Here is a 288,358-nt window from a genome sequence, read left to right as displayed (position 1 = left end):
AGGGAACGTATCAAGGTGGTAAACACAGAGTTAAACAAAATAAAATCCTGGATGGATTACAACAAATTATCTTTGAACATAGTTAAAACCAAAGTGATGTTTTTTGGAAACTTCAATGCAAATAAAGAGCTCTCAATTGAAATAAATAATGTCTTAACCCTTGCGCTATCTTAGATGACCCACCCTTACATTGATGTGTTCTCCCTACCATGACAAAGGTGGATAAAGGTGGAAAGATTTCATGTAATCCATGGACACCAGTGAAGATCACAAATCCTTGAAGAAAAAGGTTCAGAGCACTGTCTAGTGGGTCTAGATGACCCCACTCCCAATGTTAAAGTGCCTAGGATAGCACAAGGGTTAATCAAAAGTGTTACAGAAATAAAATTCTTAGGGATTTTTATCGATGACAAAATAAGTTGTAAGCCACACATCAGACACATACAAACTAAAGTCTCCAAAAGTATTTCAATCGTAAATAAATCTAAACATATGTTATGATACAACAGTAGATATTTATTGTACTGTTCTTTAATACTACCATATTTCACCCACTGTATAGAAATTTGGGGGCATAATTATCAGAGCTCACTACATCCTCTCTTTTTACTTCAAAAACGAGCCGTCAGAATTGTACATAAAGCCGGATATCTTGATCATACAAACAATCTATTTTATCAATCTAGACTTTTAAAACTGCATGACCTTGTTGATTTTTACACTGCGCAACTTTTATACAGAGCCAGCTGGAAATCGTTACCATTCAATATCCAAAAACAGTTCTTAGAAAATGAAGGAAGCTACAGACTGAGGGGATGTAGGAACTTCAAGATCAAACTGATAAGAACCACAAAGAAAAGTTTCTGTGTGTCGGTGTGTGGCACTAAACTTTGGAACGGTTTAAGTAATGAGCTCAAAAAATGTTCAAATATTCAAATATTCAAAAAAATGTATAAAGAAACTCTTATTTCAGGATATGAAGATAAGATGAGTTAAGGATCAACAGATGTTTATATAATTCCAAATACATGTGTGAACTTGACTGTGGTGAAATAATCAAAGCTCTTTTAATTACAACCACTGGGTGTTACATTGTAATGTGCAATAATGATAACTGAAATGTTTGAATTACAATCCATAAGCTATTGATTTTCTTTACTTGATCTGCAATGTGTAGCAATAATTACTAGTTTGATGTCATCATGTGTTCTAATAATCAATGATTATTACATATCGGTATCGTTACTGTTTACTGAAATCATGAATGAATGTTTTCTGAAGATCATCAATCATTTCTAGGCACTGGATTTTGTTACTTCAAGAGAATCTATCTGATCAGAACCGGATTTAAAACACTGTAAAACTATCAAATGAATGGACTCAGTAGGGGTGGGATTATATAAGCTTGCTTCTTCCCACTCCTTTTCAAGCAATAAAACAAACTCTACTTATACCTCAGTTAATGATCACTGTATTTAATTAAGCATATATGATTTAAGTGATATTTTTGTTTTGTTTTCTGTCTTTTTAATCTATGCATTTCATCATTTCTGTAATGAGTTTGATAAATATGTGTAAATTCTTTATTGCTTTGACTACAATGCTTGAAATGAATCAATAAAATCAAATCAAAATCAACTTAATGGGACAATAAACCTTTAAATCAATTTTGGTATCCTGCGGTCCTTCCGGGTTCCAGGATGTGGGTCTGCTCAGCCTTGCTGATCATGACAATAGAGCTCTGAAAGAAAAAGCCTGGAGCGAGATTCACCAGATTTTACAGCTTCCAAAGGTCGCACAAAAGGTCTTCCAACTGTAGGTGGTGGGCGTGCGCTAATAAATAGTAAGATAAAGATAAACAAAAAGAACCTCACCAACCGTAGACCTCATCAACCGTGAACCAAACCAGTCGAGGACCTCACCGCCCATGGACCTCACCACCAGTGGACCTCGCCAGCAGTGGACGTCACCGCATGTCACCTCTAAACTCTGCTATCTTTAATTAAAAATCACTGCAACGGTCAAGCAGAATGTTCTGGAGGACTTCAGGATTCCTTTTGCTGAGGATCTGGATGCACACTTCTTCTTCAAGCAGGACTGGTTTCTGTCCAGACTATTGAAGGATTGAAGATGAAGAGATCATTTTAAAAACACTTTATTTTGATTAATTCAATGTGATCATTATCCTTTTGCAAAAACTAAGAAGTAAACGGTTCTTTTTTTGTGGGTTTTATGACCTGGAACGCCAATTTACGTAAAAATAAACAAAGAAATACTAGAAATCAATTAAACAGAGGCCTCTGATTCTATGTTCTATTACAGTGTCTTTTTTAATTGAATTGTGGAAATGACAACCCTTTTGCATGATGTTTACATTTTTGGGAACGGGTCTGTACTTCAGATGACTTTGTCCTAAAGGTCAGGACATCTCGTCCTCTTCTCACATGCACGTCTGTCAAATCAGGAGCCGAACCTTCGGAGTCCAGAAATATTCCGATGGTTTTGTTTTGGGGCAGTGTTGGCCTCAGCTCTGTGGGTGTCCTGTCCTCACCCCCCCCCACGGATGACCCTTTCCCATAACCCCTTCCTCCCACACACACACGGGCAGAAGAGGAGGGAGACAAACTCCGTCTGAAATGTTGTTCCTGTCAGGAGTATCAATCACATCTGAGAGAGACAGACAGGAATCCCACAAACCCGCACGCGTGCACGCCGCCACGCACGCCAAGCTACACACTCCGTCTCTGTCACTTTCTGTCACGCACCCATGCAGTCACATAATCACTCCCACCAGCCGCAAATGCGCAGAACACACACCGGCGCTGCCGTGCGCCGCGCTGGCAGAGGCAGGCGGCGTGAGGATGAGTGATGGCTGCAGCTCCTGTCCATCCATTACGGCGCCGCGGCTGCAGACAGGTGAGCAGGCTGATACATGAGCAGGGCTTTATCTGCTCTCACCGACTCGCCGCGGCGTTTCATTCAGAGGCTGCACTGTTAACGGCCTCACGGGCGCGCGCACACGTGCACACACACAGACCACAGACACCTTTGAAATTTCACTCATTATCAGCGTTTCTTATTGTTATTTTGAGGAGAAACATGAGGTGGCTGGTATCTGTGGGCCACACGGAAGTCATCACTCACTGGTTTTTGATTGGTTATCTCTCTCACACACAGGAAGGCGTTATTATCAAAGCTCTTTACGGTTTTTCTCACACTTTCACAGAAAAATATCAAGTTAAACAACGGAAAGTCAAAAACTGTGAGCTAGTTAACAAGAATTGAGTCAGACCTTCATTTTTCACCCAAATAATGGACTAATATTTGACTTTAAGGGGTTTAACAGTGGCGCAGTGGTTCGCCTTTTTCTTACCTTACAGAGCAAGAAGGTCCTGGTTCAAATCCGGACCTATCTGCGTGGCGTTGGCATGTTCTCCTCGTGCACGTTTGGGTTTTCTCCAGCTTCCTTCAATAGTTCAAAAATATGCTTCTTGGGTTAACCCTTGCGCTATCATGTGGGGTCAAAATGACCCCACCCTCATATTGACATGTTCTCCCTACCATGACAAAGGTGGATAAAGGTGTAAAGATTTCATGTAATCCATGGACACCAGTGAAGATCACAAATCATTGAAGAAAAAAGGTTCAGAGCACTGTCTAGTGGGTCTAGATGACCCCACTCCCAATGTTAACGTGACGCACGTTACACCTGAGTGACAGAAAATGCCCTGAAAGAGTGGGCTGCCTCCAGCTCAGTTTTGGCCCAAATCCAAAACCGTGTGGCGCAGAGCAAGCCCCCCTCGCTTCCCATCATCCTGAGATTCCAGCTCAGATGAGGAAAATAAAGCATAACTGAAGGTTTGAATCCTCTAACGACAACCAGACATGCATCCATTTGTCTGCAAGTGGATGCATCAGAATGGAGCGGAGCGGGGAGCTTGTGGCCCCGCCCAACATAAATCTGCTCTCTCTCAAATGGCTTTTTTTCTCACTTCTTCTGATTCATGTTTGAATGAAGAAAAAGTCTGAAAAAGGCTTCATTTTCTTTTCACTTTATGGGTCTTAAATCATGAAAAAATTTAGAAAAACATGTTAAAAAAAACACCAAAAATGAAATGTTTAGAAGAAGACGTGAGTTAAGGAAGAGGAAGGATTTGAATCGTCTTTAAAAAGCTTTTAAGCTTCAGCATCAAATGATTTCTGAACTCATCCCTGTTTGAGAAAAAACTTTGCATTGAAAACTCTCCAAAGCTCTTTTGTACGACGGAGTTTCTGCTGTTTTCCTGTTTGTCTCCTTCCTGTTCTCCCAGAACCCGGCCCAGCAGATGCCCCGCCCCCTCCCGGGTCTGGTTCTGCTGCCGGTTTCATCCTTCTCCTCCATCAGAGGGAGTTTTTTTCCTCCTCCGACACACGAACTCGCCCTGCACTGAAACCCCTCCCACTGCTGGTGCACCCAGTGATGGAACTCCATTCAAAAGCTGCAGAGGTTTCATCGCTGCTCCTCTTCCAACATGAAGGTCCCAGACTCTGTTTATTCTGCTCCGACACACAACTGCACGCACGCATTTATACACACACACACATACACAACTAACTGCATGCACACATTTATACACACACACACACGTACACAACTGCATGCAAACATTTATACACACACACACATACACAACTAACTGCATGCACACATTTAAACACACACACATACACAACTTTATGCACACATTTATACACACACACATGCACAACTTTATACACACGCACACACACACATACACAACTGCATGCACACATTAATACACACGCACACTCACACACAGACACACACCCACGAACACACACACACACAGACCGCCTCCGCTTTAATCTTCATAAAAACACCTAAACAGGACTAATGACACCCTCTCTCTCTCTGAACCTCCCACACCTTCCCTCTCCTCCCCGCATTCCTCCCCCCATTCCTGACCCCCCTGCTCCTTCCTCCTCCTTTCCTCTGTTCCTTTCTCTGTTCCTCCACCCTTCCATCTTCACCTACCTCTCTCCTCCTGTCATTGCACTCGTCCGTCCACTCTTCCCCCTGAACATCCCAGCATTACTGCGGTGATAAATGGGTTCTTTGATGGTGCAGCGTTGACCTTTGCCTCCTGCGGCGTGCACGTTTCTCTGTCCCAGAAGAGCGTGCACGTGAAGGACCTGACGTTTTGAAAACAGGATCACAGTGAGAAGTTCGCTCTCAGTGCTTCACATGAGCCTGAGGAGCTCATGTCTTTGTAGCAGAACATTGTCAGAGGAAGTTTCAGCTGCAGACATTCCTCCTCCATCATTACCTCTTCTCCTTCCTACTCTCCTTCCTCCTCTCCTTACCCCCTCTCCTTCCTACTCTCCTTCCTCCTCTCCTTCCTACTCTCCTTCCTCCTCTCCTTACCTCCTCTCTTTCCTCCTCTCCTTCCTCCTCTCCTTACCTCCTCTCCTTCCTCCTCTCTCTTACCTCCTCTCCTTCCTCCTCTCTCTTACCTCCTCTCCTTCCTCCTCTCCTTCCTCCTCTCCTTACCTCCTCTCCTTCCTCCTCTCCTTCCTCCTCTCCTTACCTCCTCTCCTTCCTCCTCTCTCTTACCTCCTCTCCTTCCTCCTCTCCTTCCTCCTCTCCTTACCTCCTCTCCTCCTCCTCTCCTTCCTCCTCTCCTTACCTCCTCTCCTTCCTCCTCTCTCTTACCTCCTCTCCTTCCTCCTCTCTCTTACCTCCTCTCCGTCATCTTCTCCTTCCTCCTCTGTCCTTACCTCCTCTCCTTCCTCCTCTGTCCTTACCTCCTCTCCTTCCTCCTCTCCTTACCTCCTCTCCTTCCTCCTCTCCTTCCTCCTCTCCTTACCTCCTCTCCTTACCTCCTCTCCTTCCTCCTCTCCTTCCTCCTCTCCTTACCTCCTCTCCTTACCTCCTCTCCTTCCTCCTCTCTTACCTCCTCTCCTTCCTCCTCTCCTTCCTCCTCTCCTTACCTCCTCTCCTTCCTCCTCTCCTTCCTCCTCTCCTTCCTCCTCTCCTTCCTCCTCTCCTTACCTCCTCTCCTTCCTCCTCTCCTTCCTCCTCTCCTTCCTCCTCTCCTTACCTCCTCTCCTTCCTCCTCTCCATCCTCCTCTCTTTCCTCCTCTCCTTACCTCCTCTCCTTCCTCCTCTCTTACCTCCTCTCCTTCCTCCTCTCCTTCCTCCTCTCCTTACCTCCTCTCCTTCCTCCTCTCCTTCCTCCTCTCCTTCCTCCTCTCCTTCCTCCTCTCCTTACCTCCTCTCCTTCCTCCTCTCCTTCCTCCTCTCCTTCCTCCTCTCCTTACCTCCTCTCTCTTACCTCCTCTCCTTCCTCCTCTCTCTTACCTCCTCTCCGTCATCTTCTCCTTCCTCCTCTGTCCTTACCTCCTCTCCTTCCTCCTCTGTCCTTACCTCCTCTCCTTCCTCCTCTCCTTACCTCCTCTCCTTCCTCCTCTCCTTCCTCCTCTCCTTACCTCCTCTCCTTACCTCCTCTCCTTCCTCCTCTCCTTCCTCCTCTCCTTACCTCCTCTCCTTACCTCCTCTCCTTCCTCCTCTCTTACCTCCTCTCCTTCCTCCTCTCCTTCCTCCTCTCCTTACCTCCTCTCCTTCCTCCTCTCCTTCCTCCTCTCCTTCCTCCTCTCCTTCCTCCTCTCCTTACCTCCTCTCCTTCCTCCTCTCCTTCCTCCTCTCCTTCCTCCTCTCCTTACCTCCTCTCCTTCCTCCTCTCCATCCTCCTCTCTTTCCTCCTCTCCTTACCTCCTCTACTTCCTCCTCTCTCTTACCTCCTCTCCTTCCTCCTCTTCTTACGTCCTCTCCTTACCTCCTCTCCTTCCTCCTCTCCTTCCTCCTCTCCTTCCTCCTCTCCTTACCTCCTCTCCTTCCTCCTCTCCATCCTCCTCTCTTTCCTCCTCTCCTTACCTCCTCTACTTCCTCCTCTCTCTTACCTCCTCTCCTTCCTCCTCTCTCTTACCTCCTCTCCTTCCTCCTCTCTCTTACCTCCTCTCCGTCATCTTCTCCTTCCTCCTCTGTCCTTACCTCCTCTCCTTCCTCCTCTCCTTACCTCCTCTCCTTCCTCCTCTCCTTCCTCCTCTCCTTACCTCCTCTCCTTCCTCCTCTCCTTCCTCCTCTCCTTCCTCCTCTCTCTTACCTCCTCTCCTTCCTCCTCTCCTCACCTCCTCTCCTTCCTCCTCTCCTTCCTCCTCTCCTTACCTCCTCTCCTTCCTCCTCTCCTTCCTCCTCTCCTTACCTCCTCTCCTTCCTCCTCTCCTTCCTCCTCTCCTTACCTCCTCTCCTTCCTCCTCTCTTTTACCTCCTCTCCTTCCTCCTCTGTCCTTACCTCCTCTCCTTCCTCCTCTCCTTACCTCCTCTCCTTCCTCCTCTCCTTCCTCCTCTCCTTCGTCCTCTCTCTTACCTCCTCTTCTTCCTCCTCTCCTTACCTCCTCTCCTTGTTCCTCTCCTTCCTCCTCTCTCTTACCTCCTCTCCTTCCTCCTCTCCTCACCTCCTCTCCTTCCTCCTCTCCTTCCTCCTCTCCTTACCTCCTCTCCTTCCTCCTCTCCTTCCTCCTCTCCTTACCTCCTCTCCTTCCTCCTCTCCTTCCTCCTCTCCTTACCTCCTCTCCTTCCTCCTCTCTTTTACCTCCTCTCCTTCCTCCTCTGTCCTTACCTCCTCTCCTTCCTCCTCTCCTTCCTCCTCTCCTTCCTCCTCTCCTTCCTCCTCTCCTTACCTCCTCTCCTTCGTCCTCTCTCTTACCTCCTCTCCTTCCTCCTCTCCTTACCTCCTCTCCTTCCTCCTCTCCTTCCTCCTCTCCTTACCTCCTCTCCTTCCTCCTCTCTCTTACCTCCTCTCCTTCCTCCTCTCTCTTACCTCCTCTCCGTCATCTTCTCCTTCCTCCTCTGTCCTTACCTCCTCTCCTTCCTCCTCTCCTTCCTCCTCTCCTTTCTCCTCTCCTTACCTCCTCTCCTTCCTCCTCTCCTTCCTCCTCTCCTTACCTCCTCTCCTTCCTCCTCTCTCTTACCTCCTCTCCTTCCTACTCTCCTTACCTCCTCTCCTTGTTCCTCTCCTTCCTCCTCTCCTTACCTCCTCTCCTTCCTCCTCTCCTTCCTCCTCTCCTTACCTCCTCTCTCTTACCTCCTCTCCTTCCTCCTCTCTCTTACCTCCTCTCCTTCCTCCTCTCCTTACCTCCTCTCCTTGTTCCTCTCCTTCCTCCTCTCCTTCCTCCTCTCCTTCCTCCTCTCCTTACCTCCTCTCCTTCCTCCTCTCTTACCTCCTCTCCTTCCTCCTCTCCTTCCTCCTCTCCTTACCTCCTCTCCTTCCTCCTCTCCTTCCTCCTCTCCTTACCTCCTCTCCTTCCTCCTCTCCTTCCTCCTCTCTCTTACCTCCTCTCCTCCCTCCTCTCCTTCCTCCTCTCCTTACCTCCTCTCCTTCCTCCTCTCCTTCCTCCTCTCCTTACCTCCTCTCCTTCCTCCTCTCCTTCCTCCTCTCCTTACCTCCTCTCCTTCCTCTTCTCTCTTACCTCCTCTCCTTCCTCCTCTTCTTACCTCCTCTCCGTCATTTTCTCCTTCCTCCTCTGTCCTTACCTCCTCTCCTTCCTCCTCTCCTTACCTCCTCTCCTTCCTCCTCTGTCCTTACCTCCTCTCCTTCCTCCTCTCCTTCCCTCCTCTCCTTCCTCCTCTCCTTCCTCCTCTCCTTACCTCCTCTCCTTCCTCCTCTCCTTCCTCCTCTCCTTACCTCCTCTCCTTCCTCCTCTCTCTTACCTCCTCTCCTTCCTCCTCTCTCTTACCTCCTCTCCTTCCTCCTCTCCTTACCTCCTCTCCTTCCTCCTCTCCTTCCTCCTCTCCTTACCTCCTCTCCTTCCTCCTCTCTCTTACCTCCTCTCCTTCCTCCTCTTCTTACCTCCTCTCCGTCATTTTCTCCTTCCTCCTCTGTCCTTACCTCCTCTCCTTCCTCCTCTCCTTACCTCCTCTCCTTCCTCCTCTCCTTCCTCCTCTCCTTACCTCCTCTCCTTCCTCCTCTCCTTCCTCCTCTCCTTACCTCCTCTCCTTCCTCCTCTCTCTTACCTCCTCTCCTTCCTCCTCTCCTTACCTCCTCTCCTTCATCCTCTCCTTCCTCCTCTCCATCCTCCTCTCCTTCCTCCTCTCCTTCCTCCTCTCTCTTACCTCCTCTCCTTCCTCCTCTCCTTACCTCCTCTCCTTCATCCTCTCCTTCCTCCTCTCCTTACCTCCTCTCCTTCCTCCTCTCTCTTACCTCCTCTCCTTCCTCCTCTCCTTACCTCCTCTCCTTCATGCTCTCCTTCCTCCTCTCCATCCTCCTCTCCTTCCTCCCCTCCTTCCTCCTCTCCTTACCTCCTCTCCTTCCTCCTCTCTCTTACCTCCTCTCCTTCCTCCTCTCCTTACCTCCTCTCCTTCCTCCTCTCTCTTACCTCCTCTCCTTCCTCCTCTCTCTTACCTCCTCTCCGTCATCTTCTCCTTCCTCCTCTGTCCTTACCTCCTCTCCTTCCTCCTCTCCTTCCTCCTCTCCTTACCTCCTCTCCTTCCTCCTCTCTCTTACCTCCTCTCCTTCCTCCTCTTCTTACCTCCTCTCCGTCATCTTCTCCTTCCTCCTCTGTCCTTACCTCCTCTCCTTCCTCCTCTCCTTACCTCCTCTCCTTCCTCCTCTCCTTCCTCCTCTCCTTCCTCCTCTCCTTCCTCCTCTCCTTACCTCCTCTCCTTCCTCCTCTCCTTCCTCCTCTCCTTACCTCCTCTCCTTCCTCCTCTCTCTTACCTCCTCTCCTTCCTCCTCTTCTTACCTCCTCTCCGTCATCTTCTCCTTCCTCCTCTGTTCATCTTCTCCTTCCTCCTCTGTCCTTACCTCCTCTCCTTCCTCCTCTCCTTCCTCCTCTCCTTCCTCCTCTCCTTACCTCCTCTCCTTCCTCCTCTCCTTCCTCCTCTCCTTACCTCCTCTCCTTCCTCCTCTCCTTCCTCCTCTCCTTACCTCCTCTCCTTCCTTCTCTCTCTTACCTCCTCTCCTTCCTCCTCTCTCTTACCTCCTCTCTCTTACCTCCTCTCCTTCCTCCTCTCCTTACCTCCTCTCCTTCATCCTCTCCTTCCTCCTCTCCTTACCTCCTCTCCTTCCTCCTCTCCTTACCTCCTCTCCTTCCTCCTCTTCTTACCTCCTCTCCGTCATCCTTTCCTTCCTCCTCTGTCCTTACCTCCTCTCCTTCCTACTCTCCTTACCTCCTCTCCTTCCTCCTCTCCTTCCTCCTCTCCTTACCTCCTCTCCTTCCTCCTCTCCTTCCTCCTCTCCTTACCTCCTCTCCTTCCTCCTCTCTCTTACCTCCTCTCTTTCCTCCTCTCTCTTACCTCCTCTCCTTCCTCCTCTCTCTTACCTCCTCTCCTTCCTCCTCTCCTTACCTCCTCTCCTTCATCCTCTCCTTCCTCCTCTCCATCCTCCTCTCCTTCCTCCTCTCCTTACCTCCTCTCCTTCCTCCTCTCTTTCCTCCTCTCCTTACCTCCTCTCCTTCCTCCTCTCCTTCTTCTTCTCCTTACCTCCTCTCCTTCCTCCTCTCTCTTACCTCCTCTCCTTCCTCCTCTTCTTACCTCCTCTCCGTCATCTTCTCCTTCCTCCTCTCCTTCCTCCTCTCCTTACCTCCTCTCCTTCCTCCTCTCCTTCGTCCTCTCCTTACCTCCTCTCCTTCCTCCTCTCCTTCCTCCTCTGTCTTACCTCCTCTCCTTCCTCCTCTCCTTACCTCCTCTCCTTCATCCTCTCCTTCCTCCTCTCCATCCTCCTCTCCTTCCTCCTCTCCTTCCTCCTCTCTCTTACCTCCTTTCCTTCCTCCTCTCCTTACCTCCTCTCCTTCCTCCTCTCCTTCCTCCTCTCCTTACCTCCTCTCCTTCCTCCTCTCCTTACCTCCTCTCCTTCCTCCTCTCTTTTACCTCCTCTCCTTCCTCCTCTCCTTACCTCCTCTCCTTCTTCCTCTCCTTCCTCCTCTCCTTACCTCCTCTCCTTCCTCCTCTCTCTTACATCCTCTCCTTCCTCCTCTTCTTACCTCCTCTCCGTCATCTTCTCCTTCCTCTTCTGTCCTTACCTCCTCTCCTTCCTCCTCTCCTTACCTCCTCTCCTTCCTCCTCTCGTTCCTCCTCTCTCTTACCTCCTCTCCTTCCTCCTCTCTCTTACCTCCTCTCCTTCCTCCTCTCTCTTACCTCCTCTCCGTCATCTTCTCCTTCCTCCTCTGTCCTTACCTCCTCTCCTTCCTCCTCTCCTTACCTCCTCTCCTTCCTCCTCTCCTTCCTCCTCTCCTTACCTCCTCTCCTTCCTCCTCTCCTTCCTCCTCTCTCTTACCTCCTCTCCTTCCTCCTCTCCTTCCTCCTCTCCTAACCTCCTCTCCTTCATCCTCTCCTTACTCCTTCTTAACTTCGTCTCCTAACCTCCTCTCCTCTCTCTTTACCTCCTCTCCTTCCTCCTCTCCTTCCTCCTCTCCTTACCTCCTCTCCTTCCTCCTCTCTCTTACCTCCTCTCCTTCCTCCTCTCTCTTACCTCCTCTCCTTCCTCCTCTCTCTTACCTCCTCTCCTTCCTCCTCTCCTTCCTCCTCTCCTAACCTCCTCTCCTTCATCCTCTCCTTACTCCTTCTTAACTTCGTCTCCTAACCTCCTCTCCTCTCTCTTTACCTCCTCTCCTTTTACATTCGCTTAATAGAAAACACCAGCTTCAGTAAAGAAACAATGCTGCATCGTCTCTTTTGTTGCAGTCTGGCCACAGCACTTCATCCACAAGCCATATTTTCCTTCAAATACATCTCCTCCTCAACTCTGTTGACCAAGTTGAAACCTTCTACATGTCCATCTGAGGTCATTCCTTCCAAACTCTTCTTAAAGGTCTTTGATACCATCGGCCAAAGTGTCACTGAAATGATCAACATTTCACTTTCCACTGGTGTGTTTCCAAACGCATTCAAACATTCCATAGTGGAGCCTCTGCTGAAAAAGTCTAATCTGGACCGATCAGTCTTCCAGAATTATAGACCCATCTCAAAGCTTCCATTTATCTCAAAGATTCTGGAAAAGGTGGTCTCTGAACAATTGTCAGCGTTTTTGGATAAAAGGAGCATCTGTGACACTTTTCAGTCAGGTTTTCGTAAACATCACTCCACAGAGAGCCCTGCTGAAAGTGTCCAGTGATAGTTTGATGTCTGCTGATTCTGGCAGACACACAGTCCTCGTCTTACTAGATCTTTCATCAGCCTTTGACACGGTTGACCACCAGATCTTATTGGACAGATTGAGGGACCTGATTGGTTTGTCAGGGTCAGTTCTCCACTGGTTTTCCTCTTACTTTTGTCAAAATGTCTCAGTCAGCAGACTTACTGTGTGGGGTTCCCCAGGGCTCTGTTCTGGGCCCTGTTCTGTTTCTCCTATACATGATCTCCCTTGGGAAGATCATTCAGGATTTCAGCGATGTTTCCTACCATCTCTTTGCTGATGATATCCAGCTATATTGCTCTTTTAAGCCCTCCGAGACACACAAGCTGGGATCTCTGATGAACTGCTTGATGCAGATAAAACAATGGCTCTGTAAAAACTCTCTGCAGCTAAACTCAGAGAAAACAGAAACCTTAGTTGTTGCCCCTGATGATGCAATACCATGGATTAAGCAGCACTTGGGTTCTCTTGGCCAGGCTGTCAAACCCAGCCTTAGAAACTTGGGTGTCATTTTTGACAAAGATATGTCGCTGGAACAGCACTCCAATCAGCTGATCAGGAACTGTTTCTTCCAGTTGAGGAACATTTCTAAACTACGGAAGATGGTGTCTCATGAAGATCTAGAGCTTCTTATTCAGGCCTTTGTTTCTACACGGCTAGACTACTGTAACAGCCTGTTTTCCTGTCTGAATAAGAAGGAGCTGTCTCGCCTGCAGCTGATCCAGAACTCTGCTGCGAGGATCTTGACCCGCACCAAGAGAAGAGATCACATCTCCCCTATCCTCAAAGCTCTTCATTGGCTCCCGGTTGCATACCGTTATCAATACAAAATCTTAGTTTTAACTTTTAGGGCCCTTCATTCTCAAGCTCCTCCATATGTTTGTGATCTGATCCCCCCTTACAGACCATCTCGTGCACTGAGGTCTGCGGATCAGAACCGTTTGATGGTCCCTCGTGTTATGCCCCCTTCTGTGTCTAGGGGTACCTAGGGGGGCATAACATAAAAAAGTAAAGTTTCGGCTGGTAAATTTAAATTAACACACACCCAACAAATGTCTCCATACAAAAATGACAAATTTATTTAAAAATAAATTAACAACAACCAATAACAACTAAAAGTGAAGCAAACAGGCTTCAGGGTGAACCATGGCCAAAATAAGAAACAAAACCCCACCTAACTGAAACATGTTACCTGTAAATGAAAGAAAAGGGAAATCAAATGACAAAACACTAACCTCCATGGACCAGGGGTCAGCAACCCAAAATGTTGAAAGAGCCAAATTGGACGTAAAGAACAAAAAACAAATATATCTGGAGCCGCAAAATATTACAAGCCCTCAACATATATTCCTCAACATCATCTTCCTCGTCATCATCCTCTTACTTTCACTCCTCTGCCTCTGTTCCCAATGTTGGCATCCATTGCTCCAAAACAGAAGAGCACACCTGTTGCCCTTCCATGCTAACGCTCTGAGTGCGAACTGTCAAGCTGCGTGACGGCTGTTTGCGCTTCTGATGAGTCTGTGTCCAGGGGGGTATTCCAGAAAGCAGGTTCTGCTAGCTCCCACGGTAAGTTTGAGGCTAAGGAAGTTGATAACCTCAGCTTTCTGTTCCAGAAATGGAGGTATGTTTCATGGTAGGTCAAGTTGCCATGGCAACTCATGCTCTGAACATAACCTGGTCGGGGGCAGGTTTAGTTGAAGGTTAGTTTGTTTACAGAGAGGTGAAGCAGCATGGCGTGTCCATTTGAAGATGATTTAGTGGATGAAGAAGCTCAGATAATACTTTTTCCACCATGAGAGGGTGATAAGACCACACATGGATGTTGGAAAATTAAACTATTTTACTTTTATCTAACATAGTTATTTGCTTCAGTTAAGATAAAGCATTTGTTTGTCAAGTCAGTTTAAAAATAACACGTAGTTATCAGACAGTTATTTTACATTCATTGAAATTAATTCAATTAAGTAGGTGTAACTTTGGTGCTGCTGTTAGATCGGCACCGCAAGGGATTGTGGGATACCATTTCCTTTGCCTGTCTGGACGGATTTTTGTTTAAGTGTGGGTTTTTGACCAAATGTGTTTGGTTGTTTAGCTGTTTTACTGTGTTTTGCCATGTTTTGCTGAGTCATTTTGTCCTACTGTGCTTATGTCTCTGCACCATGAGTAAGAGTGAAGGAGAGGATGATGAGTTTATATTGCACCCCTACCGAGAGCCATTCTAAGGACAATGACGGATAATTCTTTAATGAATTTATGCGGGACGTGCATTTTTTCCCCCCGTCCTTTTTATTGTTATACAAATGAGCATCTCTGCCAGCTCATACTTAGACATATAAGAAATCAAGAAATATAATTAATTAAGATGGAAAAAATATTAATTGAATTGGAGTAATATGACATTTAGTTAGATAAATACATAAATTTGAGTTGTATTATCAATTATTGAGTTTTATAGATGTAAGAAATTAGGTTGATTAAATTTAACTCAATTATTTGTTACCAATAGAAGTATTTCATTTAAGGTGGCAAAATTGGATAAGTTTTATATATATAGCCGTCATTTATATATATATATATATATATATATATATATATATATATATATATATATATATATATGCATCACAAGGAAAATGGAAATAAGATCAGAAACTTGTGCGTTTACTTTGTCTGTTCTTCTACTACAAGCAGAAACTCTTTCTTTTGATGATGCAGCCGTATTACTTTTTTGATGGTCGTATAATCTTCATACGCCGTCATTAAAATCTCAGACTCCGTCTCACTAAAGTATTGCGCTGTCTTTGGTTCTCCACGCGTTTCCATGGTGACTCCGGAAATCGGCGATCTATTGAGAATGTCTTTATGTACCTTCTGTGCACGAGCATTAACCCAGGGTTACTAAGTCGAGCGTAATTACACCAACTCATATGCGGTCTTTTGGAACCGACATACCCAGAGTAAGCAAGTTCAGGCGGATTTCAGCCAGAGTTCAGGCTTAAAGTCAGGCTAATTTAAACATGCTTCCTGGAATACCCCCCAGGTTTGACTGCTGGGGCCTGTTTCAGAAAGGAGGTTCAACCAACTCTGAGGTTGAACTTGAACTCTGAGTTGGTCAATCGGGAGATTAACAACTCTGAGTTTTCTGTTTCAGAGAAGCTGATCGGAGTTAGATCAATCAACTCTGAGTGGACTGATTCGGAGGTGAGCGTGAGCACCGCGACTATAAGAAGCCATTATCAATGGAGCGCAGATATCACGAGTCACCATGGCAACCGTGAAAAAAAGAGGTCTGCATATTTTTCGCCAGCTGAACTTGACGTACTGCTGCAGAGTTACAGTGAATATGAGCACATATTCCAGAAGAAAAGCAACACCGCTGCATCTGCAAAACAGAGACAGTTAGCGTGGGAAAACATAGCTGCTCAAGTTAATGCCTAAGTTTGCATTTAAATCATTGTTAGAAAATATTGGCTGTAATAAATAACTTTTTAAATAGCGTAAAGAGTGAAATAAAAAATGGCGATATTAAGGTGTACTTTTGAAGTGTCATTCCTGGTGTAAATGCATGAAATGCTGCACAGTGTACAGAACCAATCTAGGGGGGGGTGCATTTAACGTCGGTAATGTTTAGAGGACTTTTTTGTTAACCTCCCCCTCTTGCAAACGTTGGTCAGTTTAATATTAATACATGCAATTGTGTTTTTAAAAGTGAACTTTTGTCTACTGTTGAACCTTTCGCTGCGCAAAGACTTCTCCTTTCTTTTCTCTCGTCTTTCCGACCGACCGTGGTCAGAAGCGCAGAGGAGATTTCCTTCAGGGCCGAAGGGAATTCTCCTTCGGGGTTCACTTCCCGTTCGAAACCCTCAACCTCCAGAGCGGATTAAGAATGACTCCAAAACAGTTATTCTGGGAATGACACCTTCTCTTTATTTAACTAAGTGCTCCGTCCTCCGAACACACAATATATTCCACGCACACACCTCCGCTCCGTGCTCACCCCCCCCCCCCCATCTGCACCTGCCCTCGCCCCTCCCCTTGTCTCTCGTGGATTGCACCCCGCTCAGCACACACACACTGCAACACTACCCCTGTATTGATCAAGTGGTATAGGTTTATATGGGATTAAGACAGTAAGCAGTGCTAGCAAATTGTGTTTCCAAAAAGTAATTGTTACATTAATCTAATTCAATGTCCCTGATTTCATTTTCATGTAGATGCAATCCTGCAGGAATTAAAAGAACATGGCAGCAGCTAAAAATGAAGTATAAAAACATAATTCAATCAGGTCAAATGTGAGCATGTCATGGATGTAGGCTTTGTTGACAATATTTGACATGTGAAACATCTACATAGCAATACATATCTAATGTTGTTTTCATTGTATATATGTAATTGACTGCAACGTAAAACGGTAACGCTCAAACAAAAACGTATGGGGAAATGACAAAAAATCGAGTCTTCTCAAAATCCTCGTACGAGGTAAATATAATTCTCTATGAATTAATGCAGCCTCCTCGTCTATTGGGTCTTCCAAAAAAGAACAAGCCATTCTTGTCACTTAGACCGTCTTTGTGTGACGGAAATGTGGGCAATGAAGGTTAAAGCGAAAAATACCGCTTTGTCTTTAAAAAGGGGAGGGGACCGGCAGAAACTTCGAGTTTGGAGAATAAAACCTGCTCCCGACCAGGTTAGGTTCACAGCATAAGTAACCATGGACACTGACTCCGAGTAGAAGTTACCTCTCTTTCAGAAACGGGTTTGACTTACTCTGCTTTCTCTGGTTTAACAAACCTTCCATTCTGAAACGGAAAACCAAGGGTTTCCCTGATTTCAGGGTTAATGCACTCAGAGTTTACACTTAACTTCCTTTCTGAAACAGGCCCCTGGTCTTTGTGAAAACAAAATATTTTCTTCCTGAAAATTGTGCCACAAGCAGAGGATTGTTTGTAGTGTTTTGAAAAATGTGTCATGGAACTGTGGTTGGAGTGTCAAGCTGGAATTGAGCTTGTAGGTCAGCAGAATTGGTTCAGAGTGTCTGTGAATGTTGTGTGTTGTGTGTGTCGTTGTGTCTCAGGTACCAACATTTGTGTGTAAACGATTAAGAAAAACTGTAACTCCCAAGGAGGTGGGGGAGGAGCCTTGAAGGTGTGTGTGTGTGCGTTTGTGTGTGTGCATGCATGTGACAGTGACTAATGTCCAGCTGTGTTTGATGATGCAGAACCTCCATTTAATAGGAGACACACAACCAAGTTCAAATCAGTCTAATGGATAAATATGATAGGGGGGGGGGGGGGGGGGGGGGGGATTGAGGAGTGAAGATGAACACGAGGAGGAAGAGGAGGAGGAAGAGTTTAAGAAGCAAGAAACACATCACCACAAATGCTGCAGAACAGCGCCACCTGCAGTTCAGATGATCAGACCTGCAGAACCTTTGACTGTTTTTCTCAATCGTTTACACACAAATGTTGGTGCCTGAGAAACAACGACACACACACAACACACAACATTCACCGACACTTTGAACCAATTCTGCTGACCTACATGAGATAAAACGACCACAAGAAGAACGCTGATGAAGAACAACGATGAAGAATGACGATGAACAACAACGATGAAGAACAACGATGAAGAACAACGATGAAGAACAAAGATGAAGAACAACGATGAAGAACAATGATGAAGAACAACGATGAAGAACAAAGATAAAGAACAGCAATGATGAACGCTGATGAAGAATAACGATGAAGAACAACGATGAAGAATGACGATGAACAACAACGATGAAGAACAACGCTGAAGAACAAAGATGAAGAACAAAGATGAAGAACAAAGATGAAGAACAACGATGAAGAACAACGATGAAGAACACAGATGAAGAACAACGATGAAGAACAACGATGAAGAACAACGATGAAGAGCAACGGTGAAGACACAAAGATGAAGAACAACGATGAAGAACAACGATGAAGAACAACGATGAAGAACAACAATGAAAAACAACGATGAAGAATAACAATGAAGAACAACGATGAAGAACAAAGATGAAGAACAACAATGAAGAATGACGATGAACAACAACGATGAAGAGCAACGATGAAGACACAAAGATGAAGAACAACGATGAAGAACAACAATGAAAAACACAGATGAAGAACAAAGATGAAGAACAAAGATGAAGAACAACGATGAAGAACAACAATGAAAAACACAGATGAAGAACAAAGATGAAGAACAAAGATGAAGAACAACGATGAAGAACAAAGATGAAGAACAACGATGAAGAATGACGATGAACAACAACGATGAAGAGCAACGATGAAGACACAAAGATGAAGAACAACGATGAAGAACAACGATGAAGAACACAGATGAAGAACAACGATGAAGAACAAAGATGAAGAACAACGATGAAGAACAACGACGAAGAACAAAGATGAAGAACAGCAATGATGAACGCTGATGAAGAATAACGATGAAGAACAACGATGAAGAATGACTATGAACAACAACGATGAAGACACAAAGATGAAGAACGACGATGAAGAACAAAGATGAAGAACAAAGATGAAGAACAACGATGAAGAACGCTGATGAAGAACAACGATGAAGAACAACGATGAAGTACGCTGATGAAGAACAACGATGAAGAACAACAATGAAGAACAACGATGAAGAACAACGATGAAGTACGCTGATGAAGAATAACGATGAAGAACAACGATGAAGAACAACAATGAAGAATAACAATGAAGAACAACGATGAAGAGCAACGGTGAAGAACAACGATGAAGAACGCTGATGAAGAACAACGATGAAAAACAACGATGAAGAACAACGATGAAGAACGCTGATGAAGAACAACGATGAAGAACGCTGATGAAGAACAACGATGAAGAACAACGATGAAGAACGCTGATGAAGAACAACGATGAAGAACGTTGATGAAGAACAACGATGAAGAACAACGATGAAGAACAACGATAAAGAATAACAATGAAGAACAACGATGAAGAACGCTGATGAAGAACAACGATGAAGAACGCTGATGAAGAACAACGATGAAGAACAACGATGAAGAACGCTGATGAAGAACAACGATGAAGAACAACGATGAAGAACAACGATGAAGAACAACGATGAAGAATAACAATGAAGAATAACAATGAAGAACAACGATGAAGAGCAACGATGAAGAACAACGATGAAGAACAAAGATGAAGAACAACGATGAAGAACACAGATGAATAACAACGATGAAGAACAAAGATGAAGAACAACGATGAAGAATGACGATGAACAACAACGATGAAGAGCAACGATGAAGACACAAAGATGAATAACAACGATGAAGAACAACAATGAAGAACACAGATGAAGAACAACGATGAAGAACACAGATGAAGAACAACGATGAAGAACAATGAAGAAGAACAACGATGAAGAACAACGATGAAGAACAAAGATGAAGAACAGCAATGATGAACGCTGATGAAGAATAACGATGAAGAACAACGATGAAGAATGACGATGAACAACAACGATGAAGACACAAAGATGAAGAACGACGATGAAGAACAAAGATGAAGAACAACGATGAAGAACGCTGATGAAGAACAACGATGAAGAACAACGATGAAGAACAACGATGAAGAATAACAGTGAAGAACAACGGTGAAGAACAACGGTGAAGAACAACGATGAAGAACGCTGATGAAGAACAACGATGAAGAACAAAGATGAAGAACAACGATGAAGAACGCTGATGAAGAACAACGATGAAGAACGCTGATGAAGAACAACGATGAAGAACAACGATGAAGAACAACGATGAAGAATAACAATGAAGAACAACGATGAAGAACAAAGATGAAGAACAACGATGAAGAACGCTGATGAAGAACAACGATGAAGAACGCTGATGAAGAACAACGATGAAGAACAACGATGAAGAACAACGATGAAGAACAACGATGAAGAACGCTGATGAAGAACAACGATGAAGAACAACGATGAAGAACAACGATGAAGAACGCTGATGAAGAACAACGATGAAGAACGCTGATGAAGAACAACGATGAAGAACAACGATGAAGAACGTTGATGAAGAACAACGATGAAGAACGCTGATGAAGAACAACGATGAAGAACGCTGATGAAGAGCAACGATGAAGAACAACGATGAAGAACAAAGATGAAGAACAACGATGAAGAACAAAGATGAAGAACAACGATGAAGAACGCTGATGAAGAACAACGATGAAGAACGCTGATGAAGAACAACGAGGAAGAACAACAATGAAGAACAACGATGAAGAACAAAGATGAAGAACAACGATGAAGAACGCTGATGAAGAACAACGATGAAGAACGCTGATGAAGAACAACGATGAAGAACGCTGATGAAGAACAACGAGGAAGAACAACGATGAAGAACAACGATGAAGAGCAACGATGAAGAACAACGATGAAGAGCAACGATGAAGAACAACGATGAAGAACAAAGATGAAGAACAACGATGAAGAACAAAGATGAAGAACAACGATGAAGAACGCTGATGAAGAACAACGATGAAGAACGCTGATGAAGAACAACGAGGAAGAACAACAATGAAGAACAACGATGAAGAACAAAGATGAAGAACAACGATGAAGAACGCTGATGAAGAACAACGATGAAGAACGCTGATGAAGAACAACGATGAAGAACGCTGATGAAGAACAACGATGAAGAACAACGATGAAGAACAACGATGAAGAATAACAATGAAGAGCAACGGTGAAGAACAACGATGAAGAACAACGATGAAGAATAACAATGAAGAAAAACGATGAAGAACAACGATGAAGAACAACGATGAAGAATGCTGATGAAGAACAACGATGAAGAACGCTGATGAAGAACAACGATGAAGAACGCTGATGAAGAACAACGATGAAGAACAACGATGAAGAACAACGATGAAGAATAACAATGAAGAACAACGGTGAAGAACAACGATGAAGAACAACGATGAAGAACAACGATGAAGAACAACGATGAAGAATAACAATGAAGAATAACAATGAAGAACAACGATGAAGAACAACGATGAAGAACAACGATGAAGAACGCTGATGAAGAATAACGATGAAGAACGCTGATGAAGAACAACGATGAAGAAAAAAGATGAAGAACAACGATGAAGAACGCTGATGAAGAACAACGATGAAGAACAAAGATGAAGAACAACGATGAAGAACAACAATGAAAAACACAGATGAAGAACAAAGATGAAGAACAAAGATGAAGAACAACGATGAAGAACAAAGATGAAGAACAACGATGAAGAACAAAGATGAAGAACAACGATGAAGAACAACAATGAAAAACACAGATGAAGAACAAAGATGAAGAACAAAGATGAAGAACAACGATGAAGAACAAAGATGAAGAACAACGATGAAGAATGACGATGAACAACAACGATGAAGAGCAACGATGAAGACACAAAGATGAAGAACAACGATGAAGAACAACGATGAAGAACACAGATGAAGAACAACGATGAAGAACAAAGATGAAGAACAACGATGAAGAACAACGACGAAGAACAAAGATGAAGAACAGCAATGATGAACGCTGATGAAGAATAACGATGAAGAACAACGATGAAGAATGACTATGAACAACAACGATGAAGACACAAAGATGAAGAACGACGATGAAGAACAAAGATGAAGAACAAAGATGAAGAACAACGATGAAGAACGCTGATGAAGAACAACGATGAAGAACAACGATGAAGTACGCTGATGAAGAACAACGATGAAGAACAACAATGAAGAACAACGATGAAGAACAACGATGAAGTACGCTGATGAAGAATAACGATGAAGAACAACGATGAAGAACAACAATGAAGAATAACAATGAAGAACAACGATGAAGAGCAACGGTGAAGAACAACGATGAAGAACGCTGATGAAGAACAACGATGAAAAACAACGATGAAGAACAACGATGAAGAACGCTGATGAAGAACAACGATGAAGAACGCTGATGAAGAACAACGATGAAGAACAACGATGAAGAACGCTGATGAAGAACAACGATGAAGAACGTTGATGAAGAACAACGATGAAGAACAACGATGAAGAACAACGATAAAGAATAACAATGAAGAACAACGATGAAGAACGCTGATGAAGAACAACGATGAAGAACGCTGATGAAGAACAACGATGAAGAACAACGATGAAGAACGCTGATGAAGAACAACGATGAAGAACAACGATGAAGAACAACGATGAAGAACAACGATGAAGAATAACAATGAAGAATAACAATGAAGAACAACGATGAAGAGCAACGATGAAGAACAACGATGAAGAACAAAGATGAAGAACAACGATGAAGAACACAGATGAATAACAACGATGAAGAACAAAGATGAAGAACAACGATGAAGAATGACGATGAACAACAACGATGAAGAGCAACGATGAAGACACAAAGATGAAGAACAACGATGAAGAACAACAATGAAGAACACAGATGAAGAACAACGATGAAGAACACAGATGAAGAACAACGATGAAGAACAATGAAGAAGAACAACGATGAAGAACAACGATGAAGAACAAAGATGAAGAACAGCAATGATGAACGCTGATGAAGAATAACGATGAAGAACAACGATGAAGAATGACGATGAACAACAACGATGAAGACACAAAGATGAAGAACGACGATGAAGAACAAAGATGAAGAACAACGATGAAGAACGCTGATGAAGAACAACGATGAAGAACAACGATGAAGAACAACGATGAAGAATAACAGTGAAGAACAACGGTGAAGAACAACGGTGAAGAACAACGATGAAGAACGCTGATGAAGAACAACGATGAAGAACAAAGATGAAGAACAACGATGAAGAACGCTGATGAAGAACAACGATGAAGAACGCTGATGAAGAACAACGATGAAGAACAACGATGAAGAACAACGATGAAGAATAACAATGAAGAACAACGATGAAGAACAAAGATGAAGATCAACGATGAAGAACGCTGATGAAGAACAACGATGAAGAACGCTGATGAAGAACAACGATGAAGAACAACGATGAAGAACGCTGATGAAGAACAACGATGAAGAACGCTGATGAAGAACAACGATGAAGAACAACGATGAAGAACAACGATGAAGAACGCTGATGAAGAACAACGATGAAGAACGCTGATGAAGAACAACGATGAAGAACAACGATGAAGAACGTTGATGAAGAACAACGATGAAGAACGCTGATGAAGAACAACGATGAAGAACGCTGATGAAGAGCAACGATGAAGAACAACGATGAAGAACAAAGATGAAGAACAACGATGAAGAACAAAGATGAAGAACAACGATGAAGAACGCTGATGAAGAACAACGATGAAGAACGCTGATGAAGAACAACGAGGAAGAACAACAATGAAGAACAACGATGAAGAACAAAGATGAAGAACAACGATGAAGAACGCTGATGAAGAACAACGATGAAGAACGCTGATGAAGAACAACGATGAAGAACGCTGATGAAGAACAACGAGGAAGAACAACGATGAAGAACAACGATGAAGAGCAACGATGAAGAACAACGATGAAGAGCAACGATGAAGAACAACGATGAAGAACAAAGATGAAGAACAACGATGAAGAACAAAGATGAAGAACAACGATGAAGAACGCTGATGAAGAACAACGATGAAGAACGCTGATGAAGAACAACGAGGAAGAACAACAATGAAGAACAACGATGAAGAACAAAGATGAAGAACAACGATGAAGAACGCTGATGAAGAACAACGATGAAGAACGCTGATGAAGAACAACGATGAAGAACAACGATGAAGAACAACGATGAAGAACAACGATGAAGAACAACGATGAAGAATAACAATGAAGAGCAACGGTGAAGAACAACGATGAAGAACAACGATGAAGAATAACAATGAAGAAAAACGATGAAGAACAACGATGAAGAACAACGATGAAGAATGCTGATGAAGAACAACGATGAAGAACGCTGATGAAGAACAACGATGAAGAACGCTGATGAAGAACAACGATGAAGAACAACGATGAAGAACAACGATGAAGAATAACAATGAAGAACAACGGTGAAGAACAACGATGAAGAACAACGATGAAGAACAACGATGAAGAACAACGATGAAGAACAACGATGAAGAATAACAATGAAGAATAACAATGAAGAACAACGATGAAGAACAACGATGAAGAACAACGATGAAGAACGCTGATGAAGAATAACGATGAAGAACGCTGATGAAGAACAACGATGAAGAAAAAAGATGAAGAACAACGATGAAGAACGCTGATGAAGAACAACGATGAAGAACAACGATGAAGAACGCTGATGAAGAACAACGATGAAGAACAACGATGAAGAACAACGATGAAGAATAACAATGAAGAACAACGGTGAAGAACAACGATGAAGAACAACGATGAAGAACAACGATGAAGAACAACGATGAAGAACAACGATGAAGAATAACAATGAAGAACAAAGATGAAGAACAACGATGAAGAACAACGATGAAGAGCAACGATGAAGAACAACGATGAAGAGCAACGATGAAGAACAACGATGAAGAACAAAGATGAAGAACAACGATGAAGAACAAAGATGAAGAACAACGATGAAGAACGCTGATGAAGAACAACGATGAAGAACGCTGATGAAGAACAACGAGGAAGAACAACGATGAAGAACAACGATGAAGAACAACAATGAAGAACAACAATGAAAAACAACGATGAAGAATAGCGATGAAGAACGCTGATGAAGAGCAACGATGAAGAACAACGATGAAGAACAAAGATGAAAAACAACGATGAAGAACAAAGATGAAGAACAACGATGAAGAACGCTGATGAAGAACAACGATGAAGAACGCTGATGAAGAACAACGAGGAAGAACAACAATGAAGAACAACGATGAAGAACAAAGATGAAGAACAACGATAAAGAAGGCTGATGAAGAACAACGATGAAGAACGCTGATGAAGAACAACGATGAAGACCGCTGATGAAGAACAACGAGGAAGAACAACGATGAAGAGCAACGATGAAGAACAACGATGAAGAGCAACGATGAAGAACAACGATGAAGAACAAAGATGAAGAACAACGATGAAGAACAAAGATGAAGAACAACGATGAAGAACGCTGATGAAGAACAACGATGAAGAACGCTGATGAAGAACAACGAGGAAGAACAACAATGAAGAACAACGATGAAGAACAAAGATGAAGAACAACGATGAAGAACGCTGATGAAGAACAACGATGAAGAACGCTGATGAAGAACAACGATGAAGAACAACGATGAAGAACAACGATGAAGAACAACGATGAAGAACAACGATGAAGAACAACGATGAAGAATAACAATGAAGAGCAACGGTGAAGAACAACGATGAAGAACAACGATGAAGAATAACAATGAAGAAAAACGATGAAGAACAACGATGAAGAACAACGATGAAGAACGCTGATGAAGAACAACGATGAAGAACGCTGATGAAGAACAACGATGAAGAACGCTGATGAAGAACAACGATGAAGAACAACGATGAAGAACAACGATGAAGAATAACAATGAAGAACAACGGTGAAGAACAACGATGAAGAACAACGATTAAGAACAACGATGAAGAACAACGATGAAGAATAACAATGAAGAATAACAATGATGAGCAACGGTGAAGAACAACGATGAAGAACAACGATGAAGAATAACAATGAAGAAAAACGATGAAGAACAACGATGAAGAACAACGATGAAGAACGCTGATGAAGAACAACGATGAAGAACGCTGATGAAGAACAACGATGAAGAACGCTGATGAAGAACAACGATGAAGAACAACGATGAAGAACAACGATGAAGAATAACAATGAAGAACAACGGTGAAGAACAACGATGAAGAACAACGATGAAGAACAACGATGAAGAACAACAATGAAGAATAACAATGAAGAACAACGATGAAGAACAACGATGAAGAACAACGATGAAGAACGCTGATGAAGAATAACGATGAAGAACGCTGATGAAGAACAACGATGAAGAAAAAAGATGAAGAACAACGATGAAGAACGCTGATGAAGAACAACGATGAAGAACGCTGATGAAGAATAACAATGAAGAACAACGGTGAAGAACAACGATGAAGAACAACGATAAAGAACAACGATGAAGAACAACGATGAAGAACAACGATGAAGAATAACAATGAAGAACAAAGATGAAGAACAACGATGAAGAACAACGATGAAGAGCAACGATGAAGAACAACGATGAAGAGCAACGATGAAGAACAACGATGAAGAACAAAGATGAAGAACAACGATGAAGAACGCTGATGAAGAACAACGAGGAAGAACAACAATGAAGAACAACGAGGAAGAACAACGATGAAGAACAACGATGAAGAACAACAATGAAGAACAACAATGAAAAACAACGATGAAGAATAGCGATGAAGAACGCTGATGAAGAGCAACGATGAAGAACAACGATGAAGAACAAAGATGAAAAACAACGATGAAGAACAAAGATGAAGAACAACGATGAAGAACGCTGATGAAGAACAACGATGAAGAACGCTGATGAAGAACAACGAGGAAGAACAACAATGAAGAACAACGATGAAGAACAAAGATGAAGAACAACGATGAAGAACGCTGATGAAGAACAACGATGAAGAACGCTGATGAAGAACAACGATGAAGACCGCTGATGAAGAACAACGAGGAAGAACAACGATGAAGAACAACGATGAAGAGCAACGATGAAGAACAACGATGAAGAGCAACGATGAAGAACAACGATGAAGAACAAAGATGAAGAACAACGATGAAGAACAAAGATGAAGAACAACGATGAAGAACGCTGATGAAGAACAACGATGAAGAACGCTGATGAAGAACAACGAGGAAGAACAACAATGAAGAACAACGATGAAGAACAAAGATGAAGAACAACGATGAAGAACGCTGATGAAGAACAACGATGAAGAACGCTGATGAAGAACAACGATGAAGAACAACGATGAAGAACAACGATGAAGAACAAAGATGAAGAACAACGATGAAGAACAACGATGAAGAATAACAATGAAGAGCAACGGTGAAGAACAACGATGAAGAACAACGATGAAGAATAACAATGAAGAAAAACGATGAAGAACAACGATGAAGAACAACGATGAAGAACGCTGATGAAGAACAACGATGAAGAACGCTGATGAAGAACAACGATGAAGAACGCTGATGAAGAACAACGATGAAGAACAACGATGAAGAACAACGATGAAGAATAACAATGAAGAACAACGGTGAAGAACAACGATGAAGAACAACGATGAAGAACAACGATGAAGAACAACGATGAAGAATAACAATGAAGAATAACAATGAAGAACAACGATGAAGAACAACGATGAAGAACGCTGATGAAGAATAACGATGAAGAACGCTGATGAAGAACAACGATGAAGAAAAAAGATGAAGAACAACGATGAAGAACGCTGATGAAGAACAACGATGAAGAACAACGATGAAGAACGCTGATGAAGAACAACGATGAAGAACGTTGATGAAGAACAACGATGAAGAACAACGATGAAGAACAACGATGAAGAATAACAATGAAGAACAACGGTGAAGAACAACGATGAAGAACAAAGATGAAGAACAACGATGAAGAACGCTGATGAAGAACAACGATGAAGAACGCTGATGAAGAACAACGATGAAGAACAACGATGAAGAACGCTGATGAAGAACAACGATGAAGAACGCTGATGAAGAACAACGATGAAGAACAACGATGAAGAACAACGATGAAGAACGCTGATGAAGAACAACGATGAAGAACGCTGATGAAGAACAACGATGAAGAACAACGATGAAGAACGTTGATGAAGAACAACGATGAAGAACAACGATGAAGAACAACGATGAAGAACGCTGATGAAGAGCAACGATGAAGAACAACGATGAAGAACAAAGATGAAGAACAACGATGAAGAACAAAGATGAAGAACAACGATGAAGAACGCTGATGAAGAACAACGATGAAGAACGCTGATGAAGAACAACGAGGAAGAACAACAATGAAGAACAACGATGAAGAACAAAGATGAAGAACAACGATGAAGAACGCTGATGAAGAACAACGATGAAGAACGCTGATGAAGAACAACGATGAAGAACGCTGATGAAGAGCAACGAGGAAGAACAACGATGAAGAACAACGATGAAGAGCAACGATGAAGAACAACGATGAAGAGCAACGATGAAGAACAACGATGAAGAACAAAGATGAAGAACAACGATGAAGAACAAAGATGAAGAACAACGATGAAGAACGCTGATGAAGAACAACGATGAAGAACGCTGATGAAGAACAACGATGAAGAACAACAATGAAGAACAACGATGAAGAACAAAGATGAAGAACAACGATGAAGAACGCTGATGAAGAACGACGATGAAGAACGCTGATGAAGAACAACGATGAAGAACAACGATGAAGAACAACGATGAAGAACAACGATGAAGAATAACAATGAAGAGCAACGGTGAAGAACAACGATGAAGAACAACGATGAAGAACAACAATGAAGAAAAACGATGAAGAACAACGATGAAGAACAACGATGAAGAACGCTGATGAAGAACAACGATGAAGAACGCTGATGAAGAACAACGATGAAGAACGCTGATGAAGAACAACGATGAAGAACAACGATGAAGAACAACGATGAAGAATAACAATGAAGAACAACGGTGAAGAACAACGATGAAGAACAACGATGAAGAACAACGATGAAGAACAACGATGAAGAACGCTGATGAAGAACAACGATGAAGAACGCTGATGAAGAACAACGATGAAGAACGACGATGAAGAACAACGATGAAGAATAACGATGAAGAACAACGATGAAGAACAACGATGAAGAACAACGATGAAGAATAACAATGAAGAATAACAATGAAGAACAACGATGAAGAACAACGATGAAGAACAACGATGAAGAACGCTGATGAAGAATAACGATGAAGAACGCTGATGAAGAACAACGATGAAGAAAAAAGATGAAGAACAACGATGAAGAACGCTGATGAAGAACAACGATGAAGAACGCTGATGAAGAACAACGATGAAGAACAACGATGAAGAACAACGATGAAGAATAACAATGAAGAACAACGGTGAAGAACAACGATGAAGAACAACGATGAAGAACAACGATGAAGAACAACGATGAAGAACAACGATGAAGAATAACAATGAAGAACAAAGATGAAGAACAACGATGAAGAACAACGATGAAGAGCAACGATGAAGAACAACGATGAAGAGCAACGATGAAGAACAACGATGAAGAACAAAGATGAAGAACAACGATGAAGAACAAAGATGAAGAACAACGATGAAGAACGCTGATGAAGAACAACGATGAAGAACGCTGATGAAGAACAACGAGGAAGAACAACGATGAAGAACAACGATGAAGAACAACAATGAAGAACAACAATGAAAAACAACGATGAAGAATAGCGATGAAGAACGCTGATGAAGAGCAACGATGAAGAACAACGATGAAGAACAAAGATGAAAAACAACGATGAAGAACAAAGATGAAGAACAACGATGAAGAACGCTGATGAAGAACAACGATGAAGAACGCTGATGAAGAACAACGAGGAAGAACAACAATGAAGAACAACGATGAAGAACAAAGATGAAGAACAACGATGAAGAACGCTGATGAAGAACAACGATGAAGAACGCTGATGAAGAACAACGATGAAGACCGCTGATGAAGAACAACGAGGAAGAACAACGATGAAGAACAACGATGAAGAGCAACGATGAAGAACAACGATGAAGAGCAACGATGAAGAACAACGATGAAGAACAAAGATGAAGAACAACGATGAAGAACAAAGATGAAGAACATTGATGAAGAATGCTGATGAAGAACAACGATGAAGAACGCTGATGAAGAACCACGAGGAAGAACAACAATGAAGAACAACGATGAAGAACAAAGATGAAGAACAACGATGAAGAACGCTGATGAAGAACAACGATGAAGAACGCTGATGAAGAACAACGATGAAGAACAACGATGAAGAACAACGATGAAGAACAAAGATGAAGAACAACGATGAAGAACAACGATGAAGAACAACGATGAAGAATAACAATGAAGAGCAACGGTGAAGAACAACGATGAAGAACAACGATGAAGAATAACAATGAAGAAAAACGATGAAGAACAACGTTGAAGAACAACGATGAAGAACGCTGATGAAGAACAACGATGAAGAACGCTGATGAAGAACAACGATGAAGAACGCTGATGAAGAACAACGATGAAGAACAACGATGAAGAACAACGATGAAGAATAACAATGAAGAACAACGGTGAAGAACAACGATGAAGAACAACGATGAAGAACAACGATGAAGAATAAAAAGAAGAATAACAATGAAGAACAACGATGAAGAACAACGATGAAGAACAACGATGAAGAACGCTGATGAAGAATAACGATGAAGAACGCTGATGAAGAACAACGATGAAGAAAAAAGATGAAGAACAACGATGAAGAACGCTGATGAAGAACAACGATGAAGAACGCTGATGAAGAACAACGATGAAGAACAACGATGAAGAACAACGATGAAGAATAACAATGAAGAACAACGGTGAAGAACAACGATGAAGAACGCTGATGAAGAACAACGATGAAGAACGCTGATGAAGAACAACGATGAAGAACGCTGATGAAGAACAACGATGAAGAACAACGATGAAGAACGCTGATGAAGAACAACGATGAAGAACAACGATGAAAAATAACAATGAAGAACAATGGTGAAGAACAACGATGAAGAACAACGATGAAGAACATAGATGAAGAACAACGATGAAGAACAACGATGAAGAACAAAGATGAAGAACAACGATGAAGAAAGCTGATGAAGAACAACGATGAAGCAAAAAGATGAAGAACAACGATGAAAAACGCTGATGAAGAACAATGATGAAGAACAACGATGAAGAATGCTGATGAAGAACAACAATGAAGAACGCTGATGAAGAACAACGATGAAAAACAACGATGAAGAACAACGATGAAGAACAACGATGAAGAATAACAATGAAGAACAACGGTGAAGAACAACGATGAAGAACGCTGATGAAGAACAACGATGAAGAACAACGATGAAGAACAACGATGAAGAACAACGATGAAGAGCAACGATGAAGAACAAAGATGAAGAATAACGATGAAGAATAACGATGAAGAACAACGATGAAGAACAACGATGAAGAGCAACGATGAAGAATAACAATGAAGAATAACGATGAAGAACAACGATGAAGAACAACGACGAAGAGCAACGATGAAGAAAAACAATGAAGAACAACGATGAAGAACAACGATGAAGAACAAAGATGAAGAACAGCAATGATGAACGCTGATGAAGAATAACGATGAAGAACAACGATGAAGAATGACTATGAACAACAACGATGAAGACACAAAGATGAAGAACGACGATGAAGAACAAAGATGAAGAACAAAGATGAAGAACAACGATGAAGAACGCTGATGAAGAACAACGATGAAGAACAACGATGAAGTACGCTGATGAAGAACAACGATGAAGAACAACGATGAAGAATAACAATGAAGAACAACGGTGAAGACACAAAGATGAAGAACGACGATGAAGAACAAAGATGAAGAACAAAGATGAAGAACAACGATGAAGAACGCTGATGAAGAACAACGATGAAGTACGCTGATGAAGAACAACGATGAAGAACAACAATGAAGAACAACGATGAAGAACAACGATGAAGTACGCTGATGAAGAATAACGATGAAGAACAACGATGAAGAACAACAATGAAGAATAACAATGAAGAACAAGATGAAGAGCAACGGTGAAGAACAACGATGAAGAACGCTGATGAAGAACAACGATGAAAAACAACGATGAAGAACAACGATGAAGAACGCTGATGAAGAACAACGATGAAGAACGCTGATGAAGAACAACGATGAAGAACAACGATGAAGAACGCTGATGAAGAACAACGATGAAGAACGTTGATGAAGAACAACGATGAAGAACAACGATGAAGAACAACGATGAAGAATAACAATGAAGAACAACGGTGAAGAACAACGATGAAGAACGCTGATGAAGAACAACGATGAAGAACGCTGATGAAGAACAACGATGAAGAACAACGATGAAGAACGCTGATGAAGAACAACGATGAAGAACAACGATGAAGAACAACGATGAAGAACAACGATGAAGAATAACAATGAAGAATAACAATGAAGAACAACGATGAAGAGCAACGATGAAGAACAACGATGAAGAACAACGATGAAGAACAACGATGAAGAATAACAATGAAGAACAAAGATGAAGAACAACGATGAAGAACACAGATGAAGAACAACGATGAAGAACAAAGATGAAGAACAACGATGAAGAATGACGATGAACAACAACGATGAAGAGCAACGATGAAGACACAAAGATGAAGAACAACGATGAAGAACAACAATATAGAACACAGATGAAGAACAACGATGAAGAACAAAGATGAAGAACAACGATGAAGAACAATGAAGAAGAACAACGATGAAGAACAACGATGAAGAACAAAGATGAAGAACAGCAATGATGAACGCTGATGAAGAATAACGATGAAGAACAACGATGAAGAATGACGATGAACAACAACGATGAAGACACAAAGATGAAGAACGACGATGAAGAACAAAGATGAAGAACAAAGATGAAGAACAACGATGAAGAACGCTGATGAAGAACAACGATGAAGAACAACGATGAAGAACAACGATGAAGAATAACAGTGAAGAACAACGGTGAAGAACAACGGTGAAGAACAACGATGAAGAACGCTGATGAAGAACAACGATGAAGAACAAAGATGAAGAACAACGATGAAGAACGCTGATGAAGAACAACGATGAAGAACGCTGATGAAGAACAACGATGAAGAACAACGATGAAGAACGCTGATGAAGAACAACGATGAAGAACGTTGATGAAGAACAACGATGAAGAACAACGATGAAGAATAACAATGAAGAACAGCGGTGAAGAACAACGATGTAGAACAAAGATGAAGAACAACGATGAAGAACGCTGATGAAGAACAACGATGAAGAACGCTGATGAAGAACAACGATGAAGAACAAAGATGAAGAACGCTGATGAAGAACAACGATGAAGAACAACGATGAAGAACAACGATGAAGAGCAACGATGAAGAACAAAGATGAAGAATAACGATGAAGAATAACGATGAAGAACAACGATGAAGAACAACGATGAAGAGCAACGATGAAGAATAACAATGAAGAATAACGATGAAGAACAACGATGAAGAACAACGACGAAGAGCAACGATGAAGAACAACAATGAAGAACAAAGATGAAGAACAACGATGAAGAGCAATGATGAAGAATAACAATGAAGAATAACGATGAAGAACAACGATGAAGAACAACGATGAAGAATAACAATGAAGAACAACGATGAAGAACAACGATGAAGAACAACGATGAAGAGCAACGATGAAGAACAAAGATGAGGAATAACAATGAAGAACGCTGATGAAGAACAACGATGAAGAACGCTGATGAAGAACAACGATGAAGAACGTTGATGAAGAACAACGATGAAGAACAACGATGAAGAATAACAATGAAGAATAACAATGAAGAACAACGATGAAGAATAACAATGAAGAACGCTGATGAAGAACAACGATGAAGAACGCTGATGAAGAACAACGATGAAGAACAACGATGAAGAACAACGATGAAGAACAACGATGAAGAATAACGATGAAGAACAACGATGAAGAACAACGATGAAGAACAACGATGAAGAACAACGATGAAGAATAACAATGAAGAGCAACGGTGAAGAACAACGATGAAGAACAACGATGAAGAATAACAATGAAGAAAAACGATGAAGAACAACGATGAAGAACAACGATGAAGAACGCTGATGAAGAACAACGATGAAGAACGCTGATGAAGAACAACGATGAAGAACGCTGATGAAGAACAACGATGAAGAACAACGATGAAGAACAACGATGAAGAATAACAATGAAGAACAACGGTGAAGAACAACGGTGAAGAACAACGATGAAGAACAAAGATGAAGAACAACGATGAAGAACGCTGATGAAGAACAACGATGAAGAACGCTGATGAAGAACAACGATGAAGAACGCCGATGAAGAACGCTGATGAAGAACAACGATGAAGAACGCTGATGAAGAACAACGAGGAAGAACAACAATGAAGAACAACGATGAAGAACAAAGATGAAGAACAACGATGAAGAACGCTGATGAAGAACAACGATGAAGAACGCTGATGAAGAACAACGATGAAGAACAACGATGAAGAACAACGATGAAGAATAACAATGAAGAATAACAATGAAGAACAACGGTGAAGAACAACGATGAAGAACAAAGATGAAGAACAACGATGAAGAACGCTGATGAAGAACAACGATGAAGAACGCTGATGAAGAACAACGATGAAGAACGCCGATGAAGAACGCTGATGAAGAACAACGATGAAGAACGCTGATGAAGAACAACGAGGAAGAACAACAATGAAGAACAACGATGAAGAACAAAGATGAAGAACAACGATGAAGAACGCTGATGAAGAACAACGATGAAGAACGCTGATGAAGAACAACGATGAAGAACAACGATGAAGAACAACGATGAAGAACAACGATGAAGAACAACGATGAAGAGCAACGATGAAGAGCAACGATGAAGAATAACAATGAAGAACAACGATGAAGAACAACGATGAAGAACAACGATGAAGAGCAACGATGAAGAACAAAGATGAAGAATAACAATGAAGAATAACGATGAAGAACAACGATGAAGAACAACGATGAAGAGCAACGATGAAGAACAACGATGAAGAACAACGATGAAGAACAACGATGAAGAATAACAATGAAGAACAACGATGAAGAACAACGATGAAGAACAACGATGAAGAACAACAATGAAGAGCAACGATGAAGAACAACGATGAAGAGCAACGATGAAGAACAACGATGAAGAGCAACGATGAAGAACAACGATGAAGAACAACGATGAAGAAAAACAATGAAGAGCAACGATGAAGAATAACAATGAAGAACAACAATGAAGAACAACGATGAAGAACAACGATGAAGAGCAACGATGAAGAACAACGATGAAGAACAACAATGAAGAACAAAGATGAAGAACAACGATGAAGAGCAACGATGAAGAATAACAATGAAGAACAACGATGAAGAACAACGATGAAGAACAACGATGAAGAGCAACGATGAAGAACAAAGATGAAGAATAACAATGAAGAATAACGATGAAGAACAACGATGAAGAACAACGATGAAGAATAACAATGAAGAACAAAGATGAAGAACAACGATGAAGAACAACGATGAAGAACAACGATGAAGAACAACGATGAAGAACAACGATGAAGAATAACAATGAAGAACAAAGATGAAGAACAACGATGAAGAGCAACGATGAAGAACAACGATGAAGAGCAACGATGAAGAACAACGATGAAGAACGCTGATGAAGAACAACGATGAAGAACAACGATGAAGAACAACGATGAAGAGCAACGGTGAAGACACAAAGATGAAGAACAACGATGAAGAACAAAGATGAAGAATAACAATGAAGAACAACGATGAAGAACAACGATGAAGAACAACGATGAAGAGCAACGATGAAGAACAAAGATGAAGAATAACAATGAAGAATAACGATGAAGAACACAATGAAGAACAACGATGAAGAGCAACGATGAAGAACAACGATGAAGAACAACGATGAAGAACAACGATGAAGAGCAACGGTGAAGACACAAAGATGAAGAACAACGATGAAGAACAACGATGAAGAACGCTGATGAAGAACAACGATGAAGAACAACGATGAAGAACAAAGATGAAGAACAACGATGAAGAACAAAGATGAAGAATAACAATGAAGAATAACAATGAAGAACAAAGATGAAGAACAACGATGAAGAGCAACGATGAAGAACAACGATGAAGAGCAACGATGAAGAACAACGATGAAGAACGCTGATGAAGAACAACGATGAAGAACAACGATGAAGAACAACGATGAAGAGCAACGGTGAAGACACAAAGATGAAGAACAACGATGAAGAACGCTGATGAAGAACAACGATGAAGACACAAAGATGAAGAACAACGATGAAGAACAACGATGAAGAACAAAGATGAAGAATAACAATGAAGAACAAAGATGAAGAACAACGATGAAGAACAACGATGAAGAACAACGATGAAGAACAAAGATGAAGAATAACAATGAAGAACAACGATGAAGACACAAAGATGAAGAATAACGATGAAGAACAACGATGAAGAACAACGATGAAGAGCAACGATGAAGAACAACGATGAAGAGCAACGATGAAGAACAACGATGAAGAGCAACGATGAAGAACAACGATGAAGAACAAAGATGAAGAACAACGATGAAGAACAAAGATGAAGAACAACGATGAAGAACGCTGATGAAGAACAACGATGAAGAACGCTGATGAAGAACAACGAGGAAGAACAACAATGAAGAACAACGATGAAGAACAAAGATGAAGAACAACGATGAAGAACAACGATGAAGAACAACGATGAAGAACAACGATGAAGAACAACGATGAAGAACAACGATGAAGAATAACGATGAAGAACAACGATGAAGAACAACGATGAAGAACAACGATGAAGAATAACAATGAAGAGCAACGGTGAAGAACAACGATGAAGAACAACGATGAAGAATAACAATGAAGAAAAACGATGAAGAACAACGATGAAGAACAACGATGAAGAACGCTGATGAAGAACAACGATGAAGAACGCTGATGAAGAACAACGATGAAGAACGCTGATGAAGAACAACGATGAAGAACAACGATGAAGAACAACGATGAAGAATAACAATGAAGAACAACGGTGAAGAACAACGATGAAGAACAACGATGAAGAACAACGATGAAGAATAACAATGAAGAATAACAATGAAGAACAACGATGAAGAACAACGATGAAGAACAACGATGAAGAACGCTGATGAAGAATAACGATGAAGAACGCTGATGAAGAACAACGTTGAAGAAAAAAGATGAAGAACAACGATGAAGAACGCTGATGAAGAACAACGATGAAGAACAACGATGAAGAACAACGATGAAGAATAACAATGAAGAACAACGGTGAAGAACAACGATGAAGAACAAAGATGAAGAACAACGATGAAGAACGCTGATGAAGAACAACGATGAAGAACAACGATGAAGAACGCTGATGAAGAACAACGATGAAGAACAACGATGAAGAACAACGATGAAAAATAACAATGAAGAACAATGGTGAAGAACAACGATGAAGAACAACGATGAAGAACATAGATGAAGAACAACGATGAAGAACAACGATGAAGAACAAAGATGAAGAACAACGATGAAGAAAGCTGATGAAGAACAACGATGAAGCAAAAAGATGAAGAACAACGATGAAAAACGCTGATGAAGAACAATGATGAAGAACAACGATGAAGAATGCTGATGAAGAACAACGATGAAGAACGCTGATGAAGAACAACGATGAAAAACAACGATGAAGAACAACGATGAAGAATAACAATGAAGAAAAAAGATGAAGAACAACGATGAAGAACAACGATGAAGAACAACGATGAAGAATAACAATGAAGAGCAACGGTGAAGAACAACGATGAAGAACAACGATGAAGAATAACAATGAAGAAAAACGATGAAGAACAACGATGAAGAACAACGATGAAGAACGCTGATGAAGAACAACGATGAAGAACGCTGATGAAGAACAACGATGAAGAACGCTGATGAAGAACAACGATGAAGATCAACGATGAAGAATAACAATGAAGAACAACGGTGAAGAACAACGATGAAGAACAACGATGAAGAACAACGATGAAGAATAACAATGAAGAATAACAATGAAGAACAACGATGAAGAACAACGATGAAGAACAACGATGAAGAACGCTGATGAAGAATAACGATGAAGAACGCTGATGAAGAACAACGATGAAAAAAAAGATGAAGAACAACGATGAAGAACGCTGATGAAGAACAACGATGAAGAACAACGATGAAGAACAACGATGAAGAATAACAATGAAGAACAACGGTGAAGAACAACGATGAAGAACAAAGATGAAGAACAACGATGAAGAACGCTGATGAAGAACAACGATGAAGAACAACGATGAAGAACGCTCATGAAGAACAACGATGAAGAACAACGATGAAGAACAACGATGAAAAATAACAATGAAGAACAATGGTGAAGAACAACGATGAAGAACAACGATGAAGAACATAGATGAAGAACAACGATGAAGAACAACGATGAAGAACAAAGATGAAGAACAACGATGAAGAAAGCTGATGAAGAACAACGATGAAGCAAAAAGATGAAGAACAACGATGAAAAACGCTGATGAAGAACAATGATGAAGAACAACGATGAAGAATGCTGATGAAGAACAACGATGAAGAACGCTGATGAAGAACAACGATGAAAAACAACGATGAAGAACAACGATGAAGAATAACAATGAAGAACAACGGTGAAGAACAACGATGAAGAACAAAGATGAAGAACAACGGTGAAGAGCAACGATGAAGAACAACGATGAAGAATAACAATGAAGAACAAAGATGAAGAACAACAATGAAGAATAACAATGAAGAACAACGATGAAGAACGCTGATGAAGAACAACGATGAAGAACAACGATGAAGAACAACGATGAAGAATAACAATGAAGAACAACGGTGAAGAACAACGATGAAGAACAAAGATGAAGAACAACGATGAAGAACGCTGATGAAGAACAACGATGAAGAACGCTGATGAAGAACAACGATGAAGAATAACAATGAAGAACAACGATGAAGAACAACGATGAAGAATAACAATGAAGAACAACGATGAAGAACGCTGATGAAGAACAACGATGAAGAACAACGATGAAGAACAACGATGAAGAACAACGATGAAGAGCAACGATGAAGAACAACGATGAAGAGCAACGATGAAGAACAACGATGAAGAACAACGATGAAGAATAACAATGAAGAACAACGATGAAGAACAACAATGAAGAATAGCAATGAAGAACAAAGATGAAGAACAACGATGAAGAACAACGATGAAGAACAACGATGAAGAATAACGATGAAGAACAACGATGAAGAACAACGATGAAGAGCAACGATGAAGAACAACGATGAAGAACAACGATGAAGAACAACGATGAAGAACAAAGATGAAGAACAACGATGAAGAACAACGATGAAGAACAACGATGAAGAACAACGATGAAGAGCAACGATGAAGAACAAAGATGAAGAATAACGATGAAGAATAACGATGAAGAACAACGATGAAGAACAACGATGAAGAGCAACGATGAAGAATAACAATGAAGAATAACGATGAAGAACAACGATGAAGAACAACGACGAAGAGCAACGATGAAGAACAACAATGAAGAACAAAGATGAAGAACAACGATGAAGAGCAATGATGAAGAATAACAATGAAGAATAACGATGAAGAACAACGATGAAGAACAACGATGAAGAATAACAATGAAGAACAACGATGAAGAACAACGATGAAGAACAACGATGAAGAGCAACGATGAAGAACAAAGATGAGGAATAACAATGAAGAATAACGATGAAGAGCAACGATGAAGAGCAACGATGAAGAATAACAATGAAGAACAACGATGAAGAACAACGATGAAGAACAACGATGAAGAGCAACGATGAAGAACAAAGATGAAGAATAACAATGAAGAATAACGATGAAGAACAACGATGAAGAACAACGATGAAGAGCAACGATGAAGAACAACGATGAAGAACAACGATGAAGAACAACGATGAAGAATAACAATGAAGAACAACGATGAAGAACAACGATGAAGAAAAACGATGAAGAACAACAATGAAGAGCAACGATGAAGAACAACGATGAAGAGCAACGATGAAGAACAACGATGAAGAGCAACGATGAAGAACAACGATGAAGAACAACGATGAAGAAAAACAATGAAGAGCAACGATGAAGAATAACAATGAAGAACAACAATGAAGAACAACGATGAAGAACAACGATGAAGAGCAACGATGAAGAACAACGATGAAGAACAACAATGAAGAACAAAGATGAAGAACAACGATGAAGAGCAACGATGAAGAATAACAATGAAGAACAACGATGAAGAACAACGATGAAGAACAACGATGAAGAGCAACGATGAAGAACAAAGATGAAGAATAACAATGAAGAATAACGATGAAGAACAACGATGAAGAACAACGATGAAGAATAACAATGAAGAACAAAGATGAAGAACAACGATGAAGAACAACGATGAAGAACGCAGATGAAGAACAACGATGAAGAACAACGATGAAGAATAACAATGAAGAACAAAGATGAAGAACAACGATGAAGAGCAACGATGAAGAACAACGATGAAGAGCAACGATGAAGAACAACGATGAAGAACGCTGATGAAGAACAACGATGAAGAACAACGATGAAGAACAACGATGAAGAGCAACGGTGAAGACACAAAGATGAAGAACAACGATGAAGAACAAAGATGAAGAATAACAATGAAGAACAACGATGAAGAACAACGATGAAGAACAACGATGAAGAGCAACGATGAAGAACAAAGATGAAGAATAACAATGAAGAATAACGATGAAGAACACAATGAAGAACAACGATGAAGAGCAACGATGAAGAACAACGATGAAGAACAACGATGAAGAACAACGATGAAGAGCAACGGTGAAGACACAAAGATGAAGAACAACGATGAAGAACAACGATGAAGAACGCTGATGAAGAACAACGATGAAGAACAACGATGAAGAACAAAGATGAAGAACAACGATGAAGAACAAAGATGAAGAATAACAATGAAGAATAACAATGAAGAACAAAGATGAAGAACAACGATGAAGAGCAACGATGAAGAACAACGATGAAGAGCAACGATGAAGAACAACGATGAAGAACGCTGATGAAGAACAACGATGAAGAACAACGATGAAGAACAACGATGAAGAGCAACGGTGAAGACACAAAGATGAAGAACAACGATGAAGAACGCTGATGAAGAACAACGATGAAGACACAAAGATGAAGAACAACGATGAAGAACAACGATGAAGAACAAAGATGAAGAATAACAATGAAGAACAAAGATGAAGAACAACGATGAAGAACAACGATGAAGAACAACGATGAAGAACAAAGATGAAGAATAACAATGAAGAACAACGATGAAGACACAAAGATGAAGAATAACGATGAAGAACAACGATGAAGAACAACGATGAAGAGCAACGATGAAGAATAACAATGAAGAACAAAGATGAAGAACAACGATGAAGAACAACGATGAAGAACAAAGATGAAGAACAACGATGAAGAACAACGATGAAGAGCAACGATGAAGAACAACGATGAAGAGCAACGATGAAGAACAACGATGAAGAACAACGATGAAGAACAACAATGAAGAACAAAGATGTAGAACAACGATGAAGAGCAACGATGAAGAACAACGATGAAGAACAAAGATGAAGAACAACGATGAAGAACAACGATGAAGAACGCTGATGAAGAACAACGATGAAGAACAACGATGAAGAATAACGATGAAGAATAACAATGAAGAACAAAGATGAAGAACAACGATGAAGAACGCTGATGAAGAACAAAGATGTAGAACAACGATGAAGAGCAACGATGAAGAATAACAATGAAGAACAAAGATGAAGAACAACGATGAAGAACAACGATTAAGAACGCTGATGAAGAACAACGATGAAGAACAACGATGAAGAACAACGATGAAGAATAACAATGAAGAACAAAGATGAAGAACAACGATGAAGAGCAACGATGAAGAACAACGATGAAGAACAACGATGAAGAGCAACGATGAAGAACAAAGATGAAGAATAACAATGAAGAATAACGATGAAGAACAACGATGAAGAACAACGATGAAGAATAACAATGAAGAACAAAGATGAAGAACAACGATGAAGAACAACGATGAAGAACGCAGATGAAGAACAACGATGAAGAACAACGATGAAGAATAACAATGAAGAACAAAGATGAAGAACAACGATGAAGAGCAACGATGAAGAACAACGATGAAGAGCAACGATGAAGAACAACGATGAAGAACAACAATGAAGAACAAAGATGTAGAACAACGATGAAGAGCAACGATGAAGAATAACAATGAAGAACAAAGATGAAGAACAACGATGAAGAACAACGATGAAGAACGCTGATGAAGAACAACGATGAAGAACGCTGATGAAGAACAACGATGAAGAACAACGATGAAGAACAACGATGAAGAACAACAATGAAGAACAACGATGAAGAATAGCGATGAAGAACGCTGATGAAGAGCAACGATGAAGAACAACGATGAAGAACAACAATGAAGAACAACGATGAAGAATAGCGATGAAGAACGCTGATGAAGAGCAACGATGAAGAACAACGATGAAGAACAAAGATGAAAAACAACGATGAAGAACAAAGATGAAGAACAACGATGAAGAACGCTGATGAAGAACAACGATGAAGAACGCTGATGAAGAACAACGAGGAAGAACAACAATGAAGAACAACGATGAAGAACAAAGATGAAGAACAACGATGAAGAACGCTGATGAAGAACAACGATGAAGAACGCTGATGAAGAACAACGATGAAGAACGCTGATGAAGAACAACGAGGAAGAACAACGATGAAGAACAACGATGAAGAGCAACGATGAAGAACAACGATGAAGAGCAACGATGAAGAACAACGATGAAGAACAAAGATGAAGAACAACGATGAAGAACAAAGATGAAGAACAACGATGAAGAACGCTGATGAAGAACAACGATGAAGAACGCTGATGAAGAACAACGAGGAAGAACAACAATGAAGAACAACGATGAAGAACAAAGATGAAGAACAACGATGAAGAACGCTGATGAAGAACAACGATGAAGAACGCTGATGAAGAACAACGATGAAGAACAACGATGAAGAACAACGATGAAGAACAACGATGAAGAATAACGATGAAGAACAACGATGAAGAACAACGATGAAGAACAACGATGAAGAACAACGATGAAGAATAACAATGAAGAGCAACGGTGAAGAACAACGATGAAGAACAACGATGAAGAATAACAATGAAGAAAAACGATGAAGAACAACGATGAAGAACAACGATGAAGAACGCTGATGAAGAACAACGATGAAGAACGCTGATGAAGAACAACGATGAAGAACGCTGATGAAGAACAACGATGAAGAACAACGATGAAGAACAACGATGAAGAATAACAATGAAGAACAACGGTGAAGAACAACGATGAAGAACAACGATGAAGAACAACGATGAAGAATAACAATGAAGAATAACAATGAAGAACAACGATGAAGAACAACGATGAAGAACAACGATGAAGAACGCTGATGAAGAATAACGATGAAGAACGCTGATGAAGAACAACGATGAAGAAAAAAGATGAAGAACAACGATGAAGAACGCTGATGAAGAACAACGATGAAGAACAACGATGAAGAACAACGATGAAGAATAACAATGAAGAACAACGGTGAAGAACAACGATGAAGAACAAAGATGAAGAACAACGATGAAGAACGCTGATGAAGAACAACGATGAAGAACAACGATGAAGAATAACAATGAAGAAAAAAGATGAAGAACAACGATGAAGAACAACGATGAAGAACAACGATGAAGAATAACAATGAAGAGCAACGGTGAAGAACAACGATGAAGAACAACGATGAAGAATAACAATGAAGAAAAACGATGAAGAACAACGATGAAGAACAACGATGAAGAACGCTGATGAAGAACAACGATGAAGAACGCTGATGAAGAACAACGATGAAGAACGCTGATGAAGAACAACGATGAAGAACAACGATGAAGAACAACGATGAAGAATAACAATGAAGAACAACGGTGAAGAACAACGATGAAGAACAACGATGAAGAACAACGATGAAGAATAACAATGAAGAATAACAATGAAGAACAACGATGAAGAACAACGATGAAGAACAACGATGAAGAACGCTGATGAAGAATAACGATGAAGAACGCTGATGAAGAACAACGATGAAAAAAAAGATGAAGAACAACGATGAAGAACGCTGATGAAGAACAACGATGAAGAACAACGATTAAGAACAACGATGAAGAATAACAATGAAGAACAACGGTGAAGAACAACGATGAAGAACAAAGATGAAGAACAACGATGAAGAACGCTGATGAAGAACAACGATGAAGAACAACGATGAAGAACGCTCATGAAGAACAACGATGAAGAACAACGATGAAGAACAACGATAAAAAATAACAATGAAGAACAATGGTGAAGAACAACGATGAAGAACAACGATGAAGAACATAGATGAAGAACAACGATGAAGAACAACGATGAAGAACAAAGATGAAGAACAACGATGAAGAAAGCTGATGAAGAACAACGATGAAGCAAAAAGATGAAGAACAACGATGAAAAACGCTGATGAAGAACAATGATGAAGAACAACGATGAAGAATGCTGATGAAGAACAACGATGAAGAACGCTGATGAAGAACAACGATGAAAAACAACGATGAAGAACAACGATGAAGAACAACGATGAAGAATAACAATGAAGAACAACGGTGAAGAACAACGATGAAGAACAAAGATGAAGAACAACGGTGAAGAGCAACGATGAAGAACAACGATGAAGAATAACAATGAAGAACAAAGATGAAGAACAACAATGAAGAATAACAATGAAGAACAACGATGAAGAACGCTGATGAAGAACAATGATGAAGAACAACGATGAAGAACAACGATGAAGAATAACAATGAAGAACAACGGTGAAGAACAACGATGAAGAACAAAGATGAAGAACAACGATGAAGAACGCTGATGAAGAACAACGATGAAGAACGCTGATGAAGAACAACGATGAAGAATAACAATGAAGAACAACGATGAAGAACAACGATGAAGAATAACAATGAAGAACAACGATGAAGAACGCTGATGAAGAACAACGATGAAGAACAACGATGAAGAACAACGATGAAGAACAACGATGAAGAGCAACGATGAAGAACAACGATGAAGAGCAACGATGAAGAACAACGATGAAGAACAACGATGAAGAATAACAATGAAGAACAACGATGAAGAACAACAATGAAGAATAGCAATGAAGAACAAAGATGAAGAACAACGATGAAGAACAACGATGAAGAACAACGATGAAGAATAACAATGAAGAACAACGATGAAGAACAACGATGAAGAACAACGATGAAGAGCAACGATGAAGAACAACGATGAAGAACAACGATGAAGAACAACGATGAAGAACAAAGATGAAGAACAACGATGAAGAACAACGATGAAAAATAACAATGAAGAACAACGATGAAGAACAACGATGAAGAACAACGATGAAGAGCAACGATGAAGAACAAAGATGAAGAATAACGATGAAGAATAACGATGAAGAACAACGATGAAGAACAACGATGAAGAGCAACGATGAAGAATAACAATGAAGAATAACGATGAAGAACAACGATGAAGAACAACGACGAAGAGCAACGATGAAGAACAACAATGAAGAACAAAGATGAAGAACAACGATGAAGAGCAATGATGAAGAATAACAATGAAGAATAACGATGAAGAACAACGATGAAGAACAACGATGAAGAATAACAATGAAGAACAACGATGAAGAACAACGATGAAGAACAACGATGAAGAGCAACGATGAAGAACAAAGATGAGGAATAACAATGAAGAATAACGATGAAGAGCAACGATGAAGAGCAACGATGAAGAATAACAATGAAGAACAACGATGAAGAACAACGATGAAGAACAACGATGAAGAGCAACGATGAAGAACAAAGATGAAGAATAACAATGAAGAATAACGATGAAGAACAACGATGAAGAACAACGATGAAGAGCAACGATGAAGAACAACGATGAAGAACAACGATGAAGAACAACGATGAAGAATAACAATGAAGAACAACGATGAAGAACAACGATGAAGAACAACGATGAAGAACAACAATGAAGAGCAACGATGAAGAACAACGATGAAGAGCAACGATGAAGAACAACGATGAAGAGCAACGATGAAGAACAACGATGAAGAACAACGATGAAGAAAAACAATGAAGAGCAACGATGAAGAATAACAATGAAGAACAACAATGAAGAACAACGATGAAGAACAACGATGAAGAGCAACGATGAAGAACAACGATGAAGAACAACAATGAAGAACAAAGATGAAGAACAACGATGAAGAGCAACGATGAAGAATAACAATGAAGAACAACGATGAAGAACAACGATGAAGAACAACGATGAAGAGCAACGATGAAGAACAAAGATGAAGAATAACAATGAAGAATAACGATGAAGAACAACGATGAAGAACAACGATGAAGAATAACAATGAAGAACAAAGATGAAGAACAACGATGAAGAACAACGATGAAGAACAACGATGAAGAACAACGATGAAGAACAACGATGAAGAATAACAATGAAGAACAAAGATGAAGAACAACGATGAAGAGCAACGATGAAGAACAACGATGAAGAGCAACGATGAAGAACAACGATGAAGAACGCTGATGAAGAACAACGATGAAGAACAACGATGAAGAACAACGATGAAGAGCAACGGTGAAGACACAAAGATGAAGAACAACGATGAAGAACAAAGATGAAGAATAACAATGAAGAACAACGATGAAGAACAACGATGAAGAACAACGATGAAGAGCAACGATGAAGAACAAAGATGAAGAATAACAATGAAGAATAACGATGAAGAACACAATGAAGAACAACGATGAAGAGCAACGATGAAGAACAACGATGAAGAACAACGATGAAGAACAACGATGAAGAGCAACGGTGAAGACACAAAGATGAAGAACAACGATGAAGAACAACGATGAAGAACAAAGATGAAGAACAACGATGAAGAACAAAGATGAAGAATAACAATGAAGAATAACAATGAAGAACAAAGATGAAGAACAACGATGAAGAGCAACGATGAAGAACAACGATGAAGAGCAACGATGAAGAACAACGATGAAGAACGCTGATGAAGAACAACGATGAAGAACAACGATGAAGAACAACGATGAAGAGCAACGGTGAAGACACAAAGATGAAGAACAACGATGAAGAACGCTGATGAAGAACAACGATGAAGACACAAAGATGAAGAACAACGATGAAGAACAACGATGAAGAACAAAGATGAAGAATAACAATGAAGAACAAAGATGAAGAACAACGATGAAGAACAACGATGAAGAACAAAGATGAAGAATAACAATGAAGAACAACGATGAAGACACAAAGATGAAGAATAACGATGAAGAACAACGATGAAGAACAACGATGAAGAGCAACGATGAAGAACAACGATGAAGAGCAACGATGAAGAACAACGATGAAGAGCAACGATGAAGAACAACGATGAAGAACAAAGATGAAGAACAACGATGAAGAACAAAGATGAAGAACAACGATGAAGAACGCTGATGAAGAACAACGATGAAGAACGCTGATGAAGAACAACGAGGAAGAACAACAATGAAGAACAACGATGAAGAACAAAGATGAAGAACAACGATGAAGAACAACGATGAAGAACAACGATGAAGAACAACGATGAAGAACAACGATGAAGAATAACGATGAAGAACAACGATGAAGAACAACGATGAAGAATAACAATGAAGAGCAACGGTGAAGAACAACGATGAAGAACAACGATGAAGAATAACAATGAAGAAAAACGATGAAGAACAACGATGAAGAACAACGATGAAGAACGCTGATGAAGAACAACGATGAAGAACGCTGATGAAGAACAACGATGAAGAACGCTGATGAAGAACAACGATGAAGAACAACGATGAAGAACAACGATGAAGAATAACAATGAAGAACAACGGTGAAGAACAACGATGAAGAACAACGATGAAGAACAACGATGAAGAATAACAATGAAGAATAACAATGAAGAACAACGATGAAGAACAACGATGAAGAACAACGATGAAGAACGCTGATGAAGAATAACGATGAAGAACGCTGATGAAGAACAACGTTGAAGAAAAAAGATGAAGAACAAAGATGAAGAACAACGATGAAGAACGCTGATGAAGAACAACGATGAAGAACAACGATGAAGAACGCTGATGAAGAACAACGATGAAGAACAACGATGAAGAATAACAATGAAGAACAACGGTGAAGAACAACGATGAAGAACAAAGATGAAGAACAACGATGAAGAACAACGATGAAGAACAACGATGAAGAATAACAATGAAGAACAACGGTGAAGAACAACGATGAAGAACAAAGATGAAGAACAACGATGAAGAACGCTGATGAAGAACAACGATGAAGAACAACGATGAAGAACGCTGATGAAGAACAACGATGAAGAACAACGATGAAGAACAACGATGAAAAATAACAATGAAGAACAATGGTGAAGAACAACGATGAAGAACAACGATGAAGAACATAGATGAAGAACAACGATGAAGAACAACGATGAAGAACAAAGATGAAGAACAACGATGAAGAAAGCTGATGAAGAACAACGATGAAGCAAAAAGATGAAGAACAACGATGAAAAACGCTGATGAAGAACAATGATGAAGAACAACGATGAAGAATGCTGATGAAGAACAACGATGAAGAACGCTGATGAAGAACAACGATGAAAAACAACGATGAAGAACAACGATGAAGAATAACAATGAAGAAAAAAGATGAAGAACAACGATGAAGAACAACGATGAAGAATAACAATGAAGAGCAACGGTGAAGAACAACGATGAAGAACAACGATGAAGAATAACAATGAAGAAAAACGATGAAGAACAACGATGAAGAACAACGATGAAGAACGCTGATGAAGAACAACGATGAAGAACGCTGATGAAGAACAACGATGAAGAACGCTGATGAAGAACAACGATGAAGATCAACGATGAAGAATAACAATGAAGAACAACGGTGAAGAACAACGATGAAGAACAACGATGAAGAACAACGATGAAGAATAACAATGAAGAATAACAATGAAGAACAACGATGAAGAACAACGATGAAGAACAACGATGAAGAACGCTGATGAAGAATAACGATGAAGAACGCTGATGAAGAACAACGATGAAAAAAAAGATGAAGAACAACGATGAAGAACGCTGATGAAGAACAACGATGAAGAACAACGATGAAGAACAACGATGAAGAATAACAATGAAGAACAACGGTGAAGAACAACGATGAAGAACAAAGATGAAGAACAACGATGAAGAACGCTGATGAAGAACAACGATGAAGAACAACGATGAAGAACGCTCATGAAGAACAACGATGAAGAACAACGATGAAGAACAACGATGAAAAATAACAATGAAGAACAATGGTGAAGAACAACGATGAAGAACAACGATGAAGAACATAGATGAAGAACAACGATGAAGAACAACGATGAAGAACAAAGATGAAGAACAACGATGAAGAAAGCTGATGAAGAACAACGATGAAGCAAAAAGATGAAGAACAACGATGAAAAACGCTGATGAAGAACAATGATGAAGAACAACGATGAAGAATGCTGATGAAGAACAACGATGAAGAACGCTGATGAAGAACAACGATGAAAAACAACGATGAAGAACAACGATGAAGAATAACAATGAAGAACAACGGTGAAGAACAACGATGAAGAACAAAGATGAAGAACAACGGTGAAGAGCAACGATGAAGAACAACGATGAAGAATAACAATGAAGAACAAAGATGAAGAACAACAATGAAGAATAACAATGAAGAACAACGATGAAGAACGCTGATGAAGAACAACGATGAAGAACAACGATGAAGAACAACGATGAAGAATAACAATGAAGAACAACGGTGAAGAACAACGATGAAGAACAAAGATGAAGAACAACGATGAAGAACGCTGATGAAGAACAACGATGAAGAACGCTGATGAAGAACAACGATGAAGAATAACAATGAAGAACAACGATGAAGAACAACGATGAAGAATAACAATGAAGAACAACGATGAAGAACGCTGATGAAGAACAACGATGAAGAACAACGATGAAGAACAACGATGAAGAACAACGATGAAGAGCAACGATGAAGAACAACGATGAAGAGCAACGATGAAGAACAACGATGAAGAACAACGATGAAGAATAACAATGAAGAACAACGATGAAGAACAACAATGAAGAATAGCAATGAAGAACAAAGATGAAGAACAACGATGAAGAACAACGATGAAGAACAACGATGAAGAATAACGATGAAGAACAACGATGAAGAACAACGATGAAGAACAACGATGAAGAGCAACGATGAAGAACAACGATGAAGAACAACGATGAAGAACAACGATGAAGAACAAAGATGAAGAACAACGATGAAGAACAACGATGAAGAATAACAATGAAGAACAACGATGAAGAACAACGATGAAGAACAACGATGAAGAGCAACGATGAAGAACAAAGATGAAGAATAACGATGAAGAATAACGATGAAGAACAACGATGAAGAACAACGATGAAGAGCAACGATGAAGAATAACAATGAAGAATAACGATGAAGAACAACGATGAAGAACAACGACGAAGAGCAACGATGAAGAACAACAATGAAGAACAAAGATGAAGAACAACGATGAAGAGCAATGATGAAGAATAACAATGAAGAATAACGATGAAGAACAACGATGAAGAACAACGATGAAGAATAACAATGAAGAACAACGATGAAGAACAACGATGAAGAACAACGATGAAGAGCAACGATGAAGAACAAAGATGAGGAATAACAATGAAGAATAACGATGAAGAGCAACGATGAAGAGCAACGATGAAGAATAACAATGAAGAACAACGATGAAGAACAACGATGAAGAACAACGATGAAGAGCAACGATGAAGAACAAAGATGAAGAATAACAATGAAGAATAACGATGAAGAACAACGATGAAGAACAACGATGAAGAGCAACGATGAAGAACAACGATGAAGAACAACGATGAAGAACAACGATGAAGAATAACAATGAAGAACAACGATGAAGAACAACGATGAAGAACAACGATGAAGAACAACAATGAAGAGCAACGATGAAGAACAACGATGAAGAGCAACGATGAAGAACAACGATGAAGAGCAACGATGAAGAACAACGATGAAGAACAACGATGAAGAACAACGATGAAGAACAACGATGAAGAATAACAATGAAGAACAACGGTGAAGAACAACGATGAAGAACAAAGATGAAGAACAACGATGAAGAACGCTGATGAAGAACAACGATGAAGAACAACGATGAAGAACGCTGATGAAGAACAACGATGAAGAACAACGATGAAGAACAACGATGAAAAATAACAATGAAGAACAATGGTGAAGAACAACGATGAAGAACAACGATGAAGAACATAGATGAAGAACAACGATGAAGAACAACGATGAAGAACAAAGATGAAGAACAACGATGAAGAAAGCTGATGAAGAACAACGATGAAGCAAAAAGATGAAGAACAACGATGAAAAACGCTGATGAAGAACAATGATGAAGAACAACGATGAAGAATGCTGATGAAGAACAACGATGAAGAACGCTGATGAAGAACAACGATGAAAAACAACGATGAAGAACAACGATGAAGAATAACAATGAAGAAAAAAGATGAAGAACAACGATGAAGAACAACGATGAAGAACAACGATGAAGAATAACAATGAAGAGCAACGGTGAAGAACAACGATGAAGAACAACGATGAAGAATAACAATGAAGAAAAACGATGAAGAAAAACGATGAAGAACAACGATGAAGAACGCTGATGAAGAACAACGATGAAGAACGCTGATGAAGAACAACGATGAAGAACGCTGATGAAGAACAACGATGAAGATCAACGATGAAGAATAACAATGAAGAACAACGGTGAAGAACAACGATGAAGAACAACGATGAAGAACAACGATGAAGAACAACGATGAAGAATAACAATGAAGAAAAACGATGAAGAACAACGATGAAGAACAACGATGAAGAACGCTGATGAAGAACAACGATGAAGAACGCTGATGAAGAACAACGATGAAGAACGCTGATGAAGAACAACGATGAAGATCAACGATGAAGAATAACAATGAAGAACAACGGTGAAGAACAACGATGAAGAACAACGATGAAGAACAACGATGAAGAATAACAATGAAGAATAACAATGAAGAACAACGATGAAGAACAACGATGAAGAACAACGATGAAGAACGCTGATGAAGAATAACGATGAAGAACGCTGATGAAGAACAACGATGAAAAAAAAGATGAAGAACAACGATGAAGAACGCTGATGAAGAACAACGATGAAGAACAACGATGAAGAACAACGATGAAGAATAACAATGAAGAACAACGGTGAAGAACAACGATGAAGAACAAAGATGAAGAACAACGATGAAGAACGCTGATGAAGAACAACGATGAAGAACAACGATGAAGAACGCTCATGAAGAACAACGATGAAGAACAACGATGAAGAACAACGATGAAAAATAACAATGAAGAACAATGGTGAAGAACAACGATGAAGAACAACGATGAAGAACATAGATGAAGAACAACGATGAAGAACAACGATGAAGAACAAAAATGAAGAACAACGATGAAGAAAGCTGATGAAGAACAACGATGAAGCAAAAAGATGAAGAACAACGATGAAAAACGCTGATGAAGAACAATGATGAAGAACAACGATGAAGAATGCTGATGAAGAACAACGATGAAGAACGCTGATGAAGAACAACGATGAAAAACAACGATGAAGAACAACGATGAAGAATAACAATGAAGAACAACGGTGAAGAACAACGATGAAGAACAAAGATGAAGAACAACGGTGAAGAGCAACGATGAAGAACAACGATGAAGAATAACAATGAAGAACAAAGATGAAGAACAACAATGAAGAATAACAATGAAGAACAACGATGAAGAACGCTGATGAACAACAACGATGAAGAACAACGATGAAGAACAACGATGAAGAATAACAATGAAGAACAACGGTGAAGAACAACGATGAAGAACAAAGATGAAGAACAACGATGAAGAACGCTGATGAAGAACAACGATGAAGAACGCTGATGAAGAACAACGATGAAGAATAACAATGAAGAACAACGATGAAGAACAACGATGAAGAATAACAATGAAGAACAACGATGAAGAACGCTGATGAAGAACAACGATGAAGAACAACGATGAAGAACAACGATGAAGAACAACGATGAAGAGCAACGATGAAGAACAACGATGAAGAGCAACGATGAAGAACAACGATGAAGAACAACGATGAAGAATAACAATGAAGAACAACGATGAAGAACAACAATGAAGAATAGCAATGAAGAACAAAGATGAAGAACAACGATGAAGAACAACGATGAAGAACAACGATGAAGAATAACGATGAAGAACAACGATGAAGAACAACGATGAAGAACAACGATGAAGAGCAACGATGAAGAACAACGATGAAGAACAACGATGAAGAACAACGATGAAGAACAAAGATGAAGAACAACGATGAAGAACAACGATGAAGAATAACAATGAAGAACAACGATGAAGAACAACGATGAAGAACAACGATGAAGAGCAACGATGAAGAACAAAGATGAAGAATAACGATGAAGAATAACGATGAAGAACAACGATGAAGAACAACGATGAAGAGCAACGATGAAGAATAACAATGAAGAATAACGATGAAGAACAACGATGAAGAACAACGACGAAGAGCAACGATGAAGAACAACAATGAAGAACAAAGATGAAGAACAACGATGAAGAGCAATGATGAAGAATAACAATGAAGAATAACGATGAAGAACAACGATGAAGAACAACGATGAAGAATAACAATGAAGAACAACGATGAAGAACAACGATGAAGAACAACGATGAAGAGCAACGATGAAGAACAAAGATGAGGAATAACAATGAAGAATAACGATGAAGAGCAACGATGAAGAGCAACGATGAAGAATAACAATGAAGAACAACGATGAAGAACAACGATGAAGAACAACGATGAAGAGCAACGATGAAGAACAAAGATGAAGAATAACAATGAAGAATAACGATGAAGAACAACGATGAAGAACAACGATGAAGAGCAACGATGAAGAACAACGATGAAGAACAACGATGAAGAACAACGATGAAGAATAACAATGAAGAACAACGATGAAGAACAACGATGAAGAACAACGATGAAGAACAACAATGAAGAGCAACGATGAAGAACAACGATGAAGAGCAACGATGAAGAACAACGATGAAGAGCAACGATGAAGAACAACGATGAAGAACAACGATGAAGAAAAACAATGAAGAGCAACGATGAAGAATAACAATGAAGAACAACAATGAAGAACAACGATGAAGAACAACGATGAAGAGCAACGATGAAGAACAACGATGAAGAACAACAATGAAGAACAAAGATGAAGAACAACGATGAAGAGCAACGATGAAGAATAACAATGAAGAACAACGATGAAGAACAACGATGAAGAACAACGATGAAGAGCAACGATGAAGAACAAAGATGAAGAATAACAATGAAGAATTACGATGAAGAACAACAATGAAGAACAACGATGAAGAATAACAATGAAGAACAAAGATGAAGAACAACGATGAAGAACAACGATGAAGAACGCAGATGAAGAACAACGATGAAGAACAACGATGAAGAATAACAATGAAGAACAAAGATGAAGAACAACGATGAAGAGCAACGATGAAGAACAACGATGAAGAGCAACGATGAAGAACAACGATGAAGAACGCTGATGAAGAACAACGATGAAGAACAACGATGAAGAACAACGATGAAGAGCAACGGTGAAGACACAAAGATGAAGAACAACGATGAAGAACAAAGATGAAGAATAACAATGAAGAACAACGATGAAGAACAACGATGAAGAACAACGATGAAGAGCAACGATGAAGAACAAAGATGAAGAATAACAATGAAGAATAACGATGAAGAACACAATGAAGAACAACGATGAAGAGCAACGATGAAGAACAACGATGAAGAACAACGATGAAGAACAACGATGAAGAGCAACGGTGAAGACACAAAGATGAAGAACAACGATGAAGAACAACGATGAAGAACGCTGATGAAGAACAACGATGAAGAACAACGATGAAGAACAAAGATGAAGAACAACGATGAAGAACAAAGATGAAGAATAACAATGAAGAATAACAATGAAGAACAAAGATGAAGAACAACGATGAAGAGCAACGATGAAGAACAACGATGAAGAGCAACGATGAAGAACAACGATGAAGAACGCTGATGAAGAACAACGATGAAGAACAACGATGAAGAACAACGATGAAGAGCAACGGTGAAGACACAAAGATGAAGAACAACGATGAAGAACGCTGATGAAGAACAACGATGAAGACACAAAGATGAAGAACAACGATGAAGAACAACGATGAAGAACAAAGATGAAGAATAACAATGAAGAACAAAGATGAAGAACAACGATGAAGAACAACGATGAAGAACAACGATGAAGAACAAAGATGAAGAATAACAATGAAGAACAACGATGAAGACACAAAGATGAAGAATAACGATGAAGAACAACGATGAAGAACAACGATGAAGAGCAACGATGAAGAACAACGATGAAGAACAAAGATGAAGAACAACGATGAAGAACAACGATGAAGAGCAACGATGAAGAACAACGATGAAGAGCAACGATGAAGAACAACGATGAAGAACAACGATGAAGAACAACAATGAAGAACAAAGATGTAGAACAACGATGAAGAGCAACGATGAAGAATAACAATGAAGAACAAAGATGAAGAACAACGATGAAGAACAACGATGAAGAACGCTGATGAAGAACAACGATGAAGAACAACGATGAAGAATAACGATGAAGAATAACAATGAAGAACAAAGATGAAGAACAACGATGAAGAACGCTGATGAAGAACAAAGATGTAGAACAACGATGAAGAGCAACGATGAAGAATAACAATGAAGAACAAAGATGAAGAACAACGATGAAGAACAACGATTAAGAACGCTGATGAAGAACAACGATGAAGAACAACGATGAAGAACAACGATGAAGAATAACAATGAAGAACAAAGATGAAGAACAACGATGAAGAGCAACGATGAAGAACAACGATGAAGAACAACGATGAAGAGCAACGATGAAGAACAAAGATGAAGAATAACAATGAAGAATAACGATGAAGAACAACGATGAAGAACAACGATGAAGAATAACAATGAAGAACAAAGATGAAGAACAACGATGAAGAACAACGATGAAGAACGCAGATGAAGAACAACGATGAAGAACAACGATGAAGAATAACAATGAAGAACAAAGATGAAGAACAACGATGAAGAGCAACGATGAAGAACAACGATGAAGAGCAACGATGAAGAACAACGATGAAGAACGCTGATGAAGAACAACGATGAAGAACAACGATGAAGAACAAAGATGAAGAGTAACAATGAAGAACAACGATGAAGAACGCTGATGAAGAACAACGATGAAGAACAACGATGAAGAACAACGATGCAGAGCAACGATGAAGAACAAAGATGAAGAATAACAATGAAGAATAACGATGAAGAGCAACGATGAAGAACGCTGATGAAGAACAACGATGAAGAACAACGATGAAGAGCAACGGTGAAGACACAAAGATGAAGAACAACGATGAAGAACAACGATGAAAAACGCTGATGAAGAACAACGATGAAGAACAACGATGAAGAACAAAGATGAAGAACAACGATGAAGAACGCTGATGAAGAACAACGATGAAGAACGCTGATGAAGAACAACGATGAAGAATAACAATGAAGAACAACGATGAAGAACAACGATGAAGAACAACGATGAAGAGCAACGATGAAGAACAACGATGAAGAACGCTGATGAAGAACAACGATGAAGAACAACGATGAAGAACAACGATGAAGAGCAACGGTGAAGACACAAAGATGAAGAACAACGATGAAGAACGCTGATGAAGAACAACGATGAAGACACAAAGATGAAGAACAACGATGAAGAACAACGATGAAGAACAACGATGAAGAACAAAGATGAAGAATAACAATGAAGAACAACGATGAAGAACGCTGATGAAGAACAACGATGAAGACACAAAGATGAAGAATAACGATGAAGAACAACGATGAAGAACAACGATGAAGAGCAACGATGAAGAATAACAATGAAGAACAAAGATGAAGAACAACGATGAAGAACAACGATGAAGAACAAAGATGAAGAACAACGATGAAGAACAACGATGAAGAATAACAATGAAGAACAAAGATGAAGAACAACGATGAAGAACAACGATGAAGAGCAACGATGAAGAACACCGATGAAGAGCAACGATGAAGAACAACGATGAAGAACAACGATGAAGAACAACAATGAAGAACAAAGATGTAGAACAACGATGAAGAGCAACGATGAAGAATAACAATGAAGAACAAAGATGAAGAACAACGATGAAGAGCAACAATGAAGAATAACAATGAAGAACAAAGATGAAGAACAACGATGAAGAACGCTGATGAAGAACAACGATGAAGAACAACGATGAAGAATAACAATGAAGAAAAAAGATGAAGAACAACGATGAAGAGCAACGATGAAGAACAATGATGAAGAGCAACGATGAAGAACAACGATGAAGAACGCTGATGAAGAACAACGATGAAGAACAACGATGAAGAACAACGATGAAGAGCAACGGTGAAGACACAAAGATGAAGAACAACGATGAAGAACAACGATGAAGAACGCTGATGAAGAACAACGATGAAGAACAACGATGAAGAACAAAGATGAAGAACAACGATGAAGAGCAACGATGAAGAACAACGATGAAGAACGCTGATGAAGAACAACGATGAAGAACAAAGATGAAGAACAACGATGAAGAACAAAGATGAAGAATAACAATGAAGAATAACAATGAAGAACAAAGATGAAGAACAACGATGAAGAGCAACGATGAAGAACAACGATGAAGAACGCTGATGAAGAAATACGATGAAGAACAACAATGAAGAATAACAATGAAGAACAAAGATGAAGAACAACGATGAAGAACAACGATTAAGAACGCTGATGAAGAACAACGATGAAGAACAACGATGAAGAATAACGATGAAGAATAACAATGAAGAACAAAGATGAAGAACAACGATGAAGAACAACGATGAAGAACGCTGATGAAGAACAAAGATGTAGAACAACGATGAAGAGCAACGATGAAGAATAACAATGAAGAACAAAGATGAAGAACAACGATGAAGAACAACGATTAAGAACGCTGATGAAGAACAACGATGAAGAACAACGATGAAGAGCAACGATGAAGAACAACGATGAAGAACAACGATGAAGAGCAACGATGAAGAACAAAGATGAAGAATAACAATGAAGAATAACGATGAAGAACAACGATGAAGAACAACGATGAAGAATAACAATGAAGAACAAAGATGAAGAACAACGATGAAGAACAACGATGAAGAACGCAGATGATGAACAACGATGAAGAACAACGATGAAGAACAACGATTAAGAACGCTGATGAAGAACAAAGATGAAGAACAACGATGAAGAGCAACGATGAAGAACAACGATGAAGAACAACGATGAAGAGCAACGATGAAGAACAAAGATGAAGAATAACAATGAAGAATAACGATGAAGAACAACGATGAAGAACAACGATGAAGAATAACAATGAAGAACAAAGATGAAGAACAACGATGAAGAACAACGATGAAGAACGCAGATGATGAACAACGATGAAGAACAACGATGAAGAATAACAATGAAGAACAAAGATGAAGAACAACGATGAAGAGCAACGATGAAGAACAACGATGAAGAGCAACGATGAAGAACAACGATGAAGAACGCTGATGAAGAACAACGATGAAGAACAACGATGAAGAACAACGATGAAGAGCAACGATGAAGAACAAAGATGAAGAATAACAATGAAGAATAACGATGAAGAGCAACGATGAAGAACGCTGATGAAGAACAACGATGAAGAACAACGATGAAGAACAACGATGAAGAGCAACGGTGAAGACACAAAGATGAAGAACAACGATGAAGAACAACGATGAAGAACAACGATGAAGAACAAAGATGAAGAATAACAATGAAGAACAAAGATGAAGAACAACGATGAAGAACAACGATGAAGAGCAACGATGAAGAACAACGATGAAGAGCAACGATGAAGAACAAAGATGAAGAATAACAATGAAGAATAACATTGAAGAACAACGATGAAGAACGCTGATGAAGAACAACGATGAAGAACAACGATGAAGAACAAAGATGAAGAGCAACGATGAAGAACAACGATGAAGAGCAACGATGAAGAACAACGATGAAGAACGCTGATGAAGAACAACGATGAAGAACAACGATGAAGAACGCTGATGAAGAACAACGATGAAGACACAAAGATGAAGAACAACGATGAAGAACAACGATGAAGAACAAAGATGAAGAATAACAATGAAGAACAAAGATGAAGAACAACGATGAAGAACAACGATGAAGAACAAAGATGAAGAATAACAATGAAGAACAACGATGAAGAACGCTGAGAAAGAACGCTGATGAAGAACAACGATGAAGACACAAAGATGAAGAACAACGATGAAGAACAACGATGAAGTACAAAGATGAAGAATAACAATGAAGAACAAAGATGAAGAACAACGATGAAGAACAACGATGAAGAACAAAGATGAAGAATAACAATGAAGAACAACGATGAAGAACGCTGATGAAGAACAACGATGAAGACACAAAGATGAAGAATAACGATGAAGAACAACGATGAAGAACAACGATGAAGAGCAACGATGAAGAATAACAATGAAGAACAAAGATGAAGAACAACGATGAAGAACAACGATGAAGAACAAAGATGAAGAACAACGATGAAGAACAACGATGAAGAATAACAATGAAGAACAAAGATGAAGAACAACGATGAAGAACAACGATGAAGAGCAACGATGAAGAACACCGATGAAGAGCAACGATGAAGAACAACGATGAAGAACAACGATGAAGAACAACAATGAAGAACAAAGATGTAGAACAACGATGAAGAGCAACGATGAAGAATAACAATGAAGAACAAAGATGAAGAACAACGATGAAGAGCAACGATGAAGAATAACAATGAAGAACAAAGATGAAGAACAACGATGAAGAACGCTGATGAAGAACAACGATGAAGAACAACGATGAAGAATAACAATGAAGAAAAAAGATGAAGAACAACGATGAAGAGCAACGATGAAGAACAATGATGAAGAGCAACGATGAAGAACAACGATGAAGAACGCTGATGAAGAACAACGATGAAGAACAACGATGAAGAACAACGATGAAGAGCAACGGTGAAGACACAAAGATGAAGAACAACGATGAAGAACAACGATGAAGAACGCTGATGAAGAACAACGATGAAGAACAACGATGAAGAACAAAGATGAAGAACAACGATGAAGAGCAACGATGAAGAACAACGATGAAGAACGCTGATGAAGAACAACGATGAAGAACAAAGATGAAGAACAACGATGAAGAACAAAGATGAAGAATAACAATGAAGAATAACAATGAAGAACAAAGATGAAGAACAACGATGAAGAGCAACGATGAAGAACAACGATGAAGAACGCTGATGAAGAACAACGATGAAGAACAACAATGAAGAATAACAATGAAGAACAAAGATGAAGAACAACGATGAAGAACAACGATTAAGAACGCTGATGAAGAACAACGATGAAGAACAACGATGAAGAATAACGATGAAGAATAACAATGAAGAACAAAGATGAAGAACAACGATGAAGAACAACGATGAAGAACGCTGATGAAGAACAAAGATGTAGAACAACGATGAAGAGCAACGATGAAGAATAACAATGAAGAACAAAGATGAAGAACAACGATGAAGAACAACGATTAAGAACGCTGATGAAGAACAACGATGAAGAACAACGATGAAGAGCAACGATGAAGAACAACGATGAAGAACAACGATGAAGAGCAACGATGAAGAACAAAGATGAAGAATAACAATGAAGAATAACGATGAAGAACAACGATGAAGAACAACGATGAAGAATAACAATGAAGAACAAAGATGAAGAACAACGATGAAGAACAACGATGAAGAACGCAGATGATGAACAACGATGAAGAACAACGATGAAGAACAACGATTAAGAACGCTGATGAAGAACAAAGATGAAGAACAACGATGAAGAGCAACGATGAAGAACAACGATGAAGAACAACGATGAAGAGCAACGATGAAGAACAAAGATGAAGAATAACAATGAAGAATAACGATGAAGAACAACGATGAAGAACAACGATGAAGAATAACAATGAAGAACAAAGATGAAGAACAACGATGAAGAACAACGATGAAGAACGCAGATGATGAACAACGATGAAGAACAACGATGAAGAATAACAATGAAGAACAAAGATGAAGAACAACGATGAAGAGCAACGATGAAGAACAACGATGAAGAGCAACGATGAAGAACAACGATGAAGAACGCTGATGAAGAACAACGATGAAGAACAACGATGAAGAACAACGATGAAGAACAACGATGAAGAGCAACGATGAAGAACAAAGATGAAGAATAACAATGAAGAATAACGATGAAGAGCAACGATGAAGAACGCTGATGAAGAACAACGATGAAGAACAACGATGAAGAACAACGATGAAGAGCAACGGTGAAGACACAAAGATGAAGAACAACGATGAAGAACGATGAAGAACGCTGATGAAGAACAACGATGAAGAACAACGATGAAGAACAACGATGAAGAACAAAGATGAAGAATAACAATGAAGAACAAAGATGAAGAACAACGATGAAGAACAACGATGAAGAGCAACGATGAAGAACAACGATGAAGAACAACGATGAAGAGCAACGATGAAGAACAAAGATGAAGAATAACAATGAAGAATAACATTGAAGAACAACGATGAAGAACGCTGATGAAGAACAACGATGAAGAACAACGATGAAGAACAAAGATGAAGAGCAACGATGAAGAACAACGATGAAGAGCAACGATGAAGAACAACGATGAAGAACGCTGATGAAGAACAACGATGAAGAACAACGATGAAGAACAACGATGAAGAGCAACGGTGAAGACACAAAGATGAAGAACAACGATGAAGAACGCTGATGAAGAACAACGATGAAGACACAAAGATGAAGAACAACGATGAAGAACAACGATGAAGAACAAAGATGAAGAATAACAATGAAGAACAAAGATGAAGAACAACGATGAAGAACAACGATGAAGAACAAAGATGAAGAATAACAATGAAGAACAACGATGAAGAACGCTGATGAAGAACGCTGATGAAGACACAAAGATGAAGAATAACGATGAAGAACAACGATGAAGAACAACGATGAAGAATAACAATGAAGAACAAAGATGAAGAACAACGATGAAGAACAACGATGAAGAACAAAGATGAAGAACAACGATGAAGAACAACGATGAAGAATAACGATGAAGAGCAACGATGAAGAACAACGATGAAGAACAACGATGAAGAACGCTGATGAAGAACAACGATGAAGAACAACGATGAAGAACAACGATGAAGAATAACAATGAAGAACAACGGTGAAGAACAACGATGAAGAACAAAGATGAAGAACAACGATGAAGAACGCTGATGAAGAACAACGATGAAGAACGCTGATGAAGAACAACGATGAAGAATAACAATGAAGAACAACGATGAAGAACAACGATGAAGAATAACAATGAAGAACAACGATGAAGAACGCTGATGAAGAACAACGATGAAGAACAACGATGAAGAACAACGATGAAGAACAACGATGAAGAGCAACGATGAAGAACAACGATGAAGAGCAACGATGAAGAACAACGATGAAGAACAACGATGAAGAATAACAATGAAGAACAACGATGAAGAACAACAATGAAGAATAGCAATGAAGAACAAAGATGAAGAACAACGATGAAGAACAACGATGAAGAACAACGATGAAGAATAACAATGAAGAACAACGATGAAGAACAACGATGAAGAACAACGATGAAGAGCAACGATGAAGAACAACGATGAAGAACAACGATGAAGAACAACGATGAAGAACAAAGATGAAGAACAACGATGAAGAACAACGATGAAGAATAACAATGAAGAACAACGATGAAGAACAACGATGAAGAACAAAGATGAAGAACAACGATGAAGAACAACGATGAAGAATAACAATGAAGAACAACGATGAAGAACAACGATGAAGAACAACGATGAAGAGCAACGATGAAGAACAAAGATGAAGAATAACGATGAAGAATAACGATGAAGAACAAAGATGAAGAACAACGATGAAGAGCAACGATGAAGAATAACAATGAAGAATAACGATGAAGAACAACGATGAAGAACAACGACGAAGAGCAATGATGAAGAATAACAATGAAGAATAACGATGAAGAACAACGATGAAGAACAACGATGAAGAATAACAATGAAGAACAACGATGAAGAACAACGATGAAGAACAACGATGAAGAGCAACGATGAAGAACAAAGATGAGGAATAACAATGAAGAATAACGATGAAGAGCAACGATGAAGAGCAACGATGAAGAATAACAATGAAGAACAACGATGAAGAACAACGATGAAGAACAACGATGAAGAGCAACGATGAAGAACAAAGATGAAGAATAACAATGAAGAATAACGATGAAGAACAACGATGAAGAACAACGATGAAGAGCAACGATGAAGAGCAACGATGAAGAACAACGATGAAGAACAACGATGAAGAATAACAATGAAGAACAACGATGAAGAACAACGATGAAGAACAACGATGAAGAACAACAATGAAGAGCAACGATGAAGAACAACGATGAAGAGCAACGATGAAGAACAACGATGAAGAGCAACGATGAAGAACAACGATGAAGAACAACGATGAAGAAAAACAATGAAGAGCAACGATGAAGAATAACAATGAAGAACAACGATGAAGAACAACGATGAAGAACAACGATGAAGAGCAACGATGAAGAACAACGATGAAGAACAACAATGAAGAACAAAGTTGAAGAACAACGATGAAGAGCAACGATGAAGAATAACAATGAAGAACAACGATGAAGAACAACGATGAAGAACAACGATGAAGAGCAACGATGAAGAACAAAGATGAAGAATAACAATGAAGAATAACGATGAAGAACAACGATGAAGAACAACGATGAAGAATAACAATGAAGAACAAAGATGAAGAACAACGATGAAGAACAACGATGAAGAACGCAGATGAAGAACAACGATGAAGAACAACGATGAAGAATAACAATGAAGAACAAAGATGAAGAACAACGATGAAGAGCAACGATGAAGAACAACGATGAAGAGCAACGATGAAGAACAACGATGAAGAACGCTGATGAAGAACAACGATGAAGAACAACGATGAAGAACAACGATGAAGAGCAACGGTGAAGACACAAAGATGAAGAACAACGATGAAGAACAAAGATGAAGAATAACAATGAAGAACAACGATGAAGAACAACGATGAAGAACAACGATGAAGAGCAACGATGAAGAACAAAGATGAAGAATAACAATGAAGAATAACGATGAAGAACACAATGAAGAACAACGATGAAGAGCAACGATGAAGAACAACGATGAAGAACAACGATGAAGAACAACGATGAAGAGCAACGGTGAAGACACAAAGATGAAGAACAACGATGAAGAACAACGATGAAGAACGCTGATGAAGAACAACGATGAAGAACAACGATGAAGAACAAAGATGAAGAACAACGATGAAGAACAAAGATGAAGAATAACAATGAAGAATAACAATGAAGAACAAAGATGAAGAACAACGATGAAGAGCAACGATGAAGAACAACGATGAAGAGCAACGATGAAGAACAACGATGAAGAACGCTGATGAAGAACAACGATGAAGAACAACGATGAAGAACAACGATGAAGAGCAACGGTGAAGACACAAAGATGAAGAACAACGATGAAGAACGCTGATGAAGAACAACGATGAAGACACAAAGATGAAGAACAACGATGAAGAACAACGATGAAGAACAAAGATGAAGAATAACAATGAAGAACAAAGATGAAGAACAACGATGAACAACAACGATGAAGAACAACGATGAAGAACAAAGATGAAGAATAACAATGAAGAACAACGATGAAGACACAAAGATGAAGAATAACGATGAAGAACAACGATGAAGAACAACGATGAAGAGCAACGATGAAGAATAACAATGAAGAACAAAGATGAAGAACAACGATGAAGAACAACGATGAAGAACAAAGATGAAGAACAACGATGAAGAACAACGATGAAGAGCAACGATGAAGAACAACGATGAAGAGCAACGATGAAGAACAACGATGAAGAACAACGATGAAGAACAACAATGAAGAACAAAGATGTAGAACAACGATGAAGAGCAACGATGAAGAATAACAATGAAGAACAAAGATGAAGAACAACGATAAAGAACAACGATGAAGAACGCTGATGAAGAACAACGATGAAGAACAACGATGAATAATAACGATGAAGAATAACAATGAAGAACAAAGATGAAGAACAACGATGAAGAACGCTGATGAAGAACAAAGATGTAGAACAACGATGAAGAGCAACGATGAAGAATAACAATGAAGAACAAAGATGAAGAACAACGATGAAGAACAACGATTAAGAACGCTGATGAAGAACAACGATGAAGAACAACGATGAAGAACAACGATGAAGAATAACAATGAAGAACAAAGATGAAGAACAACGATGAAGAGCAACGATGAAGAACAACGATGAAGAACAACGATGAAGAGCAACGATGAAGAACAAAGATGAAGAATAACAATGAAGAATAACGATGAAGAACAACGATGAAGAACAACGATGAAGAATAACAATGAAGAACAAAGATGAAGAACAACGATGAAGAACAACGATGAAGAACGCAGATGAAGAACAACGATGAAGAACAACGATGAAGAATAACAATGAAGAACAAAGATGAAGAACAACGATGAAGAGCAACGATGAAGAACAACGATGAAGAGCAACGATGAAGAACAACGATGAAGAACGCTGATGAAGAACAACGATGAAGAACAACGATGAAGAACAAAGATGAAGAGTAACAATGAAGAACAACGATGAAGAACGCTGATGAAGAACAACGATGAAGAACAACGATGAAGAACAACGATGCAGAGCAACGATGAAGAACAAAGATGAAGAATAACAATGAAGAATAACGATGAAGAGCAACGATGAAGAACGCTGATGAAGAACAACGATGAAGAACAACGATGAAGAGCAACGGTGAAGACACAAAGATGAAGAACAACGATGAAGAACAACGATGAAGAACGCTGATGAAGAACAACGATGAAGAACAACGATGAAGAACAAAGATGAAGAACAACGATGAAGAACGCTGATGAAGAACAACGATGAAGAACGCTGATGAAGAACAACGATGAAGAATAACAATGAAGAACAACGATGAAGAACAACGATGAAGAACAACGATGAAGAGCAACGATGAAGAACAACGATGAAGAACGCTGATGAAGAACAACGATGAAGAACAACGATGAAGAACAACGATGAAGAATAACAATGAAGAACAAAGATGAAGAATAACAATGAAGAACAAAGATGAAGAACAACGATGAAGAACAACGATGAAGAACAAAGATGAAGAATAACAATGAAGAACAACGATGAAGAACGCTGATGAAGAACAACGATGAAGACACAAAGATGAAGAATAACGATGAAGAACAACGATGAAGAACAACGATGAAGAGCAACGATGAAGAATAACAATGAAGAACAAAGATGAAGAACAACGATGAAGAACAACGATGAAGAACAACGATGAAGACACAAAGATGAAGAATAACGATGAAGAGCAACGATGAAGAACAACGATGAAGAGCAACGATGAAGAATAACAATGAAGAACAAAGATGAAGAACAACGATGAAGAACAACGATGAAGAACAACGATGAAGACACAAAGATGAAGAATAACGATGAAGAACAACGATGAAGAACAACGATGAAGAGCAACGATGAAGAATAACAATGAAGAACAACGATGAAGAACGCTGATGAAGAACAACGATGAAGAACAACGATGAAGAACAACGATGAAGAATAACAATGAAGAACAAAGATGAAGAATAACAATGAAGAACAAAGATGAAGAACGCTGATGAAGAACAACGATGAAGAACAACGATGAAGACACAAAGATGAAGAATAACGATGAAGAACAACGATGAAGAACAACGATGAAGAGCAACGATGAAGAATAACAATGAAGAACAAAGATGAAGAACAACGATGAAGAACAACGATGAAGAACAACGATGAAGACACAAAGATGAAGAATAACGATGAAGAACAACGATGAAGAGCAACGATGAAGAATAACAATGAAGAACAACGATGAAGAACGCTGATGAAGAACAACGATGAAGAACAACGATGAAGAACAACGATGAAGAATAACAATGAAGAACAAAGATGAAGAATAACAATGAAGAACAAAGATGAAGAACAACGATGAAGAACAACGATGAAGAACAAAGATGAAGAATAACAATGAAGAACAACGATGAAGAACGCTGATGAAGAACAACGATGAAGACACAAAGATGAAGAATAACGATGAAGAACAACGATGAAGAACAACGATGAAGAGCAACGATGAAGAATAACAATGAAGAACAAAGATGAAGAACAACGATGAAGAACAACGATGAAGAACAACGGTGAAGACACAAAGATGAAGAACAACGATGAAGAACGCTGATGAAGAACAACGATGAAGACACAAAGATGAAGAACAACGATGAAGAACAACGATGAAGAACAAAGATGAAGAATAACAATGAAGAACAAAGATGAAGAACAACGATGAAGAACAACGATGAAGAACAAAGATGAAGAATAACAATGAAGAACAACGATGAAGAACGCTGATGAAGAACAACGATGAAGACACAAAGATGAAGAATAACGATGAAGAACAACGATGAAGAACAACGATGAAGAGCAACGATGAAGAATAACAATGAAGAACAAAGATGAAGAACAACGATGAAGAACAACGATGAAGAACAAAGATGAAGAACAACGATGAAGAACAACGATGAAGAATAACAATGAAGAACAAAGATGAAGAACAACGATGAAGAACAACGATGAAGAGCAACGATGAAGAACACCGATGAAGAGCAACGATGAAGAACAACGATGAAGAACAACGATGAAGAACAACGATGAAGAGCAACGATGAAGAATAACAATGAAGAACAAAGATGAAGAACAACGATGAAGAACGCTGATGAAGAACAACGATGAAGAACAACGATGAAGAATAACAATGAAGAAAAAAGATGAAGAACAACGATGAAGAGCAACGATGAAGAACAATGATGAAGAGCAACGATGAAGAACAACGATGAAGAACGCTGATGAAGAACAACGATGAAGAACAACGATGAAGAACAACGATGAAGAGCAACGGTGAAGACACAAAGATGAAGAACAACGATGAAGAACAACGATGAAGAACGCTGATGAAGAACAACGATGAAGAACAACGATGAAGAACAAAGATGAAGAACAACGATGAAGAGCAAAATGAAGAACAACGATGAAGAACGCTGATGAAGAACAACGATGAAGAACAAAGATGAAGAACAACGATGAAGAACAAAGATGAAGAATAACAATGAAGAATAACAATGAAGAACAAAGATGAAGAACAACGATGAAGAGCAACGATGAAGAACAACGATGAAGAACGCTGATGAAGAACAACTATGAAGAACAACAATGAAGAATAACAATGAAGAACAAAGATGAAGAACAACGATGAAGAACAACGATTAAGAACGCTGATGAAGAACAACGATGAAGAACAACGATGAAGAATAACGATGAAGAATAACAATGAAGAACAAAGATGAAGAACAACGATGAAGAACAACGATGAAGAACGCTGATGAAGAACAAAGATGTAGAACAACGATGAAGAGCAACGATGAAGAATAACAATGAAGAACAAAGATGAAGAACAACGATGAAGAACAACGATTAAGAACGCTGATGAAGAACAACGATGAAGAACAACGATGAAGAGCAACGATGAAGAACAACGATGAAGAACAACGATGAAGAGCAACGATGAAGAACAAAGATGAAGAATAACAATGAAGAATAACGATGAAGAACAACGATGAAGAACAACGATGAAGAACGCAGATGATGAACAACGATGAAGAACAACGATGAAGAACAACGATTAAGAACGCTGATGAAGAACAAAGATGAAGAACAACGATGAAGAGCAACGATGAAGAACAACGATGAAGAACAACGATGAAGAGCAACGATGAAGAACAAAGATGAAGAATAACAATGAAGAATAACGATGAAGAACAACGATGAAGAACAACGATGAAGAATAACAATGAAGAACAAAGATGAAGAACAACGATGAAGAACAACGATGAAGAACGCAGATGATGAACAACGATGAAGAACAACGATGAAGAATAACAATGAAGAACAAAGATGAAGAACAACGATGAAGAGCAACGATGAAGAACAAAGATGAAGAATAACAATGAAGAATAACGATGAAGAGCAACGATGAAGAACGCTGATGAAGAACAACGATGAAGAACAACGATGAAGAACAACGATGAAGAGCAACGGTGAAGACACAAAGATGAAGAACAACGATGAAGAACAACGATGAAGAACGCTGATGAAGAACAACGATGAAGAACAACGATGAAGAACAACGATGAAGAACAAAGATGAAGAATAACAATGAAGAACAAAGATGAAGAACAACGATGAAGAACAACGATGAAGAGCAACGATGAAGAACAACGATGAAGAACAACGATGAAGAGCAACGATGAAGAACAAAGATGAAGAATAACAATGAAGAATAACATTGAAGAACAACGATGAAGAACGCTGATGAAGAACAACGATGAAGACACAAAGATGAAGAACAACGATGAAGAACAACGATGAAGAACAAAGATGAAGAATAACAATGAAGAACAAAGATGAAGAACAACGATGAAGAACAACGATGAAGAACAAAGATGAAGAATAACAATGAAGAACAACGATGAAGAACGCTGATGAAGAACGCTGATGAAGACACAAAGATGAAGAATAACGATGAAGAACAACGATGAAGAACAACGATGAAGAATAACAATGAAGAACAAAGATGAAGAACAACGATGAAGAACAACGATGAAGAACGCTGATGAAGACACAAAGATGAAGAATAACGATGAAGAACAACGATGAAGAACAACGATGAAGAACAACGATGAAGAACAAAGATGAAGAACAACGATGAAGAACAACGATGAAGAATAACGATGAAGAGCAACGATGAAGAACAACGATGAAGAACAACGATGAAGAACGCTGATGAAGAACAACGATGAAGAACAACAATGAAGAATAACAATGAAGAAAAAAGATGAAGAACAACGATGAAGAGCAACGATGAAGAACAACGATGAAGAGCAACGATGAAGAACAACGATGAAGAACGCTGATGAAGAACAACGATGAAGAGCAACGATGAAGAACAACGATGAAGAACGCTGATGAAGAACAACGATGAAGAACAACGATGAAGAACAAAGATGAAGAATAACAATGAAGAATAACAATGAAGAACAAAGATGTAGAACAACGATGAAGAACAAAGATGAAGAACGCTGATGAAGAACAACGATGAAGAATAACAATGAAGAACAATGATGAAGAACAACGATGAAGAACAACGATGAAGAACGCTGATGAAGAACAACGATGAAGAACAACGATGAAGAACAACGATGAAGAACAACGATGAAGAATAACAATGAAGAACAAAGATGAAGAATAACAATGAAGAACAACGATGAAGAACGCTGATGAAGAACAACGATGAAGAACAACGATGAAGAACAACGATGAAGAACAATGATGAATTTCATCGTGGGTCTTCATTAGTGTTCTTCACCTGAACAACCATTCTCATCCCTAGCGGCTGCATGTTGCCACTTTGACCGCAGGGGGGCAGTGTTGAGTTTGTGACACGGATGCTGCCTTTAACCCTTGTGCTATCCTAAGACCCCCCCCCCCCCCCTTCCATTGACGTGTTCTCCCTACCATGACAAAGGTGGATAAAGGTGGAAAGATTTCATGGAATCCATGGACACCAGTGAAGATCACAAATCATTGAAGAAAAAAGGTTCAGAGCACTGTCTGGTGGGTCTAGATGACCCAACTCCCAACGTTAATTTGCCTTGGATAGCACTAGGGGTTCCAGGTGGGCCCTGAGATGTTTGTGAAGAGCTGCTGACCTCGTCTGTCCTCCGAACTGCAAAGTTCTGAGGACATTTGCGAACCTCTATGTTGTAGTTACCAGTAAAGTCCAGGAGAGGGCAGCACTCACCTCTCAGACAATGAAGAAAACATTTTCTCCTTCCAGGTGTTTTGGTTTGGGCAGAAAAAAAATATGGGATGTTTCACTGAGAAGCCAAACGGAAATTGAAAAATTGAGACTTTATTAGACAAAACTGAAACCAAATAACTTTAATTTGAAACTTTAGGAAAATGTAACAGAAGTTTAAAAAAAAAATTTTTCCTGCTACTTTCAAAAATAAACGAATCAAGCTCTTCGATTAAAACCGACATTTTGAAATGTTCAACACTGTATTTCTTCCAAGATATCTTTTTTTAAATATCAATTAAGTAGTGATGGCTGTATTTTATTGTGCCAGACCTGCACTTAATAAAACAAAACAAATCGGTGCTTTAAAAAGAAAATCTGCTTTTATAAGAAGATTCAAACTTCTAACTCCACCAAGAGTTGAAGAAATCCATTTGAGAATCCCGAAAAATATTTTCTGCAGGTCCAAAGCACAAAAACAGTAATATTCTAGCTGCTCTGTAGAATGTTTTCCTCTGAGGAAATTCTGCTGCCTTCAGGTTTAACAGTTTAAGTTTAAGTCCCAGAGACAAACAGAAAAGTGTTTCCTGAAACCCAAAGATCCAAACGTCAAAAAGAAGCGCCAAAGTAAACCCAGGAGACATTTCTCCTGTTTCAAACGAAACCTTTCATCCTCGTTCAGCTGCTTTTTCCCTGAAAAGCTTTTATTTTGAAATCTCCAGACGTCTGTACTTCCGTTTGGAAGCTTGCATGCTTCTCCTGCAGATCCTCAAATCCAACATTGTCAACCTCATTTTGGAATTTCATACCAGAATATACATTTGATAAGCTTGGTGGTCTGCCATTCCTTCTATTACACAACTTCAAAATAGAAAAAAATTCCTTTAAAACTGTCTAATTTTCATAAGTAGGTTTTATTGGCACAACGATGAAGAACAATTTGATTTACAAACATAATTTTTCTCCTCATCGCTACAATATTTGGAATAATGCAGATATTTTTTACAAAAACAACATTTCTCTTTTGACACAGCTGATGAATCCACTTGATGTCATCCGTTGAGTTTCTGTCCACCTACAGTCTGCATGTCTCACCTGCAGAGTTTGCATTGGTTACTGGAGCCGTCCCAGGTGCTGTTAGGCTTCTGTGGAGCCGTTCTCCCTCAAATACTCCATGTTCTCCTCCCAAATGAACAGAACTGTGGTGTGGAAGGATTCGTTTTTCAGGAATAATCAAAGTATCCGTTCTCTGTTTCAAAATGAGAACCGCATGTTATGTCTGACTGGAACAGCTTTGGATGTAGAATTCAGTGTTTGGAAAAGGTTTGGTTCCTGCCCCAAAAGTATTTCAGCACCAACAAAATCACAGACATTTCTTTCAGAATTCTTCACAAGTTTTATCCAGTGAAACATTTCTTTACCAAGTTTAAAAAAGATCTGGACATAAACTGTTCATTCTGTCATTTCCCACCAGAAACTGTGCCTCATCTTATTTAGTTTTGCTTCTTCACTCAACTATTTTGGAAAGATTTGATACATTTTCTAAGAACTCATCTATGTGAAGATTATAGATTATTTTATGACTATATTATTTTTGGATATTTTACACAAAAGGGAGACTTAATGCAGAGAATAAAATAAAATTTAAAATAATATGTAATTAATTTACTTATAATTATGGCTAAATACTTTATACACAAGTGTAAATATGCCAACAAAAATCTTTTTTTTTGTTTTTCAGAAAGAAATGTTTCTGTATGTAAACAGTTTAAAATCCTCCACTAACATAAAAGCTGTCAGAACAGTTGAAACATGGTCTCTTTAGAAACTTTAACAGATTCCTTCGCCTTTATTATTTTTTTGTTTTATTTTTGCTTACCCTGTTTTATGTTTTTTTGTTCATTTTGGGAAAATTGTTCGTTTGCACACAGTGTGGAGTTATGTATTTTGTATGTGCAATATTTGTTAGTAAAAAAATGTTTTTTTTTTAAATCCAACATTCTCCAACGTGCTTCAGTCTCTTCATCTTCTACTCCGATCACCTTTTGAAGCGTCTCCAGTGTTTTTGTTTATTTTGTATTCATCTTCTTCTGACCCCCCCCCCCCCCCTTCAGCTGTTCATGAAAATATCAATGAAATCATAAAGTGTACCTAAAAATCATGTTTTCGACACCTTTATTGTGAATTTCTGAACCATTTGTCGTGTTTTTGTGAAACCCAGGGTGAACATCAGAGAGACACACTCATTGTGCATTTGTGAAACATTTAGTGTGCGTATGGGAAACACACGTGTGTTTGTGATCAGAGCGTGTGTATTCGTGAAGCAGGTTGTGTGCATTTCTGATCATTGAGACTGAATGAACTCCACACTCAGACGTCACTTAAACCTGAAAGCTGCTTTTCAATGTCTGCTGGTGACAAAAAGGCTCCTTGTGGCTGCAGCTGATGGAGATGACATCATGGTTTCCACGTTGACCACACAGCATCCACTTCCTGTTTCTCGTGACGCTGAATCCTCCGGTGGACTAGACGGCCCCTCCGGTGCTGTGGGTCATCGGTGATGCCGGGGAGGCTTTCCACACGGCCCACTGCAGAGCCCTAGAATGAATCCAAGTCCTGCCACTCACCTGTTTCCGGGTTCTCCAGCGGGTTTGCTCAGGCGCCCGAACTCGTGCTTAAAGATCCACTCGGGTTCTAACTGTTGTGAATCAGGAGCAGACGAAAAAAATGCAGTTTGTAATTAAAACAAGACGGTGACGTAGAAAACACGCTGGGCGGGGCCACAGTCTCCTTGCTTCGCCCCGTCTCCACCTGCAGACGTCGCTGAGCTGGAATCTGGATCCAAACTGTACGGATGGACAGCTCTGATTTGCTGCCAGTTCTGTAGTCTTGGGTTGGGGGTGTGAGGGCTGTAAGCTACCAGGAGAGAGTGTAAACAGACAGCTCTCAGTTATCTGTAACAGCGCGGGGGGGTTGCTCCACGAAAAAAATTAACAACAACTGAAGCATCTATGGATGAGTGTGATGTCATCAATAATACACTTCTGCTTTACAATAAGGTGATGCTTTCTTTCTTCTGCTTTTATAAATATTTGTTATTCATGGCTACATTTCCTATTCAGAGAAGTCAAAATGTAAAGAAACACCTGAATTCTTCGTACTGAAATATTTAAAACTAATTTCTGCTTCAAAAAATACAAAGGTTCAAAAAACGATGAACATCTGTAAATCTTTTGGATTAGTGACATAAATTAACTCATTTTAATCTTTTTACTTTTACTTAATTATTTTTAATTTCCTTATTTGGTTATTCTTGATCACCAGTTTATTTAAAAAAGGCGTATTACTTATATTTTTGTTCATAATAGTTAAGAATTTCAAAAGTTTAAAACAATGTTGTTTGTATTTGTTATGTTATATTTTTGTATTGTATTCTGAAATCCTTCAATAAAAAATAAATACGGTCGCCGCCAATCAGACGTCGTCACTGATTGGCCCAAGTTGAGTTCCTACGGCAACCACTCTGACCAATCAGGAGTGAGCTTGTCGGAAGGCCACACCCCTACCACTTGGAAGTGGGGGCCAGCATTTGACATAGAAATGTGGGAGAAACCGTTTCATCAAGAAGATGTTAAGGAAAAGGTATTGGAGTAGGAGAAGTTCTTCAGACTGTTACTGAGTAACCGCTGTCCATTTGTACCAGCGGCTACTTCCTGTTTGGAACGCCAGGGGGGAGGAGCCCTGTGTTTAGCATCTTGACTGTAAATAGTTTTAATTCAAAAAATGATGAATGAAGCTGATAGAAACTTAGAAATAAGTGTTTTTTTTCCGTTTTTCTGGTAAAAAAGTCATTTTTTAGAGAAGATTTTCTGTTTTCATAATGAAAGTTTCACCTTTGTTTAGTTAAAATGATCGGAAACCGTTTTTCTATCCGAACGGCACAGACAGACAGGCGGCTGTGCCCCTCGAAGGTCTTTCATCCTCGTCTTCATCAAAGAGGCGACAAACGACACGGAGGCGTCCATGATCATCTTTTAATAACACATTCATATCTATGCTCTGTTTGTTTACAAGGAATTAAACGAGTGTTGATGAGGACTAAAGAAATCAGGCAGGCAGAGGGTGAAAGTCCACATGTTCAGGTGAGGAGGAGGAGGAGGGCACAGGTGTTGTGGGCCCCGCCCCCTCCTCCTCTGGCCTGCGCCGGCGCAGTCAGCGCACAAAAACAGGTCCTTTTGTTTTCATCAGCAGTGAAAGAGGAAGTGGCGCTGGCGCTCATGAAGGCTTTCACAGAGGAGAAAATGCTAAATGCACCCGAACAAAAGAGATACAATCTGCTGTCAGAAGCAGGGAGATCGGGGGGGCGACCGGAGCTCGTCTGCAGCAGAGCCGGGGGGCATGTTGGGTTTAAAGACATGAATTCATCACAGGCGGCGAGCTTCGTCCCCCCCGCTTAGAGTCTTCTGAAATCATCTAGGAGTGGAGGGAAAAAGTCCAATCATCTTTGGAGGAAGGAAGGGTTCTTCTTTAATAGACTATCCACTACAGTATATGGAGATGCCGCTACCGGGTTATTCTTTAAACTATAATATCTCTCAGCAATTTCTGTCTTTTTTTCTGCATTTTGTCAGCTTTATAAAGGAGAAATTACTGCTTTTATCTATTTTGTTTCCTAAGAGGTAGATCAACGAAATGATGAGATGTTTTCTGGTGTTGTTCCGGAGGAGAGTACCAGGGGGCGCTGTGGAGCCGAGCTGGAGCACCGGGCGTGGATTCCTGTGGGGTTCGAGGCTTGAAGCCCCTCCAGGGTGACCCGGTGACGGGTCCCGGCCAGGCGCTCCAGCTCCAGCGGTCCCGCCCGGACCCAAAACCCCAAACGTTTGTTCCGTCTCTGGTGGAGAGGAACCGAATAAATTAAAGTGAACCGTGAGCGTCCTGGATTCTGTTCTCTTCTGAACAATCTTCTAGCTGAGGTTTTGCGTTGAGGTAGCGATATGTGTCAGGAGGTTTGCGTGTTTTTCTCGGGGTGCGTCGTGTCCGGCAGACCGGCAGGCGTCTGTTGGAGGCCCGGGGTTGGGGCCGTCCACCTCCGACCCGTCCGGCCTGCCACACTTCCAGCCTTCAGACGGCGGCGTTCTGTGGCGATCTACTGCATTTGTACTCGACGCCGCGTCCGTGTGCCGTCAAATCACAACGATGCATCAGACACGAGTGAAGAAAGAAACCAGAAGGCGCCTCAACAGCGAACGCGTCCAAACCGATGAAGGAAGGAAGAGGTGGACCTGGTTCCTCTGACGTTAACGGGCCCCGACAGGTTCCCTTCAAACCACGACACCAACCGGGTGGCGAGGGTCTGAGGAACATGACGCTCTGACCTCACGGGTCCATCATGTAACATAAACTGCTATTATTTCAGTCGGACAGGAAACGTCGAAACACAACGAAGGTTTGGGCGTCGTCCCGCAGAGAGGCGGATGTTCACGCATACGGTGGGCGGCGCCAAAGCCCCTGCGGCCCGAAACCCAAGCTCCAACGCTTTCACAGCGTGGGCGCCTCCTGCTGGTTTGACGCAGTAACTGGTACTGGTTAGTACTAGAGCGAGCTGGTCGCCACGCTGTAACAGATCGAAAGGGAAAGTAATATGATCAAAACACTACTTCATTAAAAAAAATGTGAATGAAAATTCAAAAAAGGTCTTAAACAGAAACGAGAACACGATGGCGTCCAGCGTGGGAGAAGGCGGGGCCCTGCTGTTCCGCCGAGAATGACCTCGCTCATCGAGAAAGTCAAAGCAGGTCACGCTTCTACCAAGGAGAGGGGTGAGGAGAACTAACAAGAGGAGGCGGAGCCTGGTTGGCCCGTCCGTCGCCCCTCCCCCACCTTCCTCTTTGTGAGTCGATGGTGCAGCGGTGCGACCCCGGGTATCAAGTCCAAATGGCGCTTGCTGCGTATTTTCTTACTAAAACAGAAATGAGCCTGCAAGTTGAAGCAGGAGACCAAAGGGCGGCGGCTCTGGGCGAAGCCGCGGACGGGGGAGGGACTTCTCACAGTCTCTCCTCCGCCAGACAACAATGGAAGCAGAATAGATTTGTCTCCATCGGTTGGAGGTCGGTGATGGAGTGCTGGTTGGAGCTCGTAAAGATGGGCGTTAGGTGGCAGTGTCCTTCATAGACTGGTCTGTTCTCAACCGCGCTCTTTTTTACTTTTTCTCCAAAAATACAAAAGTATCAACGTCTAGAGTTTCTATTTTGCAGCATCGCTGCTGTTTTTGCTCCCATTTTGCAAAAACCTTCCTCCGATGCCATCAGCTCGGGTGGAGGAGCGTACGGCCCCCCAGCACAGGTGGAGGAGCGTACGGCCCCCCAGCACGGGTGGAAGAACATATGGCCCCCCAGCACGGGTGGAGGAGCACATGGCCCCCCAGCACGGGTGGAGGAGCATATGGCCCCCCAGCACGGGTGGTGGAGCGTACGGCCCCCCAGCACGGGTGGAGGAGCATATGGCCCCCCAGCACGGGTGGAGGAGCGTACGGCCCCCCAGCACGGGTGGTGGAGCGTATGGCCCCCCAGCACGGGTGGAGGAGCACATGGCCCCCCAGCACGGGTGGAGGAGCATATGGCCCCCCAGCACGGGTGGTGGAGCGTACGGCCCCCCAGCACGGGTGGAGGAGCACATGGACCCCCAGCACAGGTGGAGGAGCACATGGCCCCCCAGCACAGGTGGAGGAGCATATGGCCCCCCCAGCACGAGTGGAGTTGCGTATGGCCCCCCAGCACGGGTGGAGGAGCGTACGGCCCCCCATCACGGGTGGAGAAGCACATGGCCCCCCAGCACGGGTGGAGGAGCGTACAGCCCCTCAGCACGGGTGGAGGAGTACATGGCCCCCCAGCACGGGTGGAGGAACATATGGCCCCCCAGCACGGGTGGAGTAGCGTACAGCCCCCCATCACGGTCGGAGGAGCACATAGCCTCCCAGCACGGGTGGAGGAGCGTACGGCCCCCCAGCACGGGTGGAGGAGCATATGGCCCCCCAGCACGGGTGGAGTAGCGTACGGCCCCCCAGCACGGGTGGAGGAGCATATGGCCCCCCAGCACGGGTGGAGGAGCGTACGGCCCCCCAGCACGGGTGGAGGAGCACATGGCCCCCCAGCACGGGTGGAGGAGCGTACAGCCCCCCAGCACGGGTGGAGGAGCGTACGGCCCCCCAGCACGGGTGGAGGAGCACGTCCCTCTTCCTACTTTTTTAAGTTTCATCAAACCACATTCTGACAAGAAAAGGAAACATTCAAACACACACACGGCCAACGGGGAGTGCGGGGGCGCTGTGGTCAGTGCAGGTCAGGATTCACATTCAGAGACGTCAGAGCGAGCTGGGAGGGGGGGGCGCGGGAATGCCAGCCCCCACTGTCTCCATTTACGGCTGTGATGTAGCGCCTCTCAAACCGAACAAAGTAACCTCTGCTTTGGTGATGGTGTCACAACAGTAAGGCAGTCGGGAGTGGGGGGGGTCCGTCGGGGGCCCCTAGCAAGCAGAGCCTTAGTCCACCCCGAGCCCTACCAGACCCCCCAGGAGTTAACACCCATCCCCATTGGCCCGTCTCAATCACACTTCAGGAAGACGAGTTTTCCCACCCAAAAGGAGTCTCCGTCCTCCTGAACTCACGCCGTGTCGAGACACACACACAAAAAGCAACGCGATGATACCAAAAAAAGTTTCCTTAAAAAAATAAAAAATATTCAGGACTATCGGCTCTTCTTATATAAAACTCCAGCAAACCGAAAAGAAAGAAAAAGTTCGGAATACTGAGGTAACTTTACCCTGAGGTAGCTTTTTTCTTTCTTCTCTTCTAAATTTGGCAGGAGTCCACGCGTTGGCCCCCCCCCTCATAATCACACATGGGCGGGGCCAGAAGGCTCCACCCACAGGCCTTTGGCAGACTGGGATGTAAAGGCTGGGGGCCTCACCAAGGGGGCTCTGGTTCCCAACAACAAGAGGAGCTTTTGGTCCCGAGACCCCACCCTCTCAGACGCACCTGTCACATACTTATCCAGGTGTGGGAGGAGCTTCCGCCTGAGTCACCGCGCTCCAAAGGCTCCCCCGAGGGGCCCAGGCTAACTCACATATCATATATATATAATATATATAAAATATGCCGTAGAGGGTGGGGGCCGCGAGCCAGCTGGCACGGCTGCTGGCGTTAATGGGAGCCGCTGCAATAGAACTGCAGGACCCCTGCGGCCCCCGCATCCCTGCTGTCTGTGGCTGCGTCGACCCCCCCGCGCAGCAAGGCGTTGAGGGGAGGTGTCCTCTTCCATCCCCCTGTTGTAGGCCACACATGCTACACGCTGCAGAGTCAAGGGGGCGGTGTCAAGAGCCCCGAGGGCGGGGGGCGTCGGACGCAGCGCTTCCTCGAAGATTCTATATTTACAACCTCACTGCGTCGTCTTCTCCTATATATTTCAGAGCAGTGTTAACATCTCAGGCCCCCTCCTCCAGACTCAATGCTAGAGCCCGGACCTCCAGAGCCCCCCAGCAGCACCCCGGCCCCCACCCAGCTCCGTTTCACTGCATTCTACCGTTAATAGCTCTGAATAAAACATTTCTATACATATATCTCTGTTCTCAAAAAAAACCACCCGGAGGGGCCGAGTTCAGACAGATGAAGGGCGGGGGGCAGCAAAGAAGAGGGGGAGGGGGTAAATGTGTGATTACAGGGGGCGCAGCTGCCCTCCCCGCTCACAGAGAGTGAAGCCAGCTGTGCTCTTACATCGCCCCCTGGTGGGATTGACAGGTAGCTGCATACAAACCAGGCTGCCAGCAGGAGCACCCCCCCACCTTAAATTTCCCCTTCTTTCCACCCCCCCCCCCCCCCCCCCCCCCCCGTCTGCACTCAGCCCCTCCCCTGGCATCAGGTCTCTCCGTATTCAAGTTTCATCTCATTTTCTGTGTTTTGATTTCATCATCCCTCTGGGACGCGCCCCCCTCCCTCCTCGTCCCTCCCCACCCGTCGGCAGGTCCGCGTGTTGCTCTTCTGTGTCCGTCCGTCTATCTGTCCGTGCATGTGTCCGTCAGGCAGGGGGGGGGGGGGCCTCAGCATGTCGGGACGCTCGGGGCCCTCACTTCCGGCGTGGCTGGTGGTCCTGAGCCAGGCCCTGGGGGCTGCCCATCTCTGTGAAGCCCTGAGGGTGGGGGCCGGGGCTCATGCCCCCCATCCCCCCCTTCTGTGCCTGTTTAACCTGTGTCAGGATGTCCCGGATCTTCCTCTGGGCCAGCTGGAGCACAGAGAAAACACAACGTTGGGGGGGGCCGGAGGGGAAAGCTGAACGTGTGCAGACAGGAAACCCCCCCCCCTGAGTACCTGGCTTGCATAGAAATGTCCGTTGATCTTGACGATGACCTGGTCATTCTCATCGGGCGTCTGCTCTCTGGGCACCACCACCTCCGCCGCCGTCAGGTTCTGCAGCTCGTTCACCTGGAGAGAGCGGCTGCAGGTTACCGACAGGTAGCAGAGCTCCGCCCCCTCACCCCAGAACCTGGCTAAGCTTTCCTCTACGCCCGACTCCCTTCATTCTACAACAACCCCACGTCAGGATGCTGAGCTACATGTCCATGAGTGGGTGTCTCACCGTCTTGCCTCCTTTTCCGATGACCCTCCCAGCTGCTGCAGCGGCCATCTTGATGTGGGTCTCCAGCTTCACCTCCTCTTTGGGCCCAAAGAAGTTCTCCTCCTTGAGTTTTCCGTAGATTCGGCCCTGGGCCTGAATGTGGGACAACAGAAGGTCCAGTTTTCTCATCTAGAAATCTGAAGGAGAACCCTGAACTCCACCACCAACCAGGGACTGGGGTTGGGTTGTCGTATGGATGGGGTATGTGTTAACCCCTTGTGCTATATTGTGGGGTCCAGATGACCCCACTCCCAACATTAACATGCCTGGAGGCATGAGGGTTCAAATGGATCATGGAGCAGAAAGAATAATTCTGGTTTGTGTCTGGCTGGAATTCAGTCGTACATCTGAAAGGAGCGGTGAAGGAACAAGCCTGGAGCCAGATTCACTGGATCTGCAGCCCTTTGACCTTTGACACCAAGCCTCTGTCTGAACTCCCTCCCTGCTAACTACTAACAAAGCTATCTAGTGTGGGATCATCTGGGGCCATGCTGATGTTAGTGACGGTCTAAAGTCCAGCAATGTTCAGAAATCCACGTGGATGTGGATCGACCACAGGTTACCCGCTCTGCTATAGTTCCATCCATCCATCATCCATCATCCATTCATCATCCATCAATCATCCATCCATCCATCAATCATCCATCCATCAATCATCCATCCATCCATCATCCATTCATCATCCATCCATCCATCATCCATCCATCATCCATCCATCTATCCATCCACCCATCATCTATTAATCCATCCATCATCTATCCATCCATCCATCCATCCATCAATCATCCATCCATCCATCAATCATCCATCCATCAATCATCCATCCATTCATCATCCATCCATCATCCATCTATCTATCCATCCACCCATTCATCATCCATCCATCAGCCATCCATCTATCCATCCATCCATCATCCATCCATCCATTATCCATCCATCCATTATCCATCCATCCATCCATCATCCATCCATCCATCATCCATCCATCCATCCATCCATCATCCATCCATCCATCCATCCATCCATCCATCCATCCATCCATCCATCCATCCATCAATCATCCATCCATCATCTATCCATCCATCCATCCATCCATCCATCAATCATCCATCCATCATCCATCCATCAATCATCCATCCATCCATCATCCATCCATCATCCATCCATCCATCCATCATCCATCCATCCATCAATCATCCATCCATCATCTATCCATCCATCCATCCATCCATCAATCATCCATCCATCATCCATCAATCATCCATCCATCAATCATCCATCCATCCATCATCCATCCATCCATCCACCCATTCATCATCCATCCATCAACCATCCATCCATCAATCATCCATCCATCTATCCATCCTTCTTCCATCCATCCATCATCCATCCATCAATCATCCATCCTTCATCCATCATCCATCCATTAATCATCCATCATCCATCCATCCATCATCCATCAATCATCCATCCATCATCCATCCATCCATCCATCAATCATCCATCCATCATCCATCCATCCATCAATCATCCATCCATCCATCAATCATCCATCCTTCATCCATCCATCAATCATCCAGCCATCTATCCATCCATCCATCATCCATCCATCCATCATCCATCCATCCATCAATCATCCATCCATCATCCATCCATCATCCATCCATCAATCATCCATCCTTCATCCATCCATCAATCATCCATCCATCCATCATCCATTCATCCATCAATCATCCATCCATCCATCCATCAATCATCAATCCATCTATCCATCCATCATCCATCCATCCATCAATCATCCATCCATCCATCATCCATCCATCCATCCATCATCCATCCATCCATCAATCATCCATCCATCCATCATCCATCCATCCATCCTTCATCCATCCATCAATCATCCATCCATCCTTCATCCATCATCCATCCATCCATCATCCATCCTTCATCCATCTATCCATCCTTCATCCATCCATCAATCATCCATCCATCATCCATCCATCCATCCATCAATCATCCATCCATCATCCATCCATCCATCAATCATCCATCCATCATCCATCCATCCATCATCCATCCATCATCCATCCATCCATCCATCAATCATCCATCCATCATCCATCCATCCATCATCCATCCATCCTTCATCCATCATCCATCCTTCATCCATCCATCAATCATCCATTCATCATCCATCCATCCATCCTTCATCCATCATCCATCCTTCATCCATCCATCAATCATCCATTCATCATCCATCCAACCATCATCCATCCATCCATCATCCATCCATCCATCATCCATCCTTCATCCATCCATCCATCCTTCATCCATCCATCCATCCTTCATCCATCCATCCATCATCCATCCATTATCCATCCATTATCCATCCATTGCTGTTGTCTCCAGAACCCACTGCAGACTGAAAGACTTGTGCTGGTCTTAGAGCCGGGAACCATTTCCCTCCCCAGATTTAACAGGCACCACTTCTAAATTCATCTAGAGATGCATTTTCCTTCCTGAGTTTTTAAATCTACTGTTAATGAAAAGAGGTTCTGATCACTTCCTGGTTTAGTGCCTTCATCTGGGGTTGAGGTTAAAATCCTGAAATCTGTCCTGGACCACCACTGTCCTCTGGACTTTAAGGTGGAGACCCCTGACTGTATACAGTGATGAGAGTCAGGCAAGGAAAAAATCCCTGAACTGTTCTTTGAGCGATATGGCGGGCACAGAGCGAAATTTTGGAAAAATACGTGGTCTTAGATGCATTCTGGTGCATTCTGGCAGCTAGTTATTCACTTCTTTATCAAGAAACTAAGACTAATTGGAGCATCATGATTTGTCATTCAAACCCCTAGTTTGACTCTCCATTAAGGACTTGCTGGTCCCAAAAAAGAATTTGGAAAATTGCTCAAAGTAACACAATCCTACAATCTACGCTTTTCCTTAAAGCTGCAAAACATACAATTGCTAAAATATAGTAACATCAAAGCCCCAAATGGCAAAAAGAACACCAGTAACTATGATATTCTATGAAAATACCTCAGTTATTTATACATTATTTCTGCTTTAGAAATGACTGATGTACAACATCCACTTGCACTGTTTTCTCAAACTATAATTACATCAAAATATGGGATCTGCTTTAAACTATAATTCTATAACATAATACATCAATTCTTTAACACCAATACTAAGTAATCTGGGAAATATCAAAACAAACATACAAACTAAGCTAAACATTGTAAACATTATTTTTTAAGGGAGTGCGGGTCCAAACCATCAAATACTTATAATTAATGTTAACTATACTGAACTAAATCATGGTAATTAGGAAATACAAATAAATTAGATAGAGAAATGTATTCAAAAAAAAAACTGAAACTCAAAACTAAAATTGAAATTATTTCAAAATGTGGTTTTGAGATTATTTTACACAAAAAAGTATTTGACCTACACTACCTTAAAAATCTTTTTTTTCCAGCCAAGACCACTTCAATTTGTTTTTTATCGTCTTCTCACAACTGAGGTCGTGACCACGCTCAATAATGACGATGCCTGCCATTATTTTAACACAAATTTGATCGCAAACTCTTCAGATGTGTTTGTGAAAGTTTAGCGTGGGTCCGCCAGTTTTGGTCTCTAGGGAAGCAAGTCACGCTGACCACGTGGTGCAGACAGAGCCAATCAGACCCGTCGACGCATCCGAAAGCAACTAAAACGTCCCGTCATTGGTCAATTAGGCCGGGAAGACGAGAGATGGCCACGACCATAGAGGAAGCGATCTGCGGAGAAATATAGAAAATAAAGCTAAAATTAGCTGATTTCAGACCATTTTCTAATCCGGAAAGCGATTTGTCCGTAGAGATCAGGTCTTTATTTCCCGGAAAGTACGTTCGGTTTGCTCAAAAACCCGGATTTCCGGGAATTCCCGGAAGACTTTCATCACTGTGTATATGAGAACTGGACCAATCACTGCTTATTGACGCCGTCCAACACGCCGGCGTCCGGATCAGGAGAAAACGGGGCCGGACTGACCTGATGTGTTTGGAGCTGGTGGGATGACGTCACAGTCTGATTACCTTAAACTGAGCCTCAGGGGGTCCCGTCACGATCACCATCCTCATCTTTGAGTCCGGACTCTCCGCCGGCGCGATCTGGAGGAACCAGAACCAGAAGCAGAGTGGTTGGCGCTCCGGCTCAGCCCGCCTCAGACGGACGTCGACGTCCTGGACTCACCTTGATGGAGGCTCCAGCGAAGCGGCTCAGCTGTTTGATGTGTTGCCCTTTCTTCCCGATGATGGCGCCCACGGCCTGAGCTGGGATGTACACGTGGACGGTCTCCTGCTCCGGGGCCTAGGAGTGTGCACGTACACGCACGCACGCACACACACACACACACACAGCAGTTCGTGAGTCCCAGAACCCCCATCAAACACCAGTGTTTGACAGTGGAGTGGATTTTTACCCCGAAGCATCCGTAGGGGGCTCCACTGCCGGCGTTTCCAGGGGGTGGGGGGGGCATGTTGGAGGAGGAGGGGAAGAGGCCCAGGGCGCCCAGGTTGAGTCCGGGGATCAGGTGAGTCTGCTGCTGCAGAGACAGAAACCCAAACGTTGGTTCCGTTCACACTCTCAGGGCCGGTCCAAAGCGGTCCCAGCTGACAGGGGGCGTGGCCACTCACGTTCATGGCGGCGATGTCGTTCTCGTAGGCCTCTCTGACCTTCTTCATGACCTCCACCTCGGCCCGGCAGCAGTCCTCGATGGAGCCTTTCACCGTGATGGTCCTCTCCGGGTTGTACAGCGTCAGGTCCTGGAGCCTGCAGGCGCCGGGGGGAGGGGCCACACATAAGGACAAGATGTCATCTCTCATTCAGCCGTTCTTAAACGACCCCCCCCTTATAACACTCCTTCAGACAGTATGACCTCAGACCGCCGAACTCAGCAAAAACAGATTATTAATCCAGATTAAAGACGTTCAGACAGACACAGGAGCAGGTCTGCAGCGTGACCCCCCCCCTCCCCTCAGACCAGGGGGGGGGGGTGTCATGTGATCATTACACTGGAGGCAAGAGAGAAAAAAAAGCTTCTGCAAAAACAGAATGGTACATTGAAAAGACTCTTGTTTCATTAAAAAATATCTTATTTTCTGTCCTAAACCTAAAATGTTTTTCCTAAAGACCATTTTTCTGACAGCAGATTGACAGATGTAAAGAAAATCGCCCCTCAGAATTTAGTCTTCTCTCCCCATCGGCATAAAAACCGTCCATGGCGTGAGAAAAATGCTCGTACCAAGAATTCTGACTTTAAGAAAAAGTTCTAGCTGCGTTTCTTTCCATCACACGTCTGCGCAAAACCTTTTCCAACTTGGAGAAACGTCGAAGAAAACACCATTTTCACAATGACGTGGTTTCCCGTGGGAGCTGTGGATCCAACAATTCCTCATGACACGCCCACCTTTGGATGAGCTGTCGCTGTGGGACCTCTGGTGGCGCCGCCGTGCAGCGGCCAAGGCCGCCAGCTCCTACCAAGAAGCGCATCGCCATCCGGTTGTTGGTCACGTGACTCATTTAGTTTGAAGAACGTTTTTCTGCTGCTGTTTTGTAAAATCTGTCAAAACGCCTCAGAAACCTCCAAACACTTCGTCACCAAAGTTTTTCCACATCATCGCGTTTCCACGAAGCGAATTTTTATCGCAAATCCAATTTGTGCGATTTCCTAATCAACGGAGACGCAGCTACCAAGACACATTTTGTCGTCATGAAACTACTGATTATTATTAAGTGTCTGTTCTGTGGGGACAGATCTCCAGGAGGGGTTCCCTCCCGTCTCCTCCCGGTCCAAACCCCCCCGGTGCCGGTGCGGACCCTGAAAGTGGACCCTTACGGGGAGATGGTGATCTTGGTGTCCGTGTCCTGCTCCACTTTTTTCAGGTTGCGTCCTTCCTTCCCGATGAGGCGACCCACGAAGTTGTTGTGGGCCAGAATCTTGAGCGGAACCTCGTCGGCTCTGAGGACACGAGCAGAGAGAGAGAGAGAACGTCAGCGCCGGTTCTCCCGCCGTTTGTGACGCCGGAGAACCGGCGCTCAGGTTCTGGAACCCTGAAGGTTCCAGGGAGGTTTAGAATGGGAAAAAACAAAACCTACGTTTTGGTGTCTTTGGCTTCCTGGTGCATGATGTCCAGGATCATGCGGCAGGCGGCGGAGCAGCCCTCGGGGGTGGAGTGGATGCTGATGGGCTTCTCGGCGGCGCCGGCGTTCTCTTTGCGGTGAACGTCGATCCTGTGGTGACAGCAGTGATGTCATCAGCCTTCGATGACAGGGGGATACGTTTCCCTCATGTTCTGCCACACGTTGCAGTACAGGCCGTGTCCCACAGACGCTGCGTACATTTAGCGCCTTCTGCGAACTTTAGTTTTAGTCTTTACCCCTCGTGCTATCTTGTGGGGTCCAGATGACCCCCCTTACATTGACAAAGGTGGATAAAGGTGGAAAGATTTCATGTAATCCATGGACACCAGTGAAGATCACAAATCATTGAAGAAAAATGGTTCAGAGCACTGTCTAGTGGGTCTAGATGACCCAACGTTAACGCTGGGTCATCTAGACCCACTAGACAGCACAAAGGTTAAGGGAAATTTTCACAGATGTCTCAGAAATGAACCAGGTTAAGAGGACGAACAAACGACGCCAAGTGATGATCGCACTGTGTAGTCGTAGTTCGTGCGTCAGAACGTGATCTAAACGTTATCCATCGGTGGTTCAAGTCTGTCAGACAAACACAGAACGGTCGTGGAAAGACACAAGTTTGCATCACGCATAAAACACACACAATCGTGTAAGATTTACGTAAGAATTACATACAAACGACAAAAAATTCCCAAAACTGAATTCATGTAAACATCGACAAACGCAAGAAACACGTTTTCAGACGTGGGAAGTGTGAAAAATCTCCGTGGCGGCTGTGCGACACGGCCATGACGGGATTCAACCCAACGGCCCTGACGGGGGGTGGCGGTCCTGAGAGTACCCACTTGCTCTGCGTCTGCTTGGTGATGTTGCGAATGGTGGCCCCCTCCTTGCCGATGATGGCCCCCACGTACTGCGTGGGCACCAGCAGTCTGAGGGGGATGTCGGCGTGCGGCGTTTTGGGGGGCATCCCTGAGCTGGGGGAGCTGCCGCGCAGGCTGCCGCGGGGGCCGTAGCCGGGCCGCCGGCCGTTGTCGGGCCCCCGCTGGCCCCCGTCCGCCTCTGAGGTTTCGTCGGGGATGTAGGTGATCCGCAGGGCGTTGTTCTCAAACTGGTACCCGTTCAGCTTCTGGATGGCTCTGCGGGGGGGCACACGGCACAAGGTCAAGCCCCTCCCCACAGACAGAGCAGAGGCGGGAAAACCCCTGCAGACGGTCTGCAGGAGGGGGCGCCAGAGCACACTGCAAAAAACTCTAAAACGTTTTCCACATCTGAGAAAAATGAATTCAATTTAGACTAAATATTCTGTCGTGTCAAAGGTTTCTACACTAGAAAAAATGGTTTCGTCAAAACAAGTTAAAAAAGAAAACATTTTTGGTAAAACTTGTTTTTAAATACATTTTAAATCCTGCAAAGTCAAAAGTAAATCTTGAAATTGGCTCCAAATATCAAAATCAGTCAATCAAAATCAAAATCAGTGTTTATTGTTCCAAAAATGATTTTTACCCCCACCCCCCCACCCCCAAAGTCCTATTTTGAGTCTTTATTCTAAACCATGATGAACAGTTACACTTTTTAAGGCAGATTTGTTTACTTACAAACTGTTGTTAAAAGCATTTCTGTTAAGAGTTCAATCAAAGCTACCCCCCCCCAGATACACTTTAGTTAATACTAATGCTAGTTTGGTCTTAAAGTTAGTGATATTTAAAGCCAAACCAGAAAAAATTACTTGGTGAGATTTTACTTTTTCCAGTGTATATTTAATGAACATTTATATATGTGACCCCCACCCCCACCCCATCCCAACAGCCCCTATTTTCAGACCAGTTAAAAAACATTTATCGATAAAGTTCTCTAATTAAATGTAAATGATGCTGGTCTTCAAAGAGAATTTAAGATATTTTTAAGATTTTTTTATCGTCTTCAGGCATTAAACCCTAATGAAAAGTTCCTCTGCGGTCGTTTTGAAGCAGGGCTGCACAGCGGCGCCTCAGAGAGAGGAGGCCCCGCCATCAGTCAGTACAGACAGTTTGGTGACGATAGATTCTGTATCTTCAGAGCTTTGAGCATTTTTGACCAATTAGGATTCATATTTTTATTTAAACAATTCTTTAAAATAAACACCACATTATATTCAAGTATGGATCATAATTGGTCAAAAAGCTGAAAATACCTCAAAATGATGTTTGTGAAACACTTCCTGTGGATTTGTGAGTTTATATGACATATAATATAAATTTGTTATTATTGAGACTGAATTTACTCCATGGGGGGGTCGGCCCATCAGGACAGAGAGCGGCGCCCCAGAGCGCCCAGCAGATGGCGCTCTGACTGCATGACAGTAAGGCACACAGTGGACTGAAGGTGAGGGGATAACTGAGGAAGAGGAGGGAGGAAGAGGGACTCACTGCCGGGCGTGCTCTCTGGTTGCATATGTCACGTTAACCACCGCCGTCTCGCCGTCCGTGTTGACTGAAGGACAAAAGATATCACATTTTATTTAAAAAAAAGACTTTTTCCTTTAAAATATTGAGACTTTTGCAGCATTTACAACTAAATTCTTGTCCATTTTTTTTATAATATACGACTTTATATAATTCAAATTTCAGCTTCTTTTGTAGTTTTATGATTCCCTGCTTGTAAATGTTTGACTTTATTTTAGGGAGCCAGTTTAGCTCGTGCTGGTTTGCGGCGCCTTCCGTCCGTGAAACCCGGGTTCGACTCCGGGCTGCTCCCTGTTCCCTTCTCTACCTCTGCCGGTTCCAAGCCCGATCCGGCGTAAAACATTGCCAAGTTTACCATGCGACTTGTTCGCCGTGGCGACCCCTGATGGGAGAAGCCGAAAGTGGAAGGTAAAAAATGTTTGACTTTATTTCTTAGAATTCTATTTTATTAAAATGTTCACTTCTTTTGCTATAATTTTAAGACTTTATTTTCTTAAAATTTCAACTTTTTTCTGATAATTTTATGAATTTGTTTTCATTAAATATGAACGTTTTTTCTGTACATGTAACAACTTTTACAAGTTTTTGACCTTTTTCTCATAATTGTACAAGTTTATTTCCGTAAAAACTGGATGGTTTTCTTATAAATATTCAATTTTTTGGTTATAAAATTGGAATATTTTTTATAATTTTAAAGGTTTTTAGACATCCTGTTAGCGCTTCATTGCTTTTGTAGTTCTGTAAACGAAAACAGAAAAATATCATAAAAAACACTTTTTTTGATCAAATACAATACATAATGTTATGGAAATTAGAATTTAGTCTTTTTTCTTATAATTTTAAAAAACTTTATTTTGGTCCAATTTAGTCTTTTTTTCCTATAATTCTTCGACTAAATTCTGATAAAATGCTGACTGTTCTTCATAATTTCCCGTCTCTATAATAATTTTCCTTTTCATAACTTTAGGCGTGGAGTCGGACATGTTTGTAGTCTTTTCTGTTACCCCTCGTACTCTGGGCGGGGTCAGACCGTGAGGCAGAAGAGGAGGACCCCACTCACCTTGTTCACAGTTTTCTACGGTCCCACACTGAGCCAGCAGACCGTCCAGCACCTGACGCACAGACACACAGTCACTAACGCTGCAGGCGGGAGTGGCCTCTGAGGTGTCTGCACAGGTTGGATGCAGCCATGCATGCATGCATGCAACCAACCTGTGCAAACGACTCAGAGGCATGCAACCTTCACAAACTTCACTTGGACAAGGGTTAGGTTAGGTCAAACATTAAATTCTTGAAAGGTGTTTATGGATTGTTTCTGTGATCTATAGGAAATAATAATGGAGCGCAACTTTCCTTCCACTGACTATTTTAAATATAATATCACGTGGGCTCCAACTATAATGCAGTGATCTTATTCCATCAGAAAGCTTATAAGCTTATGAAAAGCTCGATTTCCGCTGCAGCTCAGTTTCCTTCCAGGTGAACTAGCAGCCGTTGGCCGCCAGGGGGAGCCCTTTAGCTGCACATCTGCTCTCAGGTGTAGAAAGGAACATTTCCACAAACTCTGGAGACACTTTATCTCTGCAGTCAGATGTTTTCGATGGAGTGATATTTATGCCACCACATTGCAAACAAAACTTTCTAAGTTGCAAATAAAAATATAAAATTCTTGCCTTTAAATACTTTTTTTTAGCTTCCATTTATTTTGCTTTCATAAATTTTATTTTGTATTTATTTGATTTTAATTTTCTTTTTTTGCTTTCAAAAAAAATTCTTTTTTCAACACAAATGTTTTCTCATGCGTTGTGTCTCATCTCGTTTTTTTCCTATCTTTGATTTTTTTTCTTATAAGTTTCAGTTTAGCGTGACAAAGCTGCCATCAAACAGCTGCTGATTGGTCCAGATTCCAACCAATCAAATCGCTGCATTTGTCTAACATGGTGTCTGATAGAGAGGCAGAGAAACCGAACCAGCTCTTTTTACCCTCGATTTGTCTCTTTGGATGAAGAAAGTTTCCTTTTTTATCATTTTAATAATAATTCATACTTTCGTTCTTTTCTTTCTTTCTTTTGCATTCAATATTTTTTTTTGTTGTTGTCAGATTTGTGAATTTATTGCTGAGGATCTCCTGAAACTGTAAAGTTTATCTGCTGACATTAAATCAACAGGTCTGAGTGATGATCTGTGAATCCTGCGGAGCAAATTATTAGTAAAAAGTTTGATTTTCTTTAAGAAGAAAAGAGAGACATTTCTATTTTATGCTGCACACGTGTTTTGGAATAAAATAACAGCATTAATAAGCTAAAGAATGACGGCTCAGCAAAGCAGACTCAATGTATTTAACAGAAGAAGCTTTTTTAACTTTTTTGTTTATTTTCACAGCGTCTTATTTTTAAGAACTCGTATTCTTTTGTCCAAAGTTTTAAAAAAAAGTTACTCAGGACAACAAATGCTATTTTCTCTTCATATTTCAACCTTTATTGATGAAAATAAAACAATATTTCAGATACTAATCTTAATCGTAATCAGATGTAACGGAGACGGAGCTCGGATGTTTTTCTGCTGCGTCACGTTGGTCGCTACACTAACATGAATAAATACAAAAAACGTTTGATTTGATTTTATCAGCTTTCCTGCTCCTTCTGGGTTTTACGCAGAGAAAAACGGACCAGAATGGTTGAAGACGGCAGAATCCCTACGAACAGAACCGACCCAAAGTCCATGTCTGCCTCCAAACACGTCAATATGAGACAGAGACTCCTGATTGGTCAGAATCTGGGCCAATCAGCAGCTGTGTGATGGCAGCTTTGTCACGCTGAACCGAAACTTACGGAGCAAAATCAAAGATAGGAAAAAGTGAGATGAGACACAACGCAGGCGAAAACTTCCTTTTTTCACACCCAAAAATATATTTGGAAAGCAAAAAAAAACATTTTAAACTGAAAGTTTAGAAAAATTGAAAGCAAAACAAATGAAAGCAAATATTTCATATTTTCATTTGCACGTTAGAAGGGTTTCTATGCAGCGTGGTGACGTCAATATCTGTCCAGTTTTCCTTCATGACTGAGGGATTCATCAGAAGAACTGGAATCCGCTGAGGAACGAGCGTGACCTCAAGGCCGCGTGACCTCAAAGCTGCGTGGACGGTTGGAAAACGTCACTCACCTCCCACTGCAGGTGAGGCGGGATGTTTCGGATCTGCAGTTTCCTGGTCCTGAAAGGGAAGATGGGAAACGTGAGAAACGTATCCTCCAAACAGCAGAGACATCATGACACGTGACCTAGAAGGAGCGGACACGCGTGTAGCGGACACGCGTGTAGCAACATACACCACCAGCTGAAGCGGACTCATTTTCTGCCTTTATGCTACCGCCTGACCTAATGCCTTGCCCAAAGACACATCGATATGGAGCGTCGTCTCCCTCTGGGATTCAGAAGCACCTCAGCCTCAACCCAAACACTAAACTGCAGTGACAGACGCTCCACCACAGCCGGACCCGTCTTTCCACGACCGCTAATGCATAAGTTATACATCACGCATCCGGCGCACAGATCACGTTAGGATGACGTAACGATGCAAGAATCACTAATGAATTACATATAAACAGCACAATAATCACACGCTTCATGCGTGGTTTATTCGTACATCTGTGGTTTAAACTCTTCTGTGAAAACTTCACGTGAAGACCACAACTTTTCCACATATGTTCACGTATGACTAGTTTCCTTCTGTGCTCTAAATGTGAGACACGGCCTTCAGCGTTGGAAGACCACTGCAGCACAGACTCTCAAGTCATTAGATCCATTTATTTAAGCCGTTTATTCTTTGAAGCAAAATAAAAAGTTTTTCCTTGTTGTTTATTGTGAAATGTATGTTTTTAATAAAGTTGATTCTGTAAAAACAGACGACTTCACGAGAAAACAGGTTTTAGAGTTTTTACAAATTGATTTTTAACATGAAGCATTTTTTCCATTTGAAATATTTCATTGATATTAATAAAAAACTTGAGCTGCTGAGTGTTTCCTTCATTCAAACTGAATGAACCTTTATTGATAAAGCCCTTTCATGACTGCATTTCCTGTCTTCACTACCATCAACAGACCACAGTGTGTTGGATGAATCCATCGGACGACACATGTTGGTTGATGTTTCGTCCTGGACGGATGGATGACGGAGAGACGATGGTTATACATCCCACCTCTGTGGGATAAAAAAGTTCTTGGCGTTTTCCTCCGACAGGTGAAGCGCCCTGATCCGAGGGGCGGGGCTTAGCAGCACCAACGCGGATGAAGGGACTCTTCTTCTACTTCTGCCCACCCATCCGTCCTTTCCTTTCCCGCCCATCCCTAAGCTGTTGCCATGGTTTCAGCCAGTGAGCAGGTGGCGGTGGTCGGGGGTGGGTTAAGTTCTTTGACCGGATGGGGGTTGGGTATGAGCGGTTGTGGGGGTGGGATGGATGGTTTACAAAGGAGCTGATGGGATCTGGGTTCTTCAGCGGACGAGTGGGCGGTCTGCACCTGCAAAGGTGAGCCTTCCCCCCTCGCCGTCCGCCTGCATCCCTAGAATGGCACTAAACGCAAATGAAGTATTTTCGTGTCTTCACAAAGTAGAGAAATACATTCAAATACATTTTTACCCAAAGTACTGGGAATTTCTGATTTGAAGACCAGGTTGTTGCCACAGGTTTGCAACGAAATGTAGCCGATCACAAACTCTATACACACACAAATTTGGAGTTTGGCTCACGGGCCGGACTTTGGACATGTCTGCCTGGTGGAGCTGGACTGGTGGTTTCAACCGTCTCCACGGGTTTCCCCAAACCTTAACCCGGTGAGGACCCTCAGCTCTGCAGGGGCCTCCAGAAGCACCGGAGGAGTTTGGCATCGGTGGGCATCGGTCAGGAGGACAGAGGCAACTTTACGCGCCGCTAAAGGAATCAATGGCAGCTAAAGTGAATGAAATAAACTCCTTTAGACATCTGACCAACAGGATGGACGCCTTCACAGAGAACTAACGGTATTTGTGTTTGGTTTGGTTTCATTTATGTCATTAAATGTTGGATGCCTGCCTAGCGTCTACATAGTATTGGGTTGATGCTGTGTTGCTGAATGAAAATGAAACTGAAAGGATAAGAACTGGCAAAAATAAATAAAATAAAGAAATGATCAACGTTGACCTTAAATAAAGTGAAAACAGCACAATAACAAAAAATATATGTTTGTGAAAAATGCCAGAGCCGGGTATCGAACCAGCGAGCTTCTGCACCAAGGATTTCCCATGGATTTAATGGAGGCAGAAATCCTGGAATATCTGGAAAATGTCAAGGATTTGAAGGACCAGAAGTCATGGATGGAAAAAGCTGAAGGAGCTGAACATTTGAATAGTTGAATGGTTGAAATAGATGAAAAATTGGAGAAGTTAAGAGGTAAAAAACGATGGAAGATAAAGAAAGAAAAAGAGGAAAACAATGGTTGAAAGCCATAAAAAGGACATCGTCATCAAGATACTGATCACACTGCAAGTTTGCCTCATTTTAAAGCCCCAGCTGTGACTTTTTAAAGTCTGTTTGACTCCACGTCTGATCCCATCACTCCTCAGAGGACAAGCAGGCGCTGTGGTGGTCTTTTAAGGCGGTTTTTGTTCACATCGACGTCAGAAATAATAACCATCCAGATCTACAGACACAGAATGCTTGAGTAGAAACAGGGTTGACTTCCCGCTGCAGGTTATCGGCCATCAAGGACCGGCGTGAGCTCAGCTGTAGGCTGAAGCAGATGTTTGAGAGAAACACGGGAATGTCTTTATCTGTGGAGGCGTTTGCTGCTGCAGCTACCAGGAGGACAAAGGAGCACAGAGGAGGAGGAGGGAGAGCAGAAAAACCCTAAAGGCCAAGGGTCGGACCCCCACCCCCCAGACTTCAGCGATCCATCACAGAGAGAAAGACGTGCAAATCCTGTCAGGGTGTCCCCCGTCTTATCAGGTGCACCATCAGGACCTCCTTCTGGAGCCAGCTGAGGACCCCCATGGACTTCAGCAGAAACTTTACAGCCATCCACAAAACTGGGGGGGAAGTGACCCCTCCCTCACTCGCGGGTATTCATGCAAACGCCTAAGAGGTCCAGATGGTTTCCAGGTGTGAACGCTCACCTGAGCTCTGGTCTCTGCGGTCACAGGGGAACCTCTGGTTTGTTGCAGGTGAACTCGGGTGCGGTTCACTTCAGTGTGAATGCAGACGGACCAAAGAGACCAGGCGGTGCAGTAAACTCTGTGAGTCTGGAGGAGAATGAAGCAGCCACTGAGGGGATCTGAAGAAGCAGGAATCACGAAGACCTTTGGAAATGCATGCTGGGTAAACGTGGTGTCGTGAGGAGCTTCTTTAAGCATGACAGTCAGAGGACGAACGGGACTCGCTGCTCTTCTTCTTGCGGCTTTGTTTCCATCCTGGTTAGAGTTCATTTCAGACAACGGCGCCCCCAGATGGAACCACATGACTTTGGTTCACTTGGGTTTTCTCCCAAGACAACATCTACCAGCTTTCTGCTCATTTTAACAGAGTCTCTGGAACCGTTTCATCTGGATTTCACACGAGGGAAGTCCCAAGAACTCGGTTCTGTCGGGAAAATAAACTATTCAGAGGAAAACTTGTGATTCGTGATCAATATCGCGACGAGGTCATTTCCATTTCACTGCAGCAGTTCTATTTAAGTCAACAGAACTTAAATTATGCTTCAAATGACCATAGGAGGCGGAGATCTCACATAAAAAGGCCCTGCTTGATTGGTCAACGGTCCACCCAGTTGATGAAATGCGAAAAGGGCTCGATTTGATTCGTTAAATACTTCAAGCTGCCACAAGAGTCTTTTAGCATGAGTGGAAACCGTTATGGCTCCTTTCTGATCCTCCATAGACCAACAGATCCATGAAGGTCATGAAGGTTTTCCTGGTCTGAGCTGGAATCTGGATCAGAACTGGACGGATGGATGGATCTGATGCTGCTGCCATTCTTGCTGCACCGCTAACGTTAGCTTGTTGTTGGAGAGGGGCTTTAAGCTAGTGGGAGAGACTGTAAACAGATGGATGATGGGAAATTAGCACATTTCTTCATCCTGGGTGGAGGAGTCTTCACAGAGGAGCTCTGAATGACAGCAGCTTGATGCTCCATAAGCCAATAAAAAGACAGAGCGGCGCCGCTCGTGCCGTGGAACCGGGTCACCAGAACCGTTCTTAACACCACCGAGGAGAGAATCAGCTCAGAAAAAAGAAACCTGGCTGAATTCTGGAGGAGGTGACTGACAGGTGAGGACCACCTGAAGAACCACCAAACTACATCCAGCTACACCTCCAACATCTGGCGGAGGAGAACAGAGGAGCACACGGTTAATATTTCATGTGGCCAGCAAAAGCAGAAAACCAACAGATTAATATTTTATTGGAGACGGCGAAGAGCAAGCGGATGAAGGCGACCAAACGCCGGCGTGTTAGCATCAGAGCGACCGTCCCCTAAACGCCACCGCCATGCGCTCCGTCTCTGACCCATCAGGTGATGGCGAGAGGAGGACAGGAGGCGCAGCTGACGCCTGAAAAAACCCTCCAACGCAGGAAAATCAGAACGTCAGAGAAACGCAGGAGCCGACCCATCAGAAGCAGGACCTGAACGCCTCAGGATCTGCACACAGTCAGTGTCCGTGGAGTCCCGGTCCAACGGGCGGCAGAACCAGCCCGGTTAGAGCTGCCAACACGGAGCAGCTCCATATGATCTACACAAAACAGAAGACACTCTTCTGGAGTCATAGGGACTGAAAAATTAAAGAATTTAGGCTGAAATACTGTCATCTATCTGTAAAGGAAGGAGCACCGAAAATGTAAATAATATTTATTTCCTGTAAAATATTGTTTTTTATTAATCCATCACTTTTTTTTTCATTATTACATATTTTATACGTTTAATTTTTAATTTCATGTCCGTCAGAGAACATCTGCTATAAATACTTCTGCTTTCTTGTTATATAAAAGTCGACAGATAAACTAAAAATAAATACATTTATGTAGAAAAAAGATTCATTTTTTTAATCAATTAAACCAAACACTATCCTTTATTAAACGCTTCTTTTTGGGTTCTATTTAATCCACACAGGACAAATATTTAACAGGAAAAGTAGAATTTCTTTCAAAAGTTGGAAAGAACTTTATTTTGACAAACAAATATGACTGATAAATATCATCTGATGCTTGTTTTTCTGAGGGGAAAAGCAATTAAAAATATGTTTTTGTAAAAAAAACAAAAAAAATGTAAAATAATGATCAACGCGTGGGCAAAAGTGTTAAAACAGAATACAAAAAACGAACATAAAAATGTAATAAAACGTAAAATATCAAAGCTGTATTTTTCTGAAATCCTGTTTCCATCTAAATGACAAAAACGTAATTTCACTCAAACAAAACGTGTTTCTGTAATATTTTCAGAATGTTTTATTTTGATGATATTTTCCGTTTTCATTAAGTATCCTCGCCAGTTTTCCTCAGAACGGCTGATCTTCATGGGGGGGCTCTTTCGTGAAGGGGGGAGGTCACATGGATGCGGGTTCAGCTCTCCATCGTGACCCCACTGGCGCGCGGGCGCTGAGGCCAGCCTCCATTTTGGAGAAACGAGGGTCTCCATTTTGAAACGGGGGAGGACCGAGGCGGCCTCGCGGCTCAGGCTGAGGCGGGAGCTCCGAGAGGCACGGGCGCTGCGCCGCGAGGCCTCGTGCTCACGCCTCACCGCCGTCGGTGCAGGGAACCATGTCAGAAAAGCCGACATGTTGGGTTTTGACGCCCCGCCCGCAGCTCTGCGGAAACCGGGCCCGGGTTCTGCTCAGAATGACCCCAGCCGCGCTGTTTGGCGTAGTTTTCTGTTTCGTGACGATAAAAACGGTTAAAACGTGAATATCTGAGACAGCTGCCGTCCATAGGTGCTCCTCTGCCGGCGACGATTCGCCCGCCTCGCCGCATCCTGTAGTCGTGCGGCGGGGAGGCAATAGCCGTGGATGGAGCGAGAACAAAAACCTCGCGATCTCTGCGCCATGGCAGATACGAATATTTATGACGTAAATATAATTTCAAACTAACTAAAACAAGCAGTAGCGAGGCGGTCAGATCCGGTCTGAGGCTTAGGCCGCCCTGAGCCACTAAAACCCTACGTGGCAGTTAAAGTGCCTATTTTGGGTCATTTGTGGTAAACCTGTTTCTTTTAATAATCAAAGACGTAGGTGGACATTTTGTTTAGCGGACTAAACCAGAACGAGTAGTGTTTTCAGGCTGAAACTGGTGTAGCTTGACGCCATTAAGGCTCGACCGCCTGCGTCCATGTGAGCAGCCATGTTAGAGCAGACAACGCCCATTTACTACAATGAACAAGGAGTCACGTGAGGCGCAAGCACGCGTGCTGCCACGCGGCTTATTGGCTGATTGAAGGAGGACGTCATCATAGCCACCTGCCCTCTTCTGCAGCTGCGGTCTTGTCGGTTATGCCGCGCGCGTGGCCGCGCCGGAGAGGCTGTTGCAGCCAAAAGTGTAAAGCAGTCACAGAATGTGTAGTTGGGAGATTGCACGTGCACAAGAGAAAAAGGGTGTGCGCGCGCAAACCGAGCGGATTTGAACCGTACAGTTAACCGTCACCGATGACAACGCGAGCTATGCACGCGCAAAGCCGAAGTCCCCGGGCGCGCATTCCTGTTTAGACAGGGATAACATGAAAAGGGAGACCCACGTGTGACACGCGCCGAGATTTCGTTTTAAAAAGAGAAAAGAAACAGTCAGCCGCGCGGGTGAATGAAAGAAACAGATGAAAACAACACCACCCAAAAAAAAAAAATAGTAAAAGACCAGGAACCCCGGGGGGGAGGGGGGTTTTAGGACGCGGGGCGTTCACGCATGAAACGCAGATCGAAGATGATCACAATATAGCAACAAAAAATAAAATAAAAGCACAGAAACTAATTTATGAATGAGTCCCGATTTAAAAAAGATTTTTATTTTACATGTTTTGTTTGAAATAAAAAAGTCAAAAATCAGAATAAAGGGGGGATTTTTTAAATAGAAATTCATCGACGGGTCCATATATAATTATGCAAATCAGATTTATGAACACCGAGAACTTTCGTTCACAGCCGTGGACAGGATTTAAAAATAATTTTACAGCAACATTTTAATAATAGAATGATGTCAGACTATTGGAAGAAAAACTAATCCCACCGCAAAGCAGCTGATCTAAACGGTAAAAATGCGTGGAATATTCACGAAAGTGTCCAAACTTGACTTTTTGTCTTCAAACCGCAGGAAAAACTATTTCACTGCAACACAAACGTAAATCACATCCGTTTAAGTTTAAACGTGGAGTTTTGCCGCAAACAAATCGAAGTCATTTTCTCCCTTTTCGACAGAACTAAAATCCACGGAGCCTCGTGAACTCTGCGTGGATCTTATCCAGTCATCCACGACGGCAGCGCTCTGGAGCTCCGTCTGCCTGCGTATGAGGAGGACGTGCACGGAGGGAAGCTCCTCCTGAGCAGGAGAAAGGAGGGACTTCCTGTCTGGGCCGCGCCACACCGAGCGCGTGTGTTTGAGTGAATGGAGGAGTGACGTCAGCACTCGCTCCCAGAGCAGTCGGTGTGGAAGGGGGTGGGGGCAGCGGCAGCCAATGGAGGCGCAGCGTGCGGAGGGGCCCGTCTCTTCTGCCCACATCTGCAGCCAATCAGCGAGATGCACTGCGGCTGCGCCGTTTGAACAGCAGAGGGCCGCGGGGCTGAAGGAGCGCGCGGCTCCACGGCGGACCGAACCACCGCCGCGGACGGATTCGGGGGATCCGCGGCCGATCTGATTCTCTGCACGTTCACTTTGTGAAACTGAGACAAAAACAGTTTTCTAAATCCATTCACATCCACAGCTTTAACTGGGACTTCAAAAACATTGTTATGTATTTTTATTAACAATTATTTAATATAATAATTATTTAATAAAGGAAAACGGAGCAACATCAGTTAAAATGTCAGCAAAAATATTTAATTATGATTCAGACTTCAGACTGAAATGATTGCATGACGTGTGGAAATTTCCAGACATGTAGACAAAGCTGCCTGCAGTTCTCACATGTTCAGCAGTGGAAGCAGGAGGGAAAGAAAAAAAGATCTATTAGAGTTAAAGACAAAAAACACTTTAAAAAGAAAGAAAAGGTTCTTTCATTTCAACTTCCTGTTTTTCAGATAATTCATCAGCTGTGTGACCATTTTCCATGGAAGTATGTACATTTACATTTTTATCAAGTCTACATTTTAAATTAAGTAATTTTTTTAAAAAAAAAAAACTTTGAAACTACTTATAATTACAGGGAAAACAGGGGAGTGAACCTCTTTAGTTTTGTGAGATTTAAATAATCTTTACTAAACGGTTAAGTCATTTTAATAGTTTAAGACACATCAAGTGTTTTTGACTAATGAAAATTCTAAAAACAAGGAAATAAAAAACTTCTATTGCTAAAATAAACAAGTTTATTTCACTTTCTTCAAAGTTTATACATTTTTTTTAAAAAGTCCAAGATTCAACAGCATAACGTATGGATGGTCATGTTTTATGTAGTATTTTTAACTTACTTACTATACTCTGTGATGGATAATAAACCAAATGGTTGCACCCGTGCAGCGTGTTTACGGTAACGTGTTGGGATTTATTGTGTTTTGTCACATGACCACAGTGTTTTTCCTCATTCCTACGTGTTCGTTGGCAGAAACTTTGTATTTGTTGTCGTCGTTTAAAAACACAAAAGCGTGACCCAAAAGGCCGGTTTGGAGGTGAAGGGTTCAAATCCCAGACTGCCTTCACAGATCCTCCCCCAGCTCCAGGAGCTCTTCTCCTCCTTCAGGTGACACCCCCCCCCCATCATGGGAGCCAGGCTGTGATACGGCACACCCCCTTCAGAGGGGGAGGGAGAACTGACACACTTTCCAGCTGGGGGAGGGGGCCCCTTCTCATGCATGTTTGCTCGTGCACACACGCCTGTGAGCAGACATGTGACCAGCAGGCCCGGCCTCCATTTTGACTCCTCGGCGGAGTCACGGGGGCCGACATGGAGAGCCGCTCAGCTGGAGGAGGAGGAGGAGGAGGAAGGAGCGTCTGGACCTGAAACCCGAACCCGGCTTCAGAGAGCTCCTGCTTACAGGCGTGAGGGGCGGCGCCCTTGTCCGTGTTCCGCAGAGATGACCACATGCTGACCGCAGCACCAGAACGCCGCTTTTCCCAACATTCCAGGTCCGGAAAGCTGCATTCCTGATGCGAGCAACAGGCCTCGTGCACGCACACACACAATCAACACACAGGCGTCCTGCAGGCCGTTTTGATGGACTCGGTGGTTCCAAAAGTGTCGCACCGTCTCAGGTTCTGACCCCAAAACCCGCCGAGTCCCTCTCCCATGATCATGGTGAATTCAAAGTCCCGCTCCGATCATCTTCTGACCCGTTTCCACGGCGTTCCCGCTGCTCTTTTCATTAGGATGACGCCGTTTTGAGCTAAAATCTAAAAGCCGCAGTCGTTTTCCAGGACAGTTTCTGCAAAGCGGCTGGAGCATATTAGAAATTCACCTCTGAGTTGTGGACGAGACTGTTGGTGCGCAGTAAGCCCGGCCGCACTTCCCGTCATCGCTTTGGGTCTCTACTTCTAGCTTCAAGCCCTTCTCCAACCCTCAAGCTAACATTAGCGGTGCAACAAAAATGGTAGCAACATCAGCCCCAAAGATTGTGGTTTGTACGTAAAACAACTAAAAACTTTTTTCTCTTTCTTAATCAAAACCATTTGGAAAGTAGAAATACTCAGAAAAACAATTATGAGTCCGAACTTTTCAATCTGAAGCTCCGTTCTTAAGTGTTTCTCTTTTGCAGATGATGTGCCGCTTTGGATTAAAGTTCAAAACTTTTACATTTATTCAAACCAAAAATGTCCCAATTTTCCAAAAAGCTTCGAGCGAAAACTTTCAAAATAGATAAACGTTTGTCGTTACTTCATTAGTAAAATCATAAAAAGTTTAAACATTTTGGCTCCATCCGTCAACAAACACCAACCAGATTCATCTCCAAACAAACTTGTGTTTGACGTTAAATACTTTTTTGAGCTTCCTGACCCACCGTAGGAGAACCAACCACTGCTGTACGGAGAACCCCGAGGAACATTTTAGCGTTTCCTTCGGAAAATTCCTCTGATGGAAGCCGGCATCACGAGCCTCGACAAAACAAATGTTTCTGTGACCCAAACAAAACCAAAAACAAATAAATTAAGTTTTTAAATTAGGGATGTTTCATTTCTTTATGCCCACACAGATTTTCTACGACAAGCACGTCCAAAGTCCGGCCCGTGGTCAGACTTCTACCAGCCCGCAGGCTCCTGTCATACGCGGCCCCCAGCATTTTCCACAAACTGCATGTTCGATATGTGGATTGTTGTTGGACAAGTTGTGTTTTAAACCGTTGTGCAAGGGGCAACACAGTCGCACAATCCTCCTGTGATGCTTTCTAGTTCAATGTTAAAATGTCAACAGTAAATGAAAAAGAAAAGCCACGACAAGAAGACATTGACATTTTGAGTAAAACATGAAGCGTGGAACCACCAGACGACACGCGCTAACGACCGCAAGCTAGCCGGGAATGAAAGGTACTTAAAACGGACAGAACTTTGGTAAAAACGTCTTTGTTTTCTATTCCATTGCAATAAAATGATTAATAAACAGTTCATTTAATAGCTTAAGACACGCCCCCGCCCTAGAAAGACCCGCCTTCCCTCATGTTTTAGGGACTCACAAAAGTTTTTGGGACCAAAGAGCCCCCCAGGAAGGATTTTTATTTTTCTAGGGGTTTTAATTGTATTTATATTGATAAATAAAAAAATACATTTAAACCGCTACAGCAATTTTTTTTAAACAGAAAAATAAGAGTCATGAAAAAATACAAATATATATTTACAGATATTTAAATATATTTACAGATATTTAAATATATATATATATATATATATATACATATACATACATATAAATAATGTAATTCATCTTTCAATTTCCTGGAAATTCCTGTAAAGTATTTTTTTGGTGTTTGCATTTATATTTAAAATCTTGTTTTAAGCTTTTTGCCTCCTTAAAACAGAAGCTTAAATACAACAAAAAGCATAAAAAATTAAATTAATAAATAAACATACATTTTTGTTGCTTGATTGTCAGATTTGAGGCTTAAAGAATGAAAAATGAATCTCTATAGTTTGGTTCTAGCACACAGCGTGACATCAGAACAACAGAAATAGTTTCATTTAAAAAAAACAAGAGTTTATATTTTCATAAATATTTTAACTTAAAATAATAAACTAATGCAGACATGAATTTTTATTTACAGAACATAAGATAGATTTAAGATAAAGACATTAAAATCAATTTTAGCAAATGAAAGCTGCTACAAGGATTTATTTCATTTTGTCTGCATTACTTTTTGGTCTTCAGGAAAATAAAATATATAACAAAAATACATAAAATACACTATTTAACCATCAATATTTAAGTAGTTTGAACTTCTTTGTTCTACACCTTTATAATCCTCTTTCAGAGGATCTAGAAACAAGGAAAATAGGATTAAAATGAGTCCAACTCTATTAGCTCATTACTTTAAACAATAAAAAAATACTCGATTTAAGGATTTAAAAAACCCTCAAATTTCACTGTAATTTTTGTTTTAACGATGTTATTTTATAATAATCTAATAAAATTATTTTACTACTATTTAGTGATTTTCTAGTTGGAGGTTTTTAGACTTGAATGTATTTTTTTCACCTTAAAGCAGCTGCATACCGTCACACCTTTGACTGACAGGTCTACGTGGGAATTACCCAGCATGCCGCTGGGGGCACGTTCACGGTCAACGGCGCAAAGGTCCTCGAGGAGGAGCACCACGATGACACAGACGGCGTGCAACAAGACCGGATCCACACGTGAAACAGAAACAACAGCGTCCCGACAGCAAATCAGAGCGCAGCGTGAAGCCGCCGCCGGCCAATGAGACGCCAGGGCGTCCTCAAGGTTCCCTCAGCTTCAGTCTGAGCTCTGCTGAAAAAATGTCAAGAATTCAGGTCTGCTGGCCGCTCCACACACACACACACACATGCACACACACGCACAGATGAACAGCAGGCCTTGGAAAACACAACGCTGCAATGACTTCATCTGAAAGCGGCGAGGATCTTCGGCGGTCGAAGGAGAGACGATAGAAACACCAGAGTTCTCCTGAAAGCGTGAAGGAGATTTAAACCTGCACCGTCATCGCGTTTCAAGAGGAAACCCTCTGTTCAGGTTCTACCAGAGGAACCCAGAAGAGCCACACCAGAACCCGTCTGAGCAGAACCACAGCAGATCTGCTCCTCCGGGTCTATTCTCACCGACGAGCCAGAAGGAACCACAAAGTCTGGAAAATGCTGCTCTGCATTCATGTTCCTGTCAGGACACATTGAAATGAGCCCTCTCTGTTTGCTTTAATAAGACGTAAAAAGAAAATGTTAACAGTTTCAAACTATGAAATAGTTTATAACTGTTAACAAATGACTTCCTTTCAAAATAAAAGACACCCAGTGGTCCTCGTCCTAGGAGGTCGTGAGCAGTGATAATAAAAATATATCATTTGTGGCGCATTTTTTACAACACAGTTGAAAAAAAATTTAAGTTAAATTTAATACAATTAAAACCAAACTATTTAAGTGACCTCCAACATATTTTTCAAACCATAAGGTGTTTTTTAAATCCTAAGAATTGGTTCCAAAATAGAAAATCCATTTGTCTAAATTCTGGTACAGGCCTCAAATGATTTTTCTGTTTTAGATACGACTTTGTTAAACTACAGAGGACTGATGTCGCAGAATTACGGCGACCGGTCATAAAAACTGATGGTGTGACGCAGGAATGACCGGAATAAAGTTTACTTTACTTTACAGTTGATCTTTAAAGTTAAAACCTTTTAATTTGTCTTTTACCAGAGTCACCATGGAGCCGTCTGTGGCTCTGAGGCCTCGACTGCAAATATTAACTAGACTGAGTGACTCCGCCCTCCTGGCGTTCCAAACAGGAAGTGGCTCCAAGAAGCCAAAATCCCGCAGACTTCTGGAGAGACATAAACAGCTGTTACTCATTCTGGATCTGGTCCTTTTTTTATTTAAATCTTCTTGATAATCCTCTTTTTTTCTCTGTCAGACCAATCGCTTGGTTGGATGCAGACCACAGGGTCCATTGGCTGGAGCCGGACGTAAGGCGTTTTCTACGGGTGACGTCACGTCCGGCTGCGTCCGTCTCTATATACGGTCCGAGCCCTGAAGCCTCAGGTTCCAGACCTCAGGTGTTTGCCAACTTTGGGGGGGGTTTCTGAATTTCCAATTCCAAAATCTCCACACAAAAAAACAAACAAGTTTGCATCAATACTCACTAGAATTGCGCATATAGACCATAATGCATTGCGTTTGAACAAGATTACGTTAAAATCCAGGACACTGGACCGAACTACATCGTCTATTAGACCAGTGTTTTTTAACCCTTTTTTGAGCCAAGGAACACTTTCTCCTTGACCAAACTGCCGCGGCACACCGGCATCCAAAAATGAACAAAGGAGAAACTCATAGTCTGTACTGAAGGACAGTCCCTCCAATCTCACCTGCATTTTGGTGATAGTTGTGACAGAAAAAGCTGGAAGTCGCAGCTGTTCTTTCTAAAAGATGTAATAAAGTTGAGTTAGTTTTCTGTAATAATTTTCAACTAAATTATTTAACATTTTACGCTGGTAGTTGTTTTTCCAGTTTATTAACATTCAACTTTATGTAACCTCACAAAAAACAAAAAAATCTTTCTAAATTTTTTTTATGATGGTGCTAAGGAAACGAATTTTTGAACAATATGATCACAACATGTTTGATAAATTTGACACAGAAAAACTAACATTATATTTGTTTTCTGTAGCGACACTAAAAGTGAACATGTTGAAGTTTTATCAGTTTTTTTTTGTCTTAATCAAAAATGAATTCTATGAAAACTTTAACAAAAATGTTTTCTTTTTAGATGATGAAATTGTTTCAATATACTATGTGTCTGTTTCACCCTTATCCTGTTTCTTAAATGTTATTATTTCTTCTTCTTAAATTTAACATCTAAAATAATCCAGAGGTTCTTAGAAAAGTGTTATAGTTGTAAAGACGACTTGGACCAAACTCTGGGATGTTTGGCTGTTAAGAAACACAAACCTGGAAGGAGAACTAAACTGTTGACCTCTGACCTCTGATTTCATCAAGAAGATTGAAAAACTGTTGGATGTTTATTCGTTGTGGTTTAAGACGTTTCACAGAGGTTTTCACAGGGAAGACTCAGTATAGCGCAGAAATGCTTTCACTTTAACACAATGCATCATGGGATATGTCGTGATGGCAGACAGACTCTCTTCTCCGATCTTCATTGTTTTGTTCTCTTGTTCCACGGTCTGACACCGGATTCTGTGGAAAGCTACACCGCTAAAGACGAGCTTTAGCTGGTATTTCTGTTAGAACTGAGCGACTTTATGAGCAGAATCAGAACAAGGAAGTGAAGACTTTAACCACTTTTGATTGGTCAGACTGATGACATGTGATTAATCCTCCAAGAATGATTGGTGGAGACAGTTAAAGGGGCGGGGACTTTTCCTAAAACAGAGCTGAAGCTGCAGCTAAATCAGGGTACTGTCATTCTTATTAAAGAGTCTTTAATAGAATCAAATAAACACAAAGACAAAAGTATTTTATGTTCTTTTCTATTCCTAACTACTCAGTGTTTTATCAGAGCCTGTCTGGATGAACACAGAGCTGAAATCCTGGAGATGGAAAATGTTCATTTCCCACCACACACTGGTTGAAAATCTCTGTTTTAGACCTGTGTCCCACGAGAAACGGTCGGGTGTGCTTGATTTATTTTCTCAAATATAAAACATTTATCATCACCAGAAGACCAGCTCTGTGTAGTTTGACGACACCTTTGTGGAGCTCTTCAAGGTAAAACACCTGATCTCTTTGCATCTTCCACGAACAATGGAGTTTTAGGGCCTCATAAAGGTTTTAGTACCAAAGAGCCCCCCCAGGAAGGATTTTTCTAGGGGTTTGAATTTTATTTATATTTATAAACAGATTTGTTTTAAAACAGAAAAATAAGATTTGTGAAAAAACACAAATATTTTTATTGGGTTTACCCACCATGAACTATGGACAATTTTTAAAGATATATATATCTATATATATATATATATATATATATATATACATAAAGCATATAAATATAATATAATGTATTTCATCTTTCAATTTCCTAAAAAATTAATTGTAGTATGTGGTGTTTGTACTTATTTATAAGGGAGTTTAAAATCTTGTTTTATGCTAAATGCTTCCTTGAAATGGCTAAATAAGTTTAAACCCAAAAGCATAAAAAAATTACCATCATTATCATCGATACCATAAGAGCCTTAAAAAAAGTAAGCTAAATTACCATATTTCATGTTTGTACATTTACGAGAAAAAAAACTTTAAAATCTACGAGACTAAAGTCGAACATTCAAATGTTCAAGCTAGGCTCCAATAAACAGTGAACTTTGCGCGTTAAATGTATTTCGACTTTAATCTCCACATTTCCTGTAAGCAAAGGAACAAAGCCAAAAAAAATTCTCTGGACCATAAAGTTTGCAGATTTCTACTTTAGATTGTCATCCATGCCATCAATATCCTATGATCAATACCATCAGAGGAGACTGGCTTTCTATCTAACAGAAAAGCATGTCTGACTGTTTCACCGCATTTTTTAAAACCCAGATACACTATTTTCACCACAAAAGCAAAAGTAAACATTAATAAAGTCTTTTTTTTATGATGGTCCTAAATAAGAATTAAATAAAGACAAATATAAAAAGTCTTTCCACCTGTCTGGATGAACACAGCTGATATCCTGACACTCAATGGTTTTCACCAATTTCCCACGATACACTGCATCAGCCGTTAGCTCCTTAAGGCTCCTCCTCCATTCAATCCCATAATAATACACTTTTCAATGCAGATACTCGTTACTCGTCATTTCTTATCGGTGATTTTCTTATTTGTTATCCTAAAAACACCTGGCCAGGTAACAACTTTGACGTGCAAATGACACCTAAACTTTGGTTTTCCCATTTATCAATTAGTAATCAGTACTTTAAGGGAGTAATCGTTTGCATGTACAGGTATCCCTATGGTTACTCCCAACGGTGGCTCCTCATTATTTTGTTAATTAGCTTTTTCCCTGCGGGCAAATATTTGATTTTTTAAACAGTAAAATTATCTATTTTTACAGATCAAATATTTTTACTCAAAGAATTTAGAGTTTATCATAAAACATATTTTTTCCAGAATTAACCCAAACTCTAACACCATGTCCCAAGTCCTTCACTGCTCGCCAAGAGGTGCATCGAATAGTCCATTCACCGTTTTCTAGAGCTAGAGTCTACAATCCAAGGCTGGATTCCAGTTACTTCCATACTCCACTACTTCTAAACTACTCTCACAGTTTTTGTCAAAGAAAATATCTTTAAATTTTTGTTTATTCTTTTAAAGCAGGGGTGTGAAACTCATTTTCACAGAGGGCCACATCAGTGGTTGTCCTCAAAGGGCCAGATAGAACTTAAACATGTAACTAAATGTGATGAAAAATAAACAAAACTACTCTTTAATGTTACATAACTCATTTATTTATTATAACTTTTTAAAGTGCATAGAAAACATATGTTTAATCCTATGTTTAAATCCTTTTAAACTTGATTCTGTTATGTTAGGTTCTATGGACAGTGTTTAATGCATAGCTGCCCAATCCCATATTTCAAATCCAATTCCCCCTAGACTTGAATAAATGCACACCAATTTCTATTTTTTATTTTAAGAAATTAAACACTTATATGCTCTCGTGGGCCACATAAAATGACATGGAGGGGCACATTTGGCCCCCGGGCCTCGAGTTTGACACGCGTGTTTTAGACCATTAAGATTTCCATCATCAGAACAGCAGATCCAACAATAATTCATTTCATATTTAATCAGTTTCCAAATTTGTGACATTTTGCCCGTTTACAAAAAAAAAAAAAGTCATCATGGCGCCTGAATTGCATTTAAAACCCAGGACACTGGATCATAATTTTATTTAAGGGTTATGGAGGGAATTCGGACTCGATTGTCCCCTGAAGGAATCCCTCTAAAGTTCGGGTTCGGGTTCGCTTGCTTTGCTGGACCGGACCTCAGCGCCGGAAAGGCGGGGAGTTGATCGCCTTGTTGATTTTTTTACAGGGCAGGAAAATAAAGATTTCTGTTTCCATCACCTTGTCAGGAGCAGCGCCACGCTCAACAGCTGTTGCCATGGAGACGGCAGCAGGGCAACTAACCAGCAGCGCTTCTGAGAGAGAAGGACTGAAACTCAAACATGATGATGATGAGGGACAGACAGGAAGTGCAGCCAGGCAGGAGGGGGGTCCTGTTGACCCCCCAACCCAATACCGTGGGCCATGTGTGTGTGTGTGTGTGTGGGGGGGGGGTGTTTCTACATGACTAAAATCACATTTTAACGAGATCTCCATGGCCGTGTGCGCACGCACACACAGGAACTCTTGGGCCCCAACCAACAAGCCTCCACCCTCCTCTCTTTGTCTTCATCCCATTGCTGCCACGCCCCTCCCCCCCCCCCAAGCCTGTGTGTGCGCCTCGCACACCCCCAGATGTGCGCGTGCACGCCGTGTTTGTGTTGAGGGTAAGAGCAGTCGACGGACGGCCGCTTCAGAGGAACAATCGGAGCGGCGCGGTGGAGGAGGGGCGCCCAGGAGGGCTTCTTAAAGAGACAGGCCCCCGTTTCTGCCACCCATCCAACCATGCTCGCTTCCCGTCCTCCTCGTCTTCCTTCCTCTCGGGAACAATGGCTCTTTGTCATCACTTCCTTCCTCCAAATCTCTCCTCCCACGCTGCTCGTCTTCATGACTTCTGCAGTTCTCGGCGCCGCCGGCTTTCTTTGGACTCTGGAAGACCGGTTTGAGCCCAGCTAGCTTAAACCAAGAACCCCAGAGATCCAAGCTCCAGGATCAGGGGGAAACGTTCAACAACAGCCAGAACAGAGAACTCTAAGCATCCCTGCAGCGATATGCTCGCATGTTCGGACGGCTAATCCGGTTTTACTCACATTCCACCAAACCTAAAGTTTGAAAAGCCAAATTCCGCCGCTGAACGCCGGAAATGGAAAGATTTCCGTCTGCAAGGACATTTTCTCCCCACTTCCCAAAACAGAGGTTTTTTCTTAAAAGATGCTGACTGTTTATTCTCACCACTGACTGGATTAAATTCTGTAAAAGTGGGCGGAGTCAGAGCAGACCCCTCTGGCCTGCAGCAGGCGCGTTCACCCGCAGGAAACCTTAACGGCCCATCCGAACGCCAGAATTTACACCATGTTCACATTCACCAGGACCCAAACCGGTTAAGCTGTTCCGATCAGCACCTGGGCCGGGCTTTGACCCACTCCTGGTTCTGTCTGCCAGAACCACACTCCCAGGAGGAGGACGCTTCCACCCAAAACCAACACCCACCACCCAATGAAACAGAAAAAACGGTTAAGGAACAAAAAAATGGAATATTTTGCTAAAAAACAAAACTATTAAACTTTTATTCCTTAGTATAATATCCAACTTTAATTTAGGTTTAATTTGGTTTTTGTTAAAACAGCTGTTTGCATTAAAAGCCGCAACAGGAGGGGAAGAGTTAAACTCCAACTCCAGAATTATTTTGGACAATTTTAGTAAAACAGAAAAGAGATTCCTTCAGAATTTACTAAGGAAACGTCAAACGTCTGTAGGACGCATCAACTCTTTATGTCTTCTATAAAACGTCACTTCCATGGGACTGTCAGGACCGCCGACGTGCCGCAGGCGGAACATCCATCCCAACCAGAAAACGGTTGAAGCCTAAGAGGCAGACGCGAGTCGCCCACGCCGTCCGCCGGTCGCCCACGCCGTCCGCAAACAGCGGATCAGAGAGGAATCAGCTTTTTCAGTCGCTGTCCGAAGATCCTGAGTCTTAGTCCAACAGGAGTTCTCCATTGTGCTCAGCTCTTCTGCTTCAGTCCTGGAGTAATCTGAGCACGCCGCCGCGCTCCGTGGAAATGCTGGGTCGGTGTGGGGAGGGTGGCGGCTCGCCAAGGGAGGGAAGAGAGCAGGAGAAACGGAGGCTGTGTTCCAGAAAAGGACACACACCACCACAGAGGGGGGCGGGGCCTGCTGGGAGCAAGAGAGAGAGGACCAATCGGCTGCTTCGAGGCAGCGCCCAGCAACCAGTCACAGGCGCCGCTGCCACAGGATTGGTCACACCCCCTGGGTGTCCACGCCCCTCCCCCCACCCCGCTCAGCCACTGAGGAGATCCAGGCAGAGCCGGACCTGCCAGCAGAACCAAACATCGGACCCACGGCGGTTTACAGGGATAAGAGGCGATCCGGCACCAACACATCAGAACCACGAACACGGGTCCGTCTATATTAAAGACACTTTGACAATGACCCAGACTTAGTGTGTAAGAACTCCAAAGCCATGAAAAACAGAAAAATAAAAGCAGTTTCTATTCCTCACAGAACGCTGAAGAACAGGACAGCAGAACCGCTGGATCGACTGACCCGGTTCTAAATCTGGCTCAGATGTAAACCAGCCTGAACCAATGAAACACCAAAAAAAACTTTCAGCTTTTATTATTTTTATAATTTCTCAACAGATTTATCTAATAATTTCAAACCTTTGCATCACAAAGTGGAAATAATTATGAGGAATTCTGAAAATAAATATATAATCTGTCAAAGGCTCCATTTGTAATCTTTAGTTTAGTTTTATTTTTCCACGGTGTGTTTTTAAATTCCTCTGATGTTTTCACCGCCACAGGTGGGAACATCAATGTCCTCCTCGCCGTTCTGATCTATTGACCTACGCTGTGGGGGCGTGGTGGACCACGACCACGCGTGGCGCCCTTCCATCTCCGTTAAAACCGTCACCTCCTGAACCCAAACAGCCGAGCTCTTCACGCGTTTCCTCACGTCTGGACCTGCTGGAGCTTCCCCGTATTTATCTTTTGTGTTAAACGTGCTATAGAACATGTCAGTGGACGAAAAGCATCACACGTATGTGCTTCATTGAAAAAAATAATAATACCTCAAAGGTTATTTAAGAATGAAACGTTCCTAAGCGCCACTATGGATCCTATATGCTTCTCCTCTGAGGCTCCGCCCCCTTTCCACACACAGACCCCTTCCCTCATTCTACATCCACATTCCTGCATGCAGTTTTCCACACAATAAGCCAACTACCCCCACCCCCAACGGCAGGCAGAAAGCATGGCCAGGGGTCAAAGGTCGGGGTTGGCCCCGCCCACTTGAAGCTGATAGTGTGGAGTCCTGATGGCAGAAAGAGCAGATTCAACCTTTATTCTGCAGAAAGAGAAAACGACCCCTCCCCCATCGGCGAGGCTGGCTCCTCTGAAACGCCCCCACCAGTAACACACACACACACACAACGTGCACACACACTCGGCTCCATTTTCAGGAACTGCTCAACAGAAACAGCAGTTCTGGATCCCTGACCCGAGCCTGGAGCTCTGGTCCAAACACGGACCGAATCCTCCATTTACACACAGAACCAGAACCGCTAATGACACCGACAACGGCTCAGGAAATTCACTCACTCAATGTAGGAATGTGTGCACAAAAAGACAACAACTACAAACACTGCAGGATCAGCTGAGGGACAGGACCGTTCACAGCGGGTCGACCAGCGTCTCAGGTGGATCCCTGCAGCAAAAACCTCAAATCCACAGGAAAAAAATCCACACAACCTGAAAGCCACGCAGCTGTATTACACCCGGAAAAATCCAAACACAATTCAGTTTTTTAAATTTATTTAAATTTACCTTCTAAATAAAAGGGTGTGTCACCGTGGGCCCCACAATGCATTGCAGCAGTAGCCAACGCCACCATGGAAAGGAAACGTTTTCCTCGCGTGAGACAACGGGGACGCAGTTCAGTTCTGCCTGAACAAAAACCCCAAATATTCCGGAGTAATGTCTCCTGCGGGGCTGCCCACGCGGCTACCACGACCTCGCGAGTCAAAGCGCGGGGGCCATCTTCACAGACAAAGCCCCGCCGCTCGGAGGGGTCGAGCTTCGCCATTTTGCTTCTCCAGACTGACGTTGACTGACATTTTCATACGTTAAGCTCCACGTGCGTTTTTGACCCCACGCACGCGGGGAACTTTAAAACGTATTAATGGTGCGGGGCAGGTGTGGGCCTCCCGCGTGACCCGGCGCCATCACAACAAGTCACAGCAGATGTAACACGTGACCCACTGCCACGTCGGTCCCCCCATGCTTCACGCGAGCATTCACGTTTAGCACCGCTTTCTGTGCTCACGGGCGCGCGCACACATAATATTCAAACCAACCTTTATTCACCAAAAAATGTACAAGCACATAAAAGCCTCAACGGGCTCGCGGAAAGACCGCGCGCGCGGCGGTGAAGCACAAATGGCGGTGCAGCGCGCGGTGCTCATCTCGAATCTGTGCCAAAGGTTACGAGCAGAAGGAACGGCCTCCACGAGAATGCTGAGGTTCTGGAACGGGCTCGGTCCGGTCCACGGCTACTGTGGCCCAAGAGAAAGCAGGAACCCACAGTTTCTATTTCACGCCAGAGCGTGGGTCTCAACACCGTGGAACCGGAGAAATTCCACGGTACCTTAAGCACTATTTTCAAAGAAAGATACAAATTTAAAATAAAATGTAAAATTAAAAGTTTGGGGTCCACACTTGCCCTCACGCGGGCAGCGTGGAAAAGACGTGTTTACGTAATCACTGCTAATTCAAAACAGGCAGTGGTCACGCTGGTGACCTCACCGTCACTGTGACACCGGAACCCCCCCTTCAGCAGGCGGGTCAGGGGCCTCATAACACATGACAGGGGGGTGGGGGGTCTGCCCTACCTTTGCTTCTTGGGGACGGAGTGCTCCACCTCGATACGTTTCCCTTGAAGTTCCACTTTACCTGGAACAGACAGAACCAGAGGCGGCCGTTAGAACCGGGCTGCAGCGTGCTAGAACCGGGCTGCAGCGTGCTAGCCCCCCTCTGCCGTGAAGGCCTGCGTGGAGGTGGGGGGGAGGGGGCACTTTCTCATCACGTCTGTAGAAACCGATCGGCAGGAAAGCTGGGGGCTCGTGGGTGTGCAGCGCGTTCTGAAAGGGCTCCCACGCAGGAAAAACGGGTTAGATTTGAAGGGCTCGTGCGTGGAATCCGGGTGTTTCTGCACGCTTCACACCAGCAGAGAATGCGGCTCAGGGACGCATGCGTGTGTGGGTCTGCGTGGGGCCTGTTGGTTGCAAACACGCAAGTAAGTTCAGTTCTGCGGGTCATCTGGCAGCTCAGGGAGGGGGAGGGGGGGGGTCACCACGCCGCTCCGTGGGTGCAGCCCTGGTGTCGTGGGTCCCCGTGTGATTGCAGCGGCGGTGCACGCACGGCTCTGCAGACCCTCCCGCCGCAAAAAAGTTGAAGGATTATGTTCAGTTGGTTCACGCACAACCCGCGAGGACAGGGGGCCCGCGGCTCCCACTGACCGGACGAACGGAGGCGCTCCACGCACGGTCACTCACCGGAGAAGGTCTCGATCGCTTTCATGGCCCACTGGTCGTCGGGACAGTCCACGAAGGCGTAGCCGTTCTTCATGAGGAACTGTCCGGTGTAGGGGATCTTGTGCTCGTCGAAGGTCCTCCCCAGGTCCTCGGCGGTCACGCCGTCGCTTAGATTCCCGATGTACAGCTTATGCATGGCGGAAGAATTCATAAAGTCCAAAAGAAAAGGAAAAAAAAAGGGAAAAACAAGTCCGGTAACACTAAAAATTCTAAACTACGGAGAATATCTTTGTTAAAAATCGTGATAACGTCAAAATCCTGTCAGACTGCTGTCAATCAAAAGTAGAAACCCCGGCGCGGAAAAAGTTCCGTCTCCTCGCAGCAGAGAGACGGTGGTCGTGAACAGGTGGAGCTGGGTGTAGATCCGGTGAGGACAAACGGAGCCGCGCTGCAGCCTGCCGGTGATGATGGCTCTACGGTGGAGGAGTGGGGGAAGTATGGCGGGAGCGGGTCGGCGGGGATGTTTTCCTCTCTTTCTCCGCCTCTCCCTGCCTCTTTCGGCGATCTGTCGGCAGAGGGCTGACGCCGCCCCTCCGCCGACTTCATCGGTTTTTTTCCCCTGCAAGGAAACCACGTGGTCCATCTGGAGTAAAGAGAACCGGAAGGGGAGGGGCAACCGCCCGTGACCGACAGGCGCGTGCGTGTTAGTCATTGAAACATAAATGGGTATTTTGATTGCGTTCCCTTTGGTAGCTGCGCGTGCACAAACGGGATTAGACTCTCGAGCGGTTTAAAGCTCAGAGCGAGAACCTTCTTTTCAGGTAACAGTTTTTTTCAGAAGCGAGGAGAGACCATCCTCGTGGAGGTGCAAATGTTTCCATTACACCTCCGCGTAGATTCACGTCACAGTTTTGGATCTTCAGGCCCAAATTTGAAGCCGCTGAGCCAAAAGGTCAGCCGTATCACTCCCAAACACTCTACTGTCGCAGACGGTTCCGTCACACTTGACCCAGGTGTTCTGAAACGCCTTTGGAGGAAGAGGTCGGCAGGTTACAGGTGCTCGAGCCGTCCTCGCCCCGCTGTCCCCCCAAACAAACATGGCGGTGTTACGACAGTTCCCGCTTTGTGATTGAAACTCGGGCCTGGTGGATCCTGGAGGTCACGGTGGGAGAACCGGGTCCGTTTGGGTTTACGCCGGAGCCGGAACCACCTAATGCACGCGAAGGAAAGCCCGTTAACCCCCTGATGAGGAGGTAACCGCTCCTCAGGGTGGTTTTGGGCCTTTTCCTTCCCCGCGTGCAGCGTACAGGGAGTTTGGCGCCGTAACACGCCCCATGGACAGGTTCACGGGAGTGAGGCGGCCTTCTACCATGTCACGCCATCACGGCGTACACGCAGCCCACGCGCCGCACGGCCGTGGCTGCTTTGAAAATGGCCCCAAAACACAAAATGGAACCAACGCGTTAACATGGCGGCGGAGGAGCCTCGCGCCTGGATGAAAGGAGCCAGTGACGTAATTTCAGAGGAGGTCACGTGGTTTGGCTGTTCATTGAAGTCAAAAAGTAGAGAAAACGAGACAGAAAAGAGGTTTTCCTCACTGAAAAACGCCTTAAACTGAATGGGGAACCTGACAAATCCATGACGAACGCATTTCCAGTTACGTCATACATGCTAAACTAGCTTAATAAACTAAATGCAGGCTATGATGAAAGAAAGCCAACACCTAAAAGGATGTATTTAAATCAGTTAACATAAAACGCCCATATATATATTGATACATTTAGCATTAGTTGTTTGTTAAAAGTTTATTACTTTTAAAAAGGGTTGTTTAATGATAATACATACTAAGTTCATCAGGGTGAAATGTTTATTCATCTATTATAGAAGTAAAACTGCATCCTAATGTAGAGTATATGGAGTTTTTTCTTTTGACCATCTTGAGTTTTCTGATGTTTTTAGTGGTTAATAAACAGAACAGAAGAATGTGACAGACGTCTCAGACACACATGAAGTCATGACACCACGGAGAGGCAGCGTTTTTATTGGTTCACTTGTCAGCAGGTAAAGCTGTTCACTGAGACGCACTCCTGAGTTACCTGTGGGCAGGTGTGACTGTTCAGTTGGCGAACACGATTCCAATGAAACCCAGTCCATGTTGTGGTTCTGCAGGAGAACCGACTTTCAGAACCAGAGCGTCTGTGGAAAATGTTCAGGTGTTCTTCAGAACAGGGGTGGTGTTTCCTACAGAGCAGAAACCACCTTCATCACAGAGCCAGACTGGCTCCAGAACCCCCTCCTCTTCATCACAGAGCCAGACTGGCTCCAGAACCCCCCCTCCTCTTCATCACAGAGCCAGACTGGCTCCAGAACCCCCCTCCTCTTCATCACAGAGCCAGACTGGCTCCAGAACCCCCTCCTCTTCATCACAGAGCCAGACTGGCTCCAGAACCCCCTCCTCTTCATCACAGAGCCAGACTGGCTCCAGAACCCCCCCTCCTCTTCATCACAGAGCCAGACTGGCTCCAGAACCCCCCCTCCTCTTCCTCACAGAGCCAGACTGGCTCCTTCTTCGGCTCCCGTTGACACCAGACTGCGGTTTTCAGGTTTTCTGAACCCGGCTTGATTCTGACATCCTTAGCGAGAGCAGAGAGGAGGGTCTCCTGGGTGTTCGGTCTGATGACCGACGCCGCCCCCCCCCCCCCCCCCCCCACCATGAACCGGCTCCCACTCTGCTGCATTCCCCGGTGCTCAGGAGGCTGTTGTCACGGTTACCAGTCTAAACTCAATGGATAAGATCTCGGTGAATCGGATCCCTGCAGAAAGTCGACCAAATGGAATCTGGTGAAGACAGCAGCATCGTTTGCAGAGAAACCAGTTTCCTTCTGTCAGTCAAATGTGACAGAACTTCAAAGGGATTCAGAGGAGAAATGAGAAAACAGACGTCTGCAAAAACCTCCACAGCTCTTCTGTGTGAAATGTTGGATCCTCGGTTCGTGCCTTCCATCCCAGAATCTCCCCCTCCGTCCCCGCGGAGGCCGACCTCATGGGACGCGTGGGAAGATCCCAGGACTCTGGATCCAGAGGAACCCTGTAAGGCGGGAAAAGCAGGAAGGTCCAGAGGAGAACAAAGAGCGGGGGGTGGACCCCGTCTGACCTGCATTGGGGGGGGGGGGGGGCGGCTCACCTGCGTCTGACACCAGCGGCCCGGAAACGTCTGCTCTGGGACCCCACAGAGCCCACCTTGAGGTTCTGCCGCTTTGGTCCTGGTTTCACAGCAGAACGAACCGGACCCACACGACCCCCCCCCCCCCCCCCCCCTCACCTGGGTGACATCACATAACATGCAGTCATGATGCTGATCGGAACCTCACCTGGCGTCATTTCACACGGTGAACGGAGCGGCGCTGCAGGAAACCCGGCAGAACCCGACCCAACCCCCTTTAGATCCACCTCTGGTTGAGGCAGAACCATCTTTCCGGACCAAAACCCTCAGAACTGAGTTCTAACCGTTCCAGGTGGATCCCGTCTCCGTCAGCGTGTTTTCTCTCTAATGAAGCGGTTTGAATCAAAAAGCCACACGGAGACCCGACACGGTTCAGATCCACCCGGGTTCCCTCCACGATGGAGAACGGAGGGAACTGCTGCAGAACCGGTCCCGGTCATCTCAGTTTCAATCAGCCGTGGAACATTTGCAGCAAACCTCAAGCGACTCGTTTAACAATAATTCCATTCAAAATGGACATTTGTTCGTGGAAAACAATCCGATTGACCCAAACCGGATCCAGACAGAAATTCCTGCTCCTGAACAGTTTTCCAGATTCTTGGATTTCTTCCAGATCATCAAGTTAATGAAATCTGTGTCCAAACCAACAAGTAAACTAGAATGAATGTCAAATCCATTCACATGTTAGTTTCCTAAAGTTCACCACTGTTGTTTTTCCACATCCAAAGAATCCAAAGGGAACATTCTTAGAACATTCTAGACACTGGATGGTCACATTGGACTGGACTTTTTATTGTAAATAACCTCTGTAAATATTTTTACCACTAATGTTGTACTTTTGTCATGTGTTGTAAACGTAACTGTTGAACCTTTTATCCTGTTGGAAATGTAGCTCCTGTTCTAATAACTTTAGCATATCTATGCTGAAACATTCTTTAATATGCACTTTCCTAATTCAAATAAATAATCAAATGTGACTAGAATGATGGACTGATCCATTTTGATGACATCACATGTCGTCCGCTGTGATTGGTCGGTTTTACTCTACCATATCTGTTTATGAAATGATTTTTTAGTGGTTCAGGTCGACTCGATTAACAACTAGCAATCGATCTGATTGGACAAATGGATTCATCGCTGCCCCCCCCCCCCCCCCCCCATTCATTTAAAATCAATTTGTTCTTTTAAAAATCTGTTTAGGAGGATTTTTTCCTTCCTGCTGACGGCTGCCGTCGCAGTGAGGCGTGAAAATCAAAAACACTAAATGTTTATTTCATTAAAGTCAAACAGATTCTCCTGTTTTTATCATTAAATGATTCCCATAATCAGTTTTTCTTGTTATTTATATTATTTTATCTGAACTTCTGACAGACTTAAAGTTAAATCAAACACATTCTGACTACTTAAACACTTTTAAGATTATATTTTTGCAGATTTGGATCCTATAATAATAATCCTAACATCAAAGGTTTAATTATGTTTTGTTTTTTTATAGAAAATTCCTCCAAACAGCAGAGAAACTAAATACTAAAACATTTAATGTTTAAAAAGTCTTTACAGGATTTCATTGTAAATTAAATTCATCAGATTATTTTCACAAAGTTAAAGTCAACTCTTCAAATGCATAAATCATTTCTTTAAAGCAATTTACTGTTTTATTTAGAAGGATAGAAAGTAATTGGAAAAAATGTATTTATATATTTTATTATGTATTTTCCACGTTTGTTCATTTTTAATTATAATTTAGATTTTTTTCCTAAATTTACCTGATAAATAAATTGCTATTGAAATGAAGTGAAATCTAAATCAAATATAAATTCTGTATTTTGGAATCAATTTGATTTTTTAATTGATTAATTAAAAAATTGTTTAATTGATTAATTGAATTCCAAACGCATTTTCTTGTTTCTGGATCCAAATCTGGAGGCCGGCGTGTTCTGAAGAGAAGATCCCTTTGGATCTGTAACAGATGAAAAAACCCGACCAGAACCTTCCGGAAACTCTCTGGACTTTTTCTGCGTAAAAACGACCCGCAGTTGCGGAAAGTTTACGGAACCGACACCAGAACCTGCCGCGGGTTTCTGCTCCGGTTCGGTCGGATGTTCCTCCAGCTTCCGAAGTTCAGCGGACCATGGAGAGAAGTAAGGAACCAGCTTCGGATCGAAGACTCAGGGAGAAAACAGACCAGCAGAACCAGAACCGAACCCGCGTCTTTAAAGAGCCGTGGGGTAGGGCTCGCGGAGGTGCGCTCGCGCCGCCCCGCTTCCGCTGATGCTACGCCCGTTTTTCCGCGCTACTTCTTTTTCCATCAAAGAGAAGATACCAGACTCACCGAACCGAGCCCGACCGTCGGGCCAGAAACAGTCGCGCGGCAGCCTTCGCTGCTCGGGGAGCACGCGCACAAAATGGAGAGGGAAGGGAAGAGAGAGGGGGAGGAGACAGAAGAGAAGAAAACAAAAACAACGTGATGCCCCAAAACAAAGACGGGATAGTTTCACGAACACATTTGCAGAACCAGAACCTGTCCGACCCAACAGTGTTCTGCTTCCTCCAGAAACCCAAACTTCTCCGTCAAACCGTCTCTTTTCTCCGTTTTTCTAACTTTTAATCAGTTTGTGGTCCTTCTGTCCGGCGCGCCGCTGCCCCCTGGCGGCAGCGCCCCGCCACTGCAGCCGGGCCTTCACCACCGGGCCCCTGGTGTTGGAGCGGGCCTGGGGGGCCACAGAGGAGCCTCCCGTCTTAACGCACGCGGCGTTTGCCTTCTGTGTCCGCACAAATGCACCCGCGGAGCAGAACGAGCTGTCTGGACTGCTGTTGCCCCCACAGACCTCACACCCCCACGAGGAGTCGGCACGCGCACGCGGCAGGTAAAACATAAAAGCACGCGCCGCCATCAACTCTCATCTGCAATTATCGTTTTTCGAATATTCCAAACGATCAATAAAGCGGAGGTGGGGGGGTGTCGTTTTTTTAAAGATCCGCGGGACTTTTTTTTAGGTTAAGGGCGATTTTAATTGATCAGCGCGCGCGCTGGGATTAACGGCGTCGTTTGAGACAAATTCTGGAACTGGGGAGGGTCACGCCACTCCTCCCCCCTCCCATCCACAAAAACAATTGAAGAAATTGGTTAAATAATTAAATAAAGAGAAACAAAACGGCGCGCGGCCTCCAACAAGCCCAACGATTTTCCACAAAAATCCACCGCGTGCTCCGGGGCAAGGCCCCGCCCACAACCACCTGCGCGCGTGTGCACGGCGATCTGCAACGCCGTCGCGCGCACAAAAAGGCTCACCGCTTTTAGAGACCCCGAAAGGGGCGCGTGAGCAGGAACAACTGCGGGACGCGCGTGCACCACACGCACGCTCCCGGTAGCCCGAAGTACAAAGAAAAAAAGCAAATAAATTATTGAAACAATTATTGTTGCTCTAATTTGATTATTTTCATTGCTTTTATAATATTTGTTCCAAATAAGGTAATTTTCACTTTTCTGACGGTTTCAGCAAATTTCATCTCAAACACGAATTTATTTTATTCTACTGTTTTCTAATTCCATCAATTCTTCTTGCCTATAATCAGGAATCAGCAGAAAGTCCGACTGGATCAGAACTGACTGAAGCCTCAAGAACCAGAACAGTTCTGGATCCTCACAGAAACCGGAACCCCTTTTCTTTGGGTCCTTCTTTGCTGAAGCAGAACCTTAAGAATCGGAACCAATTCTGCGGTTTGTTTCTGCAGCTTCAATCTGAAAACGATTAATTTGCTTCAAATATAGAAAAGATGAAACTCAAACGAATCCAGTTTGATCCAAACATTTGACCAAAACGCTGAAAACTCTGGTTGTTGCCGGAAGGAACCAGAGTCGCATCCCTGAAGGGAAAACATCCTCGAACCCGCGTCTCCCGGAGAGTTTCCGTTTTTGAATTTCAAATTAAAACAGCAGGAAGTGGGTTTGAGGTTTCATCCAAAAGCAACAATTTCAGCGTTTTTTCCATTGAATGTTTAAATATTCCTACATGTATTGATGTCCGTTTACATCACATCACACCAGAACCTGGTTCAGGATTTAGTTTGTTCGACTTAACCGTTTTGTTAGACTTTAGTTCGGCTTCTGTGCAGAACCAGAACCAACGCCTCCTGAACTGAAGGCCGCAGACCTGAAATCTTCTATCCAGAAGTCTTTTTTTTTAGTTTAGGTTTTTTTTTTTTTCAGGTTTTATCAGAACCATCATGACTGGAGGGTTTCTGAAGGTTCTGCTGCGGTTGAAGCACAGCTGAGATGTTTGGACTCGGGACCAGAGGAGCCGCGATCCTCCCAGAACCGACGTTTCCTGACCTCTGGCCCAGATCACTTTAGTCCCCTTCAGCTCTCCCAGCTTGAAAATACCGTTCAGGTTTTCAGATTCAGCTTTAAGGAATGTCATATTTCTGTTCAACTGGAATATTTTCTCATCAAAAAGAAAAATTTCTCAGGAATTCAAGAATTTTTTTAGTTTTTGTTTAAAACGGCAGAAATCTGCATTTCTGAATGCAGATGGGAGAGACAGCGGACCAGAGTCTGGACCGGTTCTTTTGGACCTCGGTGCAGCGGACCAGAGTCTGGACCGGTTCTTTTGGACTTCGGTGCAGCGGACCAACCAGAGTCTGGACCGGTTCTATTGGACCTCAGTGCAGCGGACCAACCAGAGTCTGGACCGGTTCTTTTGGACCTCAGTGCAGCAGACCAGAGTCTGGACCGGTTCTATTGGACCTCAGTGCAGCGGACCAGAGTCTGGACCGGTTCTTTTGGACCTCAGTGCAGCAGACCAGAGTCTGGACCGGTTCTTTTGGACCTCAGTGCAGCAGACCAGAGTCTGGACCGGTTCTATTGGACCTCAGTGCAGCGGACCAGAGTCTGGACCGGTTTTTTTGGACCTCGGTGCAGCGGACCCACCAGAGTCTGGACCGGTTCTTTTGGACCTCAGTGCAGCAGACCAGAGTCTGGACCGGTTCTATTGGACCTCAGTGCAGCGGACCAGAGTCTGGACCGGTTCTATTGGACCTCGGTGCTGCATTTGGACATGTTACTGCAGAAGCTGAATCAGAGTCGGTACAGAACCGGCCTTAAGCCGATCCGTTCTGTAGACGAGTCTTTCTCAGACGGCGGTACCACCAGGTTCTGTGCTCGGTCCAGTCCTGTTGAGCTGGACCGGCCCCGCAGCCCACGTTCCCAGGTTCTGCCACGGCAGAACACCTCCACTGATGGGCCGGGCCGCAGGAGGTCCTGGGTAGATCTGGTTGGGGTTCTGATCCGGTTTCCGGGTCCAGGAAGGGCAGCAGTGGTGGTGATAATAAAACATTTTATTTGTATAGCACTTCTCTAAATACTCAAAGACACTTTACAAGAAAAGAAACATGAAAGGAATAAAAATACACGTTTAAAAAGAGAGACGACGAGGCCAGAGGGATTGTGGGTAATGGATCAACAGAATCTAACTACGTACTGGATCCGTCCATCAGCTGGTCCCGCTCAAAGGAACCGTCGGGTCAGCAGTCGGGCTGCTGATGAAAGTGCTGCTGACGAAGGTGTAACACTGTGGGGGGGCTGCAGCGGGCGTGGGGGGGGTCCTCAGGAAGCAGCACTCTAAACACAGGACCACGCTGCTCCCCCCAACAGAACCCGCTCCGGTTCTGGACCCTGAAGGTTCCTGAAGGGGGGGAGGGGGGTCACATTGACCTTTGAACCTGGATTTAAAACACTTTGAGTAAAAATAGGTTTTTCATTCAACACAATGAAAAGGTCTGGGGGGGGGGTAAATATTTTCATAACTAGCACAGGGTGGGGGTGCTGATAGATTGTTACCTGGGGGGGTCAGTTAAGGGCACAGACAGTTTAACTTATATCAGTACATGATCATACGTGGGGGGGGGGGGCACATTGTTTTTAACCTAACTACTTAAAAATCAAAGTCTGCTGGTTCAGCGCCCCCCCCCCCCCCCCTCATCTGCCGCCACGCCACAGGCCGGAGCAAGCTAACGAGGGGGGGGGGGGTCCAGGAGTCCTCCCAAATGAGTGGCGGGTGGGGGGCAGGGGCGGGGTCAACGGCAGTCTCATTGATTGTAGAGGGAGCGCTGCTCCCAGGGCATGGCCTGGATGGTCCGTGGCACGGGGGGGGGCTTGAGCGAGGGGGCTCCGTTGGGATGGAGGGCGTGGCCGATGGGGTTGATGGTCGTGAGGGGCCGCTGGGGGGCCAGGGAGAAAGCGTCCTGGTGCTTCGGCTGCAGAGAGAGGAGGAGAACCGGGAAAGGTCAGAGGAGCTTTGGGGGGGCATCTGTAACGGTGTAGTGGGAGGGGGGTCTCCTACCATGGGGTTGGCGCTCAGTCGGGTGTACCCCGGGCTCATCTCCTTCACCTCAGACACCAGGGGCTGCAGCAGGGAGTAGGAGGAAGACGGCGCGCCGCCGCCGGGGGAGACGTGCTTGTTGGAGGCGGAGCCTCTCATGCTCTGCTGGCCGCTCTGAGAGGACACGGAGCTGGGACGGACCTGCAACCCCCCCCACACACAAACAAAGCATCAGCAACAACCCCACAGACCTGACAGGAGACTCCTGCTTCCTACCCAGTAGCGGTTTTAGGGTGGTACGGGCGATTGCCCCGGGTGCAAACGTAAAGGGGGGCGCCATCCCCGTGCTTGGAGGAAATATAATCTGTGCCTCTGTCGGTTTTCTATTTTCTGTTTTTTCAAATAGTTGATTTTTTATTTCTAATTATTAATATTTCCAGGCTTGTTCATATTTGTATTGTTTTTATGGAGAACAAAATATTATACATTGTTTAAGGTTGAACTTGATTTATTCTGGATTAATATTCCTGTTTTTATTCATATTTGTGTTCAAAAAGTTCAGTTTTAAAGGTTTTAAATGTTCATCTTGTTCTGAAACCTAAAGCGGGTTTTGGATTTAGGTCCACTGTGCGACTGAGATTGAAGTAAGTGTAGAACCGCCACTGTTCCTACCTGGTGGGGGTCTGGCAGAGGCTGGCCTCCCTGCCCCCCCTGGGACATGGGTGAGACGCAGTGGGGGGGCAAAGCTTCTTGCTGGGGGTGTCCTGCGTGCTGTGGCGGCATCATGGCGTTATTCTGCTGCTGCTGCTGCTGCTGCTGACGGCGAGGAGCCGTCGAGAAGTTGGAGCGCCGGCCTGCAGTCTGGAGAGGGGCGGGGACAGACGGGGGGTGGGGTTAGAGGTCTGCCCCCACACCGAGGGTGAGGAGGGGAGACGCGTGGAGCTGCATTCTCTTCCTCTCTTCATGCAGGTGTGACGATGGCCGCACTCACACTCTCAGACATTCCCTAACATCTGCCGTAACCATGGAAACGGCTGAAGCCTTCACAGCCTCTCGGTGCGGATCAGAACGGATTCTGGAACGGAAGAACCATCAGAGCTGGACGTGAGGACGGTTCCAGTCCGTCAACAACCGTCGCACTCTCATCACAACCATCTGCTTCAGTGCCTTGCTCAAGGACACGACCGTTGTCCAGGATGAGAACCGACGCGCCGACGAGCGACGCCGGACCTCCCTGAGCTACAGACAACTCCACCTGACGAGGACAGACCCGGAGATCCCCGCGGACGCCACCGTCTGGGACACGTGTGGTCACATGACCTCTGCGCGGGTTTCTGTCTCTGGTTGGGTCAAACCGCGGCTGAGCGGGTTTGCCGATCCCCCTAAAGACTTTGGAGACCAGAACCTGAGGGTTCTGCTCGGACAGCCGCTCGCGTCTTTCTGCCCCCTATCACGGTTTCATCCGGTCTGATGTGGGAGGAGCCCCCAAACAAGGGGCGGGTCCAGAACGCCCAGCGGACGTAGAGGAAGGGGCACGGCTCATGTCAGGGGGCCTGCAGGTTTGAACCAATGAGAACGTCAGGCGGAGGGGAGGAGGCGGGGCCTCTGCTGGTCTTACAGGAACACAATCGCTTTGAACCCGTACCGGTTCTGATCATAGTATTGATGAGCATCTATGTGTATTGGACCCGGTCGTGGCGCTGACACCGATCTGGATCCACAGCTGAACCAGCAACAGGACTGATGTGGACCAGAACGCAGCGTGGAGCTCAGACAGAGGAGGGCGGAGCTAAAGGAACGGCGAAACGACAGCAGGTCGAGTATCCGAACCCCCTCTGATGAAGATGATGATCCCGCGTTTTACTTACGATGAAGGACACCGAGTCTTTCTTCAAATCGGGACTGAAAGATGCGGCTGGAAAAAGAACCTTTTTTGTGATGCTGGGCGGGGCCACAAGCTCCCTGGGGGAGGGGTTGCTCCGCCCACAAGTTAGAGGTAAAGTTCGACAGAACTCCTGCCGCTCTGCAGAAACTATGTCCTAAGGAAACGACACAGGTTTTTATCTTGGATCTGAAAACATCACGAAGAGACGCTGAGAAAAGCCATCAGAAGTGGATCACAGTTCGGATCAGAACCAGATTCAGAATTTTTCCTGAGATTCCGTCTCTTTCTTTCCTGACATGAAGGAAAACCGGATGTTTCTGACAGACCTGCAGATCCCGCAGAGCCTTCGCCGTGTTCGTTAAGCCTGAACCGGGACCGGTTCTAAATCCCAGCATGCATTGGGGCTCAGACAGAGCAGGCAGGGCGGAGCCAGGGAGCGGCCCGAACCCGCACGGACCCCCCCCCAACACGGTTCGGAGGCTTCACTGCACTTCGCTGACGGGGCCTCACACACGCTCACTGACGCACACACCAACCTGGTTTTTGGCGGCGGCGCTGCAGCGGTGCTGGGCCAGGTCCAGCATGGTTCTGTAGCTCTTAAAGCAGGACGGGCAGTTGAACCGGTTCTTTTGAACCAACCCACACACACACACACACACACAAAAACAAACAAACACACACACATAAGTTTGGATTACTACACTTGTGCATAGCATCGTGAGACCCTGAGCCTTTCCCTGGACCGGTCCGGACCCGGAACTGTCCCTGACTGCGCAGCCCGTGTCAGGTCAGGAGGAAGTTCTCCTCCGACGCGGCGTGGAACACAAACCGACAGTCGAGGCAAGCATGCGGAGTCACGTGACATGCACACATCTGGCAAACATGCACATCCGCTCCCACACGTGCACGAGCGTTCGCTGCAGGCCGGGGGCGGTTGGAGGACCGGCTCTGGTTCTGGACCGGCTCCGGTCCTCCAGCTCTTCCTGGAGGAGGTGAGCGTCTGCCGGCAGGTCCACACAACCCCTCCCTCGAACATCTGCAGCGCCAAAACCGGCCGCATCACTGATGAAGACTCTGACGAAGGTGTTCCCCGTGTTCATCTTAAAGGTCCTGCTGGTTCAGAAACCTTCACTGAAACCTTCGGTCCACTCGGCCTCCCTTCATTCTCACAAACAGACCCGGTTGGTGTCTGAACCATCAGAACCGATGGAAAGGAAGGCGACGACACAAAGACGGAGGAGGAATCCATGCGTTTATTCACCAACGGACCAAAATCCACTGACTGTGTTGATGGAACGACGTTGGCTGAAATCCTTTTCAAAGACGAAGTTCTGCTCATGTCTGGATCCTGGCAGAAACTGAGCTGCTGAGGAAAACGGGTCAAATGGACGGTTCTGATAGCAAAGGAGGGTTCTGAAGGAGCAGAGGCTGCTCTGCAGACAGAACACACACACGGCTGTTAACGTCGGAATGCTAAAATCAAAAATCTGCTTTCATCCCAGCGGGAAGAGAGGCAGTTTATTAAAAAATACAACTCAAGTGAAACTAACTGTTCAAACGTTTAAGACCACCACATTTAAAGGACTGAACCTGCACTCCCTGCTAGTTTCTAAAAGCTAATCTTCTTCAAAAAGCGGTTCAGCTGCTGCAGCCAGAGGCTGGAATGACTGACAGAAACCATCTGAAAGAGCATTTTCCGGACAAATGCTGCTGTCACAATCATTTAGGGGTTTAGGTGATCTGTCTCAGACGGTGGCGGCACGAGGACGGCCTCCTGCTGAGGCGGGACGCAGAGACTCTGGGATTCTGACCTTATTTTAAAAAGATCCTGAGGGTTACAGAACAAACCCCGCCCCCAAAAAACATGTCACCAGCACTGAGCTGGAGGATCCAAAGGACTGTCGGCCAAAACACGGGACGTCCGGATTTACAGCTATCCCGAGAGCATCACCTGTCAGTCTGCAGTAAACCGAAACGACAGCCATCCCTCGCTATGTGGCGGTTCCTCTTTTGCCGTCACTATTGAGCCTGTCAATCAATCTCCTCTGTGCCGTTCCGTTTCTCCATAAATCTCTGTTTTCGTTCTATAATCCTGGTTGTATTTTCCTACGAAGGTTTCATAGCGAGAGAGAAAATTCTGAAAATGTTTTTGCGTCTGTCCTGCGGTGAACGCCGCCATCGCTGGTCTGAAAATGGATTCCGTCACGCCGCGCTTGGCGTTTGCTCACAGTAAAGGAGCAAAGCGGGAAACCTTCCGAGCTGCTCTTAAAGGGGGTCTGAACTAGAACAAGCTCTTCATCGTCCCTCCTCTTCTCCACCGAAGCCCGCCTTTTAAAGTGTCAGCTGAACAAAGGCCCGACCCAAAATCTCAGCTGGCGGTGGTGATGTCATAATGTGGTCCGGGAAGACTGGCCTTTCTGCACATTTAGCCACGGAGGATCAGGAACTCTCTGCGATTGGTTGACTCTGCAGAGTAATTCATGACGTCATGTGTTCTGCAGACGCTGCTGAGGAGGTTTTTATTCTTTTTCCTCCTTTTTCTATTGACAGAAAATCCTCCTGATTTGATCCATCAGAGCTGCAGATTTCAGACGTGAAAAGTCGGGGGAGGTAACCATGAACACGGCGAAGCTGCGTTCACGTCGCCCTCGGCAACGCAGGCTCCACTTTCGACCGATAGTCTATGGAAACGCGCGTTTCGAGCTTCGCCCTCATGCGTCGCTACGTTCAGAACGCGCCGCCATCGAACGCACGTTGAGAGTTCAACCGGTTGAACTTTGAGGTTGTGTTCCTTCCCAGTGTGCATCGATGCTCACTAGATCGGTGAATATCGACCAAAATACATTGTAGTTCAACACTTTTTGCCAACAAAATGTATTTAAAAATATTTTTTTTGATAAACCATCAACGTTTTTATCTTCAGAAGACGGTGGATTCATAAAGAATCGTTGCAAAACGCTCATTAATTAGATTTTAACTTTGTGAAATCGATGACGTCATATCCGGCGTTAAAACAAAACCAGTGAGCGTAGAGTCTGAATTGCCTTTAAAATTGCTAATATAGTGCGGCACTATGTGGTTTTTTAGTGGTTAGGGCGGGAATTCAGACACAGCCTGACTCTCAAGGTCTGCTGGTCACTGATTGGTCGACACACTGCTGGCCTAGAACTCCGTTTTTATGGCTTTTTCTCAGCAGGGATCCAAACTTTTTGTCATGATCGGTTTTGTGCCTCTGCCTGCGACACAACTCTGGATTCGAGCGGTCCGAACCGCCGCAGCGACAGCTCGCCACACACGTGACGCTGGGCAGATCCTGCAGGAGAAAGAGAATCCTACGAGAGGGAAAGCCCGGCCGGCCGGCCGCCCATCCAGCGGGACGGAGACGTCCCGGACTGCGGCTCTGACCTGCCACTCAACCTCAGAGCTGCTGCCGTTTCCCTCCAAGAGCAGAAGACGAAACGACGGCGATGAAAGATGCACGGCGATCGGAGCGTTTGGCACGAACAAGAGGAAACACAAATGGAACTGCAGTGTCACGGCATCCACGGAAGCATGCAGCATCCTCTGCACACGCGAGGAAGCGTCACGCCGGCGCAGCGGCGTTTAGGGATGTCCTGATCTGATCACATGATCGGAAATCTGACCGGATCCCCAAGACTCCATCAAAGTCGCATCCAGATCAGGGATCGGATGTTTGTTTTACCGTTTCCAAGTATTTATTACAGATAATATTCTACTAGAAATCTATGGGGTCAAGTTAGGGTCAAGTTAGGGTCACCTTAAAGCCACGGAAAAACCAGATCTGACAAAACAACAGAAGAATCCGTTTTAAACTCAACAGTATTCTTTGTAAACTTGAAAGAATGATTGACAATTTTAACATTTGGGAAACAAATATTTTGAACTTAAAAGAAATTTTGAAGTTTTAAAAAATAGTAAATTCAAAACTTGAAAGTAAAAAAACCTTGAAACCAAACAGCTGCTCTTTTCTATTTCCCTTCAGACGTCCTTTCAGTTTCAAGTCAGACTTTTGAGACGAGCTTTACGTGGGGGCGGAGCTCTGAGCTCATTGGCTATCAGGACATGACTATGGCGGTTTCTGCTCCCGATTGGCGTCCGTTTACGGCGCTGCCCGCGTCCCCCCTCCTCCGGTGAACCAAACTCTGGGAGAAACCCTCACTATTGTGCCGCGCTCCCTCGCTTTATCGCTGTTTGTTCTTTTTTTCCTTCTTCTTAACGGCGCGCTGTGTTCTGCTTCCTGATTGGCTGTTAATCTGGTCAATTACATAATTCTTCATCCTGATCCGATCTTTGTATTCATTCTAAAATCCTCCACTTGTTTTTCTATGAACTTTAAATGAGAGAAAATCTTCATTTGTGTCTGAGAAATGTGCAGAAAGTCTTTTTCTGGAGCTAAGTGATGTCACCACAGTAGCCCCGCCCCCACATAAACCTAGCAGGGAAAACTTGAAAAGTCGGAATTGAAACGTTGAACTGAGCTCTGGAAGTAAAGACGGAAAAACAAAAAAATAGCAGCTGTTACAAATAAACACGATTTTTTTATTCCGGATGAGTTTTAGGTTTACGGTATTTTTTTATTGTTCAAGTTTTTTAATATTTCAAGTTTTAAAAATATACTTTTTCAATTTTTTTCACATTTTTAGTCATAAATTTTAATTAATAAAATTGTACTTTTGTGTTTAAAACAGCTTTCAAACGTTTCATTTCTGTTTATTCCAATGTCTGTTTTTCTAATTTACAATCTGGTTTTTGGTTCTCTTTAAGTCCAGTTTGTCAGGACCGGATGGCGTCCCGTCAGTAAAACGCAGCCGAACACATGTTGGTCTGTCTCAGTCAAACTAAGACCTAAGATGCGGTTTTTGTTTCTTCTGCATGAGAGCGGCAGACGGCTGCTAAGGGACCGTCTACAAAGTGCAAACTCCAGGAAAATGGGGTTGAAATGATCCAAAAAGAGCAAATGTTTACACTGATGTGAGCCATTCAGAAAAAGTCCTATTCATGCTACAACAATGATTTTAAAGGAAAGTCATCAGTCATTTTAATGGAGATCTGAACCTGATCAAAAAGGTTCTTCAGTCACCAAACTGCATCATGGGACTAATTATCACCTATTTTTCTCTAGTTTTACTGTTTCCACCTGATAGTTGACGTCTGCTTTAGGGCTGAAAGATAAAAGAAGGTTCATTGAAATAAAAACCTGCATCTGTATACAAGGTATCGGACCGGGACATCCCTAAACACACGGATCCCTTCTCCGTTCTGGAAACTCTTCATCGTGAAGCTTCCCATCAAACACCCAGCAGTCCGTGGCCCCCCCGGCATACCTGGTTGGAGGCGGCGGCCGTGCAGCGGTGCTGAGCCAGCTCCAGCATGGTTCTGTAGCTCTTGCAGCAGGACGGACAGTCGAAGCGGTTGGGCCCGTCGTCGTGGATCCTCTGGTGGTTCCGTAGGTACCGCGCCAGCCGGAAGGCCTTGCCGCACAGGTCGCACATGTAGCGTTTCTGCCCGTGAATCCGCATGTGGTTGCGCAGAGACATGTAGTTGGTGTAGGGTTTGCTGCAGAAGTCACACCTGAGAGCAGAGCAGACGAATCGTGAGGAGGTCAGAGCGGGAACGAGCCAGAAGCTCGCCGTTTGGGACGGATCACGGCGGCGCGCTCACTTGAAGTCGCCCGTCTTGTGGGTGAGCTTGTGGTTCAGCAGCGAACTGGCGTGCTTGTAGGCGCAGTTGCACAGGTCGCAGACGTACGGCCGCTCGTCCGATTCCGTGTCGTCCGCCGCCGCGGTGGCAGGCGTGGACGGCGGCGGCGGCTGTGGCGCCGGCGCCTGGGACTCCATGGAGAGAGCGGCGCTGGAGAGGGACGCTGTGGAGAGGCTGGAGCCGGACAGAGATGCAGACGACGAGGGGAGCTGGTCGCACCAGCTGATGGTGGAACTCGGCTGAGACAGAGGAGAGAGCTGTTAGAGCTGCAGGACGGCCACAGAGGAAACAAATGTCTATCACAACACACACACACACACACAGCACGCCGCGCTCCCACGTCAGGTCCGGGGCACATAAGACCCAAGCTCCGGTACCAGCTGGACACAGATCTGACCGAGGGTCTGTCAGGGACTGGAGCTGCATCTACAGCATCCACATCCACATCAAAAGCAGACTTTAGAGCCTCTCTGAAACGCTGCGCATAGAAAAGTCGACTTTCTCCACTCTGAAGCGGTGGAACTCCTTCTAGTGATCAGCGTTCGTCGTCTACGGGAGTCCTTTGTTTCTCAGAACATCAGTTTCTTTTCCTGGATGCAGCGTTTTCAACAGGAAGGTCTTCCATGGCTGCGAACGCTGACGCTCACACCCACTGAGACCGGAAAAACTATCAAGGAACTTCAAAATACACATCGGAGAGTCTGTGCAAGAATGCAGAAAGCTGCACTACAAGCTCATCAAAACGCCATGAGGACACTGAACACCCCCCCCGTGTGTGACCTGCTCATGAACACACGGCAGACCAGGTGGAACCAAGTGTTCTCAGAAATCCAGAGACAGTAAACCCCACAGACGGGTGGATGCGGCACAGCTACAGCTCCAGGAACACAACTCCACCCAGCAATGCGCCTTTCCAGAGATCAGCTGCCCAAGCCTTCAGTGAACGTGTGAATCAGTTTGAAAAGTGGAAACCATGGCAACAGCAGGTCAGATTCTCCCTCCTCCCATCAGCAGAGTCTTTACTTCATGGATGCAGGAGAGTTCTGTCCAAACAGACAAACCCCCTTTTCAGTGATGTACATCCAAATGTTATTTCTTTTATTCTGAATCACGCCTTAAAGTGGACTCAGTGTTATCACCTTCAGTGTTCAGGTTAATGGGGGACAAAGAACTCAGCATCATTTACACCCCCACCCCCCCAGTGGGGTTGGGTTACCATAGCTCTGTGTTAGTTTACTTGTTCTTCAGTTTGGTTTTGGTTTTCTCCCATCTTTGACCGACATGAGTGCCGTTTTATGCCTGCTGCTCCTTTTTGGATTCTTTTTCCACCGCGTCTGAGACGGCATCGTTCACGCAGTCAGCTGTTGTCGCTCGGCAACAACAACACAAGATGACCCCAGGAGAGGCTGAGAGGCCTGAAGTCACTCTGAGTTTGCAGGACTTCAACAAAAAGTTTTTATGATGGCGTTCTCGCCACGCAAAGATCTGCCCTCTTCTCCAGAGTGAGCTGCTGCAGGGGCGGATGACCCGGTGCAGAGATCCGGCTCCGTTCTGGGATGTCCCCTAGAGCAGTGTGGCCCCTGGGGAACCCGTTTTTCCACCCAGCCCTGCTAAAAACACTCCTGCCTTTGATGCCTGGCATTGTCAGACTTCTGCAGAGCCTGATGACGAGCTGAAACAGGCGTGCATGGCCAAAACAACATGGAAAACACGGTGACCAGCGTTGGGGAGACACTAGAGTCTGTGAGGAGGCTGGAATGGACAACCCCTAACCCACCCCCGTCCTCTGCATGAGGCTGCACTGATCTTTCCTCCAGTCAGATGAAACGATGCTGCAGACACACTGAACAATCACTATTATTGTTCATTTTTAAGTGTATTTTCAGTTTTATGTATGACCCATCGGCGGTATTTAAAGGAGCTATCGTAAAGAGGCAATGTCCCCTTTGTGGGATCAATAAAGTTTTATTGTGTTGTATCACAGAGCAGCGCTGCAGGAGCGCGTGCCTGCTCCGCGCGAGGACCCAAACGGAAACACAAAGAGCGTGAGAAGATGCTGGGTGGGCCGGGACGGACTGAGGGAATGAATGAAGCCGCGGGCAGGGAGGGGGCTTGAGGTCCGCTGCGGGGCGTCTTCCGCTAGCGCTTCCTGCCGGACCCCCCCTGGCCGTGTTTACTTTGCGGCTAACGATATGCGAGGCCTCGGGTGCTTTTCTCCGTTCCAGGAAACCTTCATACTAAAAAAAAAAAAAGACTCGTCTGGGAACAGAATCACGCAGGACCGCGGCTGAAAGAGCGACCGTGGAGCGGCTTCCTTCCTCCGGTTTCTGCGGACCGGGGTGTCAGTTTCACCGAGCAGCAGCTGCTGTCCAGAGTTAGCAGGAGCCGCTCGGAGCTGCGCTTCTCCATCGTTCGGTTCGGCGCTCAGCAGGGACACCGGCGCCCTCAGAGCGGGCAGGAGGAGGACACAAACCCCCGGAGAAGACACACTAGCTTCCCAGCTACCGCGGCTGCTAAGTAGGCCGAGCGCCGCTCAGCAGGACGGTTAGCCGGACGCTCCGCCGCCGCTCACGGCTGCAGCGGCACAAAGCTGCCGAGCAGCGGGCGGCGCACCAGTCGAATACACCCCCATGAATAACAAAAGAGGCTCCACTCAGCGTTCACGCGCAGAGTCGTCCTCTGTCGGCCGCCTGCTGCACTCGTTTGTCGGCGGTGGTCGCTAGCTAGCGGCGGGGGAACAACGGTCTTTCTTACTCCGGACTCGCTGGGGTCTTTTTTCCAGAACAACTGCGAGCAGTGGCCGAAAGACTCTGTCGATGAGTAATTCACTCCGTTTCTGTCCTGGAAGTCTCCATGCGCGCTGCCCGCGTTCGTCCTGGCGTACATAGTCGGTTTTAAATGTATTCAACTTTTATTATTGGGGTCTAAAAAGAAAAACAGGGCCGCTTTGTCGGGATCTTCTTCCGAAAAGCAAAATATTTCTTCTGTGAAATATGCATTTTGGCGGCGGGCGCGCCGAGGCGCTCCGCGTAGTTCTGCCACCTACAGGACCGGAGTGTAACAGCAGGGGTCTAAAATGAATAGGACTGGTACTCTGGTTCACATCTGCTTGCTTTCAAAACCGCACAGAAAGACCGCAGACACGCAGAGATGTTTTGGATGGAAGTGGGAAATTAGATTTGAGATATAACTAAAAGAAAGTCAAATTTTTGGATCAAGAAATTTTTCTAGGTGTGCCTTAAAAACGAAGTAGACAAATATTGTATCTTTATTACACAGTTATTTTTATTATTAGCAAAATTCCATATTCATAAAGCCAAATGGTCTAACTCCAAACCTAGATTCCAACATGTTTGAATGAAATGAATAATTCGATTTACACACTTTAAAAGCTTCTTAATATATTTATCTGATTTAATATTTTATTTCTGAGATGATGCATTAACTAAAATTAGTCAATTGTTGCCACGGAGAAAAACAAAGTTGCTGCAAGAAAGCAACCATGACATGTGACTGAAGGACTGAGGCAACAGTTGGCCTCATTATTTTGTCTTTAATTCTGCAGAGCAGCTTTGAATGGATTGATGAAGAGAGTCTTTGTGTGTGTGTGGGGGGGGGGGGGGGGGGGGGGACGACACGTGATCTGTCATTCCATCCCTGCACAAACACAGAAGGAGCTCGGTTAGAGCACTGACTGTTTCAGGTGAGGGTTGGACGAAGCCAGAGGGACTTTTGCTGCAGATTCTCTGCGTTTTGAGCAGAATGCCTCAGTACGGCGGTCTTAGAGCACCTGAGGACATTCCTGCTGGCGGGACGGTCCTTGAAGCTTCCAGATGCAGCGGTACACAATTCAGTTCAAACTGGGATTTTTGGGTCATTTGGGGGTTTCTTTCGGTTCAATGTAGGATTTGTTTAGCTTATTACAAAAAAGAATAACCTCTTATTTCAACTTGTAACAATGAAGAGAAACCTCTCAGCTGGCTTAGGCCTGGTGTATGCAATGAAACAATACATTCTAAATCCTTCTTGAATTCAGCACAAAGGTTTGACGCCTTAACCCTTGTTCTATCTTAAACGACCCCCCCCTTCCATCGACGTGTTCTTCCTACCATGATAAAGGTGGATAAAGGTGGAAGGATTTCATGTAATCCATGGACACCAGTGAAGATCACAAATCACTGAAGAAAAAAGGTTCAGAGCACTGTCTAGTGGGTCTAGATGACCCACTCCCAACGTTAAAGTGCCTAGGATAGAACAAGGATTACAGCTGGTGTTATGTAGGAGACATGCAGCGGTACAGTTCCCCACCGTTGGGTTCAAAGGCAGAATCGTGGCGTCCATGTGTCATGACTTCCAGCTCTGTCTAGAGCGATGAAGCCAGGTTAGGTTCTTTATTGGGGGGGGGGGTTTCCTTCACACATGGTTCATTTCCATACGTGGTTCATAAATCACCACATAAAGGATTTTACTAACGAAGCGGCGATGCAAAAGCAACACAGTCCAATTCTTTACCTATATGGACAGAATCTAGATTTTTATTTGGATTAAAAACTATAAATGACAATGAATTGAACAGAAACTTTTTTTTCCTTTATTGGCACTTTTTAATGTTGTCTCAAGGAAAAATAGCTTCAAATATAAAAACCTTTAGACTGTTTTTTTTTTGTTTTTGTGGTGAATTAAAACGTTTATGGTATTACGGTAATTTATTCAGGCGTTGTTTGCTGTTAGAGAGAAAGAACCCCAAAAAAACGTCTGTCACTTCGGTTCACCTTCAGCCGACTATTGACTGGATTTGGTAGAAGCAGCTTCTTGTTGTTTGCATCACATGTCCCTTAAAGACAGGAGAGGCACAAACTGACAGATTCTTTAACTTCCTGACTGATTTTCTCCCAACATGATCTTGTTTGTATGTCTGCTGTTCCAACAGGACTACATTGATTTTTCTACCTGCATCCTTTCCTTCCCTATTCTTTCGTCTCAGTGAGGCGTTTTGGGGAATGTTCAGGCATCCATGCAGGGACGTCTTCAGACGGAGGTCTACGTTTTCACACTCCCAAAAGTGGCAGATAATGAACGGAGGAAGCCATTTTTGTAAATCCAGTGTTCATAGCTGGAACTGGGGTGGTGTTTGAGACCAAAGTGAATTCTGCTTTCATCGTCTGTGGAGCTCAGACGGGGGGAAACGTAGAAAAACGATCTCAGAAACAGCAGACGTCCTTTCAGGACCACAGCGGATCTGCTGGAAACGATGGTGAAGAAAACCAGGACGAGGTTTTCGTCCAGTTCAACATGAAAACCGTCAAAACTCACATCAGTGGCCTTTTTCCCACACCAGAAGCTGAGACGCAGACGTCGACACATTCATGTCTTTAATATCAGCTCAGACATTTACAGTGAACTCATCTACACATTCAGTCTGTTTACCAAGTGACTTTCATGAAAAGTGACTTTTTACAACATTTACAATGAAATCACAAACTTGGTGATCAAATCAGAATCAAACGGCGACACCATGAAGAAAATCTGTCTTGATGGTTTTGTGGCGTCTGGGCCGCTGTGTCTGCACGCGCTCACTGAGGAGGACCTCCTTCCTGTCACAGACGACAGAAACTCCATGTTTGCACGGAGGCACCGCGCATTGGAGCAGAAAACCCAAACGGGTTGGCTTTTCTGCTCCACAGCACCACGTTTGGTTTTTGGCGTTTGAACAGAGTCGGGCTGAAAGGTCTGGACCAGCTCCAGAACGTTCCCCGCCTCGCTCGCTCACGTTTGTTGGTGTTTTGGCACTAGACCATGCGGTCGATCCCATTCTTTTTGCTTCTGAGCTTCCAAAGCCGTTTGCAGGAATAATCTCATTCAGAGGCGGGAACAGGGCGAAGGGAGACTCCATCTCTCATCACAGAAAACATTCAGATGTTTTGAAGCCAGACTGCAGACAGCATCAGTTTCCCTTTAGCGCATTTTTTGCTCCTTCAGCCTTCATTGAAGAGCTGGCCCCCCTCCCACTCCACTTTTTGGGAGCACATACCCAAAAACAAACCCCCAAACCTCCACCTGAATTCTGCTGCAGCTGAAGAAACACGTTAAAATGGTGAAAAGTGCAACTTTTATTGTGAAGGGGAGCAGCACTTCCTGCCATTCAGAACCGTTTCCAGCATTCCTGCCTGTAAATTCAATCTGACAACGGAGCATTTCAGTGGATGGAGGCCGAACGTGAGGACGTCACGATGTGAGGGTGCAGCAGACGCCACGGCGCTGGCGCTCAGTGACGGTGAGAGCAGAAGCAGACGGAAACACAAACCTACAGTGAACAGAACATCAGAACAGCCACACCATCTGTGCGTCGCATCAGTTCTTGATCTCCAGGATGGAGGGGTTGTGGTCCAGGATGGCCAGGATGATCTTGTCCATGTACTGCTTCAGGCGCAGGTTGATCTCCTCCTGCTCCTTCAGGGCGTCCACCAGCTGAGGAGATACAAATGACGGAGGTGATGCTGCGTTCACACCGCGCATTTAAGCGACCGCCGCCCATGTCAAGTCTGTAGCTGTGTCCGAAGTCCCGCCGTAACCCTAACTACTAAAAAACGATCTAGTGCCTGGATTTTAAAAGCAATCCGGACGCCACGCTCACTGCTAGTCCTGCACAATGAATCGCAAATGTATCATTATAGCGATATCCAGCTGTGACATAAAAGATGGAGTTCTTTTATGTCAGATGTTGGCCTGTAGATGAGGAGTATAACTTATGTTAACTCTTATATACATTAAACTGTTGCAGTGAAAAGGAAATTATGTTTTTGGCTGATTGGCTATTTGTTTATGTATCGCAAGTTACATCGTCATCAGAATATTGATCACTAATATCGCATATCGTGCAGCCCTATGTACTACTTTTTTTTTCTTCTGAACATAAAAACATTGATGGTTTATTAAAAAAATACATTTCAATACTTTATTTTGGCAAAAATTGTTCCGACCCAATGCATTGTGGTCTATATTCGCCAATCTAGTGAGCATCGATGCACTCTGGTTTTCTGCAGAGACTTCTGGGAAATTTCTAGGGCACTGGATCTTGTTATTGCAGATGCAGACAGCACTGGGAAATGGCGACCGCGCTGTAGTGTGAACCATGTAGCGAGTAGGGAAGGAATTCAGACACGACCTCTGTAAACGCCGTTTGAGGCTTCTGGGGCTAAAACCCGCGTTCACGTGTCGCTACTCAAGCTTAAAAGTCCGTTTTCGGGCTGCACGTACAAATCGGACGGCCATTGAAGGTGCTGAAAGTTAAAGCAGTTGAATGTTGACCAATCAGGGACCCAGATTTGCACCACTGTTTTCCTAGGAGCCGCTTCCAGCTGTAGGAACACGCGCGGCTGTCCCGTGTGAACGCCGAATGCTACGTTTGAGCCGTGAACGCAGCACGACAGAGCACCCCCCCCCCCCACGCTGAGCGACTGACCTCGTCTCTGGACGCGTTGTCGATCTCAGCGGCGAGGCACTGCGCCTTGGTGTTGCAGGAGAACAGGTTCCTGGCCTCGTACAAACTCAGACTGAGGATCTGAGCGTTCAGGTCGTCGTTTTGGTCGTGCAGCTTGAAGTTCTCCTGAGGAGCACAGAGGGACAGTTTCACCAGAAGACCCTTCACTGATGGGGTTTTCCCTGGTCGCCGTGGAAACCTGGAGCTCACACACCTGCTTCAGCCTCCGGACTTCGTGCTCCATCTCCATGGTCTTGGCGCTGAACTCAGACAGGCCTCTTCCTTTCCCAGGATGCTCCATTTCTGACTTGAATATCTGGAGGTAGTCCAGCTCGCGCCGCAGATCGTCCACCAGCTGCAAAGAGGAGACGCGGTGTGAGCGACAGCCGGCCGTGTGCGGGTCAGAGCGGCGGCGGGAGCTCACCTCCTGCGTGGACTCCTTCTCCTTCTGGAAGTCGCGGCGGTTTTGCCAAACCTTGTCCATGATCTTCCTGTACAGATCCAGCTCATCCTTCAGCCTCAGACTCGTGTCCTCCAGCTTGTCTGAAATCTTCTGCTTCTCCTGCAGACAAACGTCTCCCTCCGTCAGACTCAGCGGCGCCTCCAGGCTCCTCCCTCTCAAGCCAATCACAGCTCGCATCGATCAATAACCTCCAGAAAGCCTTTCTTCTCTCACATCTCCTTCTAAGGCATCTCCTGTAAGGATCTCAGTCTGAATCCCTTCATTGCTTCGTCGTCGTTTCACGAGGAGGCTGACAAATGACCGGGACTAAACCAGAAACCATTTAGTGAACCATTCAGAACCATTCATCCCTTGTAGGAACCACAACATGTTCTGGTTTCATGTCTCCGGTTGATCCAACAAGCTTCAGCTCAAACAAGAACAGGGGAGAAGACAGCAACCTCTGGGGAAATGTCCAGCTATTGCAGAATCTACTAAGCTTTGTCTCAGATTTGGGGCTCTAGGAGAAGGATTTTAGGAAACTGAAACACATTTTCTTACATTTTGCTGAAAAGAATCATGAGTTTGTGGCAAACTGCATTGGAGTTATGAACATTCAGCTCCATTGGATTCTGCATCCAGAAATGATCTGAAATGTCTACAAAACATAAACTATGACTGTTTAAAAACCATAAAGTATCTTAAAAAGCTGAAAAAAAGGTCGGACAGTTTGAAGCTTAAATCGTTTTTCCAGCTGAACGTTTAGAGGAGTTTAAAGCTTTTAAAGTTGTTTCCCATTCATTCCTGTGAGGCTGACATGTTTTGCCTAATATTTCAAAAACTATAAAATAATTGAAAATTACCGGCATGAATCTCTTTAATAGGTTTAACGTTTTGATACCAAAATGGCAAAGATTCTAAAGAAGCAAAAAATCCTGTAAAGATCATTTAATTAGTTAACACAAAAAGACATTTACTGGAAAAAATGTAAAAAATCAGATGTTATTGTTCTAATTCAGAAGAAATTCTTCATCTGGTTTCTGAACAGTTTCCGTCCTGGACTGAGGACCAAACGGACGGTCCTGTTTTCACAATTCTGCCCCTCCTCTAGCTCGCCAGAACGGGTGACCATGTTAGGAATGTGGGCGTGGTTAACAAAAAACCTCAGTTGACGAGGAAATCAAAAAGTTTACTTTTGCAGATTCTCCTAAAAATGACACCGACCTGTCCGTCATCCCCAGGCGACCAAAAAATACAACGGTTGCTATGGAGATAAAACCAGCAGAAAAGCTCTGAGGGTGAAGCAGCCGACAAACCGGTGAAGGGGGGGTGGAAAGGAGTCTCAGGGCTTTCATTTGACGTATTTTTATAATAAATTGTATAATTATTTTACTAATTTAACCCAGTTTCAGGTGATCCCTGTGGCTACTAACTAACATCTGTGTTCATGAAGGTGGTTCCTGCTGCCATCAGGAGTCCATGCAGAACCTGAAGAACCTGAAAGAGGCGCACTCACCTGATCCAGTTTCTCCGTCTGAGACTTGAGTCTGCAGACATTTAAAGTCATCTCTCCATTCTCATCCTCCAGCTGCTGCACCCTGCAGACAACCGCTGTGTTCAGGGAATCTGACGCCGTCTTTACAGACACAAAAAGAGCTTCTCTTCTCCGGCGCACCGCCTTTACCGGTTGAAGAGAAGATCGATCTCGCTGTTCCTGTCTCTCTCCATCTTGCTGAAGGCCTCGCGGTGCCGCTTCATCTCCTCCTTCAGACTCTCTGCAGTCTTCGTTTCCGAGTCCTTCACCTGCTCCTCCAGCTCGTGCACCCTGAGGAGACAGAGTCTGCGTGAGGAGGAGCAGCCCCGCGGGGGTGGACGGGGGACCGTCCCCGCAGCTCTGGAGAAGATCTGAATGGATGAATGGACCGGAACCGCAGCTACAGATCGACAGGAAACCTTTGACCTTCACCATGACCCACTAGGGTCACATCAGGTATTCAGGGGAACTTTTGTTTTTAGCCAGCAGGGGAGAGAGAGTGAATAGATGGATGAAGGGAAGTGGAGGCGGGCTTACTCTGCACCAGCAGCCCCTCCCACAACTCAGAGGTGAATTTCTGATGAACGCCCGCCGCTCTGCAGAAACTATGTCCTGGAAAACGACAGATGATGTTCGGATCCGAAGACGATCGGAGCGAGACGTTGAGTTGCAGAATCCCAGACTGACAAAGACTTTTTAGAAACGATTACATTTATGCCACTTTTAGTGTTTGTGTCATTACTACCATCACGTAAATACTTGTACTTTATGTTTAGTAATTTGTACGTTCAGTGAAATTATCCGTGATCTCTCACCTGCAGGTCAGAACACACCTGAACATAAAACCACGACGCCGTGGGATGAAATGGAACCTTTAACATCTGCAGAAGTCTGTAGGAGGAGCGCGCCTCACCTGTGAACCAGGTGAGTGTTCTCCTGCTTCAGTTTGGACTTGAGGTCACTGTTGGCCAAACTGTCACTCTCCAGCTCCGTCACCTTCCTCTCCAGGAACCCCACCTGAGACGGAAAACCGGCTTCTTCAGCCACGCCGCTCGACGCCATAGAGAAAAAAAAAACAGGAGCGGAACGTTTCCTGCATGTACCTTCTCTGTGATGTCAAGGTCGCAGGGGTCATAGCTGTCTGCAAACAGGTCCTCGGTGCTGCTGCCCTGACTGGACCCGAACACGCTGTGGTTGGCCTGGAACAGCTGCCTGCAGGGGGGAGGAGCCACCAGAACACAAAGCAAGTTCCTCACCACACCCGTCTCCATGACGCTCTGCAGCGGGGAGAACCGGAAACTCACCGTCCAAAGGCGGTGCTGGAGATCTTCCTGTTCGGGCTGAAACAGAGGAAAACTGTTCAGAAACAGGGTTTTCCCGCCAAAAACATTCTGAGGTCGGCAAACAGAGGTCACGGTCATCCCACCGCAGGGTGACGCTTCAGACGCCAAAACATCCCCGTTCTCAATGGCCGACACGGCAGAACTCTTACATCTGTGTCCTTTAACGGAATAAACTCCATAAAAACACAATCGCTAAACTCCTGACAGGAGTTTAACACGATAAACGTCAAAACTGACAGGGTTCCAACTCTACCGCTCCAGAATTTACACAACTCACAATCATTTGAGATATTGTGAAAAACTCAATGAATGTCATAAACAGTGTTTGTTTCACTGGACAGTGAGCTGATTGTTTGTGGTGACAGACAGACATGATGGTCTCACTGTCTTCAGGTTGTTGATTGGAGCCAAAAGCTTCCAGGAGAAAAAGCGTCTCAGTGTTTCATCAAGTCAGCATTGTGTGGGTCTAAACAGCTGATTTAGTCACCAAGTCCTTCCAAGCTCCTCCTCCTAACAGCCATGAACACGCCGCTGAACGGCGAGCAGCTCCACCCCACCACAGCGCCTTCAGGTTGGGGGGGGGGGGGGGGGACTCCACCCACACCAAGACACCGCCGTCTGCAGTACAGACCATGTGACCTGGACCATGCAGCAACGGTCTACCGTCCTGTTCACGGATGATGAGGGCCACCTCACACACAGATGATGGTCAGCGTAGCTGGAGAAGGCGAGGTGAGCGACACGCCAAGGTCAACATGGTCTCCAGGGTTCTTTGGTGGAGGAGGAGCAACAGTCTGGTTCTTGTAGACGGTCCAGTCACTGCAGGTTCTGACCTCAGACATCATAGAATTCCACCAGAACACCCCAACGTCTGTTTATGGATGATAACGCTTCACCAGAATGAACACAGCTGGTCTTTAGGAAGTGGGCGTGGCCACATGGTTTGACCAGCAATGACCCCTGACCTGAACCCCATAGAGCAGGTCTGGGAGCAGCTGAAGCAGAGACTGGATGATTGGACCCCCAAGTGACCTGCAGAACCGCATGTAGAACTTGTGGAAGAGTGGACCGCCTCAGAACGACATCATGAGGTTATTGAGGAGCGGGAGACGCCGAGGTCACTGTCATTGGATCGACACGGTCCATGTCTGGTATGTGGGGCAATCTTTATTCTAGTTCAATTTTTGGATGATAAATAAACTAATGACAATAATGTTCCTACTCATTCATTATTCGTAATATATAGGAGGACTTTTATGTATTTCATTAAAATTCAGAGCAAAAAGGAAACGCACTCATGGAAATAAAAATATCCTTAACGTACTGTGAGTCGTGTAGATTTGCTTCTTACAGCTTTGCCTTCATTCATTTCATCAAAATGTAATATTTCTTCAAAGAAGTACTTTTGTGTCAGTGAAATACTAGCTTTCGCTTATCGTGTCTTATCTAGGTTAACTGGAAACCAGTCAGACGTGTTTGTGGACTTATTTGCGTCACGGTTTCCCTTCATGAAGCTGTTGGTCTTCAGCTCTAAAATCTGTACTGCGGGTGTGAGCGCCACCTGCTGGCCTTGAGGTTTTTCAGCCGCGCCTCCAGGTCGTTGAGGAGGTTGACCTTCTTGCAGCACTGAGAGCAGTAGATGTCCAGCAGGTCGCTGTTGTACAGCTGCCCCATCTTCTGAGGGGTCTGACCCCCGCTGCAGAAAAACAAAGGGAACAAGACAAGAAACTTGAAAATTCCCAAACTCAAAAAGACGCAGGATGATGAGGAGAACCGGGGCTCAGAAGCAAAGGCTGACCTGGACGGCAGCGAGGAGCCCAGGTCTGAGAAGCCGTTGGTGTGGGAGTCCTCTTCAGGACAAGGACTGCTGGGAGTAAAGTCCACGTCCACGCCCTCGCCGTAGTCCTCAAACTGCTCCTCCCCGGAGATGACGGATGCAGATCCGTTCAGGAGGCTGAGCCAGAAACAAAGGAGTGATGGAGTGGCGGGAGAACCTTCTGGAGTTTCTCCTCCCTGAAGGAGCGGCGTCGAACTGACCTGTGCCGCTGGGGCGGGCCCCGTGCGTCAGCGCTGCTGTCCATGTCGCACTCCTCGCTCGACGCACTGCACTCTGGGTAAGGCCGAGTGCACATGATGATGGGGGGGGCTGGGTTTGCCTCTGCAGCCTGCGGAAAGATCGGGCAGAAAGTGCAAGTGTGAGGGGGCGGGGCTTATCCTCTCAGGTGTGTCGGAGGGGCAACACCCCCCCCCTGAGTCCGGATCCGCTGGTCTCCTGATGAAGGTCATCGACTGTATCTGAGACCTGGAGCAGGCGAGCGTGACCTCATCCACTGAAGACGGTTGACCTGCGGCTCCAACCCAATGAAGCCCATCCAACCGCCATTTTTCATGACACGGACGCCGCCATGTCGGAGCCAGATGTCGACAGTAAGCGGGGATTGGTCCAAGTCGGTCTGAGACACTGTTTCTATGGCAACCCGCTTGTCAGTCAGGAGTGAGCTTGTCAGAAGGCCACGCCCCTACCACTTGAAAAGAGGCTACACAAAATCTGTCAATCGTTTTGAACGTTCAACATCTGATTGGTCCGTTTAGAACTGGAATAACTTAAATTACAGAAAAAAATATTCTAAAAAAAAAACTTTAGGATTACCTAGCTCAGTGTTTTTCAACCGGTGTGCCGTGGGAGATGGTCAAGTGTGCCATGGGAAATTACCCTCATTAACTGATCTAAAAACATTTCCCATCTCCAGGAGATCAGCTCTGTTCATCCAAACATAAAACACTGAGTAGTTAGGAATATAAAAGATCGTAAAATACTTTTTCTTTGCGTTTATTTTATTTTATTAAAGACATTTTGATAAGAATGACGGTACCGCGATTCAGCTGCACCTTCGGCTGTATTTTGGAAAAGTCCCGTCCCTTTATCTGTCTCCACCAATCATTGTTGGGGGGCTTAATCACATGTCATCGGTCTGACCAATCAGAAGTGGTTAAAGTCTTCACTTCCTTGTCCCGATTTAGCTCGTAAAGTCACTCAGTTCTAACAAAAATACCAGCTAAAGCTCGTCTTTAGCGGTGTAGCTTTCCACAGAATCCGGTATCAGACCGTGGAACAAGTGAACAAAACAATGAAGCTCAGAGACGCTAGTCTTTTTGCGTTTGGCGGCTGTTTACATCTCCCATGATGCATTGGGTTGTGCGAGTGACAGCACACAAGGAGATCTGTTATTAAACGTCTTGAAACCAACAAACACACTTCAAACTGTTTTTAAATCTTCTAACTTAACTTTTATTGCATCTTTTAGAAAAAAAAAGCTGCAACTTCCAGCTTTTTCTGACACAATTATCTCAAAAATGCATGTGAGATTATGGAGGGAGGGGCTGTAGATCAATACAGACTATGAGTTTCTCCTTATTTTTAAATTTTTTGATGCTGGTGTGCCGCGGGATTTTTTTTAAGGTTAAAGTGTGCCGTGGCTCAGAAAAGGTTGAAAAACACTGACCTAGAGCATGTTTATAAAAAAGTATCAGATCCAGAACGGTTCTTCCGACCAACAGAATGACTGACTAGCAGCTGTTTGTTTCTCTATAGATGTCTATGGAATTTTGGCTTCTTGGAGCCACTTCCTGTTTGGAATGTCTGGGGGCGGAGTCACTCAGTCCAGTTCTCTTATACAGTCAATGGTCTGTGTCGTCAGCCTTCAGCAGATGGTTGAAGGGTTTTGGTGTTTATATCATGGTCTTTTTGCATTTTTTCTGATGACATTTATAAAGGAAATTAAGATTTCAACTGCATTTCTGAGTAGTTCTTCATTCAAATCACTGTGAATCAGGAGCGGGTGAAAAAAAGCCCGTGGAGAAAGCTTGTAGTTGTGATTCATCCACCAACAGACAAACGGATCCATGAACGTCTTTGTTGTCCTTGACTCGGCTGGAATCTGGATCTAACCTGTACGGACGGATAGCTACGACATTTCACGCCGTTTTTGTTGAACCGCTAATGTTGTGAGGGGCTGTAAGCTAGCAGGAGAGCGTGTAAACAGATGGGTGATGGGAAGGGGGGGGGCATCTGAGTCTGAAGACAACCTTCATGTCAGAAGCCAGAGTTTCCACCCTGAGACAGAAGGAAGGGGAATCAAACCTGGTACACGTGGCCGTTGTCCGTGACAGACGGATGGCGGGAAGCGAGGCGGGGGCCCACAGCCGCCTTCAGGAGGCCCTCACAGCCTGCAGCAAGAAAACGGCAGCCATGAGTCCAAACCCACAGGCAGAGATAATGGAGCCTCACGATGAGGACAAGGACGTATGGGACACCGGGTCCACTAAGAACCGAAGCCTAAGCAAACCTCTGACCACGCCCCCTTTCAAGACTCCTCACCTTTGATGGCAAAAACGGCGTGGCAGAAGTCTTTGAAGTTGATTTTCCCGTGAGCGTTGGGATACAGATGCCGGGTCAGCTTTTTCACCTGCAGGACACACCAAAAAAACAAATTCAGTTTTGCTAAACGGCGTACTTCCTCCACCATGTGACCTCTGCAGATACAAGCTGGAGGGGGCTGGAGGGGCATCAAGGCACGGAGGAACCTCTGGTCCAGAGCATCATTGGTGAGTTCCCCGTGATGCAGACACACGGTTCAACGGCGTGACGCTGATGCAGAGCAGGAAGACGGTGAGGTGGCACAGTTTTTGGTGCACAGATTATTTTTAGCCGTGTTCTGGGTGCTCAGCACTCAGGACGACAACACGACAAGATGATACAAGAAAATAATATTTACAGAGATAACCACTGGAATGATGAACCTGATCAGGTTTCTGCACAGATCTGGAGGAATTCTGCTCCTCTCTTCTTTACAAACGACGTCTAAATCATTCAGATTTGGTGGCTGTTGCTTAGCAACGCAGAGGTTTTCTATAGGATGGAGGTCCAGAGACTGGATGGACCGTTCCATGACTCTGATCTGCTTCTTCTTCAGGCTGTCCTTGGTCGTCTTGGCTGAAGGTTTTGGGTCATGACCCCCCCCCCCCCCCCCCCCCCCCCCCGTTTGACGGAGGTTCTCCCTCAGGGTTTGATATAACATGGCCCCGCCTATCCTCCCATCCACACGGTGCAGAAAAACCCCCCCAAACCATAATGTTTCCACCTCCGTGTTCATAAGTCATGCTATGTTGTTTTAGACCCATTTCTGTTCTCATGATCACAGAAACCCCACCAGGTCAGATCTGGTTTGGAGTCCCAGACCTAAAGGTGGACTGATGGTCGTGCTGCACCAGCGGTTGTCATGGTAACCTCCAGTTTCTTGCTGATGGTTTTCAAGTCCATTCCTGTCTGGTGCAGGTCTGCAATCTTCTCCCTTCAATCCACTGAAAGCTCTTTGGTCTGTCCATGTTGGACAGTTTGGAGTGTGACTGATGGACAGGTGTCTTTTCCACAGGTGATCAGTTCAAAGAAGAGACTAACTGGTTTATATTCACATCACCAAAAATGTGGGGAAACCCTCCAGATGTTTCCTCCTCACAGCCGTGTCTGAGCATCAAGCTGCTTCATTTGGAGTCATCGCTCTCTGAACCGGCTTGATCCCCTTGACGGGGTTCCCCCTGTTCCCCCCGCCTGTTGCAGATACACACTCACATACACACTCACATGCACATGTATGGGCCATTCAGACTCACTGAATAAACACAGTTTTTTTAAACCGGAGAGGCTGAACAAGCCCTACGCTTGCACGGGGGGGGGGGCATGCATGCTCCACAGCCAGGATTCGAACCATGGCTAACCACTACACCACCGTGCAGACCCTAACTCTCATGTCCCTCTGATGGGTGGGGGGTTTAAACCCACACAGAGACACAGCATGATGGGATGTGGGGTCCTACTGAGGCTCACCTGAAACGAGCAACACCTGAGTGAGAGCATCACGTGACTGATGGAAGGAGAGACGGGATTTCACGATCTGATAAACGTTCTAATGAGACAAAGCAGTGGAGGTTTTAATCACTCCCAGCATGCACCGCAGGTTTACCGCCCACAGGGAGGCCGTGATTTTCCGCAGACAGACGTCCCACCGCCACAGTTGTTTGTCACGTGCGGCACACCTGTTCTGATCACGTGGACCAGCCTCCAAAGCTCCACAGATCCGCCTCACCTGATGGCGGCTGGAAGCTTCGCGCTGACCTTCATCATCCTCCTGATGTCCACCTGCTGAAGCAGCGCGAGACCTCGTGCTAACTGACACCTGCGCGCGCCAGGTCCGCGTGACCGACCGCCGGGGGGGGGGGTCTGCAGCACCCCCCTGCCCCACACAGAGAAGCGGTCCATCCCAGTTACCCCCTCACCTCGTCTGGCTGACCGAACTGAAGACCCAGTTCCAGCAGGTGCTCCACCCGGATGAAGCCGTCCGCGTGCTCGTCGCAGACGTCGAAGACCTCCTTGAGTCTCCGCAGGAACTGCAGCAGCTGGTCCGGTTCGGAGCAGACGTGGTCCTCCATGTCCGGACCGCACCGACGCCCGCTGTCCTTGCTCGCGTTAGGCCGAACGGGTCCGCTTTGGCGACGCCATCATCATCATCATCCGGAGCTCCGCCGGACCGATCTGTGCTGCTCTGACATCAGCTCCGGAAAAACCCGATGATTACCGAACAGAACGCGAGTCTGATTTCAACCCAGAGGACGCGTCACGTGACTCCGTTCCAAACGTGGATTTGAACAAATCTTAGTGTCTTTAAATATAAATGTAATTTTTCTGACACATTTAAATATTAATGCTGGTCCTTAAAAATCCAACTTAGTTTAAATTCAAACATATATATTAACCTAAATGTTTATCAGAAATTCCTGCTACTGAACAGTTTTCCAGATTCTTGGATTTCTTCCAGATCATCAAGTTAATGAAATCTGTGTCCAAACCAACAAGTAAACTAGAATGAATGTCAAATCCATTCACATGTTAGTTTCCTAAAGTTCACCACTGTTGTTTTTCCACATCCAGAGAATCCAAAGGGAACATTCTTAGAACATTCTAGACACTGGATGGTCACATGACTTTATTCACAGTCTGTCCACACATTGGACTGGAATGATGGACGGATCCGTGTTCTCTGATGTCATCACGCGTGTGTCGTCTGCTGTGATTGGTCGGTTTTACATTATAATAACATGTACCTACAGTAACTCGATCCAAATTATATTTATCAAGAATTATCCATTTGTTGCACTTTAAACTATTTCCTAAAGGTTTAGGCGGATCCATCATACAGTTGGATCTTAGGAATACAAATCAATTACGTTGTTAAATAAGTAACCCCCCTAATTACAGATGAAAAACATGAATCTAGAGTAGACCTTTTGTCACTAGAAACAGACTTTCATGCTTTCTAAATGTGCAGATAGACTGTTGTGATGCAGACGGTCATCAGATTACAGCTGCAGGTTTTAACAAGGAATAGAGCCTCTTTAACTTTATTCACTTATTTGTCTTTTAAGTATTTTATATTTTATTAAACATTTTTTACCCTTTCATGTTTTAATCTATACAGTGACAAGTTTGTCTTTTCTGACTAGTTTTAACTCATGTTTATATCTTTTATGTCAATCATCTTGTGTTCTACACAGCAGCTGAACGTTTCTCTGCTAGTAAAGACGTTGAAGGAGTTCCACTCCAAGCTTTAACATGACATTGATAAAGGAAATTCAGATTTAGTTTTTACTCCAATTGTTGTGAATCAGGAGCAGACAACTAAAGAGCAGTTTGAAAGAGATTAGTTGTGACGTCAAAGCCACAATTGGCGAGTCAAAAGCTCTATGCTCCGCCCCTTTCTGGTTATCCACCTGCAGACCAACAGATCCATGGACGTCTGTTCTCCTGGTCTGAGCTGGAATCTGGATCAGAACTGGACAGTTGGATAGATTGGATCTTGCTATTTTTGGGGTTGTAAGCTAGTGGGAGAGACAGCACACAGATGGATGATGGGAAATGAGTGCAGACTTACTCCCTGCCCATAACTCAGAGGGGAATTTCTAATGAAGCCGTGCCGCTCTGCAGAGACCATGTCCTAGACCAGTGTTTTTCAACCTTTTCTGAGCCACGGCACACTTTAACCTTAAAAAAAATCCCGCGGCACACCAGCATCCAAAAATTTAAAAATAAGGAGAAACTCATAGTCTGTATTGATCTACAGCCCCTCCCTCCATAATCTCACATGCATTTTTGAGATAATTGTGTCAGAAAAAGCTGGAAGTTGCAGCTGTTTTTTTCTAAAAGATGCAATAAAAGTTAAGTTAGAAGATTTAAAAACAGTTTGAAGTGTGTTCGTTGGTTTCAAGACGTTTAACAACAGATCTCCTTGTGCGCCGTCACTCTCACAACCCAATGCATCATGGTAGATGTAGTGCACAAAATATTGCGTCTCTGAGCCTCATGGTTTTGTTCACTTGCTCCACGGTCTGATACCGGATTCTGTGGAAAGCTACACCGCTAAAGACGAGCTTTAGCTGGTATTTTTGTTAGACCTGAGCGACTTTACGAGCTAAATCGGGACAAGGAAGTGAAGACTTTAACCACTTCTGATTGGTCTGACACCAATGATTGGTGGAGACAGTTAAAGGGGCGGGACTTTAGATCAGTTAATGAGGGCAATTTCCCACGGCACACTTGACCATCTCAACACTGGTTAAAAAACACTGGCCTAGAAAACGTTGACGGTTTTAATTGGGGCTAGAAGGGCTTCATCAGAATAGAGACCAGTGGGAGCGGTTTGAAAACGGATCAGAAGAGGATCGGAGCGGGACCGTAAAAGCACGGGACGCCGCGTGGACGAGCTGTGCAGGGATCCCGCCGCCGACCGTCCGTGTCGGCTGCAGGTGCGACAGAGGAGGCAGGAGCCAGCAGGTCAGATATATATGGCATAATTTTACTTTCACATTTCTTTTCATTACAGAGTAAATCTTAATTCTAACACAGGTATAGGACAGTTTCTTAACACCGATACATGAGGCTGCATTAGCTAGTGGATACTGCACGCACACGCACACACAAACTCACGTACGCACTCACAAAATGACAAATCGACTACGTTTTCCACTACGAAATCCCTGCCATGGCGAAGCCGCCGCAGGATGTGACCGTGTATTAGAAATGTCTGTAGGCTTTTTTCCTCACCTGTTTCCAGTCACGCTTACACTCGCACACGTGAACATTGTCCCTGTAGTTGTGACGGATGCCCCCCCCCCCCCCTACAGGCGCTCGCTTGTGACGGGAAGCCCGCTGAAAAGAGGCGGAGCTGCAGCGGAGTGATGTCGTTTTAGTGTCATCGTCAGGTAGGTGGTGACCTGGAGCTGCAGGGACTACTTTATGTCAGGGTGGGGCTGCCCCCCCCCCCTTAAAACACGACAGAAACCTCAGAGAGCAGGACAGAGCTGTGCGCTGCAGCCGCCTCCAGTCGGACGTGATGGAGGAGGAACCGGGAGGAGCAGAGGGGGGGGGCGCCTCCAGCGGGCAGAGGAGGGGGAGGAGGCCGTCGGGGGTTTCACGCTGCGATGAAGAGCAACTCATGGGAACCTGCCACGCTCAGAGGCGTGTGGACGGAGCAGAGCTCACAGCTGCTGAGGGACCTCCGCCCCGGCAGCCCGAACCCTCACGGGAATGTGACGGCGCTCCCCGCTGGGACGTGGAGGGGCTGTGCCCCCCTGCAGGGCTTCTTAAGGAGCGAGGGCTGAGATTTGGGGCTCTGAAAGTGGATCCGGCGCTCCAAGAGCGCTTAGATCTGGAATGCTCGACCAACCCACGGGGGAAGCGGAGAACCTGTACCTGTGAGCAGGTGAGACGGGATTAGCGTGTGCGCCGCTATAAGCCCCTCCCACTGAGCCTGAAGGAATGTTGTGACGAACGAATGCGTGTCGGGAGCACAGAGCAGAACCCGGCACAACCACGGGACAGGCCCCCCCCAGACGCTCACTCACACTCTTCGCCACGTGCACACCAGCTACACAGGTAAACCAACAGAACCAGATTGTAGCATCATGTTAATAAACGAGTAGAGGATGAACAGGAATCAGAATCCGGGACAAGAAAAATGACAAAATATTGCTGCTGCTCGCAGCGGCTGCTTCCCTTCTGTAGGTTAAACCTTTTTTTTTTCCAGAGATTCTCTGCTGGAGGGAGGAGAGGTGTGGCAGGAGGGCCGGGGAAACGGGGTGCTGGTGGGGGGGCTGGGAGTACTGGTCATGGTGGGGGGGTCCGTTCTTCAGAACTGCTCTGCCAGCAGCTCGCAGAGACGCCGGGACACAGAATCTTTGCTGCAGCGCAGAGTCAGACGGTACATCTGCAAACACAGGACGGACTTATGAGGACAAACAGGTTCCGGGGCTGCACAATCAGGAACCGCTGCCATAAAATGTACTGCAGAGGATCTACATCTACATGAGAAAACCAAGAAGCAAACACCTGACGAGCTTCACTGATAAATTCTTCAGAAAGCTCCAACTGGGTCATCTTTTAATGATACTCATCCTCATTCTGATTGGCTGCTGTGTGGCATTAAAAAGTGATGATCCACAGGGATGAAGCACACCTAAAAAAGTAGTTCCGGTCATATAGCCTAAATCTTCTGTATCCCTGCGCTGGCTTCTTTAAAACAAACTTCATCTTCATCATCTGGACAAACTAAGGATGAAGTCCAGTAGAAACACCCGCTTCAGAAGCAGCATTTGGATGACTCCTCCTACCTGCGCCTGTGCGTTGGGCTCCAGCCTCAGCAGGCAGCCCACCTGCTGGCCCTTGGTCTGGATCACGCCGGCGCACACGTAGTTCTCCGGGTTGGGGTCCACGTTGTCCAGCAGGGCCATCCCCAGTCCCAGCAGCTGCATTCAGACGCCACACAGGGTGAACAAAAAGCAGGCTTCAGGCTCCGCCAGCCCGGGTCCAACGCGTCTCACCTTGGCCTTCAGAACCTCCGTGTCCATGCTGTTGTTGGCCTTGAAGATCTTCTGGGCTTCTTGCTGAGGCCTGAGAAGAAACAGCAGCAGCGTTACCAGCTAACAAACATCAGTTTATCTGGTAAACCGCTTCCTATGGGGTTAGATAAGTGTCAAAACAAAACGGACGCTCAAAGACAAACATGCACACCTTTGCAAAAAATATTAAGACTTTGTTTAATTGCTGTTAAAACAAAGTTTCCCCTGGTGTAGTACTGACAAAAATACGTCACGGGCGTTTATATCTAGTGACAAAACATATGCACGTGTACTGAAGCTCATTTATTTAAATTACACGGAAATTCATTTGTTCACGTAACTCTTTTGAAATAAATAAAGTTCTGTCGCCATTCCAGCTGTGTTTTGTTTTGCAGACGGCGGTCCCCAAACCTCTGCTAGTGAGGCGCGGATGTGGATGTAAACATTCCTAGTTTTCAAAGAAGCCACACATCAACAAATATTCGGAACAGATCTTCTTGAAAAGAAAAGTCAGGAGGTTGATAATGGAAAAAAGTGTATCAGACAAACCGCTGCATTTATTGTTATTATTAATAATAATGAATCAAAAACTGATACACTAACTCTGCACTAAACAAACGTGTAGCTAACGATGCTGAAACAGGAAAAGACTCAGAATTATGTTAAATGGATAAATGTAGATAAATATGTGGGACTTAAACACGATCACAAGTTTCTGTCATCTTCCTTTCAACCTCCTCTGGATCCGCGTGTTCCTGGTTGCAGCGTCAGCGGCACTGCAGCTCGCGGACAAATAACGGTGCGTGGGACAGTAGAGATAAATAAGGCGTGATAGAAGCTACATCCACGTTTAGGAGTGTAAAGGCCCGTACACACCGGGACGAATATTTGCCAGCGTTTTTCGCCACGTTTTTTGTGTTCACAACCAGGCGATTTTCACTGACGAGCCGAGTGAACATGCAATTTAAATCCCTGACATTAGATGGCGCTTAATGTAAACAGAAATACTCCTGTACACAAGGTGGCGCTGCTCAACTTTAGGCTTCTTAAAGTCGCTTTTCACTCAGAAGAAGAGAGCAAGTATTTACGCGCTTGTCAGAATCATACAAAGAAAACATGAATATTTCAAGCACCAGTAGCTCCAACTGGTGCTTGGTTCGGGGATATTTAAGAATGTCCGTCATTATTTCTTCGCGGCAGTGTAGACGCTACTTGGCGTCTATCTTCTTCGCTGGTATGTGTGCTCAGCAAGGCAGTTTTGTGTTTGAGCGCCCCCAAGTTGTGTTTTACTGTAACTTCAAGAGCTCCAGACACGTGTGCAAAAGCGCCGTTCTCATTGGTCGTATAGATTTCGACGCTGCGCGTCAAACCAAAAAAACGAACCCGAGGCGTTTTTTAAAAAATGTCTGCAAATATCGCGGGCGAAATTCGTCCCGGTGTGTACAGGCCTTAATGCTGGACGCTCACACCGTTCTGAAGATGAGGAGGAAGAAAACCTTCACATCTGGCTCAGGTTTGATCATATATTTACTTATTTAGGGCTTAACCTTTGAAACGATCATTTGCTATCGGGAGGATCAACCAGGGACTCCCCCACCGAGCGCACGCCACACCGCTCAGCCAGGACGGCTGGGTCTCGGTCTTGCTTCCAATCAAAGAGGCATGCAGGCCGGCCGGGACCTCAATAAACGGTCCTGTAGGCCGGAGTGATCCTCCGGTGCGCAGCCGGGCTAACAAAGGCTCTCCTATGACAGGAAGAATGTACCAGTCGATCGGCCGCTCAGTGTACCTACACATACAAGTGCAGTGACTTGTAGCTATAAGAGGATCTGTGATAGGCCGTTCTGCATGTCAATCAAGTGACATCACAGTAAGGAGGAGGATTAGCTGACGGCAGTTTTTCTAAATATATTTATGTCCCGCAATTGACTGCCATCGACGTTTGTGAATGGGTTCCCCCTGTTTACTTGTTACCCTGGTGGACGGGTTCCACCGGTGGATGGGTTCCCCCGTTTCCCGGTGAACGGGTTCCGCCGGTGGATGGGTTCCCCCGTTGCCCGGTAAGCTGAATTCTCGGCTGCCCCCCCCACACTTACTGGCTGAGCTGTTTCCAGCGCTGGAAGAAGTCTTGCGACGCCATCTCGGTCGGCTGGAAGAACTTGTTGATGGTGACGGGCAGCTTGAGGGTCAGGTTCTGCAGAGCCCCCCCATATCTGCCGGAACAGAAAACCAGTTTGCAAACCCGCAGCACTCCGTCTCACCGGGTAACTGGTGGTTAACCATGGAGACAGCCCAGCAGGTAACCACCGGTGGCTCACTAGCAACTCTGCCTTCAGCCCAACCTTCCAGCAGAATTAAAGAGCGGCTCAAAAGCTTTCATCGACGGCGCCAAGCCGTTTGGTGACATCACCGTACGCCAGTGAGTCTCACCACGACACTCACCTGAACTTGATGTTTAGCAGTGGGGCCTCGGAAAAGTCGGTCAGACACTCGATGTTGAGGACCTGCTGGATCTGGGCCCCCCCCTCCACCAGCGGCTCCACGGGCTTGGACTGAACATTCAGCTGTGAGCGGCTGTTAAGGGTCATGGGGCGGGGAGACGGGCTGAGAACTCAATCGGCGTCCGCCTCGGCTGAGCCTCAAGGTCGAACAGAAAGGATATGAGACTGCAGCTCTCCAGGATAGCTGACGGTGGTGGTGAAGCTGGCAAACTGCACCGAGGTCTTGTTGCCGTAGAACAAGTACATCCTCCCTGTGGGAGAGACGGCGATGAAAGCGGTGTTCCTCTGCACCAAAACACGCCTGCAGCTCTCTGCAGGCGTGTTTTGGTGCACGCCGGCTGTCTCAGCAGCAGAAAACTCTTCAACCAAAACGTCTCCTTTAAATGGAGAGATCCTTTCTGGACCGTAGACATGAAACCTGCTGGAGCTCATCTGCTCTTCGTCCTGCTCGTCCTCAGATCCATTCCCAAATAGACTGAAGAAAACCTCACCCAGATTCTGACGATACTCCGACTTGATGCCGATCTGAAGCAGCTGGTTCTCAAACAGAACGCCGTTGTTCTTGCACACAAACCTGCAGAAAAACCCACATTTAGATGGTTCTGAGATCAAAACCTGCTCAGCTTTGAGCTCCAACCACGTTTGGACAGACAGAACAGTCAGACAGACGTGATCGCGCAGAAAGCCATCTTTTCTGATTCCTCTCAGCCAAAAACACGGCTTCAGACGTGGATTACTCCTGATTGTTATTAATAAAAACAAAAGAGGATTCATGTAGAAATGATTTAGATTTACAATAGAAATGTCTTTGTTCTTTAAAGTTGTCTGTTGTGTTACAAACAGAACAACAACGTGGTGAGCTGCTGTTCTGCTGGACCAGCAACAAACCGACGGAGGAAACGGCTGATCCCCCAAAAACACCAGAGTGACAGCTGACATAACCCCCCCACCCCACCCACCCCCCGTGCTCAGATCAGTGATTTCATGTAAAAGATCATCGTTAAAAGCAAAAAAACATTCAATCAAGGCTGCTGGAGGACAGAACGAGTGGAGGAGGACCTTACTTGTTCAGCAGCTCGTCAGCTTCTGACAGAGGAGGAGCAGGATCCTCAGAGGGAGGAGCAGAGCTGAGAGGCAACAAGATGGGGGGGACCACGGGATGGAGGAGGAGGAGGGAAAACACAACGGGACAGAGGAGGAGGAATGAGGATTGAAGAGACAACGGGACAGGGAGAGGCAACACGCCGCCATGAATGAAAGAGCAGAAAAACCAAAAAGTACCAGCAAGTATCAAGAAGACATGAGGAGACAGAGGACAAAGATAAAATGCAGAGGTGGTTAGTAAAAGCAGGTCAACCTGGTATTATTACACACTGACTGTTTACATGGACCGAACCAGCAGAACCTCTGACAGTGGAGCAGCTCTGCTTTGGTTTCATCTACCGGTACTGTCATCGTTGTTTAAGCATCCTCCATGACAACACACAAACACACACAAACACACACACACCAACACAGTCCTAAGACGTGCGGTGAAAGCTCAACTCCGGCCGACAGTGGAGGTTTGATGCCATGCAGAGAACTTCACAGCAGAAATGAGGGTCAACGTTTCATCAGCAGCTTCCTTACTTGACTGATTAAAAGCAATGAAGGCAAACTATATGAAGTGCAGGACAGCAAACTAAGACAGCTTTCACACCCCGCTCCAGTCAAATGTCCCCCCCATGACTCATTTTGCCTCCAAAGACCCAAACTTTCCTCTAACCTTTAAAACAGGTTTGGAGGGGCAGCAGAAAGCAGAGTCTGGACCGTCGGAGGGAAATGAGCCCCTCACTGCCCCCTTGGTGGAATGCAGCAGGACGCTGGTCAGTGCATTCAAGGTCTAAATCAGCTCTTTGCACATGCACGGCTGGGGGAGGGGGCGGGGGGAACACGATGACACATCCAACAGGCTCTCAGGAAAAGAAACACAAAAAACGCACAGTGTGATGAGCTGCCACAACACAACCAGCCCTCCACATTTGGCAGGTGGCTCAGTGAGGCTTTGCTCTCACTGCTGTCTGAGGCTGCAAACGGCTGCAAACGGCTGCTGCTGACTGACGCCAGTGACGGGTCAACCGACAGCTTTGGACCCGTCAAACCAGAGCGGGCCCACCCAAGAACCAAGGCCCGTCTGTGTTTCAGTTCCTTTGGGAGCATGAGCACACTTTCAAGAACAGCAGTGGGAACAAACATTTTAAAAAAAAGCCATTCCCAAATTTGGACCAACATCGACGGCGTTGAAGTTCCCTCATACACCGGAATCCAGTGGATTCATCACAACAGCAGCCAGAAACTGACCAATGGGAGAGAAGCAACAGAGCAACAGCATTCAGGCTGAGAGCAGTCGGTTTATCCACAACAGAAGATGTTCCACCGTCTCAGCGATGACGCAGTCAACTCCAAACCTTCATCTACAAGTGCAGAAAAACCCTGACCGACCCTTGTGCTGCCTTGTGGGGTCCAGATGACCCCACTCCCAACGTTAACGTGCCTCAAACGTTGGGAGTGGGGTCATCTGGACCCCACTAGACAGCAGAAGGGCAAACACGGTCGTTTTTACAGCTTTTACCGCCGACGGCTCGTTGGGTTTAAGATAAACATCATTTCTAGAAATGAAAAGCTACACATCCTTGTGGAGACACCATGTTTATACTTTTACAGCTACTGGGCCCTTACTCAGAGTCACCAGAACCCTCCACCAATAGCGAATCAGATGTCTCAGTGGGCGGTTCCAGATCTCTGTCAATGTCCAATCATGGTAGAAGACAGGAGACGAACACACATTCAGATCAGAACACACAGACACACACACACACACACACACACACACACACACACACACACACACACACACACACACAAACAAACAAAGGGAAATAGAAAAAAGAGAAAAAGACGACAGACTGTCACAAGAAGTGCAGAAAAAGAGCAGACATGTGCAGCGGACCTGTCGAACCTTCAGACCGCTGTGGAGCGGCCCCCAGCATGAGCGCTGATGAAGAGGAGGGGTCTCCTGGAAGCTGGTACGTCTGCTCACACATGTCATTCTAGCACAAGTCAGGTATTTACTGCTGATTTGTTCCCCCCTCCCCAAAAAAGGCCAGAGAATGGATTTTTGAAGGCATTACCCACATTGAGCCTCATCTCTGACCCCCTGTGGGTCAGAGATGAGGCCGAGGGAGCGTGGATGACAGCAGCCCTGACATCATCATCACACTGAGTCTGTAGGTCGACAGGCCCGTGTAACACAGAAAAAGACAGATAAAGCAAACAGAGATACACACACGCACGCACAACTAGTTCAACACAAACACAACTACAATCAACAACAACACAACATTCCCTTCTGTCCAAGGATGCACTTTGATCAGGTTACAGGTTTGTTTAATAAATCCCCTGCTGTCTGGATAAAGACGGTAAAAAATGATCAGTAGATATTTAAACCAAAAGGCTCTATAGTTGGTTTTCTGTAGAGGAACATCCCAGATCTGAGTTCACTAAAATAATCAATCAAACTTTACTTGAATATAATATTACTTCCTTAAACCCATTAATAGTTTTTAGGGAAAATTTCATTTTCTTTTGGTAAAAACCATCGAGTGTGTCCGACAACTGGACTGAGCGAGTGTGACGCCATGTTGGAGCCAATAAACCGCGAGTACGCAGCGATTGGTGCGTTTCAACGTTTCTATGGCAACCGCTCTCACCAATCAGGAGTCAGCTTGTTGGCAGGCCACACCCCTACCACCTTAAGGCAGGATAGACCACCTGTTTTTATTGAGACATCTGATTGGTCAGTTTAGAACTTTATAAATAACTTTATAAGCAGATCTCATATCGAGTCAATTATAACCAAAAATGTTGCATTAAAAGTCATCTCTTAGTGGAACTTGAATCAGTAGCTATATTATCGTGGTGATATTTGATTAGAGCGTCTTGACTGTGAGCTTTTCACTGAAGCCCAAACGTTAAGGACCAAACGTTCTTTATAGACTAAGAACTTGACAGAATTCATTAAAAATGTAAAAACTGTAAAGAATCAAAGCTGCAGCCACTCATTCTGGAATCTGAGGTCTCAGACTACCATGACGGATCAGGAAACCCCCGCTCACCTGAGGAAGCCTTCGTCGTTGACGGCAGCGGAGGATGCAGCAGGCCCCGCCTCTGAAAACACGTCCACCAGTAAACTGCCCACACTGGCTGGAGCGGCGCTCACGGGGGCAGCGGGGCGAATCCCAAGCAGGTCAGCTGACGGAGACGGCGTGGACTGGAACAGACAGGAAACCAACCGTGAGACTCCCCCGCTCTGTGCTCCTGTTTTCTGATGGCTGGGGGGGGTTGAGCGCTTACAGCGTTTGAGGCAGCCATGGCTGATGCGTCCGGCCCCCGGTCCCCGCCTCCATTCAGCTCCCCGCCCTCCCTTTTGCCGTCCTCCATTTCCGTCACAGACACCGCTCCGGGGCCCTTCTTCTTCTTCAGCTTGGCCAGGATTGAAGACTCTCTCTCTGGGAAGGGAGGCATCTCCTCCAACACGGTGGCCTGAGAAGGGACGGGGCGGTTACGGTTACGGCGCTGCACAGCAGTCAGTGACAGCTGGGGTGTGTTTGATCAGCAGAACCAACCAGAACGTCGGTGCTGGCGATGGAGGAGAGCTTCAGGTATTCGACGGCTCGCTGCTGCAGCTCCACGTCCGAGTTCCGGATCTGGCTGTCGCAGCGCAGCACCTCCTGGATGGTGGCCTTGGTCTCTGGGAACAGGTTGATGAACTTGATGTAGGCCGACAGCAGCAGCGCACGAGTGGGCACGGAGCACAGGTGGAACTTGGAGTGGAGCAGGTTGAACTGGACCAGGGGGCTAAAAGGGAGACGAGGCGTGACCCAGCAGCCCCACAATCAGCAGAATCATCATCAAAAATGAACAGCACACCTGGACCGCGGGTCACCAGCAATCAGGTTTCCAAACTCTCCCAGTATGTAGCCTCCAACCTTCACCATGTTCTCATGACAGGCGGGGGCTTGCAAGGCCTGCAGAGAGAAACCGTTTAGCCCAAAGAGCTTCTGAAGGGATATTTGACAAGTCACTGCAAACGCAAAGATTTAGAACCTTTTTCCGACATTTAAAGTCATTTCCAGGTCTGAAGTTGTTGAACACATTCATAAGCTTTTCTGTAAATCATGGAGAATGTTTTGTCTCATTCAGAGCTAAGACCGAGAAAGAAGGAGATTATTATTAAAATGAGTTTAAATCCTTTTGATGATAGAAAAACTTGATTTAAAAAAACTCAAATTTCACTGTAATTTACGGTTCAATTCAGGAAGTTATTTTAAAGTTAAATAAATGTTAAGTTACTCCGGCATTCATCAACATTTTGAAAACATTTAGATTTATGTCCTAAAGCTAACGTCACTGCAGAATAGTGACGCATATTTAAAACACGCTAAACGCCACGTAGCCCATGGTGTTCACACTGGACCAGCAGGGAGGGGCTTCTTCTTCCTCCACTGTTTACTAGCTCATGTTCTCCACCTACAGCTGGAAGAGGCTCTATTCTAATAAATGAAAGTCTTGGTGTCAGAATTCCAGCCAAACACAAACTGCAATCATCAATTCCTCCTCGTCCATCAATTTTCAAACATTGGCACCTCTGTGAGAAAGAAGGGATGTCATGCATACGTCACTGGGAATCCCAGTCCCTGATTGGTCAAAGTCTGACTTTCAACAGGCGTCCATTGGCCGTGTGTTTTGTACGTAGATCTCGCTCAAAATGGTCGTAGACAGAGTTTTGAAGCCTGGACTGCGCATTTAGGCGTGTCTACACAGACATCTCACTGAACACACACTGAGGGCGGTGTCAACGCAGCTTAAGGATCTGTGCTAGTTTTATATTGAGGATTTAGAGAGATGGGCCAGTTTATACTAAGATGAGTCAATTCCATTTATTAAACTACCGTAGATTTTTTTGTCGCTGTGATCAAAATGAACTTTTATTAGGTCAAAAGTCAAGATACAAACCATTTGCTTAAAACTAGCAAAAAAAATACTTATTGAGCTGAATAACATTTAAATTGAAGTGATTTTATCCGACAGTGAACTTTTTTTAGTTTATTTTCCCATTTAAACTGCCTGGCTGCATGGAAAGATCATTTTACTGCTTTTTAGTGATTTTCTTCTTCAGACAGAGATCTCTCCTCTCTCTGCAGCTCTTCCTCCTCCTCCTCTTCATCATCACCACCTCTAACTACACTCAGCCCATCTGGATTAAGTCCATCTTCCAGCCCAGCCTTCATGTCTCCCTTTTGGTTTGTCATCCATCCGTCAGCAGTCCCAGAAACTGCCTCTGCTCTGGTCACGTGTTAGAGCCCGCTTATGTCTTTATGGCTGTGGTGCAGCGGCAGAGCTGGTTGAAAGGCTCCAGGTTTGATTCCCGCCTATATTTCCATGTCACAGACGCAGAATGCCGTCACGGTTTATGTCAAAGACAATCAAGCTGCATTTCAACAATATGGTTTTGCTCCATAGACTGCAACGTGTCATGGGTTGAGTTCAACTGTGATCATCTGCAAATCCAGCACAGCATGCAGAGGCCCAACAGAGTTCTGGGGATGCAGCTTAAGGGGTTTTTCTCCGTCATCCACATCTCTAAATGCAGACCTGACGCTGATTCTGACCCTGAGCGTCTATGGAGTCAGAGGCGCCGTCCTACAGAGCAAGTGTCAATCAACCAAAACGGACACGTCCCACCACAAAGCAGGCATCTGCAGCGGCTTCCTGTGGCTCCTCCATCAGATCTTAAACCCCGACAGTCGCTTCAACAGCAGCTTCAGAACTGAAGCCCCTCCCTCATCCAGGCTTCACGCTGGTCTGGTATGCATTTGTTAGTCATTATCTTTACGACATCAATGAATTTCAAAAGAAAAAGCTTTAGATCAAAGTCACTCAGAGGAATATCCCCACACAGAGCTCGGTTTTGAATAATCCCACAATCTGAGGAATGTCTTGCTGATTTACCTCAAAAACGGTCTTGGCGGCGTAGCCTTGCACGTCGTCTCGGTTGATGACGATCTGGATGACGCGGTACCACACCTCCTCACTGACGTAATCCCCAGCGATGCGGATGAGGTTCAGGATGGTGTCTACATACCAGGAGTAGTCCACAGCGTACTTCTCTGCAAGTATGGCCACCTTCAGCACCTGAGTTTGGAAAAGGGAGGGAAAACTAAATCTCTGAAACAAAAGACCCTTAAATCAAGTACCTGATGACTAATGCTTTAAGAAAAACTGAGGGTGGAACACTTCCTGTCTGAAATGTTCCAATGAAGTTGGGTAAAAGGGCTTTTTGTAAATATTTCTTGAAGACGACCTGGATGGTGAACTGGAGCTTCACAAAAGAACGGATCATAAATCCTTTTAATCTGTGACTGAAACTGGAGTTCAGCCTTTAACTGGAGCTTTGACTGAGTTTATGATGAGCTAGAGGGATAACAAGCATCAGAATACTCCCATATTCATGACCGGGTCCTGAAAAACTTGAGTACAAATATTTACGTCCGACATCACAGATTCACCATCTTTCTAAATAAATTACAGTTTAGTACAAATACAACTCAAGCAATGTAATGTAATGTAATGTAATGTAAGCGTCGCTCTAACATGCAGAATACTTTAGTAAGTATATAAACTAAAACCGAATGTGCTACTGTCACCGGAAGTAAATAGAGCTTCAAAGTAAAACTGTCAAGAGTTTTTCATCAATGAAATAAAAAACTGAAGTTCAGTTTACTGAACTTCGTTTCTGGGAAAAGAAAAAAACAAACGTGATTAGTTTAAGACTATTGGGAAAATCTGGTGATCCATGTGAGGTCATGTGACTGTCTGGTCATCGGTCGGTCTACTGGAACTGGAGTCGGCTAAACTTTGAGGATGAAAACCTGTGGAGAACATTTTCAGGGTTTGTTGTTAAATGATCCAAACAGCAGGGACGTTTATGTTTGGTTTGGAGCTGAAGTTAACCCGGAAGTCGACAGAAAAACCTTTCAGAGGGACTTTGTTTAAAGTGATAAATACCATTTCTTTCTTCCTAAATCTTTGTTTTTGTTGATTCTGATTTCCTGCTCTATATAAAAGCATAGATGATGGTGAATAAACACAAATTTCAATTTGAACTCATCCAGTGAAAACCCAAACATATAGCACCCATTTAAACATAATTAGATTAAATAGTAAGAACGGTGGTTTGATCTGTGAATTACTGCTTTTGGTAGAAAGTGACGCCCCGATTAGTTCTGCATTTTTCATTTTGGACATTGAAGGACACTAAAATTGTAGTCCAGAGTTCCAAGGACCCACCATCTCCTCTCTGATGGAATAGTCTGCAGTCTCCAGGTAGCTGAGCATCTCTGCTACGATCTGCTTGGCGTTGCTGCGGTCGCACATGGCGTACAGCAGGTCGGCTGCTCTCTGCCGGACGCTTACATCTCTTTCAGTCTGAAGGGACACAAACAGTCACACAAAAGTCTGTCCTGCGCTATCGTTACCGGATATGCACTCAACGGTGTGCAACCCTTTGTGAGCGACAGCGTCTGGTTCACCTTAAGAGCATTGATCACGGTCTCGATGTGCGTCTTGACGGCCTCGTGGGAGAACTCGGAGCTGGCTAGAGTGCACATGCTCTCCAGCGCCAGGTAGCGCAGGTTGGTCTCTCTGTGCTGCAGGAACTGGCCCAGCTGGTTGCAAGCTCGCACCAGGAGGTTTGGCTCACTGAGGAACAAAGGAAAGAGCAAAACGGTGACCGTGCGACTCGGTCTGCTCGGGCTACCGTGGTCAAGCATGACCTGTGCCAAAAACTGAGACCAGGAATCACCTCCAACCATTTAAAACCATCTGACCACAAAACAGAAGTAAACTGCAGTCTCATCTAAATGAAGCATCAAAATCTCTTATCATCTTTAGTCTGATCTGGGTTTCTGTTGACCTCGTTTCCACTCAGTGGAGCGGTACAGTTCGGTTCAGAATGGTCCGGGACATGGACCGTCATGGTGCTGAAAGAAGCTAACAACAGTGATGGAGCTCATCCAGCAGCTCATTGGCTGCTGGTTCTTGGTAGATGCAAAGCCTTTCATGTTTGAGGGAAGATGGCGGACGGCGACGAGGAAAACAGACGCTTTAGTGGCGCTTTCTTTTGTCGAAATGACCTTCAGCCAATCAACAGGTTTCAACAGTAGCTCCGCCCTAACCGGTCCGTTCCATTTTTCTATGGACCTACAACCAAAGGGGGACCAAAAATGGTACAGTTCGGTCCACCTCAGTGGGTAGGTCAAAATACTGGACCAGACCGGACCGCTCAGTGGAAACGAGGCTTCAGAGACCACAACTGTTCTGCAGACCAGCTCCTGTGAACTTCTGCAGCTGACACCGACAACAACTCTCTATTTAGCAACTTTTATTAATGTTCTTCTGTTGTTTCTTATGATTTTGTTGTTTTCTGATGCTATTTTTGATCAAAATGTGATTCTTTTGGACCATCTGCTTTCCTGCAAACAAAGCCTTCCAACTCAACATGAGAAGCTGCACGTTTGCTGGTCTCACCTGTCGTAGTGGATGATGAGAGCTATAGCCTCAAACAGGATGGCGTTCTTGGCGTTGGAATGCTGCACCTTCTTCGACTTGGGGGGCTCCTGTGCCTTATTGAGGATGGTTTCCAGACACTCCACCAGTCGGCCCTTAACAGCCCCATCTTCTGGCGGAGGGTAGCACTGCAGCAGGCGCAGCAGCTTGCAGGACAGCCATGGCGCCGGCACAAAGTAGTAGGTGTAATCCTGCAGGTCGGTGGAGGCCGACGACACGATCTGGAAAGCCCAACGGGGTCATCAGCGTTTCTGCTATAGTCTACAGATTGTGAGTTCCAACTTCAGTCCAACGTGTTTCAATAGAGAAAGTGTGACAACACTGAAGAATCAACTTCAATAGGTGTGGTCGGAGCAAACACTCACTCTGCTGAGGCGGGAAACAGCCAAGGAAACGCAGGTCTTGAACTCATCTGGATTCTTCTGACTCAGACAGGTGATGAGAGAAATGGCTGCCGTCACCACTCCCTGCACTCACAAACGCAGGCAAACGCACACACATTCAGAACTGTATAGTTTAACCAGACATCACAATGCTACACACAAGTGCTCATGTCTGAATAAAAATGCATGAGAAGACCATTTTCCATTTGTCTTTCTTTAATCCTCAACTCTGACTTTAGATTCCAAATGTCAAGCATGGCAGTGGAGGAGTAGTGATAGGTGGTCATTGTCCTTTTTCTTTGCATCCCCTAAGGATATGTGTAGTTAAAACAGAACTGAAGGAAGGTTTCCACCCATTTACATCATGAGCAAAGGGTTGAGATTGCATAAAGACCCCCCATCTGCATGATCTCTGGGGGGAGCCCTTACCATGTGCTGATCGTTGAGCAGATGCACCACACGAGAGGTCCACTCCCCCATCAGCACCAAGTCCGGAGAGGTCTTGTACAGCCGAAGCAGGCACAGGGCAGCAGACTGTTTCACACTGTCCATTGTGTCTCTGCGGTAGATTGTGTTAGCAGGTGTTTATATCAGACATCGTTACACACAGAACGTCATCAATGAAGCCCTTAACTGACAGCAGAACTCACCCAGCAACCAGGATGCGAGGAATCTCGCTAGCAAAGGCCTCGGCCATCTCCCGGCTTCCCACGTTGGCGATGCAGTGAAGCGCCAGGCACATGAAGGTGGGATTGCGGCTGGACAGGTCATTTTTGATTGCGTTGTTGATCAGACGGATCAGCTCACTGTTGCTGTTCACCAGCACTGAGATAAACAAGTAACCCTAAAAAATAAAATTAAAAAATAAAGACATAAAAGGTGTTTGGTTAGGAGTGAAACAACACAGATTCATTATTTTATATTCCTACGATCCAACCAGATCCATCTGTCTAAGCAGGGCTCGACATAGCCATTTGTCCGCTGGCCCGGTCCTGTTTTTCGAGCAGTGCGGACCACAAGACTTTATTTTTCACTTGTCCGCTGGGGCCACTAAAATATTTAACGGTTTATATATTCTTCACCTTTTTCAATAAAGTAAATTTTGCGAAAACGTGTAGATTTACCTCGTCTTCATAATTTAGTTTTTCTGCTAGTCCTGTGTTCAGACTTCAAGGGTTTCTATGGGAAACCTTTGATCACTTCTCCTTCTCTCCCGCCTGCACGCGCGCGGCTTTCACTGCCGAGCACCACGCGGCACGCGCTCACTACTTTTTTTTTTCAAACTTTATTGAATGTAACAATTCAATACAAAACAATGTTAAACAGCAACAACGAAGGCACAAGCCAGTGGGTTATTATTACATTTGATTATAAATCCGACACCGTCACTGAAGAGAGACTGAAGCATGTCAGAGATGTGGAAGACATGGCAGGAATAGATAGGAATATGTTGGATGGAGTAGTGGGTATAATTAGTAGTATGGACAGCAAGATATTTAATGAATGCATTGAAGATGAAACTGTATCCACTGAGCTTTAAGCTGAATGTCAAAGAATCAAAGGCAACTCCAAATACCTGAATCTCAGACTCAAATGCAGTAGAATGTTAAACTACTTAATTTTGTTTTTCTTTACAACACTGTGAGCAGTAAGTATTTCTAGTTAGCTGAATGATCTCAGTTAGACCTGCACAATATGAGGAAAACTCGCGTTATGCGATATCAGAGATTAAAATTGCGATAACAATATAATTTGCGGTATATAAACAAACAGCAAAATAACCAAATAACCATTCCCAGTTTAAAAATTATACTCCAAATGACCCACGTTGACATAGGTTACAAACATCTAACATAACAGGGCTCCATCTGATTGGTCAACAATGTGAAGGCGTCCATCCGATTGGTCAAATGCATTAAGGGATTTATTTGATTCGTTAAATGGTTCAAGCTGCCATTAGATTGTTTTAACACATTTAAGGTTTATGATTTATTGCGATATTTGCCGTTAGAAGCAGCATGAAAACTTCTGAACTAGTGTTACCTACTACACTGCAGTGCTCTCTTCAAAACATCTGAAACAGACTAGAGCAGATTTAAGTTTGATATGGTCTATTTTCAGTCATTGAAAAGTGTAGAAATAAGTGATGTCACCAGAATGCACCAAATTGCACCATATTAAAAGTTTCCGTGGGGGCATGCCCCCGGACCCCCCTAAAGTTGCAAGCACCTGCGGAGCGGCGGGTCCCGCTATGCGCGGTGTCGGGCCAGTAACTTTCAGGCAGGGCCAGTAAGTTTCAAAAACTACTGGCCCTGTGGGCCAGCGCAAATTTCTGGGCTATGTCAACCCCTGCTAAGGCGGTGTTTTTCCACCGCTGTGCTTTAGATTCACCACAATTTGAACAAAGAAATACGCAGAAAAGCAGTTTTAATGTTAATTTTGTGAAATTAAATCTAACCCACAAGAGGAGGCAGTTTGTGTTCTAGCTATTTCAAAAAAAGAAGTCAATTTTTAGTGCACAAAGAAACATTTTTTCCAATTTAAACTGGGATGTCCATTGATTGTAGCTTTAACATTGGAAAACAAAGGATTTTAAAAATGACAAGGTTTTAAATATTGTTAGGCAAATGATTTGTTTCGTAGTCTCTCATAGTTTAGAACATACTTTTTAAAGTAAAAAAATAAAAAAAATAAAGAGTAAGGTCAGTCCGGCCAGATTTTCCAAAGGCAACAATAAATCCTCACCAACAGGTCATCTGTTTTTACTTAAATTCATTGAGTGGTGCCGACATATTTCCTCTGTCTGAACACAGCACAGGTGTTTGAACCCTCAGGATCATGTAGGCGTGTTTTAAAGTCAGCGGCTCTGCAGCGCCATGTTTCAGATCTACTCGACAGAAAAGGCTTTGTGGAGATATTGAGGAGTTATGGAGACACTTGTCTGTACCTCGCCACCATCAGCTGATAATGCTGCTAACTCAGCCACTCCCCAACTGAAGCAGCCTCACACTCACTGCTATGCTAACCGCTTTATTTGGACACTTATTTAACTGACCTTCATTTTCAAACATGATTAAATTCTAAACAAGCTCAGCTTTCATTTATTCATGTGCTCTTTGCAAAACCCGGTGCAGCCACACACGGCGCCGGTCTGGTGTGTGCGGGCCTTCATCGCCTTGAACAAGTCAGAAGCTTTTACAACTGACGTTTATGATCACTACTGCATTTATCTGACTATTTGGCAGCAAAACGTCAGTCTAGACATTTAGTCCAAACACCAGCGAGACACTTCAGAAACCAGAACTACGTTACACTAAATAAATATGACGCAGAAAATACTTCATCACAACAAAAACGCAACATACAGAGAATAGTTTGGAAGGTTAAATCTTACCAGATGGGTTATGCAATCAGAGACATCCTACATTACTCTGATAGGAAACATCATTTTTTTATGCAAAAAAAACCCCAACTCAGGTTAAATTAAAGTCCATTTCTCATCTGACTGTAGTCCGGGAAACACAATTTCCAATAAAACACATGCAGACTAGAGACACTTTGTCCTTTTCAAGTTACCAATCACCAGAAGCAGCTTCTCTGTAGCTGTCAGCTGTTGCCCACCAGGATGGTAATTAACAGATTTACAATCGTAAAGACATTTCTCTCCAACAACTCGGGGTGAAACCTTCCCAACAATACTCAACATCTTCTGTTTATTGTAGCTTTTGTTTGCCTGATATTCAACAAATCCAGATCCAGATAATTGAGGACTGGGACATATTTGCAAATATCTCACAGGGATCCTGACTCATCTCTGTTCTGCTTACTAAACATTTCCTGTTCCTGAGAAACCCTCCAAGCGAGCGAGCGAGCGACAGTCACGGCGGCCGGTGCGCGTGAACCCCTCTGACATATGCCTGCAAAAGCACCAACACCCAAAACTACCGGTCAAACTAGCTTTCTTATAGTTCATCATTTTAAATAAAACCGATGTTTTATGGTTCCAGTAAACAGTTTTAATGCTCCTAAAATGTCCTTTAATAGAGAGAAGTACAGGTCTTGTCTCTGTGTCTCCTGTTAAAAAAGCTTTGCTTTCAAAATGTTGTTAGTTAAAACATGTCAATTGGCAGAACTGTGGATTTCTTTGATTTTATAATTTTCTGACAATATGTAATCTAACAAATGCACACAGCTTCAGAGTCATCCTTTAAATTCCCTAAACCAAAGTGATCTACACCATCTGGACGACAGTCTCCCTGAAACCAGACGGCACTTGATGCTTTGTGGGATTTGCGGCTAATGACATGCAGGTCAGCGGTCGTTCCCTCTGTCAACAGGCAGAAACTTTGGATATGATCAACAAGGCGGGAGCAAAGTTTGTTATGTTCCAACTATGACTTCACGGCCGGCAAATGCGTACAGACGGACGGCTCAGACGGTTTTAGCCAAAACAGCTTCCTCCAACCAAAAGGCTGCATTTAAAGCAGCACCGCTTCCAGAGACACGCCAGCAAACATGAAGCTGACGTGACACCGATGGAAACCGCATGAAACTTACGATCTGTTTCTCTGTGTACTTGTTGGAGCTCAGCAGGTTGACTGCCTCCATGTGTCCAAAGTCGATGTCATGGCCGAGCAGGAAGATGAAGAGGAGCTTGCAGACGTACTTCTTCTTGCTGTAGCCGTCCAGAGCCTTGTCTCCTTTAAACTTCGAGCGGATGTTGGCTAGCTCTTTGTTTATTCGTTTTATCTCGGCCTCCTTGCTTTTGCCTGATGGAAAAGAAATGCATACAGCTTCAGAATCTTTTTACTTAACTTTAAATAAAAAAATACAATAAATATGTATAGATATAATCAAATAAACTGCCTTAAACTGGAGCATTTATTACTCGTTTCCATCATTTGGAAAAAAGTTAACAGCAAAAATTCAACAAGTTGAAGACTTTGGTACATGATGCAAAAAACATGTTGAACCAACAATATTGCACAAACATGACACCAAATAAAGTGTTTGTTTGATCACAGAACTCTATATATTCTCAACCAACATAAATAAACAGCAACGCCACATGTCTACATCAACTAGAGGAAAGGTCCAGCCCTGTTTTCCAGACAGAACTTTATGATGTGAACCCATGGAAGGTTTTGGTTCTCTGTCCAGATGACACATTCCTGCCTCACAATGCAGTCATCCTGTCCAACGTTGTGTTCTTGCAGCTTCTTCAACTTTCTATCCTCATCTCCAGCAGCATTTCAGGGTCATGAAGTAAGTTGAACCAGTGAATGCACTCACTAAAGGTCACCCTGGCTGTGTTACACCCAATCATGCAAAAACCAACATTTAGATGAGACAATGTTGGATGAAAATACTTTTGACAGCACACAAACAAAGTCTTCATTGATGACACCTCTGCTGTGTGACTGCACAGCCATGCAGTGAAATGCTTCAGCATTAGCCGAGCACAAACAAAAAGAGGAGCTCCTTTTCTGCAGGCATTTGCGGTCATGTCAAACCAAATGCCTTAATCAACCAAGTTTGTTTATGATAAGCTACAGAAGTGGAGTAACTGCTGCCTCAGCCCACTTCTTACGTGTTGTTCTCTGAAATTAACAAGGACTCCAGTCAGTAAATCTGTCTGTATCCTTCATGATATCCTTGATCTTCTTAAAGTCAAAACATTTTTTTTTTTATGTAAGAGGCTGATAAAACGTCCAACAATCTTTTCCTTTCAGCTGTTCCCTTTAGGGGGCGCTGCAGTGAATCATCCACCTCCATCACACCATCTACCCTCATGTCGTCCTCCCCCACATCCATGACCCTCCTCTATCCTGGTAGCTCCAACCTCAGCATCCTTTCCCCATCATCATCATCATCATCATCACTGTTCTTCCTCTCAAACATCTCCATCTGCTTCCCTGCATTTATCTCCAGAACATCTACCACGATCTGTTCCTCTGATGGATTCATTCCTGATCCCAAAGAGAACCTTAAAACACATCTAACCATATACCAAGATTTAACGGCTTTAAAAATAGAAGAAGCTTTCACGGAAAACTTCTTACCATTATAATGAGAAAACAAAAACTGTTTTTGGTTCAAAGTATATTAAAAACAAACCAAAAAACTATTCAAAACACCATTTAATACTGATGTCATAACAAATTAAAAGAAAATCTCAACCCCAACACTTAAGAAGGATTTTTTATCTACCCGTTTGCTGACTAAAACTCAGCTTTTATCATGTGAATCTTCCAGAACCTACAACTATGTCAGAGTCTGTTTAGTGGCTGTTTCAGCTGAAATGTGAGAAGTTTGTGAGCAGCAACACAACAAGCCCAGTTAAAGCTCTGGGGATTACCTTAAAACGCAGTCACTGAAATCAACAGCTTTAGCAGAGTCAACAGCCCCATAAAGGGGTAACTTGGTAATAACCAGAACAAAGATCCAAGGTTACACAACAGGTTTTGGCACAACTGTAGGACTGGTTACAACCCAATTCCCATTGTACTTTACTGAGCCATTTACCAAACGAAAAACATAAAAAATGTCCCCGCGTGTCATCACCATCATAAGTTTTTCTTCACATTTTTAAAAATGGTAAACCTTTCCTTTTAGGCATTGGTTCCTGGCTGGTGGGTTATCAGGTCGCCCAGTCTGGGAGGGGTCAGAATCTGTACTGCCCTCCCCAGAGCTCCACAGCTCAGACTTGAGAGTTGTCAAGTTATTTGGTCAATTTAAACCAATCAGAGTAACTGTAGTTAAACCTGTTAAATCCCGTTAGAGGTTTTCACCGGAGGGGGGGGGGGGGGATCCCCTGCTGCTGGGAAGCTCTAATATCTTACAGATGTTTGGTTTTTTTCTCCCTCCAAACCTTCTCTTGCTGCTCTGGAGTCATGAATGCGGATGATGCGGGGCACCAAGCCCCCCCTCAACATGATGAGGGGCACCAAGCCCCCCCCTCAACATGATGCGGAGCACCAAGCCCCCCCAGCAGGAGCCTGCCGGCTGCCAGGTTAGCAGAAACACATCAAGCTGGTAGAAAATCAAAGGAGAGCCACTTACAGTTTCTGATGTCCGATATGAAGACGGCCAGCCCGCGCATTCCGTCTCCTTTCGACACAGCCGGCATGTTTGCAGGTCGTCGTCCTCTCCGGCCTTGCTCGTAGAAACCTCCTAAAGCTGGTCTGCTCTTCTCACCGGACCGGGAGGGGGGGTACGGCCAAGTTCAGGGGTAGCTAGCTGCTACTGCTGCTTCGCACTTCCTAACTTTCTGACCGGCTGGCTCTCGTCCCACTGAAGACACTGGGCGCTTGTGCTTAGCTAGCTCCGATAGCATGTACCGGACTCGCTTGGCGGCGGGGAATCAAGCAGCGGGATAAATTAATGTTATCCCGGATAACTGGACCGTTTCCGCTGCTACACCGAGCTAACCCTAGTATTTCATTCAAACCTCAACTATCCAGGATAAACGAGCGACGCTGTTCACCTCAGGCGCGACTTCATCGGATCTCAAACGACCGCCGTGTAGAAGTGTCCGAGATGAAGGTGACAAAACGTCGAAAAGTCCTGCCTTTTGACAATTTGTCGCTAAGTTACTCCGAGTCACGCACCGTTAAGCTAGCTGGTCAGCTAGCGAGCTAGCTGTCTAGCAGTATCATTCAAATCCTGAAGCACATCGCTGTCCGACGACGAACCTCTGCGGAGTCTGAGTGCCAACCGGCGGTAGGACGGCGCGACAGCGACTTTTATACCCACGAAGCCCGAATGAAGACCAAACGTCCTGATGGACATCCGCTGTGGTTGTCCAGCTTCAGGCTTCCTCTCGCGGCTCGGAGGAGGCTCGTGACAGCAGTAACGCGTGACCGCGCAACGCTCCCGTGAACGCGCACGCCGTTTGCGGACGATGAAGCCATTTGGAATAGGAGGAAGCAAAGGCTTTTCAGCTGAGTGCGCACGGAAGGAAACACGGAGACGTTTCTCCACGCACACGCAAACCTATCAGGAGACATATGTGACAGTCAGAAATCCTCACCTTCTGCTACATCGGAAAATTGCTGTTAAACATGTGAGTCCTTGAGAAAATCTACCAAATCTCAGTGTTGTTCACACACGCACACACTGGCTTCAATTTACACTACTCACTCTAAGGGATACTGTTATTTCCATGAGTGCTTTTCCTATTTGCTCTCAATTTTATTGAAATGCATAAAAGTCCCCCTATATATTACTAATAATGAACAAGTAGCACTTTATTTTCATTAGTTTATTTATTGTCCAAAAATTAAACTAGAATAAAGATTGCCCCACATACCAAACACGGACCTCATCAACAGCGAGTATTTCCTCCACTTGCTGCAGTGACAGCTCGACCTCGGCGTCTCCCGCTCTTCAATAACCTCATGATGTCGTTCTGAGGCGTTCCACTCTTCCACAAGTTCTACATGCGGTTCTGCAGGTCACTTGGGGGTCCGGTCTTCCAGTCTCTGCTTCAGCTGGTCCCAGACCTGCTCTATGGGGTTCAGGTCAGGGGTCATTGCTGGTCAAACCATGTGGCCACGCCCACTTCCGAAAGACCAGCTGTGTTCATTCTGGTGAAGCGTTATCATCCATGAACAGATGTTGGGGTGTTCTGGTGGAATTCTATGATGTCTGAGGTCAGAACCTGCAGTGACTGGACCGTCTACAAGAACCAGACTGTTGCTCCTCCTCAACTAAAGAACCCTGGAGACCATGTTGACCTTGGCGTGTCGCTCACCTCGCCTTCTCCAGCTACGCTGACCATCATCTGTGTGTGAGGTGACCCGACACTCATCCATGAACAGGACGGTAGACCGTTGCTGTATCGTCCAGGTCACATGGTCTGTACTGCAGACGGCGGTGTCTTGGTGTGGGTGGAGTCACCTGCAGCGGTCATCTGTCATTCCAGTCAAAGCGGTGGACTCTGACAGTAGTTCAGAGTCTTGATGCAAGTCTGCTGATGACACTTGGAGACTCACCAAGTCCACCTGCAGCACCTGCCTGTCCCCCACCAACCTGAAGGCGCTGTGGTCGGGTGGAGCTGCTCGCCGTTCAGTGTCGTGTTCATGGGATGAACTCGACTAAATCAGCTGTTTAGACCACACAATGCTGACTTGATGAAACACTGAAAAGGTTTTTCTTTTAGATTTTTTTTAGTTTTGGCCTCAATATGGAAGACAAACACAGTGTGGCCATTATGTGGAAAACACTAAATGAGGTGTGTCTTTCACCACTAAACTATTGCATCCCAATCCTGAAAATCTGTGAAGTGATACAAACACTACGAATATGAAATCTACTGCGTTTTTCTCATCCTCCCTAACTTATATGTCTATGACGACTCTCATTCATCCAGGTTGATTCCATCACACTAGTAGGTTTAGGGGCTGTCATCTGGACTTAGTTTTTAAAGTTAGAAGATGTTTCACTTCTTATCCAAGAGGCTTTGTCAATTCTGAATTAGCTGGTAACTAACTTTAACTTTAACTTGACAAAACTAAGTCCAGATGACAGACCCGAAACCTACTACTATGATCCTTTACTTATTGCAACTAATGTAAAAGCTGACTCTAGTTTGTTTTCTAAAGCTTAGGGTTTCTAAAGTTTTCTAAAGTTTATCCATTTTTGGGGTTAGGGTTGGGTTAGGCTAACCCTAACCCAACCCTAACCCCAAAAATGGATAAACAGAAAAGTTGTTTTTAATCACCTTAAATGACCAAGTGTCATTTGTACAGTTAACCAGGCCCTCCAGAGGTTTTCCCAGTTGCGGTCGGAGGTTGCTGTGCAGATCCTCTGCTCGTATAGTATTTGTATCATTTGTCAGACTTATTTCTTCAAACTTTTTCTTTTGCTCTGGACAAACAATGTCAGCTACTTTCAGCATACATTCTTTTAGAAACTCCCCGTCACTCCCCGTCAGGGCTTGTTATGCCGGGCCGTTTCCAAAGCCACAACTTTGCTACTAGCTTCTGTCACAGCTTCACTGGATTTTGTCATTTTTGTAAACATCTGGTGTGCAGCGTAGCTTCGTTGTAGTTGTTGGAGCTTATTGTTGCTTAGTGACAATTCTTATTGAATTCTTTGAGAATTGCGTTTACCTGCTTACAAATAAGGCACATGACTTTATCCAGGCCACAAGGTACAACAAAGTAATCATCTGTCCACTTAGCTTGAAAGCGCCTTTTCTCCTCGCCAACACGACGTTTTTCCTCAAAGGAACCTGCTCTGGCTTTCTTTTTCTGAGGGCCACCAAAAATCTTTCCAGCCTTTGAGAACCCCTGATCTAAATACACTCAGGTACAACAATTGATGGTTTTACTTTTCCAAAATTTTGATTGTATGCTGTCAAACACAGAAAACTAATGGCGTATATTTATATAGCAATTTTCTACCTTCTTTTGAAGGCCCAAAGCACTTCACAGTCCCATTTACCCATGCACACACACATTCAAACACTGTTGGCGGCTCCGCTGCCGAACACTGGCGCCAACCTCCAGAGGGGTTCAGTACCTTGCCCAAAGACACTTTGACCCATGGGCGTGCAAGGCAGGAATCAAACCTGCAATCTTAAGATCATGGGTCAACCCCCCTACCGTAGCACCGCGGCTGCCCAAGGTGAACTCGGTGTAGGGGCGGTCAATTAATTATAGATTTTAAACATTTAAAAATTCCATGCGCACCCTCCACGGGTGGTTTCTCATCTAAGCTAATACATCAAGCTCAGTGAATGTCTCAGGTGATAGAGAGCAGAGGATACAGTGCTGGAGGACAGATCTTCATGGGAGGACAAACCCCTGCATGGGATGTACCACCGGACCATAACTGAAGTGGCTGATATCAAGAAGTCCTACCAATGGCTAGAAAGGGCTGGTAAAGCCACAATCAATTGGCTGGAATAATATACAGGAACATGTGTGCAGAATATGGACTGGAAACCCCAAGGTCAAATGGGAAAAACCTCTGAAGGTGATAGATAGATAGATAGATAGATAGATAGATAGATAGATAGATAGATAGATAGATAGATAGATAGATAGATAGATAGATAGATAGATAGATAGATAGATAGATAGATAGATAGATAGATAGATAGATAGATAGATAGATAGATAGATAGATAGATAGATAGATAGATAGATAGATAGATAGATAGATAGATAGATAGATAGATAGACAACTTTATTTATCCCTTTTGGAGGTTCCTGCATGGAAATTGACATCTCCATCGCTTACAGCACTGGTTGACATGGTAGACAATGAGAGGGCAAAGATCCTGTGGGACTTCCAGATCCAGACTAGGATGGTAATGGCGAACCAACCAGACATTGTAGTGGTGGATAAAGAAGAGAGGAAAGCCGTTGTGGTGGATGTGGCAGTACCAAGCGATGGGAACATCAGGAAGAAGGAACATGAGAAACTGGAGAAATACCAGGGACTCAGAGAAAAACTGGAGAAAGCCTGGAAAGTGAAGGTGACAGTGGTGCCTGTGGTAATTGGAGCACTGGGGGCAGTAACCCCCAAGCTGGAGGAGTGGCTACCAGAGATACCTGGAAAGACCTCAGACCTCTCAGTCCAGAAAAGAACAGGAACAGCTAAGATACTGCAGGACCCTCAAGCTCCCAGGCCTCTGGTAGAGGACCCGAGCTTGGAGGAGAAACCACCTGCAGGGGATGAAAATTATTATTATTTAGTTTGTATTTCAAGCATTCTTCCTGAAATCCCAGGAGATTTTTTATTTTTGCATCAGCAATCTAGAAAAATACACTCTCATTGAAAATATCCCTATTTAGATTGTAAATCAAGAGTGTTGTCTAAAAGCCTTTTCATGCATGAAGTTAAAAAATGTTGCAAAACATGGAGGTGGGGGGAGAGGTTGTTTGGTGGCTCAAACGTCACGTGACAGCGCTTCGCTAACAGGATGCAGTACACGCGTTGCCCTGTGGGCGGCGCTGCGGCTCTTCACTTTAACTCCTTCCGCCACCACAGAAGAAGACGCTAAGCAGGCAACCTTCGTTCACTTACAAAACAACGGCGGAGCAGCAGAAACTCTCCGAACCGCGGCCGCTTAGACACCTGCTGCGTCGCGGAGAATGGGGCTCGACAGGTTCTGTAGTCCGAACAGTTCGGAACCTTTCTGGGTGAGTCATTTTTCCTGTCATCCCCTCTTAGTCAGAAGTTGTTTAGCGAACCGGCGCGTGCTTAGGACCCGGCAAGTCCGGTTCCGTTCAGTCTCTTCGGGCTTCTCCATCATGACAACAGATCGATGAAGCCGGAGTTCCGAACCTTGGTACCGTGACGCCGGACAGACTCAGGAACGTCGTTTTTCTTTAAACTTGGTTTCTCGTGTGTGAAACCCAGACCCGTTTTTTTCTTTTTCTTTTTTTTTTTTTTTTTTTTTTTGGGGGGGGGGGGGGGGGGGTAACGCCGATTAAATAAAAAAATAAAATTTCATCCGGAAAGACAAAGAGAACGAACCCGACCTCATCCTGGAGAACTCAACAAGAACAGTTCTCTTCTGGGCTTTAAGTCAATTTGATCATTTATTATTTTTTTCTCTGTTCCTTTAGCAGCAATTAACTGCAACCATAAATAAATAGAGTAAGAAATAGAAACAAATACATTAGATAAAATAATAGTAATAATAAACAAACAAACTGTGGCCAGTGACCCCACCGCTTCTCCGGGTTTAGGTGATAAAAGCAGAAATCAGAGAATATCTACGTTGTTCCTAAAGCCATTTATGGCAGAAAGTCCAGTTCTGTGACGGTCCTGATCCCACGGGGAGTCCAGCTTCCTGCTGATGGAGTTCTGGCTGACGGCTCTCATCCAGAGACCCAGAAACACAGCAGCAGGTTCTCCTTTGCTTGCAGAACCCGTGTCCACTTTCACTGATAGAACGGTTCAGTGAAAAGTTTTTTCTCACTGTCAAGCTGTTGGAAAAGCAGGACCACTATGACCTTTTGACCTTGTCCGCCTTTCCTCCAGGATTGGAACCGTAGCTGGAATACGTCTAATCCGGACCTGACTCCGTGCTTTCAAAGCACCGTGCTGGTGTGGGTGCCATGCCTCTACCTGTGGCTCTGTGCCCCTTTCTACCTGATGTACATGCGCAGCCACAACCGGGGCTACATCTGTATGAGTCACCTCAACAAGGCAAAAACGGTAAGACGTCCTTCCAGGATTATCATCAGATCGGTTCCTTCTTCTGTTAAAGTCCCGCTCTGATCACCCCGGTGGTCTTTCCATTATGATTCTGATGTTTAGGCAAAATCCAGAAATCGGTGCAGTTTTCTAGGACATAGTTTCTGAAGAGCGGCATCAGAAATTCCCCTCTGAGTTGTGGGCGGGGAAACCCTGAAGCAACTCCCCTTTTGCTGAGAGCTCTCTGTTTACATGGTCTCCTGCTAGCTTTTTAAACCCCCTGCCTAACAATAGCAGAGCGAAAGAAACAGCAGCAGAATCAGATCCATCTGTCCGTCCGGTTCTGATCCAGATTCCAGCCAGGAAAACAAAGACCTTCATGGATCTGTTGGTCTGCAGATGGAGGATAAGAAAGGGGCGGAGCTTGGAGACTGGGGGGTATTTTTGAAATACGATCTTTTCCAATCCGGATTTTTTTTGTCTTCTCCTGATTCACAATGATTAGAATAAAGAAATACATAGAAATGCAAATTTAATCCTAATTATCTGTATATATATGTCTTCCATCATCATAAAAATGTTACAATAACATGTTAAAAACAGCATTTTCATCACTAAACCTCACTGTAAATCTACAAAAACGCCCAAATGAAGTGTAATTGTTTCCACTGTTAGCCTTTCCTTCATGCTGAGCTGTGGCCTTTAAACCGTTTTGGTTAACTTGGACAAAACTTCCTGAATCCTGATCAAAATGTTTGGATCACAGTAGATCAGGGGGGTCAAACTTATTTTTTACTGGGGGCCACATCAGCATAGTGTCTGTCCTCAAAGGGCAGATAGAACTTATACATGTAACTAAATGTGATGAAAATAAATGTAACAACTCCTTAATGTTAAATAACTCATTATTTATTATAACTTTTTTAAGTGATAATTACAGTTGCATAGAAAACATATGTTTGTTTGTTACTCTAACATAAATTCTTTTAAATTTTCACCGCTTATTAAAACCAACAGAACTCCATTAATGAAGGATCAAACTGTCCAAGTGAATAAACAGACATAACATAAAACGGAGCTGCAAAGAACATGAATTATAGTGTAACATTTTACAACAAAAGGCTGCACACAACAACAATGTGTCTGCATTCACACAGACCTGCAAACATTGAATAATTACAACAGCAGCTACACATAAATAATATAAAATAACATGGAGGGCCACATTTGGCCCCCGGGCCTCGAGTTTGACACCTGCAGTAGACGTAAGCATCATTTTAGTTTAATGTTTGGATTAATGCTGCATTGAGCTTTAAACCAACGAGCTCTCACATTACTTTGATAAAGAGGTGAAAATGTTTTTTTTAAATATAGCTTCCTTTCATCTCCGGCTCAAAACAGACTTCAGGGAAAACAAAAGTAAAAGTGAGAAATGAATAAAACCCAAATATAGTAAAAACAAAACTTAACTAGGATCAGACTAAACAAAAAATAATTTATTTTGATTTGAATTAAATGGTTTTCTTCAGTCAAAGCCAGAATAATGCATTAAAACAAAACAATCATCAGGTCTACATTCATTCAATGACGTATTAAACTGAGGATAATTAGACATTAAATCAAATATTTATTGAAAGGAAGTCAAAGGAAGTGAACTTCTATAATCCCACCTCTGTTCTACTGTAACCATTTATTACATGATTTATCAATAAAGCACATGATGAATTACTTAATTATTAGGTACAAATAGATGTAAATATTTTAGAAGTCACCATAGTAAATATAGATCAGTTATCTAAAATATATGCAGATTATGTTCATCAGAAAAATCCAGACTATGATTAAAAATAACACTATATCAGGATAAATAGACAAAACACTGTTTCAGAAACCTCCATAGCATAAATTGATCAGATATCAAAAATAGATGCAGATTATTTTTCATTAGAAACAATCATGAATTCATTTTTGTAGCAAGTGAAGTGATATAATTGGAGATCAATCACTTTAATCATCTTTACTAGGTAAGTAATTATTATCATTATAATGTAATGCTGTGAAATAACAGGGTCCATATTCTGACCATTGTCCACCTTCTTCTGATTGACAGCTGTCCTTCTGGGTTTTATCAAATGAACGAACGTCTTATTGTGTTAATGCAAATCTTTGTTCACTGAGCAGTAATGTGTTTGAGGCAGACGCCTCTTCACTGAACTGTAGGTTTTCTGTCGTTGGATTTATGCTGCAGAACGGTTACAATGGAAGCAGATGAAGTCATCCTTCTCCCCAGCCTGCTATAATTCTTATATTCCTCTGATGAAAATTGTGTTTTTATTATGTTTTTGTGGCGTTTTACTCATGATGGAAGATGTAAGTAAAGAAAATGAAGCTTAAAACTGCATTTCTGAGTATTTTTAATTCAAATCCTTGTGAATCTGGAGCATCTTGTAGAAACCTCAATCAGCCGGTCACATGCTCCCTGCTCCAAACTCTGAAACAGGGAGGGGAAGGGGGGCGGGGTTGCTCTGCCCCACAGCTCAGAGGTGATACTGCTCGCCATTTTTGTCCCACTGCTCATGTTACCTTGGAGCTGTGAGGGGCTGTAAACTAGCGTGACAGTGTGAACGGATGGATGATGGGAGGTGGGGGGAGGCCAAATCCAGGGCAACAGTCCCGCCCACAAATGAACTCCTGCCGCTCTGCAGAGACTATGTCCATGAAAGCAACACAGCATTTCTTAGATTTTGGCTAAAAGCGGCGTCTTCATCATCAAGAGACCACCAGGAACCAGGAAACCCACTCAAAAGAGGATGAGAGTGGGACTTTAAAATAAAAAAGTAAAGGAAATATGTTTTGGTTTCTGGTGTTTTTATTTAAATCTCCTTTTGTCCTCCAGGCTGTGGGTTTCCTGCTGTGGATCATCTGCTGGTTGGATGTCTTCTACTCCTTCTGGGAGAGGAGTCACAGTAGAAACGTCGCCGCCGTCCACCTCGTCAGCCCCACCCTGCTGGGCCTCACCATGGTCAGACCAGCTCCTCTCTGTTTCAGTACATTTGTGATTCTGTTGTATGATTCCTGCTTTTAAGTAACACTACATTCAAAGACAGAGGATGTGTGCCTAAACTGCAGACAGACGGTCGTTTTATGACCCGTTCTGCCTCCTACCTGCTCCGGTTGTCAGAATGCTCCATGAAATGTGTGGTGCTGAACCACAGGTGTGTATTTGCTAAGCAGTTTGCAAATGATCTGCAAATGTTGTTGTGCGCTGCAGCTGCTGGCCACCCTGCTGGTCCAGTATGAGAGGATGAAGGGCGTGCAGTCGTCTGGAATCATGCTCATCTTCTGGCTGCTGGCGCTGCTGTGCGCCTCCGTCACCTTCAGGTCCAAGATCCTGCAGGCTCAAGACCAGGTCCGAGCCCTGAGCAGTTGGAGTCAGTGAAACCCATTGACTGTACGTGAGAACTGGACTGAGCGGTCCAAACAGGAAGTGGCTCGACGAAGCCAAAATCCCAAAGACGTCTATAGAGAAATAAACAGCTGTTACTCCGTCATTCTTATTCCTTTTTAACATCTTTTTGATGATCCTCCTTTTATATTTATTTCTGTATTTCAAGGTATTCAAGTTATAAGCGAACCAATCAGATTTCTCAGTAAGAGTAGGTGGTCTCACGTCCAAAGTTTGAAGCGTTTGACAGATTTCGTGTAGTGGTAGGGGCGTGGCCTCCCAACAAGCTCACTCCTGAGTGGTTGCCATAGAAACGTCTATGACCGACGTGGACCAATCACTGCATAGTGACATGGGCTGGGTGTAGTATGAAAAATGGCGCCTGACTTGTCTCCGTGTGGTTGTGCGTGACGTCACGCTCGCTCAGTCCAGTTCTCTGATACCGTCCATGGTGAAACTTTACTGAGTGAAGTCATGGAAGCTTCTGTCGGGGGTTAAAGGGGCGAAACTCACCCGTTTGTCCTTTCAGCCCGAGGCGGTGAGTGGGTGGAGGTACACCACCTTCTACGTCTACTACGCCCTGCTGCTGCTTGCCCTCGTCCTGTCCTGCCTCAGCGACCAGATGCCCCTCTTCTCTCAGGCTGTCAAAGACCCGGTGAGAACCCCCCACACTGTTTTCTCCTCTGGTTGTGCCACAGACATTTTCTTTGGCTGTAGAACCAGCACCAGTCCGGTCATAAAGCTCCCACGTTATCTGACACGATGAGGCGTCGCACAACATTCACTCACATCCTGATTCCTGTTCTCCAGCCAAGGCTCCGCCTCAATGACATGAAACCAGCTGAATCTTTTCTGTGACTCCGGCCGGTCGTTTTCCTCCACAGCATGAGCTCTGACGTCCCTGTGGCCGCTTTCAGCGCCTGCGAGACACAGTTCAGGGCTTACTCCGTTCTCTGAGCCTTCAGCGGCGCCAAAGCCTGAGTTTAGATCAACTGAGTCAGGCTCAACTGGTTTTTCTGTACACAGATTCCTGGATGTAATCACAGGCTTTTGTTTTAAGAAAATAACCGGTGACAGATGTAAACATTTTCCTTTTCTCTTTAGTTTAAACTCTCAAAGTTCAAACCAGTTTATAGAATTAAAAACAAAGATCTGATCAAGAATAAAGATTTACGTAGATCTGGCAACCTGACTGCATTACAGGAGTCACAGCACAGTGATTGACAACAGTCTACAACCAATCAGGACCCAAAAAAACACTGTTTAAATAATTCTGAGAAACAGCGAAAGGCAGAGCTTTGTTGTCATTGCACAGGTACAACAGCTATTCCCTTGAGCAAGACTGCAAGAACAAGATATATAACCAAAAAACAACAACTGCTAATTGGGACAGCCCTGGGGTAGAAGCCGTCTCTGAGGTGGAGAGAACTCTCAGAGGGGATGTTTGATGATGCTCCTGCTGAGGCGGGTAGATGTGGAGCTGAGGGGTCATACAGCAGCAGATGACCTTCTCTTCGTCCTCACAACCTCTCTGCCTCACTGCAGCTGCAGGATCACACTGACGGCAAAGGTCAGCAGATTCTCTATGCTGGAGAGGTCAAAGGTCACCAGCAGCTGGGTGTTCAGGTTCTCCCCTCTCAGTACCACCCCAGGAAGGGAACCTGCTGCTGCTGAGCCTTCTTTACCGCCGTCTTCTCACTCCAAAAGACGTCTGGCCTCCCCAGAGAACAAAGGGCTTGCAGTCCAAAAACCATTATGTTGATGATACATTAAGACTTAAAAACCTAAGCGATTCAGTTGTACAAACTTCAATATTTCTTTAAAAACTGTTTTCACTTCAGACTAATTATTCATCTTTCAATAATGTAGAGATATCGTGATTATTTTGACACTGGTTCTAGTCAAATTCTGACTTTCCATTCCTGGGTTCTAAAGGGCCCATATCATAAGAAAGGAACATTTCAGCCTTAAAGTGTATTATAATGTTAATTCCTCACATAAAAACAACTCCAAAGCCGTATTTTGATCCGTTCACGCATCTGAGTGTTCCTGTAACGCCTGCTTTCAGAGCTTCAATGGCAGGATGGTTGGAACACATGCAGTGGTGGGTTAGGCTCCTCTGATAAAAGCCCTTTAAAGACAACAGAAACAGAATGTTGCAGTTCCTCCAATTACCACTAGAGGCTGGTATCAGAGGGGATCATTTCCACATTGACTCTAGTGTCTCGGGCTGCATTCAGACTGGACACATCTGGTCCGGTTAAAGTTCGTTTCCCCGATAATCCAGGACTAATGTTTAGTCAGAATGCACTCATTTGGACTCTGGTCCGGGACCAGGAACCACTCTAGGCCCCAGCTTTGGAGTTGGTCTGGCTTTGTTTCCAATCGGACCGAGCTTCGGTTTGCTCAATGATTCCTTAGTCTGAATACGCTCTGTGCTTGGGACGGAACAACTCAAACTTTACTTATTTGTATAGTGCCTTTCATATGAGTAGAAAACACAGAGCTCTGTAAATAAAAGGAAATAACAGTCATAAAATATGAAAATTAATTAAAACAGAAAACAAAGGACAGTCATAAACCGTTGGAACACCTCCCTCACAAAATTCCTCCCTCCACCCACACAAACATTTTAAAAAAGACATTACAAATGATTAAAACATTACCTTAAAAAATAATAAATGTAATAATAATAAAATAGGGTAGTATAAAAAATATAAAATATATATATGTATCTATTTTATATATGCACGGTGGCGCAGCAGTTAGCGCTCTTGCCTCACAGCAAGAAGGCCCCTGGTTCAAGTCAAGACATGAAAAACACAACATCAATGGGGGCCTTTCTGTGTGGAGTTTGCATGTTCTCCCCGTGCATGCGTGGGTTCTCTCCGGGATATCCGGCTTCCTCCCACCGTCCATAAACATGCTTCATAGGTCAATTGGTTAATCTAAATTGTCCATAGGTGTGAGAGTGAATGGATGTGTGATTGTGGACATTCTACCCTGCAACAGACTGGCGACCTGTCCAGGGCATCCACAAGTGGCCGGGATAGGCTCCGGAACCCCCTGACCCCGAAAGGGACAAAACATATAGAAAATGAAATGAAAAAATGATGGAGGATGGATGGATGGTTTCCTGATTGGCTCTTTACCCTGTCAATCAATCTCCTCCATGCTAGGTATCCTGTACAGAATACGTTCAGCTTCCCATCTTGACCTAAATATGCACGATATGAGGAAAACTCACGATATTAGTGATCAATATTGCGATGATGATATAATTTGAGGTACATAAACAAATAGCAAAACAACCAAAAACATAGTGTCCATTTCACTGCAACCGTTTAAAAATGTAACTGTAAATGACATCGTCTACACAGAGGCCAACATCGGACATGAAGGGGTTTTATCCGATTGGTCAACAACGTCCATCTGATTGGTCACATGCATAAATGGATTTATTTGGTTTGTTAAATACTTCCAAGATTGTTTCTGCACATTTAAGGAAACCATTTATTGCAATTGTTGCCGTCTTTTGCGATATGCGTATTGCACAGCTTGATGTTGTGATCACGATAAACTTTCCATTTATTGTGCAGGACTCGATCGTAATCAGATCTCTGTTTTTATTCTCTAATACTGGACCTATTTCTCTACCAAAGTTTGAACTTTGAGGTAAAAATGTGTGAAAGTGTGGTGATTTTACAGAATTCCACAGATTTCACCTGTGCAGGATAGTTTTAGAATAGTCGCATAAATGAGGAAGTTCTGTACTGACTGAAGCTCTGAGTTGGTGATGATCTCTGGTCGTGTGTGCAGAACCCCTGCCCTGAGCCTGGAGCGTCGTTCCTGTCCAGGATAACCTTCTGGTGGATCAGCGGGTGAGCACACACTCTGGGTTCCTGGTGGGAGCAAAGGTCCAGTTCCTGTTCTGGTTTCATTCAGGATGATGGGATTTCCCCGGGAGTCTCTTCTTGTGCTCAAAACAATTGGTGGAGCTGGTTGTACCAGTTTGACTACGTTTGCCACCTGCACGGTCGTACCTGAGCAGTCTTGGCACACCTGTGAGGGTTGGGGGCTGAAACACCTGCGCTCATCCATATATTTCTTCTCTTCCTAGGTGTGTGACAGATAAGACTTTTAACTTTAACCATTTATCTGCTGCAGCAGATGGCTGTAGGTTCAGACAGTGAACCTAAGCAGGTGTTTTTAAATCTGTTTTTCTCTAATGACGAGCTTTCTGAAGGCCTCAGCGGTTCAGAGCTGCGGGTCCACAGGCTGCTGGCCTGCCCATAAGTCCATGGATTAGTTCTGTTCCCATTTCAGGTCAGAGTTTGAGATGAAAAACAGCCTGAGCTGGGACGAAAGCTCATTTGGATGCATAAGAAGCAGCATTTAGAAGAACTATAACTATTCTCTAATAAAAAATGAATTCACAACCTTTCATCATCATAAAGTAGAGAGAGACGAGTTGAAGTCACAGGAAGACACAACCTTTTCTGGGTGGTAGAATAGCTTTAAATAGGAAATGTTGCTCAATAAATTCCAAATCTTTCTAGCATCTCTGCACCAGAAGCAGCATAGAAATGTGTGTTTTGGTGGTAAAGCTGTAGAAGAAGCCAGCAGCAGGCCTCCACTCTGCACAGCAGCTACACACAGAAAGGAGACGCACATATTCTGAGGTCTGTCTCTTTCAGGATGATGTTGTCTGGGTACAAGCGTCCCCTGGAGGAGAAGGACCTGTGGTCCCTGAACCCAGAGGACCGGTCCCACTGCGTGGTCCCGCAGCTGCTGCGCCGCTGGACTGCAGAGTGCCACAAAGTCAAGAGGTAGGATGGAATGTGAGCAAAGGGGTTCAGACTGTAAATGGATGAGAGTTGAACGCTCAGGAAGTGCTCTTGAGCATTCATCCTTCAAACTTTGTGTTCAGTTCCTTTGTTGCTGTGTGTTTGTGCTTCAAGAAAGACACTTAGAGGGTACCCTCCTCCAAAAAATACTGATCTGCACTTAATGAAACTCTGGAGCGAATCCCCCAGTCGGCCGGTTCCATGCAAGGCCAACAACATCGGTCAGCAGTCTTCAAGTAGTTTGTGTTTTAGCAGCAGACACAGATTCTGCTTCTGTAAGAGCTTTGAGTGCCTCTCAATGGGACTGTCAACAGCTTGAATGTGCACCATCATCATGGTGTTAGCGGGGTGCAGAGGGAAGCAGATGCTGCTGTAGTGAGACACCTGTAACAGGTGTCCTGTATATATACTGTTACAGGACACCTGTTACTAGCTCCTGTAACAGGTGTCCCACACCTGTTACAGGAGCCTGTGTCCTGTTACAGTATATATACAGGACACTTGTTACAGGACACCTGTTACTAGGTCCTGTAACAGGTGTCCCAACAGTATATATACAGGTGTCCTGTATATATACTGTAACAGGACACAGGCTCCTGTAACAGGTGTGGGCAGGTGTGGGACACCTGTTACAGGAGCCTGTGTCCTGTTACAGTATATATACAGGACACCTGTTACAGGACACCTGTTACTCGCTCCTGTAACAGGTGTGGGACACCTGTTACAGGAGCCTGTGTCCTGTTACTGTATATATACAGGACACCTGTTACTAGGTCCTGTAACAGGTGTCCCAACAGTATATATACAGGTGTCCTGTATATATACTGTAACAGGACACAGGCTCCTGTAACAGGTGTGGGCAGGTGTGGGACACCTGTTACAGGAGCCTGTGTCCTGTTACAGTATATATACAGGACACCTGTTACAGGACACCTGTTACTCGCTCCTGTAACAGGTGTGGGACACCTGTTACAGGAGCCTGTGTCCTGTTACTGTATATATACAGGACACCTGTTACTCGCTCCTGTAACAGGTGTCCCACACCTGTTACAGGAGCGAGTAACAGGTGTCCTGTAACAGGTGTCCTGTATATATACTGTAACAGGACACAGGCTCCTGTAACAGGTGTGGGCAACCGGGCCGTCTTTTATCCTCCCCTCTGAAATGAAAAACACATCCCATGATATTGTTACCACATTCAGTTGTTACTAAGGGGAGAACCAAAACTTCTGGTGAGGCTTCGTTCTGCCATCACAGTCCTCATCTGTGGAACAGCCTGTCGGAGAACCTCAGGACCGCAGAGACTGTAGAGGTTTTTAGGAAGAAGACCCAAATATTTAATTTGGTTTTTAGTTGGTCTTATCTGCTTATTTATTTGTATTATTTTTAGCGTATATTATTTCATGTATCTAATTTTATTTTATGCATATAATCTTATTCTTAGTTTTATGTCTTTATATTCATCTTATCCTTCAACCCCAGTGTTTTCTTGTGGGGATCTTTTCTACCAGGACTTGCCGGCTCGGTCGGTTGTTGTTGCTGCAGTTGTTGCCCTTGCTGGGGCGGCTGGAGTTTAAAATTGCAGCCTCACGGCTGTGAAGGAAGCCCTGTTGCTGGCCGGGTATGGGGGGGCACTGTGGTGAGGAGATTCCCAAATAGCGGTTTCTCACAGCAGAGCCAAGCCGTACATTTCTTTGAGTAGTTACTTTTATCAGTATTCAATGCGTGTGTGGGGTCATGGGAAGTGGGAAGGGTGAAGGTTGGGTTTTTATTGTAATATTGTGTGTTTTGTTTTAAATGTTAAAGTGCTTCGAGTTGCGCAACGTATGAGAAGCGCTTTAAAAAACATTTTTTAACTCCCATTAAACCAGCATAGGTTGGTTTAACAGACCAGATTTCCCTCCATTTAACGTTAACCAGAAGTTTGACACCAGAGTGGAATAAATGTCCTCTGGCTGCAGGAGGCTGATCCGGGTTTGGTGGACTCTGCCTTAAGTCTATAAAACCTTTGACCAACCGGGAGAAAGGAGCAGGAAGATGACATGAAGAGTCACGTGATAAAGACCTGATGAGCAGCAGGATTTCTGAATCATGGAAATAACGTCACACAGTCAGATTATTGTTGCCAACTTAACTGCAGCAATGAATCAAACAGACCCATTCCTATGAGGAAAGCAGAAAGCTGCAGACTTCCATCAGCAGGTAAAAGAGGCGGAGCTTCCAGTGTTTGCTTGGAACAGGTGTGTCCACTGCTGTGTGCAGAAAGACGGGTTTCCTTTGTTCTCCTTCTGTTGTGGAGCCTTCATTCATGCTCTGACGGCGAAAACGTGAGGATTTGTTCTGTTTCTGCAGACAAAGCGGCGACTGAAGCTTCCCTGACGGGTCTCACAGTGGAAACCACGTGTCCTTTTCCACACATGTGTCATAACAGCAGCAATGATGATGTTGAAGCTAATATTCTATGCTCTTCTCCCAGGACGGAAGAAAAAATGCTGTACTCGCCCAAGCAGCCCCCCCATGGTGAAAACAAAGAGGTCCGAGCCGTTGAAGAGTCTGAAATCCTGATCGTGAAATCTCCAAAGAAAAGCAGGGAGCCCTCCCTGCTGTGGGCTCTCTGTCTGACGTTTGCTCCGCACTTCCTGGTGTCCTGCCTGTACAAGCTCATCCAGGACATCCTCATGTTTGTGGGGCCAGAGATCCTCCGGTAAGTTTGCCCCCCCCCCAATTGGAACTTGACACTGTGGACCTTATCCACAGCAGCAGCACCATTTATAGATAGATGTGAGTGGTGGTGATTTGTGTGAGTGGGGGGATGGAGGGAGATCATCAGTGGTCTTGCATGTCTTCCATTTCCTAATAATTGCCCCCACAGGTGATTTCTTTACTCCAAGCTGCTTTCCTGTTGCAGATTCAGTCTTCCAGCTTGTTGCAGGTCAACAGTTTGGTTTCTGGTGTCCTCAGACAGCTCTTTGGTATTTAGTGGAGTTTGGAGTGAGACTGTTTGAGGTTGTGGACAGGTGTCTTTCTATAGATAACCAGTTCAAACAGGTAGAGGACCGAGGATCATGCACAGAAGAAGGTACAGGTCTGCGACAGTCAGAAATCTGGCTTGTTTGTAGGTGAAAAAATACCGTAAATTCCGGACTACAAAGCGCACCCGATTTTTAGCCGCACCCACCCATTTTCACGTGTTTAACTAATTTTATATATACACAAGCCGCGTCGGGGTACAAGCCGCATGAATTAGGCAACATTGTCATCCTGACGGATCACTTCCTGACTCAGAGTGTAAGTGTGATTTATTAGCACACAGTGGGTGGAGTCATTTTTGCCTCAGGCTCATGTCTTTGAGTCTATCTGCATCTGCCAAACAGTATGCACCTCTATTCTGTTCACAAGTTCCTCAGTTATGGTTTTTATTTTTATTATTTTTTTTTAACTTATTGACAATCTAGGTATCACACATAAAATTACAAACAGTAACCATATAATCAACATTACATCCCTCAGTTATGATGAGGAAATTTACATCCCCGATCCCCCATTTCCCATGAGTCTTAGGGGCTAAAGGCGGGGCCAACGCCCGGCTCGCCATACTGTTGTACGTGTTTAAGAATGAGCAGCAGTGCATGGAGGGGTGAACGGGTACAGCTCTCCTTCCGCTTGTGTCGCGGCAGCGTTATGGGAGTAACAGGGCTGTTTAAAAAACACACTAGTAAAATAAAGCAGCGACGACTGAAAAGCGCGCGCCTCAGCGCGATACGCGCGCCTCCTCGCGGGGCGTGGGTCAGAAGTTTCCTTCCACAACAAACACTTGCTCCGCGGACGCCTCGAGTAAGCCCTGGCTGCAGCCTGCAGAATGGCTCGACGCCTCCGCGCTCCCGCGCGCTCCTTGTCTCCCCTTCCTATCTACTCCGACAGCTCTGGCCAGCGCGGCTACAGGGAGGAGCGCTTCGTCCCCATTGCGCCGGTGGACGGAGCAAATCGTGTCTGTGCAGAGCAATCGGACTTAATACTGATCGTTTTGTGTATGAGGGGGCGGATGCGTTGTTACGTGTGGGAGCCTTCAGACTGCCATCAGCCCCGCAGCTCACACGACACGCAGTCTCCAGCTCACACGGAGGCTGTGAGCGTTTCAATGCAAATCTCTGCTCAGTCCTTAGAAACCGTTAACACGACCACGTCAATTTGTGTTTCCAGTCGTGTCCCGACAAAATAAAGGCTGATATTATTGCCACATATTTACATGCAGCCAGCCGAGTCACTATGACTCAGAGGTAAATGCACTCCTGAGCATGCGCTGTTCTCTCCGTCACGCAGCTGACCGGCTTTTCCAAACCCGTTGGTGATTTTTTCACGCTGCTTTTAACGATTGCTTTTAACTTGAAAGCTTCATCATATTGTAGCGGCGATCACGTGCACGTTGGGTCTAATGGCACCAAAGGATTCTGGGATGCGGCTGGACATGCGTGTTTCGTTTTGTTGAACCATGACTGAAGTGTCTAAGACCTGAAGTCAAGTCCATGCTGTTTGGCTGCTTAGAGGTGTGTTGAAAAACAAATGACTTGTGTTTGATGTTAGAGAATTCAAACTATTCACTGTGTCCAAAAATACGTACACGGCGGTCGCCAATAAAATCCAATAATTAGCCGCGTCACTGAATAAGCCGCAGGACTGTAAGCGCAGGAAAAAAGTAGCGGCTTGTAGTCCGGAAATTACGGTACTTATTTTCCACCATAATTTACAAATAAAATCTTTAAAAATCAGACAAAGGGATTTTCTGGATTTATTTCTCATTTTGTCTTCATAGTTGAGGTTTATTTTTGATGAAAATTACAGGCCTCTCCCATCTTTTGAAGTTAGTTTATGGTTTCTGCTCATCACAGCCTTCACCACACCTTTCTGATGTTGTCATGTCTGTACTTCAGTCTGACTGTGGTTTCAGCTTCTAGGCAGCCCAGAAACTTTAAATCAGTCTTCTGGACGCTCTGCTGTTCATTTGAAATTTGTCCTGAAATTCTGGCCTTTTGGAGCTTTTTGTATTTGTTTTTTTTCTCACGTTTTTCCAACTGTGTCAGTGCAAAAGACGAAAAGAAAAAGGTGTTTTGGAGCGAAGTCTGATCCAGTTGGATTTCTGTTCTCTTCAGCTAGAATGGAGGCGTGTCCGGTCCTCCTCTGCATTCAGGGGAGCTGTTGGCCTCTCGCCATGGCGGCAGAGTTTCCAGCAGTTTTAGACGGCGCTGGTTCTCATTGTTCTAGAAACATGAGAACCTCCCCATCCCAAAATAAAATAATGATGATGAGTTTGCTGGTTATTGGATTTCTGAAGCTGACAGCCCCGCTCCGCCTCCCCACAGCTGGTCCTCCACGCCACGCCGTCTGAGCTACGATCATCTTTTGCCTCAATTATGAAAATAACAGATCGATTTTGTCCAGAAACTACTAATAATTTCCATTTTCTCCCTTTCTTTTCATAACATCTCAATGAGTGAACATTAAATTGAGCAGAGGTTTACTTCAGACGTGGTTTTATGGCGCTGGTTTCACAGCCGCTGGGCCGGACGCCGTCTGTCGGTTCCAAAGGGGTTAAGGACGAGCTGGATGTGGAGCACGTGTCGGTAACTCCTCAGGTTGTTCTTGTCGTCATTTTCTTTTTCCCATTTGCCCCTCACAGGCTGCTGATCCTGTTTGTCAATGACCCCGATGCCCCCTCCTGGCAGGGCTACTTCTACGCCGCGCTGCTCTTCGTGTGCACGTGCGTGCAGTCGCTCATCCTGCAGAGGTACTTCCACGTGTGCTTCGTGTCTGGCATGCGGCTGCGCACGGCCGTCATCGGAGCCATCTACAGGAAGGTATTGCAGGAATGCAGATCGGCGAAGCGGCAACCCACCGCACTTACCCGCCGCTCTAACCGTCATGGCGTCTCCTCAGGCGCTGGTCATCAGCAGCGCGGCTCGCCGCTCCTCCACGGTGGGGGAGATTGTCAACCTGATGTCCGTGGATGCTCAGCGCTTCATGGACCTCGTCACTTACATCAACATGATCTGGTCTGCCCCCCTGCAGGTGGTGCTCGCCCTTTATTTCCTTTGGGAGGTGAGAAAGACAAAGAGGTGCTTTTACTTTGAAAGGCACGCTTCAGCTGGTCATGTGACTGATAAACAAAATGATGCTTTTTACCCCTGATCCTGAATTTATTTAAAAGAATCCCTGGTGTTTTAGCTTTCATGTAGAAGCTAAATTAGCTGCACAGAAGCTAAGTTTGGAGCTAAGGTGGTTTGATGGGGCTGTGCATCAGTGGGCGTCCAAAGGTTTAAACTCTGAGCGGTCTGGATTACAGAACCTGGGTCCGTCTGTGCTGGCCGGAGTGGCTGTGATGATTCTGATGGTTCCCATCAACGCCGTCATCGCCATGAAAACCAAAACCTATCAGGTGGGACTGTTGAGGTTTGGCCTCCTCTTCCTCCGGCGCCGCCGTGGCTCCGCCCTCACTAAGCTGCTGTTGTGTCGGAGCAGGTGGCCCAGATGAAGAACAAGGACAGCCGCATCAAGCTGATGAACGAGATGCTGAACGGCATCAAAGTGCTGAAGCTCTACGCCTGGGAGATGGCCTTCAAGGAGAAGGTGTCCCAGATCCGGGAGAACGAGCTGAAGGTCTTGAAGAAGGCGGCCTACCTGGGAGCAGTGTCCACCTTCACCTGGGTCTGCGCCCCCTTCCTGGTAAGTCTGACCGCAGCCTGCTGCAGCCTCAGGAAACGGCTGTTCACATGGTGTCTGTGTCAGAAGACAGAGAAAGAGGTAGACTTTGTTTTTTTTAATTGTATTTGAGAAACGTTTTTGGTCGTTTTGGTGTTTTTAGTCTGAGACGATGAAGGTGATCCGCGTGTCCAGAGCAGCACAGGATCACGCCAGAGTCCAGCCAGCGGCTGAGAGCTGCTCTGTAGAACTAATCTGCTGGAAGCTGAGGGTCCGTTTACCTGTAGAAGAGTCTGACCTCAGAATGAAACCTGGAGGGCTCTTATATTCCAGAAGGTGGATCAGTGAATCATTTTGTTCTGACTCTGCTGCAATAATCACCTGTGTGAGCGGCGACAGATGATTTGACTCTGTCCACCTCTTGAGTGGCATAGGCCGGCCATGGAATCGAACCCTCTTCTGGTCATGGAGTGGATGCTTTTCTAAGAGGTCACTGATTTGACCAGCAGGGGCTCAGGCGGTTGACGAAGTTGTCCAATGATCAAAGGGTCGTTGGTTCGATCCCCGGACAACTGTTGTGTGTCCTTGGGAGAGACAGTGTGGCTCCACTGTTGTGTGAATGTGTATGAACGTCCCAGTGATGGTCAGAGGGGCCGTAGGCGCGACTGTCAGTCCGCCCCGGGGCAGCTGTGGCTCAAACAGCACTCAAACAGATAAATGGAGGTGAAGTGAGGACGTCACTCATACTTAGACATGTGAAGGAGGGAGACGTGACTGTGTTTATGTTTATTCCATACAGTGATTGAATCTGCTAGTTTGCTCACTTAAAAAGATTAGTTTAGTAATCTTCTTCAGAGAAACATGTCAGCTGTGAGAGACAGAATTAAAAAAAAAAAGAATCCAGAAATTCACATCGCTTGTTTTTTTAGTTTTTTTTTAAAGAATTTATATAATGGTGCAGAAAATGGGAGTTGAGTTTTCTTTAAGAAGCTCTTCTGTCCTTCACTGGTTACCTGTATTAATGTCCCCTGTTTGATCTGGTTATTTGTTAAAAAAGACACCTGTCCACACCCCTAAACAGCCTCCCTACCATGACCAAAGAGCTGTCGAAGGACACCAGGGACAAAACTAGAAAGCAACTCTATGAGAAGAGGTCAACCATTGTAGGAATACTTAGAAAAAAGGAGAAGATCACTGACAAGCTTCCTCCACCCGGAGATCTTACCTGGAGATCTCACCTGGAGATCTCACCTGGATCTCACCTGGTGGGGAACAAATTATGATGAGAACGGTGAGGAAACAATCCAGAACGACACGGAGGAACTGGTCGGTGACCTGAAGAAAGCTAGGACCACAGGAACACAGGTCGCTATGGTAACGGTGACGTTGTCAAGGACTCAAATCCAGCAGTTGACCAAAGGTCCCTCTGCTCCAGAGATCATCCGGATGATCCAGAGGAGGACTTGGGAGAAGGTCATGTGATAAGATAAAACCAAGAGGGAACTCTGGTATAAAGAATGCTGAGTTGCATCACAGGAGCACCATACCTACTGTAAAGCATGGAGGTGGAAGCATCATGGTTTGGAGCTTTGGGGACAGGATGACTGCAGTGTATGGTTAGATTTTATTTAAAAAAAAAACTCCTTCTGCCTGTGAGAGGACTGAAGATGAAACACGTCTGGATCCTCCAGGACGACAAAGATCCCAAACGCTTCCCCAGGGCAACGAAATATCCTCCGTGGGAAAAGCCTTCCAAGGTTCTGGAGGGTTCTAGTGGGTCTCTAAATCCAAAAGAGAGGAGTAAAAGTCTGTTGCTCAGCAACAAGCCCAAACATCACAGCTCTTGAGAAGATCTGCATGGAGGAATGGACCAAAATAGCAGCAACAGTGTTCAAACCTGGAAAGACCTTTGACCTCTGCCATTAATAATGGAATAATTGTAATAATGTAATAATTATAATGTAACCATAAATTATTGAGGGGTACTTTTGGTTTTGACCAAATCTTTATTTTCTGCACCATTATACAAATAAGTTCTTTAAAAATCGAGCAATGCCATTCCCTGGATTCTTTAGTTTACATTCTGTCTCTCACAGTTGACATGTTTCTATCATCGATGAATATTACAGATTGATCTTTTCAAGCTGCCTGCGTTTCGCAGAAGGCAGATCCTGCAGAACAGGACAGAGCAGCTGACCGACCCAGTCCACAGAAACCAGCATCTCCAGTATAAACCAAGCTGAAAAGCATCTGAGACAGCATGCTGGTGTACCGGCGCTGAACTTTAGCCTTTATTTGCTGCATTTCTGCTGGCTAAGGTCATGGTTCCCATGGTAACTGCTGCGTCTGTTGTGTGTTCCCAGGTCGCGCTGTCCACCTTCTCTGTGTACGTGCTGATTGACGATCAGAACGTTCTGGACGCTGAGAAGGCCTTCGTGTCGCTGGCCCTCTTCAACATCCTGCGCTTTCCTCTGAACATGCTGCCGATGGTCATCAGCAGCATGGTGCAGGTGGGTGTGTCTCTATCGCAGGAACTGAAGGCGGTCAATCCAGAACTATGATCCAGAAGAGCAAACGCGCCCTGTTTTAGATCACATAAAACACAGTACAACATCCCATTTCTCTTTTGTGTCTTTTAAATTGATGCATGACCATGACCTTTTATTTCCTGCAAAGTTGGCAGCTTTAAAATGAGCTCCACTGATTGGTGCTGGAATGTAAACTCCTCCCCCTCCCCTTTCCTGCAGGCCAGCGTGTCTCTGAAGCGTCTCCGGGTCTTTCTGTCCCACGAGGAGCTGCAGGAGGACAGCGTGGAGCGTCCAGCAGCAGGAGGCTGTACGTTCTCTCTGCTTTATTGACCCTTGTCCTCGTTCACCGGAGGTCACGTCTGGTTCTGACTTCCTCTGCTTGCAGCTCCATACAGCATCTCCATCGAGGACGGCGTCTTCAGCTGGTCCAGATCGGAGTCACCAACGCTGAAGAGGTTACAGTTATTTAAGATGCACAGACCCAATCATGAGCGTTGGTGTAAAAGCGTGAATCATCAGCAAACCTGCATGTCTGCAGGCTGAACGTCCGTATCCCAGAAGGCTCTCTGGTCGCTGTGGTTGGACATGTGGGTTCAGGAAAGTCCTCGCTGCTTTCCGCCCTGCTGGGAGAAATGGACAAGATGGAAGGAAGCGTTTCTGTGAAGGTGATGTCGCAAACACACGCCTGCGTGAACTCCTGGTGTGTGACGTTCTCCCACAGGTTCTCTTCTGAACGAGCTGGTGCATCAGTGAAAACGGTGGCATCTCTGAGTTCCTCTGAGTCTCCAGCTCCTCCATCGTACCATGTGACCATAAAGAGAACGCGTGAATGGAGGGAGGAGGATCTTCTGCTTTACATCTACAGTATAGGATGTTTATTGGCGCAGAGGATAGAAGCAGCCTAAGCTAGCGGCTAGAATCTGACGGGGTTACCTTTGCTCGTTTACGTGTCGCCTTTACTGGACTATTTTAAGGCTGTTGTCACACACAGAGGAAAGTTGGTCGCAAGAAACGCTCATAAATTATGTTTATCAGGCATGGATCATAAAAGACGGAGATTTAATACGAGGGAAATGCACAAAATGTTGGTCGTGGCTGTGAGACACGGCTTTAACAGCAGAGCTTTAGCTCCAGTGTTGACGTTCATTCGACTAACTCTTCAACCGTTTATATAATTTATGTAATTCTAATAAACTGAAGCAGAGAGAAGCAGCCTTACGCTGAAATGCAACACTTTATTTACAAAGTGTCTACGCAATCAACGTCAACCAGCCAATCCTGTCAGAGAAAAGCGGCTTTTAGTTGGTAAAGTGTTGCATGTCGGTGCAAAGGTGACATGAAAAGCAGCTTTTTCCTGCGTCAGAATCAGCTGATTGATGTGAACAGTCAAAGATTTATGGCAGTTCAAAGGCAGTGTGTTATTTAGAAGTCGTCAGCATGAAAGGGTTAAATGTGTAAAATAATGAATTATCAGACACCTTTACTCTGCAAATCCTTTCATCCCGTGAGGCGTCTGTCACAGACACAAGAGTCCCACAGCTGGACTTCAGCGCTGCTCCTTTTTTTTTGTTTTGTTGTAGTTTTGTTCTAAAAGTTGTCAGAAACCCAAACGGATTTAACCTGCAGCTCTTCTCTGAAGCTTATTCTGCAGATTGCACTACGTTTTTCTCCATTTAGACGTTTCTTCACCGACTTGTATAAATAAAATGCAGAATCTAATCTAGCTGTTTGCTGTTGCTGCAGGGCTCGGTGGCCTACGTCCCCCAGCAGGCCTGGATCCTAAACGCCACGCTGAAAAACAACATCGTTTTTGGGCAGAAGAGGAAGGAGGCGTGGTACCACCGCGTGGTGGAGGCCTGCGCTCTCCATCAGGACCTGGAAATCCTTCCTGCTGGAGACGAGACTGAGATTGGAGAAAAGGTAGAGAGGCTCCGCCCCCCGGCATGCTGCCGCTTTTAGCTCCTCAGAGGAGCGGGATCCTCAAAGGGCAACTCCTCTACCTCCTGAGGTTCTGATGTCTCCTTCTACCCCCACCCTCACAGGGAGTCAATCTTTCTGGGGGCCAGAAGCAGCGGGTGAGCCTGGCCAGAGCCGTGTACTGCGATCGCTCCGTCTACCTGCTGGACGACCCGTTGTCCGCCGTGGACGCTCACGTGGGGAAGCACATCTTTGACCACGTCATCGGCCCCCAGGGGCTGCTGAAGGACAAGGTTGGAGAGATCCCCACCCTAATCTGTGTGTTTCAAACCGGTGCTGCCCCCAAACCGAGGGAAAGACTGTTGGCTCAGATAAAAACTGGTTCCTTTTGCTGCACAGCATCACTGCTGCTGTCGCATCTGAAATGGAGACTCCACCTGCATCTCCATTGACTATCAGTTTGCACAAATTTGATTTGTGATCATAAATTCTCCCAATGGAAACACGATGATTTAAATAAAACTCACATTTACAGAAAAACGTTTTTGCGCTTGGAGGAGGTGGATTTTGAGGCGTATCGAAATTGACACCTTTCAAAAAACATTAACGGAAAAACTTCCGATTAAATGAGTCACGTGACCAACAGCCGGATGGCGATGCTCTTCTCGGTAGTAACTGGCGGCCCTTGGCGCTGCACAGCGGGCGCCACCAGAGGTCCCACAATGTCACACAGCTCATCAAAAGTTGACTGTATCATGTGGAACTGTTGGATCCACACCTCCTCTTGAAAACCACCATTTCCCACAATGGTGTCATCCGTAGCCCCTCCCACGTGTGAGGAGCTCGCCTGGCCTGAAGGAGACGCAAACGTCTGCTTTGATAGATGATGATGAGCGCTAGAGTCGTGGCAGAAAGTTTAATGTCTCTGCTGTCAAAACTATTGGTCAGATCAGTCACAGTGTTTTTGAATGACTTATTGCATGAATTGGTTCATGTTTATTTACATAATTAGGGTTTAATTATTATTTCATTGTGAAAATGTGAAAAGTTCAACAAAGTTTTGCTCTTGTGTGTGTGTGTGTGATGGAAACGCAGATGCCGAAGGATTGTGAGGATGATTCTGAGCAAACATCTTGTCAGAGCGATGAATCTTTGTCTCTGTAGAGTCATTCACTAACCGAAGCTCCTCTTCCATGTGTGTGTGTGTGCGTGTGTGTGTGTGCATGTGTGTGCGTGCGTGCGCGTGCACAGACTCGCATCCTGGTGACCCATGGGCTCAGCTACCTGCCTCAGGCCCACCTGGTCCTGGTCATGGTGGACGGGGAGATCACGGAGGTCGGCTCCTACCAGCAGCTCAAGGAGAAAGAGGGAGCCTTCGCCGAGTTCCTGCGGATGTACGCCGCCAACGAACAGAGTGAGGAAACCGGTAAGAACCACGGCCAATAGACGAATATCTTTTATGAAAACAAAAATGTGTCAGATCCTTTATGTTTGAACAAACACGGTGCAGAAAAAAAGCCTTCCTGTTGCCGCGGTGATAACGTTATGTCCCACAATTGGGAGGGACAGTGAAGGCACCACAGTGATCAATTGTTGTGTGAGTAGGATAAACCTCTTTTAGGGTTTGGACCAAACCCAACCACATCTGTTTGCTGCCACTGTATTCATCTTAAAATGCATTTAAAATGGACTGGTTTGGATTTTTCCTCTGAGAATTGGCTCTATGTTTATCATGAAAAGTCTCTGTCCTCATGTTTAGAGCCGGTGCCTAACAGTCCCACCAAGCCGATGGAGAATGGCGTTGGGCCTGGATTTACCGGGTGAGTCGATCCTGGAGATAAATCAGTAAAATCCTCCTCAATTTGAACACAACCAGCCTCATCTTCTAGGAGCAGCTTGTTCACTAGTCTGGAAATGTAAAATAAAGATTTCACACACAGCATGACATGAACCTCAGAGGCATTTTGGCTGGAATGATGTAAACGTGTCATTTCTTCTGTGTTCAAATGATACAAAGCAATGCATTGTGGGAGGATGGGCTCTTGGCTGAGCTGTCCCACTGACGGCTGGTTGTGTTGTTGTGATGGGTTTGTAGTCATCTGTGACACACGTGTGTGTTCCTTAGCAGCAGCCAGAGTGCCAGCAACGTCTCCAAAGGTTCTGTATCCGAGCAGAACGTAGAGCAGAAGAATTCCAAGAACGCTGAGGCGGGAAAGACGACGGATGCTGACAAAGCCCTCACTGGACGGGTGTGTAGATCCCTGAGGAGGTCGGCCCGATCACACCAGGTGTTGATGCTTTTCTCCTCATCCTCAGGTCAAGCTGTCCGTCTTCTTCTCCTATCTCAAAGCCATCGGCGTGCTTCTGTCCATCATCAGCCTGCTGTTCTTCCTCAGCCACAATCTGCTGTCGCTCTTTGCCAACTACTGGCTGAGCCTGTGGACCGATGACCCCGTGGTGAACGGCACTCAGCCGAACAGGCTGATGAGGCTGGGGGTGTACGGTGCCCTCGGTGTGTCCCAAGGTAAGAACTGAACTCTGTGAGCCTCCTCAGAGCCCTTCATATGGTTCTCCTAACCAGAACTCCCCATGTGGTTCTCCGAGCCAGATCTGGCCTCCTTTTGGTTGCATACCTGTGTACAGTGTGTCCTCTGTCCCTCTGCAGGTGTTGCGGTCTGTGGCTACTCCCTGTCCGTGTCCATCGGGGGCATCCTGGCATCCCGGTTCCTCCATCAGTCCATGCTGTTTGACGTTCTGCGCTCCCCCATGTCCTTTTTTGAGCGAACTCCCAGTGGTAACCTTGTCAACCGCTTTGCCAAAGAGATGGACACCATCGACTCGGTGATCCCCATGATCCTGAAGATGTTCATGGGATCCCTGTTCAACGTGGTGGGATCCTGCATCATCATCCTGGTCGCCACGCCGATGGTTGCTTTAATCATTCCCTTCCTGGGCGTGCTCTACTTCTTCGTGCAGGTCGGTATGTGCGGCGCGAGCCTGCGGGCGTGGCGCTGGGATCCACTGACCTTTGTGTGGTTTCCCTTTCAGAGGTTTTATGTGGCGTCTTCGAGGCAGCTGAAGCGTCTGGAGTCGGTCAGCCGCTCACCCATCTACACCCACTTCAGCGAGACGCTGCTGGGCACGTCTGTGATCCGGGCCTTCGGAGAGCAGGAGCGCTTCATTCACGAGAGCGACCAGAGAGTGGACCACAACCAGAAGGCGTACTACCCCGGCATTGTGGCCAACAGGTGGTGCTGCTTGTCACTCGCCAACACCCTGCAGCTAAGGCGGGAATTGACCTCCGTCTCCTCCTTTTGTCTGAAGGTGGCTGGCCGTCCGGCTGGAGTTTGTGGGGAACTGCATCGTGTCGTTTGCTGCTTTGTTTGCCGTCTTAGCCAGAGAGAGCCTGAGCCCCGGCATCATGGGCCTGTCCATCTCCTATGCCCTGCAGGTATGCACCCTGTTGCCGTGGTGACTGGTTCTGAAATCAAACATTGCGTTAGGACCCCTTGCGTCACAGCACCTGCGTGAACGGCCTCTCTGCCACTTTGGGAGTCAAGCGGAGAGCGGCACTGCCGCAGATCTGTGTGGTCAACTCGACTGTCTGCCACAAAGCAGAACCGCCGTCTGGTGTCCCCTCCTGTTGTAACCCCCCCAACCAACACGGAATGACATAAGGGAGCAGCAAAGAAGAGGGTGCAGTGTGTGTCTCAACAGTTGTTGTACTCGTATATTGACAGAACATTAAAGCATTCATATCCCTAACATGCAATGGTAGGAATATGAATGCATAGGATTGATATTGCAGTAATAACTATCCTCCACATAGGGGGGTAACAGAGACTGAAACTAACAGCTCCGGTATGTTGGTCATTGGTTACAGACTGCCTTGCTGTCATTGGTTACAGACCGCCTTGCTGTCGTTGGTTACAGACCGCCTTGCTGTCGTTGGTTACAGACCGCCGTGCTGTCATTGGTTACGGACCGCCGTGCTGTCATTGGTTACAGACCGCCGTGCTGTCATTGGTTACAGACCGCCGTGCTGTCGTTGGTTACAGACCGCCGTGCTGTCATTGGTTACAGACCGCCGTGCTGTCATTGGTTACAGACCGCCGTGATGTCATTGGTTACAGACCGCCGTGCTGTCATTGGTTACAGACCGCCGTGCTGTCATTGGTTACAGACCGCCGTGCTGTCATTGGTTACAGACCGCCGTGCTGTCATTGGTTACAGACTGCCGTGCTGTCATTGGTTACAGACCGCCTTGCTGTCGTTGGTTACAGACCGCCGTGCTGTCATTGGTTACAGACTGCCTTGCTGTCATTGGTTACGGACCGCCTTGCTGTCATTGGTTACAGACCGCCGTGCTGTCGTTGGTTACACACCGCCGTGCTGTCGTTGGTTACAGACCGCCGTGCTGTCATTGGTTACAGACCGCCGTGCTGTCATTGGTTACAGACCGCCTTGCTGTCGTTGGTTACGGACCGCCGTGCTGTCGTTGGTTACAGACCGCCGTGCTGTCGTTGGTTACAGACCGCCGTGCTGTCGTTGGTTACAGACCGCCGTGCTGTCATTGGTTACAGACCGCGTTGCTGTCGTTGGTTACAGACCGCCGTGCTGTCATTGGTTACAGACCGCCGTGCTGTCATTGGTTACAGACTGCCGTGCTGTCATTGGTTACAGACCGCCGTGCTGTCGTTGGTTACAGACCGCCGTGCTGTCATTGGTTACAGACCGCCGTGCTGTCATTGGTTACAGACTGCCTTGCTGTCGTTGGTTACAGACCGCCGTGCTGTCATTGGTTACAGACTGCCTTGCTGTCATTGGTTACGGACCGCCTTGCTGTCATTGGTTACAGACCGCCGTGCTGTCATTGGTTACACACCGCCGTGCTGTCGTTGGTTACAGACCGCCGTGCTGTCATTGGTTACAGACCGCCGTGCTGTCATTGGTTACAGACTGCCTTGCTGTCATTGGTTACGGACCGCCTTGCTGTCATTGGTTACAGACCGCCGTGCTGTCATTGGTTACAGACCGCCGTGCTGTCATTGGTTACAGACTGCCGTGCTGTCATTGGTTACAGACCGCCGTGCTGTCGTTGGTTACAGACAGCCGTGCTGTCATTGGTTACAGACCGCCGTGCTGTCATTGGTTACAGACCGCCTTGCTGTCGTTGGTTACAGACCGCCGTGCTGTCATTGGTTACGGACCGCCGTGCTGTCATTGGTTACAGACCGCCGTGCTGTCGTTGGTTACAGACCGCTGGCTTTGCTGCAGCTGTTTTCATGTTGCCGTCTGTGAATGAACCCTGAGAAGTTTGTGTCTTCTGTCTGATCTGTGCAGCTGACCGCCTCCCTGACCTGGTTGGTGAGGATGTCCTCTGACGTGGAGACCAACATCGTCGCAGTGGAGAGAGTGAAGGAGTACAGCGACACAGAGAAAGAGGTACACAAACCCTAAGTTGAGGTTTTTTTTAAGATGCTCCAGTCTTGGTTTGGGGGGAGGGGGTCCTGCATTTCCTGCATAAACGTGAGAGCCACGTTTTAGATGGAGACACTCAGCTGCTGATTCTGCTGCTAAAAACAGAACTACAGATGGACCAATTGGAACATCTTACGAGTTTCACCTGTTCCTGAAACCGTCCCAGCAGCTCCGTCTCATCCACAGAACCAGCATGGATGAAAGCCTCAAATGTTTGAAGCAGTTTGACCTAAAAAACATCCACGAATGTTAAAGAGCTGCTGAGTCCGTCTGTTTGTCTGGTTTTCCTCCGGATCTGCTGGCAGACCCCTGAAGCATCAGCCCCTCTCACTCGTGTCAAACCCACAGGCGGAGTGGAGGCACGAGCCCCCCACCGTGCCCCCTGATTGGCCGACGGAAGGCTGCATACGCATCACAAACTTCGGCCTTCGTTACCGTAGCGACCTGGACCTGGCCATCCGCAACATCAACGTGGACATCAGCGGAGGAGAGAAGGTGTGTGTGTGTGTGTGCACGGTGGGGGGGGGCGTCCAGCCCTGTGTGACCGTCTTCCTGTCAGGTGGGGATCGTGGGACGCACCGGAGCAGGGAAGTCGTCCCTGACGCTGGGACTGTTCCGGATCATCGAGCCGGCTGAAGGCAACATCTTCATCGACGGCGTGGACATCGCCAAGCTGGGCCTGCATGAGCTGCGCTCCAGGATCACCATCATACCACAGGTCTGCCACGGGGCGCAACCGAAGCGACTGAAGCTCCGCCTCCATGTTTCAAAACCCCTCCCTTTGCTGTCCTCCCCCCAGGACCCCGTCTTGTTTTCGGGGACTCTGAGGATGAACCTGGACCCGTTTGACTCTTACTCCGATGAAGACATCTGGAAGGCTCTGGAGTTCTCCCATCTCAAGAGCTTCGTGTCCGGCCTGCCCGACAAACTGGGCCACGAGTGCAGCGAAGGCGGAGAGAACCTCAGGTACCGCCGCAGACGGGAAACCGTGTGTCCGGGAACGGAGGGGGGTACCGGCGTGAATCCGCCTCCAGAACACCGATCAGTCCAGCAGGGTGGGGGGTCAGAGCAGGAAGCCGAGAGGACGAGCTGCTTTGTGGCGGCGTGAAGCAGCCGCATCACATTCGTGACGTGATAAACGGCATTCATGAGTGATTGTGGCGTTCAGCGATGTGTTCAGATGTCCATCAAAGGTTTTGACCGCCGGGTCTTTACATGAATTCAGTTTTTAGCTGTTCAGAATTTTTGGTCGGTTGAGAATTACACAGTTTATCCACAGTGCTCAGACAGACATGAACATTTGCAGACTTTTCTCTCAAAGTTCAAACCTTGATAGAAAAATGCGTCAAAAATCTGATTGGTCCATCGGTGATACGTCCTGGACTGCAGACGAGCTCCTCTGTCCTAAAACTGTGAAGCAGACCAGAATCCGGTCTCCTTGTGTTGACGCCCTGCTGTCTGTCCTCAGCCTGGGCCAGCGGCAGCTGCTGTGCCTGGCCAGAGCTCTGCTGAGGAAGACCAAGGTCCTGGTGTTGGACGAGGCCACGGCCGCCATCGACATGGAGACGGACGACCTGATTCAGACCACCATCCGCTCACAGTTTGAAGGCTGCACCGTGCTGACGATCGCTCACCGCCTCAACACCATCATGGACTACACCAGGTACCGCTCCACCCGTTTACCTGTTCCACCACTGGGTCAGTATGTTCTGGTAGGATGCGACTCTTCATCAGCACGTCAGCTGATGTTCTGTTTATGCAGCAGAACTGCAATATGGAGATGGTTCTGACTCGGTTCTAGTTCAGTCCAAAGGGGGTTCAGGGGGTTCAGAGCCGATATTAGTGATCAAGATGACGACAATGTGACCTTTGAACAGAAAACGATCAACATGTCATTTTCTGTTTAACTGCAACCGTTTTATTTAAATAAAAGTCAACAAAGACGCTGGGCGGGGCTACAAGCTCTAAGCTATGAGCAAACTGGGGTTGCTCCCGGCAACGGTCCCGCCCACAACTCAGAGGTGAATTTCTAATGAACTCCTGCCGCTCTGCAGAAACTATGACACAGGTTGTTGGCTAAAAACAGCACTGTCGTCATTAAAAGACCACTGGAAAAGTTTGGAAACGGATCAGAAGATGGAAGTGGGATTTTAAATATTTTGGCTGCCGTGAGAATGTTTTTAGGATGTATGTGAACCAGTGGCGGACCGTTACACACCTGGGCCTTCAGTAGTGCTGCGTCTGAATCCCTCATGAACCGTTTTACGATGCAGAACCAGCTTTGCATTGCAGATTGAAAATTCCTTCAGCCACAATAAATGCCTCTAAATAAACGGAATAAAGAAAACACTAAATAAAAATCTCATTCTGCAACTACATCCAGCAAATACATTTGGAATATTATTCATCATTTCACTGATCAACAAATGGGATTGCTGGAAGACTAAATCCATCCTCTTCTCTCTCTCAAAAACAATCCATGTCATGTAGGTTATGGTCTTCAGTTCCATCCAGAGTCCTTTTCTATTCCATCAAGGCCAGTGCTGAGAGCCCAGTCTGTCCAGTTGTGTTTCTGGGTAAAAATGTCCACTGGACAGACGGCGTGGACACAGGGACGGTCCGTCCAAACACACAAGTCTGTTCGGCTGCTTCATGATTCACTCAGATGTTTCTGATGAAGGAAGTCAAGGAGATCAGTGGGAGATTTTCCCGCTAAATCCTACATGGAGACATCACAGTCAGTCTGTCTTTAACGGAGACGGATCAAAAACGTCTTTGTGTCAAACTGGACAAGGCTGCATGCGACTTCCTGAAACTTCTGTCCAATCAGAAGCTCTGAATACTGTGACGCTGCCTAAGCCTGCTAGAAGGCCCTGCTGACACCAACTAACAATCTGATTGGTTGAAGGAAATGAATGTCCGATATTGATTTTGCATTAGAAGGCCTGTAGAACTCATAGTGAATACCTTTACCCTGCCTGGCAACAGAGGACAGCTGAAATGTGATTGGTTAAATGCTCCAATGTGAAAACAAGTCTGTCTGGAAGCAGCAGAACCATCATAAAGACAATGAAAGAGAATGGACAGACCATTCAGAATGATTTCATGAGTGTACATGGACAAAATATATTTAAAACATGATTCAGATATTTTTTAGGCCCTGACGGCCCACCACTGCTGTAAACATTTAAGATAATCATTTATCACACAGGTTTAGCTAGTCTCTTCTCATACTGAGACAGATCACATATTTCCTAAAAGCTCCGGTTTTCTGATGTTCTTGGTCTGTCCTGAAGCCCATCAGGCTTCTGCCGGCGGTTCTTCTCCTCTGGTCCGGTTCTTCTCCTCTGGTCCGGTTGAACTGAACTCGGCTGCTTTGTGTCCTGCAGGGTTCTGGTGTTGGACAAAGGACAGATGGCAGAGTTCGACTCTCCCTCCAACCTCATCGCTCAGAAGGGGGCCTTCTACCGGATGGCGAAGGACTCTGGGCTCATCTGAGGCACGGGGGGGAAGTCGCCTGTTCAAGCAGCCGTCCGACTCGGTGGTTGACAGGGGGGGGGTTGTTGAGGATCCGGGGTTGGGCCTCCTGCTGTAACCACAGTTCTTAGTGAAATGACCATGGGGGGGGGGGGTCGCTGAGACTCGAGGGTCTTCATGCCAAATACTGCCTTCATGTGCGTCTGGGACGGTTGCTGGCGTCCCGTTTCCACTTTTGGTTCCTTTGAAAAGATGAAGGTGGTTTGCTTCATCCGGATTTGATTTGGAAACTCTTCACTTTCTGAGTGATGAAGACTTCTGGACAGACTTTCTCTGGCTTCATTTCATGCAGTGAGACGTTCTCCCAGAGGAACTTTGGATGGTCTGCAGACGGAGCTCGGTTCCAGACCCGTTTTTGAATGTATACCTACAGGAATGGTGCCTCCAACACCAACAATCACACAACCAAACCACAAACGCACAAACCTCTGGTGAAATGTGTCAGACACATTTCACTGGCCGTGCAGCACTCCTTATTTATTCTGTGTTGGTTCTCCGTAGCTTTAAGTTGAGCGTTGAAGGCTTTCAGAGTGAAAACCGCTTTTAGGAAACAGCCGTGTTCAGGTTTTATTATCAAAGCTTTAATTTTTAGAAAATGCAGCAGGAAACTGATGTTTGAACATTAGAACTGTCGGTACGGAGTCATCTTCTTCAAGTTTGTATTTCTTTGAATTGTTTGCAGCTCTCAAAGGGTTAAAAACACGTTTAAAGACTTTGGTTCTCTGGACAAAGTAGGTCTCTGACTTTTATTGGAGTGAAAAGTGTTTTAGAAATAAAAGCTGAACTCCTAAAGTAGACCGCATGATGACATCAGATAGGACAGAGAATTAGCGCCGCCATAGAATGAATAGATAGGAAAATAAATTCATCAAAATAAAGTACCGGTAATACAATGATTTGCTAAAAGTCTTAACTTAATGAGAATTAAGTTGTAAAATTATGAGGGAAAAATAAGATTAAAAAAAGTATTTGAAAATAGTTGTAATTTTAAAAGAATGAAGTTATAAAAGTAAGAAAGGTTCTAACTTTACCAAAAATAAAGTCAGTAAATCTAAATTTCTTTTTTTTATGTATGATTTATTTATTCATTTTTCAAAATAGGAAAAAAAAACAATTCAAAACCACAATTACAAAGAAAGAAAAGAGAATAAAAAAGTACACAAATGAATGAATAAAATCATACAAACAGTATACTGTGCTACCAATCTATGAACAGCAGAGACACTCAACACCTCATACCTGTTAATGTATTTGAAAGTTCACTGGGTCAGTTCTAAGGTCAAGGAAATGACATGCTCTAAGAAAGGTGACCACATTTCACAGAATTTACATCCAGTACCATTAAGAGAATGTCTGATTTTTTTTTACAGCTTAATAAAAGAAAGTGACTGTTTTATCCACTGTGAGTGAGTGGGTGGGCGAAGATCCTTCCAGTGCATCAGGATAGTCCGACAGGCAAGTAGTGTCAGAAAGGCAATAAGGTCCTCTAACCAAGGAGGGAGAGAATGATTGTCCGGAGGTATACCAAAAAGGGCTGACATTGGGGATCGGTGTACTTTGACGTTACAGACAGGATAAAGAGTCAAATACAGAGTCCCAGAAGTCAGAAAGCGACAGACATGTCAAAAACATAATGTAAGATTTGCAGGGCTCGCAGACAAATCTTTAACCCAACCCCCAGCCGAGGACAAAGGACTATTAACGACCCGAAACCATGTAGGCTAAGTGCTAAGTGGACAATACCTCCAGTTTCAGGTCTGACTCCTCCCCCATGGACGCATATATATACCAGCTCTTAGACCAGCTAAATCAGAATTGACAAAGCCTCTTGGATAAGAGGTGAAACGTCTTCTAACTTTAATAACCAAGTCCAGATGACATCCCCCAAACCTACTACAATGGAACCAACCTGGATGAATGAGAGTCTTCATAGACATGTTTCTTCTAACTTTGGGAAGGATACCCTCCAGCTGGTACGTGAATTGGAGAAGACAGCTAGGAAATTGGCGGACCACAAGAACCACGTCAGGTTCAACATGAGATGCAGACAAAGCAACGTGATTCCCAAAAGCCTACAGATAGGCAAAGAGGTTAAAGGACACAGAGCTGAGAACATCATGCACAGAGCCAGAACCCAACTTTTAAAGGACAGAATCAGACAGACGTATTTCATCATCAACAACCTGGAAGGTAAAATGAAGAATCTACAGGACAACTTGGCCGCAACCGTTACTGAAGAAGTTCTTGAGAAGATTGTCGGTTTCACCCGGACAGCACAACTGGCACAACACCACAAAAGCAAGCAACGGCAAATCAAGAAATTTCAGATTCTCACTAACCAACAACAGATCCTTAAGGACAGGCTCAACAGGGAGAATAGAGGAAACCACACCAAGGCACGGGTTGATAGAGAGAGGTGGATTAAGAATATTTCCGACCGTGAGCTGACCCAAACAGAGAAAGAGGTATTATCCAAGGGGCTGAATTTCTCGGTTACACCAAGTCATATCCCCGTGGTAGACCTCATCACAGCTACAGAAACGGCCATAAAGAGGAACAATCTGACTGGATCTCAAGCTGAAGAATTATGACTCAAAATTTCGGCGGCACTGTCCAGTGCCTTACCACCACCGTCCAATCTTTCCTCAGATGAAAGAAAGGCCTTGACAGCCCTGGAGAAGGACCACAGTATCAACATTTTACCAGCGGATAAGGGGAGATGTACTGTGATCCTGAATGCGGCGGACTATGAAGCCAAAGTTACCAACCTACTCAGTGACACCACCACATATGAAGCACTGAGAAGAGACCCAACCAGCGGCTATAAGAAAAAGGTTATAGACTGCCTACAAAGACTGGAGAGAGATCAAGTCATCGACAAGCCTCTTTATTACAGACTGTACCTGGGTAATACCACTCCATGCATTTATGGCCTCCCAAAAATCCACAAGGAAGGAATACCACTGAGACCCATTGTCAGCATCATTGACTCAATAACTTACAACATGGCTAAACACCTGGCTACTATTTTGGCCCCTCTAGTCGGCAACACAGAGCATCATGTTAGGAATTCACAAGATTTTGCAAACAAAGTCAAACATCTTCAGCTGGATTCTGACGAGACGATTGTGTCTTACGAAGTAACTTCCCTCTTCACCTGCATTCCCACCACGGAGGCAGTGATTTCAGTGAGGAAGAGATTACTGCAGGATTCTCAGCTACAAGACAGTACAAATCTGACACCAGACCACATCTGCGAACTGTTGGAAGTGTGCCTCAACTCCACATATTTCCGATTCAGGGGAAACTTCTACAGGCAGAGGCACGGCTGTGCTATGGGCTCTCCAATATCACCCATTGTGGCCAATTTGTACATGGAAGAAGTCGAGAGAAGAGCCCTGGACTCTTTCCCAGGTACTACTCCAAGCCACTGGTTCAGATATGTGGACGACACTTGGGTCAAGATCAATATGACAATGACACCAATATGTCAATACAGTGATCCCTTGATTATCGCGGGGGTTACGTTCCAAATAGAACCCGTGATAAGCAAAACCCGTGAAGTAGAAACCTTTATTTTTTTACAATTATTATACAATGAAATTCACTATTATACATTGAAAAGAAAGAACAAACCATTTAACAGGCTAAATCAATTGTTTTTTTAACAAATAAAAGTACTTTAGAAACGTTTTTTCAACAAATAACTTCTGTAGTGTGCTGTCAAATAATAATTTCAATCATCGATAAGAACAGAAGGCTTTAAATTGCGGAGATTAGCCCCGCCCACCGCGACCCGAGTGGATTAAACGGAGGAAAATTTAAAATGATTATGAAAAAAAAAAAAAGTACAGTGGGACAGATAGTGACTCCGGTCTTTTCACTGCTCTTCATACTGAGCCGCTGCATCCTGACTCTGCTCTGCAGCGTTTTTTCCTTTTGAAGCCCGCGGTGCAGCTGCAGGTGTGTTTGTTCGGGAGAGGAACATAGTGATAGGCAGTTGTTGTCGCTCTTTTTTCTTCTTTGCTAAAGATCCTTATACACCGACATGCCACCATCGATTATGTTGGAGAACTGTTATGAACGGCTCATCAAAGGGTCCCATTCTTGAGCTACTCGCTGAGTGACTTTTTAGCCAATCAGAATGCAGAACACAATGCACAATCCAAATCCGTGAAGTAGCGAAACCGTGAAAAGTAAACCGTGATATAGCAAGGGATCACTGTATAGTCAACAATATGACTATGACACCAAAATAATATTGTTCGGATATTTTCAGCCTAATAAGAAAATAAAAAGTTTGGTAGGGAGAGGCCACCATTATCTTTGCTTTTCTGTAATATGTTTTTTCTCATACCCTTTTTTCCCATAGAAATGGGGAAATAGAATTGTGAAGGCACCTGAAGAATTGATTTGGAATAAATGCTGGTAGGCATTGAAAAAAATAAAGAAATTTAGGCAGCACAATCATTTTAATGAAGCTTATTCTGCTTGCAAGAGATAACGGCAGCATAAACCAGCGCTGTAAGTCACAATTAATTTGATCCAGTAATGGGATAAAGTTGGTTTTGAAAAGTTTAGAAAATTCCTTAGTCACTTGAATGCCTAAATACTTAATGACAGATGGAGAGATTTTAAAAGGTAAGTTGGGGGGGGGGGGGGGGGGTAGGCCATGGCCTCCGGATTGATAGGAAAAAGTTAACTTTTATTTAAGTTTATAATAATACACAATAAAACGAGAATATATAGAACAACTTGAAAAACCTATAACTGAACAAGAAATAGAACAAGCAATAAATAATATGCAAAACCCTAAAGCTCCCGGCCCAGATGGCTACACATCAGAATTTTACAAAGCCTTTAAAGATCAGATCTCACCAATACTTCTAGAAGTGTATAACGAATTAAAAACTTGACACGTAATAGAGAAAGAAATATTACCCCCAACTTTTTATCAAGCAAACATCTCTGTAATCCATAAAACTGAAAAAGACCCATTGAATCCAGCATCATATAGGCCGATTAGTTTAATCAACGTAGATAACAAGATATTGGCAAAAATTCTAGCCACACGGTTAGAAAAAGTTCTACCAACAATAATATCCCAGGACCAAACAGGGTTCATCAAAGATAGACAACTATTTTTTAACATAAGAAGAATCTTAAATATCATCCATACACAAGATAAAAACAATTTAAATTCAGAAATTCTACTCTCTTTAGATGCAGAAAAAGCATTTGACAGGGTTGAGTGGGATTACCTTTTTTTGACCCTTTCAATGTTTGGATTTGGTTTTAAATTTATTTCCTTGGTTAAACTTCTATATGCTCAACCTACAGCCTCAGTACAAACAAACAATACTCATTCTGAATACTTTGCTTTGAACCGTTCGACAAGGCAAGGGTGCCCTCTCTCACCTCTGCTATTTGCGCTAGCCATCGAACCTTTAGCCATTCTACTACGCTCATTAAAAGAATACGCTGGGATTAATAGAGGAAACACAGAACACAAAGTATCCCTTTATGCAGATGATCTTCTATTGTACGTTTCTGACCCTATAAAATCAATCCCCATTAGTATGACTATTTTGGAAAACTTTGGACGAATATCAGGTTATAAATTAAACCTATCTAAAAGCATTTTATTTCCAATTAACTCCAAAGCTAAAGAAGATCTTAGCAGTCTTTTTTTTTTTTTTTTTTACTTGTCCTGTCCAACAGCTAGGCAGGCAGATGAGAGCTGAGGGCCTCTTGTGTTGGACATATTTTACTTTAACAAGAGGGGTTATTAATCTTCAGACAAACTAAAGGTATGACTGAATAAACCCCTTTTGTAATTGAGGCCAAACTTTATTCATTTCAACCATGATTTGGTGTTGGACCGGACGGAAAAGGAAAGAAGGGAAGAAGAGGGAGGGATGTCAGGGGGGGGGGGGGGGGGGGGGTGATAGTGAGGGGGGGGGGGGGGTAAGACCATGAAGCAGCATAGAGCAGACAGGTTTACTGGTTGTTTATCATTACGGTACGGTTCAAATGTAGTACAAAAAGGGCGGGGCCTGTCCACACACACTCAAATACTATCAACACACCTGCTAGCTGCAAAAAATGTCCACATGTCAACATGTACACAAAACAGATAGTGTTCACGAACGCATACCTATGCCTTTAAACCAACTAGTGTGAAATCTTTCATTCATTCAATCATGCAAACTATTAGTGCAAAGGTGAGCTAACACCTGTGCTCAGGTGAGTGTTTATGTTCTTCTAAAATGGATGGTGGAATGTGAAAAGAAGGAGGAGGAGCGCCCAGCCACCCCCACACCCAGACCCCCGCCGCAGCAGCAGCGGCAGCCGGAATTCCCCCAACGCCACACGGGAACAGGCAGGGAACAACCGCCCCCCGGGTGACCAAGACCGCCACCCAGGCCAGGGCCAGCAGGACCGCCGCGAGGCCCCCAGAGCCAGAGAGCAGGGAGGCGCGGAGGGAAAGATAGCGCCGCCCCAGCCCAGCCAGGAAAGCAGCCCCCCGCCGCGCCGGAAGAGCCCAACGCAGGGCCCCACCGGAGAAAGACGCCCACAGCACCAGACGAGCACCCCACCACCACCCAGGAGTTCCGGGCATCCCCCCGCCCCAACCCCAAGTACGAGCCAGGACCCCCCAAGGGAGACCCGCTCCGCACCCCAGGCAACCACCCACCCGGCCCAAGGTTGGTCCAGGGAGGAGCAAGGCAGGGGCCCGCTGCCCCCGCCCAGGAGGGGGGAACCCCAGGGAAAAAAGGGTGGCCCACAAGGGGTGTTATAAATATGGCCCGACCAGGCTCGGCCATGTTGGAAGTTTGGCGGGGCCCAGCGCTCAGGGGCAAGGACCAGGACCCACCCCCCAGGGACACGAACACCCCCGGCTCAGGTGTAATATGAACCCCCCCACCGTGCGGAGAGAGAGCCGCCGGGCCCAGGGAGCAGGCACCCAAGGGACATGGCCGCCATCGCCAAGGGGCCCGCACCCCCCACCAGGGAAGGGGTAGGGGACAGATGGACCCAGGTCCCACCTTCCTTGCAAAATGTGTGTGCGTGTATGTGTGTTTGAGAGGGTGTGTGTGTGCATGTGTGTGTGTTTATGTTGGAATGTATATATTGAAGGGGGAGGGGTTTGTGTACTAAGGGGGGTGCAGTTAAAATTGGCGAGTAGGGCACTAAGGGGACATCTCCTGATTACTCACAGTGATGTCCCCTCACCCTCCCCACCAAGGGGCCCTAAATGTCTAAGGTGCGGTTAAAATTGGCGGGTAGAGCGCTAAGAGGACATCTGCTGCTTGCTTGCAGTGATGTCCAAGCACCCCCCCTACCAAGGACCCTACATGTCTAAGGTGCAAATAAAACCGAAAGAGGGGGGGCCCACTCCATACGGCAACCATAGGAGGGGGGCCACTGCCAAGTAGCCCCCCCCCAAGGTGCATCGCAGGCTAGACCCCCCACCCCCTCACCCTAATATGAGGTTATATGAGGAAGGGGGTAAGTTGGGGACAGCTGGTAGACTGTCCCCCGGTGGTCAAACAGCTGTCCCCCAGCCCCCCCCCCCCCCCCAGCAAAGGGGCCAGGGCCACCCAGCCCAGGGGCCCCACCCCCGGAGGCGCCGACACCCCAGGCCCGGCACCACCCACCCCACACAGAGAGAGAGGAGCCAGAAAGCATCGCCCCCCCCGGAGCAAGCCCAGGCCCCCACCCCCAGACGCCGGCCCTAGAGGATCTCTGGTCAGGCCTTGACGGGACCGAGGAGGCCAACCGGCCGAGGCAACCACTGATTGCCTCAGCGGAGACCCCGACCCGTTAGCCCCCCCGACCCGTACCAATAATGGGCCCCCCCTCCCCCCCAGAACGCCCCCCCACAGGACAGGGCCGACAAGCCCCCCACCCCACCCCACCCCAGACCCCGCAGCCGAAGCGGATGACACCCAGAGCGACCGGGGGCCCCGAGTGGGTTGTCCCGTCCCGTCCCAGAGCCAGGGAAGGGCCGATCCCAGCCCCGGGTGCAGATGGGCAGCCCATCCGGCGCCGCTGGGCCCCCCCCGAGCAGGGCCCCCCGCCAACCCCCCCCAGCACAGGCAAAGGGACCACCCCCCCAAGCCAAGCCAGACCCCGCAGCCGAAGCGGATGTTATTATGAAACATTTGCGACTAGAAAATATCAGATTTACACTTAAAGGAAAGCAAGAAGAATTTTACAAAACCTGGCAACCATTCATAGACCTTTTTGAGATTATGAAAGAATAATAACTGAGCTTCATACCGATTGTTAAATGTGATGTCTTCCACTTAATGTTTATTATAATATTTTATTTTTTCTTTCTTTTTTCTCTTTTTTTTGTTGTTGTTGTTGTTGTTGTTGTTGTTGTTGTTGTTGTTTCTGTTGTTGTTGGATTGTTGTATTACACTTAAAAAAGCAAATGTGTTATTATGTTATTTTTGTATGAAAATCTGAATAAAAAGAGAATTAAAAAAAAGAAAAAGAATGTGGAAATTAAGTACCGGTATGTCAAATAAATATTTCTTACTGGAAGAGTTGTCTGACTGAAACTATACACTATTATTAACTGTTGTCTGTACAAAATATACTCATAAAACTCTCATTCAAATAAAATACGTAAATAAAAAAAATCAATAAGTAAACAAATCAGTGACACATTTCTGTTCATTCAGTCTTCTATATCTGCTGTTTTCTAATTCAAACATCCCTATTAACACAGTTCAGTTAACACTGTTGAATTATAACTATTAAACACTAAAGCAGACTCCAATTCTACAGTTCTTTAAGCTCCATCAATGGTTCTTCTGAACACGGCTTCTCTTGTCTTCTTCTCACTGCTGGACACTTGGCAGCACTTCCTCCCAAACAGCTGAGACCATCAGTGTGGATGAAGATGATTGACAGTAAATCTGGACTGGACTTGAACTTCTTGAAATTTAAGGTGGAGAAGTCAGAGGATGTGCTCCCAATTTTGAATCTGTGTTGAATTTGAAGTTTAATTTTTAAAACACAAATCAGTAAAGGAGATACAAAATTCAGAAACCACTTTTGGATTTTCTTTCTTATGACTTTTTGCACATTTAAACCCCGGTCACAAGTTATTGTAGAGCAGCCGGTCTCCCACTCCTATGTTTTTATAAAAAAACTGATGGAAATTCATGTTGGCGACACCAAATATGTGCAGCCAAGATGGACAATAAGCGTGTTTGAGATCATTCAGGTGGACGAAACACTGTGCTGATCACCTGATTTGTGACGGGGTGAGTCTGCGCAGCGTGCCTAACCGGCGTAACCGTAACCTCAGCCCTCCTCCGGGTCTGTGCGACCCAGAGAAAAGTTCAGCACTGACTGCATGTGTGGCAGACAGGGCTGTGGGTCGTAGTTTGTCCCTCATGGTGTTCCATAGGTAAATATTCATGGCCAGCACCTGTCTGCTGAGCTGTGATTGGCTCACAAGGCTGATAAATAGCAGCTGTGGGAGTTCCATCTAGATGCTGGTTTCCTGGTTTGGCCTTGGTGGGTGAGCTTGACATGTGGACCTTTTTTACTGAAGCTTTTAATCATTTGAGTCCTTTTACTAAAGTTTTTAAGCATTTGAGTTTGCAACATTTTAAATTCTATTTATATTAACAGGTGGTGGCATGAGTTCTGAGCCTGGGGCATGAGAGGTAACACTAGGGTTTGTAAAACATGTGTTTGTCCCAGGGGAGAACTAACTTATTTTTCTTTTTCCATTGCCACTGCTGTTTTGCTTGTAGTGTTTTTAGTCATTGTTTTTAAAGTTTTAACCAACCTTGACACCCTTGCTTTTATCCATTTTTAAACTGTTTTGTGCTCATTTTAGTATCTTGGTGGTTGGACCTGGCTGAAGGTGGCTGCCTTCTCCTTTTATCCTTATGGTAGCTGGTGGGTGCCATATATAGTATTGTGTAAGGGGGACCCCCCCCCTGTTTTCGGCCCATAAATTAGTGGTGACCTGCTCAGGTGCACCTCTTCTGTTTTGTATTTTCTTTTAATCACTGTTTGGGTTGTAGTGTGTTTTTGTGTGCATTTGGGCCCTGAGCAGGTACTCCTGGTGAGGGTTTGGATCAGATCTCCCTTGGTGGTGTTTGGGGCTACCCACCGGTACAGTGGGGCTGAGGCGATCCTGGAGGCAGCCGCCCTCATGCAGTGTTGGAGTGCGGTCCAACTGTCTGAGTTTATTTTAACCTTTTTTATGGAAATTGTGTCAAGTTTTTAATAAATTGTATATTTTTAACCACTATCAAATCCAGTCTCCATTTGGGGTGCAAGTAAGGGGGCATTTGGTCACACGTATTTAGATGCGTTCTAAAAAGTAAAGTAAGAAACTCCTTAATGTGGTCTGGGGAGGGGCGGTCAGGTTTCCTGCCTTAAATGTTCTCCTGCTTTCAAGCCCGGTCAATGTCCCACCCCCAAGAGTCCCCAAGAGTGGTTGGTTGGTCAGCTCCGCGCACAAAATTGAAAAGGTGTCATTCATGCAGGCTGGCGGGCTGCATTAACATTAAACTTTCATGTTAAGGCGAGGGCCGCAAAATGTCATCTTGGGGGCCGCAGATAGGCCGCGAGTTTGAGGCCCCTGCACTAGACAGAGCTCTGAACCTTTTTTCTTCAATGATTTGTGATCTTCATTGGTGTCCATGGATTACATGAAATCTTTCCACCTTTGTCATGGTAGGGAGAACACGTCAATGGAAGGGGGGGGGGGGGGTCATCTAAGATAGCACACGGGTTATAGTCCAGTTGCTGTGACTGGACTCTAAGATCTGCTGGTGCTGGTCCTGCTGGAAGAACCAGAACCTCTGGGCTTTGGTTCCGGCTGGAAGCTGCCGTCTGCTGTTCACCAAACATCAGCGGCCTGATGCGAACACAGCGGCATATTTGCTGGAAGGTTTTGTGCACTTCAGTGTGATGTTTTTCATCAGACCCAGACCAATGAATGTTTTTAATAAATCTGATTATGAACGGTCTCTGCTGGATTTTTTTTTTTTTTTTTTTTTTTTTTTTTTAATATGAAGGTAAAGATGTGTCAAAATGGCCGACCTGGTAGATTTGATGTGAAAACAAATCTGCGTCTGTGTTAAAAAAAATAAAAAAAAAATAAAAAGAAAATCTTGTCAAAATCACAAATTCCCGTTTGCATGTGTTCATTTAGAGTTACAACCTCAAAGTGCTACAACTGCGCTTCAGACTTTTGACATGTTCCTTGGCGAACATTTATTTCAACGGATCTGTGTCCGATAAAGGAAAAAGGGAGGGGGGGGGGGGGTTCAATCAGTCAGAGTGCGGCACTCAGAACTTGGTAAAGTTAGATCTTAACAGATTCGGACTTCCGGTCTAAATAACTCTGATAATCGAACAAATGTGACAGCAAGTATCTCAATCATTTTGTATTAACAGAGTGAACTACAAATGCATTTCAGTCAGACGACTTATGCAGCAAAATATTTATTTTCACATTCTTTGTTTGGCATAAGGCTCTGTAATTCCATGAGATAAGATTTCCATAAAACTTTTGGCTATTAACTCACCAACACCAAAGATCATCAAGAAGAGAATGTAAATGTATAATCGGTGTGTAATAAGAGGTGTGTTTTCAGTGGCATTTTATATTCATGTTTACAAGTATGACTGCTATGTGTGACCCGGCACCATTGACCGTTGGGCCCCTCCCTTTCCGAGGACAGCACCACAAAGGGAACATGCTATCTAGATAGAAGAGAAAAGAGCCAAGAAAATTGAACGTGGAGCCCATGTCCACAAGGTGCTGTTAGGAACTGTAATTTGAAACGCCATGAACCAACCTGTATGATGACATGATAATTTAACTTCCAATCAAACGCTTCCAATGACCTACTATGACATGCTTAAGTAACATCCATCAATTCGAAGCTTCCATCAAAGTACTATGAGTTTAACGGCCATAACTTTTCTTCCATTTGGCATACTAATAATAAGCTTAAGAAACCTCCAATTCGAGCTCCATTTTATACAATACAAACCTTAGAACATCCTAAATTTGAGGTTCCACCTGGAAATAATTTTCTTTTAACATCTATAATCCAAAAATTTACATTCATTCTGCTGTTGACATCGATTGATTCAGTCACAAGTGTCATTGAAACGCAGAGGAGGTCTACCGCCCCTTCACTTTCAGTGCAGCAATAGGTACGTCGAGCAGTCATCGTTGCAGCACCAGATCAAGGAATGCAGGGGTGACATCATTTTCTGGAAACGGAGAAGCTGATCGGGGAGTAGGGGTTCGCAGGCTCAGGATGCGATGCGTAGATAAGACAAAAGCAGTATTAGTCTCAGCAAAGAATACAGAAATAACCCAGAAACTGATCAGTTTCAAAATGCTTGAGATAAATGGAATAACAGTGCTTTTAAAGAACAAATCTGAGAAAGTGAAATTTAGTAGATAGTTAAGGAAAAGTCCCATTTGTGGATTCATCGCACCATAGAAACCATCAGAATCACAAATTCCAAGAGTGAATTGATAGTGAAGTATAGAAATCTAAACACCAATTTTATATAGACCAATGGTAAGAGAAGTAACCTTCGTCAGTTCCAGATGGACGCACCTTCAGAAGGTCACCGAGGAGCAGGCGATGGGAAGGGTAACCAAGGACCAAGGAGATTGTAGATGAGGAAGGTCAACATCCCACATAGCAAAGGATTGCAGCTCGGCTGGATTTGATGTTTTGCATTTGATATTAGTGGTTCCCAATAACTGGACAACAAAGCACAGACTACTGAAATTTTAATTAGCAAAGGGTGTCTGGATATTGCAAAAGAAGAACTTGAGATCCATGAGGGATCATAGGTTTTGATAGCTAGACTGAACCTCATGCATTTAGAGGCGGAGAACAACAAGTCTCTAAATGGGGATGCATCTAGCAGAGTGTCATCTACTTAAGCAGGGCAGATAGAAGACTGGCTTGTGGGCACAAGATTTAACTCTTGAACAAAGCTTGGGAGTGTAAGTTGCTCATGGTGTTATTTAAACACTAAACCAAGTCAACCGATGACACGTAAGACTATCATCTCTCTTCTTGGAACAGCCTTAATATAATCTCCACGGCTGAATTCTCTCATAACCACGTGATTCGTTAAAGGACCATTAGAGCTGTGGATTTGGGTTTAACGTCCTAAATTCTGGCAGCCGGATATTCACAAACAACTCCTCATAAATCTTTCTCCTCCAAAACCAGAGGGCGCAGCTTTAGAAAACAAGTGGAGGGAGACCGAAGACACGACAGTCATCATCATAACAAAACTACTCCAAGCATTAGGAAGGAAAGACCAGAAACGCAAGACATGAATATCCAGAACAACAGGAACACTGGGCCCAGGATCGAACTAGCCAGAACAAGAAAACAAGATGAACGGATGACCGTGGGACCAAAGCACATAGCAAATTTCAGGTGGCCCAATCATTGACAAATCACAGTCATTCAACCAAAGAATGAATAAACGACTTGCTGCACAAATGCGAGAGATGATAAAATGGGGAGAGAGGCGTGCATCAATGAACCATCCAGAGTCATTGAAGATAATAAATCCGGACGGGTGGAGGACCATACATTATAGATAAAGCGGAAGTCCAGATTCAAAAATCACCGCAAGGGGTTGTGGGATATCATTCCCTTTGCCTGTCTGGACGGATTTGGGTTTAAGTGTGGGTTTTTGGACAAATGTGTTTAGTTGTTTAGCTGTTTTGCCATGTTTTGTCGAGTTGTTTAGTCCAGTGTTTTTATTGTAACCGGCAGGTCTGCCTGTGACAGGTGCATGCCTGCTTGGTTGGGCATTTGGTTCAGCTGTGTCTGTCCCTATATAAGGAACAGGGAGTGAGTGGACAGACAGTGGCTGCCTGCCTGCATGGTGGTATGTATGGCTGAAGCTCCTCTTGTTGGGAGGATGTAGATCACCTTTTACTCATTTATATTCTACTCTTTTAACCCGATGCTGTAAGCGGCTGGACGTGTTGCAGATGTCATGAGCCACTGTGTGTTCTTTACCCACACTTTTTATACATTTTTCTTGTGTTTTTAGAGCGATGTTGTATTTTTTTTGTTTGTTTTTTAGTTTTTTTAAGTGTAATTGTTGTATATGTCTGAGTTGGGCGCCGGTGCCTGCGGGGGGATCAGATTAAAATTGCAACGGCTGATTTTAAAATTGTTAATTAAATTAAACATTGTATAAGCTGTTATTGTCTCAGCCATTTTTTTTTTTTTTTTTGGTGGCTTCACTCTGCACTGGCTTTGGTCACATGATGGTGTTGGAGCTGTGTTATCACACAGAATGGAGGATGGCGGTGAGAAACCAGAATCGGTGAGAAACCAGAATCCATGTGGACCATGCAGGACCGTTCCTAGGTGAGATGTTTTTGTTGGTGGTAGATGCTCATTTAAGGTGGATGGACATTTATCCGGTGAAATCAGCTACTTCACAAATCACCATTGAGAACCTGAGACAGAGTTTCAGTGTGTTTGGTCTTCCAAAGATGTTGGCATCAGACAATGGGACATGTGCAGAATTTGAGACATTCATGAAACAAAATGGAATTGACAATGTAAGACCTGCACCTTTCCACCCATCCTCTAACGGTCTGGCTGAAAGAGCAGTGCAGACTTTTAAGGAGGGGATGAAGAAGATACAAGGTGACACCCTCCAAACAAAACTGTCAAGATTTCTGTTCAGTTATCGTATTACACCGCATGCAACAACAGGTTTGTCCCCAGCAGAAGTGATGATGTCACGGAGACTTGGATCAGCTTTTGACCCGCTCATGCCGGATGTAAAAACAAGAGTTCAGAAAAAACAACTGAAACAGAAAGACCAACATGACACAAAGAAAACATTGAGAAGTTTTGGATCAGGAGACGAGGTGTTCATCCGAAACTATTCCTATGGTCCAAAATGGATACCAGCAGTGGTGTTGGACTCATCAGGTCCAGTGTCGTACAACGTCAGCATCGGGAACAATCGAACTATGACTCAAACTCAAACTTTATTTATTTATTTATATAGCGCCTTTCATTTCAGTTAAAAACACAAGGCGCTTAACATAAAAGCAGATAAAACAGTCAAAAAAACCCGAAAATTGTTAAAAACAGCAAACAAAGGACAATCACACAAAGATGGGACCCCTCCCACGCCACCCACACCCACACCCCACCCACCCACCCAGTTCCCCCAGTAGAACCCTGGACAGAAACAAAGAACTGCAGCTAAAAGAAGCTCTGGCTTGGTACTGCTGTGAGGAAACGATATGATGGGGATCCATTTATTCCAAGGCCCAGCCAGACCACAGGGGTCACTACCACAGCGCCCGCCCAGCACAGAGCAGCCCAGGGCCCACTCCATGGCTATTAGACCACAGAGCGGGACCCCAGCCCGCCCAACCAGAACGGGCACAGCAGCAATAGCACCCCCTACAGGTCAAGCTGGTGGTGCCCCAGAAAAATGGATCCCCAAGAGAAAACACTGGAGCTAAAAACGTCAGAATAAAAATGATCATAAAATAACAACAATAAAAATAGAAAAAAGATAAAAAATAAAATAAGATTTAAATATTTTAGTATTTAAAAAATAAAATACGTAAACTGATTAAAACATAACCTACGTATCATTGGTAAAATAACAATAAAAAGAATAGCATATTAAAAACAGAGATAATAATAGTCCTTACAAATAAATAAATGAATAAATATGTAAATAAATAAATAAATTAATAAATAGATAGATAAAAATATAAAAAAGACATAGGAAATGATCAAAGTCATTTAAAAGCCAGACTAAAAAGGTGGGTCTTGAGCCTCTTCTTAAAAACCTCTATAGTCTCTGCGGCCCTGAGGCTCTCTGGCAGGCCGTTTCACAGGCGAGGGCCGTAATGGCAGAATGAAGCCTCACCGTGTGTCCTGGTCCTCACCTTAGGGACAACCAAGAGGCCAGTGCCAGAGGACCTCAGGGTCCGCGAGGGTTTGTAATTTAAAATAACATCATTTAGATAAGAAGGCCCAAGACCATAAAAACATTTATAAACCATTAAAAGAACTTTAAAATCAATCCTGAAACGCACAGGGAGCCAATGCAGTGATTTTAAAACCGGTGTAATGTGTTCCCGCCCTCTGGTCCTCGTCAGAACTCGAAGAAGGCATGAAGAGGCATGTGGATCAAGTCCCAGCTAGACACTGTTCCAGGGGGACAGGAGGCAGACCGGGAACAGGAGGGAACAGGGGGCAGACCGGGACCCCTCTGCCTCCCCGGGAACAGGAGGCAGACCGGGAGCTGTGGGAAGATGGGGAAACTGCAGTTGATGACGCACATCTATGTGTGGATTCTACAACCCAACTATCATCAAATGAGTCACATGACCCAACACCAGCGACTCTCCCTAGGGTTCCTCCTGAGTCACCAGTTTAACCCGTGTTGCGACGCTCACAAAGAGAGAGACATTTACCAGGACATCTCAAAGATTTTTTTATATGAAGTGAGATCTTTCCGGGAATAGAGCAACAATGAGCTCTGGATCTCACGGGAAGGATGAACCTTCTCATTTATTTAAAAAAAAAAGGTTTGTGTAATGTTATTCTGTCTAAATTCAAATTGCATGTTTTATTGGAGCAGCCTCTATGTTGGAAAGTTAGTTAACATCTTAAAGGGGAGGGGATGTGGTATCTTGAATTCGAGAAGATTGTGCTTCAATATTGTATTGTAATTGAGTGGCCAGCAGAGGGCAGACCTGCAAGTTTAGTTGAGTTGTGGCATTGTATGTTGAACAAGAAGAAGTTGGAACAGACATGTCTGACTGTACAGAGAGGTTCTGTTATGCAAATTAAAACTGTTGCACCCACTTCTATGTTTGACACCTTCTTTTTTGGATCAAGATGCAACACGCACTCTTCCCGTTTCTCCGCTCTGATTTCCCTTTTCATCCCACGGCTCCCGGTTGAAACAATGGTCACTGTTGAGATGAGACAGGAGCTGCTCCTGCATCTCTGCAGAGGGGAGCTGTGAAAGGCTGCTCAGGTACAAGCCTGCAACACACCGCACCGCAGGTGTTTGCAACTTTAGGGGGGTCCGGGGGCATGCCCCCCCCCCCCCCGGAAAATTTTAATATGGTGCAATTTGGTGCATTCTGGTGACATCTAGCACTTATTTATACACTTTTCAATTACTGAAAATAGACCATATCGGACAGACAGCTGGAGAGTTTTGAGAGTTTAGCTAAACAATTTCACCTTGAAAATCTGGATTTTTTTTGGAAACTTACAAATGAGAAATTATTATAAGACTAAAATACAAAGAGGCTCTACTGGGGACGAGGGTGGGATCATTCAAACAATAATAAAGGCATATAAAGACAGCAATTCTAAAGTGATTAGTAAACTACACCCCAGTAAATGCTTGAAACAATGTCAAACATAAAATAATTTAAATAAAGATACAGAAATATGATCATGGATAAATATGTACAAATACAAACAAATACAGAATGTCAGCATTTATAAATCTGCATACTTTGACAATACGTTTTGTTATTCATTTGCATGTTTGTAAATGAAAATTACATGTATTTATGTACATATACACTTGGGTAGGGCACTGGACTTTGATGGTGGGAGTACTGGGTTTAGTTGGGAAAGTAAGGATTTAAGGTAAAGGGGGTGAGAGTTTATAAGATTTTTCTTCTTCTCACTCCCTTTTGGACTTGTGTTTATATAATTTACTTGCCTTTATTTGGACATGTTCTCAGGAAACTCTGTCCACCAAAGTGATGAATACTTATTTAAAGTTATGTCACTAGCCGCTAAAAAATCATTGACCAGGAACTGGGGCACTATATCGATCCCATCAAAGGAGCAATGGACTTCAACAATTAACGACATCCATTCAAGGGAAAAAATAACATACAGAGACTGCAAGAGGCACAATTACACCCAAAACTGGAAAAATTGACATTTTACAGCAAATAGACAAGAAGCATTATTGACCCTTGCTTTTGATTGTAGTTGTGGTTTTTATCTTGTTTACATGTAACAAAAATTAATGAAAATAAAGTAACAAAAAAAAAGGAAATAGACCACATCAAACTTACATCTGCTCTAGTCTGTTTAAGATTTTTTGAAGAGAGCACTGCAGTGTAGTAGGTAACACTAGTTAAGAAGTTTTCATGCTGCTTCTAATCACTGCTATTTCACATTTGTTCCTAATCAATATTTCAGAAGTTTTATTTACTTTTTTGTTCTGACTGCCTTGAGGTTCTGCTTTTTGATACTGTTCCAAAGTTACATTTACTTTTTAGATCCTTAATTACTGTTATGTGGTTCAAATTTGCAGAGTTACTTGTTTAAAGGTGCAAAGTAACATTTACTTTTTAGTTACTTTAGTTACTTAATTAAATTAAATAATTGAAAAATTAAATAAAATGAAATTACTGAGATCCTTCAGCTTTTGACTAGAAATACTTACTGCTTAAAGTGTTGTAAAGAAAAACAAAATGAAGTACGTTGACATTATACTGCATTTGAGTGTGAGATTCAGGTATTTGGAGTTGCCTTTGATTCTTTGAAATTCAGCTTAAAGCTTAGTGATTACAGTTTCATCTTCAATGTGTGGCACTGTGTGATTTAAGAATTCATTAAAACAGATGCCACCCATTTAATTTCATTTTGATCTCGGAAATAATCAGTAACATCACTGTTAGAACTACTTAAACTGTCAGTTTGTGTTTAAAAACGGTTTTGGCCAATACCTAGTTTCGCCAGCAGAGGGCGCTCGGTGCTCTATACGTCAGTAGCTGACCAGCAGAAGAAGCCAAGTCAGGACTGGATTAATGAGTCAGCAGAATTTATCATGAAGAAGTGCGCTCTTTTTGACTGTGATTTTGTATATTTTGCAGGTAAGGTGGCTGAAATCAACACACAAATGTTTTTTTTAAAGTAATGATGTGTTTTGAGGGCTTTAGAGGGAACTTAAGTGACGTTTACTTGTATTTTAATTTAAGCAAGTTAGCATGACTCGGACGCCGCGGTTTGTTCCCAAGATGGCGGACGTGAATCGGTGGCGAGCAGTTTCACACACATTAGAGATGTTTAAGTCCAGTGTAAGCTAAAAGGTGATAAACTATCTGATGAGAGATGCATAAAAGCCTTGCAGAAGTGTGAATTTATGGAACAGGCATGTGAACAATAATTAAAGTGTTGATCATATTAAGCTCTTAGGTCCAGAGCTAAGCTAAGCTAAAGCTCACGTCACGCGTATGCGAGTTATACCAGTGTTAAGTCAGTCACTGAGCAGGTACAGGAGTTTGCATTTATCACAAGATTTTGTAATATGCTTACGGTCGTTTTAATTGTGTGGAGAAAAAAACACAAGTTCTTATGTTAGGAGTTGAAGTGTCTGCTTCTTCTTTCTCTTTCGGCTTTTCCCATCAGGGGACGCCACAGCGAATCATCCTCTTCCACCTCACTCTATCATGGACATCTTCTACCCTAACATTAGCCAACTTCATGTCCTCTGTTAAGACATCCATATATCTCCTCTTTGGCCGTCCTCTTGCCCTCCGGCCAGGCAGCTCCATCTCCAACATCCTTCTACCAATAAATCCACTGTCCCTCCTCTGTACATGTCCAAACCATCTCAGTCTGGCTTCTCTGACTTTGTCGCTAACACAGGCAACATGAGCCGTCCTTCTGATGTACTCGTTCCTTATCCTGTCTAACCTGGTCACTCCTAAGGAGAACCTCAACATCTTCATCTCCAGAATTTCTCCTTCACTTCCAACTCACAGCCAACCTGTGGCGCATACCCACTGACTACATTCACCATCACCCCTTCAATTTCTAACTTTAGGCTCATCATCCTGTCTGAGACTCTTTTCACCTCTAGAACACTGTTTACAAACTCCCCCTTCAGAATCACTCCTACCCCATTTCTCTTCCTATCAACACCATGATAGAACAGTTTGTATCCTCCTCCAATACTACGTGCCTTGCTGCCCTTCCACCTTGTCTCCTGCACACACAGTACATCTACCTTCCTTCTCTCCATCATGTCTGCCAGCTCTCTGCCTTTCCCTGTCATTGTGCCAACGTTAAGAGTCCCTATTCTCAAACCTATGTTCCTGCCTTTTCCCTTCTCTCTCTGGCCACGGGCCCTTCTGCCTCCCCTCTTTCTTCCACCAACAGTAGTCAAATTTCCACCGACACCCTGTAGGTTAACAGCATCGGTGGCGGTCGTTGTTAACCCGGGCCTCGAACCTGCATCCACGGCAGTCGCCAGTCCAACCAGCAGAACGACTGCAGAGACATGACTGACGAATCCAGCTGTGTCAACGGTAAGAGGACCCTTCTACGCTCCATAGTCACACTGAAAAGCTGTACCTTTTTCACTCATGTTATCATTTGGCTCGCACAGTGACCCACTGTGAGGGCCCGGACAAGTTCAAGTGCCGCAGTGGGGAGTGCATAACCATGGAGAGAGTGTGTGACAACAAAAGGGACTGCAGGGATTGGTCAGATGAGCCTCTTCGGGAATGTGGTGGGTGCAGCTTTTCACAACTTTCTGGTTAATTACTAGTTTATGCATCTACCTCGGGTCCTGCGTGTCCTTAGAGTTGTAATTATATCCTCATAAAAAGGCCTCTTCTTTTTCTTTGCAGGCTGCTCTCACATTTGCAATGACCTGAAAATCGGCCGCGAGTGCTTGTGTCAGTGTGGATATAGCCTCAGAGACAAAAGACGGTGCGAAGGTGAGCCCATGCCCTGACGTCTGCTCTATGTCGTCATTTTAAAATTACCTTTACTCATTTTTGCAATAATGTACAAATCTGTATTTACTCTGCTGTTAACCGTCATTCACTCAGTGTTCTTTTTCATTAACAGTTAACTCACAACTGAGCTGAAGTGACAAGAAATACATTTTTTAAAATGTCTCCCTTCATCAGATATTGATGAGTGCGCCAGTCCAGACACCTGCAGCCAGACCTGCATTAACACGATGGGCAGCTACAAATGTGAGTGTGAGGAGGGTTACCAGGTTGACCCAGTAACCAAAGCGTGCAAATCTATTGGTAAGCATCCAGACCCTTCCGTTTTATTCTGCTAAGTTTAACAGAAAAATATCAAGTTAATTTGCTTTTACACAGAAATTGAGAAAGAGTCAAGGATGTTAGTAGTGTGAGAAAAATGTTATAATTCACACATTTGTGCCGGATCTAATCTACTTTTGGCACTTTTAAAGTTCAATTTTGGCTCTGGTAGAAAAAAACACATCAATGTTTGTTTGATACAAAAGGATCCATTTGATTGATTTGTAATCAATATCAATAAACACAGTTTTTTTGCTCCAGGGAAAGTTAAGACTTGACCGTAGCAGGTGAATTAGTCCCTTTTCTTGTTATATATTATGTCAGTGATCACTACAGATGTGGATCAACATCTTAGATTTGAATGTTTTTTTTTTTTACTGAACCCCTAGAAGCTAGTTAGCATTGACCGCTACAACAGATGTGTTATTCACATTTTCCACATTTTAGGTAGCTACAAAAATATCCAATTCAGAGTTTGAGAATCTTTTTCCCTCTAATATCTAAGATTGAACACTTCTTGGAATGCTTCTCTTAAGTTATTGTCAACTGTCAAACTTCATATCAAAATGACTGGTGTGCTTGGTAATTCAATTTAAATAAATTCAGGAATCTGTCTTCAAAACTATTAACTGTAAATGAGAACTGGATTTTTATAACTTTTGTCTTGTTTTTGTCTAATTTCGTTATTCTAAACTTGTTTTCACTTATCCAAAATGAAAAGTTTAATTCCTTACTTAAAGTCCCAGCTGTGTTTTAAGTCGCACTTTGTAGTCTAGACTAAAGGGAGACAAACATTTACCTTGAGAGTAGCACCATTTTCTAAAGGATTAACATTACACTCATATCTTGGCTCTAACAAAATCCTACAGTGGCCGCGTCGCAAATGAATATATCGGTACAAGTAATAATTACAACGCAGTATTCTTTATTAACAAATAACAGTAACAACTAACTAACTAATAACTAACTATACAGGCGTTGTAGAATGAGTATGTGTTTCTGTGTCAGGGCGGGTGCGTGTGCCACGCGAGGGCGCGTGAGAGCCTTTGACTCCGATGGGCTTTAGGCCAGTGTTTTTCAACCAGTGTGCCGCGGCACACTAGTGTGCCGTGGGAGATGGTCAAGTGTGCCGTGGAAAATTGCCCTCATTAACTGATTTAACAACATTTCCCATCTCCAGGATTTCAGCTCTCTGTTCATCCAGACAGGCCCTGATAAAACACTGAGGAGTTAGGAATATAAAAGATCGTAAAATACTTTTTCTTTGCGTTTATTTTATTTTATTAAAGACATTTTGATAAGAATGACGTTACCACGATTCAGCTGCAGCTCCGGCTGTATTTTGGAAAAGTCCCGCCCCTTTTACTGTCTCCACCAATCATTCTTGGGGAGCTTAATCACATGTCATCAGTCTGACCAATCAGAAGTGGTTAAAGTCTTCACTTCCTTGTCCCGATTTAGCTCGTAAAGTCGCTCAGTTCTAACAAAAATACCAGCTAAAGCTCATCTTTAGCGATGTAGCTTTCCACAGAATCCGGTATCAGACCGTGGAACAAGTGTACAAAACCATGAAGCTCCGAAAAGCGATCTTTTGCCATTTTATGCACTACATCTCCCATGATGCATTGGGTTGTGAGAGTGACAGCGCACAAGGAGATCTGTTGTTAAACGTCTTGAAACCAACGAACACACATTAATCTGTTTAAAGATCTTCCGACTTAACTTTTATTGCATCTTTTAGAAAAAAACAGCTGCAGTTTCCAGCTTTTTCTGCAAAGATTATCTCAAAAATGCATGTGAGACTGTGTAGGGAGGGGCTGTAGATCAATACAGACTGAGTTTCTCCTTTTTTTAAAATTTTTGGATGCTGGTGTGCCGCGGGATTTTTTTTAAGGTTAAAGTGTGCCGTGGCTCAGAAAAGGTTGAAAAACACTGCTTTAGGCAGCGTGGGGTCTCTCTCTTCCTCCACGTCTGTGGCAGTAAACCCAGACCAGTTCCAAACAACAGATGATTTGATTCCTTTCTTGGGAACAAACTTCCCACTGTCAGCGGTAGCCATGCTGTCGTTAGCTGCTTCGTGCGTCGATTGTCGCGTTTCGCCGTGTGATACTAAAGCTACGGAAGCTCTGGGGAGCCAAAAATGCGCCACATGTAGGGCTGCACGATATGAGGAAAACTTGCGATATGCGATATTAGTGATCAATATTGCGATAACGATAAATTTGCGGTAAATAAACAAATAGAAAAATAAACAAAAACATCATTCCCATTTCATTGCAACAGTTTAAAAATTATACTCCAAATGACCCTCATCGGCATGGGGGACAAACGTCAAGGTGGCTAACCCTGGTCCTCAAGAGCCTCAACCCTGTTTTCCAATTCTCCCTAGACTGCTCCATAATGATAACCAAAATCAGGTGTGTTCAGTCAATCAGGATGTGAAATCACTTGAGTCAGCCAATCAACAGCAAGCTGGTTAAGGAGAGCTGGAAAACAGGCAGGGTTGAGGCTCTTCAGGACCAGGGTTAACATAGTAGGCCTCCATCTGATTGGTCAAAGCATAAAGGGATTTATTTGATTCGTTAAATGCTTCAAGCTGCTAGAAGATTGTTTTAACACATTTTGGGTTTGCGATTTATTGCGAATTCGCCGTCTTTTGCGATATGCATATTGCAGAGCTGGATATTGCGATAACGATAAATTTGCGGTATATTGTGCAGGCCTAGCCACATGAAAACTCTATTTAGTTATTTTTGAAATCGCCCGTAACAAAAAATTCGAATTTATTCATTTGATCGATTTATCGCCCAGGCCTACGTCACCCATAGAAAGTTCTTTACTTCCGGCTCCAACGAAGTGAAGTCAATTCAGTCGCAATTTTTTTTGCACTACGGATGCCGCCATATTGGAGCCAGACTTCGTCAGTCAGCAGTGATTGGTCCGTGTCAGTCTGAGTCAACATTTCTATGGCAGCTACTCTTGCCATTCAGAAGGGAGGTTTTTGTTACTCCACACCCCTACCATTTGAAAAGGGCTACTCAAACTCTGTCAATCAAATGTGTTGAATTTTGGGCGTGGGGGCTAGCAGGCACCACATATTTTTATAGAGGCATCTGATTATTTTTTACTTTTAGTTTATTTTATTACTTGAATAACTTGCAGTATGGAAAAAAATAGCATGAAAAAAGAAAATAAGAGGATCAAGAATAGGTCAGCACAATATACCGCAAATTTATCCTTATCGCAAAATCCAGCGCTGCAATATGCACATCGCAATAGACGGCAATTATCGCAATAAATCGTAAACCTTAAATGTGTTAAAAAAAATCTAATGGCAGCTTGAACCATTTAACAAATCAAATAAATCCCTTTATGCATTTCACCAATCGGGTGGACGCCTTCACTTTGTTGACCAATCTGATGGAGCCCTATTATGTAAGATGTTTGTCACCTATGTCGACGAATGTCATTTGGAGTATAATTTTTAAACTGTTGCAATGAAATGGGAATGGTTATTTGGTTATTTTGCTATTTGTTTATTTACCGCAAATTATATCGTTATCGCAATTTTAATCTCTAATACCGCATATCACGAGTTTTCCTCATACCGTGCAGCTCTAATCAAGAACATGTTAAAAAAAGGTAGCAGAGAAAGAATGGTTATTCTGACCAATAGAATGACTAACAGCTGTTGATTTCTCTATAGAAGTCTATGGGATTTTGGAATCTTGACACCAGCGAGTACTTCCTGTTTGGAACACCGGGGGAGGGGTCACCTAGTCCAGTTCTCATATACAGTCAATGATCCATACCCAGTCTTGAGATTGTTGTAATACAGTTTTTTGCATTTTTTCCAAATCTTTGAAACAGAAACATGGAGGTATGATTAAACAAAATCCTCCAATCTATTCGACCTGATGCTCTCCTGTGATGTCTGCTGATTGTTACAGAAAAACATGGTATTTGAGTCTGAAATGGACTGTTTCATGTGGAGATTACTTTTTGCACACACTCTGTGCTCAGAATTGAGGGTCAAATCTGGCTCTTACCCTTTAAAACCAGAGCTGTCACCGGCGACAGGAAAATAGACACACGCTCTTCGACCTGTCGCAGATCTTCAACCGTTTACGCAATGAATGTAATTCTAACAGGTTCTGTTCGGCACAGAGAGAAACGAGGCGTGCCTCTTCCTGTGCTATTTTCAGCTGATTTACGTTGATTGTGTAAACTCTTCAGTAATGTAAGGTGCTGCATATCAGTGCAGAGATGCTTTTCTGCGCAGGAATTACGTTATTATACAAACAGTAGTTTGCATAATAAGGTTCAATTCAAAGAATGTCAACGGTTTTGTATAAGCTCAGGTGTTAAGCGGTTAAAAAGCCCAAAGCCACAATTTTCAGCACCAGTTATTCCACAAGGAACTGTAGTTTACAAATTTCCACCCAGTTTACTATCTAGTTGCAAGTTTTAAGACACAACTCTTAGCTGTTTTATACTTTGTCAGTTGTGTTGACCAAAGCTAAACTCACCAACTCTCTTTGATTTCACATGATTACTTTGAGCATGAGGCTATTTGTAAAACCGCCCCACCTCTGTTCTGTGATTTTGCAGGTACAATAGCCTACCTCTTCTTCACCAATCGTCACGAAAGATGACTCTTGACAAAAGCGAGTACACTCTAGTAATTCCCCGCCTAAAGAATGTGGTGGCGCTGGACATTGACGTAGCCACTAAAGAGATCTACTGGTCCGACATTTCTCTGAAGAAAATCTACAGACGAAACTGACTAAAACCAGAGCGGAGAGGACGTTGGTTTCATTCCCTGATGTTTGAAACCAGTTTGGATGTTCCATGCAGAACAAACATAGACTCAGCTGACGACTCTGCTCAGCACCAAACCATCATCGACAGCGACGTTGATGCCCCTGAAGGAATCGCCTACGACTGGGTCCATAAAAACCTCTATTGCACTGACGGTATTCGTAGCACTATCTCTGTGGCAACTGCTGATGGCAGCCATCGCAAAACTCTCTTCCACCAAGGCTTGTCGAAGCCTCGGGCGATAGTGTTCGACCCCCATAGCAAGTGAGATCATGGTTGCATTTACATGCGTTTCTCATGGTTCAAACTATTTTTTTACTGCCATTTTTCAACATTTCACAGCTTTCTATACTGGACTGATTGGGGAAATCCGGCTAAGATCGAGAAGGGAGGTCTTAATGGAGGAGACCGCTCCACTCTGGTCACAGGGTTTGGGAGTTAGCATTGTCACAGTAACGTTTGTTTTAGCGGTATTAGTCTGTTTTTTACATGTTGCACACAGGGTTGGAAGTTACAGGAATTGTGAATAACACAACTGTCACTTCTAATAAGGCTAACCTGTAGCGTGTTCTAGGGTTACTGTGAGCGCAGTTTATAATGTTGGACTGACTGATGGACATATCTGACTCCTGCCTCGCTTAATGCGCCTTATAGTTCGGTATGCCTTATACATGACATAAGACTAAAAAAATAGGCCCTTCATTGACGGCGCACTTTATGATCCTTATAGAAAATATGGTAGATGATTTAAAAAATGAATTTATTTAATGTATTTGCATTTTAGAGGCACCAACACTTGCAGGACCATCGCAGTCAGAAACTCCAGCCGTGACCCCGAAAGGGACAAAACGGATTAGAAGAATGTATCAATGAATAGAAGAATGAATGCTTTTATTTCTTAAAAAACTAGTTTTTAAAATCTAAAACATTTTACAAAAATAAAAATTAAAAGAATCGGCCGCGTACAGGGAGGCCCAAACCTCTACAGAGGAACACGGGCCAATTTATTTTTAAAGGTAAATAATAAAATTAAATAAATGGGCCGCGGCGGCGGCCAAACCGACGGGACAGGATTGCCCCCACAAACAGCACCCGACCTAACAAAAAAAGGCACCCTCGTTGGTCGGAGGGACTCCTAAAGACAAAAAAAAAAAAGCAATCAGGCATCGGCTGTGTGGGTCGGGGGGGGTTCTTCATAACGCTCATAGGTTCCTCTAAACAAAGTAGACAATGAAGTTATCAGTTAATACAAAATAGTTATGTAATATGTTTGTATAGATTATAGAAAACAATAAGTAAAGAAGGCAAATAAAGTTAAAAGTCAAATAACAACATTACTTTAAAAAAGGTGATAAACATTACTTTTTTTTAATATACTGTAGCATTGCAACACAAAAATAGGATTGACATTTCACTGTTGGGATACAAGACAGTAAATGCTTCCAAATTAGACACCAATATTAATGGTCCAGTATTTCATTGTTATGTTTCCAGGTGAGCACATTATAATAGTTTGATTTGTATGTATTTGGTTTTACACTACGTTTATGTGGTAAATAATGTATTTGAGGACTACAAATATGGCGGCCAAGAGTTCCTGCGGGTGACTTCCGGTTACTCAGGTGTGTGGCTGATTACAGCTAATGACTGCACAAAGAGGGGGAGGCGGAGCCAAGCAAGAAGGGAGGACAGAAACAAACTTTCTGTTTGACGTAATCACTGCCGCTTGGAGGAATGGATAAAAAAAAACGAGGGATGTTTCTCTGGATACAATTTGACGGATATTCTGGAATTTCAAAAGGTCTTCCCTAGTCTTGGAAAGTGTTACGATATCAGACTCAACTAATCTGGTTAGAAGCCGTTGTCCATCTGAACGCGGACAAACGCACACATTTGAGAAAGAAAGTAGAACCCTGATTGATTTTGTAAATACTCTCATTTAATGCTGAGTATTACAATACAGTATGACAAATAACAGCAACCGTTAAAAATCCAGATCATCTTGTTAACCAAGTTCAATGAGAAGAAAGTCAGGCGTGAAGCCTACTTACTGGATGGTGAAGGACCACCTCGACTGACCAGGCCCTTGCGCTTGACTCCCTTCGAGGTTGCCTTTCTGGTCATGGGCCTGTTGGTCCTTGAGTGGTCCTTCCTCTTTGACGGGGCCTGGCCCCCCTGGAGGAGCTCCCATATGTTGTGAGTTGTTCCCTGAAAGACAAAAATCTAGATGTCATTTTTTTCATACTCACGTGTCTGTCAGGAGCGTCTGAGCGCTCGTTGATCCAAGGCTCCGGGGGCGGATAACAGCATTTAGCCTTAAATGGAGCAATAACAACTAAAATGCCCCCACAAACAGAGTTAAAATTGTCCAGGAGCTCATCAACGTTTCCATTGTAGGCGTCCACGTAGGAAAGCTCAGAGGCTGAGAAAGCCGCTGAAAACTGTAGGGCTGTCTGCGCGTTCATCAGGCGGCGGGGGCGTGCGAGGGCGCGTGAGTCAGGCGGCAGCGTTGAAAGCTCAAATTCAAATAATACGGGCAAATGATCCGAAAAACAGGCATCAACAATCTCCTTGACCTCTCCATGTAAACCCAGAGTTAAAACCAGATCCAGGAGTGGATCTGGTTTATGATTATTATTTATGATTTGTTGGGTTATTTCAGAACATTTGAGCTCCATGTTAGAGCACCAGGACAGCCTTTATTTTGTTAATGTTGATCATTTTATTTATGTTATTTTATTACTGAGAAAAGCGGATGTAATGTTTGGTGAATCAAGCTATTGCTTTAGTAATGTCCCTGCGCTGTCCGTAGTACTGATTTACGACTTTAGCAAAGCAGTGTATTAAAGTACGTCATCTGAACGACTCCCTCGTCTCATCAATGACTCTTATAAACCTTATCAGCAGGAATATAAATACGTGACATGAGCCACTGTCACCGCCCCCCCACGTTAATTTTGCGCACCGGACAATTGCCCGTATTACCTGAGCCTAAAACCGCCACCACCGCACGCTCCCCCTGGCATCGCTTCGCGCCCCCCAGCACTGATTTAGACCCACATACAAGTACAGAAACAGACTATCATCTTCCACAAACAAGAAGTGTCTTACCCATGTCCTCTGTCTTGGGGTTTTGTCAGTTTAGAATTGTTTATGTAAAAACTCAGTATTTTGGCAGGTACACATAGTTTTTTAACTTTAAACATAAAAACTCCAGTACTAAGATCAACTAAATCAAAAAATGTAATTGCCCTTAATTTAGGAAGTATTTGTTTTGTGGATTGATTGTATGAAGAGTGATTTAAAATTCTAATTGCTTTTTTTTGCAGAATAAAAACAGGTTTTGTGTTTGACTTGTAACTATGCCCCCAGATTTCTAAACAATAGGTCAAATAAGGAACTATGAGGGAACAATATAGAATATACAATGTAGCTGTGTTTAAAAAATACTTGACTTTATGTAGGATGGCTAATGATTTGGACAATTTAAAGAGAACATGCGTTATGTGTGGTTTCCATGATAATGTATGATTCAAAAGGACTCCCAGAAATGTTATTTCATTTACTCTTTCAAGAACAGAATCCTCAATTTTTAACTCAGAGATGTTTTCCAGTTTTCTTTAGCCAAATATAATGTACTTGGTTTTATTTTTATAAGACAGTTTGTTTGAATCGAACCATTCTTTGATTATGGATAATTCTTTTGTTATGTCTGAAAGAAGCTTTTCCAGATTATATCCTGATAAATACAAAGTAGTGTCGTCAGCATATAAAACACAATTTAACAAATCAGAAACTTTACAAAGGTTGTTTATGTATAAAATAAGTAATATAGGACCCAATAGGGACCCCTGAGGTACTCCACGTTACAGGACACATATCAGATTTTTCGTTGAAATAAACATACTGACATCTGTTAGTAAGATAACTTTCTAACCAGGAATATGCTGTTCATCTAAAACCATATTTCTGTAAACTACTAAGTAACATAGTGTGATTTAATGTATCAAACGCTTTTTGAAGATCAACAAAAACGCCTACCGTAAAATTTTCCTTCCCTATGGAGGAAGAAATATGATCAACCAGCTGCATTATCGCCATTGAAGTAGATCTGCCAGCCCTAAAACCATATTGATCCTCATGCAATAAATTAAACTTTCCAATAAAATTGTTCATTCTTTTAACAAAAAGTTTTTCTAATATCTTGGAGAATTGGGATAATAGTGAAATTGGTCTGTAATCTATAAATATATGACGATCTCCATTTTTAAAAATGACAATAATTTTTGCTGTTTTCATGTTATTTGGAAAAATGCCCTCCCTAAAAGACATGTTAAATATATGAGTTAGTGCTTCAACAATGAACTCAATTGTGTTTTTAATTAATGACATATCAATGTCATTCCAATCTTTGGATCTTTTATTTTGAAATGTTCTTACAATTTCTATTATTTCATTTGTACTAACCTCAGACAGAAACATTGAGAACTTGATTGGTTGGATACTAAGTTCTTTCATCTTCTTTATTGGCTCTTTTATTTCCATTGCAAGTTTATTTCCAACATTAGCAAAGTATTCATTTAATTCATTTGCAATAAGCGTTGGGTTTCTGATATAAATATCACATTTTTTAAATAACTTGGATACTCTTGTTTCTTATTGTTTTGTTTTTTTTGGTTAATTTGTTTATTATTCATTATTCATTTCAAAGTGTTGGTTTATTTTGTTTAGTGTTGAGATACCTCTGTGGTTGTGTTGAGTATTTTGGAGGCGTTTCTGCTCTGTTTACAGATAATATTGTTTTCATCATTTGAGGACATTTCCTTTAAAATAGATTTCAAATAAACTCCTTCCTTTCTCTGCATAGTTCTGTCCAAGCCTCCTCAGCAGCCACAGTTTCATTGATGATTTCACTGAAATGCTGTCAGTTGTGTCTGAAGGAGACACATAAATGACAGAAATGATCAACTTTGAAAAGGCCTCTGGTGCAGATGTCAATGAATTAGTGAACTCTGTAACTTCCAGCATTTTGAATGTTCTGGATGCCATCACCCCATGAAGATGACAATCAGAAACAGTAGACAGAAATCTCCCTGGATGGACGATGATTTGGTCAGGGACACAAGAGGCAGAGCTGAGTGGAAGTGGTACAAGTCAAACCTCCAGGTTCATCATGGGGGGGGGTTACACCTACAACCAAATCTCATGCAGGACAAGGGAAAAGTACTTTTCTGAAATCATTGGAAGTTGCAGCAGCAACTCTCATGTCTTCTTCACAACAGTAAACAAATGAACAAACCCTCCAGCTCAGCTGCTGTTATAACTGGTTTACACGTCTAAATGGAAAGAGTTTGCTGTATTTTAAGGTTCAGGGCATTAAAGAAGAAGAAAATAGTCCAGATATGATTTTATGATGTTACCTTTACTTGAGTTAAGAAAGATTCTGTTGGGATCCATTTCATTTTTTTCTTTTTAGTGGACTTAATGTCTGTCAAAGTAGTTTCTCAGTTCAAGGAATCTAGAAAAATAGCTTGTTTTATCATTTTATGTTTAGAAATGCTGCAGGAATCCATCTGCTGGTGTTTCCTGTTTGATTAAACTCCACATTTTCTGAACATGTTAAAGACTATTTCATATTATTTCCCCCTCAGCATTCAAACCGTCATCCCAGACTCTGACAGGCTCCTCCCCCTTGAAACAGGATCATCAAGGTCAACAACATTTCCAGAACAGGGAAGTTCTGCAGCATCAAATATCAGGTCCAATGTTCCAGAGCAGCTTTTCCTGTTTTATGGAGGTTTTACAGGATTATTGTGAAGGTCAACAACGTGACTGAAGAAACAAACACTTTCAAAAACCCTCAGAGTGATTCTATGTGGAGCCACAGACTGCAGGACTGTGAGTCTAGAACATCTAGAACCACGACTGACCTACAGTTTTATCCACAGACCAGTAGATTCCACAAGTAAGTCAGTTTTCCACTGATTGGCCTGAAGATAAGAATCACAAACTTTGTTGCTTTTTTAATTCTTAGTCATATTTTTCAAAGTAAATTCTAATGTTAATTAATAAACTTTTCCTTTTTTTACATTGGTGTGTAAAGAAAAAAATAAAAATGCATTCTTTTGTGTGTGTGTGTCTTTAACAAAGAAGTTCTTCAACCCCAAATGCTTTGAAAGAGTTAAAAATTACATATTGATGAATTTGTGGCATTTTTCTGGTGACTGTTGAAAGGTCTCAATGTTCAAATGTGTTGTTGTTGATTGGCAGGTCCCTGTATCTCTGCCTCCCTCTTGTGGTTGTTTCTGGTATTGCGTCCTCTGGCCGGTGGTCTGTTTTTGTCTCCACAGGTGTGCAGGATGACTGACGGACCCCCGACTCACCTGCAGCCCGTCCACACTCGCCCTGGCCGTAAGACAGTCATGCCAGCTTTTACCTGACAGTTAAGGTTAGATTACAGACAAACAGATTTATGTTTGGGTGTGAATGTGAGCAGATGGTCTCTGTGTGACCCTGCAATAGAAACTGAACCGTCCAGGATGTACAGTGGCTGGTTACAGGGTGAAGCAGGTTTAAACAGATAGAAGTCTGTTTGGAAATACATGCTGGATACAAGTTAACACTTTTTCTTAGGATATAGACCTTAAAAAACACTTGAGAGAATAATTACTGTTGACAGTGTTTTGTGTGCATTAGAGGTCAAATCAGATGCAGACAGAGGAAGGAAGTGGTGTTTCCTGTTTTACTACAATAGGATAAAATCTCATTTTTAGTCCATTTGTTCTGGTTATCCATGGTTGTCCGGGCTATCTGGAGCGATCCACTGCACCAAAGGCTCCACAAAAGAGCTTTTAGAGTGACTCGTGAACATTTGTGTTTTTCCATCTCTTCCAGTGAAGAAGACGCTCATTCCTGGTTGTTGCTGCTGTCTGCATTGTGTGCACATGTGTTTATGTGTGTGATCATGATAGTCTGAGCTGTCTTCTGTGTTACTGTCATCAGTGCAGCTGCTTGTTTCTCTGATATTTGAGAAATCACCAAAAACCAAAAAGTACCAGATTAAAGTGGAAGTGAGCATCCAGAGCAGTAGACTTACCTGAACAGGTGAGCTGAATGTTTATTGATGACGTTCCAAATGTTTGGAAGCTCATTTGTTTGATTTACGATTTATTCATGTTTTTTTCATTGATGGGGGGGTTTGCAGGATCTCTGCAGCCGTTGATGAAGACGTTGGTGTCCCTGCAGACGTCCACTTAGATCCTTTCTTTAATTATTCAGAGAAAAATTCCTCTGCTTCAAAATAGAGTAAAGGGCTGGTGAAGGTTTCAAAGTTGTGACAGCAGGAATAGTCTCTGAACTTCCTTTTGCATCTAATTAACATATTTACTTATTCCTAGTTTATTGCTAACATGATCTCAACACTCGCTTTGGATATTGAAATCTGAAGAACATTGCAGAGAAGATTGAAGCCATCTGAGTGTCATCATTGTGTGGTAGGACAGACCAACTGTGTGCTCTGATCTGAACCCAGCAGGAGCATCAGCAGAGCAGCTTCATCCTTTTACTCAATCAGAGTTTCCATTTCTGCCTTTAGACTGTGGTGCAGTGAAGCAGTCAACCACTAGTCAGAAGGCCGCAGGTTTGATTCTCGCCTCGCCTGCCTTAGCGTCTAACGTTGGTGGAAAAGACAGTCCCACGTTGCTCACAGGGGGAACACAGTGTGAATGTCTGCACAGGATTGTCAATCCGCTGGGACCTTAACCAAAGTTGAAAAGCCTGATGGAAGTTCATGTCATTTGAATTGATTTGGACAGAAAGGCACTAATTGGTAAGAAGAAAGGTGATGGCGTTGATGTGGATGTGATGGAGAGATGCTGGGGGATGGATGAGCTGTGGACCTGCACCCCTATAATTTACCAATGGAATCTTCCTCTGGCATCTTAATCTGGAGAACAGATTAATCAACAGAAAGTTCATTAAAAGTTGACTGGTCGTGGTGCAGCAGTGGGGCGGTTGACCTCCAATTCATTTCCTGCCTTTCCCACCCATTTGTCAAAGTGTCCTTGGGCAAGACACTGAACCCCACCCTGCCTCTGGTGGAACACGCCAGTGTTCAGCAGCGGAGCCGCCACCAGTGTGTGAAGGTAGAAAAGCGCTAAATAAGTATACGCCATTTACTCGTCTCTGCTCACCTAAAACTTTCATTATAAGTAAAGCAATTTGTTGTTTGTGTGCATTATTGTGTATTTAGAAGCTTCCAATCCCCATCCCACCTGGGTTCTTCTAGAATCTCTCTTTTGAATGTTAGTTATTGCTTTTTCATTGCTGTTTTTCTTCTCTCTAGTCAAATATGCTGAATGGCCAGCGCCGGTGGGACCCATTCTTAAGCCTACAGGGACTGTAAGACTTTGTGGAGATTCTAAGATGACTGTAAATACAGTGGCTTCATTGGAGCAACAGTTTTCTAAAGTAGAGATGAGCCATGCTTACCAACAAATACTGCTGGATGAAGAATCAAAGAAAAATGTGACGGTGAACACCCAGAGGACTGTTCACGTACAACAGACTGCCATTTGGAGTAGCATCAGCACCAGCCATGTTCCAGAGGACGAGGGAAAACCTTTTGAAAGGTACACCATTGGTGGTGGTCTACTTAGATGACATCTTGGTGAATGGCAAGGATGAGGCAGACCACCTAAAAAACTTGACTGAGCTGCTGGGCAGGCTGGAGGAAGCAGGACTGTGGCTGAACAGAAGTAAGTGTGAGTTTATGCAAAATGAGGTGGAATATTTGGGGCATAAAGTTGATGCACAAGGGCTCCACCCAGAAAGAAAGTGGAAGCCATCTTAAATGCTCCGGCTCCCCTCCCACCAATGTAACTGAACTTAAATCCTACTTGGGTTTGTTAAACTATTATAACAATTTTCTCCCAAACTTAGCAACCCTGTTGGCCCCCCCTCGTGAACTTTTGAGGTAAAATGTAAAGTGGTCATGGCAACAGAGGCATGTTGAAGCATTTGAAAAGTCTAAAAGGTTGCTGAACTCCGATGATGTATCAATCCACTATTCAGCAGATAAAGAGTTAGTTTGGTCATGTGATGCATCATCTTATGGTGTTGGAGCTGTGTTGTCACACAGAATGGAGGATGGCAGTGAGAAACCACTAGGCTTCATGTCACACACTCTCTCACCCGCTGAAAAGAGATATTCACAGCTGGACAAAGAAGCATTAGCCGTAATATTTGGTCTGAAGAAGTTCCATAAATATTTGTATGGCAGAGTTTTCACGACTTACACAGATCATAAGCCACTGATTTATCTTTTTAACATGAAGAAGCCCATACCTCAAATGGGCTCACCGAGAGTACAAAGATGGGCTGTAATGTTAAGTGCATATGAGTATGACATCGTCTACAAAAAGTTCTCTGGTAAATGTGTAGCAAAACACATTTAGAAATGTCTAATTTGACAATTAAGATGGATTAACAGAAATGCTTTTTCATTTTCTACATAAAAACCTATTATTCTGTGTCATAATTAAAACGAAAATGCAAAGGGGGGATTGCATTTTCGTTTTAAAATCCACCCTGCGAATAGTGTTTATAATTCAATTCGACGTAGCATTTCCAGAGGGGAGGGGGGGCGATGACGTCAGTGCTTTCTCCGTCTGTCCGGCTGCTAAGAGACACAGACATGCTAGGAGCAGCTTTGTGTTAGCGGCAGAGGAGAGGGCTTTTTTGATGGTTGTGAACATCTGATGATTTTACACAGCTTCTCAGGACTACGTACTAGCATTTACGCCTCCTTCAGTCACACCGCGGTTCGTCGGACCCCCCCCAGACAACCTTTGTCTACGAACCGGCAGCCGCCTTCGCATAGCGGAGGGCGAAGGAGCCCCGCGATCCGAAGCTTCACAGTTTACATTGTCTACAAACCAGGCAAAAGCCATGCTAACGCCTATGCACTCAGTAGATTGCCGCTGCCAGAAACAACATCAGAGTCTGTTGAACAAGTTTTGATGATGGATGTTTTGGATGACACACTGCTGGACACCAGACAGATCAAGCGATGGACATCTACAGATGTTCTATTGTCCCAAGTCCATGAGTACATACTAAAAGGATGGCCGGCGAAACCGGACGGCCGCCTAAAGCCATATCAACAAAGGAAAATGAGGTGATGTGTGAGGGATGGATGTGTGCTCTGGGGAGCTAGAGTGGGGATTCCCACCAAAGGCAGAGACAAAATCCTGAAGCTCCTGCATCAGATTCACACAGGCATGTCAAAGATGAAAGGTCTAGCAAGGTCATATCTTCAAAAGGGAGGTGCGGTTATGTGAAGAATGTCAAAACACCACAAATCACCACCCGCTGCACCATTACACCCCTGGGAATGGCCAGAAACACCCTGGTCCAGAATCCATGTGGACTATGCAGGACCGTTCCTAGGTGAGATGTTTTTGTTGGTGGTAGATGCTCATTCAAAGTGGATGGACATTTATCCGGTGAAATCAGCTACTTCACAAATCACCTTTGAAAAACTGAGACAGAGTTTCAGTGTGTTTGGTCTTCCAAAGATGTTGGCATCAGACAATAAGACATGTGTCACAAGTGCAGAATTTGAGACATTCATGAAACAAAATGGAATTGACCACAGGGCTCCAGACTGCGACCAAAATTTGAGAGTGTGCGACTGAATTTTACATCCAGTCGCACATGTGCTACCAGTAAATATGCCTCCCCCACCCTCCGTATTTTTTATACATTAAACGTGGAAGGGGCACGTCAATGATCGATGAAATGAGCATTAAGACGCGAGCGCACACGCACGCAAACACATACTCATGAAACGCGAGCGCACACTCGCGTTTCATTGAGTGATGCCTGAGGCGGCCAATGCGTGTGAGAAGAATAGGCAATGGCCGCTGTAAGTGGCTAAAATGCGTGGAGGGGCCTAGAGACAATCGCGCGCGTTTAAACATCTGTGGGAAGGAAACAGAGACAAATATCATCACAACCTGATTTGTGTGTCTGAGCTATGAGCAAGCCAACTATTGATTCGTTCTTCCGACCTGCGGCTAGACAAGAGTTGATGCCAAGGATGTCATGGATGGCCCTGCTGCTCAGCCGCAACCCTCCTGCTGGCTCCTCCTCCCTCAGCTGTCCCCGGTGTTTTCACAGCTGGTGCTCATGTTCTCTCTGATTAGGTTCCCTTCTTAAGCTGCTCTGTTTGTTCTGTGTTTGTCGTAGCGTTTTCGTTCATGCTCCATGTTCGAGTGTGATCTTGGCATTAAAAGCCTGTTTCCACGTTACGCCGACTTGTTGTCGTTCCTGCACCTGGGTTCCTCCCTTGGTTCCCGTAAAATTACGCTACGACCATGTCCAACCCAGCAGGAACTTCTGATTCGAGGGACTTACCTGGGTCCTCCGCCGAGGCTGGCTCTGTCTTCGGAAAGGAGATGCGGGAGGTCATGTCTGGTATGCAGCAGCTCCACGCACGCCTTTCTCAGCTGGAGCATACACCTTCATCCCCGACTCGGCAGATCAGACTGGGTCATCCTGAGTCTTTTGACGGCTCGGCTGAGGACTGTCTGGCTTTTCTCACCTCCTGTCGTCTTCACTTTGAATTTAATCCATGTGAATTCCCCTCCGAACAGAGCAAGGTGGCGTTTGCTCTGAGCTACCTCACCGGAAGAGCCAAACGATGGGGACTGGCGGAGTGGGAACGCAGCTCGGAGCTGAGACGCTCCTTTCGTGACTTTTCCGCCCGGCTACTAACGGTGTTCGACCCCACCACACCTCACCGAGCCGCCGCTTCGGAACTTCTCAGCCTCCAGCAGGGTTCCCGCAGCGTCTCGGACTACGCGGTGGAGTTCCGGACCTTGGCTGCCAGTACCCGCTGGCCGGAGGAGGCTCTTACTGACGTTTTCCTTCGGGGGCTGTCCGACGCTCTGAAGGATGAGCTGGCGGCGAGGGAGCTTCCGGAGGACCTGGAGGAGCTGATCGACTTGGCGGGTCGCATCGACCGGAGGATGAGGGAACGGGGTTGGGAGCGACGCGGTCACCCCAAGCTCCGCCCATCGCTTCCGGAGGAGCCGTCTCCGCCTCTTTCCAGCCCTCCACGTCGGTTTTCCATCCCTCCCCCGGAGCCCATGCAGCTAGGAGCAGGCCGGTTCTCCACGGCTGAACGTCGGCGTCGCCAGCGAGAGGGTTTATGTTTCTACTGCGGACAGTCTGGACACGTGGACAGTCTGGACACATGGTGCATCATTGCCCGGGAAACGCCAGAGGCTCCCCAGCAATGAGGAGACTGGTGAGCCTCAATACTGTTTTTTCCTCGTCCTCTCGTCCATCAACCAGAGTCTTAGTAGCATTTGCCGGGGCCCAGGAGGAGTTTGAGACTCTCATAGACTCGGGTTCGGATGGGGATCTGATCTCCCTGGAGGTGGTGGAGAGACTTATGATACCCCTCGAACCTTTGTCTCCAGCATTGGAGATCCATGCCATAAACGGGTCTGTAATACACGAGGTTTCTAACCGCACCGTTATGGTTTCTGTGACTGTCTCGGGAAACAACACGGAGACTATGACATTTCATGTTGTTGAGGCTCTATCACCCCCTGTAATTCTAGGGTTCCCTTGGTTATGCAGGCATCAACCGCACATTGATTGGGCTACGGGGCAGTTTCTATCTTGGAGCCCCTTTTGTCTACTAAACTGCCTTTCTACGGCTGCAGCCCGAGTTTCTGTTGAGGTACAGTGGCCTCCGGATCCCCCAGACCTTAGTAATGTTCCTTCCGCCTATCATAATTTAAGTTCTGTGTTCTGTAAGGTACGTACCAAATCTCTACCTCCCCATCGCCCCTATGACTGTGCCATCAACCTTCTGCCAGGGACCCAACCCCCAAAGGGTCATATATACCCCTTATCACCGCCTGAAAGAGAGGCCATGGACACGTATCTGCGGGAGAGTTTACAGGCGGGGCTCATTAGAGGGATGGGTGCCTGCGGCCCCTGCATTGACCACAGGGGTTTGAACAAGATCACTGTGCGTAACACCTACCCCTTACCTCAAATGGACACTGCGTTTGACCTGTTAAGCGGAGCACGTATTTTTTCTAGGCTGGATCTCAGGAACGCATATCATCTGGTTTGTGTGAGAGAGGGCGATGAGTGGAAGACTGCGTTTAACACGCCTAGCGGACATTTTGAATATTTAGTCATGCCCTTTGGGCTAACAAATGCTCCGGCAGTGTTTCAATGCTTGATTAATGATGTTCTGAAGGATATGCTGAACAAATTTGTGTTTGTGTACTTGGACGATATTTTGATTTTTTTCTCCTGACCTAGATTCACATGTGCAGCACGTCAGAGCTGTCCTCCAGCGCCTCCTGGAGAACCACCTCTACTGCAAGGCCGAGAAATGCGAATTCCACACTACGCGGACTCGGTTCTTGGGGTATGTGGTTTCTCCGGGCCAGGTCCAGATGGATAACTCCAAGGTTCAGGCCGTTCTGGAGTGGCCGGTTCCCTCTGGTAGGAAGCAACTTCAGCGCTTCTTGGGGTTCGCCAATTTTTATAGGCGTTTGATCAGAGGTTTCAGTGGCGTTGCTGCACCCCTTCATAGGATTACGTCTGATAAAATGCATTTTGTTTGGGACGAAGAAGCTGAGAAAGCTTTTTGTGAGCTGAAGAGACGTTTCTCTGCAGCCCCTATACTGACTCAGCCTGACCCCTCCAAACAGTTCATTGTGGAGGTGGATGCGTCTGAGTCAGGTGTGGGGGCTGTGTTGTCACAGAGGGCGTCCGATAATAAAGTTCATCCCTGCGCGTATTTCTCCCGCAAGCTCACTCCTGCGGAGAGAAATTACGATATAGGGAACAGAGAACTGCTGGCTGTGAAGGTGGCCCTGGAGGAGTGGCGCCACTGGTTGGAGGGGGCTGAGCAGCCATTTCTGGTTTGGACGGACCACAAGAACCTTGAATACATCCGGTCTGCTAAACGCCTCTCTCCCCGCCAGGCGAGGTGGACTCTGTTCTTCGACAGGTTTGATGTCACCCTCTCCTATCGACCGGGGAGTAAGAACGTCAAACCGGACGCACTCTCCCGTCAGTACCAACTGGAGGAGGAGGAGAGACCTGCTGAAGGCGCACCTGTACTTCCCTCGCGCATGGTGCTAGGGACCACCCGCTGGTCGCTGGAGCAAAAGGTACAGGCATTCGTCCCAGATCCTTCCTCCATCCCCGCGGGCTGTCCGGAGGGCCGACTCTATGTGCCTTCAACTCTTCGCACCATGGTGTTAAAGTGGGGGCACTCTTCCAGACTGGCCTGCCACCCTGGTGTTACGAGGACTGGGTTCCTTATTGCCCAGCGTTTCTGGTGGCCCTCTATGTCCTCTGACATACGGGCTTTTGTGTCAGCCTGTCATGTGTGTGCCAGTGTCAAGACCCCCAGGACCCCCCCAGCTGGGCTACTTCACCCTCTACCTGTGCCGTCCAGACCTTGGTCCCACGTTTCCATGGACTTCATTACCGGATTACCTAACTCACAAGGTAGTACGGTTATTCTCACAATCATTGACCGGTTTTCTAAGTTGGCCCACGCCATACCCCTGCAGAGACTCCCTTCAGCCAAGGAACTGGCTATCCTGGTTTCGTGCCACCTGTTTCGCCTTCATGGACTTCCTCAGAACATCACGTCGGACCGGGGCCCACAATTCATCGCCGCCTTTTGGAAGGAGTTCTGCAACCTCCTAGGGATCAAGGTCAGTCTGAGTTCTGGATTCCATCCTCAGACCATCCTCAGGCCAGGTAGAGAGGTACAATCAGGACCTGGAGACGTCGCTGCGTGCCATGTGCGGGAGGAACCCCAGAACCTGGTCTTCGCAACTCCCATGGGTTGAGTACGCCCATAACTCCCTGGTTAACTCTACGGGGTACTCTCCCTTTCAGGCCGCCTATGGTTTTCAGCCACCCTTGTTTCCACACCGGGAGCAATTGGCATCCTCCTCGGGACCGGCGGCGTTCGTGAGACGGTGTTGTCGCACCTGGAGCAGGTTCCGGCTGGAGCTCCTAAGGAACCAGGAGCGTTTCACTACGGTGGCCAACCGTAGGAGATCTGCCGCTCCTGACTACAAGGTGGGAGACAGGGTGTGGCTGTCCACGTCTGACATCCGTTTGCGGGGTGGTCCTAGGAAACTGCACCCCAGATACATTGGTCCATTTCCCATCACCCGTGTCATCAATCCTGTGGCTGTAAGACTGGACCTGCCTCGCTCCATGAAGGTGCATCCCGTGTTCCACGTCAGCAAGTTGAAGCCTGCCCAGGACTCCCCCCTGCAGCCCGCTCCCACTCCTCCTCCTGCTCCACGGATGGTGGACGGGGGTCCGGTTTACACTATCCGGGAGATTCTTGCCTCCAGGAGGGTCGGACGGGGTATTCTGTACCTAATCGACTGGGAGGGTTACAGTACGGCAGGTCGGCAGTGGGTGCCCGAACGTCACATCTGCGACCCCTCGATGATCACCCGTTTCCATCGCCTCCATCCGGATCAGCCTCGTCGGGGTCCGTCTGGTAGCCGGACTTAGGGACGGGGGTTCTGTCATGGATGGCCCTGCTGCTTAGCCGCAACCCTCCTGCTCGCTCCTCCTCCCTCACCTGTCCCCGGTGTTTTCACAGCTGGTGCTCATGTTCTCTCTGATTAGGTTCCCTTCTTATCCTGCTCTGTTTGTTCTGTGGTTGTCGTAGCGTTTTCGTTCATGCTCCATGTTCGAGTGTGCTCTTGGCATTAAAAGCCTGTTTCCACGTTACGCCGACTTGTTGTCGTTCCTGCACCTGGGTTCCTCCCTTGGTTCCCGTAACAAAGGAAGCTGTACAAACATGGTCCAGTCAGGATAAAAGGTCTAGGAGGCCAAATTACAAGGGCTGGCCTTCTGAGCCTCCTAGAGGAACACAGGAGGATCTGCTCTAAGGGGGGGTGAGTAAAGGCTCAAGTTGTTTAGACCTCCATGTTTTAGTGGAATGTAATTGGCCAGTGCCCCTAATGTTTACATACATTTAAGTATTGTTTGTAACTGTGAAATGACTGAAAGGTTACTACGGTAATCCCTTTGTTACTAAGCACTTTTTTTATTCTGAATGTATGGTATTTTCTTTACTATCTGTACTGTCATGATAGCGATGGTGCTGTCAGTTTACCTGTTGTTGCATCTTCAAAAGTGCAGAATAAAATGTGACACTGAATTTGAAACAGCACATTGTAATTTCTGCATCTATTATTAAAGTATTTATTAGTAATACAGTGGAAATTAGTAGATTTGGTTAGCATGTTGATTTACGGTTTGCGCCCCTAAATTTTCTGGTTGTGCCCCTAAAATGTTCAGTTGGGGGCAACAGTGAAAAAAGTTAGTCTGGAGCCCTGGACCATGTAAGATCTGCACCTTTCCACCCATCTTCTAACGGTCTGGCTGAAAGAGCAGTGCAGACTTTTAAGGAGGGGATGAAGAAGATACAAGGTGACACCCTCCAAACAAAACTGTCAAGATTTCTGTTCAGTTATCGTATTACACCGCATGCAACAACAGGTTTGTCCCCAGCAGAAGTGATGATGTCACGGAGACTTGGATCAGCTTTTGACCTGCTCATGCCGGATGTAAAAACAAGAGTTCAGAAAAAACAACTGAAACAGAAAGACCAACATGACACAAAGAAAACATTGAGAAGTTTTGGATCAGGAGACGAGGTGTTCATCCGAAACTATTCCTATGGTCCAAAATGGATACCAGCAGTGGTGTTGGACTCATCAGGTCCAGTGTCGTACAACGTCAGCATCGGGAACAGTCGAACTATGACTCAAACTCAAACTCAAACTTTATTTATTTATATAGCGCCTTTCATTTCAGTTAAAAACACAAAGCGCTTAACATAAAAGCAGATAAAAAGGTAAAAAAAAAACGAAAATTGTTAAAAACAGCAAACAAAGGACAATCACACAAAGATGGGACCCCTCCCTCACCACCCCCCCACGCCACCCACACCCACACCCCACCCACCCACCCAGTTCCCCCAGTAGAACCCTGGACAGAAACAAAGAACTGCAGCTAAAAGAAGCTCTGGCTTGGTACTGCTGTGAGGAAACGATATGATGGGGATCCATTTATTCCAAGGCCCAGCCAGACCACAGGGGTCACTACCACAGCGCCCGCCCAGCACAGAGCAGCCCAGGGCCCACTCCATGGCTATTAGACCACAGAGCGGAACCCCAGCCCGCCCAACCAGAACGGGCACCGCAGCAACAGCACCCACTACAGGTCAAGCTGGTGGTGCCCCAGAAAAATGGATCCCCAAGAGGAAACACTGGAGCTAAAAACATCAGAATAAAAATGATCATAAAATAACAACAATAAAAATAGAAAAAAGATAAAAAATAAAATAAGATTTAAATATTTTAGTATTTAAAAAATAAAATACGTAAACTGATTAAAACATAACCTACGTATCATTGGTAAAATAACAATAAAAAGAATAGCATATTAAAAACAGATAATAATAGTCCTTACAAATAAATAAATGAATAAATACGTAAATAAATAAATAAATTAATAAATTAATAAATAGATAGATAAAAAATAAAAAAGACATAGGAAATGATCAAAGTCATGTAAAAGCCAGACTAAAAAGGTGGGTCTTGAGCCTCTTCTTAAAAACCTCTATAGTCTCTGCAGCCCTGAGGTTCTCTGGCAGGCCGTTTCACAGGCGAGGGCCGTAATGGCAGAATGAAGCCTCACCGTGTGTCCTGGTCCTCACCTTAGGGACAACCAAGAGGCCAGTGCCAGAGGACCTCAGGGTCCGCGAGGGTTTGTAATTTAAAATAGCATCATTTAAATAAGAAGGCCCAAGACCATAAAAAACATTTATAAACCATTAAAAGAATTTTAATATGGTGCATTTTGGTGACATCTACCACTTATTTATACACTTTTCAATTACTGAAAATAGACCGTATCAGACGGACAGCTGGAGAGTTTTGAGAGTTTGGCTAAACAATTTCACCTTGAAAATCTGAATTTTTTTAGAAACTTACAAATGAAAAATTATTATAAGACTAAAATACAAAGAGGCTCTACTGGGGACGAGGGTGGGATCATTCAAACAATAATAAAGGCATATAAAGACAGCAATTCTAAAGTGATTAGTACACTATATAAAGCTCTAATGGAGTATGACAAAAACTCAACTATAAAAGATGAATGTAACTGGGAAAAAGAATTAAACATACAGATAACTGAGCAGGACTGGTTAGACATGTGGAGACACCACAATACTTCCACTGGATCACGAACATGGAGAGAATTCGCCTGGAAGAACCTTATAAGATTTTTTATAACACCGAAACTGAAGAACAAACAGTTTTATTTGGACATGTTCTCAGGAAACTCCGTCCACCAAAGTGATGAACACTTATTTAAAGTTATGTCACTAGCCGCTAAAAAATCATTGACCAGGAACTGGGGCACTACATCGATCCCATCAAAGGAGCAATGGACTTCAACAATTAACGACATCCATTCAAGGGAAAAAATAACATACAGGCTGAGACTGCAAGAGGCACTATTACACCGAAAATGGGAAAAATGGACACTTTACAGCAAATAGACAACAAGCACCTAGTATTGACCCTTGTTTTTGATTGTAGTTGTGGTTTGGATTTTGTTTACATTTAACAAAAATTAATAAAAATAAAGTAACAAAAAAAAAAGAAAATAGACCATATCAAACTTACATCTGCTCTAGTCTGTTTCAGATTTTTTGAAGAGAGCACTGCAGTGTAGTAGGTAACACTAGTTAAGAAGTTTTCATGCTGCTTCTAATCACTGCTATTTCACATTTGTTCCTAATCAATAGTTCAGAAGTTTTATTTACTTTTTTGTTCTGACTGCCTTGAAATCTAGCCACAGGGGTTGCAAGCCAGTTACTTCTGTGCCGGTCCCAAGCCCGGATAAATAGAGAGGGTTGCGTCAGGAAGGGCATCCGGCGTAAAAAATTGCCAAAATAACCATGCGAATCATCCACAACACTTTAGACATACCGGATCGGTCGAGGCCCGGGTTAACAACGACCGCCACCGATGCTGTTAACCTACAGGGTGTCGGTGGAAATTTGACTACTGTTGGTGGAAGAAAGAGGGGAGGCAGAAGGGTCCGTGACCAGAGAGAGAAGGGAAAAGGCAGGAACATAGGTTTGAGAATAGGGACTCTTAACGTTGGCACAATGACAGGGAAAGGCAGAGAGCTGGCAGACATGATGGAGAGAAGGAAGGTAGATGTACTGTGTGTGCAGGAGACAAGGTGGAAGGGCAGCAAGGCACGTAGTATTGGAGGAGGATACAAACTGTTCTATCATGGTGTTGATAGGAAGAGGAACGGGGTAGGAGTGATTCTGAAGGGGGAGTTTGTAAACAGTGTTCTAGAGGTGAAAAGAGTCTCAGACAGGATGATGAGCCTAAAGTTAGAAATTGAAGGGGTGATGGTGAATGTAGTCAGTGGGTATGCGCCACAGGTTGGCTGTGAGTTAGAAGTGAAGGAGAGATTCTGGAGTGAGTTGGATGAGGTCATAGAGAGTATCCCCAGAGGAGAGAGAGTTGTTATTGGAGCAGACTTTAATGGGCATGTTGGTGAGGGCAACAGAGGTGATGAGGAGGTGATGGGCAGGTTTGGTGTGAAGGAAAGGAATCTGGAGGGACAGATGGTGGTGGACTTTGCGAAGAGGATGGAAATGGCTGTAGTCAACACTTACTTCCAGAAGAGAGAGGAACATAGAGTGACATACAGAAGTGGAGGTAGGAGTACTCAGGTGGACTACATCCTATGTAGACGAGGTCATTTGAGAGAGGTTAATGACTGCAAAGTGGTGGTAGGAGAGAGTGTAGCCAGACAGCACCGCATGGTGGTGTGTAAGATGACTCTGGAGGTCAGGAAGAAAAAGAGAGGGAAAACAGAAAAGAAGACCAAGTGGTGGAAGCTACAGAATGAAGAAACTTGTGAGGAATTTAGGCAGAAGTTGAGACAGGTTCTGGGTGGTCAGGATGAGCTTCCAGAGGACTGGGAAACTACAGCAGAGATTATCAGGGAAACGGGTAGGAAGGTGCTAGGTGTGTCATCTGGAAAGAGGAAAGACGGTAAAGAGACTTGGTGGTGGAATGAGGAAGTACAGGAATGCGTCCAGAGGAAGAGGTTGGCTAAAAGGAAGTGGGATGTAGAAAGGACTGAGGAAGGTAGACAGGAGTACAAGGAAGCGCAGCGTAGAGTGAAGAGAGAGGTGGCAAAGGCCAAACAGAAAGCTTACGATGAGCTATATGACAGGTTAGACACAAAGGAAGGAGAGAAGGACTTGTACAGGCTAGCCAGACAGAGAGACAGAGATGGGAAGGACGTGCAACAGATAAGGGTGATTAAGGACAGAGATGGAAAGTTGCTAACAACCCAAGAGAGTGTACAGAAAAGATGGAAGGAGTATTTTGAGGAGCTGATGAACGAGGAAAATGACAGGGAAAGAAGGGAGGAAGATGTGGTCGTTGTGGAGCAGGAGGTAGCAGAGATTGGAAAGGATGAGGTTAGGAAGGCTCTGAAAAGGATGAAGAGCGGAAAGGCCGTTGGTCCTGATGACGTACCTGTGGAGGTATGGAAGTGCTTAGGAGAGACAGCAGTGGAATTTCTAACGAGGTTGTTCAATAGGATTTTAGAGAGTGAGAAGATGCCTGAGGAATGGAGGAGAAGCGTTCTGGTCCCGATCTTTAAGAACAAGGGTGACACGCAGAACTGCAGCAACTATAGAGGAATAAAGTTGATGAGCCACACAATGAAGCTGTGGGAAAGAGTAGTGGAAGCCAGGCTTAGGAAGAAGGTGGAGATTTGTGAGCAGCAGTATGGTTTCATGCCCCGTAAGAGCACCACTGATGCCATTTTTGGTTTTGAGAATGTTGATGGAAAAGTACAGAGATGGTCAGAAGGAGCTGCATTGTGTGTTCGTAGATTTAGAGAAGGCGTATGACAGGGTGCCGAGGGAGGAGCTGTGGTACTGTATGAGGTCGTCTGGAGTGGCAGAGAAGTATGTCAGAGTAGTTCAGGACATGTATGAGAGAAGTATGACGGTGGTGAGATGTGCTGTAGGTCAGACAGAGGAGTTCAAGGTGGAGGTGGGACTACACCAAGGATCAGCTTTGAGTCCTTTTTTGTTTGCTATGCTGATGGACAGGCTGACAGACGAGGTAAGACAGGAATCTCCCTGGACAATGATGTTTGCGGATGACATTGTAATTTGCAGTGAGAGTAGAGAGCAGGTGGAGGAACAGCTAGAGAGGTGGAGGTTTGCTCTGGAAAGAAGAGGCATGAAGGTCAGTCGTAGTAAGACAGAATACATGTGTCTGAACGAGAGGGATCAAGGTAGAAGCGTTAGGTTACAGGGGGCTGAGGTGAAGAAGGTGCAGGAGTTTAAGTACTTGGGGTCAACAGTTCAGTGTGATGGGGATTGTGGAAAAGAGGTGAAGAGGCGAGTGCAGGCAGGTTGGAGCGGGTGGAGGAAAGTGTCAGGAGTGTTGTGTGACAGAAGAGTGCCAGCAAGACTCAAAGGAAAGGTGTACAAGACAGTGGTGAGACCAGCTCTGCTCTATGGGTTAGAGACGGTAGCAGTGAGACAGAGACAAGAGGCTGAGATGGAGGTAGCGGAGATGAAGATGTTGAGGTTCTCCTTAGGAGTGACCAGGTTAGACAGGATAAGGAACGAGTACATCAGAGGGACGGCTCATGTTGCCTGTGTTAGGGACAAAGTCAGAGAAGCCAGACTGAGATGGTTTGGACATGTTCAGAGGAGGGATAGTGGATATATTGGTAGAAGGATGTTGGAGATGGAGCTGCCTGGCAGGAGGGCAAGAGGACGGCCAAAGAGGAGATACATGGATGTCTTAACAGAGGACATGAAGTTGGCTAATGTTAGGGTAGAAGATGTCCATGATAGAGTGAGGTGGAAAAGGATGATTCGCTGTGGCGACCCCTGATGGGAAAAGCCGAAAGAGAAAGAAGAAGAGTTCTGACTGCCTTGAGGTTCTGCTTTTTGATACTGTTCCAAAATTACATTTACTTTTTAGATCCTTAATTACTGTTATGTGGTTCAAATTTGCAGAGTTACTTGTTTAAAGTTGCAAAGTTACATTTACTTTTTAGTTACTTTAGTTACTTAATAAAATCAAATAATTGAAAAATTAAATAAAATGAAATTACTGAGATCCTTCAGCTTTTGACTAGAAATACTTACTGCTTAAAGTGTTGTAAAGAAAAACAAAATGAAGTACGTTGGCATTATACTGCATTTGAGTGTGAGATTCAGGTATTTGGAGTTGCCTTTGATTCTTTGAAATTCAGCTTAAAGCTTAGTGATTACAGTTTCATCTTCAATGTGTGGCACTGTGTGATTTAAGAATTCATTAAAACAGATGCCCCCCATTTAATTTCATTTTGATCTCGGAAATAATCAGTAACATCACTGTTAGAACTACTTAAACTTTCAGTTTGTATTTAAAAACGGTTTTGGCCAATACCTAGTTTCGTCAGCAGAGGGCGCTTGGTGCTCTACACGTCAGTAGCTGACCAGCAGAAGAAGCCAAGTCAGGACTGGATGAATGAGTCAGCAGAATTTATCATGAAGAAGTGCGCTCTTTTTGACTGTGATTTTGTATATTTTGCAGGTAAGGTGGCTGAAATTAACACACAAATGTTTTTTTTAAAGTAATGATGTGTTTTGAGGGCTTTAGAGTGAACTTAAGTGACGTTTACTTGTAGTTTAAGCAAGTTAGGATGACTCGGACGCCGCGGTTTGTTGCCAAGATGGCGGACGTGAATCGGTGGCGAGCAGTTTCACACACATTAGAGATGTTTAAGTCCAGTGTGAGCTAAAGGTGATAAACTATCTGATGAGAGATGCATAAAAGCCTTGCAGAAGTGTGAATTTATGGAACAGGCATGTAAACAAGAATTAAAGTGTTTATCATAATAAGCTCTTAGGTCCAGAGCTAAGCTAAGCTAAAGCTCACGTCAGCGTATGCGGAGTTATACCGGTGTTAAGTCAGTCACTGAGCAGGTACAGGAGTTTGAATTTATCACAAGATTTTGTAATATGCTTACGGTCGTTTTAATTGTGTGGAGAAAAAAAACACAAGTTCTTATGTTAGGAGTTGAAGTGTCTGCTAATGGAATAAAATGCATTTTGGAATTTTTGTTTACTCTTAAAAGTTATGTAATCTGTGTATAAAACAGTGCAGAAGTTGTGTTGTATCTCTGACACGCTTCAGTCTCTCTTCAGCATCTTCAGTAGCCTCACCATCTACTCCTTCCATATCTATTTTCGCGGCATTAAGTTGGTCCGACGGATGCCGTGAGCGAACACAGTTCGCTGTTGGTCACGTGGCGAGCACGGTGCGCACCACGTGACCAAAACAATCGTGGCGGACGTCAAACTTTCAAAGTGATGAAGACGAGGTAAATCTACACGTTTTCGCAAAATATACTTTATTGAAAAAGGTGAAAAATATATTAACCGTTAAATATTTTAGTGGCCCGAGCGGACAAGTCAAAAATAAAGTCTTGTGGTCCTTGCTGCCCGAGCGAGCTGGACCGGGCCAGCGAACAAATGGCTAAGTTTGTCGAGCCCTGCAGATACTAAGATAAGCAGCTAGAGATACTGATATTTGAAAATGCATCTGTTGTTTTCTGCAAGAACTACGCTAAGACTGAGGTTCTTATTTTATGGACATCTGCGCTCGTCTGCCTCTGTCTGACCTCTCATGTCTCCTCTTTGCTAGCTGCCAAACAGTGTTTAGCCTCAGACTTCCGCTGCGAGAATGGCCAGTGCGTCTCAGCCTTCTTTGTGTGTGACGGAGATGAGGATTGCGATGATGGGGGTGATGAGGTCTCCTGCCCTCCCATCACCTGAAGCTCTGCATCCTTCGAGTGCAACAACAGCATCTGCGTCCCTCCCCAGTGGGCCTGCGACGGTTAAAGCGACTGTCTTGATGGCTCTGATGAGTGGCCCCAGAGCTGCCACGCCGAAGCCCCCGTGACGCTCGCCTCTCATCAGTGCCACTCGATGGAGTTCCGCTGTGGCAGCGGAGAGTGCATCCACGGCAGCTGGAAGTGTGATGGAGATGCTGGCTGCTTGGATGGATCTGATGAAGCTGGCTGCAGTAAGTTTGTGGTTCCAAACGTCATGTCCTGCATTTCTTCACTACGCCATTACTTACTACAGTTGCTTTGCCGTTAGCTCGCTCCACCTGCCATCCAGATGAGTTTGAATGTGGTGATGGAACCTGCATCCACGGCAGTTGCCAGTGCAACCAGCAGAAGGACTGCAGAGACACGACTGACGAATCCAGCTGTGTCAACGGTAAGAGGACCCTTCTATGCTCCATAGTCACACTGAAAAGCTGTACCTTTTTAACTCATGTTATCATTTGGCTCGCACAGTGACCCACTGTGAGGGCCCGGACAAGTTCAAGTGTCGCAGTGGGGAGTGCATAACCATGGAGAGAGTGTGTGACAACAAAAGGGACTGCAGGGATTGGTCAGATGAGCCTCTTCGGGAATGTGGTGGGTGCAGCTTTTCACAACTTTCTGGTTAATTACTAGTTTATGCATCTACCTCGGGTCCTGCGTGTCCTTAGAGTTGTAATTATATCCTCATAAAAAGGCCTCTTCTTTTTCTTTGCAGGCTGCTCTCACATTTGCAATGACCTGAAAATCGGCCGCGAGTGCTTGTGTCAGTGTGGATATAGCCTCAGAGACAAAAGACGGTGCGAAGGTGAGCCCATGCCCTGACGTCTGCTCTATGTCGTCATTTTAAAATTACCTTTACTCATTTTTGCAATAATGTACAAATCTGTATTTACTCTGCTGTTAACCGTCATTCACTCAGTGTTCTTTTTCATTAACAGTTAACTCACAACTGAGCTGAAGTGACAAGAAATACATTTTTTAAAATGTCTCCCTTCATCAGATATTGATGAGTGCGCCAGTCCAGACACCTGCAGCCAGACCTGCATTAACACGATGGGCAGCTACAAATGTGAGTGTGAGGAGGGTTAGCAGGTTGACCCAGTAACCAAAGCGTGCAAATCTATTGGTAAGCATCCAGACCCTTCCGTTTTATTCTGCTAAGTTTAACAGAAAAATATCAAGTTAATTTGCTTTTACACAGAAATTGAGAAAGAGTCAAGGGTGTTAGTAGTGTGAGAAAAATGTTATAATTCACACATTTGTGCCGGATCTAATCTACTTTTGGCACTTTTAAAGTTCAATTTTGGCTCTGGTAGAAAAAAACACATCAATGTTTGTTTGATACAAAAGGATCCATTTGATTGATTTGTAATCAATATCAATAAACACAGTTTTTTTGCTCCAGGGAAAGTTAAGACTTGACCGTAGCAGGTGAATTAGTCCCTTTTCTTGTTATGTCAGTGATCACTACAGATGTGGATCAACATCTTAGATTTGAATGTTTTTTTTTTACTGAACCCCTAGAAGCTAGTTAGCATTGCCCGCTACAACAGATGAGTTATTCACATTTTCCACGTTTTAGGTAGCTACAAAAATATCAAATTCAGAGTTTGAGAATCTTTTTCCCTCTAATATCTAAGATTGAACACTTCTTGGAATGCTTCTCTTAAGTTATTGTCAACTGTCAAACTTCATATCAAAATGACTGGTGTGCTTGGTAATTCAATTTAAATAAATTCAGGAATCTGTCTTCAAAACTATTAACTGTAAATGAGAACTGGAGTGAGGGAGTGTGACGTCACCCTAGGGCTGGGCAATATGGCCTAGAAATAAAATCTCCGATTTTATTTTTTTTAATTCGATTTCCGATTTTTTTCCCCGATTCCCCCCACCCCCCACCCCCCACTTAAGGAAAGCAATAAGTACAAATGGCAGACAAGTTCAAGCAAATGTTGCTGTTATTTAATCAAACCAAAGACAAATGTAACCCCCATTTCTGGGATGAATAATAAATAAATGAACACGCTCTTGGAATCGAAGTTAAGTATAAGATTTTTCTTCTTCTTACTCCTTTTTTGGACTTGTGTTTAAATAATTGTGTCTTGTTTTATAAAACTTTTGTCTCGTTTTTGTCTAATTTCGTTATTCTAAACTTGTTTTCACTTATCCAAAATAAAAAGTTTAATTCCTTACTTAAAGTCCCGGCTGTGTTTTAAGTCGCACTTTGTAGTCTAAACTAAAAGGAGACAAACATTTACCTTGAGAGTAGCACCATTTTCTAAAGGATTAACATTACTCCAGGGCTCCAGACTAACTTTTTTCACTAGGAGCACTGTGGCCCCTAACTGAAAATTTTAGGGGCACAACTAGAAAATTTAGGGGCGCATACCGTAAATCAAAATTCTAACCAAATCTACTAATTTCCACTGTATTACTAATAAATACATTAATAATAGATGCAGAAATTACAATGTGCTGTTTCAATTTCAGTGTCACATTTTAATCTGCACTTTTGAAGATGCACCAAGAAGGTAAACTGACAGAACCATCGCTGTCATGACAGTACAAATAGTTAAGAAAACTGATGGAAATTTATCTTTGTGACACCAAATAAGTGCAGCCAAGATGCACAATAAGCGTGTTTGAGATCACCCAGGTGAACTCAACGCTGCGCAGATCACCTGGTGTGTGACATATATTTTTGTTTTTGCTCCAACATCACCTGTCAATCATCACAAAAATATCGCAAGAAAGGGGTGGGAGCAAGGGGCAAACCTACCCGGACACAGCTGGAAACTGAACTGACTGAAAGCTGCCCTACAGGCTACAAAACAATGCATTATGGGACATGTGTCCTGATGGTTTTTGTAGTGGAGGGATTAATCAAAATAATTTAAAATACCAATTCATTAAAAAAGGCTACATACATTACAAAACCTTAAATAATCATAAAATATATAATATCACAGATCATACTAAGGGGGAGAAGAATATTAAAACTAAACTGAATGTTAAGGACAACTCCATTTCCAGGCGAGGTGCTGGTTCATCTCAAACACGTCTATCGTTGCATTTTCCCCAAGTATTTTCAGTGTGTCTAAAACTAATGTTATTTTTGCTCGAGCGTGTTTAAAGTTCAAGCCCCGTTAACTGTCACGCATGTAGGTGTGGGACATTTATTCTCCTCAGCTGACCCGACTCCCGCGGGACGGGAGCGGTGTGCTCCCGTAACCCGTTTGATGCGCCGCCGTAACCCTAACCAAAACCTAAACCTTCCTCCGGGTCTGTGCGGCCCAGAAAAAGTACAGCACGGACTGCATGTATGTAGAAAATTACGAACGAAAAGATACGTTCTAAAGGAAAGTAAGGAACTCCTTCATGTGGTCCGGGGAGGGAGGGGGCTGTCAGGTTTCCTGCTTTCAAACCCTGTCATTGCCACGCCCCCAAGAGTCATATACCCCACTGTGATTGGTTGGTCAGCTCTAGGCCCCTCCCCCTACACGCATTTTAGCCACTCACAGTGGCTTTCCCTATTCTTCTCACACGCAGTGGCCGCCTCATACACAGGCATCACGCGAGTGTGTGCTCGCGTTTCATGAGTATGTGCGCGAGTGTGTGTGTCTGCCTGCGTGCGTGTGCGTTTGCGTCTCATTGATTATTTCATTGATCATTGACGTGCCCCTTCCACGTTTAATGTATAAAAAAATACGAAGGGTGGTCGCAGGAAGGGAAGGATTTACTGGTCGCACATGTGCGAATGGATGTAAAATTCAGTCGCACGCTCTCAAATTTTGGTCGCAAAATGCGACCAATTGCTCGCAGTCTGGAGCCCTGTACTCTCATATCTTGGTTCTAACAAAATCCTACGGTGGCCGCGTCGCAAATGAATATATCGGTACAAGTAATAATTACAACGCAGTATTCTTTATTAACAAATAACAGTAACAACTAACTAACTAATAACTAACTATACAGGCGTTGTAGAATGAGTATGTGTTTCTGTGTCAGGGCGCGTGCGTGTGTAAGAGGACTGAGCGTCTCCCACGCGAGGGCGCGTGAGAGCCTTTGACTCCGATGGGCTTTAGGCAGCGTGGGGTCTCTCTCTTCCTCCACGTCTGTGGCAGTAAACCCAGACCAGTTCCAAACAACAGATGATTTGATTCCTTTCTTGGGAACAAACTTCCCACTGTCAGCGGTAGCCATGCTGTCGTTAGCTGCTTCGTGCGTCGATTTTCGCGTTTCGCCGTGTGATACTAAAGCTACGGAAGCTCTGGGGAGCCAAAAATGCGCCACATAAAAACTCGATTTAGTTATTTTTGAAATCGCCCGTAACAAAAAATTCGAATTAATTCATTTGATCGATTTATCGCCCAGGCCTACGTCACCCATAGAAAGTTCTTTACTTCCGGCTCCAACGCAGGGAAGTCAATTCAGTCGCAAATTTTTTGCACTACGGATGCCGCCATATTGGAGCCAGACTTCGTCAGTCAGCAGTGATTGGTCCGTGTCAGTCTGAGTCAACATTTCTATGGCAGCTACTCTTGCCATTCAGAAGGGAGCTCTTTGTTACTCCACACCCCTACCATTTGAAAAGGGCTACTCAAACTCTGTCAATCAAATGTGTTGAATTTTGGGCGTGGGGGCTAGCAGGCACCACATATTTTTATAGAGGCATCTGATTATTTTTTACTTTTAGTTTATTTTATTACTTGAATAACTTGCAGTATGGAAAAAAATAGCATGAAAAAAGAAAATAAGAGGATCAAGAATAGGCCAGCACAATATACCGCAAATTTATCCTTATCGCAAAATCCAGCGCTGCAATATGCACATCGCAAAAGACGGTAATTATCGCAATAAATCGTAAACCTTAAATGTGTTAAATCTAATGGCAGCTTGAACCATTTAACAAATCAAATAAATCCCTTTATGCATTTGACCAATCGGGTGGACGCCTTCACTTTGTTGACCAATCTGATGGAGCCCTATTATGTAAGATGTTTGTCACCTATGTCGACGAATGTCATTTGGAGTATAATTTTTAAACTGTTGCAATGAAATGGGAATGGTTATTTGGTTATTTTGCTATTTGTTTATTTACCACAAATTATATCGTTATCGCAATTTTAATCTCTAATATCGCATATCACGAGTTTTCCTCATACCGTGCAGCTCTAATCAAGAACATGTTAAAAAAAGGTAGCAGAGAAAGAATGGTTATTCTGACCAATAGAATGACTAACAGCTGTTGATTTCTCTATAGAAGTCTATGGGATTTTGGAATCTTGACACCAGCGAGTACTTCCTGTTTGGAACACCGGGGGAGGGGTCACCTAGTCCAGTTCTCATATACAGTCAATGATCCATACCCAGTCTTGAGATTGTTGTAATACAATTTTGTGCATTTTTTCCAAATCTTTGAAACAGAAACATGGAGGTATGATTAAACAAAATCCTCCAATCCATTCGACCTGATGCTCTCCTGTGATGTCTGCTGATTGTTACAGAAAAACATGGTATTTGAGTCTGAAATGGACTGTTTTATGTGGAGATTACTTTTTGCACACACTCTGTGCTCAGAATTGAGGGTCAAATCTGGCTCTTACCCTTTAAAACCAGAGCTGTCACCGGCGACAGGAAAATAGACACACGCTCTTCGACCTGTCGCAGATCTTCAACCGTTTACGCAATGAATGTAATTCTAACAGGTTCTGTTCAGCACAGAGAAACGAGGCGTGCCTCTTTCTGTGCTATTTTCAGCTGATTTACGTTGATTGTGTAAATTCACTAATGTAAGGTGCTGCATATCAGTGCAGAGATGCTTTTCTGCGCAGGAATTACGTTATTATACAAACAGTAGTTTGCATAATAAGGTTCAATTCAAAGAACGTCAACGGTTTTGTATAAGCTCAGGTGTTAAGCGGTTAAAAAGCCCAAAGCCACAATTTTCAGCACCAGTTATTCCACAAGGAACTGTAGTTTACAAATTTCCACCCAGTTTACTATATAGTTGCAAGTTTTAAGACACAACTCTTAGCTGTTTTATACTTTGTCAGTTGTGTTGACCAAAGCTAAACTCACCAACTCTCTTTGATTTCACATGATTACTTTGAGCATGAGGCTATTTGTAAAACCGCCCCACCTCTGTTCTGTGATTTTGCAGGTACAATAGCCTACCTCTTCTTCACCAATCGTCACGAAAGATGACTCTTGACAAAAGCGAGTACACTCTAGTAATTCCCCGCCTAAAGAATGTGGTGGCGCTGGACATTGACGTAGCCACTAAAGAGATCTACTGGTCCGACATTTCTCTGAAGAAAATCTACAGACGAAACTGACTAAAACCAGAGCGGAGAGGACGTTGGTTTCATTCCCTGATGTTTGAAACCAGTTTGGATGTTCCATGCAGAACAAACATAGACTCAGCTGACGACTCTGCTCAGCACCAAACCATCATCGACAGCGACGTTGATGCCCCTGAAGGAATCGCCTACGACTGGGTCCATAAAAACCTCTATTGCACTGACGGTATTCGTAGCACTATCTCTGTGGCAACTGCTGATGGCAGCCATCGCAAAACTCTTTTCCACCAAGGCTTGTCGAAGCCTCGGGCGATAGTGTTCGACCCCCATAGCAAGTGAGATCATGGTTTCATTTACATGCGTTTCTCATGGTTCAAACTTTTTTTTTACTGCCATTTTTCAACATTTCACAGCTTTCTATACTGGACTGATTGGGGAAATCCGGCTAAGATCGAGAAGGGAGGTCTTAATGGAGGAGACCGCTCCACTCTGGTCACAGGGTTTGGGAGTTAGCATTGTCACAGTAACGTTTGTTTTAGCGGTATTAGTCTGTTTTTTACATGTTGCACACAGGGTTGGAAGTTACAGGAATTGTGAATAACACAACTGTCACTTCTAATAAGGCTAACCTGTAGCGTGTTCTAGGGTTACTGTGAGCGCAGTTTATAATGTTGGACTGACTGATGGACATATCTGACTCCTGCCTCGCTTAATGCGCCTTATAGTTCGGTATGCCTTATACATGACATAAGACTAAAAAAATAGGCCCTTCATTGACGGCGCACTTTATGATCCTTATAGAAAATATGGTAGATGATTTAAAAAATGAATTTATTTAATGTATTTGCATTTTAGAGGCACCAACACTTGCAGGACCATCGCAGTCAGAAACTCCAGCCGTGACCCCGAAAGGGACAAAACGGATTAGAAGAATGTATCAATGAATAGAAGAATGAATGCTTTTATTTCTTAAAAAACTAGTTTTTAAAATCTAAAACTACGTTGACATTTTACAAAAATAAAAATTAAAAGAATCGGCCGCGTACAGGGCGGCCCAAACCTCTACAGAGGAACACGGGCCAATTTATTTTTAAAGGTAAATAATAAAATTAAATAAATGGGCCGCGGCGGCGGCCAAACCGACGGGACAGGATGGCCCCCACAAACAGCACCCGACCTAACAAAAAAAGGCACCGTCCTTGGTCGGAGGGCCTCCTAAAGACAAAAAAAAAAAAAAAAAAGCAATCAGGCATCAATTTTAATAGCAGAAGATGACTGACTACTGCTAGACCCTTACATTTGCGGCTGCTGGCTGTGTGGGTGGGGGGGGGGGGGGGGTTCTTCATAACGCTCATAGGTTCCTCTAAACAAAGTAGACAATGAAGTTATCAGTTAATACAAAATAGTTATGTAATATGTTTGTATAGATTATAGAAAACAATAAGTAAAGAAGGCAAATAAAGTTAAAAGTCAAATAACAACATTACTTTAAAAAAGGTGATAAACATTACTTTTTTTTAATATACTGTAGCATTGCAACACAAAAATAGGATTGACATTTCACTGTTGGGATACAAGACAGTAAGTGCTTCCAAATTAGACACCAATATTAATGGTCCAGTATTTCATTGTTATGTTTCCAGGTGAGCACATTATAATAGTTTGATTTGTATGTATTTGGTTTTACACTACGTTTATGTGGTAAATAATGTATTTGAGGACTACAAATATGGCGGCCAAGACCCTGCGGGTGACTTCCGGTTACTCAGGTGTGTGGCTGATTACAGCTAATGACTGCACAAAGAGGGGGAGGCGGAGCCAAGCAAGAAGGGAGGACAGAAACAAACTTTCTGTTTGACGTAATCACTGCCGCTTGGAGGAATGGATAAAAAAAAACGAGGGATGTTTCTCTGGATACAATTTGATGGATATTCCGGAATTTCAAAAGGTCTTCCCTATTTTTGGAAAGTGTTACGATATCAGACTCAACTAATCTGGTTAGAAGCCATTGTCCATCTGAACGCGGAAAAGCACACACATTTGAGAAAGAAAGTAGAACCCTGATTGATTTTGTAAATACTCTCATTTAATGCTGAGTATTACAATACAGTATGACAAATAACAGCAACCGTTAAAAATCCAGATCATCTTGTTAACCAAGTTCAATGAGAAGAAAGTCAGGCGTGAAGCCTACTTACTGGATGGTGAAGGACCACCTCGACTGACCAGGCCCTTGCGCTTGACTCCCTTCGAGGTTGCCTTTCTGGTCATGGGCCTGTTGGTCCTTGAGTGGTCCTTCCTCTTTGACGGGGCCTGGCCCCCCTGGAGGAGCTCCCATATGTTGTGAGTTGTTCCCTGAAAGACAAAAATCTAGATGTCATTTTTTTCATACTCACGTGTCTGTCAGGAGCGTCTGAGCGCTCGTTGATCCAAGGCTCCGGGGGCGGATAACAGCATTTAGCCTTAAATGGAGCAATAACATCTAAAATGCCCCCACAAACAGAGTTAAAATTGTCCAGGAGCTCATCAACGTTTCCATTGTAGGCGTCCACGTAGGAAAGCTCAGAGGCTGAGAAAGCCGCTGAAAACTGTAGGGCTGTCTGCGCGTTCATCAGGCGGCGGGGGCGTGCGAGGGCGCGTGAGTCAGGCGGCAGCGTTGAAAGCTCAAATTCAAATAATACGGGCAAATGATCCGAAAAACAGGCATCAACAATCTCCTTGACCTCTCCATGTAAACCCAGAGTTAAAACCAGATCCAGGAGTGGATCTGGTTTATGATTATTATTTATGATTTGTTGGGTTATTTCAGAACATTTGAGCTCCATGTTAGAGCACCAGGACAGCCTTTATTTTGTTAATGTTGATCATTTTATTTATGTTATTTTATTACTGAGAAAAGCGGATGTAATGTTTGGTGAATCAAGCTATTGCTTTAGTAATGTCCCTGCGCTGTCCGTAGTACTGATTTACGACTTTAGCAAAGCAGTGTATTAAAGTACGTCATCTGAACGACTCCCTCGTCTCATCAATGACTCTTATAAACCTTATCAGCAGGAATATAAATACGTGACATGAGCCACTGTCACCGCCCCCCCACGTTAATTTTGCGCACCGGACAATTGCCCGTATTACCTAAGCCTAAAACCGCCACCACCGCACGCTCCCCCTGGCATCGCTTCGCGCCCCCCAGCACTGATTTAGACCCACATACAAGTACAGAAACAGACTATCATCTTCCACAAACAAGAAGTGTCTTACCCATGTCCTCTGTCTTGGGGTTTTGTCAGTTTAGAATTGTTTATGTAAAAACTCAGTATTTTGGCAGGTACACATAGTTTTTTAACTTTAAACATAAAAATTCCAGTACTAAGATCAACTAAATCAAAAAATGTAATTGCCCTTAATTTAGGAAGTATTTGTTTTGTGGATTGATTGTATGAAGAGTGATTTAAAATTCCAATTGCTTTTTTTTGCAGAATAAAAACAGGTTTTGTGTTTGACTTGTAACTATGCCCCCAGATTTCTAAACAATAGGTCAAATAAGGAATTATGAGGGAACAATATAGAATATACAATGTAGCTGTGTTTAAAAAATACTTGACTTTATGTAGGATGGCTAATGATTTGGACAATTTAAAGAGAATATAAGTTATGTGTGGTTTCCATGATAATGTATGATTCAAAAGGACTCCCATAAATTTTATTTCATTTACTCTTTCAAGAACAGAATCCTCAATTTTTAACTCAGAGATGTTTTCCAGTTTTCTTTAGCCAAATATAATGTACTTGGTTTTATTTTTATAAGACAGTTTGTTTGAATCGAACCATTGTTTGATTATGGATAATTCTTTTGTTATGTCTGAAAGAAGCTTTTCCAGATTATCTCCTGATAAATACAAAGTAGTGTCGTCAGCATATAAAACACAATTTAACAAATCAGAAACTTTACATAGGTTGTTTATGTATAAAATAAATAATATAGGACCCAATAGGGACCCCTGAGGTACTCCACGTTACAGGACACATATCAGATTTTTCATTGAAATAAACATACTGACATCTGTTAGTAAGATAACTTTCTAACCAGGAATATGCTATTCATCTAAAACCATATTTCTGTAAACTACTAAGTAACATAGTGTGATTTAATGTATCAAACGCTTTTTGAAGATCAACAAAAACGCCTACCGTAAATTTCTTCTTCCCTATGGAGGAAGAAATATGATCAACCAGCTGCATTATCGCCATTGAAGTAGATCTACCAGCCCTAAAACCATTTTGATCCTCATGCAATAAATTAAACTTTCCAATAAAATTGTTCATTCTTTTAACAAAAAGTTTTTCTAATATCTTGGAGAATTGGGATAATAGTGAAATTGGTCTGTAATCTATAAATATATGACGATCTCCATTTTTAAAAATGACAATAATTTTTGCTGTTTTCATGTTATTTGGAAAAATGACCTCCGTAAAAGACATGCTAAATATATGAGTTAGTGGTTCAACAATGAACTCAATTGTGTTTTTAATTAATGACATATCAATGTCATTCCAATCTTTGGATCTTTTATTTTGAAATGTTCTTACAATTTCTATTATTTCATTTGTACTAACCTCAGACAGAAACATTGAGAACTTGATTGGTTGGATACTAAGTTCTTTCATCTTCTTTATTGGCTCTTTTATTTCCATTGCAAGTTTATTTCCAACATTAGCAAAGTATTCATTTAATTCATTTGCAATAAGCGTTGGGTTTCTGATATGAATATCATATTTTTTAAATAACTTGGATACTCTTGTTTCTTATTGTTTTTTTTTTTTGGTTAATTTGTTTATTATTCATTATTCATTTCAAAGTGTTGGTTTATTTTGTTTAGTGTTGAGATACCTCTGTGGTTGTGTTGTGTAGTTTGGAGGCGTTTCTGCTCTGTTTACAGATAATATTGTTTTCATCATTTGAGGACATTTCCTTTAAAATAGATTTCAAATAAACTCCTTCCTTTCTCTGCATAGTTCTGTCCAAGCCTCCTCAGCAGCCACAGTTTCATTGATGATTTCACTGAAATGCTGTCAGTTGTGTCTGAAGGAGACACATAAATGACAGAAATGATCAACTTTGAAAACGCCTCTGGTGCAGATGTCAATGAATTAGTGAACTCTGTAACTTCCAGCATTTTGAATGTTCTGGATGCCATCACCCCATGAAGATGACAATCAGAAACAGTAGACAGAAATCTCCCTGGATGGACGATGATTTGGTCAGGGACACAAGAGGCAGAGCTGAGTGGAAGTGGTACAAGTCAAACCTCCAGGTTCATCATGGGGGGGGGGTGTACACCTACAACCAAATCTCATGCAGGACAAGGGAAAAGTACTTTTCTGAAATCATTGGAAGTTGCAGCAGCAACTCTCATGTCTTCTTCACAACAGTAAACAAATGAACAAACCCTCCAGCTCAGCTGCTGTTATAACTGGTTTACACGTCTAAATGGAAAGAGTTTGCTGTATTTTAAGGTTCAGGGCATTAAAGAAGAAGAAAATAGTCCAGATAAGATTTTATGATGTTACCTTTACTTGAGTTAAGAAAGATTCTGTTGGGATCCATTTCATTTTTTTCTTTTTAGTGGACTTAATGTCTGTCAAAGTAGTTTCTCAGTTCAAGGAATCTAGAAAAATAGCTTGTTTTATCATTTTATGTTTAGAAATGCTGCAGGAATCCATCTGCTGGTGTTTCCTCTTTGATTAAACTCCACATTTTCTGAACATGTTAAAGAATATTTCATATTATTTCCCCCTCATCATTCAAACCGTCATCCCAGACTCTGACAGGCTCCTCCCCCTTGAAACAGGATCATCAAGGTCAACAACATTTCCAGAACAGGGAAGTTCTGCAGCATCAAATATCAGGTCCAATGTTCCAGAGCAGCTTTTCCTGTTTTATGGAGGTTTTACAGGATTATTGTGAAGGTCAACAACGTGACTGAAGAAACAAACACTTTCAAAAACCCTCAGAGTGATTCTATGTGGAGCCACAGACTGCAGGACTGTGAGTCTAGAACATCTAGAACCACGACTGACCTACAGTTTTATCCACAGACCAGTAGATTCCACAAATAAGTCAGTTTTCCACTGACTGGCCTGAAGATAAGAATCACAAACTTTGTGTTTTTTTAATTCTTAGTCATATTTTTCAAAGTAAATTCTAATGTTAATTAATAAACTTTTCCTTTTTTTACATTGGTGTGTAAAGAAAAAAATAAAAATGCATTATTTTGTGTGTGTGTGTGTCTTTAACAAAGAAGTTCTTCAACCCCAAATGCTTTGAAAGAGTTAAAAATTACATATTGATGAATTTGTGGCATTTTTCTGGTGACTGTTGAAAGGTCTCAATGTTCAAATGTCTTGTTGTTGATTGGCAGGTCCCTGTGTCTCTGCCTCCCTCTTGTGGTTGCTTCTGGTATTGCGTCCTCTGGCCTGTGGTCTGTTTTTGTCTCCACAGGTGTGCAGGATGACTGACGGACCCCCGACTCACCTGCAGCCCGTCCACACTCGCCCTGGCCGTAAGACAGTCATGCCAGCTTTTACCTGACAGTTAAGGTTAGATTACAGACAAACAGATTTATGTTTGGGTGTGAATGTGAGCAGATGGTCTCTGTGTGACCCTGCAATAGAAACTGAACCGTCCAGGATGTACAGTGGCTGGTTACAGGGTGAAGCAGGTTTAAACAGATGGAAGTCTGTTTGGAAATACATGCTGGATACAAGTTAACACGTTTTCTTAGGATATAGACCTTAAAAAACACTTGAGAGAATAATTACTGTTGACAGTGATTTGTGTGCATTAGATGTCAAATCAGATGCAGACAGAGGAAGGAAGTGGTGTTTCCTGTTTTACTACAATAGGATAAAATCTCATTTTTAGTCCATTTGTTCTGGTTTTCATGAATCTGCATCTTTTTGGAAGGTGGTGGTGAGTACAGATTCTGTCCAGGGAGGTGTGAACTTTGACCTTTTTTGAAGGAAGCGGCTGTAAATGTGAGATCAGGAGAGCCAAAGCTGCTGTCATTACGACTCACTGCAGTAACAGGTCTGAATGCTTTCTGCTGCTTTGTAGACGTTGATGAGACTTCTGCCTCTGCTGTTTTTGAGATGTTTAGGATGTTCAAGTCCGGGCTATCTGGAGCGGTCCACTGCACCAAAGCCTGAACGTTTTGCCCGTGACAACAAAATGATATCAACTACATCTAAACAATCCAAACTTCACCTCCACAAAAGAGCTTTTAGAGTGACTCGTGAACGTTTGTGTTTTTCCATCTCTTCCAGTGAAGAAGACGCTCATTCATGGTTGTTGCTGCTGTCTGCATTCTTTCTTCACACGACTTTCAATCAATTATTGTTTGTCTGCTTTGATTTAGTTTAAGATTTTATTGTTAACAAAAAAAATAAAAATAGGAAAAACTGAAATTCCTTATTTTTTAACTTGTCCTGTCCAACAGCTGGGCAGGCAGATGAGAGCTGAGGGCCTCTTGTGTTGGACATATTTTACTTTAACAAAAGGGGTTATTAATCTAAAGACAAACCAGAGGTATGTCTGAATAAACCCCTTTTGTAATCCAGGCCAAACTTTATTCATTTTAATCATATTTGAAGATCTTTGGTGTTGGACCTGACGGAAAAGGAAAGAGGGGAAGAAGAGAGAGGGATGTTAGAGAGGGGGGGGGGGGGGGTAAGAGGGTGATAATAGAAGGGGGCGTTAAAACCATGAAGCAGCAAAAAACAAGTTGCTGGATGGTTATAATCTTTACAGTCAGGTTTATAAGTAATGCAAAACTAGAGGGGGCGGGGCCTGTCCACACACACATGTCACAAACATACCTGTTGGCTCCAAAAAATGTTCACATGCGAACATGGCATAAAATGGTAAATGGCATATAATTATATAGCGCTTTACTACCTTCTTTAAAGGCCCAAAGCCCTTTACAGTCACAGTCCCATTCACACATAGGGGTGTGACGATAACCGCATCACTGCTTACATGTCAACATGTACACAATGCAACTGATGTTCACACACGCATACTTATGCAATCAAACCAACACATGTGAAACATTTCATTTAGTCACACAAACTGTTTGTGTGAAGGTGAGATTGCACCTGCGCTATCTGAGGAAGAGGGTGAGTCACTAACTTACCCCCCCCAACATTTGGCCCAGGTCTCCTTAGCCCAGGGGCCCCGCCCCCCACCCCACAAAAAGAGAGTAGAGCCAAGGAAGCACCACCCCCTGCAGTAAGCCCATGCCCAAGCCCCCGCCCCTGGGAGAACTCTGCTCAGGCCTCGATGGGACCGAGGTCGCCGACCAGCCGAGGCAACCAACGATGCCTCAGTGGAGACCCCAGCCCACGAAACCTTCCAGGTCCCGCACTGTTAATAATAATAATAATAATAATACTTTTTGTTTAAAGCGCCTTTCATGATACTCAAGGACACTGTACAGACAAATATTAAAAATAGACATTAAAAGCACAATAAATATAAATATAAAAGACAAGATTCTACTAGAATCCAACTAGAAGTAGCTCGGTTTTATCACTATTGAGTTTGAAAAAGTTTGAGGTGAACCAGTTTTTGATTTCAGATAGACAGGATTGGAGGGAGGAGGGTGGAAGAGAGGAGTCAGGTTTGCTTGATACATAGAGCTGGGTGTCATCGGCAAAACAGTGGAAATTAACATTAAATTTGCGGAAGATATTGCCAAGGGGTAGAAGATAAGTAATGAAAAGAAGAGGACCAAGGACAGAACCTTGGGGGACACCGGAAGAGACAGAGGAAGGCTGAGATTTGAATGATTTAAGCTGATTGAGCTGAATTATTAGTTGACCCTCCCCCTCTCCCAGCCCCCCCAACAGGGCCAACCAGCCTGCCTTGACCCCACGACCCTGGCAGGTATTTTTATTTTTTCAAAATTGAATAGAGATGTGAATCATAATAACGGTGCTTAATATCTCTACAGATACTGAAGCTATTGTCACTAAACTTTCTGTACTAATCATGACCCTATTGTCCCGTACAGCAAAGATTGTTCAGTAATTCACTTTGTTAGCTTCAGTTTCTTATTGCTATATTGTAAGCTCGTTCATTTTAGAACATTATTACCTTAATACATTACCTTCTTACAAAAATGTTCAATTTCTCACAATTATTCTTATTCAGGGACCAAAAAATTTTTTATTTTTTATTTTGCACTAAAGCAGAGGATTTGTTTGTATTATAGAAACTGAACATACAGAGCATTGAGTTTTTAACCACCAGGGGGCGCTGCTGACTACAGAATAACACCAAACACACGTGAAAACACAATCTGATTTTTAATGATTTCAAGCAGCTTTGAGAGGACAAGAACAAAACATTCAAACAAAAAAAATATAAAGACTAAATAATGTATTCATGCTATGCTCTAATTTTCACTTTCGTTGTCATCCTTTGTCAGTTCAATCCAGATATCAGCTCTGTGACGTTTACTCTGAGATCATTTCCATTCATTTATATCATCCGACTCTGAAGTTTCTCTTTCATTTCTGCTCTGATGTTTGACCCAGAACCAGATTCTGCATCAGACGGTTTCAGACTGAGATCCTCAGAAGATCCAGAATGAAGATCCAGATGTTTCTGTGTTTTCTGGGACTGAGTTTTCACGGCGCTGCTGCAGGTCAGTCACCAGTTTTTTACCTTTTGGACTTTATTTTGAACTGTTTGTGTGTTTTTATCTATCATTTGTCAAAAGAAAACCTTTTGTTTCTTCTTTTATATAATTAAACTGATGATTTATGGTAAAATGAAAGAGTTTAAACCAAAAGTCTCTGTTTTTATTTAGTAAATCTCTGTTTTTAACATTAACTTTAACAGTTGATGCTTCTGCATTTACAGAAACGTATTTTTAAAGTTTAAATTCTGTAAACTGAATTTATGTTTTTTTTTTCTTTTTCAGTGAGTCATTCTCTGAAGATTTTATTCATTGGTCCCTTTCCAGTCCAGAACCTCCCAGGGTTCATAATTCTTGTTTTGGTTGATGATGTTCTGATGACTTACTATGACAGCAACATAACAACAATGGTTCCTAGACAGGACTGGTTGAAGGAGGTAGTAGATGAAGAGTTCTGGAAAAGTTACACTAAAATCAGTCTGTATGCCCAGCAGACCTTCATTGGCGACATAGAAAGAGCAAAGCAACTTTACAACCAAACTGAAGGTGAGCTGGTTTGGACTTTATTCACTGATTCTGTTTTGAAATGATTATGTTCAGAGACTCAGATCACGAGGGGTATTCCAGAAGGTCCCTTTAAACTAGCCTGACTTTAACCCTGAACTCTGGCTGAAATCCGCCTGAACTTGCTTACTCTGGGTATGTCGGTTCCAAAAGACCGGATATGAGTTGGCGTAATTACGCTCCACTTGGTAACCCTGGGTTAATGCACGGTACATAAAGACATTCTCAATAGATCGCCGATTTCCAGAGTCACCATGGAAAGAGAGCGCTATGCGTCAGTGGGACGGAGTCTGAGATTTTAATGATGGCAAATGAAGATTATACGTCCATCAAAAACGTAATACAGCTGCATCATCAGTAAAAGAAAGAGATTCTGCTTGGAGAAAAAGAACAGACATAGTAAACGCACAAGCTTCTTTTTTTTTTTTTTAACTTGTCCTGTCCAACAGCTGGGCAAACAGATGAGAGCTGACGGCCTCTTGTGTTGGACATATTTTACTTTAACAACAGGGGTTATTAATCTTCAGACAAACCAGAGGTATGTCTGAATAAACCCCTTTTGTAATTCAGGCCAAACTTTATTCATTTTCGTATCTGAATCGTATTTGAAGATTTTTTATGTTGGACTGGACGGAAAAGGGAAGAAGGGAAGAAGAGAGAGGGATGTTAGAGAGAGGGGGGGGTAGAAGGGTGATTATAGGGGGGGGGTGTAAAACCATGAAGCAGCATAAAGCAACAAGTTGCTGGGTGTTTATCAATACGGTCGGGTTCAGATGTAATACAACTCTAGAAGGGGCGGGGCCTGTCCACACACACACTCAAATGTTATAAACACACCTGTTGGCTGCAAACATATCCACATGTCAACATGTACACAAAACCAATAGTGTTCACGCGCGCATATGTCTTATGCCTTCAAACCAAACAGTGTAAAATATTTAATTCAATCACGCAAAATGTTTGTGCAAAGATGAGCTAACACCTGTGCTCAGGTGAGTGTTTATGTTCTTCTAAAATGGATGAACATAACCCAGACCCCCGCCGCCGCAGCAGCGGCAGCCAGAAACCCCAACGCCACTCGGCAGTAGGCAGAGAACAACCGCCCCCCAGGTGACCACATCCGCCACCCAGGCCAGGACCAGCAGGACTGCTACGAGCCCCCAGAGCCAGAGAGCAGGGAGGCATGGAGGGAAAGAGAGCGCAGCCCCGGCAAAACCAGGAGAGCAGCTCCCCACTGCGCCAGGAGGGCCCAGCGCCGGGCCCCACCCGTGAAGATTGCCCGCAGCCCCAGGCGACCGCATCATCACCACCCAGGAGGTCTGGGCATCCTCCCGCCCAACCCCAGGTACGGGCCAGGACCCCCCAAGGGAGACCCGCTCTGCGCTCCAGGCAGCCACCCACTCGGCCCACGTTGGGTACGGAAAGGTGTAGGGCAGGGGCCAGCCGCCCTCTGCCCAGGAGGAGGGCACACAGGAGAAAAGGGGGTCCACAAGAGATATTGTAAACATGGCCCGACCAGGCTCACCCACAGTTGGAAATTTGGCGAGGCCCAGCACACAAGAGTTTCTGATCTTATTACATTAAATATATGTGTATATATATATATATATACTTCTTCTAAAAAGATGGCGCCGTGAACGGACGCCTGTTGCCATAGCTCCTGTAATCACTCTTTTACTCAAGTCTGTAATCATCGTCTCCTTTCCTTTTTTTCTCAAATTTTTTTTGTTGTTGTTGTTCTTTTATTATTTCTGTCTTTTTTCCATTTTTGTGCTTTTTATTTACTTTTTTCTCTCGTTGATATTCTCACATCGGAGGGAATAACAATGGAAAGCATGGCCATTGTTTACACGCGCGACCAGCTGCTGGCCCTGAGAGAGCCTAGCCTGTTTCATGGAGCTCGGCATGAGATTCCGAAGGAGATACGGAGGAGACGTCGGGGTCGCAGAGCCGGGACTCACGTTAAGATGAACAGAAGGAGATTTAAGCCTGTCGTGCCTGCAGTCATTATGGGGAATGTGCGCTCACTGGCCAACAAGACCGAGGAGCTAACGACGCTAATGAACACCCAGACGGAGTATCGGGAATGCAGCCTACTGAGCTTCACCGAGACGTGGCTGCACTCCCACATCCCGGACAGCAGCGTCGCGGTTCCTGGTTTTACGACTGTGAGAGCGGACAGAGATGCAGCCAGCTGCGGTAAGAAGAGGGGAGGCGGGATCGCTCTTTACGTGAGTGAGCGGTGGTGTAACCCCGGACACGTCTGCGTGAAGGAGCGACTCTGCACGCCGCATGTGGAGCTGCTGGCGGTGGGACTCCGGCCCTATTATCTGCCGAGGGAATTCACATCGGTTGTGGTGGTGAATGTGTATGTTCCTCCATCCGCCGATGCTGAGGCCGCCGCTGACGTCATCACTACCACCGTTTCCCGCCTGCAGACACAGCAGCCTAACTCTTTCTGCATCATCACTGGGGACTTCAACCACATCACCATGGACAGAACGCTTGGGGACTTCACTCAATATGTGAACTGTCCCACCCGGGAAAATAAAACTCTGGATCTGCTGTATGCAAATGCAAAGAAGGCATACAGAGCCACAGCCCTCCCCCCCCTCGGCAGGTCTGACCATAACCTGGTTCACCTCATCCCAAACTATGTCCCTATTGCCATGCGGGAACGTGTCCACAAAAAGGCTGTGAGGAGGTGGACCCCAGAAACGGAGCAGGCCCTGCAGGACTGTCTTGGGTCCACGGACTGGGACGCTCTTTGCACGCCTCATGGGGAGGACATTGATGGCATGACGGACTGCATCACAGAATATATTAAATTCTGTGAGGAGTCTGTTATGCCTACTCGAACTGTTCGATGCTTCCCCAACAACAAACCCTGGATCAGCTGTGACCTGAAGAACCTCCTGAACAGGAAGAAGAGAGCCTTCAGGTCTGGAGACCGTGAGGAGCTGAAGAGGGTGCAGCACCAACTTAGGGATCAGCTGAGGAACGGGAGAGATTCCTACAGGAGGAAGCTGGAATCCAAACTCCAGCAGGACAACATGAGGGCGGTGTGGTCTGGAATGAAGAAGATCACAGGATGTGGGGGGAGAAGCAGACCCATCAGAGGCAGCAAAGAGAGAGCTGACGAGCTTAACACCTTTTTCAACAGGTTTAGCTCTCTGAATGCCTCAACCTCCTCCCCCCCAACTCCACCACACCACCCCCCTGCTCCTGCTGCCTCTCAGCTGACTGACCTCCCCCCTCATGAACCCCCCACACCTCCTCACCTTCCTTCCCCCTCTAACACACCACACCTACTGGGCCCACAGTCCATCACCCCTCCCCCCAGTCCAACCACCACCCCCCTCCCTCCCTGTCTGACTGTAACAGCCTGCCAGGTGAAGAAACAGCTGGAGAAACTTAACCAGCACAAAGCAGCCGGCCCGGATGGCGTCAGCCCTCGTACCCTGAGGACCTGTGCCCACCAGCTGTCTGCGGTTCTCCAGCATCTCTTCAACCTGAGCCTCAGACTGGAGAAGGTGCCGCTCCTCTGGAAGACCTCCTGCCTGGTCCCCGTTCCTAAGAAGACGTCTCCATCTCACCTCGGGGATTTCCGTCCAGTTGCCCTCACCTCCCATGTGATGAAGGTGCTGGAGAGGCTGGTGTTGGCTCAAGTGAGACCGGTGGTGAGCTCTTCTCTGGACCCCCTGCAGTTTGCCTACCGGCCGCGCCTGGGGGTGGATGATGCTGTCATCCATCTGCTGCAGCGAGCTCACTCACACCTGGATGGTGGCGGAGGCATGGTGAGAATCACCTTCTTTGATTTCTCCAGTGCCTTTAACACCATCCGGCCTTCTTTACTGGGTGATAAGCTGCGGCTGATGGGTGCTGGTGCGTCCACCGTCTCCTGGATCACTGACTACCTGACAGACAGGCCACAGTTTGTCCGACTGGGCGGCGTCCTGTCAGACGTGGTGCTGAGTGGTGTGGGAGCCCCACAGGGCACTGTGCTCTCTCCATTCCTGTTCACCTTATACACCTCAGATTTCCAGCACAACTCAGAGTCATGTCACCTACAGAAATTCTCTGATGACTCTGTGGTTGTGGGGTGTATAAGCGGTGGACGGGAGGAGGAGTACAGGAGGCTGGTGGACGGATTTGTGGAGTGGGCTGGAGAGAATCACCTGCTGCTCAATGTGGACAAGACCAGGGAGATGGTGATCGACTTCCGGAGGAAAAGGACTGTCTTACAACCCCTCTGCATCCTGGGCAGGGATGTGGAAGCGGTGGAGGAGTACAAATATCTGGGTGTGACTATCGACAGCAGACTGAGCTGGAGGAGCCACAGTACTGCTGTGTACAAAAAGGCCTGCAGCAGACTCTACTTCCTGAGGAAGCTGAGGTCATTTGATGTGTGCAGCAAGATGCTGGGGATCTTTTACCAGTCTGTGGTGGCCAGCACCTTGTTCTCCTCTGTGGTCTCCTGGGGAAGCAGCATTGCAGTCAGTGACACCAACAGACTGAACAAGCTGATCAGGAAGGCGGGTTCTGTCATTGGCTGCAAACAGGAAACCTTTGAAGCAGTGATGGAGAGGAGGTCACTGAACAAGCTCTTATCCATCATGGACAACCCAGAGCATCCTCTCCACCCTGTTCTGGACAAACAGCGGAGCTCCTTCTCTAGAAGGCTCAGACAGCTCCGCTCCAAAACTGCCCGGTACCAGAAATCCTTCCTGCCAAATACTATAACCCTGTTCAATAATTCACAATGCAGAAGATAACCTTTTCCCCTTTTTTTTTTTTTCTCTTTTCTTTATTTTGCACATTTCTTTTGCACATCTCTTTACCTGCACTGTTATGTAAATAGCTCTTTAAATTATACCACATTTTCCTTGTTCTCTTTTTTATTTTTATTTATATTATTCTTACTCTTTTTTTCCTGTCAGTTGTTATGGTAACGAACAAATTTCCCACGTGTGGGATCAATAAAGTATTTCTGATTCTGATTCTGATTCTGATTCTGATATATATATATATATATATATATATATATATATATATATATATATATATATATATATATATATATATATATATATATATATATTTATATGTACAACATCAACAGGACTCTAAGAGCCTTCATAGGAAACTCAATGAAGCTGTGGAAAACCACCCTTGAAGCCAATGGGAAGCCACTTGCACAAGTGTCCATCAAATGTGGGATATACCAAGGTGATGCTCTGTCCCCACTGCTGTTCTGCATAGGTCTGAACCCCCTCAGCCAAATAATCAACAAGACTGGCTATGGATACCGACTCAGAAATGGGGCCAACATCAGTCACCTCCTCTACATGGATGACATCAGGCTATATGCTAAGAGCGAGCGTGACATTGACTCCCTGATCCACACCACCAGGATCTACAGTACTGACATTGGGATGTCATTCGGCCTCGAGAAATGCTGCCGGATGGTGACTAAGAGAGGCAAGGTAGTCCAGACAGGAGGGGTCTTACTCCCAGAAGGAACAATAGCAGACATCGAGGACAGTTACAAGTACCTTGGAATTCCACAGGCAAATGGCAACCTGGAGCAGGCAACAAGGAAAGCTGCAACAGCTATATACCTCCAACGAGTAAGGCAAGTCCTGAGAAGCCAGCTCAATGGCAAGAACAAGACCCGGGCAATAAACAGCTACGCACTGCCAGTTATCAGATACCCTGCAGGAATCATAAGATGGCCAAAGGAAGAGATACAGACCACGGATGTTAAAACACGAAAGCTCCTCACCATGGATGGAGGGTTCCATCCCAAATCCAGCACCCTGAGACTGTATGCTAGCCGCAAGGAAGGAGGCCGAGGACTAGTGAGCGTAGAAGCCACTATCCAGGATGAAACATCCAAGATACACAAGCTCAAGCCCACAACTGACAGTGTGCTCAGTGAATGTCTCAGGCAATGGAGAGCAGAGGACACAGTGCTGGAGGACAGATCCTCATGGGAGGACAAACCCCTGCATGGGACGTACCACCGGACCATAACTGAAGTGGCTGATATCAAGAAGTCCTACCAATGGCTAGAAAAGGCTGGCCTACAGGACAGCACCGAAGCGCTCATCCTGGCAGCTCAGGAACAAGCCCTGAGCACCAGAGCCATAGAGGCTCAGATCTACCACACCAGACAAGACCCAAGGTGTAGATCTACCACACCAGACGAGACCCAAGGTGTAGAGTTCTACCACACCAGACAAGACCCAAGGTGTAGATCTACCACACCAGACGAGACCCAAGGTGTAGAGTTCTACCACACCAGACAAGACCCAATGTGTAGGCTGTGCAAAGAGGCGCCTGAAACAATCCAGCACATAACTGCAGGATGTAAGATGCTGGCAGGGAAAGCATACATGGAGCGCCACAATCAAGTGGCTGGAATAATATAGAGGAACATGTGTGCAGAATATGAACTGGAAACCCCAAGGTCAAAATGAGAAACACCTCTGAAGGTAGTAGAGAATGAGAGGGCAAAGATCCTGTGGGACTTCCAGATCCAGACTGATAGGATGGTAATGGAGAACCAACCAGACATTGTAGTGGTGGATAAAGAACAGAGGAAAGCCGTTGTGGTGGATGTGGCAGTGCCAAGCGATGGGAACATCAGGAAGAAGGAACATGACAAACTGGAGAAATACCAGGGACTCAGACAAGAACTGGCGAAAACCTGGAAAGTGAAGGTGACAGTGGTGCCTGTGGTAATTGGAGCACTCGGGGCAGTATCCCCCAAGCTGGAGGAGTGGCTACAACAGATACCTGGAAAGACCTCAGACCTCTCAGTCCAGAAAAGTGCAGTGCTAGGAACAGCTAAGATACTGCGCAGGACCCTCAAGCTCCCAGGCTTCTGGTAGAGGACCCCAGCTTGGAGGAGAAACCACCCGTGGAGGGTAAGAGGGGCGTTTTTTAATTTATTTTTTTATGTATGTATACATATAAATACATGCTGTGCGTTTACTTTGTTCGTCCTTTTCCTCCAAGTAGAAAATCTTTCTTTTGCTGATGATGCAGCCGTATTACTTTTTTGATGGGCGTATAATCTTCGTACGCCGTCATTCAAATTTCAGACTCTGTCTCACTGCTTTGGTCAAAATAGGGTTGAGCCGGGGTGTTTCTTTTTGCCTACGTGTCCTTTCATCTGGCAGTTATGTTGTTTCAACCTTAGTTATTTCTTCCTGTTGTGTTTACTTCTTTTTAGCAACACGAGTGTGGGAAGGGGAGTGGATGATGACACCTATGCGATGTACAATGCTTTGAATGTCATAATAAAAGCGCATGCTTGTCTCTTTGGAAGAAGAAAATTTCATTTTTTGTCATTTTAACAATAATTCATACTTTCTTTTTATGTAGTCAGTTATGTGAATCCATGGCTGAGGATCTCCTAAAACTGTAAAAACAAACTGTAAAGTTTACATGCTGTTTGTGATCTGTGATCTTCCGTAGCAAAATATTATTTTAAAGTTTGATTTTCTTTAAGAGAGAGAGAGATTTAAAGCACATATTTTATGCTCCACACGTGTTTTGGAATAGAATAACAGCATCAATAGGCTAAAGAATGACGGCTCACCAAAGCAGACTCAATGTATTTAACAGAAGAAGCTTTTTTAACTTTTATGTTTATTTTATAAGCGTCTTATTTTTTAAGAACTCGTTTTATTTTGTCTAAAGTGAAAGAAAAAAATTTACTCATGAAAAAAATGCTATTTTCTCTTATATTTCAACTTTTATTGATGAAAATAAAACAATAGTTCAGATACTAATTTTAATCGTAATCAAATGTAACGGAGACGGAGCTCGGATGTTGTTTTTCTGCTGCGTCACGCTGGTCGCTACACTAACATGAATAAATACAAAAACCGTTTGATTTGATCTGCTGCTCCTTCTGGGTTTTACGCAGAGAAAAACGGACCCGAATGGTTGAAGACGGCAGAATCCCTACGAACAGAACCGACCCAAAGTCCATGTCTGCCTCCAAACACGTCAATATAAGACAGAGACTCCTGATTGGTCAGAATCTGGACCAATCAGCAGCTGTTTGATGGCAGCTTTGTCACGCTGAACCGAAACCTATGAGAGCAAAATCAAAGATAGGAAAAAGCGAGATGAGACACAACGCAGGAGAAAAACATTTTTTGCAAACGCAAAAACATTTTTGGAAAGCAAAAATCAAAATTTTGAAGGCAAAAAATTTTTTAAAAATTGAGAGACAGGGCGATAGAAAGAAAGACAGGCAGGCTGTGGAGTTTTTTCATTTTTTCCTGATTGTCTGAAAAAAAAACATTTGTTGTCAAAACGATGAGACGAAGCTGCAAAGCTGTGAAAACAGAAGCTTCACTTTGATACAAACTCTTCTTTAGTCTCTCAGCTACATCAATAACATTCATTATCATCATCATCATTATCATCATCATCATCAAAATCTTGAGGGTCTTGTAAAAAAGTTTAGATCTTTTTTTATGTCAAACCTTTTTTTAAATATAATTTTTCTATAAAACCTGTAATAACTGAAATGTTTGGATCATAATGTCTATAATTATTTCAATATCATTTTTATATAAATATCTCACTCATTTAGTTTAAAATATAAACAATTTCTATCATTTCCTGTCTCAATTAGAGCAATAATCTTTCATTTGTTTTTGTTTTTTTATGGATTCAGTTTTCATAAAATAATCAGGTCAAAAATGTTTTGGTGGAATTTTCTTAATTTCTGCTGCATTTCTGAGTCTTAAAACTAATGTTGGAGAGATTTCGATCAAACTTTTTAGTCAAAGTGTTTAGTTTGGATCAGGACTTTATGTTAAACCTCTATGAGAACATTGCAAAGAGGTTTGAGGTTTTAAAAACCAGAAAAATTCAAATGTTTAAATGTTTTTAAGCCTTAAATGTCTCTTTGTCTCTGATATGAAGTGTTTTGTTCCTCAGGAGGCTGTGGAGAAAAGAATCAGTGTTTGGATCAGTGACTTCAGAGTCTTCATGTCTGAAACAGTTGATTTATTGTAGAACAAACATCCTGAAGGAGTTTCTGTGTCTCTGATTCTAAACTGTCATTGTGTTCAGATTGACTGAGGTTCTGTGTTCTTGTCTCTCAGGTGTTCTTGTGGTGCAGTTGATGTGTGGATGTGAGTGGGATGAAGAAACTGGAGAGGTCAAAGGTTATAGTCAACTAGGTTATGATGGAGAAGACTTCCTTTCTTTTGACCTGAAGACAGAATCATGGACTGCTGCAAACCAGTTTGCTGAAATCATGAAACATCAGTGGGACAATAACAAACCTTTCAATGCAGGATGGAAAAACGACCTAGATGAGATTTTTCCTAAATGGCTGAAGGAATTTGTGAACTTAGGAAGGAGATTTCTGATGAGAACAGGTAAACTCTCATGATGTTCTTAGTGTTTTGGAAACCTGAGAATAGATTCATCTCTGGACATATTTTACAGCTGAATTAATAAGTCTGCATGTACCTAGTACCCACTGAAAAGGATTCACAAAAATCCATAAACAAATCCAAACTACAGTTGTCGGGGATGTCCAAAAAGTTTTGCAATGATTATGGGATGGCCACAGGACCTACAGATTTGGTATTTTAGGCTTTATTTTAGTCTTAGGTGTTTTTTATGTCCTTTCTCTGCTTTGTAATCTTAGAATGACACCTATATTGTACATTATTGTCATTAACATATCCAGAACAAAGAATATTAACATGAAGCATGTTAGAAGTTGACATAATGAGTGACCTTGTTAAATATTGTTCAAATCTAAATGAAACAGAAACATTTCAACTTCCTCCTTCTTCCAGTTCTTCCATCAGTGTCTCTCCTCCAGAAGTCCTCCTCCTCTCCAGTCAGCTGTCATGCTACAGGTTTCTATCCGGACAGAGCCGACCTGTTCTGGAGGAGAGATGGAGAGGAGATCCATGAAGGAGTAAAGAAAGGACAGATCCTCCCCAACAATGATGGAACTTTCCAGATGAGCGTTGATCTCCAACTTCCACCAGAAGCAGAAACGCATAGATATGAATGTGTGTTTCAGCTCTCTGGAGTCAAAGAAGACGTCATCACTGAACTGGAGAAAGAACAGATCAATACCAATGAAGGTATAACTAATTCAAGTTGGAGGAATTCAAACTAAACCTCTTTGTCTTTTTATGTTCTAGAACCTTTACCAAAGAGCCGTTTGGATCAGTTTCCTACAGAAATAAAACACAGGGAGCAGCATCAGCCTTTGGAAAACCTGGTGTTTTCAGTGAACGGCATCATTTCACTCGTTATTTAAGTTTTCACTCGTCCTGCTGCCGCCTTTCTATCCGTTCACGTGCTGTTCAGCTCCAAGTTGCTTTTGCAGGTCTTTTTAGAAGAATCCCATAATAGACTCTAGTCCGCGTTCATAGCTGCAGACACCCCCCCTCCGTGGGTTCATGCTGCTCTCTTCCTACAAGGCACCACGACAATCTTAGAACATAAAAAGTTGGGTTGCTGACCCTTGATCTAGAGGAGTGAAGTGATGGTTTTTAGTGTTTTCCAGCTCAGAAAGTTCTCTTTTCTTCTATCTGCTTCTTTGATTGTTGCTGTTTTCCAAAAGTAATGTGTTACCACTCTCTCTGGTCCTTGTCAGCAAACATGCGGCTGAGTTCTGAAGTAGTTGAAGGTTTGATAGCCTCCTTCTGAAAAGACCAGATAGCAGAGCATTACAGGCTGTAACTTCACCTCCACAACAGTGTTTTTAGTTGGACTCATGCATGTTTTTTTCATGTGTTCATGTTGTTTTCTGCTTACAGGTTTGAAGCCTCCCAGTTGGAAGATCATCACTGGTGTTGTTGTTGCTGTTGTTGTTGATGTTGTCGCTGTGGTTGCAATCATTGTTTACTATAGAAAGAAGGGTCAGAGTCCCAGATCCAGAACAGAAGTAGAACTAACTCAAATGTCTGCTTAGTTACATTTATCTCAAGTTATCTTTACCCCAGATGCAGTTTAACTAAATTGAAAGTATGATTTACTAGTAAATGGCAGAGATTTTTACCAATTTTTACGTTTCCATTGAGTGAACAAGAATTTTACTGTTGCTATTTAAAAGACCATCTTGTTGCAATTTGCCCTACATTGGCAAAGAAAGAACAAAATAAAAGTCCCAAAAGACAAACAAGAAGTGTGTATTTTGTTCAGTCTTGTTGTGAACATTCATGTCATGACACCATTGGTAGGAAAGACCAAACTGATGAAGGGTTTCATCCTTTCCTCTCAAGGTTCAGTGTCTTTAACAGGACCTGAGGACAGCAGTTTACCAAACACCATTTTATTGGATTCTGGTGCAAATCAGTTTGTGTTTCTAAGCAGTGTGTTACCTTTTTCATCTGATTCCTCCTGTGGTTATGATACTTTAGTATGAGGACTCAAAGTGAGTGTTGTCAGAGCCTCTATGGATAAAGTTGTCTTACAGTCTCCACTTGTTGCTGGACCAGTCATGGTTGCACTCAGAGATCAAAAATACTCAATAGTCCTGTAGTTCCAAATACTGATGCTTCTGTTGCTGACAACTCCTCCATTGTTTTCCCTTCTTGTGTTGTCATGCGTGCACAAGCGCGAAAGATGGTTGTTGTTCTTAATCTATCTGTTGTTGTGCAATGATGTTGTGAAAAATGAAAAGGTTAAATCTGAAGGGGAAAATCTGAGAAGGGTGTGAATGATCATTTGTCATTTGTGGATTCTACTCTAACCTTTGCTGCAGACGAGAGGGAATTTATTCAAGCTCAAGCTGTTAGCAAACTGTAACTGCTGTTGACTCTGGCAGGAGGAAGTTGCCATACAACATTCATATGATCTGTTGGTGCGGACCTGGTTCCCCCCCCTGCACCTGGTGACCTAGACTGGAAAGTTGTTGAGCAAGTGGTAGTTCCACAGAAATTTAAAAAAAAAACGTAGAATCTTATTCTTCTACATTTCTTTTGGCCCGGTTTGAAGTCTGGTGTATGTGCATATTACCGGTCATGACATGTGTGTCACATGAGTGGAAAACCAAATCAAATCATTCCTCCCGCTCCCCTGAACCCCATTCCTGTGATCGGGGAACCCCTTGAACATCTTGTCCTAGATTGTGGTGGTCCTCTACCTAAAACTAAGTCAGGACAGCAGTACGTCTTAACTCTAATGTGAGCTGCAACACGCTATCCTGAGGCAATACCTTTGCGCACACTCAAGGCAAAAAACAAGTCC

The 288,358-nt window shown here is 44.1% G+C and overlaps 8 protein-coding genes, 2 long non-coding RNA genes and 1 pseudogene across 21 annotated transcripts; 6 read left to right on the top strand and 5 right to left on the bottom strand.

The window, feature by feature from the left end:
* Window positions 1-76,505: 76,505 nt before the first annotated feature.
* igf2bp1 (insulin-like growth factor 2 mRNA binding protein 1) lies at window positions 76,506-117,111 on the bottom strand. 2 transcript variants are annotated; one of them, XM_023957843.2, is made up of 15 exons: window positions 116,508-117,111; window positions 115,845-115,905; window positions 93,947-93,995; window positions 91,842-91,893; window positions 90,746-90,809; window positions 89,183-89,476; window positions 88,296-88,430; window positions 88,036-88,158; window positions 86,834-86,969; window positions 86,620-86,742; window positions 86,391-86,507; window positions 86,234-86,308; window positions 82,113-82,244; window positions 81,845-81,958; window positions 76,506-81,758 (listed from the first exon to the last, which is right to left on the bottom strand). In XM_023957843.2, exons 1-15 carry the CDS (start codon window positions 116,695-116,697, stop codon window positions 81,603-81,605), a joined length of 1,821 nt encoding a protein of 606 aa, XP_023813611.1. In that variant the 5' UTR covers window positions 116,698-117,111; the 3' UTR covers window positions 76,506-81,602. The 2 variants fall into 2 exon arrangements, with proteins under 2 accessions (XP_023813611.1, XP_023813612.1); XM_023957844.2 differs by having other exon boundaries at window positions 86,620-86,739; window positions 116,508-117,109.
* Window positions 117,112-118,834: 1,723 nt separating this feature from the next.
* LOC144994196 (uncharacterized) lies at window positions 118,835-121,641 on the bottom strand. 2 transcript variants are annotated; one of them, XR_013657624.1, is made up of 3 exons: window positions 119,671-119,808; window positions 119,440-119,574; window positions 118,835-119,324 (listed from the first exon to the last, which is right to left on the bottom strand). It is a non-coding gene; the product is annotated as an uncharacterized LOC144994196 (long non-coding RNA). The 2 variants fall into 2 exon arrangements; XR_013657623.1 differs by having other exon boundaries at window positions 118,845-119,324; window positions 119,428-119,574; window positions 119,671-121,641.
* Window positions 121,642-125,028: 3,387 nt separating this feature from the next.
* On the bottom strand, window positions 125,029-136,664 carry LOC105354666 (uncharacterized). 2 transcript variants are annotated; one of them, XM_023957845.2, is made up of 7 exons: window positions 136,390-136,664; window positions 133,597-133,874; window positions 133,260-133,506; window positions 128,451-128,540; window positions 126,702-126,890; window positions 126,051-126,230; window positions 125,029-125,964 (listed from the first exon to the last, which is right to left on the bottom strand). In XM_023957845.2, exons 1-7 carry the CDS (start codon window positions 136,519-136,521, stop codon window positions 125,797-125,799), a joined length of 1,284 nt encoding a protein of 427 aa, XP_023813613.1. In that variant the 5' UTR covers window positions 136,522-136,664; the 3' UTR covers window positions 125,029-125,796. The 2 variants fall into 2 exon arrangements, with proteins under 2 accessions (XP_023813613.1, XP_023813614.1); XM_023957846.2 differs by lacking the exon at window positions 128,451-128,540.
* Window positions 136,665-138,990: 2,326 nt separating this feature from the next.
* LOC101171748 (rab11 family-interacting protein 4A) lies at window positions 138,991-151,063 on the bottom strand. Its single transcript, XM_023957847.2, has 15 exons — window positions 150,768-151,063; window positions 148,813-148,900; window positions 148,576-148,661; window positions 146,472-146,599; window positions 146,233-146,388; window positions 145,996-146,130; window positions 144,396-144,431; window positions 144,195-144,303; window positions 144,005-144,108; window positions 143,242-143,382; window positions 143,074-143,155; window positions 141,540-141,677; window positions 141,330-141,470; window positions 141,098-141,241; window positions 138,991-140,103 (listed from the first exon to the last, which is right to left on the bottom strand). The coding sequence occupies exons 1-15, from the start codon at window positions 150,918-150,920 to the stop codon at window positions 139,987-139,989; spliced, it is 1,758 nt and encodes a 585-aa protein (XP_023813615.1). The 5' UTR covers window positions 150,921-151,063; the 3' UTR covers window positions 138,991-139,986.
* Window positions 151,064-153,319: 2,256 nt separating this feature from the next.
* Window positions 153,320-175,696, bottom strand: ap2a1 (adaptor related protein complex 2 subunit alpha 1). Of its 3 annotated transcripts, XM_078951088.1 has the most exons (22): window positions 174,994-175,696; window positions 172,489-172,700; window positions 168,582-168,775; window positions 168,361-168,490; window positions 167,914-168,015; window positions 167,510-167,769; window positions 166,513-166,681; window positions 166,271-166,408; window positions 164,933-165,115; window positions 162,851-162,948; window positions 162,547-162,778; window positions 162,275-162,463; window positions 162,037-162,191; window positions 160,601-160,663; window positions 158,947-159,009; window positions 158,374-158,456; window positions 158,045-158,133; window positions 157,824-157,948; window positions 157,478-157,594; window positions 155,364-155,433; window positions 155,154-155,288; window positions 153,320-154,750 (listed from the first exon to the last, which is right to left on the bottom strand). In XM_078951088.1, the coding sequence occupies exons 1-22, from the start codon at window positions 175,058-175,060 to the stop codon at window positions 154,673-154,675; spliced, it is 2,952 nt and encodes a 983-aa protein (XP_078807214.1). In that variant the 5' UTR covers window positions 175,061-175,696; the 3' UTR covers window positions 153,320-154,672. The 3 variants fall into 3 exon arrangements, with proteins under 3 accessions (XP_078807214.1, XP_078807215.1, XP_078807216.1); XM_078951089.1 differs by lacking the exon at window positions 160,601-160,663; XM_078951090.1 differs by lacking the exons at window positions 158,947-159,009; window positions 160,601-160,663.
* A 137-nt stretch (window positions 175,697-175,833) lies between these two features.
* Window positions 175,834-210,329, top strand: abcc1 (ATP binding cassette subfamily C member 1 (ABCC1 blood group)). 4 transcript variants are annotated; one of them, XM_020705550.2, is made up of 31 exons: window positions 175,834-175,996; window positions 180,934-181,110; window positions 183,986-184,111; window positions 184,361-184,498; window positions 185,064-185,189; window positions 188,354-188,415; window positions 189,232-189,363; window positions 191,858-192,085; window positions 195,056-195,233; window positions 195,313-195,474; window positions 195,719-195,811; window positions 195,895-196,098; window positions 198,438-198,584; window positions 198,822-198,909; window positions 198,988-199,057; window positions 199,141-199,267; window positions 200,346-200,522; window positions 200,645-200,812; window positions 201,771-201,945; window positions 202,279-202,339; window positions 202,648-202,768; window positions 202,836-203,043; window positions 203,185-203,495; window positions 203,568-203,767; window positions 203,844-203,970; window positions 205,863-205,964; window positions 206,349-206,495; window positions 206,560-206,718; window positions 206,800-206,966; window positions 207,469-207,663; window positions 209,390-210,329. In XM_020705550.2, the coding sequence occupies exons 1-31, from the start codon at window positions 175,835-175,837 to the stop codon at window positions 209,496-209,498; spliced, it is 4,647 nt and encodes a 1,548-aa protein (XP_020561209.1). In that variant the 5' UTR covers window position 175,834; the 3' UTR covers window positions 209,499-210,329. The 4 variants fall into 4 exon arrangements, with proteins under 4 accessions (XP_020561209.1, XP_020561208.1, XP_011476958.1 ...); XM_020705549.2 differs by having other exon boundaries at window positions 202,645-202,768; XM_011478656.4 differs by lacking the exon at window positions 175,834-175,996 and adding an exon at window positions 179,925-180,086.
* A 934-nt stretch (window positions 210,330-211,263) lies between these two features.
* LOC111947808 (uncharacterized) lies at window positions 211,264-213,445 on the top strand (annotated as a pseudogene). The gene has a single exon (XR_013657622.1). The product of XR_013657622.1 is annotated as an uncharacterized LOC111947808 (transcript).
* Window positions 213,446-217,610: 4,165 nt separating this feature from the next.
* Window positions 217,611-219,823, top strand: LOC110015537 (uncharacterized). 2 transcript variants are annotated; one of them, XR_013657540.1, is made up of 4 exons: window positions 217,613-219,077; window positions 219,195-219,229; window positions 219,406-219,545; window positions 219,628-219,823. It is a non-coding gene; the product is annotated as an uncharacterized LOC110015537 (long non-coding RNA). The 2 variants fall into 2 exon arrangements; XR_013657539.1 differs by having other exon boundaries at window positions 217,611-219,077; window positions 219,406-219,823.
* An 8,528-nt stretch (window positions 219,824-228,351) lies between these two features.
* On the top strand, window positions 228,352-240,361 carry LOC101164031 (low-density lipoprotein receptor 1-like). Its single transcript, XM_078951086.1, is given in 7 exon segments — window positions 228,352-228,486; window positions 229,022-229,923; window positions 230,004-230,126; window positions 230,248-230,337; window positions 230,533-230,658; window positions 235,288-235,320; window positions 235,323-240,361. Coding segments are annotated over 6 exon segments (540 nt in total). The 5' UTR covers window positions 228,352-228,486; window positions 229,022-229,895; the 3' UTR covers window positions 235,463-240,361.
* Window positions 235,622-266,866, top strand: LOC100125501 (low-density lipoprotein receptor 1). The gene is given in 9 exon segments (XM_078951017.1): window positions 235,622-235,761; window positions 241,149-244,253; window positions 259,350-259,730; window positions 259,808-259,930; window positions 260,011-260,133; window positions 260,255-260,344; window positions 260,540-260,651; window positions 265,703-266,176; window positions 266,255-266,866. Coding segments are annotated over 8 exon segments (1,563 nt in total). The 5' UTR covers window positions 235,622-235,761; window positions 241,149-244,093; the 3' UTR covers window positions 266,355-266,866.
* A 309-nt stretch (window positions 266,867-267,175) lies between these two features.
* Window positions 267,176-287,288, top strand: orla-uha (major histocompatibility complex class I-related gene protein-like). 2 transcript variants are annotated; one of them, XM_078950805.1, is made up of 6 exons: window positions 267,176-272,438; window positions 275,439-275,548; window positions 275,828-276,088; window positions 285,241-285,519; window positions 285,949-286,245; window positions 286,927-287,288. In XM_078950805.1, exons 2-6 carry the CDS (start codon window positions 275,491-275,493, stop codon window positions 287,079-287,081), a joined length of 1,050 nt encoding a protein of 349 aa, XP_078806931.1. In that variant the 5' UTR covers window positions 267,176-272,438; window positions 275,439-275,490; the 3' UTR covers window positions 287,082-287,288.
* Window positions 287,289-288,358: the final 1,070 nt, after the last annotated feature.

The sequence above is a fragment of the Oryzias latipes genome, chromosome 8, assembly GCF_053564925.1.
Source record: "Oryzias latipes strain Hd-rR chromosome 8, Olatipes_Hd-rR_3.1".
Lineage (NCBI taxonomy): Eukaryota > Metazoa > Chordata > Actinopteri > Beloniformes > Adrianichthyidae > Oryzias > Oryzias latipes.
This window is presented reverse-complemented; position numbering and strand designations above follow the sequence as displayed.

Bases quoted from the DNA above. Each gene is read 5' to 3' on its own strand.
- igf2bp1 (XM_023957843.2), bottom strand. From the start codon at position 116,697: ATGAATTCTTCCGCCATGCATAAGCTGTACATCGGGAATCTAAGCGAC. The intron at 88,159-88,295 runs GTAGGTTTTGTT...TCGTGTCCTCAG, and splicing joins GAAGCCAAAGACACCAAAAC to AGCCGACGAGGTTCCGCTCA. The intron at 86,743-86,833 runs GTGAGTGGCCAC...CTGTCTCTGCAG, and splicing joins ACGACATCGCCGCCATGAAC to CAGCAGACTCACCTGATCCC.
- LOC105354666 (XM_023957845.2), bottom strand. From the start codon at position 136,521: ATGTACGCCAGGACGAACGCGGGCAGCGCGCATGGAGACTTCCAGGAC. The intron at 133,507-133,596 runs GTGAGCGCGCCG...CTCTGCTCTCAG, and splicing joins CACAAGACGGGCGACTTCAA to GTGTGACTTCTGCAGCAAAC. The intron at 126,891-128,450 runs GTTGGTGTGTGC...GCCCCTCTCCAG, and splicing joins GCGCCGCCGCCAAAAACCAG to ACTGCAGGCCGGCGCTCCAA.
- LOC101171748 (XM_023957847.2), bottom strand. From the start codon at position 150,920: ATGGAGGACCACGTCTGCTCCGAACCGGACCAGCTGCTGCAGTTCCTG. The intron at 143,156-143,241 runs GTAAAGGCGGTG...GGTTGTCTGCAG, and splicing joins ATCGATCTTCTCTTCAACCG to GGTGCAGCAGCTGGAGGATG. The intron at 141,471-141,539 runs GTGAGCTCCCGC...TCCTCTTTGCAG, and splicing joins AGAAGGAGTCCACGCAGGAG to CTGGTGGACGATCTGCGGCG.
- ap2a1 (XM_078951088.1), bottom strand. From the start codon at position 175,060: ATGCCGGCTGTGTCGAAAGGAGACGGAATGCGCGGGCTGGCCGTCTTC. The intron at 168,776-172,488 runs GTAAGTTTCATG...TTTATTTTTTAG, and splicing joins AGTACACAGAGAAACAGATC to GGTTACTTGTTTATCTCAGT. The intron at 167,770-167,913 runs GTGAGTGTTTGC...TGGGCTTTCCAG, and splicing joins CTGTTTCCCGCCTCAGCAGA to ATCGTGTCGTCGGCCTCCAC.
- abcc1 (XM_020705549.2), top strand. From the start codon at position 175,835: ATGAAGCCATTTGGAATAGGAGGAAGCAAAGGCTTTTCAGCTGAGTGC. The intron at 184,112-184,360 runs GTCAGACCAGCT...TGTGCGCTGCAG, and splicing joins CCCTGCTGGGCCTCACCATG to CTGCTGGCCACCCTGCTGGT. The intron at 205,965-206,348 runs GTACACAAACCC...TCAAACCCACAG, and splicing joins ACAGCGACACAGAGAAAGAG to GCGGAGTGGAGGCACGAGCC.
- orla-uha (XM_078950805.1), top strand. From the start codon at position 275,491: ATGAAGATCCAGATGTTTCTGTGTTTTCTGGGACTGAGTTTTCACGGC. The intron at 276,089-285,240 runs GTGAGCTGGTTT...CTTGTCTCTCAG, and splicing joins ACTTTACAACCAAACTGAAG to GTGTTCTTGTGGTGCAGTTG. The intron at 285,520-285,948 runs GTAAACTCTCAT...TCCTTCTTCCAG, and splicing joins GAGATTTCTGATGAGAACAG to TTCTTCCATCAGTGTCTCTC.